This window comes from Accipiter gentilis, chromosome W, assembly GCF_929443795.1.
Source record: "Accipiter gentilis chromosome W, bAccGen1.1, whole genome shotgun sequence".
NCBI lineage: Eukaryota > Metazoa > Chordata > Aves > Accipitriformes > Accipitridae > Astur > Astur gentilis.
Window position 1 is genome coordinate 30309208 of NC_064918.1, and position 288358 is coordinate 30597565.

The following is a 288358-nucleotide window of genomic DNA, read 5'->3' on the forward strand; positions in this document are numbered from 1 at the left end:
GGTACCAGCAAAGTGGGTAAAACCCTGGACAGTCGTTACATCCTTGGAAAAATGCTGAACCTAAAAGGACTCCTTCTCGCTGCATTCGGCCTGTTATGGGTGACACACATAAGTGAAGAATGGATGATCCAACAACCAAAACAGAATGTATGGGTAACTTTGGTGAACATAATGCATCAAGAAGCTATATGTCTTTCTGTCGCTACCCCTGAAAACCCTTTTTCTACCTGTTTGGTGGGGTTACCTCTAGACACCTGGTCAGATCCAATGCCTGAATTTTCCCTTTGTAATAACCCACAATCCTGTGTCGATAATTGGGATGGTGTGTATGCACACCTGCCTCAAGTAATGCAAGAACCTCGAGAGTTAGAGTTGTTAGGATCAGTCATCATGAATGCCTGTGTGATGTTTAATTACACCTATAACACCACTCGAAAGGGTCAGAATGTAAATGCTATTTTGCCTGTATATAGAAATGCTACAGCTTGGTGTAACTATATCTATTCCAGAATATCACACTCTTTTTTCTATTCCAGCTGCTTTACCTGTGGGGATGTTTTTAATTTGTGGGGATAGAGCGTGGGGGGAAATTCCAGCGAAACTTAATGGGAGGCCATGTAGCCTCAGATGACTTACATTACTAACACCTGATATCAATATGATTCACAGTAAAAGTCTCACAATAACTGACACAGGGTTAAGTGGATGGCTAGCAAGTTTGGGAATTATGGGATGATTGAAAGATTTGCTTATGCATGGCTTAGTTATTTTAATTGTAATATTAGCAGTTATAATGATTGTACCATATACTATAAAAATAGTTGAATGTATGATTGCAAAAGCATTTCATGTAACTTGGCTTGCACAAAAACAAAAAGGGGGAATTGTGGGAGATTTCATGGAAAATGGGGGACATTTCTTTGAGCCTGATTATTTAGAGTTAGCATAAGTAGGCCACAGTTAGCATGAGCGGGCCGGAGTACATGACAGCTGCAGTATGAAAGGACTTTGAACCACCAGAAAAACAATGGACATAAGGAACTTGGACAGTGGAGCAATTAATAAACAAGATAACAGAACTGCAGAGGCAAGAAGGAGCTGCAAGAGCTTTAATGCAATTAAGAAAGCTGTCAATTTGATTTAGAGCATCTAGCTGCGGGATGGGGATTTAGGAGTTGGTTTGTATCTTTGTTAAAAATCAGGGGTTTCTTTTATTCTTATGTATTTTATTAAGTATAATGTTGCTTTTACTGTGTTTAATTAATTGTGTTCATAAATCTTTGCAAAGGGCAATACAGCAGGTGTCGAAAACCAAAACAAGGGGGAATTGTGGAGACATATCTAGCTAACGGTTGCAAGAGCATTCCAGGTGCCTTTAGAAGACCTTGAACAGAATAAACAAGAAGACAAAAAAGAACACAGGTGCGCATTCCACGATAAAGGGAACTTGGCACAAAAAAACCTCAGATCGGCAGTTTATCCTGACCAATTAGACTGAGACAAGTTTTGCATGTTTTAGTTGGTATAACCAATTATGTCTTATGTTTATGCGTGTGTACAGAGTTAATATAACCAATCATATTTTATGCTTGTGTGCGTGTACAGTGACTTTGCAGAATATGTGATTATAAATATGCGTGTGTTTTAGAAATAAACGTCATCTGCTTTCAAGATTACAGGCGTCCGTTTATTTCTACCTCCTGCATGGGGAGAAGGACATATCCACTTTGAATTGCTGGAACTCCCGGGACAGTTCCTCTAGAGCCGAGACACAGGACCATAGGGAGGAAGAAAGACTTCCTTCGTATTGCCGGAGTTGGACAGCCAATTCATCCACCGTTTCTCCGTACCCTTCTTTCCAGGACATTACTGCCAATGAGTTGGCATAGGTTGGTGGTGCACTTCGTAGAAGCTTCCGCCACATGGGTTGTGTGCATTGGACCTCATCTGGATCTGTGGGTGACTGCGCATTTTCTGGATCATTATAAATCACCTCCAGCATGGCTAATTCCCTCAGGTACTGCATACCTCTCTCCATGGTGGTCCACTTGCCTTGGTGACATGTAACTTCATCCCTGAAGGGGTATTTTTCCTTTACACCTAACAGAAGTCGCCTCCAGAGGCTGAGGACTTGTGTTTTTCTCCCAATCGCCTTGTCGATGCCCCCTTCCCTAGACAGAGATCCCAACTGCTTGGCTTCCTTACCCTCTAATTCCACACTACTGGCCCCATTATCCCAGCATCAGAGCAGCCAGGTAACAATGTGCTCACCTGGGTGGCGGCTAAAATCTTTTCGCATGTCATGCAACTCACTCAGGGATAGGGATCGGGTAATTATTTCAGGTTCTGCCTCTTCCTCCCGTTCTCGCGATGACCCTGGTTCATCTTCATCTCTCGCTAAGCGAACTGATTTCTTTGTGTGTTTCTTTTTCTGTACAGGGGCGACTGATACTGGCACAGGTTGGTTCTCTGGTTTAGCTGCAGTATCTGTCACCAGGGTAGAGGTAGCCATGGTGCTTGTTGTTGGGGTAGGGGCAGCCATGGTGCCTGTTGTCAGGGTAGGGGCAGCCATGGTGCCTGTCGCTCTGTTTTCCCTCCTTTCCACCTGAGGGTGCTGGCTAATATCAAGCAGTGTTTGGTAGATACTTGCCAGGGCCCAGCACAATGCGGTAAGTTGTGCATCTCTGGAATAGCCACAGCATTTTCCTTTCAAATATTCTATCCCTTTATCAGGGTCCTGTACTTGTTCGGGAGTGAAGCTCCAAGCCACTGGGGGTGAGAAGTTCTCTGGATACCTGCCCCTATTCTCCCACATGCCATGCCACTCATGACTATCCAGTCTTGGGGCAGATCTCTGGGTGGTATTCTTAAGAAACATTTTGTAGCCCTAAACAAGACCTGAAACACATTCAGGAGATATAGCAATAACAGCATCCTGGCTTGCACATCCCAAGGATATTAAAAATTGTCGAAAGCTGTTGTAATTAGCCGGAAGGAGAAAGGGGAGGTGAATGAACGGGAGGAAATATCCCCCCTAACTTCCCCATGGATTGGGTGTGATTACCAATAAATTCCAATAGAAGGCCCTCAAAGTATGGGAATGATATCACTGCTGCATACAGATACCAGCTTAACCTCATGACCAGCAACGTAATCATTTCATAAGTCGACATTACCTAGTGTTACGGAGGCACACTCAATCAAATCCAACAAGTGTTAAAACTCAAATTTATTCTTAAGTAAAAAGTTAGTTAGAACTCCGGTAACATTTGTAAACCACAGGCTCAATGATGTAAGGGGAATTAATACTACACAGCTGACTTAAGAATCCTTAAAATGATGACTCAAAATGCGCAATATCAATCACCTAAAAGATGAAGGCTCTCTACCTTGAGTAGTTACCTAGGGCGGTGTCCCAACGCAAGGGGGAGTCCCCAACTGCAGACCCGCTGCTCCAAGAAGGACTGATTCCAAAATGTCCTCGGGTGGGACCCTGTTTATACCCTTGTCGAATTTGATCTGTGGTCATTTTAATCCCTATTGGCCAAATGGTCACTTCAGTGTACTTGGCGCATCTCCATTGGTCAGTTCAGTTTTCAGCCTGCAGCCTCTAGGGTTTGGGGTTTTTTTTCCTCTCCTCTCTGCCTGGAGAAGTTTCATTTCCTGGGGGGGGGGGGGGGGGGGAGGGGCGGAGGTGTATACTGCCACACCCAGTTTAGCAAAATGATAATCCTGATCCCTCTCCCAGAGGTGTTAAACATAACCACAGGGAATACAAAGTCCATATAAGAACTTACACACTGCCACCATGTGAACAAATGAACCAACATCGTGACTAGCGACTAACTAATATAAGAAATGCATATAACAAATTTGTTTTAACACGCTCTGGCCAGATCTGTCATTATCTCAACCCTTCTTGCCCCACGCTGGGCACCAAAAAGGACTGTCGTGGTTTAAGCCCAGGCAGCAACAAAGCACCACGCATCCGCTCACTCGCTCACTCCTCCTTGCCCCCCTCCAGTGGGATAGGGAGGAGAATCAGAAAGGAAAATAAAAGAAATAGAACCTTGTGGGTTGAGATAAGGACAATTTACTGGGACAACATAAGGAGAGAAGTTACAACAACAACAATGGTACTAAAAAAAGAATATACAAAACGAGTGATGCACAGTGTGTAGGGATTGGCGCTCGGAAGATCTCGCGATGTACGGAAAGAGAAGGGTTAAAGGAGGCGGGATGACCGACAGACAGTATGTAAGGGCGTGACGCAGTTGAATAAACGCCATTTGCAGCATCCTCATATTGGTGTCAGTGCTCTGTGGCCCAGGGTATGGTGGACCCTGTGCCGAGTCCCACGGGGTGATCAGACGAATGTCTACAAGTGGTGACCCTGACGTGATTGGACATCGGCGGATTACGCGGGGCGTAATCGAAGGCCTGGCCAGGCATGGAAGGAGTCCTGAAGGTGTTGGACTCGTGCTCTAGAGAGGTAAAAATCCCTATGGGACAAAAAGAAGCGAAAGCTTGCCTAGAGCGGCTCCTGAAAGAGGAAGCGATAGAGCGCCCGGGGGACATATTGTCTCCTGAGTGCTGGCCGAAATGCACCGCGGCTTTAGCGGAACGGGCTATGGCGACGCAGCATGGTCCGGAGTTAAAGACGTGGGGGCGGATTAGGGCGATTTTCAGGAAAGTGCGGGAGGAGGGCTTAACATGGAAGGAAGCAAAGAGATTGATGCACGCGCAGGCGGAGCGGGGCGTGCAGGCGGATGGGGGGGCGCGGACAGAAGGGCTGACGGAGGTAGCGGAGCAGACGCCTCTGGTGCTCCCAGTGCAGCCGTCAGCACCGGCCGAACCACCGGGATACCCTTGGGAGGAGTTTGAACGGGAGCGTGAACGGGCGAGAGAGGAGGAGCGGGAGAAAGAGCGACAGTTAATTCAGGAGGCAGAGGAACCCGTGGCCGAGCAAAGGAGACGGGAGAAGGAGAGGCAGAGACTAGAGGAGGCGGAGAGGGCTGTGATGAAGGGATCAGAAAAGGAGCAGGTAGAGGAGGGAGCGGTTCCCCTGTATGATCCGGAGGATTGGGTGCCGGGACGTGTTTTGCGAACCGCGCCACAAGCTCACCCTAAGATGGCGCCGACATCCGCCTTCTCCCCGGATGTCTCTCCGGAGGTCGGGAGAGGCGGAGCACGGCCAAAGGAAGGAGGAAGGAAAGTCAGGACACTCCCACTTCCGCACGTAGCGGAAGAGGAAGAGAGTGGGCCGGACTCAATCGAGGGGTCGGCTCAACGGTTAGAGGAGGCGTGGCAACTGGTGGGCGGAAACCGCTGTCGTCCGCCGCACGCAGCGGTAAAACAAAAGGCTATCTCCGGCTGTAAGGCGCAGTCGGCAGCAGCCAGTGAAAAGGCAACGCCTATGCCTTTAATACCTGTGCCCGACCCAGCTACAGATCCGCTGCAGATGTTGCAGCGAGTAGTAGAGGAGATACAGGAGCAGGTGAAGCAACAGCGGCAGCTGCTACAAGCAGCTGGGGAACAGAAAGGAGTTCCCGATTCACCAAAGATCACGTTGCCAGACTGGAAAATTGTAGCAAAGGAATGTGTTATGGACGGCATACGTTTTGAAGGACCCCCTTTAGTTTGCCCAGTCCGAGCTGGTCCAGGTGGTGTAGGGGTGGAGTGGTCTCCGTTAGATAGCAAGCTTTTGCAACAAGTGAAGAAGACCGTGGATGATTACGGCTTAGGACATCCCATGACAGGCTCTCTGTTAGATGTGGGTTTTTTTTCAGGTTCACTGACTCCCTGGGATTCGCGACAGTTTTGCAGTATGATTTTGACTCCCATTTTTTTTTTGATTTAGAAAGAAGCTTGGACAAACAGATTACAAGCAGCACTAGTTGAGACCCAACAAGAAAGACCCAGAAACAGGAAAGTGGGAAGGTGGGAGGCGCTTGGTGACACAGGGAAGAGGGTATGCTGCAGTACAGTCATCAGAGCACCCAGACTCACGTGTGCGCTGGGTGCCGTCACGGTGGTTGAAACCAGACCTCAGTCAATAACGATTTGTTGTGAGTTATTTTGCAGGATGCCGTTCAGAAGATCATCTGAGTACCTGCACTGTGGTCGTTGTGACCCTTGGGTGCTTGTCAAGTATGACCGCTGTGGACAACAACTCTGGAGACACACCAACCGAGCATCAAAATGGTGTGACCGATGTTTTGAACACCGCAGATCCACTTTACAGCAACCGCTGTGTGTACCCCATAAGCGGGGGACTATGATATGCTTTTAGACAAAGCCAATCAATTACAGGAGGCAGGTGACAGTGGCTTGACAATCTCCTCTCGTCGACCTGGCAATGGCTCCTGTCTTTGATTGACTGAAAAACGTTGACCCTATTTGGAATCCTTTTGGTGGTGGTTATTATGGTTTGTTGTGGGATACCAGCACTGACTGTTTGCGTGCGGAAACTCTTTATACAGAGTGCGGGTACCCACCAGTACACGAATTACCATGAGGTGGTGGGATCACTTATAGCTGTAACGCCAGTTTGTACTGTCGGTCATCCGCCATAGTGAGGGGGGACTTGTAGGGATTGGCGCTCGGAAGATCTCGCGATGTACGGAAAGAGAAGGGTTAAAGGAGGCGGGATGACCGACAGACAGTATGTAAGGGCGTGACGCAGTTGAATAAACGCCATTTGCAGCATCCTCATATTGGTGTCAGTGCTCTGTGGCCCAGGGTATGGTGGACCCTGTGCCGAGTCCCACGGGGTGATCAGACGAATGTCTACAACAGTGCAACTGCTCACCACCCAGAACCCCATGCTCCGCCACTTCCCACACCGAGAGAGAGCAACTGCCCCCAACCTGCTCCCCGCTTATATAGTGAGCATGATGTCACATGGTATGGAAGAGCTCCTTGGCTAGTTCAGGTCAGCTGTCCCGGCTGTGCCCCCTCCCAGCTTCCTCTGAAAATTAACTCTATCCCAACTGAACCCAGGACACGTCCCTACTCAGGGGGAGATACTGGGTTACAGCCTGCTGTGATCCCAGAGAGCTCAAAGGGTCTCACTTAGGATTGCTATTTATAGGATCGTGAGATGATGGACTTTGGTCAGTATATTTCCATTCTGGCCACAATTCTTGTCAGGTAATTCTGGCACCTTCCAGGGTGGGCCATGATCCAGGCAGCAGGAGCTTCAGGTACAGTTTGGGAGTGCCTAATCACCCTAACTCACAGTACCATAGCTGGGAGAAGAAAGTACCAGATTGTCCCAACTCACTGCACTTGCAGCCAAAACAAGAACACAATGTTGGCTTGTCCTGACATCGCAATGTGGCCCAGGGAGTCTGCACCATGACATTAGCATAGCCTACAAATAAGATTTTTAAAGTAATATATTTGGGGATTTTGTTTGCTTTTTGCAGCTTCAACCTTTATGGTTCATCTTTCCAAGGTTTTTTTCCACATCATAAAGGGTACACATACAGAGGGGAGGTTGTTGGGTTTTTTTTTTGTGTGTGTAGTAGAATGAGTGAATTTTAGAAGCAGCATCTTTGAGAAATGTTCAGAAACTTCACAACATCGAATCACTCCTTGATAATTAGATGTACAAAAGTCGTATTAAGGAAAAAAACATGAGAGTGTTTCATAGCCATTGTTTGACAGGTCTTACAACGTAAACACCAATTGTCTCAGGATATGACATGAAACAATAATATGTTGACAAGTAAAATAGCTTCCTTTCAAGGAATTGTAAAAACAAGTACACTTAGTGTTCAGAAGCAAAGGTAACAGATACCAAGAAAGAGAAAAAAGTTAGAAGATGACAACCAGTATACCATATCGCTTTGAAACAATGTTAATTCAGCTTTTTTAAGGAACTAAAATTGTCCGGTTTGAATGTAGTTCAAGTTTTGAGTACTATGAAAAACTTATGTTAAAAAGAGAAAACTTGATTTTTTAGGTTTGTCTTACCAAGCTGAAATTTAGCTATGTTCAAGCAAATATCATTAGAATTTGAAGCAAAACATATTAGGAGTTTCAGTGAAAATCAGTAACTCCTTATTTTTAAAAGCTCTGGAGTTTCAATTCAGAGTAATATCTCAAAGTGCAATATAGGAAGTCAGGCCACCACCATCAGGAATTTTACTTTTGATTCCTTAAGCAAAACCTATCAAGAGTCTTGTGTATCTACAGTTTTGAGTAAACCAGCTAAGCCAACCCAGTAAAAGTCACCACTGCCCTGAATGAGGACATATGAGAACTGTTTAATTATAGGCAAAAATGGTCCCATGATGAGCCATACCTTCAGCTGGATTTCATTTGCATAGTGTCACCGATTTCTGGTTCTCAGCTACTGCAAATTGACAGTACTCCATTATTTCAGTGGAGCAACACTGATTTGATTTATGTCATCTGAGAACCTGGCCCTATATTGCTGATGTAAACATTTTAGTGAACACTTGATAGAGATTTCTTTATAAAGCAAAGACTTACCTTAGAAGCTGAGTACATTGTGTATAATTGACAAGGGAAAGTACCCAGACCAGAGGACAGATTCAGAATAAGACCTTTCTGTCTGAAATTTAATTTTAAAAGTTACATTCAATTTACATTTAACAGCATTACAGTAAAAACCTGCACAACTCTTTTTCCCCCAGAAGGCAGAGCTCTTCTATTAGACTACTAGATGTATAGACTACATTCCCAAAAGACTCAATTTTTATAGTTTAGTTAGGTGCATTTAAGTCTAAAGCAGCTAGAAATAATTTCATAAGTGAAATTTAAATGCCTAGTACAACCAGAACCATGGGAACATTGCACATGCTATTGTACATCTAACATTCATTCACACAGCACTAACAGCAAGAAAAAAATATCTGAGTAACATACCATAAAGTGGAGAAATTAATCATGAAAAGCATAACTGCTACTGAATAAACTGGAGGTGACATGCGGAAAACAGACTCCACAATCAGTGAGATTGTAAAGTAGATATGTTCATTCAGCGCTGGGCGGCACGGGGGTAGTCCCACCAAAGTCGTGCGCGCCTGACTCGGCAGTTCGCCTCAAGTTTATACAGTCAGGTATTACGTATTTACAATACGCCTATACATATGCATGACCTATCCCCGCTTCATATTAAAATTAGCACCGAGAGGTCATTTCCATAGTCCCCTCCCAACTGTGCCTGTCTTAGATGGCTCTTGGGGCCTGCTCCTGCTTCTTTACCTGCTCCTGTCTTTACCTCATTGGCTGGTTCTTGGGACCAGCTCTTCTTATCAAGGACTGTCTCTACCTCAGCTAATTTCAACAATGTAAGCACTAAACATCGTCTTTCACCCCCCTTTATTATGTCTACTGAGATTCTTTTGACTCCCCTTGTCTCAGTCCCCCCTTTTCTAGAAAATAGGAAATTCTTTTACTATATTTAATCCTAGTACTTCTAACACATTATTTCCCTATCTAGCATCCTCTCAAAGTATTTGTTGGTCTCGAGTTTTCGTCGTAACTGATTCTTTTTCCATTCACTGTAAGAGTCTCTTGTACTCTTACAGCACAAAAGGCCACATCGAACCACTATGCAAAGGACCACAGACAAGAGAATGATGATTATTATGGTGACAAACAAATGCTTTAACCATGTCAAATTTGGCAACCAGGAGGTTAGTTTTTCTAATATGCCTGTCAAGCCCCAAGAAGTGTCATCTTGGGAAACTTCATGTAGTATTTTAGTCCTTTCCCATATCTCCTCAAGATCTGTTTCAATTCGTTGGTTTTGATTGATATAGGTACAGCAAGTTTGGTTTATAACTACACATAAGCTCCCTTCTTTTGCTAAAAGCATGTCCAATCCCATTCTATTTTGGAGCACTACTTTACTTAGGGATTGTATTTCCACTTGCAACCCTCGAATTGCATCAATTGTGTACCACTTTCTATAATCTCTAATGTAGCAGATATATTCACGATAGCTTTCTCCAACTCGCTTACCGCTAAAAAGGGGATTAACCATCGGACAGAACTATGGTACCCAGTACCTCGAATAATTAGTGGGTTTTCAGCCCGTTTTACATGGAGCCAAGGTGTTCTCAAAAACCCTCAGGGAGGCGAAGCTCCCTCGAATATACTGGCCTGAGATGCAAGGTATCCTCGAACACAGTGTCCCTTCCAGTTCTAGGGTAAACTCTTTCTGGCCCTGCCATCCCCACAGAGCCACCAGTATCCGGGCCCTGTGTTGCATTTTGGACCGAGATGCGTCTCCCTTCTGTCTTGCTCTTGCCCCTTCTTTCCTGGCCCACCCTTTGGTTTCCGGATATAATAGAAACTGATACTTAAGTTCAGTCCAAGACGTTATAATTTTCCTTTATCAAAAGTTCCCAGATTTTCCGGAAGGCTACAATTATCCACGTCTCCCCAAATATTATCAGTAATATTTAAGCAACAGGTTGGGCACCTCCAAATCAAAGTTGGGTCCCCTCTGGATATTTCCTTTTCCATGAAGGCATGATCCCTTTCTATCTGGCCCTTCTTTAATAAGAGATGTCCAATTTGTGGTTCGGATTCCTAAAAAGGGGAGTTCCATGTTCCCCCGAGGAAGGGGATTACATACCCAACAATCTGATAAATTTAGTACTTTCGAGATACTCTCTGTCATATTTAAATAAGTATTTTGATCCCAAGCCTGCCCCTTGGACAAGGTCCAACTCAGGAACATAACAATCAATGTCTCACAAATTTTAGCTTCAAAGGTCCTTTTTCTTGTGAAGTCCATTGTCCTTTGGGTGCCTTCTTCACCCTAGTGTGATGGATCCAGGCGTTCTGTTCCTTGATCTTAATCGCGGTGAAGAAGTAGTACTTGAAATGGTCCTTCCCACTGAGGCTCCAGAGTTTTTTCTGTAAGAGACTTTATATACACATAATCTCCTGGTTGTATATTATGCACAGGCCCATCCAAACCTCTCCCTCGAGTCCCTACCACATGCTTCCTGATTTTATTAAGTTGCTTACCTAATGCCACCATGTAAGAAGTCATAATTTCATCCCCCGCTTGTACAGACACCCCTCTCTGTATCCCATAGGGTTGTCCATACAGAATTTCAAAGGGGCTCGGTCCTTCTTTCGCCCTTGGTCTTGTTCATATACGCAGAAGGGCTAAAGGGAGAGACTGAGGCCATGTAAAATTTGCTTCTTGTCCTAATTTCACAATTTGCTGTTTGATTAAGTAGTTCATTTTTTCCATTTGGAGGTGATATGGAGTATGAAGCTGCCAATCTATACCCAAGTGCTGGCTAATTTGTTGTACTATTTTTGAGACAAAATGTGGTCCTCTGTCAGAGGATACGGTTGCTGGAACCCCAAAACATGGTATTATCTCTTGTACCAGTATTTTAGTTACCTCCCGAGCTTTAGCCCTTCTTGTTGGGAATGCTTCTGGCCAACCTGAAAAGGTATCAGTTAATACCAATAGATATTGATACCCCCCTTTTCTTGGAAGTTCTGTAAAATCAATTTGCCATTGCTGTCCAGGCCCATGGCCTTTTCCAATCTGGCCCATTTCCGGCTTGGAAGTATTCTTATCATTAGTCTGGAGGCAAAGATCACACTGTTGTGTCACCTGTCTCACTGTGGTATATAAATTTCTAGCCACAATTTCTCTTATCAAATGATTATACAGAGCTTCTGTCCCCCAATGTCTTTTCCTATGTTTCTCCCGTATCAAATGCCATAATAAGCAAGAGGGAACGATTAGCTTTCCCTGTGGGGTATGAGCCCACCCCTCTTCATTATATGACCCTTCTAAATCTGTAATGAGCTTTTGATCTTCCTTAGTGTATTCTGGCTTACCTTCTAGGGAAATCTGCCTATCAGGAATTAAGGCCCCTTCTGATTTTACCTTTGTTTTGGCCACTTGTTTTGCCTCCCTGTCCACCAGCTCATTCCCTTTTTCCAAATCAGAGCTCGCTTTCTGGTGTGCCTTAATTGCTACTTTCTTAGGGAGCTGGACAGCTTCCAGTAACTTCAGAATTTCTTCTGCGTGTTTGATATTTTTCCCTTGAGAACTCAATAGTCCTCTCTCCTTCCGAATTGCTCCATGTGCGTGTACAACTCCAAAGGCATATTTTGAGTCTGTATAACTGTTCACAACTTTGCCCTGGGCCAATTCCAGGGCATGGGTTAGAGCAATTATTTCTGCCTTCTGTGCGGAGGTGTTCATGGGCAAAGCCCCTGATTCTATTACCTCTTGGCTGGTGGTGACGGTGTATCCTGCATGTCGATTACCATTTAGGACGTAACTGCTTCCATCTGTGAACCAAGTTTCCCCATTCTCCATGGGGCTATCTTTCAGGTCTGGGTGACTGGCGTATGTTGCTTTGATGGTTTCCAAACAGTCATGATGTACCGTTTCTCCTGTGTTCCCGCTGAGAAAAGAATCTGGGTTGACAATGTTAGTGACTACAATCTCCATGTCATCCTGCTCTACCAATATAGCTTGATATCTCAGGAATCTTTGTGGAGAGAGTCAGTGTCCACCTTTTGCTTCCAGTACTGCTGATACTGTGTGAGACACCAGAACAGTCATTTTCTAGCCCAGAGTAAACTTTCAGGCTTCCTGTATATTCAGTATCACAGCTGCAACCGCCCGCAGGCATCCAGGCCAACCTTTTGCAGTCGTGTCTAACTGCTTAGAGAGGTAGGCAACTGCCTGTTGATATGGGCCCAGGTTTTGTGCTAATATTCCCAGGGCAATGCCCTGCTTCTCATGGGAGTAAAGAAGAAACGGCTTACTCACATCTGGGAGTCCTAAGGCCGGGGCCGACATCAAAGCCTTTTTCAGTAGCTCAAAGGCTCGTTCGGTCTCCTTGTTCCACTCAAGGTGTTTCTGCTCAGTGGCTGTCAGCGCATACAGTGGTTTAACAAGCAATCCATAATTACAGATCCACGATCAGCACCGCCCCGTCATTCCCAGAAAAGTCCATAACTCTTTTACTGTCTGAGGTCTCCGAGTTTGACATATTGCCTCTTTACGGGCCTGTCCCAAAGTTCTTTGTCCCGCACTAATTTCATAGCCCAAATAATTCACTTTGCGTTGCATTACCTGTGCCGCCTTCTTGGATACCCGGTACCCCTGGAGTCCCAGGAAATTCAGCAGACTCACCGTCCATGTCATACAATCTTTCTCTGTTTTGGTGGCGATCAGGATATCATCCACATACTGCAACAGCTTCCCCTCCTCAGACGGGGCTTCCCAGGTTTCTAAGTCTTTTGCAAGCTGATTGCCAAAAATGGTAGGACTATTCTTAAATCCTTGTGGCAACACCGTCCAAGTGAGCTGGGTCTTTCGACCACTCTTGGGGTTTTCCCATTCAAATGCAAATAATTTTTGGCTGGCTTCATGGAGAGGGAGGCAAAAGAAAGCATCCTTCAAATCTAAAACAGTAAACCAAGTCAATTCAGGTGTTAATACGGTTAACAGGGTATATGGGTTTGCCACTACCGGGTAAAGATCTTCAGTTATCTTATTCACCGCCCGTAAGTCTTGGACCACCTGATATGACCCATCAGGCTTCCGAACAGGTAATATAGGGGTATTGAATTCAGACTCACACTCTTTTAATAATCCCAACTGCAAAAATTTTTCTATCACCGGCCAGATTCCTTCTCTGTCTTCCTTCTTTAGGGGATATTGTTTAATTCTTACCGGCTTTCGGCCTTCCTTGATCCTAACATCAACAGGTGGAGCACATAATAATTTCCCAGGGGCATCAAAGCCTGATTCAGAACCGAGTATGTTGCCCCCGTATCTACCAAAAATTCTACCCCTTGTTGTGTTTTCCCTAGCTTAATTATAACCAGTGGATCCGCTAGGGTAGATTCCCCAGGTTCCCGTCAGTCTCCCTTCAGAGGGGCTACCGTTCTTCCTCTTTGAGCCCTCTGATCCTCCTTGTTCCTTGGGCATTCCCTTTTCCAATGACCGAATTTCTTACACAAAGCGCATTGATCCTTACCCAGTCGGGGCAAGTCTCGTCTAGGCCCTCTTCCTCTTTCTTCTTGAATAACAGCCATTAATTTCCTTTGCCCTTGCCTATATCCTTCTTCTCTATTACTAAATACTCTCCATGCTTCTTCCAACAATATTTCTAAATTCCTACTCTCTGTAGGGCGTAATTTCTGAAGTTTGCGCCTTATATCCCCTGTAGACTGACCCAAAAACAGGGAGACCAATTGCTGTACTCCTACCTCTGACCCAGGATCCAGCGGTGTGCTGCGGCGCATTACATCTCTCAGTCGATCCAGGAATTTGGATGGAGACTCGGAAGGACTCTGTTTGACTGCATATAAAGCTGACCAATTTATAGTTTTGGGGATCGCTCTCTCCATTCCTTTATAATCCACTCCTGATACCCCTGCAATCTTTCCATATGTGCAGATCTATTAACATCCCACTTTGGGTCTTGGAGAGGGAAATATTCCTTAATGTCCCCTCCTGTAATCTTATAATGATCTTCAGCAAGGTTCCCTGCTGTTTTTAAAATCAGCTGTTTCGCTGTCTCAGTCATATATTCCAATAATAACTGTATATCCTTCCAATCAGGGTTATGCTGAGGGGGCGCGCTTACCCTTCTCCTGCCTCTTATATACCAGTCATCGACAGGTCTGTCCTGGCTCCCGATACTGGGATGCAGCAGTCACCCCGGATTTGCTCGATCTACCCCCAAGATCGCTAGTGGCCGCTCTATCGGTCAGCAAATCCCCCCATACAGGGTACCCTCCTCCCATATGGGGACTACGCTGCATGCCAGATGTCTCTGTGCGATTTACCAGCTGCCCCAGCCCGTACTTTTACAGGCGCCCCTTGTGAAACATACTGTTTGGTCCGCGGCTTCAGGAGGTTGTTGTCTGCTCCTGTGGTGAGCGGCTGGCAGCGGAGGCTCCTCCAAGGAAAGTGCTCGGGGCGCACCGAGGGGCGTCGTCTCCACAGTCGGTCCCGCAGCCGAGCAGAGAGTCTCCTGCCTGGCTCGCCAAACTGACGTGCGGAAAACAGACTCCACAATCAGTGAGATTGTAAAGTAGGTATGTTCATTCAGCGCTGGGCGGCACAGGGGGTAGTCCCACCAAAGTCGTGCGCGCCCGACACGGCAGTTAGCCTCAAGTTTATACAGTCAGGTATTACATATTTACAATACACCTATACATATGCATGACCTATCCCTGCTTCATATTAAAATTAGCTCTGAGAGGTCATTTCCATAGTCCCCTCCCAACTGCGCCTGCGCAGGGCCTCTTTATGGTGGTCGTCTGGTGGTCGCAGAGATGAAGATAGATGACTCCTCTTCGTCACCGCTAGTATCCTCTTTCCTTGCGCAGGCTCAGTGATTTCTTGGTATTCACCCAAGCCGCAAGACCAGTCTTAGCTGGCTCTTGGGGCCTGCTCCTGCTTCTTATCAAGGACTGTCTTTACCTCATTGGCTGGTTCTTGGGACCAGCTCTTCTTATCAAGGACTGTCTCTACCTCAGCTAATTTCAACAATGTAAGCACTAAACATCATCTTTCACCCCCCTTTATTATGTCTACTGAGATTCTTTTGACTCCCCTTGTCTCAGTGGCAGCAACTAAAACCTATTGAAAGTTCTAGAAAAATATATTTTTATCTTGGCTCCATTTGTTTCAATATTATTTGTGTCATCTGTAAGACAAATATGTTAAGAATTATATCCAATCTCCCTGTTTCTGATTGCATTTTTGACTCATTTTTCCACAAGATTTTCCATTTGCTCAAGCCATATATATGTGATTCAAATAGCTAAAAAGTGGCACTTTGAAAGTTTTGGAAAAGATTTTAGAAATGTTGATGGTCTGCCAATCAGCTGAATTGTGACAAAAAAATCCAAATGTTAGTCTGTTAACCAGTAAACATCTTATGCTTAGCTAAAGCTTTTCAACAGTATCTGATTTTCATGAATCTTCAATACTGAATCATAAATCTAATGAGAAAGTCAGTTCCATGGTATTTTTGCATTTTCACTTCTGGCTCTACCTGGATCAGAAATAGCAGAAAATCATGAAAAGACAAGATATTTTTCTGCTACCAAAAGAGCTGTAGGATCATTTTTGATGCTAATTATTTAATCATCCTTTCTTATTTTAACAATGGACTTAGGAATGTTTATAATTTTTAAAGTGCAGTTAAGTCCTTTTTTAGATAAGAAATCTCCTGGTGGTTATTTGAAATGTTTTCTTGTTATTAAGCCCAAATTCCAAGGGAATTCATACTCAGACTATTGACTTGTTATAAATTGTCCTGGTTTCAGCTGGGATAGAGTTAACTGTCTTCCTAGTAGAAGGAAGATCAGATCCCTATGGATGTGATTAACAAAATAGCAGCTATGTCTCCACCAACTAATAAAAAGGAAACGCAGGCTTTCTTAGGTGTTGTGGGTTTTTGGAGAATGCATATTACAAGTTACAGTCAAATTGTAAGCCCTCTCTACCAAGTTACTCGGAAGAAGAACGATTTTAAATGGGGGCCTGAGCAACGACAAGCCTTTGAACAAATTAAGCGGGACATTGTTCATGCAGTGGCCCTTGGACCAGTCTGGGCAGGACAAGATGTTAAAAATGTGCCCTACACTGTGGCTGGGGAGAATGGCCTTACCTGGAGCCTCTGGCAGAAAGCAACTGGGGAAACCCGAGGCCCAACCCTGGGGTTTTGGAGTTGGGGATACAGAAGATACAAGGCCCACTATACTCAAACAGAAAAAGAGATATTGGCAGCATATGAAGGAGTTCGAGCTGCCTCAGAAGTGGTTGGTACTGAAACACAGCTCTTCTTGGCACCCTGACTGCCAGTGCTGGGCTGGATGTTCAAAGGGAAAGTTTCCTCTACACATCACGCGACTGATGCCACGTGGAGTAAGTGGATTACACTGATTACACAGCGGGCTCGCATAGGAAACCCCAGTCGCCCAGTGTCGCGGTAGAGACGGACACGACAAGTAATAGATCACGCAAAATGGCTACTTTATTGTTCTAACACACCTTTTTATCCCCTTCTTCAGAGTATGTGTTAGTATATGATTGGCTTAGTTAGTAACTAACAATTCATGATTGGTGAGTTTGTCAGGACGGTTCTTCTTATCACTATCTTGTTTTCGTACTGGTCTTCTCGGATCTTTCCAGACTTCTCAAGGATATACTACAAGCTGCTCGAGGTCGCGCTGTTCTCGAACTGTCAGGAATTCCGTAGACTTGTTGCATCCCCCGACAATTCCCCCTTTTTGTATTTGTGCTAAAAATATCCTGGCTGCCCTCTGCAGGGCCCTTTGCAGAAGGCTGAAAAGACAGGGCAACATTAGAAGCATAGTTATCACAATCAAGATCACTACCCCCACAGTCTTGAGCAGAGATATCAACCATCCAGACAATCCCCAACCCTCAAATATATTTGTCCTTGTGCTAAAAGCAAGAAATCAATTCCAGCTCTATTTTATAGCATAGCATGTCTGACACTATCAATGTCTAGCAGTAAATCTGATAATACTACACCAGTCTGTATTCAGGGACCCCAGAATTGGTGATTCCTGGGGTGGCAAGGAGGGTTAATGCCCGATCCGTGAAAACCAGGCATTCCCATCCATTGAGTCCATGAGCTGCTGCACAGGGGTCTCCATCAATAAGTTCTTAAACTTTGTCGATGTCAGTGTAACCCCCTATTAAACCTGTGAAAAAGGGATAGCTTGGTGTTGTTGTACTAAGGTATGAGAAATCTTGTCCAGTCACGTCAGCCAGGGTCATCCAGATGTTTTCTTTGGTTTGCGGTGGTATCCATGCCTACGTCCATCCGAGGACTGTGAGGTAGATGAACCATCTGTACATTCTCGTGCTGTCTTGCTCCGCAAATTCAGCCCAGCAATCGGTAGGTGCCAGCTTTATGTGGGCGTCCCCACGGAGGCAACGATGGCCTTGCCGTACACCAGTCCGATGCTCTTCGGAAAATCCCGGTATTTATACATTTGTAGAGGAACGGATTTCAGCACACGTGGCCAGCGGGTGCCAAAAATCCGCCTCATTTGCAACCTATGACGCATGCGCTCGCTGGCCAGGCGCGCTGCATGAGTCATAGTCATCCTCTCTATTGGTTCATGGACTTTGTGATGCGGTTGCAATGCACAGAGAATCTTGACCTGTTATATTGGTCAAGGTGACCTACACTTAGTTTTTGGTTGAGGTGGTATTCATATTGCCGCACCCTCTGGGATGTTCCAGATGATGATGGTCATACAAATCAAGCGGGAGTCCATCGTGGGCCTGTATCGGTAGAAACACAAGCGTAACCTTGCCCCCAGGTTAACAGCTCACATGGTCCACTCCACTGACCATTAACTAAATCTTTAATGTGTACTTTGATGCCTCTTTGTAAATTCTGTGTTGAAAAAAGAGAAGTGTTGAAAAAAGGAGGTAGAGAAGAATTATCCCCATAATAGAGAAAGCTAAGAACATAAACCACGTTATCTAAACATGCCTGTGGTGGCTCCCCAATCATTCCCCCTTTTTGTTTTTGAAGCTGCTGCTTCAGTGTGCCATGTGCACGCAGCTCTACTACTTGTGGAGAACCATTTTGATACACTACTTTGCTGTTCCAGTTGTTGTTTTCATACCATACTACTGCTGCTTTACCTGTTTTTCCAGAACCATCTGTGAAGACAGTAGGGCCTTTCACAGGTTCCGGCTGGCTTAAGTTTTTCTGACCAAATGGTATTTCTCGAGCAAATTTCAGGAGCGGGTGCGACGGTAGATGATACGAGATCTGTCCTTGAAAACCCGCCATAGCCACTTGCAGCATGTAATTGTTTGCCAGACACCATTCAAAGTACCAATTTTGAACAGGTAAAACAATAGTAGCTGGATCACGTCATGTTAGTTCTACACATCGTTTTCTGGCTTTTATGATTACATCAACAATAAGTTCAAACAAGCCAGGAGCAGTTTTTTGTGGCCAGAAATGACAAAAACATCCATTCTAAAATATGTAATGGGTCATCCCACTCAGAATTCCACTGCACCAAAGCACCAAATGGCACAGTTTTGTCAATTAGTACAAAGAATTGTACCAATTGAGACAGATCAATTTGAGAAACAAATTTCTGGTGTATACATTGTTCCACCTTGTGAATTACATTTAACAATTCCTTATTCAATATTCTGGGTTCTGTTGGATCATTGGAATTTTTTAATAAGTCTAATAGAGGTTGTAACTGCGAATTGGTCAGTCCAAGATAGGGCCTGACCCAGTTCAAGGATCCCATTAATTTCTGTACATCACTGAGTGTCTTAACTGCAGGGTTAAGTTTCACAGGTTGGGGCACAACCTGCTTATTTGTAATTGTCATTCCCAAATATTTCCAGGGTGCTATTTTTTGCTCTTTTTCAGGGGCAATAACTAACTCATATTGTTGTAGCAAATTCATGGCCAAATTGTTCATGCCATTCAACTGCTCCTTGTTGTCTGACGCTAACAGAATGTCATCCATATAGTGATAACTATAACTAGTAGGGAATTTTTCCCTTACAGGTGACAGAGCTTGTGCAACAAACGCTCGACAAGTGGTTGGTGAATTTTTCATGCTCTGTGGCAGAACTCTCCATTGATATCTTTTTGCTGATTGTGCATGATTGATAGAAGGCACAGAGAATGCAAAATTTTTTTAAATTTTTTTTTTTTTTTTTTTTTTTTTTGTCTTGTGAAGCTAGTGGAATTGTAAAAAAACCCAACCCTTAAGGTCCATGACAATGATTTCCCAATCTTGAGGGATCATGGCAGGTGAAGGCATGCCTGGTTGCAGAGTCCCCATCATGGCCATGACAGCATTGACTTGCCACAGGTCATGCAAAAATCGCCATTTTCCTGATTTCTTTTTTTTTTTTTCTTTTTTTTTTTCACAAACACTGGAGCATTCCACAGACTGTGAGATGGTTCAATGTGTCCGGCAGCTAGTTCTGCTACCAATTCTTGCAGGGCCTTTAATTTTTTCAAGTGGTAGGGGCCACTGATCCACCCACACAGGGTTATTTGTTAACCAAGTTAAAACAAGCATGGGTTGTCTAACACCCTGCAGCACAGTGGCCCCCGTTAAAAATCTGTGATAATTCTCACCCCCCACTGCGACAAGCAATCCCTCCCCCATAAATTGAGGGGAGCTGACATCACATATGGTTTAATAACTGCTTGTTGGCCCTCAGGATTGGCAATCGGAACTGGAGTGGCTGCTATCTTTGCACGTGTGGATCCTCCCAGCCCCACTACTCCCATACCAGCCTCCTCTGTTGGCCAGGTAGACGGCCACAGATAATCGGCAATAATAGTCACATCAGCTCCGGTGTCCAGGAGCCCTGCAAGCCTTACTGTAGTCAGAGATCTTCCGTGATTTGACAGTGTGCACGTCATAATTGGTCAGGATGATGAGGTAGTCTGAGACCAGCAGACCTGAGGGGGTCCCGTGGAGCTGAAGCCTCCAGCGCATCGCAGTCGCTGTTCTGCTTTTGAAATAGAACTCGAAAAAGGAACAAGTTGAGCAATGCGAGTACCTTTAGGGATTGGTACTGGTGGGTAGGGGGTCGAAATCATCGCACAAATTTGACCTGTTAAAACAGCATCAATAACTCCCACATGCACGATTATTCCATTCAACTTGCTACCTGATCTTCCCAGTAGCAATGCACTCAGTCCCCGTCCTATAGGACCCCTTGCATTAAGAGGGACCTTAACGATGTCTTTCGTGGCTAGAGTTACTGTGTCAGCGGTGGATACATCCAACCCTGCTAAGCCAGCTGTCGCGGCTGACAATTGTTCGCAGAGAGGAATTGGCCGGCTGTCGGGAGGGGATTTGTTCTCCTTGCGCGCCCTCTCACACTCATTTTGTGGTTTTCCTGTAGCGGCTGTCCATTAGCATGAAATTTGGAATGACACTGTTTTGCAAAGTGTCCTGATTTCCCACATTTCTTGCAAGTAATCTCCGGTGAGTGGTGCACCGGTTGTTTACCTGGTGATGTTTTGTGTGGAGAAGTTACCATGATGTGCCCTTCGCTGCCACACCCAGAGCACTTTCCAGAATTTCTCATAGCATTCACTATGGTGGTCACTGTGTGTACCAGCGTCCCAACTTTAGAACATGCAGCTACCATGTCAGGGACAGAAGGATCTCCTGGCAGAGCCTGTATGATCTTTTGACAGTCCTCATTAGCATTATCTTTTACCAACTGTTTGTATAGCATTTGTCTTAAGACCTCATCTTCTACCTGTTTTTCCAGGGCAGCAGATATTTTTTCTACAAATTGTAAAAAGGGTTCTGTGGGGCCTTGGCAGATAGTGATGTATTTTTGCTTCGGAGCTGCCATATCCATGGTTTGCTTTATTGCCATAAGGCCTATATTTCGTGCTTGTTCGAGAGCCAGCGGAGGCCATGTAGCCTGTAGCTGAGGGTTACTATACTGCCCTTCGCCAAGCAAAGCATCCTCTCCAAGGCCTAATCTCGGGTCACCCTGTGGCAGTTGTGAATTATGCAGCGCCGCCGCGCGTGCCATCTGCCTCCAGGTGGATTGAAATACTTGCAATTGTACGGGCTGAAACAGCACTTGTGCTAGATGCATAATGTCATATGGACACAGCAGATCTGTGCTAATTATACGAATAAGTTGCATTACCTCAGGAGAATTGATTCCAAATTTTTGTACTTTATTCTGCAAATCCTGCACTACTCTCCAGCCTATGGGATTGTGCTCATCGTGCCGGTTTGTGCCTGCAGTAGCTTTGAAAACAGGAAATGTAACAGGGGCCTCTGCTGCGTTATCTAGAGGCTTTAGAAATGCAGGTGTTAAAGAGCACGGGCTGAGGCGTTCTACTAGATCCCAGTTGCCGGAGTCGGCAGCATATCTTCTAACTCCCTCCCAAAATTGATCGGGGATCTCGGGGCCACAGTTAATGTGGACGGAGGGAGAGTCCATGGCAGGGGTTCTTTTGGTATGGTTTTATCTGCGAGTTGCAGGGATCGCATAGCGTCAATTAGAGATTTTTCTGCCTCAGCTTCATTTTTGCTCTCATTTTCCGTGCGGCCCTCACATTCGGTTTGAGTCTCACCATCCTTTCGGCCCTCACTTTCGGTACGGCCCTGGCTTTCGTTACGGCCCTGGCTTTCCGGCTCAGTGTTAATCGCCACATTTTTCTCTTCGGGGGGGGCTGATGGAGTCACCCCTTCTGCCGCCGCACCAGTAGGTGAGGAGGGCCCCTCATCGCCCGGTAAAGTAATTAATGGTGTAGGAGGAGGAGGTGAATAAGGGTATGATCTGATTTTGCTCATGAGGGGTTTTCTGCCCGCAACTGCTGATATTGCAGCATCGACCGCAGCTGTTACTTGAGCAGAAACTTTTTCATTGATAACATTTTCTGATTTCTTATCTTTCTTTTGCTGATCTTTCGCATCACATTCTGCTTTCCATTCCTTCAGGGTCTCACGTAATAGACGCCATACGATCGCCAACTTAGAGAGCTCTTTCTGTCCTTTAGAGATCTCATCAAACATTTTCCAGCCCACTGTTTGCCATGCATCCACACTGAATGCAGTAACTGTTGTGGCTGTAAAGCCTTGCACCTTACACCGTATTAAAATCCGTTTCAGGCTTTGTTCTGGGGTTTTAACCCCTTTTCTTTTTAACAGGGCTGTCCAGGTAGACAAAATCGTCTCCTTTTCTTTTGTTAATTTCTGCCCCATTCTAACAGTTTAGTCCCCGGTGGCTCACCTTATTAGGTGTCTAGGCTCAGGTCCGGACCAGGCAGATTCCACTGCTCTCAGCTTCACGGGGCTCCGTCTCTGCAGCTTTTCTCGCTGCCGGTATACTCTTTCGCAGCTCTCGTCGCCGCTGGTATACTTCTCTCTAGTGCTGGATTTATCACCGTTAGATGATCTGTTCGCTCAGGCGCATCGGGGTCACCATTTGTCGCGGTAGAGACGGACACGACAAGTAATAGATCACGCAAAATGGCTACTTTATTGTTCTAACACACCTTTTTATCCCCTTCTTCAGAGTATGTGTTAGTATATGATTGGCTTAGTTAGTAACTAACAATTCATGATTGGTGAGTTTGTCAGGACGGTTCTTCTCATCACTATCTTGTTTTCGTACTGGTCTTCTCGGATCTTTCCAGACTTCTCAAGGATATACTTACTACAAGCTGCTCAAGGTCGCGCTGTTCTCGAACTGTCAGGAATTCCGTAGACTTGTTGCATCCCCCAACAGCCCAGGAATGTTAGAAGTGATCATGGACTGGCCAGAAGGCAAAGATTTTGGAATGTCACCAGAGGAGGAGGTGACACGGGCTGAAGAGGCCCCACTGTATAATAAACTGCCAGACAGTCAAAGTCAATATGCCCTGTTCACTGACGGAACCTGTCGCATTGTGGGAAAGCATCGGAGGTGGAAGGCTGCTGTATGGAGTCCTATACGACAAGTTGCTGAAACTGCTGAATTAGAAGGTGAATCGAGTCAGTTTGAAGAGGTGAAAGCCATCCAGCTAGCATTAGACATTGCTGAAAAGAAGAAGTGGCCAGTGCTCTATCTCTATACTGACTCATGGATGGTGGCAAATTCCCTCTGTGGGTGGTTACAGCAATGCAAGAAGAGCAACTGGCAGCGGAGAGGTAAACCCATTCGGGCTGCCACACTGTGGCAAGGTATTGCTGTTCGGATAGAGAATCTGTTTGTAAAAGTACGTCACGTAGATGCTCACTTACCCAAGGGTTAGGCCACTGAAGAACATCGAAACAACCAATAGGTGGATCAGGCCGCCAAGATTGAAGTGTCTCAGGTGGACCTGGACTGGCAACGTAGGGGTGAGCTATTTATGGCTCGGTGGGCCCATGATACCTCAGGCCATCAGGGAAGAGATGCAACGTATAGATGGGCTCGTGATCGAGGGGTGGACATGACCATGGACACTATTGCACAGGTCATCCATGAATGTGAAACATGTGCTGCAATTAAGCAAGCCAAGCAGCAAAAACCCCTGTTGTATGGAGGGCGATGGTGGAAATATAAATATGGGGACGCCTGGCAGATGGACTATACGATACTCACACGAACCTGCCAAGGCAAGTGCCACGTGCTTACAATGGTGGAAGCAACCACTGGATGGCTGGAAACTTATTCTGTATCCCATGCTACTGCCCAGAACACTATACTGAACCTTGAAGTGAAACTGTTATGGTGACATGGCACCCTGTTGGAGCGGCGGAGGAATGCACATAAGTCGACCCAATATGAGTGATAGAAGTGATTCAACTTTATTTGCACGGATAGCTCATATTTATACAGTTTGCGATAATTATGCCTACTAGTCCTAATATGATTGGTACATTGCTAATGTTTATTCATTACTAAAACACACCCACTTGTGGTTGGCAGCTATGCGTGTTCAGTAACTTTCTCATGAGAACTTCTTCAAAAGTTACTTGTGAAGTTATGCCAAGGTCACACCGTCCCTGTCTTTCTCCTGATAACAGCGAGACCAGCTGTTGTTTTTCTCCCAATATCAGTAAAGCCAGCTATTTTCAGCCAAGGCCTAGTCTTGTTGCTCAAACTGACATTCTTTCACACAGAACTCTGCTCGCACTTTTCCACAGGCCCATGTCCTTTTTCAGCAAGCCACTTCCCAACAATTCCCCCTTTTTCTTTTTGTGCGAGTAGAGCTTGGTGTGTCAGCTTTCAGACTCCTTTCATCATGCACCCATATGCAATTCTAACTATTACACAGATTAATATCAATATACCCAACCATCGTAAGGCTTCCTTAATCAATGACATTAGCCGTGGTGTTATCCCGCCAAATATTGACTGTAACACCCCATCAAACCAACTAGTTTCTTGCTGGATCTTTGTGTATGTTTCTTCAGCCAATCTATTTGTTTGTGTATAGACTGAGGTAAAATTTTAACACCTGCTGTATTGCCCTTTGCAAAGATCTGTGAACACAATTAATTAAGCACAGTAAAAACAACATTATACCTAATAAAATACATAAGCACACAAAAACAGATTTGATTAATAGCTTTAGCTAGTGACACCCAAACATGCTTACTGTCCCATGGCGTTAACCGATGTGGATCAATCACCGGTGTCGCTGTCATGCTGCTTACTACAGTCAGTGTGTTCCATATCAATCTCAGCATAAGGTTTCAAATTTATGGGTAAATCAGGAACGTATCTGCCAGACATGGATGATGTGATTTTTTTGTCCAATTGCTGTCAAGGCTTGCTGTCCCGGTGAACTTAGTTGTCTTGTAGAAGTTAAGCTATCGCTGCCCCTCAATAAATCCAGCAGCGGCTGTAAGTCTGTATTTGTAATACCACAACAAGGTTGAATCCACTGTAGGTCTCTGTTTAAATCTTTCTCCCTCTTTTTGTTTTTGAGCAATCCAGGCTTGCTTAATAACTTGGGATGCCATTTTCCTTAATAAGCTGAACAAGGTAAAACTATTACAATAGCTACAATCACAGTAACTACAATAATGCCCATAATTCTTTGCGCCAACCCGTTACCCCTAATGACCCAGACCATGAGGACTATGAGGAAAATGAACCATCCATACATTCTTGTGCCATCTTGCTCCACGAACTCAGCCCAGCAATCGGTAGGTGCCAGCTTTCCGTGGGCGTCCCCACAGAGGCAACGATGGCCTCACCGTACACCAGCCCGATGCTCTTCGGAAAATCCCGGTATTTATACATTTGCAGAGGAACGGGTTTTAGCACACGTGGCCAGCGGGTGCCAAAAGTCCGCCTCAGTTGCAATCTATGATGCCTGCGCTCGCTGGCCAGGCGCGCTGCACGAGTCATAGCTATCTTGTCTATTGGTTCGTGGGCTTTACGATACAGTTGTGATGCACAAAGAATCCTGACCTGTTATGTTAGCCAAGGTGACCTATACATTAGTTTTCGGCTGAGGTAGTATTCATATCGTCACATCATCTATGATGCTCCAGATGATGATGGTCGTGCAAATCGAACAGGAGTCCATCGTGGGCCTGTATCTGTGGAAACACAATCAACCTCGTTCCCAGGTTATTAATGGAAATAGACCTTACCCCTAATTTTGGCTTTAACTAACTTTTACATTTACCTCACACTGTCTTCCCGTAATCACACTATGTTTAATCAAATTATGCTTAACACACTTTTTACCTAAAGCAAGTTCTATATACAATAAGGCATGCTGTTCTAAAAACCTCTCTGAAGGACTCAGTGTCCGCTAGTAATACTCTATTAGTTGGAATCTGTCGGATCAGTGGCTTCAGCACCCACCGGTGCCGTGCCAGTTGCCATTGGGACAATTCCGGGTCCAGCATCAGTGCGAAGCCATGGCTTGACCCACTTAGCCGGGATCTCCCAGTAAGTTTTACTTCTGCTGATCCGCACCATTTCCCGGATTCTGGGTCCTTATACATTACCATGATTCCCATACTTTGTTGTGTCCTTTCTGCCTGTAAAAGAACATGATGCACTACCATTGGTGGGGCTTTGTGATCACCTGTCAATCTAAGGTAATTTAGCACAAATAAGTCTTTGGCCAATCGTTCCTCTGGGAGTAAGCCCTGGGTTCCCCTCTTTTGTTTTTGCAGCATGTTCTTTTAGGGTTTGGTTGGCCCATTCGACAATAGCCTGTCCTGTGGGAAGATGTGGAATACCGGTACCATGGTGAATTCCCCACAAATTACAAAATCGAGCAAATTGTGTAGAACCATAGGCTGGGCCGTTGTCCGTCTTAATTTCTTTAGGCACACCCAGTACTGCAAAAGAAGCGTGAAGATGTCATTCAATATGTAAGGCCTTTTCTCCAGTTCATGCCGTGGTCCACATGGCAGCAGGATAGGTATCAATACACACATGCACAGAACGCTTTGCACCAAACCACGTGACATGGGTGACATCCATTTGCCACAACTGCAATGGCAAAAGACCTCATCGGTTAACCCCACGGCCCAAGCCCAGCCCTTACTTTTGACAATCGGGGCATGCTTTAAAGATACCTTGGGCGTCAGTAAGTGGTAAGTCAAATTGCTTTGTTAACATCCTAGCGGGTTGGTGCAAGAACGCATGTGATTGCCGTGCTTTGTTGAAAACGATTCCCTGGAGGAGGCTCCCGTGGCGCTGCAACCAATTGGTCAGCTCTGTCATTTCCCGTTTCTCATCTGCACAGTGTTCTCATACCCTATAGTTCTACCAGAGGGGTCATATCGCCATTAGTGATACCGCAAAGATTCCACACCCACTGGATATCTCCCACAAGCTTCTGGACATCATGTAACATTGAAATTTCTCATGTTATTTGAACCTTCTGAGGTTTAACATCTATGTGCCACCCCAAATACGTCCAAGGTGCTGCCTCTTGCACCTTTTCAGGAGTGATTATTACTCCGCGATGGCTTAAGATGTCCTGCAATTGAGTTAAAATCTCATCCTGTGGCAAGTTACTGAGGTAACTGCTTTCTTACAGGCTCTGATGCCCAGGCCACATACACCTGACACATCGTGGGGGAATTGCGCATTCATTGCGGTAACACGACCCAATGGTATCTCTTATAGGGATCTGCCTTGTTAATCGATGGTACCGAAAAGGCGAACCGTTCAGCGCCATCTGGGTGCAATCTTTTAGATTTATAATTAACAAATCCCATTCTTCTGGAAGCATAACTGGAGACAGCAAACCTGGCTGCAGGGCTCCCATACTGTCCATCACCGCATTCACAGCTCTGAGATCATGTAACAGTCTCCATTTCCCACTTTTCTTGGGAATGGTAAATATTGATGTATTCCATGGACTAGTAGAAGGAACAACATGTCCCGCTCTCAATTGTCCTCAACTAACCCTTGTATTTTTAGCAACCTTTCAGAATTTAGCAGCTACTGATCAATCCAAACAGGGTCATCTGTTTTCCAGTTAATTTTCAGAATTGGCTAACCCTCAGTGACCGCTCCTAAAAAGGATGCGTCACTAACATTGCCTTCATTTGGCTCAATAAATCATGGCCTACGAGGCCAAACAATTCAGTTGGGGTAGTCATGACATACGGACACGTCGTAATGTGTTCACCATCGGGGAACACAAATGTAATCGGTAGCTGACTTACTAAGGTGGCTTGTGTGCCCCCTATCCCAGCAATACCAAAATTTGGATTGATCGATGGCCATGATGGAGGCCAAATGCATCGTGAAATAATCGTAACATCAGCTCCTGTATTGATTGTCATCAGTTTCTTGACAACAACTCCATCGGGCCCTTTCAATTGCACTACCTTTTCTGGTTTACCTCTTGTTGTGTCCATGGCAAAGTATACCTGCGGTTTCCCTGTGGAGCCGAATCCACCATCTTCACATTGTACTTCACCTGGGTTCGGAACACACGACCTGAATGGAACTAATTGTGCTATTCTGGTACCTTTAGGAATAGAAACAGGAGGGATTAAAACATGAATCATAATTTTCACAGTCCCACAATAATCTGCATCAATAAGCCCTGGGAGCACCAGAATTCCTTCTAGAGCTGTTGAAGATTGCCCCATTAAAAATGCACTAAGTCCAAACCCCAATGGTCCCTTTATGTTGACTGCGGTTTCCACATCCACTCCGGAGCTTCCTGCGGTGGCGGATCTGGTGGTTGCGAGGCTGCCTGAGGGCTGGCAGCTCAAGCCCCTTGCATTCGTGTCGTTATGCGAGGGGCCTTCGCGGTCGGTGTAAAGTTTCCCTTCTTCCTGTATTCTTGGTGGTATGGTTATTTGCTTTTGTTGTCTTTCATGTGGGTATTAAATGTTGTCTTTCTCTTTGTAATACTATAATTCCCAAGTATTATATTAAGTAAATATGTCCTGACAGACAAAAGAAGAGGACGACTGTGAAAGACAAGGTGCTAACTGCAATACAACTTTCTTAGAAGAACAAACACTACCCGAGACTATGAGCTTTTACCTCAGGATTGACGTGACCTGAAGACTCAACCTAAGCTGGCTTCCACTGGCTGAGAACACCCCATACTGATGATAAAACACTAGGAGATTTGCCTTAGGAAACCAGGCATATAACCACAGCAACTGACCAGAATCCAATATAAAACCACTCCACCTGCATGGGACGTGGGTTTAGAACAATGAATTGCAGTATTTGGTGAGTTAACGCAGATTTGATTCCGTACTGACTCACAGCATTCCTTAATTTCTCAATGACCTTCCAGTCAAACACCTCCCATTTTTTCTGTCCACTTGTGGTTGGCAGCTACGCGTGTTCAGTAACTTTCTCATGAGAACTTCTTCAAAAGTTACTTGTGAAGTTATGCCAAGGTCATACCGTCCCTGTCTTTCTCCTGATAACAGCGAGACCAGCTGCTATGATCATATTGATCTGTCGTTGAGTCCATGATTAAGATCCTCCGCAGTAATACATCAACCAGCTCACCTCAAACCCACTTGCCACATACCAGAGGAAATGCTCTTGCTGATGCAGCTGCCAAAGCTGCAGTAAGACAACCCTTGACCCCAACTTCACAACTGACTGCAAAAAAAAGTTGAAAATCTGGCCTCCATCCAATTACCAAATGTTTACAAAAATCTCCCTGAGGATGAAATACAACAATGGAAAACTATGGGAGCTCAACTCAACGAAGCAGGAATATGGAAGGTAGGGGAGCACAACTTTCCACTACTACCAAGGCAATCTTACCTCCCAATAGCTCACCTAGAACACAGCCAGGGCCACTTTGAAACAACTGCTCTGGCTCAAACCGTTTTGAAAAGCTGGGGGGCTCGGGGGCTTTACATTGCTGCTAAAGGAATTACCTCTGCTTGCCCAACCTGCCAAGCATTTAATAATGATCATAAAGCCTCCCTCAAGGCCCAAGGAAGAAAACCTTGAGTGAACTATCCCTTTCAAAGAATATATATATAGACTTTGCAGAATTACCACCATCCCAGGGCTACTGATATATGCTTGTAATAATAGATCAACTTTTTAACTGGCCAGAAGCAACGCCATCAAGAAAAGCAGACATGGCCAGCATAGTCAAATTTTTGCTGAAAGAAATCATTCCTAGATTCGAACTCCGTACTCAAACGGATTCAGAGGAAGCTACTTCACCTCACAAATTATACAAAACATTACATAAACCTTAGGCATACACCAACACTTCCACACCCCATACCTCCCACAATCAGTTGGTAAAATAGCAAAAATGAACTCATCTTTAAAAACACTATAGGGAAAATTTGTTCCGAGACCAACCTCAAATAGCCAGACACTCTACCACTAGCTTTAATGCACATTTGGCAGTGACCGTTACAGTCTACCAGACTATTATCTTATGAAATTCTCTTTGGACAAACTATTCCTACGGCCACCATCTATATACTGCCACCCGTATGAGCCTATTAGTCAGGGATAAATAAGTAACACAATAAACCCCAAATATACAACAAACTATAAACCAAAATCAGAATCAGGCCCAATTGGCACAGCCAATACCTTTTCTCCAGGGGATAAAGTATGAATAAAAATACATAAACGGAAAAATGGTTTGTCTCCAAAATGGGAAGAACCTTATCTTGTATTACTATCCTTTTTTTCTGCAATAAAGGTGGAGGGTAAAGATTCCTGGTTGCATCACTCCCATGTGAAAAGGGACCAGATGGCAAAAACTGATCCTATGACAGAAACACCTAATTTGTACAAATATGCCTTAACAAATAGTTATTCATAACTGATTGGCCTTAGATTACATTTTAGCAGCACAAGGCGGAGTATGTGCCCTAATTAATACTAGTTGCTACTTTTATGCCAATCAAAATCAATAAAGACAGATATTGAACAAATTAAAACTCATTTATTGTCACAGTTGAGACGGACAAAACAACAAAACAACAAAACTTTGTAAAAGCAAGCTAGTGCAAAAAGCCTTTATTGCTCTCTTTCTCGGTTCCTTTATACTCTCTTTTCCCTTAGCTTCCCCAGATGTGTCTCTTTCTTATTGGTTCAAAGTTGTTATGCTGTCTTATCATTGGTTAACATTTGCACAGCCCATCACAACTCAGCTTCTCTGCCAAAAGGACACATACGCCTTGTCTTGTGGTCGACACTGCCTCAAAACTTGTTTATCTTGCAGTTCTTCTTGTTCCTGTTTGTTCTCTCATGGGTAGATTGGAATCTTCTCAAGGTCAAAGTCGTCCTGTCCGGGGACCTCAGTCCAGCTGAGGTCCCCCACAATTTATGAGTCCTACATGAAGTAGGACAAGAACAAACTTTTCATGCTTTAAGTTGGCTAATGTCATGGTTTCCTAATATTGCTCATTGGGCACAAAAGCTTATAATGATCTTAATATTATTTGCTTTTGTTGTCTTTCATGTGGGTATTAAATGTTGTCTTTCTCTTTGTAATACTATAATTCCCAAGTATTATATTAAGTAAATATGTCCTGACAGACAAAAGAAGAGGACGACTGTGAAAGACAAGGTGCTAACTGCAATACAACTTTCTTAGAAGAACAAACACTACCCGAGACTATGAGCTTTTACCTCAGGATTGACGTGACCTGAAGACTCAACCTAAGCTGGCTTCCACTGGCTGAGAACACCCCATACTGATGATAAAACACTAGGAGATTTGCCTTAGGAAACCAGGCATATAACCACAGCAACTGACCAGAATCCAATATAAAACCACTCCACCTGCATGGGACGTGGGTTTAGAACAATGAAGATTAACACACCACTGACCATACATCCACACCACCTGCACGGGACAAGCATGTACTGAACCTGCATGGGACAAGCACATACTGATTATGTGAGCAAAAGTAACTGATTAGCCCACCCCTTAACATGAGTGATTTGATTGGGCTACACAACTGTATTGTAACATATATAAACCCTGCCTTCCTCTATATCAGGGTCCTCCATGCATTAGGCTGGGGCACTGCTATATGCATAGCGCATATGAGAGAATAAATTCCCTTGGTAATTCTATACTAAGTGTCCTTGTCTCCCTTTTCGGCTGGTGAGGAACTGACTTTTACACCAACAACCATATAAACACAGCATTGCTTATCTATGAGAAAAAGAGCCCTGCCCAAGAAAAAATTGCAGACCAGAGACATGAAATGGCATTAGCAAACAAAAGAGACTGTAATTAAATAGCACAAATTGAGTTTTTACCCAGAAACGAGTCACCCAGAAAAAACAACTGGAATTCAGTGCTGTAAGGTTGGGTAATATAGGGAGTACTACTTGTACTACAGGCAAATAGAAATGCAGGTAATAGTAGCTAATCCTTTAAGCATATGTGATGCCTTGAACAAAGGCAGGAGAAGGAAAATTTTACTGGATCACTGTACTAACGAACTTTTGCTTGCTTGAAAACTTCAAAATTTTGGTATGTACTAATTAGATAAGAAAAACCTTGATCTTTGTCAATGGTATGTGTTGGAGGCGCCAACAGACAGGAGACCTCGGGCCTGATGTGCATCAACAGACAAGAAGCCTTGGGCCTTGATGGTAAGCTTTGAGTTCTGCTGAGTTTTTGTAATTAAAACTTGCCAAGGCAAGAGATGACCCACACTGCGCGTGACCAAAGGGTGGACACTATGTAAATGATAATATGAATATGTATGACTGGAATAATATAAATTTCTGCTTGTTGTAGGTACCGGTGTGCACGATAAGTGGAACAATCTCCCCATGCACCCAGTGCTGCAATAAAGAATGCCTGCTTTCTAAAACTCCAAAATCGAGTCTTAGAGAGTTTCTTTGACCGGCTTTTTCGGTAACGTATGTAGCTCAGAAAGGGTAAGGATTCCTTCCACATCTCAGTTGATAGTTTAGTAGTTTCTAGAACAAAATAAGCTTCAATAGCAAAAGCATTTGTTTTCAAACCTAACAGCAGCAAGAGCAGAGTTTTTGCCACAACAGAAGTGTTGTATTAAAATACAACAAGTCTAAATAACATTGAAATATTGAAACGTTAGTTTTTAAGCACAGATCCAACTTCTGAAATGACATTACTAATGAAGTTGCTAGAAACACCATTTCAACATACATGTGCAAGTGTATGGACTTTGCTTAACAGTTATATGAACACTCACCACAGACAAAGACGCTTAAAAAAGCCAACATGATTTCTGATGCAAATGAGTACTGGAATGTATGATACTCAAAATGTACCATTCATTATCACAGAAAAAAAAAAACCATTGCAAGGGATGGCATTTTTAAATGTGGACAAGCTTAAAGAAACAAGTACCAATAAAAAAATGTGGAGTACTTCCAGTACATCTGAAGCAACATACAGTATATTCACTGAAGAAGGAAGCTCTACAATGAAGTTGGCTTTCTCATAACTTTTTGAAACAAAAAGATACTGCTGTACTTCAGCCATGGCACTATTACACACATCAGATACAGCCTATTAGAATATTAGATTTATTTCCCAAGTGGCTCCTTTTCTTCAGGCCAGGCAAATACTCAACAAAAGCAGCTTTTTAAAAAAAATACAAAATTCTGCTGTCTGGAGACCTGAAAAAAACATGTGCAAAAGGTATAGTTGCATTGGTTTTAGAGTTTTCCTACAATCATGTATATATACATGTACACACACAAAACTGCTCCTAAAATCCTTTACAAATCCTTTACTTAAGTACCTTCCAGGAAAAACATTACAATAGGGAACTGACAACTCTCAAGCAAAAATAATACATTGTTTTATCACATCATATAATCATTTTTCTTTAAGCCTGCAAAAACTATTCTACTGAGCTCAAAACATAGCCATAAATTTGCTATTAGCAGCTGAACCATGAACATTGCTCTAATCAACATTTTCATTTAGAACATGTGTTTCTAATTAAGGACTGTATGTAGCTCTGAGAATGGTTAAGAACCATCCAAACTTTGCATACTGGGAAAGGTGCACTCAAGCACTGCTCCTGCCAACATCACCATGTAGTCCAGCAGCCACTATAATGTTCACTGAATTAAACAGAAAAGCTTGCAAGACTAGGCTACCCAGTCCTTATTTCTGAGCATTTAAAAATCAGCCATGGGATGAGAGCTCTTTTAGCAGGTCATGTTACTGTCTGGTTCATACTAGTGTTTTCAAACCAGCCCTATTTTAAACAGAGGTTTTCTAGATTAGTGTTACAACCATGAAAACAGTATGCACAATAGGATGAGAAGTATTCACAACAGAAGGAAAAAGTATTCCAGGTAGAAAAGGAGACTATGGCTGAAAAAGACATCTTCATCTTCAATACATGGGATTACCAAGTGAAGTAACAATACTGCAGGCAAGACAAAATATGTTTGATAATAATGATCTTTCATATAACTTGTTGCTTTTTCAGGACAATTAAATAGGAAGTTTAAATATGTTTTACTCTTAAAAATGATATCAACTCAAGTTTGTAAATAACACTTTAAATTCACATTTATGAAGTGCTTGGCATAATAAAGTTTTTTCTCCTGTCCATCCTTAACTGCAAAATCTACTTAAAGGTTGCTACGTAAATCATACATTTTACCAAGCATATTGACTTAAAAGCAAGAAAATAATGGGATAGCTCATTTTAAACAGTTTACAAGCATATTTCATGATAAAACTATCTTAAAAAAGAAGTCACTCATCCAAAATAATATAAACAGCTATAAATTGCAAGTAAACACAAACCCATTCTGAATAAATACGATTACTATATGATATTGACCAGCATCAAATGCAAGCTCACACAAATGAATAATTTTACTCTAAGTTAATAGCATTAAATATTTTATTTCATTAAAACATCCATTTGTGGTAGGTTGACCCTGGCTGGACGCCAGGTGCCCACCGAAGCTGCTCTATCACTCCTCTGCCTCAGCTGGACAGGGGAGAGAAAATATAACAAGGAGCTTGCAGGTCGAGATAAGGACAGGAGAGATCACTCACCAATTACCGTCACGGCAAAACAGACTCAGCTTGGGGAAACTTAACTCAATTTATTACAAATCAACCAGAGTAGGGTAATGAGAAATAAAACCAAATCTCAGAACACCATCCCTCCACCCCTCCCTTCTTCCCGGGCACAACTTCACTCTGGGATTCTCTACCAACGCCACCCCCACCCCCCACCCCCCCCCGGTGGCACAGGGGAACGGGGAACGGGGTTTATGGTCAGTTCATCACACGTTATTTTCTGCTACTTCATCCTCCTCAGGGGGAGGAATCATCACACTCTTCCCCTGCTCCAGCGTGGAGTCCCACCCACAGGAGACAGTCTTCCACAAACTTCTCCAACGTGGGTCCTTTCCACGGTGTGCAGTCCTTCAGGAGCACACTGCTCCAGCGTGGGTCCCCCACAGGGTCACAAGTCCTGCCAGAAAACCTACTCCAGTGTGGGCTCCTCTCTCCACAGATCCGCAGGTCCTGCCAGGAACCTGCTCCAGCGCGGGGTTCCCATGGGGTCACAGCCTCCTTCGGGAACCCACTTGCTCTGGCGTGGGGTCCTCCATGGGCTGCAGGTGGATATCTGCTCCACCGTGGACCTCCCTGGACTGCAGGGGGACAGCCTGCCTCACCATGATCTTCACCACAGGCTGCAGGGGAATCTCTGCGCTGGCACCTGGACCATCTCCTCCCCCTCCTTCTTCACTGACCCTGGTGTCCGCAGGCTTGTTTCTCTTACATGTTCTCACTCCTCGCTCTGTCTGTCCCAACTTTTTTTTCCCTTCTTAAAAATGTTATCACAGAGGCATTACCACTATCACTGATTGGCTCGGCCTTGGCTGGCGGCGGGTCTGTCTTAGAGCCGGCTTTTTTGGGCTCTCTTGAACACAGGGGAAGCTTCCAGCAGCTTCTTACAGAAGCCACCCCTGTAACCCACCCCCGCCCCGCTACCAAAACCTTGCCACACAAAGCCAATACACCATCGAATATACTAGTCAATTAATAAAATAAAATTTTTAACAAAAATCCTTACAAGAAAAGGTTAAATATTGCAAAAGAAAAATAGAATAAAAACCTTCCTGTATAAATTTAGTAAAAAATGCACAAATGGCCCTTTATTAGCAGAAACAGTGGTAAGAGGATAAAAGTGGCAGAGAGGAAACAACTGCCTGTTTCTTTGTTCCATCTTCAGCAAAATGAAGAAACCTACGATTACTTTTCAAACAGTAGAGTGGAGGCATAAAAAACCTCATTAGCTGAGAACACACCAGGCTGGGCATATCAGGAGTACTTCACAACCACTAAGGAAGGAAGCTATGATGAGGTACCTTTCTTTGACTACAGAGACAAGCAGTGTGGTAAGAACATGGCAAGGGAGAACCTGGTAGAAACAGCAAGAAAAATTGCCACCGTGAAGGCTAGTCACAATTTCTAAAACACAACTCGGTCACAACAATCCCATGCAACGCTACAGGCCTGGGGAAGAGGGGCTGGAAAGCTGTCAAGCAGAAAAAGACCTGGGGGTGCTAGTTGACAGCTGGCTGAATATGAGCCAGCAGTGTGCCCAGGTGTCGGGGGATGCAACAAGTCTACGGAATTCCTGACAGTTCGAGAACAGCGTGACCTTGAGCAGCTTGTAGTATATCCTTGAGAAGTCTGGAAAGATCCAAGAAGACCAGTACAAAAACAAGATAGTAATAAGAAGAACCGTCCTGACAAACTCACCAATCATGAATTGTTAGTTACTAACTAAGCCAATCATATACTAACACATACTCTGAAGAAGGGGATAAAAAGGTGTGTTAGAACAATAAAGTAGCCATTTTGCGTGATCTATTACTTGTCGTGTCCGTCTCTACCGCGACAAATGGTGACCCCGATGCGCCTGAGCGAACAGATCATCTAACGGTGATAAATCCAGCACTAGAGAGAAGTATACCAGCGGCGACGAGAGCTGCGAAAGAGTATACCGGCAGCGAGAAAAGCTGCGGAGACGGAGCCCGGTGAAGCTGAGAGCAGTGGAATCTGCCTGGTCCGGACCTGAGCCTAGACACTTAATAAGGTGAGCCACCGGGGACTAAACTGTTAGAATGGGGCAGAAATTAACAAAAGAAAAGGAGACGATTTTGTCTACCTGGACAGCCCTGTTAAAAAGAAAAGGGGTTAAAACCCCAGAACAAAGCCTGAAACGGATTTTAATACGGTGTAAGGTGCAAGGCTTTACAGCCACAACAGTTACTGCATTCAGTGTGGATGCATGGCAAACAGTGGGCTGGAAAATGTTTGATGAGATCTCTAAAGGACAGAAAGAGCTCTCTAAGTTGGCGATCGTATGGCGTCTATTACGTGAGACCCTGAAGGAATGGAAAGCAGAATGTGATGCGAAAGATCAGCAAAAGAAAGATAAGAAATCAGAAAATGTTATCAATGAAAAAGTTTCTGCTCAAGTAACAGCTGCGGCCGATGCTGCAATATCAGCAGTTGCGGGCAGAAAATCCCTCACAAGCAAAATCAGATCATACCCTTATTCACCTCCTCCTCCTACACCATTAATTACTTTACCGGGCGATGAGGGGCCCTCCTCACCTACTGGTGCGGCGGCAGAAGGGGTGACTCCATCAGCCCCCCCCGAAGAGAAAAATGTGGCGATTAACACTGAGCCGGAAAGCCAGGGCCGTAACGAAAGCCAGGGCCGTACCGAAAGTGAGGGCCGGAAGGATGGTGAGACTCAAACCGAATGTGAGGGCCGCACGGAAAATGAGAGCAAAAATGAAGCTGAGGCAGAAAAATCTCTAATTGACGCTATGCGATCCCTGCAGCTCGCAGATAAAACCATACCAAAAGAACCCCTGCCATGGACTCTCCCTCCGTCCACAGTAACTGTGGCCCCGAGATCCCCTGATCAATTTTGGGAGGGAGTTAGAAGATATGCTGCCGACTCCGGCAACTGGGATCTAGTAGAACGCCTCAGCCCATGCTCTCTAACACCTGCATTTCTAAAGCCTCTAGATAACGCAGCAGAGGCTCCTGTTACATTTCCTGTTTTCAAAGCTACTGCAGGCACAAACCGGCACGATGAGCACAATCCCATAAGCTGGAGAGTAGTGCAGGATTTGCAGAATAAAGTACAAAAATTTGGAATCAATTCTCCTGAGATAATGCAACTTATTCGTATAATTAGCACAGATCTGCTGTGTCCATATGATATTATGCATCTAGCACAAGTGCTGTTTCAGCCCGTACAATTGCAAGTATTTCAATCCACCTGGAGGGAGATGGCACGCGCGGCGGCGCTGCATAATTCACGACTGCCACAGGGTGACCCGAGATTAGGCCTTGGAGAGGATGCTTTGCTTGTTGAAGGGCAGTATAGTAACCCTCAGCTACAGGCTACATGGCCTCCGCTGGCTCTCGAACAAGCACGAAATATAGGCCTTATGGCAATAAAGCGAACCATGGATATGGCAGCTCCGAAGCAAAAATACATCACTAATCCGCCAAGGCCCCACAGAACCCTTTTTACAATTTGTAGAAAAAATATCTGCTGCCCTGGAAAAACAGGTAGAAGATGCGGTCTTAAGACAAATGCTATGCAAACAGTTGGTAAAAGATAATGCTAATGAGGACTGTCAAAAGATCATACAGGCTCTGCCAGGAGATCCTTCTGTCCCTGACATGGTAGCTGCATGTTCTAAAGTTGGGACGCTGGTACACACAGTGACCACCATAGTGAATGCTATGAGAAATTCTGGAAAGTGCTCTGGGTGTGGCAGCGAAGGGCACATCATGGTAACTTCTCCACACAAAACATCACCAGGTAAACAACCGGTGCACCACTCACCGGAGATTACTTGCAAGAAATGTGGGAAATCAGGACACTTTGCAAAACAGTGTCATTCCAAATTTCATGCTAATGGACAGCCGCTACAGGAAAACCACAAAATGAGTGTGAGAGGGCGCGCAAGGGGAACAAATCCCCTCCTGACAGCCGGCCAATTCCTCTCTGCGAACAATTGTCAGCTGCGACAGCTGGCTTAGCAGGGTTGGATGTATCCACCGCTGACACAGTAACTCTAGCCACGAAAGACATCGTTAAGGTCCCTCTTAATGCAAGGGGTCCTATAGGACGGGGACTGAGTGCATTGTTACCGGGAAGATCAGGTAGCACGTTGAATGGAATAATCGTGCATGTGGGAGTTATTGATGCTGCTTTAACAGGTCAAATTTGTGCGATGATTTCGACCCCCTACCCACCAGTACCAATCCCTAAAGGTACTCGCATTGCTCAACTTGTTCCTTTTTCGAGTTCTATTTCAAAAGCAGAACAGCGACTGCGATGCGCTGGAGGCTTCAGCTCCACGGGACCCCCCTCAGGTCTGCTGGTCTCAGACTGCCTCATCATCCTGACCAATTATGACGTGCACACGGTCGAATCACGGAAGATCTCCGACTACAGTAAGGCTTGCAGGGCTCCTGGACACCGGAGCTGATGTGACTATTATTGCCGATTATCTGTGGCCGTCTACCTGGCCAACAGAGGAGGCTGGTATGGGAGTAGTGGGGCTGGGAGGATCCACACATGCAAAGATAGCAGCCACTCCAGTTCCGATTGCCAATCCTGAGGGCCAACAAGCAGTTATTAAACCATATGTGATGGCAGCTCCCCTCAATTTATGGGGGAGGGATTGCTTGTCGCAGTGGGGGGTGAGAATTATCACAGATTTTTAACACCCTGCCACTGTGCTGCAGGGTGTTAGACAACCCATGCTTGTTTTAACTTGGTTAACAAATAACCCTGTGTGGGTGGATCAGTGGCCCCTACCACTTGAAAAAATTAAAGGCCCTGCAAGAATTGGTAGCAGAACAACTAGCTGCCGGACACATTGAACCATCTCACAGTCTGTGGAATGCTCCAGTGTTTGTGAAAAAAAAAAAAAAAAGAAAAAAAAAAAAAAAGAAATCAGGAAAATGGCGATTTTTGCATGACCTGTGGCAAGTCAATGCTGTCATGGCCATGATGGGGGCTCTGCAACCAGGCATGCCTTCACCTGCCATGATCCCTCAAGATTGGGAAATCATTGTCATGGACCTTAAGGGTTGGGTTTTTTTACAATTCCACTAGCTTCACAAGACAAAAAAAAAAAAAAAAAAAAAAAAATTTAAAAAATTTTTGCATTCTCTGTGCCTTCTATCAATCATGCAGAACCAGCAAAAAGATATCAATGGAGAGTTCTGCCACAGAGCATGAAAAATTTACCAACCACTTGTCAATCGTTGGTTGCACAAGCTCTGTCACCTGTACGGGAAAAATTCCCTACTAGTTATAGTTATCACTATATGGATGACATTCTGTTAGCGTCAGACAACAAGGAGCAGTTGAATGGCATGAACAATTTGGCCACGAATTTGCTACAACATTATGAGTTAGTTATTACCCCTGAAAAAGAGCAAAAAATAGCACCCTGGAAATATTTGGGAATGACAATTACAAATAAGCAGGTTGTGCCCCAACCTGTGAAACTTAACCCTGCAGTTAAGACACTCAGTGATGTACAGAAATTAATGGGATCCTTGAACTGGATCAGGCCCTATCTTGGACTGACCAATTCGCAGTTACAAACTTTACTGGAATTATTAAAAAATTCCAATGATCCAACAGAACCCAGAATATTGAATAAGGAAGCGTTAAATGTAATTCACAGGGTGGAACAATGTATACACCAGAAATTTGTTTCTCAAATTGATCTGTCTCAATTGGTACAATTCTTTGTACTAATTGACAAAACTGTGCCATTTGGTGCTTTGGTGCAGTGGAATTCTGAGTGGGATGACCCATTACATATTTTAGAATGGATGTTTTTGTCATTTCTGGCCACAAAAAACTGCTCCTGGCTTGTTTGAACTTATTGCTGATGTAATCATAAAAGCCAGAAAACGATGTGTAGAACTAACATGACGTGATCCAGCTACTATTGTTTTACCTGTTCAAAACTGGTACTTTGAATGGTGTCTGGCACACAATTACAAGCTGCAAGTGGCTATGGCGGGTTTTCAAGGACAGATCTCGTATCATCTACCGTTGCACCCGCTCCTGAAATTTGCTCGAGAAATACCATTTGGTCAAAAAAGCTTAAGCCAGCCGGAACCTGTGAAAAGCCCTACTGTCTTCACAGATGGTTCTGGAAAAACAGGTAAAGCAGCAGTAGTATGGTATGAAAACAACAACTGGAACAGCAAAGTAGTGTATCAAAATGGTTCTCCACAAATAGTAGAGCTGCGTGCACATGGCACACTGAAGCAGCAGCTTCAAAAACAAAAAGGGGGAATGATTGGGGAACCACCACAGGCATGTTTAGATAACGTGGTTTATGTTCTTAGCTTTCTCTATTATGGGGATAATTCTTCTCTACCTCCTTTTTTCAACACTTCTCTTTTTTCAACACAGAATTTACAAAGAGGCATCGAAGTACACATTAAAGATTTAGTTACTGGTCAGTGGAGTGGACCATGTGAGCTGTTAACCTGGGGGCGAGGTTATGCTTGTGTTTCTACCGATACAGGCCCACAATGGACTCCCGCTTGATTTGAATGACCATCATCATCTGGAACATCCCAGAGGGTGCGGCAATATGAATACCACCTCAACCAAAAACTAAGTGTAGGTCACCTTGACCAATATAACAGGTCAAGATTCTCTGTGCATTGCAACCGCATCACAAAGTCCATGAACCAATAGAGAGGATGACTATGACTCATGCAGCGCGCCTGGCCAGCGAGCGCATGCGTCATAGGTTGCAAATGAGGCGGATTTTTGGCACCCGCTGGCCACGTGTGCTGAAATCCGTTCCTCTACAAATGTATAAATACCGGGATTTTCTGAAGAGCATCGGACTGGTGTACGGCAAGGCCATCGTTGCCTCCGTGGGGACGCCCACATAAAGCTGGCACCTACCGATTGCTGGGCTGAATTTGCGGAGCAAGACAGCACGAGAATGTACAGATGGTTCATCTACCTCACAGTCCTCGGATGGACGTAGGCATGGATACCACCGCAAACCAAAGAAAACATCTGGATGACCCTGGCTGACGTGACTGGACAAGATTTCTCATACCTTAGTACAACAACACCAAGCTATCCCTTTTTCACAGGTTTCATAGGGGGTTACACTGACATTGACAAAGTTTAAGAACTTATTGATGGAGACCCCTGTGCAGCAGGTCACGGACTCAATGGATGGGAATGCCTGGTTTTCACGGATCGGGCATTAACCCTCATTGCCACCCCAGGAATCACCAATTCTGGGGTCCCTGAATACAGACTGGTGTAGTATTATCAGATTTACTGCTAGACATTGATAGTGTCAGACATGCTATGCTATAAAATAGAGCTGGAATTGATTTCTTGCTTTTAGCACAAGGACAAATATATTTGAGGGTTGGGGATTGTCTGGATGGTTGATATCTCTGCTCAAGACTGTGGGGGTAGTGATCTTGATTGTGATAACTATGCTTCTAATGTTGCCCTGTCTTTTCAGCCTTCTGCAAAGGGCCCTGCAGAGGGCAGCCAGGATATTTTTAGCACAAATACAAAAAGGGGGAATTGTCGGGGGATGCAACAAGTCTACGGAATTCCTGACAGTTCGAGAACAGCGCGACCTTGAGCAGCTTGTAGTATATCCTTGAGAAGTCTGGAAAGATCCGAGAAGACCAGTACGAAAACAAGATAGTGATAAGAAGAACCGTCCTGACAAACTCACCAATCATGAATTGTTAGTTACTAACTAAGCCAATCATATACTAACACATACTCTGAAGAAAGGGATAAAAAGGTGTGTTAGAACAATAAAGTAGCCATTTTGTGTGATCTATTACTTGTCGTGTCCGTCTCTACCGCGACACCCAGGTAGCCAAGAAGGCCAACAGCATCCTGGCCTGCATCAGAAATAGTGTGGCCAGCAGGAGCAGGGAGGTGATTGTCCCCCTGTACTTGGCTCTGGTGAGGCCGCACCTTGAGTACTGTGTTCGGTTTTGGGCCCCTCACTACAGGAAAGACATCGAGGTGCTGGAGCATGTCCAGAGAAGGTCAACCAAGTTGGTGAGGGGCCTGGAGCACAAGTCTTATGAGGAACAGCTGAGGGAACTGGGGTTGTTTAGTCTGGAGAAGAGGAGGCTGAGGGGAGACCTTATAGCTCTCTACATCTACCTGAAAGGAGGTTGTAGTGAGGTAGGTGCTGGTCTCTTCTGTCAGGTGGCTGGTGATAGGACGAGAGGAAATGGCCTCAAGTTGCGGCAGGGGAGGTTTAGATTGGATATTAGGAAAAATGTCTTTACTGAAAAGTTTGTCAGGCATTGGAACAGGCTGCCCAGGGAAGTGGTGGAGTCACCATCCCTGGAGGTATTCAAAAAGCACATAGGCAAGGCACTCCAGAACATGGTTTAGTGGGCATGGTTGACGGTTGGACTTGATGATCTTGAAGGTCTTTTCCAACCTAAATGATTCTTTGATTCTACTTAAGGGAAAGATGCGGTTCATTTTTGAACCATTTAAAGTTGTTCTATTGACAGTAATACTTCAAGCTTTCTGTAGAAAAGTATGTTTATAAAAGCTTTAAATTTTCTTGCATTTCAGATTGCCTTCATTTTGCAGTTCTCTGCCAAAAAAAACACAGCAAATCTGCAAATACCCATTATTTCTGTATAGATGATGAACTTGTATATGAGAAGTACAGACTTATTAGTAACATTAATGAGGAAACACTCTAATTGACTTTGTTTTTAAATATAGCTGAGGGAAACATACTATTCCTATCATAGAACTAATTATACAAGTCCTCTCAGACTGGTCTGCCATGGTTTATACCTTTTAGAATGGTTTCTTGGCTTCACATCAGAATTTCTTTAAAGTCTTTTCAAACCAGCTTTCATTACACTTATTCTTTTTGGAAGACATTGGAATATGTTGCAACAATATAGATTCCGAAATGCACATTGGACTATTGAGCTGAAGGAGATGTCTTTAATTGCTCAGGTGATAGGTGGAGTGTCTAAACTCAGCAGAATAAGAGAAAATGGCAAAATTAAAGCTTTTATGAGCCAAGAATGAATATATTATATCCCCTGTAGTGAATAGCATATGCCTTTGTATGTGATCTGGAATTCTACTAATACTTGAAATGTTTTTGAAAGTACTAATGAATCTTTACTCTCTATTTTCACTTCTTTCTAGCAGTACTGCTAATTGTATCTTTATTTCATTGAGGTGTCTTACTATAGAGTGTACTAGGAACACTACATGAATATAGATGAACTCATTTCCAAAATATTTGTGATATACTATTAATTGCTAAAAGTCAAGCTTTTGGGTTGTTCTTAAAATACTGTTTCTAAACTGGTGTCAGAGTGATATATTACTGAGAACTTTCCAAACCTTGAGTATTTCAGCTAGATTTTGAGTGGTGTTGTCTGGAAAACAAAGGGAAAATTTTTAGTCCCTGTTTAAAGATGACAAAACTGTTTCCTCTAGCAAAATAGTATGTATGCAAGAAGGCATTATTGTGTTTAGAATTATGCACAGATATATTATTACTCCTTGCTTGGTGCATCTGATTTTAAAAAAAGAAAGCATTTACAGAGTGTATGTATAAACATTTTCCCCCCTTTCTCCTACTAGCTTCTGCGCAGACTTTGGACCACTCAATCTGGCAATGGTCTACAGATACTCTTTAAAGAACAGTAGCAAATGGCCAAAAAGTTTTTTGTTTAAGTGCTTTCTCGGATTCCTAATAAAGCTAAGTTTTGAATGTGCATGTGTTGTGGTTTAGGCCCAGCCGGCAACTAAGCACCACACGGCCACTCGCTCAGTCCTCCCCCCGTGGTGGGATGGGGAGGAGAAAATACAACGAAAGGTTCATGGGTCAAGACAAGGACAGGAAGGGATCACTCACCAATTATGGTCATGGGCAAAACAGACTCGACTTGGGGGAAAAAAAAATTTAATTTGTTACCAATCAAATCAGAGTAGGATAATGAGAAATAAACCCAAAGCTTAAAACACCTTCCCCCACCTCTCCCTTCTTCCCAGGCTCAACTTTGCTCCAGATTTCTCTAGCTCCTCCCCTCCCCAGCAGCACAGGGGGATGGGAAATGGGGGTTGTGGTCAGTTCATCACATGTTGTCTCTGCCGCTCCTTCCTCCTCAGGGGGGAGGACTCCTCACACTCTTCCCCTGCTCCACCGTGTGGTCCCTCCCACAAGAGACAGTCCTTCATGAACTTCTCCAACGTGAGTGCTTCCCACAGGCTGCAGTTCTTCATGAACTGCTCCAGCATGGGCTTCCCACGGAGGCATGGCCTTCTTTGGGTGCAGCCACCTGCTCTGGCGTGGGGTCCTCCACGGGTTGCAGGTGGATATCTGCTCTACTGTGGACCTCCATGGGCTGCAGGGGGACAGCCTGCCTCACCATGGTCTTCACCATGGGCTGCAGGGGAATCTCTTTTCTGGCGCCTGGAGCACCTACTCCCCCTCCTTCTTCACGGACCTTGGTGTCTGGATAGTTGTTTCTCTCACATTCCACTCCTGTCTCCACTGCAGGTTCTCCAGCAGGTTTTTTTTCCCTTCTTAAAATGAATGACTGCAAGTTAGCTGACCTCTAACAGAAGTTGAGGTACAAAACCTGTTAGGCAGATAATAAAAAGCTTATTAGCATTAAAGCAAACCACAATTTGCCTCTTCAAAATTGCTTAGATCTTAAAACCACCACTAAACTGTAACAATTGGGAAGTATGCAGAATATTATAGCTTAACAGAGTTGTTTTGGTTTTGGTTTTTTTTGGGGGGGGGCATTCCTTGATACCTGTCAGTGGTACTAGTTTGCATAATTCAGATTCTCTTTGTCCTTGTGGCATTATGAACAGATTTGCCTGAGACGAGATTCTCTGATTTTTGCTTACAGGATGCTCTGAAGCGACACAAGTCTATATTATAATCCTTTTAAATATGTTGGTTTTGATATCAGAGGTATGTTAAGATTGATGAGAACCAACTACTGCCAATGATTTGGGGTTTATTTGTCTTGAGTGCACTGAATATTAATTAAGCAAGTAACAGTGCTATTTAAATAGTGATATTTTATGTTAGCTTAGCAGTTGATCATTCAAAGTGTACAGTTTCAAGCACACTGAAATTTGTTTTAAGGGCATGTTAGGGGATAGGTTTTGCTGCCACCACAGATGTCAGTGTCCTTTCTATTGGCAGTGCCATTCCACCCCCTAAGATAATTAGAGAAGATATATTCCAAGCACTGAGGTGAAATTTTAAGAAGTTATTTCTGATAAGGTTAAGTAATATTTTCAGAATATTTTAATTTAAACCTATGTTTTCCAGTGCTTCTGGTCCAGTCATATTTTAGAAACAACTATTAATAGGAAACTAATTTATGTAGAGTCAGGGTTTCTTTAATAATAAAGTCTAAATTCTATTTTCAAAACTAGTTAAGACTTTAACGTCTCTGATGTTCTTGAGAATGCCACTTTGTATTTATTTCGCATAATTGCATAGCTCTTGCATAAGGCTAAGATGTCAGAAATGTTGACTAAATATAAGGAGAAAAAGAAAATTAGTGTAATTTGCATCAAATATGATTTAGACTGGATACTGGGAAAAATACTGGGACAATCTAGCTAGGGATGCAATAGACTCTTCTGAAGCTATTGAGGGGTTAATCTACAGTATATTTGGTCCTCTGAGTACAGGTGGCTGGCAGTAGGAGAATTGAGCCTTACATTCCTCTGATTTAACAAAAGAAAGCACAAGAAGTCCAAACTGAAAAATTATAATCTTGTTGTTCATTTCTCAATGCAGTCATTTTCATTGTTAAGGAAGAAAATAATTCATTATACTGGATTTGATCAGAAAAAAACAAATGAATGCCGCATTTCTCATAGGCTTTTACACAATATTTTTTAAATTTTTACCATTACATCAGCTTTCTAAATATGTTCATTCTTTTAGATTAAAATTTTAAAATAGCAGGATAGAAACAAATTTCCCTGCTTGAATAATCTTCCTACTAATATATTTTACAATAAGGTGCCACATTCTAAGACAGTTTTAAAAGTCTAGCAGGTATGTGGAGGGGGTTGTTTGATTTGTTTGGGAGTTTTTTTCCTCCATTGTAATCTATGCTCCTAAGAAATAAGAGCACCACTGGAAGAAAAAAATCTTTATGCATACCTTCATTTAGAAAAAAATGACTGCTTCTGGATATTTTTCCTCCCACTCCCTCTATTTTGGGGGGATTTTTTAATATAGAGAAATGTTATCTTGCACAAAGTACAGGATATCATTTGCCACTGCATACACTTTGAAATATACCTTTACTTCTCCAGCTTCTTCTTTTCTAATGTAAGGTGATCTTTTCAGCTAATCTAGGAGGAAGAGCGAGATCATGTGGCAGGCTTAGAGCCAATATAAAGCTTGGGAATATACAGGGTAACTGAAAATGTACTGGGTCAGGGCCTCGACTGTGGAGGGGGAAAATGACTGGCTTTACATCACAACTAACTCTAAAAGAATCAGTGTTTGGTACACAAAAGTATAGCCAAGGAATAAAATGCTGAATGCTTAAGAAGGAAAGATCTGATGTACTATATTCATTTTGTGCTTTGACTTGTACTACACCTTCATTGTAACTATCTCTTGCTCTTGTTCACTTACTAATAAAATGATTAAATGAATTGAGAACCTATGCTTTTTTCATGTTAGAGATTTGAGGGGTCAGAGTTCATGTAGCTTTAGGTCATTCCTTCTTATCAGCTGCAAGGTTATATAGTACTTGCTGTGATGCTGGCAATCTCCTTGTTGCTTCTTTACAATATGAAGGAGGTACCCAGACATTTTCTCTTGTCCATTTCCTAGAGTACTTATAAATATAGAATTTTACTTCAAAATGTGTCACTCATTTGGTATTTGAAACACACAGAAGCTTTAGGAATGTTACTGTTGACCCTTGCATTCTTAAATCATATGGAAACTGGCAACATGGGTTGCTTAATTTGTTTTCACTTAAGGCATTATATTAACAAAAAAGCTGCAGCTTTTAGGAAAACTACTTCTTCAAAGTGATTTGTTCATATTATAGGCCCAGAAAGCAAAGGTGGACTGGTTTCAGTTATTAGCCATTATTTGGAGGGAAGTTGTTCGTTTTTTTTCTGAATATGCATAGTATTACTGTGCAGCACAGCATCTGGCCTTCTGAGCAGCATCCATGATACAGAAAATTAACAGCAAAATAATCTGATTTGAAAACACTATGGCTGACTATTTAAAAATAAACAAAAAACCTAACTTAAATCTTGCTTGTGATCATTCAGTAGCCCTGCCATGTTGCAGTAACAATATACAGTTGGAGGGAATGCTTGGATTGACTTGCATAAATGCATAAGATCTCAGATTAATATGTATAGTTTTGTGAGAGACTGAAAGAGTTAATGTCTCAAACATTGTGGTGGGGCAAGTTCTGCTTAACTACAAACTCTGCATAACAGCTAATCCTGCATAGCAAGGAACCACAGGTGAGGAGAGACAGATCTTCGCAGATTGGAAACAGGACCAGGAGGACGTGCTGGAGTGTGCGCAGCTCCGTGTTCTGATAATGCTGTTCTGATATGCTGAGCAGGGCAACTCACCATGCATGGCCAAAGATCACATCTGCAGGGAAGGGGAAGTTACTCCCCAAACCACCCCCTAAGCCCAAAGGCTCACAAACTGCTCATGACACCTAATTAGCCCAATGAGTTCGAGTACCCACCCGAAGAAGGAACAAGGATGATAAAAGGACACAAACTGATGCGCCATGCGTACAAGCCCACTGGAATTGGACCCCTAGGCTGACTGGACCAACGCTGGACCCAGGACCAGTGAAATCTTCCTCTCTTCCTTTTTCTCTCTCTGTCTTCTTCTCTCTTTCCTTTTCCTTTTCCACAATCCCTACATCTCATCCCTTTAAGACATAAAACCATTGACCAAGTCTGGGACTAGGAGTGGATCCAGACACCCCTAGGCTCTTCTCTGTGAAGGAGTCTAGAAAGCAAGGGGGTCTGCTCTGAACCTCGTGACTCAACGGGAGGGGTCTCCTTATTCCCTGAATTGATGTATATGGTTACCACGGGTTACACGGTTTACAGAAGTAGTCTTATGCCAATTCCTGTTGTGAGAAACCCTGCCACCTACTGTTAACGCCTTCCAAGTTCAGTTTGCTTCTGCCATAAATAAAATGTTTAACGGATCATTTGGTGTCTTTTCACCTTAATTTAGCCCGAGGGAATTTCGAATTCAACATGACTCCCTGGTCTGTCCAGTCTGGATCATGACAAGTTTATGATGACACAAAACAGAATAATTAAAAATGGAGGCCATTGGACAGAGTAATAGGCAGGTTTTGCTTCAGAGAACTGCAGCGTAGGAGACAGGAGATGCAGAGTATGGAAAGGATGCTAACACACTTCTGGCTGAACTGTGAAGAGTGATTATATCTGACTAGCCAATGCATGTGGGAGTACTAGTTTCAGCCATTTGGTGTATGGCAGAAAGAGGCTAGTCAAAACCATAGATAATTCTCATGAGTCCAAAGATCTATGCTTAGGTTATTGCATTGTACAGGCTGAATCTTTCAGTAGTTTCCCTAAAAGAACCCATGGTAAAGTGAAGCACTGAGTATTAGTTTCCTCCTTGAACAGGAGGGATCTCTTGCATCGTCAAAAGTCCTAGATGATGAGGTAGCCCTAGCTAGATCTTAATTTTCTATAAAGTAGGGTATAATTTCTTCCCAGATTGATATGGGAGGCATTCTAGTGAAGGAAGATTACCAAAGAAAGATTGCCTCAAGGCTTACTTTTTTTCCCCCATACCCCTTGATCTTTCATGAAGAGGCAGGCTTAATTACAGCAGTTGTTGCTAAAGTGTTCATACATATGCATCTAATGTTTCCACTTTCTATAGGGAGAATTGGGTTGTTTTTCATATGGTAAGGAACAGCATAGGGATCTGTTCAGGATACATGATAAATGTATGCCTATAGTCATATTTCCTGATTGAAAGGAAATATATTGATGCTTTTTTGCATTTTAAGCATACGTAGGCTTAAGCATCTAGCTACTACTTCATTTCAGAATGCTAAAAGCTTTGCTATCTGCTAAAGAAGGATCTATCCAGCTGTTGGTCAAAATTTTGAGAAACTTTTCTGTAAGTTTAGTTTAACAGACCATGGTCCTGCTGGTAATGCACTGTTTGAACTGAAGATCATAATTTAATTTCTGATATCTTACTGTGTAAGTGGTAGGTTGTCACTATATTTTGTCTTCTGTGGGTTGAATGGTTTTTGTTTTCTTTCTTTTAGCTTCATGGTGGGTTCCCACTTCAACTTTACTTTAGGCTGAGGAAATGTAGGGCAGTGTGTCAGACTGGAGAAGAGGAATTCAGGTGGGAAGAGCAAGAAACTAGAAAGGGGAGGTAGCCTCCACAATTACCCATGAAATAGTGCTTGTATGTGTGTGTTGTAAGACCTTCAATAACTTAAGTATAATTTTGGATGAAAGATGCTCTGTCGCTGCAGATATTTTAAAGATACTTTTAGGAATAACAGGCTGCCAACTTACAGGAATAACACAAATAGAGTGAGTGTGTGTTGTTAGGAAAATCTCATTCCCTAACTGTTGTACCAATTAGTCTTTATAGTATGAAATTGTATTAACTTTCTTAAGATATACATATATATAGTTTACATTGTATACTGCATATTCATGGTAAGCATGACTAAAAGACTCCAGCTCATTGCAAGGAAGAGAAGGACAGCCCCCACCCTGAAGAATAAAGGATACCCCTGGACTACCAAGATAACACCAGCATCCTAGCCCCTCTAACACCTCTGTGAAACTCTTCTGTTATCTGGCATCATATATAAGTAACTGTAGCAAGACTGACTCCAGGGATGTCTAGTTCAAGAAAGAAGCAGATGGATGGTGACACCATAGAACTATAGTTGCTTTGCAAAACAGTAGTATGTGTGTGTTAAGTAGTGATTGGTCAAATCGTGTTGTATCTGAACACTTGGAAGGTATTAGAACCATGTGTAAAACCACATTTGGGGTGCCCCAATTTGAATGGAACACCTCATGCACATGAATAAAAGAATTACTCTTGTAATTCTATACTTTCCATCCTAGCCTCTCTCTTTGGTTGGCACGGACCAGTAGTGAAATTTTCATGACAGCGTCTGTTTTGTTGGTTGTTCTGTTGTCTCTCTTTTTTTTTTTTTTTTTTAATGCAATCATGCTTTAGCATGTAACTGTTAATTTGTGATGAAGCATATATAACTATTTCTCCTCTGGAACCCATGGGTCTAAGAGTAAGCATTCAATATTTTTTATGCTAGCAACGTTCAAGTTTGTCATTTTAAAGGCTGTTTGATCTTAAAGTTGTAATTCATGCAGTCTTAAATAGAATGTAATGTAACTTCTGCTTAAAGGAATTGGGATATATTGGCAGTATTTATCATTTGACCTTTTTTGTTTAAATATGTGTGAGTGTGTGTGTGTGTGTGTGTGTATACATTAAAAAAAATGGGGATGTGCCTCATTCTAACTACTAAAGCCATTATGAAAGTCTTCATTAACAGTGGGCATGTATAAGAACAGCTGTTAGTGTTATGGTTTACAAGTCTGATCCCAGTCTTTTTCTTCACAGTTGGTGTTTTAATGGTCTTCCCCCTTCCCACCCACCCACCCCCCCTTCATCTAGCTTGTCTTTCTTTCCTCTTTAGTGGAGGTAGTTTCTGAAGGGGGCATCCAGGCTACGCGCTCCTTTCTGACCCTCCTGCATCTGCTGCTTCCTTCCAGGTGTACTTTAATGTTCCAGCACAGCCTAAGTCAAGCTACAGGGCTCTTCAAAAGAACGTGGCCTTAAAGATGAAGAACAAAGTTTCAAATAAATTGTTATATATGTAGTTTTATAGTAAAGTATGAATTTTTAGAGTAAATCTTAACAGTTTAAATCTTAACCCTTTATTGTTCATCTTCCATCCATTATAATACTATATTTTATTTATTTGTTCATTTACAGATAATTGTGATGGGTTGACCCTGGCTGGATGCCAGGTGCCCACCAAAGCCGCTCTATCACTCCCCCTCCTCAGCTGGACAGGGGAGAGAAAATTATAACAAAAAGCTTGCAGGTCAAGATAAGGACAGGAGAGATCATTCGCCAATTACCATCACAGGCAAAACAGACTCAGCTTGGGGAAAATTAGCTTAATTTATTACACATCAACCAGAGTAAGGTAATGAGAAATAAAACGAAATCTCAGAACACCTTCCTTCCACCCCTCCCTTCTTCCCGGGCACAACTTCACTCCTGGATTCCTTCACCAAGCCCCCCCAGCGACACAAGGGGGACGGGGATGGGGTTTACGGTAATCACACGTTATTTTCTGCCGCTAATCCTCCTCAGGGGGAGGGCTCATCACACTCTTCCCCTGCTCCAGCGTGGGTCCCTCCCACAGGAGACAGTCCTCCACGAACTTCTCCAACGTGGGCCATTCCCATAGGCTGCAGTTCTTCACAAACTGCTCCAGCATGGGTCCTTTCCATGGTGTGCAGTCCTTCGGGAGCACACTGCTCCAGCGCGGGTCCCCCATGGGGTCACAAGTCCTGCCAGAAAACCTGCTCCAATGTGGGCTCCTCTCTCCACAGATCCGCAGGTCCTGCCAGGAACCTGCTCCAGCGCGGGGTTCCCATGGGGTCACAGCCTCCTTCGGGAACCCACTTGCTCTGGCGTGGGGTCCTCCATGGGCTGCAGGTGGATATCTGCTCCACCGTGGACCTCCCTGGACTGCAGGGGGACAGCCTGCCTCACCATGATCTTCACCACAGGCTGCAGGGGAATCTCTGCGCTGGCACCTGGACCATCTCCTCCCCCTCCTTCTTCACTGACCCTGGTGTCCGCAGGCTTGTTTCTCTTACATGTTCTCACTCCTCGCTCTGTCTGTCCCAACTTTTTTTTCCCTTCTTAAAAATGTTATCACAGAAGCGTTACCACTATCACTGATTGGCTCGGCCTTTGCTGGCGGCGGGTCCGTCTTGGAGCCGGCTGGTATTGGCTCTGTCGAACACAGGGGAAGCTTCCAGCAGCTTCTTACAGAAGCCACCCCTGTAACCCACCCCCGCCCCGCTACCAAAACCTTGCCACACAAAACCAATACAATAATATAATGCATAATGGAAATAATATTCTTCTGTGTTGATTAGGATAAGTTTGACATATTCAACCACACAAAGGGCAGCCAGAATTCAGTGTGTTGGGGTTGAATGTTTACACTTCATTTGGGGTAGGAAGAAGGGGGCAGGGGCAATGACTTTGTTCTTCACCATTTAAAGATAACATACTTTTTCTTTGGAAGCTATCCGTTAAGGCCTTACTAACTCTGCCAATGCAGCAGCAATCTTCTGAGTTGATCTCTACCATTGCTTCTCTTGATTTTCACCAGGACTTGGCTGTGGGTGAGGAAAGTCTGCTTCTCCCATCCTTGTTCCTTACATATTAAGAAAGAAAACATACCCTCTGTGCCCCGCCCACCCAATTCCCAAGTTCCCCCTTTCCCCTTCACTGCATTATCTTAGTAACTGTGTTTCTTTTCTCAGGCTTGGCACTAATTATGTAGGCAACCCTCTGTGGGTACTGCCCCATGAACTGCTGTAATTCAGGTCACGTTCTCCACAACTCATCTCTGTACTTTGTCTATTTTCTCTCACCTTCTTTCTTCAGGGTAAGCATTGTTTCCTTCATCTGTTCTGATCCATAGTATTGTTTTTGCCTTTTCAAGTTGTTAGTGTCCTTCCTAGTTGTGGCCTAATGTTGGGTGGAAGTTGTAGAAGCAATTAGCATTGATCTGAGTACTGTTGAACTGCTCTGTTCTTACAGTGACTTTTGCAGAATTATCTTTGGCTAAGCAGTGGGAAAGTAGGTAAACCCACCTGTTTAGTGGTCCAAGATGAGTTAGCACTAAGTGGGTATGGTGGGTTAACTTTAGCTGGCTGCCACACACCCACTCAGCCACTTTCTCACACCCCTCCTCAACAAGACAGGAAAAATAAGATGAAAAAGCTTGTGGGGTGAGATAAAGACTGGGACATCACTTACCAATTACCATCACAAGCAAAACATACTCAACTTCGGGAAAATTAATTTAATTTATTTCCAGTTAAAAATAGAGTAGGATGGTGAGAAACAAAGACAAAATCTAAAACACCTTCTTCTGAGACTCAACTTTACTCCTTCATTCCTGACTCTTCTACCACCTCCCCACCCCCAAACAGCACAGGGGGCAATGGGGTGGTTGTGGTCAGTTGTCACGACCCGGGCTGGACAGACCAGGGAGGGGTCGTGTTGAATTCGAAATTCCCTCGGGCTAAATTAAGGTGAAAAGACACCAAATGATCCGTTAAACATTTTATTTATGGCAGAAGCAAACTGAACTTGGAAGGCGTTAACAGTAGGTGGCAGGGTTTCTCACAACAGGAATTGGCATAAGACTACTTCTGTAAACCGTGTAACCCGTGGTAACCATATACATCAATTCAGTGAATAAGGAGACCCCTCCCGTTGAGTCACGAGGTTCAGAGCAGACCCCCTTGCTTTCTAGACTCCTTCACAGAGAAGAGCCTAGGGGTGTCTGGATCCACTCCTAGTCCCAGACTTGGTCAATGGTTTTATGTCTTAAAGGGATGAGATGTAGGGATTGTGGAAAAGGAAAAGGAAAGAGAGAAGAAGACAGAGAGAGAAAAAGGAAGAGAGGAAGATTTCACTGGTCCTGGGTCCAGCGTTGGTCCAGTCAGCCTAGGGGTCCAATTCCAGTGGGCTTGCACGCATGGCGCATCAGTTTGTGTCCTTTTATCATCCTTGTTCCTTCTTCGGGTGGGTACTCGAACTCATTGGGCTAATTAGGTGTCATGAGCAGTTTGTGAGCCTTTGGGCTTAGGGGGTGGTTTGGGGAGTAACTTCCCCTTCCCTGCAGATGTGATCTTTGGCCATGCATGGTGAGTTGCCCTGCTCAGCATATCAGAACAGCATTATCAGAACACGGAGCTGCGCACACTCCAGCACGTCCTCCTGGTCCTGTTTCCAATCTGCGAAGATCTGTCTCTCCTCACCTGTGGTTCCTTGCTATGCAGGATTAGCTGTTATGCAGAGTTTGTAGTTAAGCAGAACTTGCCCCACCACAATGTTTGAGACATTAACTCTTTCAGTCTCTCACAAAACTATACATATTAATCTGAGATCTTATGCATTTATGCAAGTCAATCCAAGCATTCCCTCCAACTGTATATTGTTACTGCAACATGGCAGGGCTACTGAATGATCACAAGCAAGATTTAAGTTAGGTTTTTTGTTTATTTTTAAATAGTCAGCCATAGTGTTTTCAAATCAGATTATTTTGCTGTTAATTTTCTGTATCATGGATGCTGCTCAGAAGGCCAGATGCTGTGCTGCACAGTAATACTATGCATATTCAGAAAAAAAACGAACAACTTCCCTCCAAATAATGGCTAATAACTGAAACCAGTCCACCTTTGCTTTCTGGGCCTATAATATGAACAAATCACTTTGAAGAAGTAGTTTTCCTAAAAGCTGCAGCTTTTTTGTTAATATAATGCCTTAAGTGAAAACAAATTAAGCAACCCATGTTGCCAGTTTCCATATGATTTAAGAATGCAAGGGTCAACAGTAACATTCCTAAAGCTTCTGTGTGTTTCAAATACCAAATGAGTGACACATTTTGAAGTAAAATTCTATATTTATAAGTACTCTAGGAAATGGACAAGAGAAAATGTCTGGGTACCTCCTTCATATTGTAAAGAAGCAACAAGGAGATTGCCAGCATCACAGCAAGTACTATATAACCTTGCAGCTGATAAGAAGGAATGACCTAAAGCTACATGAACTCTGACCCCTCAAATCTCTAACATGAAAAAAGCATAGGTTCTCAATTCATTTAATCATTTTATTAGTAAGTGAACAAGAGCAAGAGATAGTTACAATGAAGGTGTAGTACAAGTCAAAGCACAAAATGAATATAGTACATCAGATCTTTCCTTCTTAAGCATTCAGCATTTTATTCCTTGGCTATACTTTTGTGTACCAAACACTGATTCTTTTAGAGTTAGTTGTGATGTAAAGCCAGTCATTTTCCCCCTCCACAGTCGAGGCCCTGACCCAGTACATTTTCAGTTACCCTGTATATTCCCAAGCTTTATATTGGCTCTAAGCCTGCCACATGATCTCGCTCTTCCTCCTAGATTAGCTGAAAAGATCACCTTACATTAGAAAAGAAGAAGCTGGAGAAGTAAAGGTATATTTCAAAGTGTATGCAGTGGCAAATGATATCCTGTACTTTGTGCAAGATAACATTTCTCTATATTAAAAAATCCCCCCAAAATAGAGGGAGTGGGAGGAAAAATATCCAGAAGCAGTCATTTTTTTCTAAATGAAGGTATGCATAAAGATTTTTTTCTTCCAGTGGTGCTCTTATTTCTTAGGAGCATAGATTACAATGGAGGAAAAAAACTCCCAAACAAATCAAACAACCCCCTCCACATACCTGCTAGACTTTTAAAACTGTCTTAGAATGTGGCACCTTATTGTAAAATATATTAGTAGGAAGATTATTCAAGCAGGGAAATTTGTTTCTATCCTGCTATTTTAAAATTTTAATCTAAAAGAATGAACATATTTAGAAAGCTGATGTAATGGTAAAAATTTAAAAAATATTGTGTAAAAGCCTATGAGAAATGCGGCATTCATTTGTTTTTTTCTGATCAAATCCAGTATAATGAATTATTTTCTTCCTTAACAATGAAAATGACTGCATTGAGAAATGAACAACAAGATTATAATTTTTCAGTTTGGACTTCTTGTGCTTTCTTTTGTTAAATCAGAGGAATGTAAGGCTCAATTCTCCTACTGCCAGCCACCTGTACTCAGAGGACCAAATATACTGTAGATTAACCCCTCAATAGCTTCAGAAGAGTCTATTGCATCCCTAGCTAGATTGTCCCAGTATTTTTCCCAGTATCCAGTCTAAATCATATTTGATGCAAATTACACTAATTTTCTTTTTCTCCTTATATTTAGTCAACATTTCTGACATCTTAGCCTTATGCAAGAGCTATGCAATTATGCGAAATAAATACAAAGTGGCATTCTCAAGAACATCAGAGACATTAAAGTCTTAACTAGTTTTGAAAATAGAATTTAGACTTTATTATTAAAGAAACCCTGACTCTACATAAATTAGTTTCCTATTAATAGTTGTTTCTAAAATATGACTGGACCAGAAGCACTGGAAAACATAGGTTTAAATTAAAATATTCTGAAAATATTACTTAACCTTATCAGAAATAACTTCTTAAAATTTCACCTCAGTGCTTGGAATATATCTTCTCTAATTATCTTAGGGGGTGGAATGGCACTGCCAATAGAAAGGACACTGACATCTGTGGTGGCAGCAAAACCTATCCCCTAACATGCCCTTAAAACAAATTTCAGTGTGCTTGAAACTGTACACTTTGAATGATCAACTGCTAAGCTAACATAAAATATCACTATTTAAATAGCACTGTTACTTGCTTAATTAATATTCAGTGCACTCAAGACAAATAAACCCCAAATCATTGGCAGTAGTTGGTTCTCATCAATCTTAACATACCTCTGATATCAAAACCAACATATTTAAAAGGATTATAATATAGACTTGTGTCGCTTCAGAGCATCCTGTAAGCAAAAATCAGAGAATCTCGTCTCAGGCAAATCTGTTCATAATGCCACAAGGACAAAGAGAATCTGAATTATGCAAACTAGTACCACTGACAGGTATCAAGGAATGCCCCCCCCCAAAAAAAACCAAAACCAAAACAACTCTGTTAAGCTATAATATTCTGCATACTTCCCAATTGTTACAGTTTAGTGGTGGTTTTAAGATCTAAGCAATTTTGAAGAGGCAAATTGTGGTTTGCTTTAATGCTAATAAGCTTTTTATTATCTGCCTAACAGGTTTTGTACCTCAACTTCTGTTAGAGGTCAGCTAACTTGCAGTCATTCATTTTAAGAAGGGAAAAAAAACCTGCTGGAGAACCTGCAGTGGAGACAGGAGTGGAATGTGAGAGAAACAACTATCCAGACACCAAGGTCCGTGAAGAAGGAGGGGGAGTAGGTGCTCCAGGCGCCAGAAAAGAGATTCCCCTGCAGCCCATGGTGAAGACCATGGTGAGGCAGGCTGTCCCCCTGCAGCCCATGGAGGTCCACAGTAGAGCAGATATCCACCTGCAACCCGTGGAGGACCCCACGCCAGAGCAGGTGGCTGCACCCAAAGAAGGCCGTGCCTCCGTGGGAAGCCCATGCTGGAGCAGTTCATGAAGAACTGCAGCCTGTGGGAAGCACTCACGTTGGAGAAGTTCATGAAGGACTGTCTCTTGTGGGAGGGACCACACGGTGGAGCAGGGGAAGAGTGTGAGGAGTCCTCCCCCCTGAGGAGGAAGGAGCGGCAGAGACAACATGTGATGAACTGACCACAACCCCCATTTCCCATCCCCCTGTGCTGCTGGGGAGGGGAGGAGCTAGAGAAATCTGGAGCAAAGTTGAGCCTGGGAAGAAGGGAGAGGTGGGGGAAGGTGTTTTAAGCTTTGGGTTTATTTCTCATTATCCTACTCTGATTTGATTGGTAACAAATTAAATTTTTTTTTCCCCCAAGTCGAGTCTGTTTTGCCCATGACCATAATTGGTGAGTGATCCCTTCCTGTCCTTGTCTTGACCCATGAACCTTTCGTTGTATTTTCTCCTCCCCATCCCACCACGGGGGGAGGACTGAGCGAGTGGCCGTGTGGTGCTTAGTTGCCGGCTGGGCCTAAACCACAACACATGCACATTCAAAACTTAGCTTTATTAGGAATCCGAGAAAGCACTTAAACAAAAAACTTTTTGGCCATTTGCTACTGTTCTTTAAAGAGTATCTGTAGACCATTGCCAGATTGAGTGGTCCAAAGTCTGCGCAGAAGCTAGTAGGAGAAAGGGGGGAAAATGTTTATACATACACTCTGTAAATGCTTTCTTTTTTTAAAATCAGATGCACCAAGCAAGGAGTAATAATATATCTGTGCATAATTCTAAACACAATAATGCCTTCTTGCATACATACTATTTTGCTAGAGGAAACAGTTTTGTCATCTTTAAACAGGGACTAAAAATTTTCCCTTTGTTTTCCAGACAACACCACTCAAAATCTAGCTGAAATACTCAAGGTTTGGAAAGTTCTCAGTAATATATCACTCTGACACCAGTTTAGAAACAGTATTTTAAGAACAACCCAAAAGCTTGACTTTTAGCAATTAATAGTATATCACAAATATTTTGGAAATGAGTTCATCTATATTCATGTAGTGTTCCTAGTACACTCTATAGTAAGACACCTCAATGAAATAAAGATACAATTAGCAGTACTGCTAGAAAGAAGTGAAAATAGAGAGTAAAGATTCATTAGTACTTTCAAAAACATTTCAAGTATTAGTAGAATTCCAGATCACATACAAAGGCATATGCTATTCACTACAGGGGATATAATATATTCATTCTTGGCTCATAAAAGCTTTAATTTTGCCATTTTCTCTTATTCTGCTGAGTTTAGACACTCCACCTATCACCTGAGCAATTAAAGACATCTCCTTCAGCTCAATAGTCCAATGTGCATTTCGGAATCTATATTGTTGCAACATATTCCAATGTCTTCCAAAAAGAATAAGTGTAATGAAAGCTGGTTTGAAAAGACTTTAAAGAAATTCTGATGTGAAGCCAAGAAACCATTCTAAAAGGTATAAACCATGGCAGACCAGTCTGAGAGGACTTGTATAATTAGTTCTATGATAGGAATAGTATGTTTCCCTCAGCTATATTTAAAAACAAAGTCAATTAGAGTGTTTCCTCATTAATGTTACTAATAAGTCTGTACTTCTCATATACAAGTTCATCATCTATACAGAAATAATGGGTATTTGCAGCTTTGCTGTGTTTTTTTTGGCAGAGAACTGCAAAATGAAGGCAATCTGAAATGCAAGAAAATTTAAAGCTTTTATAAACATACTTTTCTACAGAAAGCTTGAAGTATTACTGTCAATAGAACAACTTTAAACGGTTCAAAAATGAACCGCATCTTTCCCTTAAGTAGAATCAAAGAATCATTTAGGTTGGAAAAGACCTTCAAGATCATCAAGTCCAACCGTCAACCATGCCCACTAAACCATGTTCTGGAGTGCCTTGCCTATGTGCTTTTTGAATACCTCCAGGGATGGTGACTCAACCATTTCTCTGGGCAGCCTGTTCCAATGCCTGACAAACTTTTCAGTAAAGACATTTTTCCTAATATCCAATCTAAACCTCCCCTGCCGCAACTTGAGGCCATTTCCTCTCGTCCTATCACCAGCCACCTGACAGAAGAGACCAGCACCTACCTCACTACAACCTCCTTTCAGGTAGATGTAGAGAGCTATAAGGTCTCCCCTCAGCCTCCTCTTCTCCAGACTAAACAACCCCAGTTCCCTCAGCTGCTCCTCATAAGACTTGTGCTCCAGGCCCCTCACCAGCTTTGTTGACCTTCTCTGGACATGCTCCAGCACCTCGATGTCTTTCCTGTAGTGAGGGGCCCAAAACCGAACACAGTACTCAAGGTGCAGCCTCACCAGTGCCGAATACAGGGGGACGATCGCCTCCCTGCTCCTGCTGGCCACACTATTTCTGATGCAGGCCAGGATGCTGTTGGTCTTCTTGGCTACCTGGGCACACTGCTGGCTCATATTCAGCTGGCTGTCAACTAGCATCCCCAGGTCTTTTTCTGCTGGGCAGCTTTCTAGCCACACTTCCCCAAGCCTGTAGCACTGCATGGGGTTGTTGTGACTCGAGTGCAGGACGCAGCACTTGGCCTTGTTGAACCTCATACAATTGGCATTCGTCCATTGATCCAGCCTGTCCAGATCCCTCTGTAGAGCCTTCCTACCCTCGAGCAGATCAAGCCTCCCTCACAACTTGGTATTCTTGGCAAACTTACTGAGGGTGCACTCGATCCCCTCATCCAGATCATTAATAAAGATATAAAAGAGAATTTGCCCCAAAACTGAGCCCTGGGGAACACCACTTGTGACCCGCCGCCAACTGGATTTAACTCCATTCACCACAACCCTCTGGGCTCATCCATCCATCCAGTTCTTCACCCAGCTAAGAGTACACTTGTCTAAGCCATGAGATGCTAGCTTCTCAAGGAGTATGCCATGAAAGACAGTGTCAAAGGCCTGTTTACTGAAGTCCAGGTAAACAACATCCACAGCCTTCCCCTCATCCACTAGGTGGGTCACCTGGTCATAGAAGGAGATCAGGTTGGTCAAGCAGGATCTGCCTTTCATGAACACATGCTGGCTGGGCCTGATCCCCTGGTTGTCCTGCACATGCCGTGTGAGCACACTCAAGACAAACTGTTCCATAATCTTCCCCGGTACCGAGGTCAAGCTGACAGGCCTGTAGTTCCCCTGATCCTCCCGCCGACCCTTCTTGTAAATGGGCGTCACATTGGCAAGCCTCCAGTCATCTGGGACCTCCCCCATTAACCAGGATTGCTGATAAATGATGGAGAGTGGCTTGGCAAGCACCTCCACCAGCTCCCTCAGTACTCTTGGATGGATCCCATCTGGTCCCATAGATTTGTGAGTGTCCAGATGGCGTAGTAGGTCACTATTTGCTCCTGGATTATGGGGGGTATATTCTGCTCTCCGTCCTTGCCTTCCAGCTCAGGGGGCTGAGTACCCTGAGGATAACTGGTCTCACTATTAAAGACTGAGGCAAAGAAGGCATTAAGTGTCTCAGCCTTTTCCTCATATCTGGTGGCAATGTTCCCCTCTGCATCTAATAAAGAATAGATATTCTCCTTGGCTCTCTTTTTATTGTTAACATATTTGTAAAAACATTTTTTGTTGTCCCTTACAATAGTGGCCAGATTGAGTTCTAGCTGAGCTTTTGCCTTTCTAATTTCCTCTCTGCATGACCTAACAAGATCCCTGTACTCCTCCAGATTTGCCTGCCCTTTCTTCCAGAGATGATAAACTCTCCTTTTTTTTCCTGAGTCCTAGCAAAAGCTCCCTGTTCAGCCAGGCTGGTTGTCTTCCTCAGTGGTTCATCTTGCATTGTATGGGAATAGCCTGGTCCTGAGCCATTAAGATTTCCTTCTTAAAGAATGTCCATCCCTCCTGGGTGAAGTTATGCCCGGGAAGAAGGGAAGGGTGGGGGAAGGTGTTTTAAGATTTGGTTTTATTTTCTCAGTACCCTAGCCCAATTTGTCTGGTAATAAATTAATTTTTCCCCAAGTCAAGTCTGTTTTGCCCATGATGGTAATTGATGAGTGATCTCTCCTGTCCTTATCTCAACCCACAAGCCTTTTGTTATATTTTCTCTCCCCTGTCCAGCTGAGGAGGGAGAGTGATAGAGTGGCTTTGGTGGGCACCTGGCATCCAGCCAAGGTCAACCCACCACAATTTTATTGCTGATCTCTGTTTGAAAGAGTTGCAGAACTTGGTAACCATTTTCTCCTATTCCTTGGTTCCTGTCTTTTAGCCAGTTAATGAGGAACATGCTTTTTAAACGATAACAACTGTATCTTTATAAGCCTTTGCTGTAGGACATGGTTACAATTTTTTTGGTTAAAACTAAATTAAGTGTTTTGATTGCATCATTCCTATTCCACACACTTGCTAACTTTCAAAGATTCCTAATAGATCTAAGATGCATGACTGACAAACACTGAAGAAATGGCTATATGCCTTTTTAATTCTTTGCATGTTTGTTATACTGGTTACACAGATTTGCTTGATCAGAGAGTGATATAAAAGTTAAAAGAATTACTCAATTATTTTTTTTTTGTGCTTAGCCATTTGTGAAATTTGAAAGCAAGTTTTGGCCTGCAATGGCATACATTGATGACAAATATGCAGATCAACATCTGGTTTGTACTTACCCACTGGTAGAAGTCTATTCTGAACAGAAGAGAGCATCTTCATAATATTGCTTCCAACTCTCTGGATTCACCTGACTGATTTAGTCTACCAGGATGGCTTTTTCACCCCTAGACAAGCTTAGGTGATTTATATACTGTATATTTTTCTGGTAATCTCTGTATTTATTAACAGAATCCCTGCTTAGTTAATGTAAATACAATCAGGATATTAGGTGGAAGAAAAATGAGTTGGTTCAATGCTCATTTTCCATAGTAGTTGATGTTAAGGTTGCCTCAAATCCATGCTTTTATCTTCTTTGTGCTAAAACTTTAAATATTAACATAGTTTTCAAAGTGGTATGTGCATTGGGACCCTTGCAGAAAACATTGTATTCAATGAGTTAGTTATCTTGAACAAGCCATGTATACTCTATTGGGCCTTGTACTTAGAGCTTGAGATTATATTTACTAATATAATCTGTAATTTATAAGATTTTTGGGAAAGGTAAGCTGTATGTGGCTCAAGGGGTGGAATGTAGTGATCCTGACCAGGACACCACTGTACATCAAAGAGTTAGTGATCCACATAACAGTTAACCTGAGCAGGCCTGTGTTGTGCTGCGCAAATCCCTTGGATGCAGGATAAACCCAGCCAGCTCATTGTAACAGAGGAGCCTTCAGGCAGCTCTCACTTGGTACCAGTGATTATGCCACCTGCGAGGCCTTGCCTTTAACAGTGCAGCAAGAAGTTCTCATGAGAACATCCTTTCTGTTTGACAGTAGAAATGATGAATAGAGTTGTTTTCTTGTAAGAAAAGCCTATAATAGCTTGAGTGACCAAAAAGGAGGAACCTCTCCATGGACAGGATCTGCCCAGCATGCCCTGGGAAAATCCATCCAGGGTTGAGCTGATGCTGCATGAACTGTGGTTCCCAGTGTCTGAAGGCACGTAAGATTTGCTCTTTATCTGTATTCCTCTTTTAATTCTGTCTTATTAAAACAGCTATTTTATTAAGCCATTTATCATCAGGCCTTCTTTATTGAGATCTAGGTGAACCCTGCACCCTCTCTCTCAACTCCCCCCTGCACAGAACAGGATGCAAACCTTTTTATTCCAGATGCATCATAAGGCAATAGTAATGGATATCAACCACAGCAGTAATTGTTTCTTTTCTAAAGACAGATGGATTATTTAATACATGTATTAACACTAGCAATGCTAGTGTTAATATTTCTTACCTGTTTTACCTGCAAATCTTAGCATTCCAATAAAGTCAGCCAGAATTAAGCACATCTTTTGAACTCTAATTTTTAAACTTTAGCTAACAGAAGTATAAAATCTTGATGCCTGTTTTGTGTGATATTTCAGTTCTGATTTGTTAGAGCTGCCACAGTAGCAGTAGGTCCTACACAAAGTAAAATACTGGCAGAATGTAATTGTAAAGATCTGTGGTTTCCCCCCCCCCCCCAAGCTACGATGTTCAATTTTTACTGAGCATTGAACCTACCTTTTTTAGTATCACATAATTTTTTCCTTATGGTTCCATATAAACCTCTCCTCCTAATCCAGGTAAAGTATGAAACACCTTTTCTACAAATATTGAAATTGAACTTCTTACTCCGAGTTAAATCTCATCTAACAAAAGTACAATATTTTTTCCATGCATTTTTTCAAACCTCTTAGTTTGAATAATGACTGGTTTAGACAGCATGCTTAACTTGCCTTGCTTCATTACATAGACTATAGCTTACTTTAAAATGGCTTCAAAACTTAAGCTCTGGCCCTCCAGGAATATTGAATGAGCACTTGAGATCAGAGTCCTATTGCTCCACATAATGCTATGTAGAAGTAAAAAGTGGCCAGGACTGAAACCTTGAACAGGAACATCTTCCCATCTGTTCCCATCAATCAGTTTATATAAAAATTTGGCTTCTGAGACTGTCCATATAGTTGGTGGGATAGACTTTACATGGGATAACTTTATGATGAAGACACCAATGTAGTTATTTGAAAGGAACATGAGCTTCTCTGGCATGTCTGTGCAGATACTTGAGTTCAATCAAGCGAGTTCCTTTGTAGCTGAGTTTGTCACTACATAAAGTAGCAGTGCTGCAGATCAGGAAGTATGTACTGTAGTAATATTTAGAGTGGAGAAATGACTGCACAATTTTACATCATCCAAACAGTAATGACTAGAACTTTATGATATACAGGCACATGAATGCCTGGGGGCTTTCTTTGAAGTGACAAAAATGAGGCTTGTATTAATAGAGCTATTTTAACTATTCTACTTTTGTCTCCTTTATGATAAAGGTTTTGGAGTTGCAATTCTTCATTACCTACTTAGTGACTTCCAATGGGAATTTAATTTGACAGAGGTTGCACCATCATATGAAAGTAACAGGAAACAGACAAGCCGCTGTTGTATACAGAGAGAGATTCAGCATTAGAAAATTTTAGACTTCTTCAATAATATTGAAAAAGACATTTAATAGACATTGGTATAGCATTAAGGGTTTACAAAATTGTGAAATACTTCTACAAACTGGACTTTTAATATAGGTGGAAGTAGTGGACATGTTTTCAGTTGCCAATAACTATGCAAAATCTTGTCAATCTGTTAATTACAAACAATAAGTCATTAAAATGGTCTGAAAAAAATAGTTAAGCCAAAACCATAAAAAAAATTAGGACCTTCCTACATTTGTCCTTAAACTTTGTGACAAATGGTAGATTAAAAGCAAACTCACTGAATTAATATAGACTAGGGAAAAAGCTAGCTTCTCTAGTAATCAAGAGTCACTAACTCTTCGGAATAAGAAAAAAAAAAAGTTAATATATGGAACAGTTTCTTGCTAAACATTTAACAGAGAAGGTGAATAGTTCAGACTTATATTTTCTAGATATTTGTGTGTTTTGATAAATGTTACCAACCTGTTTAAGAATCAGGAATCTAGATTAAAAGCTGCCTTTTCTAAAGCAGTTTTGATATGACTTCTCTAATAAAATGGTGCATTTATAGTATCTTACCTCACCAATTCAGTTTGGTAGCTTTTTACCAATTCAAAGGCCATCAAAAGGTATAAAATACTGTAGACTTTTGGTAGGTGCATATTACACAGACGCATGTGCTGGTCACAAAGGTATAATTTTCACCATAAAAAGCATTGGGTTACAATTTGGGAAATTTATGGACTTAGGAAACAGTCTACAGTTCTCAAACTATATGCTTAATATTAATACAGTTGTTGCATAGTGCTTGAAACCTCATTTCCTAGTAAGTATAAAAAAAGATCAAAAGCTGAAGAACTTCTGAGTTGTTCAACAATGCATATCTTCAATATTATGTGATTCGAGATGCTACCAACATTAAAGCATTATGCATTAGTACAATGTAACTGAAATTCTTTAGCTAAAACTAACTAGAGAAAAAAAAGAGCAATTACATTTGTCTGATCCATTATAGAGGTGAAGGCAAGGTTTTGAATCAGAGAATGTCATCATAAATGTGCACATACTTCTCCAATATGAATGTACATGTAGACAAGCACTCAAAAGGGGATTATCACTTTACATAAAACTATTAACAATTCAAAGATAATACCTTATTGATATAATGCAGCCTCAAACAATATTTAACAGTAAATAATAAATAGTATTTCAAAGGTCTGAAATGAGAATTGATACAAAAAATAATATCTAGTTGTTATTTCCCTCCAACATCATGGCATATCTCCTTTGTAGACTATACACTGTTGGTACCACCCCATGACTACTTAGACAACCCTTTTACTGATCACTGTGCTGGGATCCCACAACATACAATGCTAACAAGAAAGAAAGGTTGTCTCCTGCAGCAGGTCCCAGGACTCCTGCTCTGATATATAGAGCTAGGGCTACTTGTGCTTGTCTCAAGCAGAGGCCTGAATAGTTGCACCTGTAGCACAAGCACTGCTATAGGAGAAATATATATCTGATATGTAAGACCCTGAATCAGGTTAGATTTTTTTTCTTAAGGCATGGTTTGGGGGGCATAGTGGCTTAGAAATTCATTTCAGCAAATATTCTTCTGTTTTCCTGATGAATGAATTAAGGTATATGAAGACTCACGTTTGAAGAATAAGAAACCTGCCTAAAGGAAATATTCTGTACTCTGAAAAAAGTATCTTAATTTTAAATGTCATAATTTGACAAGTTTGGATAATACAAAACCCACAAAATTAGCAACATTTCTGAATCATAAAATATTTAATAATGTATATTTTGGGGGAATATATTGTATATAAAATTTCGGATCACCATATGAAGCAATTTAAACCCTTTTCAAGCTAGCACTGTCTTCAATGCTGTATAGATTTATTGCCACTGATATAAGACCTACTAAAAGCATACATTTTAAACTAATACAAAAGTGGCTTTTTTAATATGAATTTTTTGTACACAACTACTGTCTTGAATATCTGCTAAGTGCAAAAAAACACAGATCACTTTACCGTAGCAACAATGCATTCATATTGTTCATTAGTCCTTAGTAGTCAGCTTGCATAAGATACAAGAAAAAGCACAGTGAAGCTCACAAAAATAGACTAAAAGTCATCTTATTCTTGCAAAAAAATACACTATAATGGAAGAAAGACAAAAAAAGGACTATGCACACCACAGATTTTGCTGTTCTTTAATCCAGCTGACTTAAGTGCTGTTTGTTTTTTGTTTTATTTTGGGTGTTTGGGATTTTTGGCTTTTTTTGTTGAATCAAACTACATAGACTAGACACAAGTAAAATTAAGAAAGCAGTGGGTAGCTAAACACTTTATGAACTATTTTTCCCCTCCCCGTAATTTGTTTTCCTCTATCTGAGGTAGTTACAAAAACCAAATCATAACTTAAGCACCAGCTAGGACTCACCACTTAGACCTAAAGCTTCTGGTTTAGGGTTTTTTTTCCCTCTCTTTAAAAATTATTTGTCAGCTCACCAAAACTACCTTTGATGTTAAAGACAGCAGAGATTTCGAGTTCTCACTACATGAAGAAAGATGGTGATGGGGAGGAAGAGGATTAGATGATTGAAAATGTGACAATAGATTCACTTCCATCAAGCTGGCTGGTTCACTGTTGACTTTTAGATGTTTATTCTCCTTTACTGTCTATAAAGTCAGTGGGAGAAGTATGAAAGGTTTTGAACACATCATCGTCCCTTACTGTAACCAGGGAAGAACTGGTCAAGCAGTGTCTGCAATATCTTGTTAGGAACCATGGTGTAGCTCTTTCCAAGGTCATAGCGGCAGGCAGGACAGGTAAAGACTTCAGCTCGGAAAGAGCGCTGTAAACAGCTCTAGGGCATACAAAGACAAAGAAGTAAAAGTGTTACAGCTTTTGCTTTACATTGAAAATTTAGCTAGCAAAAATTAAGCAATTACTAGGAACCAAAGACACAGTTTCCCACATTTCCAGAAACAGCAAGTTCTTACTGAGTTCTCTTGCCATATTTCTGCCTTTACAACTGAAATGATGTACTGGCTCTGGCTGAGATGGAGTTAATTTTCTTCATAGTAGCCTGTATGGTGCTGTGTTTTAGATCTGTGACTAAACCAGTGTTGATAATACACCAATGTTTTAGCTATTGCCGGACAACACTGGCACAGCATCAAGGCTTTCTCTGTTTCTCATTCTGCCTCCCCAGCAAGTAGGCCAGGGATGGGCAAGAGGCTGGGAGGGGGACACAACTGGGACAGCTGACCCAAACTGACCAAAGGGATATTCCATGCCATATAATGTCATGCTCAGCAATAAAAACTTGGGGGTGGTCTTTCCAAAGTAGCCATTGCTCAGAGACTGGCTGGGCATCGGTCTACTTGTGGGAGGTGGTGAGTGAATGCCTTTGCATCACATTTTTTCTTTTCTTTTTTTTCTCTTCACTTATTAAACTGTCTTTATCTTGACCCATGAGTTTTTATCTCTGTGGGGAGGATTGAGTGAGCGGCTGGCAGGTGCTTATTTGCTGGTTGGGATCAACCCATCACAAAGGACTTAACCAAAGAAATGTTTTGATTAGGAGGCAAAGCATTGAGTTTGTCAGGAATTAAGTGTGTTACTACTGAGATACTTCATTTTACCTAATGTGTTCCTGTGGATCAGTTCACAGTTTCTTTCTAGCATTTCTGTTAGAGTGCTGTAAGTATTCCAGAGTTTCATTTCAAGATGTAGCTGAACATACTGGTGTATAGCATTTTATCTACCATTCCATAGCTACTTCATCTTTATGACAAGACTCAGTGTTTAAGCCTCAAAGGCATAAGTAGAATAAAATAGGTTTCAGACTACAGTATCTAAAAGATTATTATTAATGTTGCCTTCTTTTTTTTTGGTTTTCCCAGACTTCAGACAGTCCAAGCATATAAGTTAAATATGAAAATTTTGAGGGCCAATCTTTGCCCAAACAACAACACTGTCTGTCAGTCTATACCTTAAAACAGTAATTGGATGTTACTTTATAATTAGTCATTGATAGCTTCAGATTCTATGCTTTGAAGTTGTTGCCATTAAACATTCTCCATGTTTTTTCCACCACTCTATATATTAACCCCCTCATAACACTTTACCTCTATGTAACAAGCAGCTCTTTGAAGGAGTAGTCTTGCTCTATTCTCATTTCTTAACTGCATAAAATTAACTTAATCTTATTGTACCAACACCTAGTTCCTGGAACAAACCAATCCCTAGCATAGCTCCACTAATTACAATGGGATGATAAACTTGATACATCATATCTATAAGAAATTATACTAAATACATTTGTACTAATTTTTACATAAAATTAAGATTGATTATATGGCAGCCACACAACTGGAAGAAAGCACATTACATTTCTTGCTCAGATTGCTAGGCAATAATTACTGTCTTCCTAAAATATATGTTGGGTTTGGTGATCGGCGTCTCAGGGCCAAGAACACAGCCCAGAGCAATACAGGGATTATTCTTACTTTACAGACGTTGTGGAGGCATTCTGTTGTCACTGGCTGGTAAACCAGCTCCTGACAGCAGACACACATAAAAGATTGTTCCAGTTTCTTCAGGAAATTCTAGTATAGGGCAAAAGAAGAGAAAAGTAGATCTATTAGAGGCACATTCACAAATATGCAAACAAAAAAGGGCATTTTTATTTAAAATTATTAAAGTTTTTTTAAAAACTAATTTGCCTAACTACTGTAATTATTACCTATATTTAAATTATAAATTCACAGCCAAATTCACAGACCTAAATTGAGTAAAAAAGTTTGGCCTTCCTAGCATTTGGTAAATGCAGAGATACATTCATGAGATGCTTAACATCCTTGTTACTCTTCCCAAACTCACAGTTGACATGGTCTAATAATGTCACACAACTGCTAGGAGTTGTTAAATCCAATATTCAGTGTGATAGGACAGCTTGACATTGCAGAGTGCTTACACTGAAACTTTTCTAGTGTGATCTTCAGGTCTCAGTCTAATTTACAGATTTCCTTCCAAAGCCTACTACCATTACTCCTGTATTCATGGACATTTACATAAAGACATTCCCACACCCTCTGCTATTACCTCTACCTATCTTCTGCTCATTCCCTATGTTATTATTGTTCACAGCTTCTTGTTCATTCTTATTTTCTCAGAAGTGAACCTCTATTGTGTTCAGTGCAAAGTATACATTTAATAAATTATGTTTATTACATTAAAAATTTTTGGAAGGCTCATTTTGTATCCTTCACATCCATGAGAAGTAGTGTGGCTAACAAAGTATTTAGAAAGCAAGTCCATGAACAATTATTTTCCCTGCTTTTCCAGAAGTCAGAGAACTAAGGTTTTGGAGGTTATTTAGTTGTACATTATTATCATTAAAAACAAAACAGAGGGCCCATCAAGCCTGATTCTTAGCACAAGTCAGAGAATTTTGGAAGCTAATATCTGTATTTAGTGATCATCACTAGAATTTTGCATATCTATGATGGATAAGTGATTGCTGCTGCTCTGCAAAGGGAAAGCACTGTACACCTCTTTCACTAAGAAATTCACCTCTGTACCTGATGGAGTTGTTTAATTGGTTTCTTGAGACCTCACTCTGAAATACTCTGCAATAGGTAAAAGAACCTTCCTGTTTTTCAGTCTTCTCAGAGCAACTCTGAAGAATGTGCGATAAATTTTGTGCCGTAGATTTTACACATACAAGCATGCTTACAGAGACCTTATTCTCTGGTATTTCAGTAGTCTCAAGCATACTCACTCAAGTATAGAAGTGTAAAAAACAGATCTAAAGTTACTCAAAATACAGTTCATTTCAATAATTTTAATAATATCAGATTAATCTCAACCCAAAATTTATAATTAAAGTGGAAAGGTTGTTTCAAGCATTAAGATTTATATTTTCATTGCAGCTATCTAATAGTAGTTGCATGATTCCCAGTGAAATTTCTATATGGCTATCACCAAGGGCAATCAAAATTATGGGCAGGAATCCGTAGGAAAATAACTTTCTAGTAACTGTATTTCTCTTAAGATACTGTTTTCTGTTGCTTTAGAAACACATATCTACTGTATTTTGTCACATAACTAAGAGTTGAAAGTCTAATTATTTACAAACATTGGACAACCCACAGATAAACAACTTATAACTTTACAGTATCAGCTCCTATACAAGTGCAGTAGTATTATAGCAATAGTAGTACTGTAAGTGGAAGAACAAGGATACATTAAGTTTTAGGCATCCATTCTCCATCTAGTATTTTGTTCTTTCACTGACTTGATAGTGACCTTTACCATTCTGATATCTTGAATTATTTTTCTTCTGCAAAACAGCTAAAATAACTATGAATTGGAACATCAATAAAGCTAATTAATATTCAAGGACATAATATTTTGGAGGATATTCCATCAGAGACTAATAAAAAAAATGCACAAGTGTCTTCAAACTTGAACTATCCTTGCTATTTTCTTGACAGCTAGGGGAGGGAAGTATTTCCTCTTTTTTACTTAAGGTTCTCTTCATAGTGAGTGGAATAATCTGCTAAACTTGAGTTAAAAATATTTTCATTTGGTATCTAAGTCTCAGTATGACAGTATTTCTTCTATCTCCTTAAGTGAATGAAATTACATGCCCCATCAACTGTTTGTAAACAGATAGTATGTATTCAGCAATTTTAAGTGAATTAGGTTTTAACAAAGCCTCATTTCTTCTAACTCTGTATAAAGAAAGGTTAAAAATTAATAATTTAAGCAAGCTGCAAGCGTACTGGTCCTTCCTTAAGAGAAGCAAGTACTTCATCCCACAATTTCTGGTTCATACAGTCTTCTTTAATCAGCCACTGCTGTTGCTGTGTGAGTTGGAAAGCCTCTCCTTTCCCTCCATCTCCCATTCTCATGGCTTTGGATGTATTTTTAGTCTCCTCTATACCTGTTTAAAATTATGACAAGATACAGTAACAGTGGTAGTCTGAACTATTAAAAATGGAAGACAAAATTATTTTTAGAAAGCTAAAACATGAATCACATCTATGTAATGATACAATAAAGCTCCAATTCAAATTGCCCAGCTTTATTTTGAACTATAGATCATAACTACATAGAATATTGTTCATTTTTCTGTGAAGTTTAAGAAAAGAAACCTTACAAGTACAGAACAGCACCATAAGATCCCCACCTTCCCATTTTATTACTGAGCACTTAACACTTTACATTAGGATTCCAAATGACTTCTATCTTCCTTGTAGCTTTCATACTATTGGCTTATATATAAATTTGGCAGAGCTCTAACACTAAGAAGTAAAAAGAAATACCATCATCAATTGTCCTTTTCTGGTTTCCATTACTCTGGTTGGTTGGCTCCTGTTTCACAGTTTGCTTCTTAACCTTATCCTTTTTCTCTTTACTAGCCATGGCTTCCAAATAACCTTCTGGATACTAAAAAAACCCAAAAAACCAGATTTAAAACAAGATCCACTGGCATCTGGGAATTCCTAAATACTGACAAGTAGATTTTCTAAAAGAATGTAAACCCCTATGACTACATATTGAAATAATATAAAAATATTTTTAACCCCCTATATAAACAGTAAAGCTTTTAAATTAATATATTTTTAGAAAACTGTAGTTAAGTCAAAGGATCTGATCTAGAATAGATTTTATTAAAAGGCACCTTATATCCATATCTACAACTCTAACTACACAAATCGGAAAGCTAAAGTTGAAGATGATGTCATGTAGCAAAACAACCCATCCAAAGGAAATGATTGGTTTGCTGAGGAAAAAAAATGCTACTTCGATTCTTTGCATCAGCCACAAATTTCACAGTGCCAAAGTCCCTGCCTGAAATATGCTATCTATAATAGTTCCTCAATCATAGGTTACAATTAGAGAAAAATACATAGAAACATATATATTTTTTTAAATTCTAAGAAGAGACTCAACTATTAGAAGAGTTACTTTTATAAATCTTATCCAGCATAAGGATCACAAAACTGTATTCAAAGTCATAATTTTCTGATCCATATATAGAGAGTAATTTCCTGTTAAGGCAGAAAGCTTCATCCACAATTCTTTCTGCTTTGCCAATATCATAGTTTTTCAAATTACAGATAATCTAAAATATTTTTTATATTAGACCCTGACTCATTGTAGTATATGAAAAATGGGGCTTAAATTTAATTCACATTCCTAGTTTTAAAATTTAAGACTCCATTTACTTGAACAGAATATCAGAGCAACTTTGTGAACACTGATTCTGACCTGTACACTCAGACCCAGTTTCTTTGACCGTTCCATCCCTTCTGAAGTCCAAGGTGCAGGTTCAATATCATCTCTCCTCAGAAGATAGCGCCAAACTAAGAACCCACATTTCCCAATTTCTGGCCAATATTTTACCACCTAAGGATAAATAACAACAGGTTTATGTTTTTGCTATCACAGTAGAGCCTCAAATCTAATTTAAGAAATTCTACCCAGAAGTTCAACAGATATTCTGCTAGGTAGTCATTATTTTACCACAAGCCAAACACATGCAGGTAGTCATACTTTATTGGCTCAAGACAAAGAGAGGAAATTTGAATGATATGTTACTATTTTTAAGTATGTTTTCTCTCAGTTGGGAAATGTTTGTATTTTGATAAATACAATACTGTTTTAAAAGATGCACATCTTTATTCCAGATACAGAGAAGACATTAAGTGTATGAAAAGCCGGAAAGAGAGCTGGAAGGAGTGAAGAAATCGATTGATTTCCAGGGATGAATATGACTCAGTGAGCACAAACAAAAGTAGCTTACGTATTCAACTTGATATATCCTATTATAGATTGTGTTCTACTATTACTGCTCTGAATAGAATAATAGAATCATACAACAGCCGAGGCTGGAAGGGACATTGAAAGATCATCTGGTCCAACCTTCTGTGAGAAAGGGATCTTAGATGAGATTATCTAGCACCCTGTCCAATTACATCTTGAAAACTGCTAGCAATGGGGACTCTGCCACGTCCCTGTGGAGGTTGTTCCAGTGAATGATTGTTCTCACTGTAAAAAATTTCTTTCTTATATCAAGATGAAACCTCTTCCAGTGCAACTTGTACCTGTTGCACCTTGCCTTTTCTATGTGACTCCTTGTGAAGAGATTACAGCCTGACAAGTGCTGAGTGGTATGATCAAGTCTCCATCTCTGCTAGTAATGCCCCTGCAGATGCAGCTCAGGATCCAATTTGCCTTTGTTGCTGCAGCAACACACTGCTAACTCATGTTCAGCTTGTCCACCAGGACCCAGGTCCTTTTCAACAAAGTTGCTCCCCAGCCACACAGATCCTAGCCTGTACTGGGGTCTTTGGTTATTCTGACCCAGGTGCAGGATTTAGCACGTGTCTTTGTTAAACTTCATACTGTTCTTGCTAGCCCACTCTTCCAGCCTGTCCATGTCTCTCTGTAAGATGTCTCTCCCTTCTGATGTGTTCACCTCACCACCCAGTTTACTGTCATCAGCAAATTTGATGAGGGTGCTTTCAGTTCCATCATCCAGATAATTTATGAAGGTGTTTGTATTGGGTCTGGCTGGGATAGAGTTAACTTTACCCATAGCAGCCTTCATAGTGCTGTGCTTTGTATTTGTAGCTAGAAAGGTGTTGATAACACACTAATGTTTTGGCTACTGCTGAGCAGTGCTCCCACAGCATCAAGGCTGTCTCTCCAACATTCCCCCCCCCCCCCCCCCCACAAAGGCCAGTAGGCTGGGGGTGGGCAAGAAGTTGGGAGGTAACATAGCCAGGACAGCTGACCCAAGCTGACCAAAGGGATATTCTATACCATGTGACATTGTGTTCAGCAATAAAAGCTAAGAGAAAGGAGGAAGAGCAGGGGGCATTCATTATTAAGGCATTTCTCTTCCTAAGCACCCGCTATGCGTATTGAGGCCCTACTTCCCAGTAAGTGGCTGGACACTGCCTGCTGATGGGAAGTAGAGAATAAATATTTTGTTTTCCTTTGCTTCCATGCATGGCCTTTTCTTTTCTTTATTGAACTGCCTTTTATCTTGACCCATGAGTTTTTCATCTTGTTTTCTCCCCCTGTCTTAACTGAGGAGGAGGAGTGATAGAGCAGCTTGGTAGGCACCTGGCAGCCAGCCAAGGTCAACCCACTACAGTGTTGAACAGCGTGGGGCCCAGTATCAATCCCTGGGGGATCCCACTTGTGACAGGCTGCCAGCCTGAGTAAAAAACATTGATCACCACCCTCTGAGTGCAACCCGTTAGCCAATTTTCTACCCACCTTGCAGACCACTCATCCAATCTGTGTCTTGCCAGTTTGTCCAGGAGAAGGCTGTGGGAAACAGTGTTGAACACTTTGCTGAAGTCCAGGTAAACAACATCCACTGCTCTCCCCGTGTCAACAGAAGATGTTATTTTGTTGTAGAAGGTGATCAGGTTAGTCTGGCAAGATTTGCCTTTGGTAAATCCACGTTGGCTTTTCCCAATCACCTGCTTCATTAGGTTCTAGGAGAGCTTCCAGGAGGACTTCCATTACTTTCCCAGGGAACGAAGCAAGACTAATAGGCCTGCAGTTTCCTGGGTCCTCTTTTGGGCCCTTCTTGTAGATGAGTATGACATCTGCCCTCTTCCAGTCATCAGGGACATCCCCTCATCTCCACGATTTTTCAAAGATTATAGACAGTGGCCTTGCAAGAGTCAGCCACTTCTCCTAACGCCCTGGGGTGGATTCTGTCCAGGCCCATAGATTTCTGTGGGTTGAGCCCTTGCAAGAGGCCGCAGACCAGCCCTTCCTCCACTACTGGTGGGTTGACACATGCGTTGTTGTAGCTACTTTATCTTGTGATCTGGGGTCCAGCTACACCAGTAAAGACAGAGGCAAAGAAGGTATTGAGAACCTCTGCATTATCAGCATTATTAGTAACTAGTTTCCCTGCCCTGTTTAGCAATGGACCTATATCTTCCTTGTGCTTCTGCTTACTGCTCATGTACCTGAAGAACCCTTTCTTGTTGTTCTTGACAGCTCTGGCCAATTTCAGTTCTAGCTGAGCCTTAGCCTTCCTAACTGCATCTCTGCATTCCCTAGCAAGGTTTTTGTAGTCCTTGACGGCTATTTGGCTGCCTTTCCATAGCTGGTATGCTGCTTTTTTGCTTTTAACCACACCCATAAGGTCATTGTTAAGCCAGGGTGGTCTCTTGTTCTGCCTTCTTCCTTTCCCTTTGTAGGGGATGGACTGTTCTTGTGCTTCCAGGAGGCTGTTCTTGAATAACTCCCAGCACTCCTTTGCCCTCCATGAATGCATCCCATGGAATCTCCCACAGTTGGGCTCTGAGCATATTGAAGTTAGCTCTTCTAAAATCCATGGTCTTTGTCCTACTGTTGGTCTTTAGTGTGCTCAGCAGGATCTTAAATTCCACAACATTGTGATTGCTGTATCCAAGGCTACCATTGGTAGCTGTGTTGTCAAGTAAGTCGTCTTGGTTTGCGAGCAGTAAATGTAGCAATGTGCTGTTCCTAGTCAGCATGTCCAGCATCTGTAGCAGGAAGCAGTCCTCAATGCACTCCAGGAACCTGATAGAGGGCTTCTGCACTGCTGTGTTCTTTTCCCAACAAATGTCCAGGTGTTATGGGTTTGTGTGGCGTGGTTTTTTTGGTAGCAGGGGAGGTGGCTGCAGGGGTGGCTCCTGTGAGAAGCTGCTAGAAGCTCCCCTGGCTCCAAGTTGGACCCACCTCTGGCCCAGGCCAACCCAATCAGTGACGGTGGTAGCACCTCTGGGATAACATATTTAAGAAGGGGAACCTGCAGTGAGTAGGGGGGTTGGAATGTGAGAGGAACACCTATGCAGATACCAAGGTCAGTGAAGAAGGAGGGGTGCCCGAGGAGGTTGATCCCCCTGCAGCCTGTGGTGAGATGGCAGGCTGTATCCCTGCAGCCCATGGAGGTGAGCGGTGGAGCGGAGGCCCCTGAAGATGGCTGTGACTCCGTGGGAAAGCCCGCGCTGGAGCAGTTTGTGACTGAAGATTGGCCCGCGGAAAGGACCCATGCCAGGGAAGTTTGTGAGGAACTGCAGCCCGCGGAAAGGACTCACATTGGAGAAGTTTGTGAAGGACTGTCTCCTGTGGGAGGGACCCCACGGTGGAGCAGGGGACGAGTGAGGAGTCCTCCCCCTGAGGAGGAAGGAGATGCAGAGACAATGTGTGGCAAGCTGACCCCAACCCCCATTCCCCTGTTCCCCTGTGCCGCCGGGGGGAGGAGGTAGAGAGAACCAGGAGTAGAGTTGAGCCCAGGAAGGAGGGAGGGGTGGGGGGAAGGTGTTCTAAGGTTTGGTTTTAATTCTGAATATCCTTGTTTTGATTTGATTTGTAGCAAATTAAATTGATTTTGTTTCTTCCCCAAGTTGAGCCTGTCTTTTGCCTGTGACCATAATTGGGGAGTGATCCCTCCCAGTCCTTGTCTCAACCCACGAGCCTGCCTTTATATTTTCTCCTAATCCCACCATGGCCAGGGAGGGGGAAGGAGTGAGCGAGCAGCTGCATTTTGTTACCAGCTGGGCTTAAACCATGACACCAGGTAATTGAAGTCACCTATGAGGACCAGGTTCTGTTGGCCCAAGACTTCCTTGAGCAGCCGAAGTAAGGTTTTGTCAGCCTTGTCACCCTGATTGGGAGGTCGGTAACAGATACCTACCATAAGATCCCCCTTGGTGATGATCCCTCCAATCTTGATCCAAAGGCATTCAATGACTGTTGAGGATTTCTTGGCTGGGCGAGGGCATGTGAGCAATCCAGCCGTTAGGTGGGAACGAAGCATAAGTTTACAAAGTGCTGGAGCAGACAAGGACGCTGTGTCCTTGTACGCTGGGAAAAAGGAAGATAAGAAGAGCCTGACAAGCAACTCCTGGATGCCGAAGAATGAGATAAGTAACTGCTGGACACATCATGAAGAAGCTTGCACAGCCAATAGAGGATAAGATAGCGTCATGTGAAACAGGGTATTGTACCAATTAGAGTATTGTATAAGGCACGTGCACAAGCGCATAAGGTATATAACTGTGCTAAAAGTTGTAGTAAATGGACTTCACTTGATCACATTGGTCTGTGCATGATTTCCCCTGTGGATCCTCCGCAACAGATGACAGAACTTTTGTGGTCTCCATAGCTTACCTCCATACATTCAAATTTCTCTTTTGCATAAAGTGCAACTCCAGCTCCACTTCTTCCCTTCCTATCTTTCTGAAAGAGCTTCTAGCTGTCCATTGTGGTCTTCCAGTCGTGCGAGTTTTCACACCAAGTTTTGTGTTTCCTATGACATCATAACTCTCAGACTGGGTATGGAGCTCCAGTTCGTTGCCCAGACTACTTGCATTGGTATACATGTACTTGAGGTGGCTGGACTTAGGGTTCTTGCCTTTGGAGAAGGTTGGGGAGCATTCCTCACATCCTGGATCTTGGCTCCTGGCAAGCAGCAAACTTCCCTTGACTGTATATCAGGCTGGCAGATGGGTGTGCCTCCATGCCTCTCAGCAGAGTCACCCACTGCTAGCACTCGCCACTTCCTTTTGCAGCTTTTGTTATGTGCTGCTGGTGCAGTTTCTCTCTGTGAATCTTGCTCATTGGTTTTGTCTGCTGCCAAGACTTCGTATCTGTTACTGGTTGGTACATACGAGGAAATGGAGGGGAAGTGATATCCTGTTGCCATGAGTCACCAGAGACCACGGCACCTCCTTTTCCAAGGTGCTGTCTGTTTGCTGTTGACACTCTTTGTCTGGTAGTCCTTGGAGGTCAGTGCCATGGAGCCCTGATATTTCTTCTTGCAACACCTCAAATAGTACTCTGTTTCTTGTTCCCCCTCCCTAATACACCATAACCTGCTGACTTTCTCCTGCAGCTCCTCCACCTGCTGCCTGAGTGACTCCACCAGAGTGCACCTTGCACAGGTGGAGCTTGCACCCTCCTTCACCCAGGAGTGTGGGGTACAGACTTTGCAGCCCTCCACCTGGACAGCAGCTTCCCTGATAGGATGCTCTGTTTGGGGGGCCGCCTCCACTCATCCCAGGCTAGCCTGGCTAGTTAGCAGATTCCTGTCTGCTGCAGAGCGTGGCCCTTGCTTGTTCTCTACCACCATGCTTCCAACAATCTCAAAGCACTACCTAATAAGCCCTTCTAATTCCCTGGAGACCTCAAGCTGCTGGGTAGGTTTGCACAGCCAACAGCTAGCTGGGGATGACCATCAGGGCTGCAGCCTAAGCCTGTGGGTGAGCAGAGTGGAAGCAGACTGCTAACTGGCAGAGCGTGCAGCCCTTCCCACACGTACATCTGCATGAACTGCCATGCAATCTGTCAATGCCACAGCTGGAATGGAATACTTCCATTTCATTACACTACAGAACGAGGTAGGCTAAAATGTCCTCATGGTAACAAAAGAATTATTCCTTCAAAAGCAATAATGAAGAGTTTGCTATGTAACACAAAAGACTCTTAAAAAACATGTCTTAAGAAAAATGTAATGCTATATAGTAAAAATCATAATACCTTGTAAATGCCATCATATCTGTTGCCTTCCTCTGGGGCATATTTGCTGATCCGTCGTCCTTTTGAACTGCGCACTACTCGGACTGGCTTACCAGCTCTCCAGTTCTTAGACTCTGCTCCATTTTTATCATCCAATGGGGCATCACAGTTAAGGGCCAATGCCCTGAAAATCACATTAAATATCTTCATAAAATAGATTGCTTCATACAACATACTATTGAGAATCATTGTGACAAGATCAAATTTGTTTGCCTTATCCAATTATGTATACTATGCAGAAGAAGAATCTGCAGTGAATTCTTCAGTAGACTGCAATACCAATGGAAGCACCAAGATCAGCTCCACCACGTGTGAGAATAGGAATACAATATATTTAGTTCCAAATGTTCACGATGAAAACTCAGCTAATGTAGTTAAATGAAAGAAACCAATCCCTTCAGGTTTAATATTTTTTCATTTTTAAAAATAATTATTTCTCAAGTAACATGGAAGGATTTAAAAAAATTGTAACAATGGCAAATTATCTCTCTGACTATTCCACATTACTGCATATTTTAGGCTTTTAAAGTGTGCATGAATTGATAAACATTATGAAGAAGTAACATATGGAAAAAAGTACATAGTGACTATCCAAAAAATATATCTGTAACAAATATTACTCTTCTTAGTCCATTAACTACCTAAGCTTAGGAGTTAAATGCCATGAACTAATTCAGAGACAAGCAAACCATGATGATGTTCTTTTCTATGTATTTTGATCTAGAACAATATAGATGGATCATCAAAGATTCAGAAAAGAATTAATATCAGTAAACACCACAAAAATGTTCTTCCTTGTTTAGTTGCAGCATGTCCTACATCACATGTTAGCTTTAAGAATGGATGAGAATAAGAATTTATATTCATGATGGGGGAAAAGTATTGGTTTTGGCAGGAAGTGAAAATCTTTATGGATAAACCTTTATCCTTCCAAAGGGAACACAGGGGAATAAATCTCATGGAGAGAGCTGGTATTTCTTAGAGGAACACTGTAATAATGTAAAGGAACATTAAGCAACAGTATTTATATTGTCTAAATGTAGCTATTTGGATCTCCATACAATTGATGAGCAGAAGTAGGTTCCAGTTTGCTGAGTCTCTCCTGAAGCACTCACTTTTATCCACTATTTATATAGGTGTCCTATTCTAGACACTTGGAGTAAGATAGTATGAATTCTTCCCTGACTAAACAGTTTGAACATAAAATATTTTTATAGCCATACATTGATTTGAGTATGGATGAACAAAAGTCTCTGGAATCAGGTTCAAACCCAACCATTGACCACAAAAGAAACAATGATGCTCAGAAAAATATGGCAAAATCTACAGCCTGCAATATACAGAAAAGTAAGGAAAAGTGAAGTAATGCAGGTTTTAGAAGTATTTCTTTTGTACAGACAAAATAAGAAAACATTCTGAAAAAACAAAAATCAGTTCTGATTCTATTACATTCAAACATACTGTCCTCTTTCAATCATTACAAGGGTTAAGAACAGTAGACCCAAAGCAAAGACTACCACCAGCAAGTCAAAATGGATAACTGGTAGCACCATGTTATACTCCATGCACCTCAACTATTACAAAACAACCAGACACACACTTTGCCAATTGCTTTCACAACCATTTGCTGAGAGCAGAGGAACAGCAAGACTAAAGAGCCTAGGTTTTATTCCAGGTTCCAATAAAAAGTTTGCTTTAATGATTAAAAGCCATTATAAACCTGCTGCTCAAACTTATTTTTTGTCTCCTTTCCATGCTCATGTTTCTGTTATATCTATCTCCTCCTCCTCTGTCTGTAATCCCAGTTGGGCTTTTCTTCTTTCTCCTCTGAGTACCAGCACAGAGCCTGAAAGAATACCTCCCCACTCAGTTTAGGTGCTTGACAGAAGCACAACACATCCAATGTCAGCTCTGGTAGAGAAAGTCCCAGTCAACATTAGTACCCCATAGCCACTGCATGGTTAGTTGCTTCATGCAGATGGTATACATTTAGAAATGTAAAGGTATTGAGAATTCCTAGAGTTTAGGCAGGCTATTTACAGAATATAAATATACTTTAAGCAAATATCTAATTTATTTTTTCAAACTTTTTTTTTCTTCAGTCAATTGTTTTTGCCTACAATTTGGCAAAAAAATAGGCCAACTTTTATCAGGGATATTCAAACACACAACCTAAAGGCAAAGCAATACTAATTCCTTGTTCTTCATATAAAGTATGAAGGCACTAAAGGCTATCAAAAATATGTAAGTTTTCTTTTAGTATGGGCAAATGAACATACTTTCTTCATACCTAACTTTCATAAACTGTTAAACTATTTAAGATGAAACTTTATAAGAACAATCTGAGGCAAACACCCAGCACAGAAAATTTCAGCTTCAGAGTTTTAAGTTTGGCAAACTTCTAATCAACTGAAAACTAAGTCTTCTCATAAGAAGTGTTGGACAATTTCAACTAGGTACATAGCTGACAGCTGAACCTGTAATACAGCAATATATTTTCATCAGTTACAAATAATTCTTTAAATCAACATAACACCACGTTTGACAAAATGCCTCTAAACAGCAGGAGGCACCACTGTTTACAGTAGCAGAAGATGTATAAGAGGGAACAAATTTTGCAAAATATAATTTTTAAATTAAAGGAATAAAACTCAACTCTTTGGGCTGGAATTATTTTTTTTAATTTAGTCTTAAAACCTTACCTGTTCATGTGTGTTAATGTTTGATCAAATGAATGTTCTCCAATTCTTTTATTTCCAGAAAGATCTCTACCTCCACTCCCAGTATAAGTGAATTCATCTCCTCGGTCCTGTGTAATAAGATTATTCTCCATTTTAGCATTTCGTATTAAAGCATCTGAACTGAAAACCTGCTCTTTCATTGGTTCTATTTACTCAAACAAGAACAATTGCCTGAGGCAAAGAAAACCATGTGCTTAGTTTTAACATCATTCTCCTTTCAGAGTAACCATGACAGCAAAAAGCTACTGGTTCAGGTGCAACATATTAATCAGAAAGTGATTATAAAAAAAATACACTTGCCTTAAAAAATTCTTTGAACTCCTCAAGCATTACTTTTAGTCACACAAATATTTCTGATAGAAGGAATGCATTCTAGCTAGTGTTTACTCATTCTCTAACTTCACAGCTTACAAGAAAATCCTATTTGGAAAATATGTAATCCATGACTCAGAGGCCTCACTTCTGCTTCTTCATGGGACTGAGCACCAATACGGCAAAGCACTTTGTACTTAAGTACAAGACGAGTACTTTAATAACACTATACTCATTTACTATTAAGAAAAAAAAAATCAGGAAAAAAAATCCAAAGAAAAAGGATGTGTCTAAGGTTTTGGGGTTTTTTTTGCATTTGCAGAGGTCGCCCCCACCTCAATTTCAGTTGTTCTGAACTGCTAAGGGCTTAGAAGGCTCATTCAGATGCAAATTTTATGAACTGACAGAATTCCGTAGTAGTCTATATTTACTAATGATGAATTATGTGAAATTGAATGAAGGTTGATTAAACCTTCCTTTAAAATAAACTTTAAAAATAATGAAAATATACATAGTGCTTAAGTGAAACCACTATTATTATTTTTTCTTCAACCTGTCACAAATTCACAATAGTCATAAAAAATCCAAGTATTTTAGAAAAGACACAAATATATTTATAATAATGTCTCTTTTAAAAAGCAAATCTTTTACAAAGCATGAAGCATTGATTAAAATGAATACTTAGCAAATTAGTAATTTTCATATGAAGTTTCAGAGAAAAAACCCTAAACATACTGGTATGCAGTAGTAAAATTCAGTCAATTTCTAACCACTATTAAATGTTTGATATCAGCATGGAACCAATACCAACCCACTGCAAGATTATTACAGCTATTTTATGACTGGCAATAACAGAACAAGAGAAATGTCATGACAGAGAAATATTGGTTGTACAGGGCCATAAAGTAATTACAGAAACGCTGTTTACTTTAAACTGTGTAGAAAAATCTTAATAAATTCAGCAACAGAGCTACTAGAGTATTTCTCTTTCCTTTTTATTTAGATAAAACAAAAAGAAAACACTAGAAGGTAAAAAATGTGGGTTGGAAAACATACTGAAAATAGAATATTTAAGGAAATGATAGTAATCAGAAACTGGGAGGTGTTTTTACTTCTTTTACAGCATTGTTAAAACAAGTATTAGAATAACATATTTTAAAAATGTCAAAAAAACTTGGAGGGAAAAAAGCAAAAAAATTAACAAGACTGGAGAAACTCAGAAGAGACAAAGGGTATAGTCTGTTTAGTTTAGCAAAAAAGATTAACTACAAGTACCTTCATGAAGGTACCTTCATGAATTCTGAATACAAAAATATTTTTTGTCTAACAGACAAACATAAATCAAGAAGAAATCGATAGAGGCTTAAGTCAAATTCAAATGAAAGGCACATATTTAAATATATTTATAATTAACCACTATAACCAATTTCCATGGGAAACAGGGAATTCTCAAACTTTTGAGGGCTTCAAAGTAAAATTAGATAACTCTGGAAGGTATTCTTTAGTCAAAGCTATATTTTAGCCATTGGGCTTAACAAAGAGATAAAATAGATGTAAGGCCTGGGCATACATACTTGTCCTATATCCCTTCAGTGTTCTACACGTGAATGGGCAAAATGCTATAGATTTGGGGCAAACTGGAAATCCAGGAGAAGGAAAGTGAGGAATAAATGGAACGCTATCTTTTTAGCAGAATTACAGCTTTAAACATTTGCACCTTAGCCATCTCAATGGGGGTAGGGGATGGAGATCCATGCAGCAGCAAAGACACAAGGGTTGTTGATGTGTTAGAAAACATAGAAGCACCTGAGAACAGTCACATAGGAATTAGGGCTTCTCCCCCAAAAAAGGTGCCAGGATCAATAGCCCAGCTGAAGTGCATCTACACCAATGCACACAGCATGGGCAAGAAACAGGAGGAGCTGGAAGCTATTGTGCAGCTGGAAAACTATGATGTAATTGCAATCAGGGAAACATGGTGGGATGACTCACACAACTGGAGTGCTGCAATGGATGGCTATAAGCTCTTCAGAAGGGATAGGCAAGGAAGGAGCGGCAGTGGGGTAGCCCTGTATGTTAGGGAGTGTTTTGACTGTCTAGAGCTTGACGATGGTGATGAAAGGGTTGAGTGTTTATGGGTAAGAATCAGGGGAAAGGCCAACAAGGCAGATATCATGGTGAGAGTCTGTTATAGACCATCCAACCAGGATGAAGAGGCAGATGAAATATTCTATAAGCAGCTGGGAGAAGTCTCACGATCGCTAACCCTTCATCTCAAGGGGGACTTCAACTTACCAGATGTCTGCTGGAAATACAATACAGCAGAAAGGAAACAGTCTAGGAGGTTCCTGGAGTGTGTGGAAGATAACTTCCTGACACAACTGGTGAGTGAGCCAACTAGGGAAGGTGCCCCACTGGACCTGTTGTTTGCGAACAGAGAAGGACTTGTGGGTGATGTGATGGTTTCAGACTGTCTTGGGTATAGCAATCATGAAATGATAATGAAATGAAATGAAATGATTCTTGAAGAAGGAGGGGGTTCAGCAAAACTGCCACCTTGGACTTCTGGAGGGCAGACTTTGGCCTGTTTAGGGGCCTGGTTGACAGAGTCCCTTGGGAGGCAGTCCTGAAGGGCAAAGGAGTCCAGAAAGGCTGGACATTTTTCAAGAAGGAAATCTTAAAGGTGCAGGCCATCCCTATGTGCCAAAAGATAAGCCGGGTGGGGGGAGAAGACCAGCCTGGCTGAACAGAGCTTTGGATGCAACTCAGGAAAAAAAAAGAGAGTTTATGACCTTTGGAAGAAGGGGCAAGCAACTCAGGAGGACTGCAAAGATGTGAGGCTATGCAGGGACAAAATTAGAAGGGCCAAACCCAACTAGAACAAAATTTGGCTACTGTGGTAAAAGACAATAAAAAATGTTTCTATAAATACCTTAACAACAAAAGGAGGGCTAAGGAGAATCTCCATCCTTTATTGGATGCAGGGGGAAACATAGTGACAAAGACTGAGGAAAAGGCTGAGGTACTTAATGCCTTCTTTGCCTCAAACTTTCATAGTTCTTGGGGCACCCCTGAGCTGGAAGACTGCTGAGTGCCTCAACAAGCTACTCAGCCACAAACAGAATGACAGACGCAAAATAAGATTACATTATATCATATTTCTCTCTTGCAATGTTAGTTCCTCTGTTGTATACCTGGGTTTGAATCTAACAAACAAGCGATGAGGAATCAAAGAATAAGACTTTAAATTCCACCAATATCCTCAAGCATAGTGTTCCTATTGGCTAGGCTCAACTCTGAAGTCATGCAGCGGTTCACAAGGATATTAGCTACTACAACTCATGTAAATATAGGCTCTCTGAAGATGGTGCCAAATCTATTTTTTTTCCATTTAATATTTATCTTCTGTAGTATGCTCAGATTTCAACATCTTTAACATCTTCATTAATGATCTGGATAATTGTCCTAGTTTCAGCTGGGATAGAGTTAACTGTCTTCCTAGTAGCTGGTACAGTGCTATCTTTTGAGTTCAGTATGTGAAGAATGTTGATAACACTGATGTTTTCAGTTGTTGCTAAGTAATGTTTAGTCTAAAGTCAAGGATTTTTCAGCTTCTCATGCCCAGCCAATGAGAAAGCTGGAAGGGCACAAGAAGTTGGCACAGGACACAACCAGGGCACCTGACCCAAACTGGCCAATGGTGTATTCCATACCATGTGATGTCCCATCTAGCATAGGAACTGGGAAGTGGGGGCAGGGAATCGCCTCTCGGGGACTAGCTGGGTGTTGGTTGGCGGGTGGTGAGCAATTGCACTGCGCATTATTTGTACATTCCAATCCTTTTATTACTACTGTTGTCATTTTATTAGTGTTATCATTATCATTATTAGTTTCTTCTTTTCTGTTCTATTAAACCGTTCTTATCTCAACACACGAGTTTTACTTCTTTTCTTGATTTTCTCCCCCATCCCACTGGGTGGGGGGGGAGTGAGTGAGCGGCTGCATGATGCTTAGTTGCTGGCTGGGGTTAAACCACGACAATAATGAACTGGGAGGAGTGGCTGATACTCCAGAGGGTTGTGCTTCCTTCCAGAGGGACCTTGAAGACTGGAGAAATGGGCTGAGAGGACAACAAAGGGAAGTGCCAAGTCCTTCACCTGGGGAGGAATAACCTCATGCAGCAGTATATGCTGGGAGCCACCCAGCTGGAAAGCAGCTTTGCAGAAAAGGACCTGGGGGTCCTGGTAGGCACCAAGTTGAACATGAGCCAGAAATGTGCCCTTGGGAAAAAGAAGGTATAGTGAATCTGACTGGAAGACCACTGTACATCTAGGAGTTAGTGATCCACATAACAGTTAACCTGAGTAGGCCCAGCCCTCTGCTGTGCTATGCTGCATGTCAGCATGGCCTTCAGGCCTGTGTTGTGCTGCACAAATCCCTTGGATGCAGGATAAACTCAGCCAGCTCATTGTAACAGAGGAGCCTTCAGGCAGCTCTCACTTGGTACTAGTGATTTTATGCCACCTGCGTGGCCTTGCCTTTATCTAACAGTGCAGGAAGAAGTTCTCATGAGAACATAGTTTCTGTTTTAACAGTAAAAATCATGGACTTGTTTCCTCATAATAAAATCCTATAATAGCTTGAATGACCAAAATGGGAGAATCTCTGCTATGGACAGTGTCTGTACGGTGTGCTATGCATGGATAGGAGGTCTGTTTGATTCTAGACTGCTCAGGGTTTCCAGCATCTAAAGAGACGTAAGATTGTCTGTGCTATTCTCTCTATTATGAAGGGACTGGACCATCTCTCCTATGAGGAAAGGCTGAGAGAGCTGGGACTGTTCAGCCTAGAGAACAGAAGGCTCAGATGGGATCGTATCAATGTATATAAATACCTGAAGGGAGGATGCAAAGAAGACAAAACTAGGCTCTTTGCAGTGATGTCCAGTGACAGGACAAGAGGCAATAGGCACAAACGGAAACGCAGGAGGTTTCCTCTGAATATACAGAAAAAAATTTTACTGTGAGGGTGACTGAGCACTGGAACAGGTTGCCCAGGGAGGTAGTGAAACGTCTCTTTTGGAGATATTCAAAAGCCATCTGGACGTTATCCTGGGCAACCAGCTCTAGGTCACCCTGCCTGAACAGGGGGGTTGGACCAGAAGACCTCCAGAGGTCCCTTCTAACCTCAGTCATTCTGTGATTCTATGACTGCATGATTCTATGACTTCTTTAGTCTCATATATACATGAAATCCTGTATCTATCAATATATAAAATATTATATGATTAAAGGTTAAGATTTTCTTCAGTATCACAAAAACCAAAATAAAAGCCTTTTTAAAAAAAGAAGCTATTAAATCCAAGACAAGGTTTAAATATAGGACTCTTGTTTGAAAGAATAAAATAGGGTTTTTCAGGCTGTGAAAGTAATTTTCAACACAATGCAAATACAGACAAGAAGACAACGAGGGGTTCAAAGATCAGAAGACAGGGAGAGATTTCACAAAATGATACAAGAAAGACAATTATTTTTTGTAATCACATTTTGTATAAACTGAAAGGTAACAACAATATGGAAAAATATGTAAAGGAAGGTGTAGAGGAGGCTATTGCATAACAGAAAATAATAGTCTGCCTATGAATCTGAAATATCAGTAAAAAGAAAGTATGAATTTTAAAAATATCATATTACTGTAATAACATTGATATAGCATATAACAGTTATAGTAATGATAACTGTCCTGGTTTCAGCTGGGATAGAATTAACTGTCTTCCTAGTAGCTGATACAGTGCTATGTTTTGAGTTCAGTATGCAAAGAATGTTGATAACACTGATGTTTTCAGTTGTTGCTCAGTATTGTTTAGATTAAAGTCAAGGATTTTTCAGCTTCTCATCCCCAGCCAGGGCATAAGAAGTTGGCACAGGACACAACCAGGGCACCTGACCCAAACTGGCCAACGGTGTATTCCATACCATGGGACGTCCCATCTAGTATAGGAACTGGGAAGTGGCGGGGGGGCAGGAAATCGCCGCTCGGGGACTAGCTGGGTGTCGGTCGGCGGGGGGCAGGAAATCGCCGCTCGGGGACTAGCTGGGTGTCGGTCGGCGGGTGGTGAGCAATTGCCCTGCACATCGTTTGTATATTCCATTCCTATTATTATTACTGCTGTCATTTTATTGGTGTTATCATTATCATTATTAGTTTCTTCTTTTCTGTTCTATTAAACCGTTCTTATCTCAACCCACGAGTTTTACTTCTTTTTTCCCGATTTTCTCCCTCATCCCACTGGATGGGGGGGAGTGAATGAGCGGCTGCGTGGTGCTTAGTTGCTGCCTGGGGTTAAACCACGACAGTCTATTTTGGCATCTAACGTGGGGCCCGAAGGGTTGAGATAACGACAAACCTGACCAGAGCTTGTTAAAACAAATTTGTTCCAAGCGTTCATTATGTTGATTTATGTGTTCTTAGAGTTGTTGCTCTGGTTTTTAAAGTTCTGTTATGTATCACCTCGCTTGCTGTATGTAGTTCCTCTTCTACTGCTTATCATCCGTGGGAGGTGGATTAAGGTTTTCGCTTTGATGTATGGTATAACACTGGTTTATGGTATGATAAAGTCATCGGCTGTGGGATTAATCCGGTATTTGCACTCAGCATTGTCACCTTTATATGGCGGGAGCCATCTGTGGGAAACTATTAATAATTATACCATTTACCTTTCCTCCATGGAAAACCAGTCTATGGGTGGGGTACCTTTCTTCCCCTCTCCTTTCTCCTTCAATCCAGTTACAATGGTGTTTGAGAATTTTGAAAAATTTGAATACTCCTGGGGTGTTGGGACTAGCATGGTCCTAGCCCTACTGCTAGGAATTAGCATACTTCTGAATGTGGTTCAGCTCTCATTTAAGGTTAAACAGCTATTTAAGAAGATCACCCAGAGATGTGCCCCAAAGCTGGATAATTATGAGTGGCAGGGTGTGTGGGGTAGTATGGGCAAGTACCTAGAAAAGCGGGCACCTCCAATGTTTTGGAAATTCACCCATGAACAAGTGCAGGATCCAGAGGAACTAGTAAAATATTTGGAAAAGGTATGCTGTCACCCCAGCAGCTCCAGAGAGATACAAATCACTGCAAAGTGCTGGGGCCTGGCCCATGCCTATTGAGCCCTGTTCAACACCACTCAGTACTGTCAAGGGGAAGAGAAAGTCTCTAGACCTAACAACAAAACAATGAGCACCGTGGCCACCCAAACCTCGGCAACGGGCGCTGTGGCCCCTTCAGGGCTGGCAAGGAGCATTGCAGGCACCCAGACCTTGGCGACAGGAATCGTGACCCCTCCAGCCCCGGCGACGAGAACTCGGGCTACCCAAACCTCAACAACAGGCACTGCAGCCCCTCCAGCCCCAGCAATGAGCACAGCAGCTACCCAAACCATGGCAACAGACACTGCGGTCCCTCAAGCCCCACTGACGAGCACTGCTGCTACCCAAACCTCGGCGACAGACACTGCGGTTATCCAAAACCCGGCGAGCGATACTGCAACTGAACCAGAGGACCAACCTGGACCAGTATCAGTTGCCCCCGTACAGAAAAAGAAATATACAAAAAAATCAGTTCGCTTAGCGAAGGATGAAGATGAACCAGGGTCATCACGGGAACCGGAGGAAGAGGCAGAACCAGAGGTAATAACCCGGTGTTGAGGAGTTTTGGTTCAGTAAAGGCATGTAAGCAATCCAGCCGTTTGGTGGGAACGAAGCATAAGTTTACAAAAGTGCCGGAGCAGACAAGGACGTTGTGTCCTTGTGCGCTGGGAAAAAGGAAGATAAGAAGAGCCTGACGAACAACTCCTGGATGCCGAAGAATGAGATAAGTAACTGCTGGACATCTCGTGAAGAGGCCCACACAGCCAATAGAGAATAAGATAGTGTTGCGTGAACCGGGGTATTGTACCAATTAGAGTGTTGTATAAGGCGCGTGCACAAGCACATAAGGTATATAACTGTGCTAAAAGTTGTAGTAAATGGACTTCACTTGATCACATTGGTCTGTGTGTGATTTCCCCTGTGGATCCTCCGCAACATTTGGCGCCTGAACAGGGACCCTCAGATCAGCACTTTATCGTCTCTACGAGAATCTCTGGTGCAGCTGAACCGACGAGGGAGCGGAGGAGGCAGCCGAGAGTGTTCCTGCTGCCCCGGCAGGACGGCAGAAGCTTCAGCCAAGCTGGGAAGCACAACGTGAGCTTCAGCTGAGCTGGGACACGCGTAAGTTTGAATCTCGCCCTGATTAGCTGGGAACGCGAGGAGACGCGCGGAAGCTTGAATCTCGCCCTGATTAGGTGAGCGGTCGGAGAAGGAGATGGGGTTGGACAAAAGGCAGGAAGCAGTCCTAAAGCTCCTTCGTAATTTTCTCTCTGAGAGGGGACTGAAATTCGATAATTCTGTGTTAAAGGGGCTACTTTTATGGGCCTGGGAGAAAGAACTTATCCCGAATGTAAATGTCGCATTTGAAGAAGCGACCTGGGATAATATAGGCAAGGCGCTGGGGGACACTGCTAACTGCAAGGGGGGTAAGGTGAAAGAGATGAAAAAATACGCAGCGCTCGGGAAAGTAATTCGAGACATGCTGGAGGCAATGAGGGTGGACCGGGAGGTAGCCGCCGCTGCCCTGACCCCCTCTGCTGCCTCCAAGGCTGCCACGTCAGCCTACCCCGCTGGAGTCGGGGGGATATTCTCTACACAACTATCTCCACCCCCCCGACATCCATTGCTGTTAACGCTGAGATGCCTGCACAGACACAGCCTTTGCCTATACCCAGCCAGGCCGCTGGCACCGAAAAAATTCCCCCGTCTGTTACTCCACAAGAAAGAGGGGAATTGGGGGGGGCGATTATCGCCCGACAGACCCGAACCCGACAGACTCGGGGGTGACTAAGGCGGATAAACAGATTGCGGGGGAGAGGGATCCATCTCCATCGGGTGGTGCGATGGAAGAGCTCCTAAGGGAGGTGGTGAACCAATTACAAAAACTGACAGTACGGTCGGAGGAACCAGAAGTGAGGGAAAAGCGTTCATCCTCCCGAAAGGATGAACCGGGAAGGCAAGAGAATGAAGATTCTGGCCATATACCAGTCCCGCTCCCTTTCGCCCCCTCCCGGCCCCTTCTCCCCGCCCCCTCCCTCGGCCCCTCCCCTCCCGCCCCCTTCACCGCCCCCTCCCTCCTCCCCTCCTCTTCCGCCCCCCCCTCCGCCCGTTTGCAGCGGCGCGTATCAGCCGGCGATGGAATGGTCGCCGACGGCCGCGGCCGCGGCCGGCCCCCGGGCAGAACCGTCCGCGCCCCCGCCACCGCCCGTTAATCCATCCCGCCTCCCGGGGCCAGAGACGGTGAAGCCAACCGCGCCCGCGATAGACGCGGAGTCGCCTGTAATAGCCGCTGCAGAAGAACGGCAGACATTGGAGGGGTGTAATAAGAGATGCCATTATAGAAGGGACTATGCTCCAAGCATTCTCAGTTATTGCACCTAATGGACAGAAAAAATGGGAGGCGTTTGACTGGAAGGTCATTGAGAGATTAAGGAATGCTGTGAGTCAGTATGGAATTAAATCTGCGTTAGTTCACCATATGCTGCAATTCATGTTTTCTGCTGATATGCTGATACCTCAAGATATTAAACAGCTAGCACAGTTGGTTTTGTCGCCTGCCCAAATGTTAGTGTTTTTCCGGCAGTGGGAGACGTTCTGTGATAGGGAACAAGCAACATCATGACAACAAACAGATCCCTTATGGGGAGTAACCACGCAGATGCTGATGGGTACTGGACCCTTCGCATCAGGGAACGCTCAGTTACAATGTGTCACTGAGGTTCATCATCTATCACAGATGTTGGCATATCAAGCTTTTCTTACCATACCAGACAATATGCGCAGCCATGCTTTTACCCAGGTGAAACAGGAGCATAATGAACCTTTTGCACAGTTTTTAATAGACTGCATAGGGCAATCAATGACCACCCTGACATGAATGACAGCATGAAGGAAAACATGTTCAAAATACTCACTTTTGAAAATGCTACTGAAAAGACACACAAAGCATTGTGTAATTTGCTGAAAAATGCAGACGTTGTTGATATGATAGAATACATGGATCGATCAGTGGACTCACAAAAAACTGCCTATGTTGCTGCAGCTCTACAAGGAGCTACAAAAAAGCACAAGGCCAGTAAGACCTCTTTGGTCAAGTGTTTTAACTGCGGCAAGCGTGGGCACATTAGGAGAAAATGCCCAGCTTCTGCTAAGAAGGATAACAACGCTGCCCCAGAAGTCAAGAGGACGGGAAACTTCACTCCAAGCGTGAATGCCCCTCGCGCAATGACACAAATGCAAGGGGCTTGGGCTGACAGCCCTCAGGCAGCCTCGCAACCACCAGATCCGCCACTGCAGGAAGCTCTGGAGTGGATGTGGAAACCACAGTAGACATTACATTGATGGATGCAGGGGTACACTTGGTGGATAGTAACATAAAGGGACCACTGGAGTTTGGGCTTAGTGCATTTTTGATGGGACGATCTTCAACAGCTCTAAAAGGAATTTTGGTAGTCCCAGGGCTTATTGATGCAGATTTCTGTGGGACTGTGAAAATTATGATTCATGTTTTAATCCCTCCTGTTTCTATTCCTAAAGGTACCAGAATAGCACAATTAGTTCCCTTCAGGTCGTGTGTTCCGAACCCAGGTGCAGTACAACGTGGAGATGGTGGATTCGGCTCCACGGGGAAACCGCAGGTATACCTTGCCATGGACATAACAAAAGGTAAACCAGAAAAGGTAGTGCAATTGAAAGGGCCTGACGGAGTTATCGTCAGCAAGCCAATGATATTTGATACAGGCGCTGATGTTACAATTATTTCACGACGCATTTGGCCTCCGTCATGGCCACTGATCAATCCAAATTTTGGCATTGCAGGGATAGGGGGCACACAAGCCACCTTAGTAAGTCAGCTACCGATTACATTTGTGTTCCCCTACGGTGAACACATTACGACGCGTCCGTATGTCATGACTACCCCTCCCAAATTGTGTGGCCTTATAGGCTGTGATTTACTGAGCCAAATGAAGGCAATGTTAGTGACCCATCCTTTTTAGGAGCGGTCACTGAGGGGCAGCCAATCCTGAAAATTAGCTGGAAAACAGACGAGCCTGTGTGGATTGATCAGTGGCCGCTAAATTCTGAAAGGCTGCACAAAATACAGGAGTTAGTTGAAGAGCAATTGAGAGCGGGACATATTGTTCCTTCTACTAGTCCATGGAACACACCAATATTTACCATTCCCAAGGAAAGTGGGAAATGGAGACTGTTACATGACCTCAGAGCTGTGAATGCAGTGATGCACAGTATGGGAGCCCTGCAGCCAGGTTTGCCATCTCCAGTTATGCTCCCTGACGGATGGGATTTGTTAATTATAGATCTAAAGGATTGTTTTTTCACCATTCCCTTGCACCCAGATGACGCTGAATGGTTCGCCTTTTCAGTACCATCGGTTAACAAGGCAGAACCCTATAAGAGATACCATTGGGTCGTGTTACTGCAAGGAATGCGCAATTCCCCCACAATGTGACAGGTGTATGTGGCCTGGGCATTGGAGCCTGTGAGACAGCGGTTTCCTCAGTTAATTATTTATCATTATATGGATGACATTTTGATAGCGGGAAGGCACAGGAAATAATTCTAACCCAATTACAGGACACTTTAAGTCGTCGTGGATTAATAATTGCCCCTGAGAAGGTGCAAATGTCAACACCTTGGAAGTATTTGGGGTGGCACATAGATGCTAGCAATATTAAACCTCAGAAGGTTCAAATAACATCAGAAATTTTAACGGTTCACGATGTCCAAAAGCTGGTGGGAGATATCCAGTGGGTGCGCAATCTTTGCGGTATCACTAATGACGATATGGCCCCTCTGGTGGAGCTCTTGGGTTCGAGCGCGCATGCAGATGAGAAACGGAAAATGACAGGAGAACAGCAAAAAGCCTTAGAATATATATCAAAGAAAATTGCATGTAGCTTTGCATCCAGATGCAATGAGGATTTACCGATCATACTGATGATCATTAATACAGGGGACTCTCACAGACGACACCCTTATGCAGTAATTTGTCAGTGGGACACAAAGTGCTCAGATCCCTTGAGAATTCTGGAATGGGTCTTCTTGGCCATACGGCCAGACAAATCTATTGTAACCCGATTGGCATTATTTGCACAACTGATTGTTAGGGGTAGAACGAGAATTGTAGAGATTGCAGGGACGGAACCAGAAATGATACTGCTACCTCTGGTAAAATGGTATCTCGAATGGGGAATTCGGCATTCTGTATCGCTACAAGTGGCATTAGCGGAGTTCGGAGGTACAGTCAGTAATCAATATCCAAAGCATAAGTTGTGGTCACTATTGGAGCAGCAAACCTTTGAGCAAAAACCATGGAGGTCAGAAACACCCGTATGTGGGGTAACAGTGTTTACTGATGCTGGGAAAAAGACAGGTACAGCCGCCTGTACATGGAAAGATGCCAACGATCAGTGGTGTGACCATGTTGAAAAAGGAGAATCTGGGGATTCCTTACAGATGTTAGAATTAAAGGCTGTGATTTGGGCACTGCAGCATTGGCCTGGGGAGCCGTTGAATATCGTATCCGATTCTCTTTACGTAGTTGGGGTGGTACAAAGGATGGAAAGAGCAATGGTGAAGGAGATCGCAAACAAAAGATTAGGCATGTTGTTTTTCTCATTGCTACGCTGCTTGAATTCCCAGAGTGTAGAGTATTTCATAACACATATAAGAAGTCATCAAAAGTTACCAGGTTTGTCAGAAGGAAATGAGAGAGCTGACCAACTGGTTGCAGCGGCATGGGAGCCTCCTCCAGGGAATCGTTTTCAACAAGCATGGCAATCACATGAGTTCTTGCACCAACCCGCTAGGATGTTAGCAAAGCAATTTGACTTACCACTCACTGATGCCCAAGGTATCGTTAAAGCATGCCCCGATTGTCAAAAGGAAGGGCTGGGCTTGGGTTGTGGGGTTAACCCACGAGGTCTCTTGCCATTATAGTTGTGGCAAATGGATGTCACCCATGTCACGTGGTTTGGTGCAAAGTGTTACGTGTATGTGTTTATTGATACCTATTCTGCTGCCATGTGGGCCACGGCACAAACTGGAAAAAAGGCCTTACATGTTGAATGGCATCTTCACGCTTCCTTTGCAGTGCTGGGAGTGCCCAAAGAGATTAAGATGGACAATGGCCCGGCCTATGGTTCTACACGATTTGCTCGATTTTGTAATTTGTGGGGAATTCACCACGGTACAGGTATTCCACATCTTCCTATGGGACAGGCTATTGTCGAACGGGCCAACCAGACCCTAAAGAACATGCTGCAAGGACAAAAGGGGGGAACCCAGGGCTTACTCCCTGAGGAACGATTGGCTAAAGCCTTATTTGTGCTAAATTATTTTAGATTGACAGGTGATCACAAAGACCCACCGATGGTAGTGCATCATGTTCTTTTACATGCGGAAAGGACGCAACAAAGCACAGGGATCAGGGTAATGTATAAGGACCCAGAATCCGGGAAATGGTGTGGACCAGCAGAAGTAAAACTTACTGGGAGAGGGTATATGTGTCTGCTTACCGATCGAGGCATTCACTGGATCCTGGCTAAGTGGGTCAAGCCATGGCTTCACACTGATGTTGAACCTGGAATCGTCCCAGCGGCAACTGGCACGGCACCGGCGGGTGCTGGAGCCGCTGATCCGACAGATTCTGACTAATAGAGTTATCGCTTGTAGAGGACTTAGAACAGTGTGCCTTATTGTATATAGAATTTGCTTTAGGTAAGAGGGTGTGTTAAGCATAATTTGATTAGACATAGCGTGATAACGAGAAGATAGGGTGGGGGTAAAAAATGTAAAACTTGGTTAAAGCCAGAATTATGGGTAAGGTCTATTTCCATTAATAACCTGGGAACGAGGTTGATTGTGTTTCCACAGATAACAGGCCCATGACGGACCCTTGTTCGATTTCTACAGTCATCATCTGGAGCATCATAGATGACGTGGCAACGTGAATACCACCTCCGCTGAAAACTACTGTATAGGTCACCTTGGTCAACATAACAAGTCAAAATTCTCTGTGCATTGCAACTGCATCGTAAAGCCCATGAACCAATAGACAAGACGGTTATGACTCGTGCAGCGCGCCTGGCCAGCGAGCACATGCGTCACAGATTGCAACCGAGGCGGACTTTTGGCACCCGCTGGCCACGTGTGCTAAAACCCGTTCCTCTGCAAATGTATAAATACCGGGATTTCCCGAAGAGCATCGGGCTGGTGTACGGTGAGGCCATCGTTGCCTCTGTGGGGACGCCCTTGGAAAGCTGGCACCTACCGATTGCTGGGCTGAGTTCGTGGAGCAAGATGGCACAAGAATGAATGGCCTCATGGTCTGGGTTACTAGGGGTAGCGGGTTGGCTCAAAGAATTATGGGCATTATTGTAGTTACTGTGATTTTAGCTATTGTAATGGTTTTACCTTGTTTAGCTTGTTAAGAAAAACGGCATCCCAAGTTACTAAGCAAGCCTGGATTGCTCAAAAACAAAAGGGGGGAATTGTTGAGGATTTTTGGTTCAGTAACGGCATGTAAGCAATCCAGCCATTTGGTGGGAACGAAGCATAAGTTTACAAAAGTGCCGGAGCAGACAAGGACGTTGTGTCCTTGTGCGCTGGGAAAAAGGAAGATAAGAAGAGCCCGACGAACAACTCCTGGATGCCGAAGAATGAGATAAGTAACTGCTGGACACCTCGTGAAGAGGCCCACACAGCCAATAGAGAATAAGATAGTGTTGCGTGAACCGGGGTATTGTACCAATTAGAGTGTTGTATAAGGCGCGTGCACAAGCACATAAGGTATATAACTGTGTTAAACGTTGTAGTAAATGGACTTCACTTGATCACATTGGTCTGTGCGTGATTTACCCTGTGGATCCTCCGCAACAAACCCGGTCCTTATCCTTGAGTGAGCTGCAGGATATGTGAAAAGATTTTGGCCACTGTATAGGTGAGCATATTATCACCTGGCTCCTCTGATGCTGGGACAATGGGGCTAATAGCTTGCAATTAGAAGGTAGGGAAGCCAAGCAGCTGGGATCACTTGCCAGGGAAGGTGGCATTGACAAGGCAATTGAAGAGGGACACAAGCCATCAGCCTCTGGAGGCGACTCCTGTCAAGTGTGAAGGAAAGGTACCCATTTAAGGAAGATGTTATTTGTCAATCAAGCAAGTGGACCACCATGGAAAAAGGTATCTAATATCTGAGGGAATTAGCTGTGCTAGAGACGATTCATCATGACCCGGACAACCCACAATTACCCAAAGATCCAGACGAAGTCCAATGCACATGACCCATGTGGCGGAAGTTTGTATGGAGCGCACCATCGTCCTATGCCAACGCATTGGCAGTAATATCCTGGAAAGATGAAGAGGAACCAACAGTGGAGGAAGTGGCTCGCCAACTGCGTCAATACGAAGAAAATCTCTCCTCCTCCCTACAAGCCTGCATTTCAGCTGTGGAGAAGCTGTCCCAGGATGTCCAACAAATCAAAGAGAATATGTCCTACTCCACACTTGTAAGGACCAATGTCTCAGCTATTAGGAGTGAGCGGTCTTCTGCCCAAGAGAGAGAATATAGAAGGTACACACCGTGAGGTGCCCTGTGGTTTTACCTATGTGATCAGGGAGAGGACATGAGGAAATGGGATAGAAAACCTACCTCGGTCCAAAATGCACGGGTACGTGAGCTGCGAGGAAAAACCACCACAAAAGGGGATTCTACCAGGAAAAATGCTGCTCCAGTTTCCAAACAGAGTAGAAGGGCTGATGTTATTTCCAATCCTCTTGAAGGGACCTCTGAGCCAATTCTACGAGAAGCGAATACTGAATACTCTAACCAGAATTAGAGGGGCCCTGCCTCCAGCCAGGTGGAGGAAAGGGACAACCGGGTCTATTGGACTGTGTGGATTCGATGGCCTGGCACGTCAGACCCACAGAACTATAAGGCTCTAGTAGACACCGGTGCACAGTGCACTCTAATGCCATCAAGTTATAAAGGGACAGAACCCATCTGTATTTCTGGCGTGACAGGGGGATCCCAAGAGTTAACCTTGTTGGAAGATGAAGTAAGCCTGACTGGGAAATGAATGGCAGAAACACCCCATTGTGACTGGCCCAGAGGCTCCGTGTATCCTTGGTATAGATTATCTCAGGAGGGGGTATTTTAAGGACCCAAAGGGGTATCGATGGGGTTTTGGTATAGCTGCCTTGGAGACGGAGGGCACTGAACAGTTGTCTACCCTGCCTGGTTTCTCTCAAAACCCTTCGATTGTGGGGTTGCTGAAGGTTGAAGAACAACAAGTGCCAATTGCTACCACGACGGTGCATCGGTGGCAATATCGCACCAACCGAGACTCTCTGATTCCCATCCACAAATTGATTCGCCAACTGGAGAGCCAAGGAGTGATCAGCAAAACGCACTCACCCTTTAATAGTCCCATATGGCCAGTGCGAAAGTCTAATGGGAAGTGGAGACTAACAGTTCACTATCGTGGCCTGGATGAAGTTATGCCACCGCTGAGTGCTGCCGTTCCAGATATGCTAGAACTTCAATACGAGCTAGAGTCAAAGGCAGCCAAGTGGTATGCCACAACTGACATTGCTAATGCATTTTTCTCAATCCCTCTGGCAGCAGAGTGTCATCCATAATTTGCCTTTACTTGGAGGGGTGTCCAGTACACTTGGAATCGATTGCCCCAGGGGTGGAAACACAGCCCCATAATTTGCCATGGACTAATCCAGACTGCACTGGAAAAAGGTGAAGCTCCGGAACACCTGCAATACATTGATGACATCATCGTATGGGGCAACACAGCAGAAGAAGTCTTTGAGAAAGGGAAGAAAATAATCCAAATCCTTCTGAAAGCCAGTTTTGCCATAAAAGAAGTAAGGTCAAGAGACCTGCACAGGAGATCCAGTTTTTGGGAATAAAATGGCAAGATGGACGTCATCAGATCCCTGTGGATGTCATCAACAAAATAGCAGCTATGTCTCCCCCAACTAATAAAAAGGACACACAGGCCTTCTTAGGTGTCATGGGGTTTTGGAGAATGCATATTCCAAATTACGGTTTGATTGTAAGCCCTTTCTATCAAGTGACCCGGAAGAAGAATGATTTTAAATAGGGCCCTGAGCAACAACAAGCCTTTGAACAAATTAAACGGGAGATTGTTCATGCAGTAGCACTTGGACCAGTCCAGACAGGACAAGATGTTAAAAATGTGCTCTACACTGCAGCCGGGGAGAATGGCCCTACCTGGAGCCTCTGGCAGAAAGCACCTGGGGAGACCCGAGGCCAACCCCTGGGGTTTTGGAGTCGAGGATATCGAGGATCCTAGGCTCGCTATACTCCAACTGAAAAAGAGATCTTGGCAGCATATGATGGAGTTCAAGCTGCCTCAGATGTGGTTGGTACTGAGACACAGCTCCTCTTGGCAGACCGACTGCCAGTGCTGGGCTGGATGTTCAAAGGGAGGGTCTCCTCTACACATCACGCGACTGAGGCCACGTGGAGTAAGTGGATTGCACTGATCACACCACAGGCTTGCATAGGAAACCCCAGTCGCCCAGGAATTTTAGAAGTGATCACGGAGTGGCCAGAAGGCAAAGATTTTGCAGCGTCACCAGAGGAGGAGGTGGCATGGGCTGAAGAGGCCCCACTGTATAATAAACTGTCCGAAAATGAGAGGCAATATGCCCTGTTCACTGATGGGTCCTGTCGCATTGTGGGAAAGCATCGAAGGTGGAAAGCTGCTGTATGGAGTCCTACACGACAAGTCGCAGAAACTGCTGAAGGAGAAGGTGAATCGAGTCAGTTTGCAGAGGTGAAAGCCATCCAGCTAGCGTTAGACATTGCTGAAAGAGAAAAGTGGCCAGTGCTCTATCTCTATACTGACTCATGGATGGTGGCAAATGCCCTGTGGGGGTGGATACAGCAATGGAAGAAGGGCAACTGGCAGCGCAGAGGTAAACCCATTTGGGCTGCTGCACTGTGGCAAGATATTGCGTCCCAGCTAGAGAATCTGGTTGTAAAAGTACGTCATGTAGATGCTCACGTACCCAAGGGTCGGCCACTGAAGAACATCAAAACAACCAACAGGTGGATCAGGCTGCCAAGATTGAACTGTCTCAGGTGGACCTGGACTGGCAACATAAGGGTGAGCTATTTATGGCTCGATGGGCCCATGATACTTTAGGCCATCAGGGAAGAGATGCAACATATAGATGGGCTCGAGATCGAGGGGTGGAATTGACCATGGACACTATTGCGCAGGTTATCCATGAATGTGAAACGTGCTGCAATTAAGCAAGCCAAGCGATTAAAGCCCCTGTGGTATGGAGGGCGATGGCTGAAATATAAATATGGGGAAGCCTGGCAGATTGACTATATCACACTCCCACAAACTCGCCAAGGCAAGCACTATGTGCTGACAATGGTGGAAGCAACCACCGGGTGGCTGGAAACATATTCTCTACCCCATTCCACTGCCCGGAACACTATCCTTGGCCTTGAGAAGCAGGTCTTGTGGAGACATGGCACCCCAGAAAGAATTGAGTCAGACAATGGGACTCATTTCCGAAACAACCTCATAGACACCTGGGCCAAAGAGCATGGCATTGAGTGGGTGTATCATATTCCCTATCATGCACCAGCCTCTGGGAAAATCGAGCAATACAATGGACTGTTAAAGACTACATTGAAAGCAATGGGGGGTGGAACTTGCAAACATTGGGATACACATTTAGCAAAAGCCACCTGGTTAGTCAACACCAGGGGATCTGCAATCGGGGTGGCCCTGCCCAGTCAGAATTTTTACGTACTGTAGAAGGGGATAATGTCCCTGTAGTGCACATGAAAAATATGTTAGGGAAAACAGTCTGGGTTACTCCTGCCTCAGGGAAAGGTAAACCCATTCGTGGGATTCCTTTAGCTCAAGGGCCTGGGTGCACTTGGTGGGTGATGTGAAAAGATGGGGAAGTCCGATGTGTTCCTCAAGGGGATTTGATTTTAGATGAGAATAGCCAGAATTAAACTGTATGATATTAGTTGCTATATAACCCTGCTACTGTATGTTATCATTACTATAATTGTTATATGCTATATCCATAGTACTATTGTAAGAATCACTTGGATCAAGCAAGAAAGAACTGCGATAAAACTGAGCAAAGCGCAGTAGTGATGGAACCAGAACTGACTCCAGCATGCAACAATCCAACGGTGCACACCATCCTCCTGCTGCGTCAAATGTCATCTGCTTGTCACACCACACTGAAGCCCACTTCTGCTCTACCGACTGAGAGGACTTTGCACCATTCCTCCTGCCCAGACAGACTGATATGACAGATGGAGCCCAGAGTCGGAAACTAAATGAACTCAACAAACGTTTTATGAACATAACTCATGAACTAAAGGAATGATATCTCTGTGTGTGTGTATATATATATATATATATATATCATTGTTCATATGTCTCAAAGGGATGGAAAGGTGGTGATGATTAATCAGGATGTAACTAAATGTATGGGAAGTGAGCATGACGTCAATGGTATAGAATAAGGGGTGGATACTGACCTGGTTTCAGCTGGGATAGAGTTAACTGTCTTCCTAGTAGCTGGTACAGTGCTATGTTTTGAGTTCAGCATGGGAAGAATGTTGATAACACTGATGTTTTCAGTTGTTGCTCAGTAGTGTTTAGACTATAGTCAAGGATTTTTCAGCTTCTCATCCCCAGCCAGGGCACAAGAAGTTGGCACAGGACACAACCAGGGCACCTGACCCAAACTGGCCAACGGTGTATTCCATACCATGTGACATCCCATCTAGTATAGGAACTGGGAAGGGGGGGGGGCAGGGAATCGCCGCTCGGGGGATTAGCTGGGTGTCGGTCGGTGGGTGGTGAACAATTGCCCTGCGCATCAGTTGTACATTCCAATCCTTTTATTACTACTGTTGTAATTTTATTAGTGTTATCATTATCATTATTAGTTTCTTCTTTTCTGTTCTATTAAACCGTTCTTATCTCAACACACGAGTTTTACTTCTTTTTTCCCGATTTCCTCCCCCATCCCACTGGATGGGGGGGAGTGAGTGAGCGGCTGCGTGGTGCTTAGTTGCTGGCTGGGGTTAAACCACGACAATAACATACAATGGCAGGGTTATATAGCAATTTACATCAAGTAATTTGATTCATTGCCTATTCTCACCTAAAATCAAATCCCCTTGAGGCACACATCGGACTTCCCCATCTTTTTGCATTACCCACCAAGTGCACCCAAAACCCTTGAGGTAAAGGAATCCCACGAATGGGTTTACCTTTCCCTGAGGCAGGAGTAACCCAGACTGTTTTCCCTAACATATCTTTTATGTGCACTACAAGGACGTTATCCCCTTCTACAGTACGTAAAAATTCTGACTAGGCAGGGCCACTCCGATTGGCAGATCCCCTGGTGTTGACCTACCAGGTGGCTTTTGCTAAATGTGTATCCCAATGTTTGAAAGTTCCACCCCCCATTGCTTTCAATGTAGTCTTTAACAGTCCATTGTATCGCTCAATTTTCCCAGAGGCTGGTGCATGATAGGGAATATGATACACCCACTCATTGCCATGCTCTTTGGCCCACGTGTCTATGAGGTTGTTTTCAAAATGTGTCCCGTCGTCTGACTCAATTCTTTCTGGTGTGCCATGTTGCCACAAGACCTGCTTCTCAAGGCCAAGGATAGTGTTCCGGGCAGTGGAATGGGGTAGAGAATATGTTTCCAGCCACCCGGTGGTTGCTTCCACCATTGTCAGCACATAGCGCTTGCCTTGGCGAGTTTGTGGGAGTGTGATATAGTCAATCTGCCAGGCTTCCCCATATTTATATTTCAGCCATCGCCCTCCATACCACAGGGGCTTTAATCGCTTGGCTTGCTTAATTGCAGCACAGGTTTCACATTCTTGGAGAACCTGTGCGATAGTGTCCATAGTCAAGTCCACCCCTTGATCATGAGCCCATCTACATGTTGCATCTCTTCCCTGATGGCCTGGGGTGTCACAGGCCCACCAAGTCATAAATAGCTCACCCTTATGTTGCCAGTCCAGGTCCACCTGAGACACTTCAATCTTGGCAGCCTGATCCATCTGCCGGTTGTTTTGATGTTCTTCAGTGGCCTGACCGTTGGGTACGTGAGCATCTACATGACGTACATTTATAACCAGGTTCTGTAGCCAGGCCACAATATGTTGCCACAGTGCAGCAGCCCAGATGAGTTTACCTCTGCGCTGCCAGTTGCTCTGCTTCCATTGCTGTAGCCACCCCCATAGGGCATTTGCCACCATCCATGAGTCAGTATAGAGATAGAGCACTGGCCACTTTTCTCTTTCAGCAATGTCTAACGCTAGCTGGATGGCTTTCACCTCTGCAAACTGACTCGATTCACCTTCTCCTTCAGCAGTTTCTGCAACTTGTCGTGTAGGACTCCATACAGCAGCCTTCCACCTCCGATGCTTTCCCACAATGCGACAGGACCCATCAGTGAACAGGGCATATTGCCTCTCATTGTCTGGCAGTTTATTATACAGTGGGGCCTCTCCAGCATGCATCACCTCCTCCTCTGGTGACGCTGCAAAATCTTTGCATTCTGGCCAGTCCATGATCACTTCCAAAATTCCTGGGCGACTGGGGTTTCCTGTGCAAGCCTGTTGTGTGATCAGTGCGACCCACTTACTCCATGTGGCATCAGTTGCATGATGTGTAGAGGAGACCCTCCCTTTGAACATCCAGCCCAGCACTGGCAGTCGGTCTGCCAAGAGGAGCTGTGTCTCAGTACCAACCACTTCTGAGGCAGCTCGAACTCCTTCATATGCTGCCAAGATCTCTTTTTCAGTTGGAGTATAGCGAGCCTCGCATCCACGATATCCTCGATTCCAAAACCGCAGGTGTCAGCCTCAGGTCTCCCAGGGTATTTTCTGCCAGAGGCTCCAGGTAGGGCCATTCTCCCCGGCTGCAGTATAGAGCACATTTTTAACATCTTGTCCTGCTCAGACTGGCCCAAGGACTACTGCATGAACAATCTCCCGTTTAATTTGTTCAAAGGCTTGTTGTTGCTCAGGGCCCCATTTAAAATCATTCTTCTTCTGGGTCACTTGATAGAGAGGGCTTACAATCAGACTGTAATTTGGAATATGCATTCTCCAAAAACCCACAACGATCAAAAAAGCCTGTATTTCCTTTTTATTAGTTTGTGAAGACATAGCTGCTATTTTGTTGATCACATCCATTGGGATCTGACAACGTCCATCTTGCCATTTTATTCCCAAAAACTGGATCTCCTGTGCAGGTCCCTTGACCTTACTTTGTTTTATGGCAAAACTGGCTTTCAGAAGGATTTGGATTATTTTCTTCCCTTTCTCAAAGACTTCTTCTGCTGTGTTGCCCCATACAATGATGTCATCAATGTATTGCAGGTGTTCCGGAGCTTCACCCTTCTCCAGTGCAGCCTGGATTATTCCATGGCAAATGGTGGGGCTGTTTCCACCCCTGGGGCAGTCGATTCCAGGTGTACTGGACACCCCTCCAAATAAAAGCAAATTGTGGATGACACTCTGCTGCCAGAGGGATTGAGAAAAACACATTAGTAATGTCAGTTGTGGCATACCACTTGGCTGCTTTTGACTCTAGGTCATACTGAAGTTCTAGCATATCTGGAACGGCAGCACTCAGCGGTGGCGTAACTTCATCCAGGCCACGATAGTGAACTGTTAGTCTCCACTTCCCATTAGACTTTCGCACTGGCCATATGGGACTATTAAAGGGTGAGTGCGTTTTGCTGATCACTCCTTGGCTCTCCAGTTGGCGAATCAATTTGTGGATGGGAATCAGAGTCTCGGTTGGTGCGATATTGCCGCCGATGCACCGTCGTGGTAGCAATTGGCACTTGTTGTTCTTCAACCTTCAGCAACCCCACAGTCGAAGGGTCTTGAGAGAGACCAGGCAGGGTAGACAACTGTTCAGTGCCCTCCATCTCCAAGGCAGCTCTACCAAAAGCCCATCGATACCCCTTTGGATCCTTAAAATACCCCGTCCTGAGATAGTCTATGCCAAGGATACACGGAGCCTCTGGACCAGTCACAATGGGGTGTTTCTGCCATTCATTTCTAGTCAGGCTTACTTCATCTTCCAATAAGGTTAACTCTTGGGATCCCCTGTCACACCAGAGATACAGATGGCTTCTGCCCCTTTATAACTTGATGGCATTAGAGTGCACTGTGCGCCGGTGTCTACTAGAGCCTTATACTCCTGTGGGTCTGACGTGCCAGGCCATCAAATCCACACAGTCCAATAGACCCGGTTGTCCCTTTCCTCCACCTGGCTGGAGGCAGGGCCCCTCCAATTCTGTTCAGAGTATCCAGTATTCACTTCTCATAAAATTGGCTCAGGAGTCCCTTCAAGAGGGTCAGAAATAAGTGCAGCCCTTCTACTCTGTTTGGAAACTGGAGCGGCATTTTTCCTGGTAGAATCCCCTTTTGTGGTGGTTTTTCCTTGCAACTCACATACCCATGCATCTAGGACCTAGGTTTTCCATCCCATTTCCTCATGTCCTCTCCCTGATCACATAGGTAAAACCACAGGGCACCTCGCGGTGTGTACCTTCTATATTCTCTCTCTTGGGCAGAATAACGCTCACTCCTAATAGCTGAGACACTGGTCCATACAGGTGGGGAGTAGGACATATCCTCTTTGAATTGCTGGAAATCCCGGGACAGCTTCTCCACAGCCAAGATGCGAGCTTGTAGGGAGGAGGAGAGATTTTCTTCATATTCATGGAGTTGGCGAGCCACTTCATCCACTGTCGGTGCCTCTTCATCTTTCCAGCTCATTATTTCCAGTGAGTTGGCATAGGACGATGGTGCGCTCCGTACAAACTTCTGCCACATGGGTCGTGTGCATTGGACTTCGTCTGGATCGTTGGGTAATTGTGGGTTGTCCGGGTCATGATGAATTGTCTTTAGCACAGCTAATTCCCTCAGATATTGGATACCTTTTTCCATGGTGGTCCACTTGCTTGATTGACATATAACATCTTCCTTAAATGGGTACCTTTCCTTCACACTTGACAGGAGTCGCCTCCAGAGGCTGAGGGCTTGTGTCCCTTTTCCAATTGCCTTGTCAATGCCACCTTCCCTGGCAAGTGATCCCAGCTTCTTGGCTTCCCTACCATCTAATTCCAAGCTATTTGTGAAAGACTGAAAGAGTTAATGTCTCAAACATTGTGGTGGGGCAAGTTCTGCTTAAAGACAAAGCTGTAAAGCCCATCAGCTCAGACTTCTGCAACAGGAAGTGGAGGGCGTGCTGGACGGTGCAGAGCTCCCTGTTCTGATACAAAGATCAAACAATGGACACCTCTGCAGGGAAGGGGAAGTTACTCCCCAAACCACCCCCCAAGCCCAAAGGCTCAGGAACTGCTCATTAGCCTACTAAGTTCAAGTGCCCACCCAAAGGAGGGGCAAGGATAATAAAAGGACACAAACTGAAGCCCCAGGTGCACAAGCCCACCGGAACTGGACCCCTCAGCTGACTGAACTAACGCTGGACCCAGGACTGGTGAAATCTTTCTCTCTTCCTTTTTCTCTCTCTGTCTTCTTCTCTCTTTCCTTTTCCTTTTCCACAATCCATACACCTTATCTATTTCAAGACATAAACCGTTGACCAAGTCTGAGACTAAGAGTGGATCCAGCTGCCCCTGGGCCCTTCTCTGAGGAGGAGTCTAGAAAGCAAGGGGGTCTGCTCTGAACCTCATGACTCAACGGGAGGGATCTCCTTATTCCCTGAATTGATGTATATGGTTACCACGGGTTACACGGTTTACAGAAGTAGTCTTATGCCAATTCCTGTTGCGAGAAACCCTGCCACCTACTGTTATGCCTCCCCAGTTCAGTTTGCTTCTGTCATGAATAAAATCTTTAACTGATTGTTTGGTGTCATTTCACCTTAATTTAGCCCGAGGGAATTTCGAATTAAACATGACTCCCTGGTCTGTCCAGTCTGGGTCGTGACAGTGTTAGCCCCATTGTCACAGCATTGGAGCAGCCAGGTGATAATGCGGTCACCTGGACAACGGCCAAAATCTTTTTGCATATCCTGCAGCTCACTCAAGGATAGGGATCGGGTGATTATCTCTGGTTCTGCCTCTTCCTCCTGTTCCCATGATGATCCTGGTTCATCTCCATACTTTGCTAAGCGAACTGATTTTTTTGTATATTTCTTCTTGTGTATGGGGGCAACTGATACTGGCATGGGTTGGTTCGCTGGTTCAGCTGCAGTGCCTGTCACTGGGTTTGAAGTAACCACAGTGCCTGTCGCTGGGGTTGGAGTGGCCACAGTGCCTGTCGCCTTGGTGGTAGATCCACAGACCTTCTCTTCCCCTTGAGGGTACCGAGTGGTGTCAAACAGGGTTCGATAGGCATGGGCCAGGCCCCAGAACATTGCAGTGAGTTGTGTCTCCCTGGAATTGTCGGGGTGACAGCATAGTTTTTCCAAATGTTCAGCTAATTTTTCAGGATTCTGCACTTGTTCAACAGTGAAGTTCCAAAACATTGGAGGTACCCACCGCCCTAGGCATTTGCTCATACTGCCCCACACACCCTGCCACTCCTAATCATCCAGCCTCAGGGCAGATCTCTGGGAGATCTTCTTAAATAGTTGTTTAACCCTAAACAAGACCTGAACCACATTCAGGAACATGCTAGTTCCTAGCAACAGGACTATGGTGGTTTCAACATCCCAAGGGTATTCACATTTTCCAAAATTCTCAATCGCCATTATAACTAGACTGGAGGAGAAGGCAAAGGGGAAGAAAGGTGTCTCACCCATAGATTGGCACTCCAAGGAGGAAAGGTAAATGGTGTAATTATTAATAGTTTCCCACAGAAGGCTCCCAAAATATAGAGGTGACAACAATGCTGAGTGTAAATACTGGATTAGTCCCACGACCGATAATTTTATCATACCATAAGCCAGTATTACATAATACATCAAAGTGAAAACCTTAATCCACCTCCCACGGATGACAGAGCAGCAGAAGAGGGACTACATACAGAAAGTGAGGTCATGCATAACAGAACTTTAAAAATGAGTGCCACAACTCTAAGAGCTCATAAACCGACATTGTGACCAGTGACTATTAAACCAATATAATGAATGCTTGTAACAAATTTGTTTTAACACGCTCTGGTCAGATCTGTTGTTATCTCAACCCTTCGAGCCCCACATTGGGCGCCAAAAGGACTGTCGTGGTTTAACCCCAGCCAGTAACTAAGCACCACGCAGCCGCTCACTCACTCCCCTCCCACACACAGTGGGATGGGGGAGACAATCAGAAGGAAAAAGTTAAAACTCGTGGGTTGAGATAAGAACGGTTTAATAGAACAGAATGGACGAAACTAATAATGATAATAGTAACAATAATAAAATGAAAATAATAATAATAATAATAAAAGGATTGGAATACACAAAACAAGTTATGCACAATGCAATTGCTCACCACTCGCCAAACGAGGCCCAGTTAGTTCCCGAGCAGCGATCCTCCCCCCCCCGGCCAGCTCCCCCTAGTTTATATACTAGGCATGAGTTCACATGGTATGGAATACCCCTTTGTCCAGTTTGGGTCAGTTGTCCTGGCTGTGTCCCCTCCCAACTTCTTGTGCGCCTCCTGCCTTCTTGCTGGTTGGCCATGAGAAGCTGAAAAATCCTTGACTTAGTCTAAGCTTTACTTGGCAACAACTGAAAACATCAGTGTTATCAACATTCTTCTCATACTGAATGCAAGACATAACACTCTACCAGCTACTAGAAAGAAAATTAAGTCTATCCCAGCTGAAACCAGGACACATTCTCTTTTTACAGCTGAACAAACCCTGTTCTCTCCATGTATGTCATGTGTTCCAACCTCCTGATCAGCTTGGTCACCCTCCACTGGACTTGTTCCATTATGTCTGTCTTGTATGTCCCAGTCATAGGCATTTTTTTTGTCCTGACCTCACTAAAATTAAAATATGATGTATTTAACTTTAGATGTATAATGACTCCAAAAGAGGAGGCATCTATCTGTTTAACTTGACAACAGTAAAAGGAATGACCAGGACAGAACTTGAAGTGTATCACTTGTACATGACTTGATATATCAGAGGGTTGTGCTGCCATTCAGAGGGATCTCAACAGACTCGAGAAATGGGCTGAGAGGAACTTCATGCAGTTCAACAAAGGGAAATATCAAGTCTTGCACCTGGAGCAAAATAACCCCAGGCACCAGTACACACTGGGGGCCCACCAGCTTGAAAGCAGCTTGGCAGGAAAGGCCCTTGGAGTCCTGCTGGACAAATTGAACATGAGCCAGTAATGTGCCCTTGTGGCAAGAAAGGCTAATGATATCCTGGGCAGCATAGTGTTGCTAGCAGATGGAGGGAGGTGATCATTCCTCTCTACTCAGCACTGGTGAGGCCACACCTGGAGTCCTGTGTCCAGTTCTGGGCTCCCCAGTACAAGAGAGACATCGACATACTAGAGAGAGTCCAATGAAGGGCCACTAAGATGATTAAGGGACTGGAGCACCTCACGTAAGAGGAAAGGCTGAGAGAGATGGAACTGTTTAGCCTAGGGAGGAGAAGCCTCAGTGGGAATCTCATCAATTTGTACAAATATCAGAAGGGAGGGTGCAAAGAGGATGAGCCAGGCTCCTTTCACTGGTTCCCAGAGACAGGACAAGAGGCAATGGGCACAAACTGAAACACAGGTGGTTCTGTTTGATCATAAGGATACACTTTTAAATGTGAGGGTGGCTGAAAACTGGAACAGGCTACCCAGAGAGACTCTGGAGTCTCTATACATAGATATATTCAAAAGCTGACTGGACACAGTCCTGCTCTAGGAGACGGCTTGAGCAGGGATGTTGGACTAGACCCTCTCAAAAGGTCCCTTCCAACCTCAATGATTCTGTTATTCTGTTACTTGTAAAATTTAAGATTTTAAATGATAATAAATTCAGACTATATAAGCACATTGAAACTTGACTTCCATAAACATTCTAAAATTCAGATGTAATTAATATGAGACTAAGAATATTCTTTAAGAAAAAATTATTTAAAAATTTATTCTAAAAATAGTAACACATAGCAAATTAGATACTGGGTAGTAGTAATTTTTGCATACTGATATTTTCATAAGTACTAATTTTAGGATCAGCAAGACACCACTTGTCATCTTTATAAACTTTAATGTAACCTATTAGTGATTTGAGTAAATGACATACCACTTCATCTTCAAATCCTCCAGCTAGTACAAGTGAATAAGCTCCATCATTACTGCGTCCATGAATTCCACCAACATGGGGTCTGTGAACACCTGCTTCACTGACCTTGAGTATTAAAAAAGAAAAAAATTTTAAAAAACCTTTTTGAAACAACTGGTCTTCTGCAATAAATTTTCTGCTTATAATTTATTTCCATAAGTATGTTTGTGTAACAGGATTGCCATTAAAGGAAAACAAATTATGAATTTTTTAGGTTATTTTAAGGAAAGAAAAAAAACAAAAGGAAAGACATCCAATGAAAAGAAAGGACAATATAGAACAGTGCTGACACAAAGATGAATAGGTACACTTCGTCCTTTAGGAAAAATATTCACGATTCTTGCCATAAGCAACATTTAAGACCAGATTCATGGTTGCTTAGACCAACTCAAAGAAGATACAGATTATCTTCCTAATTCAGTAGTATTTTAAATTTGTGTAAATAATTATGAAAGAATGTATTGGGTTGGCGTGGCAAGGTTTTGGTAGTGGGGGGTTACAGGGGTGGCATCTGGGAGAAGCTGCTGGAAGCTTCCCCTATGTTCAACAGAGCCAATGTCAGCCAGCTCCAAAATGGACCTGCCGCTGGCCAAGGCCAAGCCAATCAGTGACAGTGGTAGCGCCTCTGTGATAATATATTTAAGAAGGGAGGGGTGGGGGGAAGGTGTTTTAAGATTTGGGTTTATTTCTCATTACCCTACTCTGGTCTGATTGGTAATAAATTAAGTTAATTTTCCCCAAGACGAGTCTGTTTTGCCCGTGATGGTAATTAGTGAGTGATCTCTCCCTGTCCTTATCTCGACCCACGAGCCCTTTGTTATATTTTCTCTCCCCTGTCCAGTTGAGGGGGGTAGTGATAGAGTGGCTTTGGTGGGAACCTGGCATCCAGCCAGGGTCAACCCACCACAAAGAAAGATCAGAGTGAGTCAAAATTTTTTTGTGAAAATTATGTCAAGTATTGTTAAAAGTTAACCAGCTCAGGAAAATGCAATCACATTTACAGCCTTCCTTAATCTCTGAACATTTTCTCTTTTTCCAGTTCTGCCCAACTCCGGTACTTCCACACACACACTTATGCAATTTTATAAGATTTTGAATCGCTTTGCTATTGTCATAAGAATTTAACAGTCATCAAACTGCACCAAACCGGAGTTCCAGCTAGTCAAATATCCCTTTTCTGTCAACAAATAAAACCAGATAGCTGGTCAGTGTGAAAACTGACTACGCAAGTGCACAATGATATTTATGTGTATATTTTCTCAGTTTCCAGCTGTGTGTGGCTTAGATTTCCTGAGCCAAAGGCATAATCTTTGCATTTCATGGAAGAAAAGTCAACTAATGGTTATTAATTTATCTACTTGAGCTCTGAACTCTTGCACACTCTTAGCTTTCACAATATCCTACAGGAAAGAGTTCACAGTATTGCCGCATATTGTGTGAATTAGTGCTACTTCCATTCATTCTTAATCTAGAACCTGATAATTTCATTTGATGCCCCCTCCTTTTCATAGAATCATAGAATGGTTGGGAGGGACGTTAAAGATCATGCAGTTCCAAACTCCCTGCCATGGGCAGGGATGCCTTCTACTAGGTCAGGTTGCTCAAAGCCCCATCCAACCTGGCCTTGAACACTTCCAGGGAGGGGGCAGCCACAACCTCTCTGGGCAACCTTTTTCCAGTGCCTCACCACACTCACAGTGAAGAACATCTTCCTTACATCTAATCTAAATCTATCCTCTTTCAGTTTAAAGACATTACCCCTTGTCCTATCACTACATGCCCTTGTCAAAAGTCCATCTCCAGCTTTCTTGTAGGCCCACTTTAGGTACTGGAAGGCTGCTATAAGGTCTCCCCGGAGCCTTCTCTTCTCCAGGCTGAATAACCTCAACTTTCTCAGCCTGTTTTCATAGGAGAGTTGCTCCAGCCCTCTGATCATCTTCGTGGCCGTCCTCTGGACTTGCTCCAACAGGTCCATGTCCTTCTTATGTTGGGGGCCCCAGAGCTGGACACAGTAATCCAGGTGGGGTCTCATGAGAGTGGAGCAGATGGGGACACTCGCCTCCCTCAACCTGCTAGCCACGCTTCTTTTGATGCAGCCCAGAATGCGATTGGCTTTCTGGGCTGCGAGCGCACATTGCTGGCTCATATTCAGTTTTTCATCCAATAATGCCCCCAAGTCCTTCTCCGCAGGGCTGCTCTCAATCCATTCATTGCCCAGCCTGTATTTGTGCTTGGGATTGCCCTGACCCAGGTGCAGGACCTTGCACTTGGCTTTGTTGAACTTCATGAGATTTGCATGGGCCCACCTCTCAAGTCTGTCAAGGTCCCTCTGGATTGCATCCCTTGCCTCAAGTATATCAACTACACCACTTGGCCTGGTGTCGTCGGCTAACTTGCTGAGGGTGCGCTCAATCTCACCGTCCATTTTGCCAACAAAGATGTTAAACAGTGCCAGTCCCAATACCGACTCCCGAGGAATGCCACTTGTCATTGGTATCCACTTGGACATCGAGCCATTGACCGCAACTCTTTGAGTGTGATCATCCAGCCAATTCCTTATCCACCGAGTGGTCCACTCGTCAAATCCATGTGTCTCCAATTTAGAGACAAGGATGTCGTGCGGGACAGTGTCAAATGCTTTGCACAAGTCCAGGTAGATGATGTCCATTGCTCTTCCCTTATTCACCAATGCTTTAACCCCATTGTAGAAGGCCACCAAATTTGTCAGGCACAATTTGCCCTTAGTGAAGCCATGTTGGCTGTCACCAATGACCTCCTTATTTTCCATGTGTCTTTAGCATAGTTTCCAGGAGGATCTGCTCCATGATCTTGCCAGGCACAGAGGTGAGACTGACTGGCCTGTAGTTCCCTGAGCCTTCCTTTTTTCCCTTTTTTAAAAATGGGGGTTATCTTTCCCCTTTTCCAGTCAGTGGGAACTTCCCTGGACTGCCACAACTTCTCAAATATGATGGAGAGTGGCTTAGCCACTTCATCTGCCAGTTCCCTGAGGACCCACAGATGCATCTCATCAGGTCCTGTGGACTTGTGCACATTCAGGTTCCTTAGATGGTCTTGAACCTAATCTTCTCCTACAGTGGGCGGTTCTTCATTCTCCCAGTCCCTGCCTTTGCCTTCTGTGACTTGGGCGGTGTGGCTGGAGCACTTGCCGGTGAAGATTGAGGCAAAGAAGTCGTTGAATACCTCAGCCTTCTCTATGTCCCAGGTAACCAGGTCTCCCATTTCCTTCTGGAGAGGGCCCACATTTTCCCTAGTCTTCCTTTTATCACTGATGTACCTATAGAAGCTTTTCTTGTTGCCCTTGACGTCCCTGGCCAGATTTGATTCTATCAGGGCTTTAGCTTTCCTAACCTGATCCCTGGCTGCTCGGACAATTTTTTCTGTATTCCTCCCAGGCTACATACTTTTTTTCATCAGAAAAGAACATACAGTTGTTCCCTATTCACCTTCTTCAATTTTAATAGACCTCTGTAGCATACCATCTTTCATACAATTTTTGTACAAAAGCCATTCCATACTTTTAACCATCCTTGTTCTTCATAATTATATTGTTTTTCCTCTTCCTTTCTTAAGAAGTCCTAACATTTGATTTACATTTCTGACCACTACTGAGCACAAAGATGACATATTTAAAAATGATCTATTACAAATTCTCTTTCCTAAATAATAATAATTAGCTGAAAGCCCTTTATCAGCTTTGAAAAGTTGTGATTTCCCCCCCTCTCATCTTTACTATCCATAACAACTTAGCATTGTCACTTAACTGTCAGTTATTTGTCAACTTTTCCAGACCATTTATGAACATGTTGAACAGCACAGGCCTCACTGCCACTCTGTTCTCTGCCATTCCATTAAATGTCATTTCATTCATTCCTCTCTCCCTTCTTTCATTTTCATGAGGTATCTAGGATTTGACTTAAAATTTAGATTTCTGCCCTTTGGATGCTGTATCCAGAAACAGTTCTAAGTCAATTTCCTTCTAGGAAAAAGAGAGTTGTAAGCCTTCTAACTGCATAACCACACATAATATATAATACATCACATTTAAATATTCTTAAAAGCTTGTTGCATGAAAAAAGGAAGAAAACCATGAGACAGCATTTACAGCATTTTCCTTCTAAATTCTCATAAATCTGCTAAGAACCCATTTTCATATAAAAGAACAGTCAAATCAGAAATAAAAGTGTAACTTTTTATGTGGAAAATGTTGATATTTTTAAAAAGTATATAGTTAATACATAGTCATTGTTAAATAATTATGTACAAATAACTCTTCTTCTAATATCTACACCCTACATTATAAGTCTTATCTCCTTAATTTTCTGAGAAAAACAAACCTCTCTACTTATATTCCTGTTTGCAATCAGCACCTGAAAGTTCTGGGATCTATTTGATCTATTCCACCAATGGAATCCTTAAAGAGATGGAATCCTTAAAGAGATGAAATCCTAACTTTTATTCCTGCTGATACTGGCTGATCCAGTAGCAATAAAATTTGATTCAGAGATCTTGAGTTTGCAGAACTGATTTTTAACACTTCCCCTATATAAGAGAATATAATTTACCTGGAAACTAATAATTTAAAGATCAATGATTACAGAAGTACTTTTTCAGAATATAAATATGTTTTGAAGTATTTATTTCAGTTTGCTTCACAGAGAAGTTCTTCAAATATGGTAGGGATAAATCAAAATATCACAAAAACCATAAGAATAGACATTAACTTTCTCAATCGAGTGTGTAAAATTAATGAATAACTGACACTAACACTGCAATTTTACATTAGAAAATTAATTTGCTTTGCTATTCTCTAATATCTGTATTGATGGTAGTGCTCACATTAGCACCAGTCAGACAAGATTCAGGGAACTTGTTTAGTATTCAGTTGTTTCACTGTGAATTCTATTAAGGGGAGAAACTGAAAACTGTTGCTAAGGGGCAAAACCTCTTCTGTTGACCATTTTAGCCTGAAGATTTGTATGTCATACCAAACCCAAAATTATTCAGACACCCATTTTCCATAAGAAAACCAGGGTTTTTTATAAGTACTCTCTCTGGAGGCAATGAGTGGGATGAAGATTTCAGAAAACACATTAGAAGAGGCTTTTGATTCTTGTCATGTCTCTCTTCCCCAAAGGGAAGAGAAAGTCTCTGGCTGTTCCTCTGGCTATGGTGGGAATACTCCTGAAATATGTTCTTCTTCTCCACATTTCTCATTCCTGCCCCCTTTGTGCTGACACAGTATTTGTATAACCACAAAGTGAAATGGATTGGGAAACTTACCCTCCTCCACAAAGGATTGTTTTTCTGTCAGATTACTTTCCAATATAGTTTATCTTATGGCCTGAGAAACATTTGTGATTGATAGAAAACAGAAGGGACAGTGCAAGAAGTGGACATGGCTGGGTGGACTGCTTCTTTCAGTAGTCAATACTGGCTTGTATTAGTTTAAAACATTCATCAGCCTAAAGGAAGGTGCTGATGCCAGTTGTGTATGACCCAAAGGAACAGGTAATCAATTTATAGTGATACAATCAGAGGTGGCGCTTACCTTGGGGACAGTGGGGTCCACCCCCACCAGAACTTTAGAACCCTCAGTAAAATGTTCTTTCTTTCATGTGCTGAGTATGGATAGCATGCACACTAGCACCAAGCGTGGCATCACAACACATTGGAAGAGAAGTATGCACTGAAACAGGAACTGTATTGCACCTGCACAGTGGTCCTCAGTGGGGATCCTGACCAGCTAATAAGCGCTAGAGACACCACTGGATACAGTCAAATATTTTCTGAATTGTATAATCTATATCCATAAGTGCAATGGATTGGTTCATCTTCCATAGCAGTAGACTTCAGAAAATATTCAACTTCCTCTAATTATTTCAGTTGAGAGTTTAACAGGCAAAATATAAGTCCATGCCAGTTATAGCAGGTTCCCCTTTAAAAATAGTAAGTACTATTTTTACAACTGCAATTAAGTTGAATTTTCAAATCAGTATAATTCAAATTCCACTATAGTTAGCAGTATTTCAAATATTATAATTAAAATACACTCTATTCTTAGTGAACATGACAATTACCAATCCAAAAATAATTGTTGTGCCCAAACTGTACCTATTATTCAGATTTATTTCAATTACAAATCTAAAACCATACCTGAACTCTGAATTTCCAGGTTGTCCCAACAGGGACACCAGGTATAGGACCATAGTGATTAGAAGGGACAATAGTGCATTCCTTAGTGCGACCAACACAAGCCATGCCCTAAAAAACACATCAGAGAGGATTAATTTTATCATATTTAAAATAATTTATAAAAGCTGATGTGGATGCCAAGACATCCAACCATTATAGTGAACACTTCAAAATATATTAATATAAAAATTGTCAACAGCAGTTTTAATTAATTAATTAATTTTCTTTATTTACCTCTAGTCATCTTAATAATTCTTCAGATGTTTTAAATTTCAGTAGATGATGTACAGGATTGAACATTGCTTTACAGTCTGTTCAGTCCTGTACTGAATTTTGTGTAATGCATATATAAACGTAGTTAAAGATGTAACACATACATGAATGGTGAGCTATTTTTAAATTAAAATATACTCTACCTTGCCCCAGTCTCTCTGGCTTTCAGTACTGGCAGATGGCATCTTTGCTTTCTTCTTACTCTGTTTGAGTTTTTCTCCAGCCTTTACAACTTCATTAGAATCATTTTTGCATGAAGGACAATACCTAAAACAAAAGTTTCAGTAAATTCTTTATTACTTAGTAATAATGGCAATACATTTCTTCTAAGCAAAATAGTGTCAAATTTGTTCATCCTGACTAAATATTTTGAAGCTAGCAAATATATGACAGTTTTTAAAAGCTGAGGACTTGGGTTGAAAAAATAAACTCAACAAAAACAAATACTGTCCACTTCTAAAACAAGAATTTTTTTTTTAAGTAGGGTGGTAGAGGTGAAACATTTTCTCATGCGATGTACGAGAGGTCCCCATGTTTCCTGTATTCCCTCCTCATTTTCTCTTCCTTTCCTTGCTTGTTCAGATCACATAAGGGAGAGGAGAAATGAGATTAGAGTATACTGCTGACTAATACTCATGGTTAATTTCCACATCCTGCCCACTCATCATCTGCTTTTACTGCACCAAATCTCACTTCACACAGCTGGATGTGGAACAGCCCTAGGGTACCACAAAACATGCATACATGTACACATGCATCCTTATACTACCCTACCATGCCTAAGGCATCAGGAATGTGACTCAGTACTCAACAAATGGGAAGAGTATTAAACTCCATTTCTATATATTTCTTTGCCTCATATGGCATTGGAACTCATTCCAGACACCGTAAAACCATTACAGTACAAAAAGGATAGGAGTGGCTAAGGCAAAGGGAGGAAGGGAGCACACAGATCCTTTTACTGCTTCTAACAGCACTTTTTTCCCGCTCCAGGAGTGCCAAGGCAAAGGCAACTGCCATTGCTTCTGGCTTCCATGGGCTGAGTTTGTTCCAAAAGTCACTAGTGGAAGAAGTCTAATCTATAATAATAATAATATATTTAGATTACTACTACTTCCTTACTTTTACTATATACCTTTGATCTTTGAGTATGAACAGAAAAACTAGTTAACATAGGGCAACAAGTCACTGTGTACAGATATTTCACAAGAATTGCCCGTGTACACGCTCTAAACCCTCTAAGAAGATGGGAGCTACCTCAAATCATGTTTTTATTTGCAACCTAGAATTCATAGATACTTATTGCAGAACACAGTCACAATTCACAATTCAGTTAAACACTTGGGGTCTTGGTACTCTTAAAGCAGCTTATTACAACAAAACCAAGAAATAACTTAAAAGTATTCTACATTTCTAAAAATTGCAAAATATAGACTAAAACAATAATTTTAAAACAATGCCTGCAAAACAAGCACAAATACAGGCTGGGTGATAAATGGATTGAGAGCAGCCCTGCGGAGAAGGACTTGGGGGCATTATTGGATGAAAAACTGAATATGAGCCAGCAATGTGCGCTCGCAGCCCAGAAAGCCAATCGCATTCTGGGCTGCATCAAAAGAAGCGTGGCTAGCAGGTTGAGGGAGGCGAGTGTCCCCATCTGCTCCACTCTCATGAGACCCCACCTGGATTACTGTGTCCAGCTCTGGGGCCCCCAACATAAGAAGGACATGGACCTGTTGGAGCAAGTCCAGAGGATGGCCACGAAGATGATCAGAGGGCTGGAGCAACTCTCCTATGAAAACAGGCTGAGAAAGTTGAGGTTATTCAGCCTGGAGAAGAGAAGGCTCCGGGGAGACCTTATAGCAGCCTTCCAGTACCTAAAGTGGGCCTACAAGAAAGCTGGAGATGGACTTTTGACAAGGGCATGTAGTGATAGGACAAGGGGTAATGTCTTTAAACTGAAAGAGGATAGATTTAGATTAGATGTAAGGAAGATGTTCTTCACTGTGAGCGTGGTGAGGCACTGGAAAAAGGTTGCCCAGAGAGGTTGTGGCTGCCCCCTCCCTGGAAGTGTTCAAGGCCAGGTTGGATGGGGCTTTGAGCAACCTGACCTAGTAGAAGGCATCCCTGCCCATGGCAGGGAGTTTGGAACTGCATGATCTTTAACGTCCCTCCCAACCCAAACCATTCTATGATTTTCAAATCATACCTGTTCAATTTAAAGGTAAAGAAGAAATTTTCCATAATTTTCCGCTAGGCAAACTCCACGTGGACATTGATATTCAGGCTATGTTCTTTCCTGTTCAAACACATTTTGAGGGTTGTTCTTTTTTAAAAAATTAAACTTGGAGCCTGTCTACTTTCTTTTTTGTAACCTTGTTGTGATTAATTTTGGAACATAAAATTACTTTTTGCTGCTGGAGTACTGATATAGAGTCTTTTAGGAGTAAGGGGACCTGAAGAAGAATGGATGCACTGTCAGAGGATCCTAAATAATATTCCCTTTAATATTCTGGATGACTGTAGTTAAAAAACTTTTCAGTTGTTATACCCAAAAGTCAAGCACAGTCACAGAACACTGTTTGACTATGACCAACTCTGAAGTGCTATAGCAGAGAACGCTTTCCAACACATGATTTGGAAGCAATAAGATCTTCATTTCACTTCCATAAGTAATTAGTAGGAAGTGAATGGATGTTGGGGCAGATTAGTCTTCTGTGCACAAAAGTAGAAAACCTGGGGATAGCTGGGATTCACATGCTGCCCAACAAAGACTGCTGAATAAAGATTATATATACCTGTGTACACAATCATTTTGCATATACAAGAAATGGGAAGCACATGGACAATAATTGCTATATTTAGTCCCAACAACTCATACATATTTGCAATATGTATTGAAAATATTTTCTAGATAGTGTTCAAATTCAGCAGTTTCTCCAAACAGAGCAAATATGAGTAAAATTATTTTCAGTTCAGGATATTCAAAAGGAAATGTCTATTTCCTTTTAAATCAGCAGAAGCTTCTCATTGTGCACATGTACACAATGAAAAAAACCCTCACCAAATGTCATAACTGAAGTTTCACATACGTATAAATATAACTGGAGTCTGGGGAAACAAATATATTAGCCCAGGAAAAAAGGTAGAGCATTAGACACTGAACTATAAACAAACTTACTCAGTATGAGGCAGATGATCTAATACAGTACACTAAGTTATTTACTTCCATAGATTGTCAAAAGTTCTAAAGTACTTAAAATATTTTATTTGAAGTGTGTAGTTCTACTAAAATCTATCACAAAGTGCAGTTCAAAGTTTTCTTTAAAACATGCCTGTAGACATCTATTGATGTATTCATAATGGAAAAACATAATTCTAAAGTTCTATTTATAAGTCACTTATAAAAGATTAGCATTTAATATATTTTACAAGCAGGTTATAAGTACAAATGGTATGAGTTGCACATAACTGATACAGGTGACGTGGCATGGAGCTCAAGATGATAAGCTTCAACAGGCTGATGCTGGCTCCATGCAGAGTCAGCTCAGAATGGAGTTAGCTGAGTCCACCAAGGCCCTACTAGTTCGGATTTCTTGCTGGTGGTGCTAGAGTTACTGGAAATGGGGAGGAGTGAGGTACTGGTTTTCTCACAGCAGAAAAAATGAATGAGGCAGCTATAGGATAAGGGAAGGGCAAGGAGGCAGCAACAAGAGCTGAGATTGAGAGGAAAGAAAAGGATTAAAGGAGAAGCAACAATGAAGCCCAAATAAAAGGCTGGGGAAGCACCACTGTAGGTGGTGCTAATTAAGTCTAATAACAGTTAATGTCACAAAAGTCATAAACTGAACAAGCTAATTTCTGAAATTCTGTAATGATCAGTAATGCTCAATACCAATTATATTTATAAATAGAATGTTAACATAAAATGTAAATATGTTTATATACAGTGCAAGGATGAAAAACATACCAGAAATATAAAAGCTCTTCAGTAATTCCTCTAGTTGCAAATAACAAAGAGGTACCTTGTGTAGAATGGGAATATACATAAGTAAATCATCCTTGTATATTTACCAATCCTCATCTTCTGGTATCTTGCTTAAGGGAGGGTTCAGGCAGTATATATGATAAGCCATATTACATTCATCACAAAGGAGTTGCATGTGAGCATCCTGTTTTCCACCACACAAGTAACAGGAGCAAAAGCGACATTCCTTATCTGGGTCAGCCCTGCAGTGCTTGCATTCAGGGCCACTCTTTCCTATCAAAAAAAGATAAAAAGCCACAGGTCTTAGAAAACTGATTTCACATTTATAAATACAACATAATTGCAGAAGAATATATATATGTGTGCCCACATGAACATGCCATGGATGTAGTAGCTTTGCTATGACAATGAAGTCTAGGTTTAAAAAGATCAAGCCAACAGGAACAGTTTATACCTTTATAACACTTATGTATTACTACCTGACTAAGCAGCTACTGTCAATATCAACTTGTGTTCTTCAGCTTAACATTTATGAAAGGGTCACTGTCATTTTCCAGGTTAGGTTGCAACCTAGCCTGTTGCTCTGCTACCCCGGCCATCAGGGGATGGGGGTGTGGGGGATGTAAAAAAGAAAGAAAATAGCTCTACACATTCAAACAGTGGCAACATAATTCACTGTCATTAATTAAGACATTAATGTGAATGGACTCATTTTGATGGACTAGGTCATGAGAAGATATTGTTCTGCAAGTTGCCCTGGCAGGACTGTCTGTAGAACTTGAGCAGAACTGTGAAGTTACAGTCCTTTATAGTGTCGCAATTGAAAAAAAATGCACAGGGTTGATAAATAAAGAATAATACAGTTTAATTTTAATTTCATCAATTCAAGATAATTTTTATTTAAATCTGAAAAAATAGACAAGTTTCTTCTTTATTCTTAGTAATAAATAATTTTTTCCTCTTAATTCAAACAGCCAAATGAAAGAATATGTTTAATTATGTTGGTTTACTGAAACTTAAGCACTTGGATCAGCCTACATTAGTGTTGTAAATGACCAGATTACTGCTTTTATGCATTACTACATCAATAGGACTCAATTCTTTACACATATGAGCACCGTCCCTATTTGAAAGTGGCACTTTTATAATGAGGCATTTGACTCCCTGGACTAATGGAATTTCTTCTGCCACGTGTACAAGCAACAATGAAAGTGACCAATCAGTAGCTTCTCTGATTCCTCACTACCACTACTCCACCTGTACACTCTTCCCACAGATCGGATCTTGGTGCATTCTTGTCGTGGTTTAACCCCAGCCAGCAACTAAGCATCATGCAGCCGCTCACTCACTCCCCCCCCATCCAGTGGGATGGGGGAGAAAATCAAGAAAAGAAGTAAAACTCGTGGGTTGAGATAAGAACGGTTTAATAGAACAGAAAAGAAGAAACTAATAATGATAATGATAACACTAATAAAATGACAAAAGCAGTAATAAAAGGATTGGAATGTACAAATGATGCGCAGTGCAATTGCTCACCACCCGCCAACCAACACCCAGCTAGTCCCCGAGCGGCGATCCCCTGCCCCCACTCCCCCTGGTTTATACAATAGATATGGTGTCACATGGTATGGAATACACCGTTGGCTAGTTTGGGTCAGGTGCCCTGGCTGTGTCCTGTGCCAACTTCTTGTGCCCCTCCAGCTTTCTCACTGGCTGGGCATGAGAAGCTGAAAAATCCTTGACTATAGTCTAAACACTACTGAGCAACAACTGAAAACATCAGTGTTATCAACATTCTTCACATACTGAACTCAAAACATAGCACTGTACCAGCTACTAGGAAGACAGTTAACTCTATCCCAGCTGAAACCAGGACAATTCTTCAGCAGGAGTTTTCTTAAATGTAAATATTAATAAATTCTAAATGGATAGCTTAATATCTATGAAAAGCAAATTACAAGTGAGAAAAACTCCATCCCTCTAAAAAATTAATATCCAGATGGATATAAGAATTATTAATCAAGGACAACAGATGATCCCAGATCACCAATTTTCATACAGTTTCTTTTTACAGAAATGGAATTAATGCTACCCTTCTGTTTCTGCTCGTCTGGGAATTTGGACCAACATATCCTTTGTATAGTAACAGCATAGGTACTGGTTCCTCAGCTAAGGTAAGAAATGCCTTTATAGAAAAAGGAGAATAATTTAATAGTCTTATATTAGATGCAAAGGAGAGAGTAGTTAAATTGAATACATGTAGCAGAATTAACTATTACAGAAAGTGTCTGGAACAAGTATAAGTTTAGAAGGAAAAGAAGACTTAAGAACACTTGACCACAGCTCAAAGAACTATAGCATTACAGGAAAACAATTTTGGAGTATTTCTGTGTGAAAACCATCAAGAAAGACTACAGAAGTGAATCTGACAAACTAAATTATGATGATGTGATACAGGATATAATAAGAACAACAACTAAGTAATGTGATGACCAGAGGCACTTCCAGATGGCTGAAGGAACATTTTTTTACTTCAGTGAATAAATGGGCCTTGAATCAGAGGAAAAGGAGGAACTGGAATGATAGTTTGAGAGTTTGGGTTGGAAGCAGGAAGCTAGAGCAGTGATCTCCAATTTTTTTGTTTGCACATCCCATCAGTAAAAAACTTTTGAGCATGTACCCTCAATATATGTATATTTATTTATAAATTATAAACATCTACTACTCTACTAATATATTGTGTACATTATAAAATATACACAAAACCAGAAATTAAAAAAGGATGAGATAAAGATTAATTAAACACTGTTTTATTTTATTTTATTTTGTAACAGGACAAAAATTATTTTCTTCCTGCACCCCAATGGATTGTCTTGCACACCCCCTGGGGTACATGCACCCCACTTTGGCATCCACTGAGCTAGAGAACCAAGAAACCTTTGATAATAATGGACAAATGAGTAGTAGGAGTCAAAGATTAAATTAGCTTCTCTTTTCCCCATATCGCATTTTCTTAACCATCCTATGAAGTTTACAACTTGATCTTCTGGTTACTGGAACTACTGCAATATTTAATTATATCATTCACTTAGATAAACAAAACTGTTTTCTGATGCTCCTAAGTAGCTCTAGACTGTCAGAAATGCTATAAATTAAGAATAGCCTTTTCTTACTTTTAAAAGAAGTAATATATCTTGAGGCCTACTAGATAACATTTGGCTCCTGTTACTACTATTACTTTAGGATAAAGGTAAAAGGATACAATAAAAAGTTTAAGATAGATGAGAAAAATGAAATATATAGCTATTTTTATTACTGATAACAATCAATTTGCAAGAGTTTCCTCATGTCCTCTAACAGAGGAACCTCAAAGTAAACTCAGTGAGAGGAAGGGGAAGGACTGGGCCAGAAAACATCCTTTTCCAATTTTTATTTTAAACTGGTTTAATAACTCAAATTGCATTGATTTTATTTGTACTGTTGTTTGGATAGAGATGAGCCTGTTCAACCCTACCACCACTATAAAATTTAGTTGCATAGGTTCTTTCATATTCCCTTCTTTTGTAGGAAAAAACTTATCTAATGCTTGTAGTACAAATTTAGATTCTGATGGAAGTTAAAGTAACATGTTGATGACCAGTTCTGTTTTGTATAAAAACATCTAAAATATGTTCTAGAGCTCTTAATTTCAGCACATTCTCTGACCCTGCTCCATAACAAACTCATGGAACATTTCAGGCCAATTCATTCTCTTTGAATTCTAGCTACTTTTATTAAAATACCAGTCTACTGTTTTTCTTAGCATACAAATAAACTAAAAGTGAGCTGTATGTATTTAGATGGTTAATTTTAAAATGTAGAGTAGGACTATGGAGGCAAATACAGAGGAGCAATAAAGAAATCAGTTGAGCCATAAGAAAACTATAGTGCATTGTGCTTCACAGAACAAATTCAGGACAGCTTACAAAAAAAAAAAAATCAGAAGAACAGCAGGCGGAAATGAAGTAGTGTGATGAGGAAGTTGGACTTTGGGGGGAAAAAAGTAGATGAAGACGAAGGAATAAAGTTACATAGCCAGCAGTAAATTAACAATTAAATCTTTGAGGTTAAAATGTAAGTTAATATTGTTGTGTTACACTTAATTATGATGGTTTCTAAAAAATAATCTTGAAAGAAATGAAAAGTGGATGAAGAATTGCATAAAAACCATATAGGTGCAGATTTATACAAAGATATCAATTATGTGAGAGGTTTGAGAACAGGTTACAAATAAGGAGACAATTAAAGAAATAAGACATGACAGTAGTAACTGAAAACAAGGAACTGAAAACTTGATTCTTGTAAAATAAAACAGGGAACCAGTGCAGGAAAATATAGAATGTAAAATATATAAGGCCTGAAGCCTAATCCATGACCTAAAGTTAGTGACAAAGTAATCATTTACATTGAACTTTAAAATTAATTCTACTGCACTGTAGGGGTGGGCATATGCAATTAAATAAAGCATGACAAATTTACATACCCTCCAAAACCAGTTTTATAAACTAGAAATATACTCACTCTATATATATATATAAAAATTAGGTATATAAATGCAAAGCAGATATAATTTGGTTTTACACTATCTCTAAATTTAAAAATTTCCCATACTGTCAGTTTATCACAAAAATTATTTTAAAATGTTGAGAATCACCCTTAAAGTGACTAAAAGAACATAAATGGAATGGATGGTTAGTTTTCATTGACTAAACTGATAAAAATAAATAATAAACAATGAAAAAAAAAATCTGATTAACATCGTTTCTTTAATAGTACACTGCAAATAAAGTCTTGTGTATTAATGACAACTACATACAATGACACAAATATTAGCCTTAGATTATAAATGAAAACTAAACTGCGATAAATTTGCTGCTTTTAAAATTCAGTAATATCTATCAATAATGCCACAGATGAACCTCTCAGTTTTCCCATCATAAACACTGTCTTATAACTCCTGTTCTTTAACTTTCACATATTTTTAAACTTAGGATACAATGTTAAACTGCTTTTTAGAGAACTTCCCTTTGGGGGGGGGCAGGGAGGAGACATGGTGTATTTAGTGTTCAGAAGGACATAAGTGGTCAAATAATAATCTAAAATCAAATATATCTGTTTTTGTCATAGTTCTAGCAAGCTTGACAATTTCTTGCTCTATACAGCTAATGATTTTTCATTCTTAGATAATGCCAGGGTTAGAGATAGCAGTATCAACTCTTTCAGTCTTCGCATCTGTTAAGAACTCAACTGAGATGTCACTTATGATAGCAAGTTTTGTGATTCAGATACCTGCCTAGGAACTTATCTCAGACTATGAACTCACTCCATACAGATCATCTAAAATATCAGCCATTTATCTGCTTATGAGATTATATTCATAGCACTAATGTGTTGATATATTATATTTATTCTCAATATGCCATATAATAAAGTTATATTATAGTAAAAACATCTCAAACCAAAAATCTGTGTAATAACAATTCTTTTATTACACACAAAAGAAACCTTAATTAAATTAATTCTGTGCTCTAATCCCTTAATTTTTTTAATGCCATTCAAATATTTAACTAAAAGTCTTAATCATACAATAAAAAGTGCATACTTTTGAAATCTCCATCTCCAAATGTCAGTGGATAAGCTCCTGGCTTTTCGATCTTGTACATTTCCTCTATAAAAAGGATTCTGCAGTCATTTATTGCATCTTCTGGGCCTCTGTAAAATAAAAATATAGTAAAGTACATTGAACTCTGTTTCTCAGTCTTAGCCTCTATAATTGCCAAACCCTAAGCAAAGAAATATAGTTAACTGGCATATGTTTTATCAATGATAAAATAGTTTTTATTGACTTCATAAACACAATTCAATGCAGTGCTCTAACATAGCAAAAGCAAATCACAGTGTACAGTCTAGTTAGTAGCAGAGATGAAGAACATCCCAACACAACATTTCATTGTTCAGTTTGATTCTTCTAAGAATACTTCTAATATAATACACACCACAACAGTGATTTTATCTTCAACCAACACAGTTATGCCTCATTTTCCCTCTAAATAACAGGAAACTTTGAATTCAAAGTATATATGTATACATGCATGTTTGTGCACGCACATGTGTGTGTGTGTATAATGCAAAATATAGAAATATAAATACATCTTAAAATTTAGACAGATCTATATGGAAAAGTCAAAACACATACAAATTCAATAAATTGTTGGCTATTAGTAAGCATCTATTTAAATTCTGAAGCATACTGTATTAAACTAGTACCACAAAATTTTGTTGAGAAATAAACTGTACTGACAATTTCAGCATAAATCAGGCATTGCAGATACAAATGGGACTTTCCCTAGTAGCTAGTAAAATGGAATTTTTGGCTGCAGGAGAGAAGGAAAAGAAGAAAGAAGGGACAAGAAAAGGATGTCTTTAGTAACAGGCTGTGGTGGGTTGACCCTGGCTGGACACCAGGTGCCCACCAAATCCACTCTATCACTCCCCCCTCCTCAGCTGGACAGGGGAGAGAAAATATAACAAAGGGCTTGTGGGTCAAGAGAAGGACAGGGAGAGATCACTCAACCAATTACCATCACAGGCAAAACAGACTCCACTTGGGGACAATTAACTTAATTTATTGCCAATCAACCAGAGTAGGGTAATGAGAAATAAAACCAAATCTCAAAACACCTTCCCTCCACCCCTCCCTACTTCCTAGGAACAGCTTCACTCTCAGATTCTCTACCTACCCCACCCCAGCGGCACAGGGGGATGAGGAATGGAAGTTACGGTCAATTCATCACACGTTGTCTCTCCTGCTTCATCCTCTTCAGGGGCAGGACTCATCACACTCTTCCCCTGCTCCAGCGTGGGGTCCCTCCCACGGGAGACAGTCCTCCACGAACTTCTCCAATGTGGGTCCTTCTCACTGGCTGCAGTTCTTCACGAACTGCTCCAGCATGGGTCCCTTCCATGGCGTGCAGTCCTTCAGGAGCACACTGCTCCAGCATGGGTCCCCCACGGGGTCACAAGTCCTGCCAGAAAACCTGCTCTGTGGGCTCCTCTCTCCACAGATCCGCAGGTCCTGCCAGGAGCCTGCTCCAGTGTGGGCTTCCCATGGGGTCACAGCCTCCTTTGGGAAACCACCTGCTCCGGCGTGGGATCCTCCATGGGCTGCAGGTGGATATCTTCTCCACCGTGGACCTCCATGGGCTGCAGGGGGAAAGCCTGCCTCACCATGGTCTTTACCACGGGCTGCAGGGGAATCTCCACTCTGGCACTTGGATCACCTCCTCCCCCTCCTTCTTCACTGACCTTGGCATCTGCAGGGTTGTTTCCCTTACACGTTCTCAATCCTCTCTCCGGCTGCCGTTTCTGTGCCCGTTGCACCTTTTTTTCCTTCTTAAATATGTTATCACAGAGGCGCTACCACTATCACTGATTGGCTCGGCCTTGGCCAGCTGCGGGTCCGTCTTAGAGCTGGCTGGTATTGGCTCTGTCAGACATAGGGGAAGCTTCTATCAGCTTCTCACAGAAGCCACCCCTGTAACTCCCCTCCTACCAAAACCTTGCCACACAAACCCAATACACAGGTTAGACAAATGCCTTTCAGAAATAACAACAGGTACAGTTTATCTTAAAGAATGGTCTAAGAGGAACTCATTCAATCCCTTCCAACCTTGCTGTTTATGATTACTTAGATGCTGAATTTAGCTACTGTATCTCAACTAGGACCTTTGGACAGGGTATAATCACAATGGTGAGTGGCTCTAAATCACATCAATCATGGATTCCCTTTAAGAAGCTTTATTACCTATAGGGAAATAAGCTACATGTGTCCGCAAGAAGTCTATAGACAGGTTTTTTTGACAAGTGAACTTTAATAGAGCTGGTCAAGAATGTTTCATCAAATTGTTAGACCACGTGCCACTATGTTATGAGAGCTATTTTGAGAAATGAACCTGAAGTAACATTCTGCATGTCAACAAAAATGTGTCTTCAAAGCTCAAGCAGCAAGTACCAAAGGTATTAAATAAAAAAAAGATATTATCTTGGATATGGAATTATACCACATGAATATATATAAGCATCAGTAAGAGAATCTGTAGAAACTGAAATTCCAGGTGTCGTGGTTTAACCCCAGCCAGCACCTAAGTACAATGCAGCCGCTCACTCACTCCCCCCCATCCAGTGGGATGGGGGAGAAAATCGGGAAAAAAAGTAAAACTCCTGGGTTGAGATAAGAACGGTTTAATAGAACAGAAGAGAAGAAACTAATAAGGATAATGATAACACTAATAAAATGACAACAGTAGTAATAAAAGGATTGGAATGTACAAATGATGTGCAGGGCAATTGCTCACCACCCGCCGACCGACACCCAGCTAGTCCCTGAGCGGCGATTCCCTGCCCCCACTTCCCAGTTCCTATACTAGATGTGATGTCACATGGTATGGAATACCCCATTAGCCACTTTGGGTCAGGTGCCCTGGCTGTGTCCTGTGCCAACTTCTTGTGCCCCTCCAGCTTTCTCGCTGGCTGGGCATGAGAAGCTGAAAAATCCTTGACATTAGTTTAAACACTACTGAGCAACAACTGAAAACATCAGTGTTATCAACATTCTTCACATACTGAACTCAAAACATAGCTCTGTACCAGCTACTAGGAAGACAGTTAACTCTATCCCAGCTGAAACCAGGACACCCTAATTACTAATAATTGCTTTCCCCATTAAAAAAATACTTCCTAAAGAAAGGAAGAATAGATGAATTTCAGAGAAACTGTAAAATGAGTTGGCAAGTTCTCTGGGGTATCAGAGAAACAGGAATGACTGCTCTGAACTGAAAATAATGAAGTATGATCAGAGTCATATAAGAGTCCTACAGTCTTCAGCAGACTTGATCTGTGCTTATAGCATCACAGCTTTGCTGATATTTGTATTTAAGCTACATTAAGTCTGGTTTGGATAAGCTTTAGAAACACTACAATGACAAAATTTAATTGCAGTGCAGATACAGAACAAATGAGAATTATTAATATATGGTTAGATCAGCTGTTGCAATGCTTTTTTTGGGGGGGTCTTTGTTCGGATTTGCTCTTCTCTTTGATAATGTTCTCTAATTTTTCTTGGTTTCCCAAAAAATGAAGTAATGATAACAAATTTTTCAAGACATTTCCACTAGGATTTGACTGAGAAATGAGTAAAGAAATACCACATAACAGATATACATGTCAAAAATACAGTAAAAAATATATTTTCCTGATCACAAGTTTTATTGACTCTACACCATCACTATATACAGTGTAAACATAAATGCCTTTATTTCCTGTCATTGTGCCAGCAACTCAGTGACACCTTTGTCAAAAGCAATAAAGATCAATAAAAAGTTGTATTATTTTGAATCAAATATTCAAGCCCTATTAAACATAATATTGAAGAGAGAAAGAGTCAGTGAATGGAACAACTGCAAGTGTTCTGCCTCCCTTTACTGCCTGCCAAGTTTTTTTCTTAAGTAGTTAACAAATAATTAATCATGTAAAAATAAGTGTCTCATGATAAATTACAGTTTTTATTGAAAACAATTAATAACTAACACTAACACTAACGGACTGATTTTACAAACCCAGTTATCTGAAATCAAGTAATTCCCATTGAAGCATATTCTTTACACAAGTTTATCATTTCCAGGAAGTTTATCTTGTACTTTTACCATTGACTGAGATGAATGAGAGGGGTAACTCAGAATTATACCTGGATGAATCATAAGAAACATCAAGGATCAGAAAATTTTGATTTCTGCATACTGTCATAGTTAATTGGCCACATATATAAGCTATTAACACATCAATGAAGCCTGAACACTTAGTGTCCTGGTTTCAGCTGGGATAGAGTTAATTGTCTTCCTAGAAGCTGGTATAGTGCTGTTTTTGAGTTAGGTATGGAAAGACTGTTGATAACACACTGATGTTTTCAGTTGTTGCTGAGGAACGTTTAGACTAAGTCAAGGATTATTCAGCTTCTGATGCCCAGCCAGCAAGAAGGCTGGAGGAGCACAAGAAGTTGGGAGGGGACACAGCCAGGACAGCTGACCCTAACTGGCCAATGAGATATTCCATTGAGACAAGGTTTGGATGGGCCTGTACATAATATACAACCAGGAGATTATGTGTATAAAAAGTCTCTTACAGAAAAAACTCTGGAGCTGCAGTGGGAAGGACCATTTCAAGTATTACTTACCTCCTTCACCGTGATTAATACCAAGGAACAGAACGCCTGGATCCATCACACTAGGGTGAAGAAGGCACCCAAAGGACAATGGACTTCACAAGAAAAAGGACCTTTGAAGCTCAAATTTGTGAGACATTGAATGTCATGCTCCTGAGTTGGACCTTGTCCAAGGGGCAGGCTTGGGATCGAAATACTTATTGAAATATGACAGAGAGTATCTTGAAAGTACTAAATTTATCAGATTGTTGGGTATGTAATGCCCTTCCTTGGGGGAACATGGAACTCCCCTTTTTAGGAATCCCGACCACAAATTGGACATCTCTTATAAAAGACGGGCCAGAAAGGAATGGATCATGCCTTCATGGAAAGGGAAATACCCAGCGGGGACCCAGCTTTGATCTGGAGGTGCCCGACCCTAAAGAGGTCTTAATTACTGGCCGTTGCTTAAATATTACTGATAATATTTGGGGAGACATGGATAATTGTAGCCTTGCGGAAAATCTGGGAACTTTTGATAAAGGAAAATTAGAACGTCTTGGACTGAACTTAAGTATCAGTTTCTATTATATCCGGAAACCAAAGGGGGAGTGTGATGGGGTAACCCTGGCTGAACACCAGGTGCCCACCAAAGCCGTTCTATCACTCCCCCATCCTCAGCTGGATAGGGGAGAGAAAATATAACAAAAGGCTCGCGGGTCGAGATAAGGACAGGAGAGATCATTCACTATTACCGTCACGGGCAAAACAGACTCAATTTGCAAAACATACTCAATTTATTACAAATCAACCAGAGCAAGGTAATGAGAAGTAAAATGAAATCTCAGAACACCTTCCCACCACCCCTCCGTTCTTCCCAGGCACAACTACCCTCCCGGATTTCACCACCAAGCCCCCCCAGCGGCACAGGGGGACAGGGATGGGGTTTATGGTCATCACACGTTATTTTCTGCCGCTTCACCTCCTCAGGACGAGGGCTGATCACACTCTTCCCCTGCTCCAGCGTGGGGTCCCACCCACGGGAGACAGTCCTCCACGAACTCCTCCAACGTGGGTCCTTCCCACGGGCTGCAGTTCTTCACGAACTGCTCCAGCATGGGTCCATTCCACGGTGTGCAGTCCTTCAGGAGCACACTGCTCCAGCGCGGGTCCCCCACAGGGTCACAAGTCCTGCCAGAAAACCTGCTCCAATGTGGGCTCCTCTCTCCACAGATCCGCAGGTCCTGCCAGGAGCCTGCTCCAGCGCGGGGTTCCCACGGGGTCACAGCCTCCTTCGGGAACCCACCTGCTCCGGCGTGGGGTCCTCCACGGGCTACAGGTGGATATCTGCTCCACCGTGGACCTCCCTGGACTGCAGGGGGACAGCCTGCCTCACCAGGGTCTTCACCACGGGCTGCAGGGGAATCTTCGCTCCGGCGCCTGGAGCATCTCCTCCCCCTCCTTCTTCATTGACCTTGGTGTCCGCAGGCTTGTTTCTCTTACATGTTCTCACTCCTCACTCCGGCGGCAGTTTCTCTCCGTCCCAACTTTTTTTCCTTCTTAAAAATGTTATCACAGAGGCGTTACCACTATCACTGATTGGCTCGGCCTTGGCCGGCGGTGGGTCCGTCTCAGAGCCGGCTAATATGGGCTCGCTCTCTCTCGAACACAGGGGAAGCTTCCAGCAGTTTCTTACAGAAGCCACCCCTGTAACCCCCCCCCCCCGCTACCAAAACCTTGCCAAACAAAACCAATACAGGGAGCCAGGAAAGAAGGGGCAAGAACAAGACAGAAGGGAGACGCATCTCGGTCCAAGATGCAACACAGGGCCCAGATACTGGTGGCTCTGTGGGGATGGCAGGGCCAGAAAGAGTTTAACCCAGAACTGGAAGGGACACTGTGTTCGGGGGTACCTTGCACCTCAGATCAGTATATTTGAGGGAGCTTCGCCTCCCCGAGGGTTTTTGAGAACACCTTGGCTCCGTGTAAAACGGACTGAAAACCCACTAATTATTCGAGGTACTGGGTACCATAGTTTTGTCCGATGGTTAATCCCCTCTTTAGGGGCAAGCGAGTTGGAGAAAGCTATCGTGAATATATCTGCTACATTAGAGATTATAGAAAGTGCTACAATTAATGCAATTCGAGGGCTGCAACTGGAAATACAATCCCTAAATAAAGTAGTACTCCAAAATAGAATGGGATTGGACATGCTTTTAGCGAAAGAAGGGGGCTTATGTGTAGTTATAAACCAAACTTGCTGTACCTATATCAATCAAAACCAACGAATTGAAACAGATCTTGAGGAGATATGGGAAAGGACTAAAATACTACATGAAGTTTCCCAAGATGACACTTCTTGGGGCTTGACAGGCATATTAGAAAAACTAACCTCCTGGTTGCCAAATTTGACATGGTTAAAGCATTTGTTTGTCACTATAATAATCATCATTCTCTTGTCTGTGGTCCTTTGCATAGTGGTTCGATGTGGCTTTTTGTGCTGTAAGAGTACAGGAGACTCTTACAGTGAATGGAAAAAGAATCAGTTACGACGAAAACTTGAGACCAACAAATACTTTGACAGGATGCCAGATAGGGAAACAATGTATTAGAAGCACTAGGATTAAATATAGTAAAAGAATTTCCTATTTTCTAGAAAAGGGGGGACTGAGACAAGGGGAGTCAAAAGAATCTCAGTAGACATAATAAAGGGGGGTGAAAGATGATGTTTAGTGCTTACATTGTTGAAATTAGCTGAGGTAGAGACAGTCCTTGATAAGAAGAGCTGGTCCCAAGAACCAGCCAATGAGGCAGAGACAGTTCCTGATAAGAAGCAGGAGCAGGCCCCAAGAGCCAGCTAAGACTGGTCTTGCAGCTTGGGTGAATACCAAGAAATCACTGAGCCTGCACAAGGAAAAAGGTTACTAGCGGTGACGAAGAGGAGTCATCTATCTTCATCTCTGTGACCACCAGACGACCACCATAAAGAGGCACTGCGCAGGCGCAGTTGAGAGGACACTATGGAAATGACCTCTCGGAGCTAATTTTAATATGAAGCGGGGATAGGTCATGCATAGGTATAGGCGTATTGTGAATATGTTACACTTGACTGTATAAACTTGAGGCGAACTGCCGAGTCGGGCGCGCACGACTGTGGGACTACCCCCTGTGCTGCCCAGCGCTGAATGAACATACCTACTTTACAATCTCACTGATTGTGGAGTCTGTTTTCCGCACGTCAGTTTGACGAACCAGCCAGGAGAGTCTCTGCTCAGCTGTGGGACCGACTGCAGAGTGGATGCCCCTAGGCGCGCCTTGAGCACTTTCCTCGAAGGAGCGTCCGCTGCCAGCCGCTGCCAGCTGCTCACCGCGGGAGCAGAGAACAACCTCCTGAAGCCACGGACCAAACGGTATGTGTCTCAGAGGGAGCCTGTAAATTGTACAGGCCGGGGCATCTGGTGAATCGCACAGAGACATCTGGTGTGCAGCGTAGTCCCCGTATGGGAGGAGGGTACCCTGTATGGGGGGATTTGCTGACCGATAGAGCAGCCGCCAGCGATCTTGGGGGTAGATCGAGCAAATCCGGGGTGATCGCTGCATCCCAGTATCGGGAGCCAGGAGACGGACCTGTTGATGACTGGTATATAAGAGGCAGGAGAAGGGTAAGCGCACCCCCTTGCAATTGCGCTTGGTTTATGGGGTAAGTGGACCCCCTCGCAATTGCGCTTGGTTTATTTTTGCACCTGCTGAAAGGTTGTCAACTGGAGCGATGATTGTATGATGTGAATGTTTGGAAATTTATGTTAAAGATTTTGTGTGGGTGTGTGGACATATGTTGAAATTTATAGGTGTATGTATGTTTGTTAATGTGTGAATGTCTTTACATATTAATAGGGGTGATTCCCTCCTTTGTATGTGGGCTTGCAACTGGACTATATGATAATTAGCATCCGGCTTGGGTTTTGTTGATGTGTAAATCTTGGGGGAGAAGCTGGTACTGTACATCTAGCAGACGGAAACCAGACTGCCTTGAGTGTTTTCTCCAAATTCCACACTTTTATGATTGGGAAAGAGCTCACTAAGAATCCGAAATAGTGAGATTGGTGTGTAAAGGAAAATTTAATTGCAGAAAATTGGGACGTGTGGGAGGAAAACTGGGGAAGACTATAAAGAAGTGTAAGAAAAAATTTGCATGGAAGCTTATTAAAAGGAGAAGCCAAAATCAAACTTAAGAATCATTAGGAGGAGTTATAAAATGGGAAACAATCAAGGAGGAATATTGAGGAAGTGTCCTCTGGGTTGTGTAATTGCCCACTGGAAAGATATTGTTGGGACCGGAGGTACGGAAAGTAAAAAGAACCTTATTAAATACTGCAATCAATGGTGGCCGTTGTATAAGTTAGAAAGTGATGCTAAGTGGCCACTTAATGGGTCACTAGATTATAATACTCTATTACAACTAATGCTGTTTTTAAGGAGAGAAGGAAAATGGGATGAGGTTTCATATGCAGACATGTTTTTCACCCTCCGAAACCATCCGGAGTGGCAAAGGGACTGTGGAATGGTACCCCCACAGGACCCCATGGTGCTTGCACTTGAGCGAGAAAACAACAAGGAGCTTAGGGGTAAACTGAGGCAGTGTTGTTCGGCATGTAGTATTGGACAAAGATGTACAAAGACAAATAAAATCCATCAGGTACTAGAACAAGATCTAACTGATTTGTTTAAGCCTCCCCCTCGACCACAGGAACAGGATGCAGACTTGGATAGAACTCCGCCCCCCCCCGAGCAGTCCTGTATCTTCCCGTACTAGGAAGAAAACTATCTCAACAGCTTTACAAGTACCTCTCCGAGAGGCGGTGGGGCCGGATGGTGGGACAATGTTAATCAAAGTACCCTTTTCTACTGCTGACCTAGGGGAATGGAAAAAGGTTGCAAAAGATTATATGAGAGATCCGATAAGTGTAGCTAAGCATTTCCAATTTATTGTAAAACAGCATAACCCTGATTGGAAGGATATACAGCTATTATTGGAATACATGACTGAGACAGAGAAACAGCTGATTTTAAAAAACAGCAGGGAACCTTGCTGAAGATCATTATAAGATTACAGGAGGGGACATTAAGGAATATTTCCCTCTCCAAGACCCAAAGTGGGATGTTAATAGATCTGCACATATGGAAAGATTGCAGGGGTATCAGGATTGGATTACAAAAGGAATGGAGAGGGCAATCCCCAAAACTATAAATTGGTCAGCTTTATATGCAGTTAAACAGAGTCCTTCCGAGTCTCCATCCGAATTCCTGGATCGACTGAGGGATGTAATGCGCCGCAGCACACCGCTGGATCCTGGGTCAGAGGTAGGAGTACAACAATTGGTCTCCCTGTTTTTGGGTCAGTCTACAGGGGATATAAGGTGCAAACTTCAGAAATTACACCCTACAGAGGATAGGAATTTAGAAATAATCTTGGATGAAGCATGGAGAGTATTTAGTAACAGAGAGGAAGGATATAGGCAAGGGCAAAGGAAATTAATGGCTGTTATCCAGGAAGAAAGAGGAAGAGGGCCTAGACGAGACTTGCCCTGACTGGGCAAGGATCAATGCGCTTTGTGTAAGAAATTTGGTCATTGGAAAAAGGAATGCCCAAGGAAAAAGGAGGATCAGAGGGCTCAAACAGGAAGAACAGTAGCCCATGTGATGGGAGATTGACGGGAACCTGGGGAATCTACCCTAGCGGATCCACTGGTTATAATTAAGCTAGGGAAAACACAACAAGAGGTAGAATTTTTGATAGATACAGGAGCAACATACTCTCTTCTGAATCAAGCTTTGATACCCCTGGGAAATGATTATGTCATGGTGAAAGGAGCGACTGGCCAAAGTGAAAAGGCATATTTTTGTAAACCTTTAGAATATAAATTAGGAAAACAGTGGGGCATTCATAAATTTTTATATATGCCCAACTCCCCAAAGGCACTTTTGGGAAGGGACTTGTTGGAACAATTGGGAGCAAAAATTGTATTCGAAAAGGGAGAAATTACTCTGGAGGTAAAAGATCAGCAATATATTCAAATATTGAGCCTAACCTTAACCAGTCTCCCCCTAGAAGGAAGCATTAACAAGGATATCTTAAACCAAGTGTACCCAGGGGTATGGGCTACCGATGCACCTGGAAGAGCGAAAAGTGCTCCACCTGTTGAAGTTAGGATCAAGGAAGGCCAAAAGCCAGTAAGAATTAAACAATATCCCCTAAAGAAGGAAGACAGAGAAGGAATCCGGCCAGTGATAGAAAAATTTTTGCAGTTGGGATTATTAAAAGAGTGTGAGTCTGAATTCAATATCCCTATATTACCTGTTCGGAAGCCCGATGGGTCATATCGGGTGGTCCAAGACTTACGGGCGGCGAATAAGATAACTGAAGATCTTTACCCGGTAGTGGCAAACCCATATACCCTGTTGACCGTATTAACACCTGAATTGACTTGGTTTACTGTTTTAGATTTGAAGGATGCTTTCTTTTGCCTCCCTCTCCATGAAGCCAGCAAAAAATTATTTGCATTTGAATGGGAAAACCCCAAGAGTGGTCGAAAGACCCAGCTCACTTGGACGGTGTTGCCACAAGGATTTAAGAATAGTCCTACCATTTTTGGCAATCAGCTTGCAAAAGACTTAGAAACCTGGGAAGCCCCGTCTGAGGAGGGGAAGCTGTTGCAGTATGTGGATGATATCCTGATCGCCACCAAAACAGAGAAAGATTGTATGACATGGACGGTGAGTCTGTTGAATTTCCTGGGACTTCAAGGGTACCGGTTATCCAAGAAGGCAGCACAGGTAATGCAATGCAAAGTGAATTATTTGGGCTACAAAATTAGTGCGGGACAAAGAACTTTGGGACAGGCCTGTAAAGAGGCAATATGCCAAATTCAGAGACCGCAGACAGTAAAAGAGTTATGGACTTTTCTGGGAATGACGGGGTGGTGTTAATTGTGGATCCATAATTATGGATTGCTTGTTAAACCACTGTATGCGCTGACAGCCACTGAGCAGAAACACCTTGAGTGGAACAAGGAGACCGAACGAGCCTTTGAGCTACTGAAAAAGGCTTTGATGTCGGCCCCGGCCTTAGGACTCCCAGATGTGAGTAAGCCGTTTCTTCTGAAACCAGGACAATGCTTAAAATAATTTTAAGGAAAATATTTTTAGAATTACGATACTGTTTGTTGTGGTGAAATTTATGAGGTGCCACCACTAAAGCAAAGTTTTTCTTAGCTAAAAACAAATGTTCACTTCAAGTTACACTGTAACATCAGTTTCACTCTTGGTAACACATGCATCCCCATGTCTCCATCCTCCTACAGAGCTGGAGACAACAGACTGAATCCAACTGCCTTCATTTCCTTTGTGAATATGATATGGTGTCCTGGTTTCAGCTGGGATAGAGTTAACTGTCTTCCTAGTAGCTGGTACAGTGCTATGTTTTGAGTTCAGTATGCAAAGAATGTTGATAACACTGATGTTTTCAGTTGTTGCTCAGTAGTGTTTAGACTATAGTCAAGGATTTTTCAGCTTCTCATGCCCAGCCAGTGAGAAAGCTGGAGGGGCACAAGAAGTTGGCACAGGACACAGCCAGGGCACCTGACCCAAACTAGCCAACGGTGTATTCCATACCATGTGACGTCCCATCTAGTTTAGGAACTGGGAAGTGGGGGCAGGGAATCACCACTCGGGGACTAGCTGGGTGTCGGTCGGTGGGTGGTGAGCAATTGCCCTGTGCATCATTTGTACATTCCAATCCTTTTATTACTACTGTTGTCATTTTATTAGTGTTATCATTATCATTATTAGTTTCTTCTTTTCTATTCTATTAAACCGTTCTTATCTCAACCCACGAGTTTTACTTCTTTTTTTCCCGATTTTCTCCCCCATCCCACTGGATGGGGGGGAGTGAGTGAGCGGCTGCATGGTGCTTAGTTGCTGGCTGCGGTTAAACCACGACATATGGTAAGAAAAGTACTCTGTGTCAAAGGGACAAAGAAAGCTAGCAAGAGAGAAGGCTAGCAGTGAATTCTTCAAGGAGAATGTAAAGACTGCATTCTTTAAGATGGGGAAAATAAGCAATGTCACAGCCTATTTAAAGTTGTCATCTGAATTTCTGCAAAAAACTACTGAATTTCTGAAGAACTATACCCAAGTTCCTAAAATTAAACAGGTGTACTGGGTCTGGCTGGGATGGAGTTAATTTTCTTCATAGATGCCCACATGGTGTCGTGCTTTGGATCTGTCACTAAAACAGTGTTGATAACACACCAGTGTTTTGGCTGCTGCTGAGCAGTGCTTATAGAGCGTCAAGGCTTTCTCCTTTTCATACTCCGCATAGATAGGTTGGTTATCAACTGCACTTTAGATGTAGCCCCTATGGTAAAGGAAGACCTATGGGGATGTCCCACTGAGGCCCAGTGGCACCCACCAGTCAAAAAGGGTCCTGATCCACTCAGAGCCCATTTATTTTCAATAGGCGCTTGCTTTACAGGTGCAGCACCCAGGTATTATAAGAGGTAGTTTTTGCTATGCCCATTCGGTTATCTTCCCACCTCCCTGAAGATGCATCTATAGTTACCACCAAACCCCCTTGTGTCCGCGTAATTAAAAATCCCCCTAAGCCTGTGCAATAGGGCCCTGACCCAAAGCACCTCAAAGCATGGAAATACTATTTGGCCCTAGGCATTCCTGAAAAGGCAATCCTCATTATGGTAGCAAAGGGTGGCAAGGTGTGCAAGCCTCATATTGGGAATGAGACCATGCTTTTTTTTAGGGCCAGTTCTGTTTAATATTTTTATCAATGATCTAGATGCAGGAGTTGAATGCACCATTAGCAAGTTTGCTGATGATATTAAACTGGGAGGTGCTGTTGACTCTCTCGAGGGGCAAGAGGCCTTCCAGAAGGATCTAGATAGATTGGAACATTGGTCAATGATTAATGGAATGAAATTTAACAAGAACAAATGCCCAGTTCTGCACTTGGGATGGAGTAATGATGGGCACAAACACAGACTGGGAGAGGAGCGGCTGGAGGGCAGCCTGGCAGAAAGGAATCTGGGGGTGCTGGTTGACAGTAGGCTCAATATGATTCAGCAGTGTGCCCTGGGAGCCAAGAGGGCAAACTGCATCCTGGGGTGCATCAAACACAGTATAACCAGCTGGTCAAAAGAGGTGATTATCCTGCTGTATTGAGCAATGGTGCAGCCTCACCTTGAGTACTGTGTGCAGTTCTGGGCCCCACAATTTAAGAAGGATGTGAAGGTCCTTGAATGCATCCAGAGGAGGGCAACAAAGCTGGTGAAGGGGCTGGAAGGCATGTCCTATGAGGAGCGGCTAAGGATTCCAGGTTTGTCCAGTTTGGAGAAAAGGAGGCTGAGGGGCAACCTCATTGCTCTCTACAGCTTCCTGAGGAGGGGAAGTGGAGAGGGAGGTGCTGATCTCTTCTCCCTGATGTCCAGTGATAAGACACATGGGAATGGTTCAAAGCTGCGTGAGGGGAGGTTCAGACTTGCCATTAGGAAGCATTTATTTACCAAGAGGGTGGTCAACCACTGGAACAGGCTTATTAGAGAGGTGGTCGATGCCTGTCAGTGTTTAAGAGGAATTTGGGTAATGCTCTTAATAACATGCTTTAACTTTTGGTCAGCCCTGAAGTGGTCAGGCAGTTGGACTAGATAATCACTGTAGGTCCCTTCCAACTGAATTATTCTATCCTATCCTATTCTACTCTTTACTTGCCACTTTCCTTGCTGTCCTGGTTTCAGCTGGGATAGATTTAACTGTCTTCCTAGTAGCTGGTACAGAGCTATGTTTTGAGTTCACTATGCGAAGAATGTTGATAATACTGATGTTTTCAGTTGTTGCTCAGTAGTGTTTAGACTATAGTCAAGGATATTTCAGCTTCTCATGCCCAGCCAGCAAGAAAGCTGGGGGGGCACAAGAAGTTGGCACAGGACACAGCCAGGGCACCTGACCCAACCTGGCCAACATGGTATTCCATACCATGTGACATCACATCTAGTATAGAAACTGGGAAGTGGGGGCAGGGAATCGCCCCTCGGGGACTAGCTGGGTGTTGATCGGCGGGTGGTGAGCAATTGCACTGCACATCATTTGTACATTCCAATCCTTTTATTACTACTGTTGTCATTTTATTAGTGTTATCATTATTAGTTTCTTCTTTTATGTTCTATTAAACCGTTCTTATCTCAACCCATGAGTTTTACTTCTTTTCCCGATTTTCTCCCCCATCCCACTGGGGGGGGGGAGTGAGTAAGTGGCTGTGTGGTGCTTAGTTGCTGGCTGGGGTTAAACCACGACAATTGCTTTTTCTGATATTTATGAACTCCTTGGGGATTGCCCCCTTACACTTTAGGTTTTACATCCTATTCACGATGTCCTTTGCAATGTTCCTTTCCTGAATGATGTGCACAATCCATTACCGTTCAGCGCTGTGTTTTTGGTATCTCCGCTATCATCGACAGAGTCTGATCTTGAGGACCCAACCATTTTGTTCTAACCCCTCTCTCCTTTCCGTATTCTGCAGCTACTGATGATCCCTAAGACTCACCTATTACAGAAACCCCTCCCTTTGCCACCTTCACAAGCTCTTGTAGGGACTACAGTGCAAGCATGTATTCCCTCTACCAACACCATCACCACAGCTCTAATTACAGGGGTACTAGGACCAAATTTGTATGAAGGAATTCTTAAAAGAGTAACTCAAATAACTATCTGCTGCTTGGCTTGTAGCCTAGACAGGATGCATTTTGTTCTTTTCTTGTAGATTGCCTCCTTTGACATCCTGCTACTCTGAAGAAGAAATCCCAATTCCCCATGACTCTTGATTCACTAAATTTTCAGGACAAATGAGAAAATCTGGCTCATGGAATCCACTATTTGAATATTGCCAGATCCGTGATCTATCCTGTGCATCATCAACAATGCGCCTGGCAAGGAACGAAAGGATGGCAATCAGTAGACATTGAAGCTTGTATCCCTGAGCCAGGTCTGGAGTTCGTGTGTGAAGGAAATTCCTTTAGAAACTTTGATATGTGCCTTAATTCCCCTAGCAGTCTGTCATTTCTCAGTAGACCTCAGTGAACTGAGATGATACTCATCTATGTCTGGAACAGCTGTGTATCTTTATGATCTTCATGTCCTTCTGTATATATTGACTCTACATATAACCATACTTTATGTTAGTTAATCTATGTACCTGGTATTTTACAACCCTATGTATTGGTTTTGTGTGGCAAGGTTGTGGTAGCGGGGGGGGTTACAGGGGTGGCTTCTGTAAGAAGCTGCTGGAAGCTTCCCCTGTGTTCGAGAGAGAGAGCCCATACCAGCCGGCTCTAAGACGGACCCGCCGCCGGCCAAGGCCGAGCCAATCAGTGATAGTGGTAACGCCTCTGTGATAACATTTTTTAAGAAGGAAAAAAGTTGGTACGGGGAGAAACAGCCGCCTGAGTGAGGAGTGAGAACATGTAAGAGAAACAAGCCTGCGGACACCAAGGTCAGTGAAGAAGGAGGGGGAGGAGATGCTCCAGGCGCCGGAGCGAAGATTCCCCTGCAGCCCGTGGTGAAGACCCTGGTGAGGCAGGCTGTCCCCCTGCAGTCCAGGGAGGTCCACGGTGGAGCAGATATCCACCTGCAGCCCATGGAGGACCCCACGCCAGAGCAGGTGGGTTTCCTGAAGGAGGCTGTGACCCCGTGGGAACCCCGCGCTGGAGCAGGCTCCTGGCAGGACCTGCGGATCTGTGGAGAGAGGAGCCCACATTGGAGCAGGTTTTCTGGCAGGACTTGTGACCCTGTGGGGGATTCACGCTGGAGCAGTGTGCTCCTGAAGGACTGCACACCGTGGAATGGACCCATGCTGGAGCAGTTCGTGAAGAACTGCAGCCCATGGGAATGGCCCATGTTGGAGGAGTTCGTGGGGGACTGTCTCCCATGGGTGGGACCCCACGCTGGAGCAGGGGAAGAGTGTGATGAGCCCTCCCCCTGAGGAGGTGAAGTGGCAGAAAATAACGTGTGATGACCGTAAACCCCATCCCTGTCCCCCTGTGCCGCTGGGGGGGGTTGGTGGTGAAATCCGGGAGTGAAGTTGTGCCCGGGAAGAAGGGAGGGGTGGTGGGAAGGTGTTCTGAGATTTCGTTTTATTTCTCATTACCTTGCTCTGGTTGATTTGTAATAAATTGAGTTAATTTTCCCAAACTGAGTCTGTTTTGCCCGTGACGGTAATTAGTGAATGATCTCTCCTGTCCTTATCTCGACCCGCAAGCTTTTTGTTATATTTTTTCTCTCCCCTGTCCAGGTGAGGATGGGCGAGTGATAGAACGGCTTTGGTGGGCACCTGGTGTTCAGCCAGGGTCAACCCATCACACCCTATCTGGCTGTGATTTTTAAGTATACTGCCCCAATTATCACTTATCAAGTACTGTCAACTAACTATACCCTCTACCACCACATCACCCCTACCCCTATCAGTATGAATTTATTTCTGATTGAACGGGTTTTGCCACATGAAGACCTATATCGACTATTGAAACAGGCAAAGGAGCAGGCACAACAAATTTTAATAGCTGTCCACCATGATATCACAGAGATCAAACAAATCCTGGAATGTGTTAAAAAATAGTCAAATATAGTTGGTGGGAATCCCTTCTAGGATGGTCTGCTACAGTTATAGGGATGTCCCACTTAATTCCCCTAGTTTTTATACTTATTTTGAGTGGTTTCTTACTTGTTCTAGTCATCATATTATATATTTGTACTTGGCTTCTGGCTTGCATTATTCTGATGGTTTCTTGATGCACCACCTTATTGACTGCCTTGATTCTAACCCTTCATCACTCCATGACCAAACTCCCCTCTGCACCTGACACCCTTGGGGAGGTGGGAGGCATTGACATCCATCTTGGCCTTATGCTGTCATGACAAGATGACCACCCTTTCCCCCACTGAATTGAGTAAACAAGGGTGGAAATGGGAGGCTAGTATTGCCTTATGTGGTATTTCTGGGTCCCATGCACACCAAGGATGGAACCAGCATAGAGGGGGAAGCAGACTTGGGATGTGATGATTGGTAACAAGTCCAGATAGTGCTTCTATGGCTCAAGAAAAGAGGACGGTCCAATCAGATGAGTATTGTCTCAGCATGTTCATCGTGGTCTATTGAGAAATGACAGACTCTACTAGGGGAATTAAGGCACATATCAAAGGTTCTAAAGGAATTTCCTTCACACACAAACCCCAGACCTGGCTCAGCTGTGGAAATACAGTATGTTAATCTAATGATGAGTAGCAAACAAAACCTAAAAGCTTTAGGTTTTGTTTGCTTGTTTAAGAATGTAGATAGACTTTCTGTATTAGTCAAAGAAATCTTACCCCAGCAGAATTTTGGCATGAACCTCTTTGTTAGTCCTTGAAATTTCTCTCAGAGAGGTAATTTCTGCATCAAACCAGAATCCTCTTTCTTCTGGAGCCTCAACATTGTAGTTAACCATCACCACATCACCCACTTTTAGTTCACTCCACTTCAGAATGGTTCTTGCTCGTGGTCGAAGATTTTTGGTGTCCATTTCTACTATGCCATTCTCTGGATACCTTGAAAGGCAAAACCGAACAGAAGTGACAATTAGTACTCCCAAAGTAGCAAGAAGTAAGTTAAAGACAATGTTTTTCAGAAGCACAATTTTCAAAATAACTTTTGGGAGTGTTAATGCTTAACTCTGTTTAAAAATTTGATCTAGTATGTTTTTTCTAAATTTTATATTAGTCTAAATGCAGACTAGTGACTTGACTAATCTCATAGCAGAAAAAGCATCCAGAAAAAGCATCCATGAGCATTTGATGTTTTCTTTTTATAAGTTCAAGTTTTCCACATAGGCACAGATCAAATTTGCTCTCAGTAAAGTCAAAGGACTCAATTAAGCCAACAATGAAAAAGCAACAAAGATTAAAACTCGAATCTTCAAAACTGCTCAATTCTAGTTTAACTTGGCTTTCATATATTTGTTACATTTCCACCAATTTCAATAACAACATAGCTAAGACAATGTTAGCTCATTAAACAAAATCAACCCTAAAAACAAAGCATGTATAAAAAAATTCTCATGATGAAGATTGCAAGAGTCCACATTACATTTACCAAACAATGTTTAAAAAAATGGCTAACTGCAGAAACCCATAACCAAAATCAGGACTATTTCCAACACTTTCTAATAGACATATTAGCTAATAGTGTTAAAGTGTTTTCTCTCTTCAGTTATAATATTAAAACCCTATTATGTTAAATCAGAGAAGCACTACTTGAGGATTTCTCTTTATGAGTAATAGTAAGGGTTGCAAAATTATAAGAAATAAAGAATAGACAGAAAGAAAAAAAAACCAGTTCACTAAAAGACATTTATGGATTTTGGGATGTTTGGCAGGGTTTTTTTAACTAGAAGCCTGATTATCTTGCCCCCATCCCAGCTATATTATGAATAATTTCTAAAGAACTCTATTCCCTTTTTGAGTTGAGAGACAGTCATTTAGAACAATTAAAGTAGGGCTATTTGAATGGGATTGTACTACAATTAAGGAGCACAAAACAAATAAAAAAGAGGTGCTTAAGGTTTTGGAGGCGTCACTTCTGTATAACAACATACTCTTAAATTCTCTGTATAAAGCCATTTTGCAGTGACTATAGAGGCTGCATAGCCACCCTATGTGCTGGAAAAACTGTGCAATGTGGACACTAAAAATAACAACAGGAAAAGGAAGTTGGACTGCTATAAAAAGATAGAAATATAACCTCTTAAACTAAAACAGGTTAATTAGAATAGAATAGGATAGGATAGGAAGACACAAAAGGCCAAAGCTCAGTTAAAGCTAAAACTGTCCAGTGTTGTGTTAGAGAACAAGAAAGGCTTTGTTAGGTACATTAATGACAAGAACAGGTCTAAAGAAAACATTGGACTAATACTTGTTGAAGATGGTCACCTGATGAATAGGGATGAAGAAAAAGTGGAGGCATTCAATGCTTTTTTTGCCTCAGTCTTTAATAATACTGATAGACCTTGGGCTGCCCGGTCCCCTGAGTCACAGGACTACAAATGCGGGAACAGTGACTTTCCATTTGTGGACACTGAAATTGTAGGGGACCAGCTGAATCAGCTGAATGTTCACAAGTCCATGGGGCCTGATGGGATTCATCCCAGAGTACTGAAGGAGCTAGAGGATGTTACGGCAGGACCCTTCTCGATCATCTACCAAAGGTCTTGGGAGTCTGGGGAGGTCCCTGCTGACTGGAAGCCTGCCAATGTTATTCCAATTTACAAGAAGGGTGTGAGGGAAGACCCAGGGAACTACAGACCTGTTAGTCTAACCTCAGTTCCTGGAAAAATTATGGAGAAGATCATACTGGGTGCTATTGAAAGGCATTTAAAGAACAAGGCAGTCCTCAGGCACAGACAACATGGGTTCACAAAGGGAAAGTCCTGTCTAACAAATTTGATCTCCTTCTATGATAAGGTCACCTGCCTAGTGGATGAAGGGAAGATGGTGGATGTGGTTTTCCTGGATTTCAGTAAGGCTTTTGGTACTGTCCCTCACAGCATCCTTCTGGACAAGTTCTCCAACTGTGGGATGAGCAGGTTCACAGTGCGCTGGGTGCAGAACTGGCTGAAGGGGTGGCTCAAAGGGTTGTAGTGAATGGGGATACATCTGGCTGGCGACCGGTCACCAGCGGTGTTCCTCAGGGCTCCATTCCAGGGCCAGTTCTGTTCAATATTTTTAATCAGTGATCTAGATGCAGGAGTTGAATGCACCATTAGCAAGTTTGCTGATGATATTAAACTGGGAGGTGCTGTTGACTCTCTTGAGGGGCAAGAGGCCTTCCAGAAGGATCTAGATAGATTGGAACATTGGTCAATGATTAATGGAATGAAATTTAACAAGAACAAATGCCCAGTTCTGCACTTGGGATGGAGTAATGCTGGGCACAAACACAGACTGGGAGAGGAGCGGCTGGAGGGCAGCCTGGCAGAAAGGAATCTGGGGGTGCTGGTTGACAGTAGGCTCAATATGATTCAGCAGTGTGCCCTGGGAGCCAAGAGGGCAAACCACATCCTGGGGTGCTGTGGTGAGTTGACCCTGGCTGTACGACAGGTGCCCACCAAAGCCGCTCTATCACTTCCCCTCCTCAACTGGACAGGGGAGAGAAAATATAACAAAAGGCTTATGGGTCAAGATAAGGACAGGGAGACATCACTCACCAATTACTGTCACGGGCAAAACAGACTCGACTTGGGGAAAACTAACTCAATTTATTACCAATCAGACCAGAGTAGGGTAATGAGAAATAAAAACAAATCTTAAAACACCTTCCCCCCACCCTTCCATTCTTCCTGGGCAGTTTCACTCCCAAATTCTCTACGTCCTCCCACCGAGCGGTACAGGGGGATGGGGAATGGGGGTTGCAGTCAGTTCATCACACATTGTCTCTGCCGCTCCTTCCTCCTCACAGGGAGGACTCCTCACACTCTTCCCCTGTTTCAGCATGCAGCCCCTCCCATGGGAGACAGTCCTCCACGAACTTCTCCAACATGAGTCCTTCCCACGGGCTTCAGTTCTTCATGAACTACTGCAGCATGGGTCCCTTCCACGGCATGCAGTCCTTCAGGAACAGACTGCTCCAGCGTGGGTCCCCCACGGGGTCACAAATCCTGCCAGAAAACCTGCTCTAGCGTGGGCTGCTCTCTCCAAGGTCTGCAGGTCCTGCCAGGAGCCTGCTCCAGCGCGGGTTTCCCACAGGGTCACAGCCTCCTTTGGGTGCATTCACCTACTCTGGCATGAGGTCCTCCATGGGCTGCAGGGACACAACTTGCCTCACGATGGTCTTCACCACGGGCTGCAGGGGAATCTCTGCTCTGGTGCCTGGAGCACCTCCTCCCCCTCCTTCTTCACTGACCTTGCTGTACACAGGATTGTTTCTCTTACATGTTCTCACTCCTCTCTCCAGCTGCAATTGCTGTCGCACAGCAACGTTTTCCCCTTCTTAAATATGTTATCACAAAGGTGCTACAACCATCGCTGTTTGTCTCAGCCTTGGCCAGCACCGGGTCCATCTTGGAGCTGGCTGGTATTGGGTCTATCAGACATAGGGAAAGCTTCTAACAGCTTCTCACAGAAGCCACCCCTGTATCCCCCCGCTACGAAAACCTTGCCATGCAAACCCAGTACACTGAGACAATGCGATTGCCTGCTTCTGTGCTTCTAAAAGTTGGTTCTTAAAGACTGACCAGCACTTGTGGAGTCCTAAGTCCTCAAAAGCAGATTCCCAGGGGACACTGATAAATAGCACCCTGGATAGCATAAAGTTTTCTCTCTTGAAATCCAGGGTAGCAACTTCTGTTTTCGGCTGGGATTGAGTTAATTGTCTTCCTAGTAGCGGGTATAGTGCTATGTTTTGGATACAGTATGAGAAGAATGTTGATAACACACTGATGTTTTCAGTTGTTGCTAAGAAGCGTTTAGACGAAGTCAAGGATTTTTCAGCTTCTCAAGCCCAGCCAGCGAGAAAGCTGGAGGGGCACAAGAAGCTGGGAGAGGACATAGCCAGGGCACCTGACCCAAAGTGGCTGACAGGGTATTCCATACCATATGACATCAAATCAAGTATATAAAATGGGGGGAGTGGGGGTGGGGGCATCGCCGATCGGGGACTAACTGGGTGTTGATCGGCGGGTGGTGAGAAATTGCAGTGTGCATCACTTGTATATTCAAATCCTTTTATTATTACTACTGTCAGTTTTATTAGTGTTATCATTATCATCATTAGTTTCTTCCTTTCTGTCCTCTTAAACTGTTATTATCGCAACCCAAAAATTTTACTTTTTTTTCCGATTTACTCCCTCATTCTACTGGGTGGGGGGGAAGTGAGCAAGCGGCTGCATGGTGCTTAGTTGCTGGCTGGGGTTAAACCACAATACGGGAATAAACATCACTGAGTAGTCAGTTCCAGATGTAATCAGAAAGAAAATGAATGTTTGATTCCCACCACGCCCCCTTTTTGTGTGCATGCATTGCCAGACTGGACCTGACACAACAGCTGGGTATCAAACGAGCTTTGCCATAACACAAAGTCTCAGGAACACAGTGTAGGTCTACTCCACATTCCCAACCCCATCTCAAAACATTACAACAGACTTGTCCTTCAGCTGTAGCCTTCTTCAATGTGCATGTTAACTACCACTCAAAGAACAAAGAAGTGGGATGTTGAAAGGTAAATATGAAGTGTCACAAATGATGCCTTGTGTTTTGTCATATGTAGGCCGTTAACTTTTACCAAAGTCTCTATTAGCTGATAAATGCATAGATCTTGCTCACTAGAAAGTTTTGAAATAACTTTTCTCCCTGTAAGCTCAAACTTTTAACATTTCATGCCAATCAAGTAAATGACCGTGACATAAGCAAAATTAGGTAAGACATAATGTTTTAAGATGGTCACTGGCTGGGAACACAAACCTGTGACAGATCGTGTTAGATGCAGTCATCTTAGTCTTCCTATACTGGAAATGCTAGATCTTGAGGTACGCATGCAGTAAAATTGACATTTTGTAAGCATAGGTACACCTATGCAAGTCAGATCAGCTTGACTATACTTTCTGCTTCGCAGATGGCTTCTCCCTTGAATCTCTAACTCATGTAAAACGACACTATCTACAAAAGAGGAACATAATTTAACTCCAATAATTACAAACACACTCTCAAATTTTTGCCCTTTGCTCAATTAAATACTTCTGCGACGTTACACAATTAACCAATCTTAGAACCAGGTCTTTGAAAGCATACCATGATGCATATCTGTCATTTTAGAGAATTATTTTTTTTTTTAAGAATAGTTCAGTTGAAAGGGACCTGCAACTATCATCTAGTCCAACTGTAATGATACTAGGCGACTGAAGTTGTGAGAAAGTTCTGAATTTAAGTATTTCAATAACTTTTAAAGTAAATTTTTGCTTTCAACGCTGTAGCTATCTATTTGGGGGGGGGGGAGGGGAGCGCACACCTGCAGATAAAAAATTGATGGTTGCAGATATAAAACTGCATTTGAACTCCATGTTCAGACAAAAGCTATATTATCCTCCAAGGTAAGTAGATAAAGAAAAGTTGTATCTAGTGTTGCCAAGAGCAGCTAAAAGATGTTCAGCTAAGTCTTCAACATTCTTGGTTTTTCCCTAGCAAAACCAGTTTAAATTGTAATTATTTAAAAACAACAAAACTTGAAATAGATACTTAAAAAAATTTTTAAAACTTGAATTGAATTTAGCCTCAACAAGACTAATACCAAATATGCTTCTGTGTAAAGTAAACGTATGTTCCTTTACCTTTGATCTCATGTGCCAAAGTGCGATATTTTTGTTGTTCTCTGTAATAAAAAATTCTCATTGATGCCGTTGGTTTAGAAGCTTAGTTAGCTGCTTCAGCAAATTAAGGCATCATTAAAAAACTAGGATCCAGTTTATGTGAATGCACCCGTGCAAAAGCTGGTGATGAGAAATCCCTGCAAGTCCCACTGAGTTTATGGCACAAAGCCTCTACTCTAGCACATCTGTTGTAGGTTCTGAAATTTGCTTGTACCACAGATTTAAAAAAAATAAAAATAAAAAAATACCTTTGTACCCTGACTCCAGCTCAGAACTGATTTTTGTGTTCCCAGTCACCAGATTATCTACAAGAAACCTCTACATGAAATGCAGACCCGTCATCTCATGCATAAATACTACTTTTAAAACAAAATTTAAACAATCCGAGCACTAGAACTTGCTCCCATGAAACACTTGTTTAGACTTCAATGGAAGGAACTGAATATGAGCAGAGTAGTTTTTAAAGAAAATATGAACTTATAGTTTATGTAGAAAAACAAGTACAGAAAAATCCAATGCATAGTTTCCTTTCCTTAGAGATAGGTGTTCTGAGATGCATAAAGTCAAGATAAAGGTAATACTTCACAGGAATTTGTGAATAAAAGAAAAAAACCCTCGTTACTCTCAGGATATTCATTATATCTGACTGAAAGCCATTATGGCTTTTTAATACTTCTTTCCTTGGTTGCAATATTGAATGTGCTCTCTTTGATTCCAAGTTTCTTCAACAAAATTCTTTGTTTATACACGCCAAATCATAACATATGATGTCCTCAAAATAATATCAGAAGCACTTACTCGTCATACTTGATATGATAAATAGCTTCTTCATCAGTGTCCATGCAGTCTGAGTAAGATGTGGATGGTGTACTGTCCAAATAATTTGCATTCTCTCTAGAATGATCTTGACTTAAGTTTCCATTAGTCCTTTTGTAAGAATTGCCACTCTTTACTTGAGCTTTACCATTCTTATGTCCTTTTGTTGCTCGAGTAACATTTTCTATATGAGCTTCAAACCAGGCTCCGATGCTGACATCACGGGCATCCACCAATTCATTTATCTAAAAGGAAAATTTGATAATGAATATTTATTTTCTATAATCCTGGTTAAGAACAGAAAGGAAAACTGACTAAAGTACTTAACTGTCAGTGAAAAAAATTCTACACTGCTGATTTCAACTGGTTTGCGCTTCGGTAAGTTGGAGCAATGTTCAGTCATTCAAGTGTTGTGCTTTAAGTATTTTATTCCTCTACTTTTAATAAGTGCTGTTATGAACACAATTTTTAAAAAATATATTTTTAAAAGTTGAGGTTTATTTATTATTTTTTTAACCTACAAATTAGCTTAATCTCTCTTTCTACTGAACTTTTTCTTGCTTCGTGGAATTGTTCCTTATGACTAAAATAAGCACGTATACTTAAGATATTAGCCCACAACCAGATTTTAAGATTTCCCTGGACTTCCAAATTGGAATTATTACTTAACCCTGATTCTTTTTTGACCTGCACTGCTGCTGAATCCTTCAATGTTTGAGAAAGGGGGGGGGGGGGGAGGGGGGAGGGAGATGGGCGTGGGCTCTCCAAGCCTAACAAGGCAGCCATCATAACCAGTTGAGACTGGTCCTTCCATAAGTCTTTCAACTGTAAGAAACAGAAATCTCTCATGACTCTTCTCCTGTTGCGTTAAAGGGTAAAGAAGTTTGGCAGAAAATAAACCCCCTTGCGTTCCAGCTTATCCTCAGATATCAGAGGGGCTGGGGGTGGCTAGGCTTAGATTCTGAGTGTTGTCCAATTCAACGCTATAAGTCCGGTCGCATTCAATATATTGAACTACTACGATTACGGATGCACTAATAGCGCACTGTACTTTCAATTTAGCCGCGTTCATCGAACTAAAACGGCCAGACATGGGGAGTTTGGTCACATTCAACAAACTATCACGGCTAGATTAATGAACAGTACAGTTTATTAAAGCAACGGGAGTACAGATTCTTTTGGATTGCCGGTGATAAATACACTGTCTGCAAAGCACGTGCAAATAATAACACGGTCGACTACAAGCACATTAAATTATGGAAGAAAAGAGCTCTAATGATTTCTAAGTTTCCCGGGAAAGCACTCGGTACAGCCGACTGTTTGAATCTCACCCCATAGGCGTCCCTATGGGGGGGGAAGAGAGGTTCAGCCCGTCGACTGGTCCCAGAAGTCAGCGATGTCCTCCCGACTTGTCCACGATGGTATCTTCCCTAACAGTCCCACTCTCTTAAGGCCTTTTATACTATTTTCCTATTTAGGTGGAGCTTCAGTGACTCTAGTCATACATACCTTTACTATGATTGGTATAAAATCTCCTCGCTTTGCTTTTAAAGGTACATGCTAGAGAAAATTCAGAGCGCATGCTCAGTGAGGGGTGGTCGCACCTTGGAGGAGGGTAACTTTTTGGGATGGATGTGTGTTTTGGTATTATAATGAACAAAGTTCACCCAGAGGACATGATTTTGCATGTCAGTACCCTAGAATGGGGCACTTATGATATAAATCAGAAGTAGGGCAGTAGGTCGACAGAACCCCCATTATTTCACCTCCTTGCTTCAGCGGATTCAATGCAGGGGCCTACCGTTCTTGTTCCCTATCCCTGCGATGATATCACAGAGCCTGGCCGTGGTGTCCCCACTCCGCTCCACCCTCCGTGTTGCTTCTCTTTGGGTCAGCATACCAAGCTCCATTGGTGTTGCTAACATTGCTAAGGTTGCAGGTTATGTTCCTTAGGGAATTATTATGGAACAGATTCCTGGCATATCCACTGCGTTCCACCCTGGAGGTTCACCTTCCCTTGAGAGTGCGGGGGGGAACATATCGATAAGTCACTTCCAGCAATCATTGCACATCTCCTTTCTGTGCTCACAGTAGTGCTGGGAGTAAGTTATGAAACTACTCTACTGTAGAGCATGTTTCATTCATTCATTATCCTAACACATTTTTTTTCAAGCCTTCAACTTATTAAATACATATTGCTTCAACAATACAAGGTTTTTCCTGTGATTTGACGTAAACCACTGAGGTATACATCGCTTCAGTTACACAGGCATTCTTTTAAAAATTGTAGTGTATAAACAGTTATTTTTCTTTGAAATATTAACTGGAATAAAATAGTATAAAAAAACCCAACCACTTAAGGAACACCTTTGTACACTGCACACCATGTATAAGAAAACATTATTGCAATAGAACTGCTATGGAGCCATACCACGTGAAGAAGATACGGCGTATGGAAGAAGACTCTAAAATGAGAAACTTAAAGTAAATTCTAAAAATGCTCAGAATAGGTTTGATTTAATGTAAAATCAAATTGGAGGAACTACTTTTCATGCTCATTTCGGAAATAATATTTTAACAGGAATGTTTTACAGATGTATTTTTAGTTTTACTTTATTTACAAATGTCGTGGCTTAACCCCAGCCAGCAACTAAGCACCACGCAGCCGCTCACTCGCTTCCCCCCCCCACCCAGTGGGATGGGGGAGAGAAGTTGTAGGTTGAGACAAGAACAGTTTAATAGGACAGAAAGGAAGAAACTAAGAATGATAATAATAACAATAATAAAATGACAATAATAATAATAGGATTGGAATATACAAAACAAGTGATGCACAATGAAATTGCTCACCACTTGCCAACCAATGCCCAGGTAGTTCCTGAGCAGCGATCTGCATCCCCCACCCCACCGCCCTCTGGCCAACTCCCCCTGGTTTATATACTAGGCATGACTGTCCTGGTTTCAGCTGGGATAGAGTTAACTGTCTTCCTAGTAGCTGGTAGTGTTTAGACTGTAGTCAAGGATTTTTCAGCTTCTCATGCCCAGCCAGGGCACAAGAAGTTGGCACAGGACACAGCCAGGGCACCTGACCCAAACTGGCCAATGGTGTATTCCATACCATGTGACGTCCCATCTAGTATAGGAACTGGGAAGGGGGGGGGGGGGGCCGGGAATCGCCACTCGGGGACTGGCGGGGTGTCGGTCGGCGGGTGGTGAGCAATTGCCCTGCACATCATTTGTACATTCCAATCCTTTTATTACTACTGTTGTCATTTTATTAGTGTTATCATTATCATTATTAGTTTCTTCTTTTCTGTTCTATTAAACCATTCTTATCTCAACCCACGAGTTTTACTTCTTTTTCCCAATTTTCTCCCCCATCCCACTGGATGGGGGGGAGTGAGTGAGCGGCTGCGTGGTGCTTAGTTGCTGGCTGGGGTTAAACCATGACAATTACGTCACATGGTATGGAATATTCCTTTGGCCAGTTGGGGTCAGCTGTCCTGGCTGTGTCCCCTCCCAACTTCTTGTGCCCCTCCGGCCTTCTTGCTGGCTGGCCATGAGAAGCTGAAAAATCCTTGACTTAGTCTAAACATTACTTAGCAACAACTGAAAACATCAGTGTGTTATCAACATTCTTCTCATACTGAATCCAAGACATAACACTATAGCAGCTACTAGAAAGAAAATTAACTCTATCCCAGTTGAAACCAGGACAGCAAAACATCCTTTTCTTCTAATTTTTTTTTTTATATAAAGAAGGAAGTTTACTTTCTAAAGACCATCTAAATGTCCCTTTAAAAAACCCAAAACCAACCAACCAACCAACAAACAAACAAACCAGAAAATTTGCCTCCAAAAGATAACACATTAACATAGCAGCCAACCAACCCCAGGTCATGAACAAACTTGTTTTACCACTCTATGATGCATAGAAGAGAATTGTGCATTTCCAAAATGTTTAATAAGCAGGCTCTGTACTGATACATCGAGAGAACATTTATGAAACTCATTTTTCTGGGATAAATTTGTAAGGCTGAATTGCTTCAGGGGCTGTGTTATGTGTTTACAGTTTTTTAAAATGAGGGCAGTTTAATTTGCCACAGATGTGTATGGTTTAATTTAGAGCCTTAATCAAGGAGCAAGACAATGAGAGAGATGGATATTTATTCTTACTACTGTATTGGGTTTGCGTGGCAAGGTTTTGGTAGCAGGGGGTTACAGGGGTGGCTTCTGTGAGAAGCTGCTGGAAGCTTCCCCTATGTCCGACAGAGCCAATGCCAGATGGCTCCAAGACGGACCTGCCAAGGCCGAGCCAATCGGTGACAGTGGTAGCGCCTCTGTGATAACATATTTAAGAAGGGGAAAAAAAGTTGCTGTGGAACAGAAATTGCAGCCAAAGAGTGTGGACACATATTTAGCCAACGGTCACAAGAGCATTCCAGACGCCTTTAGAAGGCCTTGAACAGAATAAACAAGAAGACAAAAAAAGAAAGATGCCAATTAGAAGAACACAGATAAAAGGAACTTGGCACAAAGAACCTCAATTCGGCAGTTTATCTTGACCAATTAGACTGAGAGAAGTTTCGCATGTTTTAGTTAGTATAACCAATTATGTCTTATATTTATGCGTGTGTACAGTGTTGACATAACCAATCATTAAGTGTAACTAGGCGCGTGGACAGCGCGTGAATAATGTGTGTAACCAATAGTAAAACAGCTAAGCACATGCAAAGATGTAACCAATGTATAAAATGATGTCTGATGCTCTAGTAGAGGGTCTGGTCTTCAACTATGATCATATTGATCTGTCGTTGAGTCCATGATTATGCTCGTGCAAAAGAGTGGAGTGAGACCATGTGAAAGAAACAACTCTGCAGACACCAAGGTCAGTGAAGAAGGAGGGGGAGGAGGTGCTCCAGGCACCAGAGCAGAGACTCCCCTGCAGCCTGCGGTGAAGACCATGGTGAGGCACGCTGTCCCCCTGCAGCCCATGGAGGTCCACAGTGGAGCAGATATCCACCTGCAGCCTGTAGAGGACCCCACGCCAGAGCAGGTGGATGCACCCAAAGGAGGCTGTGACCCAGTGGGAACACTGCGCTGGAGCAGGCTCCTGGCAGGACCTGTGGATCTGTGGAGAGAGGAGCCCACGCTGGAGCAGGTTTTCTGGTGGGACTTGTGACCCCGCGGGGGACCCGCGCTGGAGCAGTCTGTTCCTGAAGGACTGCACGCCGTGGAAGGGACCCACGCTGCAGCGGTTCGTGAAGAACTGAAGCCTGTGGGAAGGACTCATGTTGGAGAAGTTCGTGGAGGACTGTCTCCTGTGGGAGGGACCCCACGCTGGAGCAGGGGAAGAGTGAGGAGTCCTCCCTGTGAGGAGGAAGGAGCGGCAGAGGCAATGTGTGATGAACTGACCGTTACCCCCATTCCCTGTCCCCCTGCACCGCTCGGGGGGAGAAGGTAGAAAATTCGGGAGTGAAGCCGTGCCTGGGGATAAAGGAAGGGGTGGGGGGAAGGTGTCGAGATTTGGTTTTATTTCTCATTACCCTACTCTGGTCTGATTAGTAATAAATTAAGTTAATTTTCCCCAAGTCAAGTCTGTTTTGCCCGTGATGGTAATTAGTGAGCGATCTCTCCCTGTCCTTATCTCGACTCATGAGCCTTTCGTCGTATTTTCTCTCCCCTGTCCAGCTGAGGGGGGGGAGTGATAGAGCAGCTTTGGTGGGCACCTGGCATCCAACCACAACTACACCCAAAGACCAGCATCTATAAACAAATCAACATGAATGATATTAATTATCAGTATTTAAACTGAAGCAATCATTAGGTAATTTGAAGTACAAATGAAGGCAGTTCCTAAACTAACAAATTTACTGAGAGATAAAGGGTGAAAGGTAAGAATATAATGCATAAGGTATATATCATATTGAGCCTATTTTTTCTTACTTTTCACATGCTTCCTTGAAAAAAAAAAAAAAAATAATTCAACCCTTTCCTTTTTTCCCCCCATGTAAAATCCCAGCATCCAATTTAAATTTTTATTCTCAACTCCCACAATATTGAAAAGTATATCTTTTTTAAAAAAGATAAACATAGAATAAACAAATGAAAGCTCCACCTTGTTTTAAGTCAGTCTGTTGACCTGTTTTAAACATAAGGAGCGGGTATTTCTGTAAGGAAACCTCAGGAAAACATCCCTATGCAACATTAGGCATTTCAATTAGTTCTAGCTTAAAGTGATTCGCAACTTCCTCCTCCTGAAAATGCAGTTGAGACACAGACATTATTGAGGTTTCCCCATCTGCAGCTACTTCTTGAGACTAGCTACAAAGATGACAAAGAAGCCATGTTAGTCAAGCCAAAAAACCTTAGAGCCAGAAAGAAGTAAGTCTCCTGTGATCGTTCCTCCCAAATGCATCTTTCTATACTGTGATGCTCACACTTGGACAATAGACTTCCCAGCCTTGTAGCGAATAAAGGCAAATAATTACGAGTATAAACCCTTGAGAACTATATCACAATTAGTTTATATACCACCCTATTTATAGCCGATGAACTAAAGATGTAGACAATAGCAGAGGGATTCAAAGAAAAACTAAGGCACTCAGAAGAAGATTGTTAATCAGTGGTATAACAACAAAGCCTTTTTAATCTGTAACTCTGTTATGAATATAATTTGAATCGATAAATCAACATGGACACTTTAAGCTTTGTGGTAGGTTGACCCACGGCATCCATCCTGCCATTTTATTCCCAAGAGCTGAATTTCCTGTGCAGGTCCCTTGACCTTGCTTTTCTTTATGGTGAAACCAGCTTTCAGAAGAATCTGAATTACTCTTTTTCCCTTCTCAAACACTTCTTCTGCCTTGTTGCCCCACACGATGATGTCATCTATGTATTGTAAATGTTCAGGGGCATCGCCTTGTTCCAGTGCCATTTGGATTAGTCCATGACAAATGGTAGGACTGTGCTTCCACCCCTGGGGCAGTCGATTCCAGGTGTATTGGACATCTCTCCACGTGAAAGCAAACTGTAGCCTGCACTCTGCTGCCAAAGGAATGGAGAAAAAAGCATTGGCAATATCAATTGTAGCATACCACGTGGCTGCCTTTGATGCCAGTTCATATTGGAGCTCTAACATGTCTGGTACAGCAGCACTCAGTGGCGGTGTCACTTCGTTCAGGCCACGATAATCTACTGTTAACCTCCACCCTCCATCAGACTTTTGCACTGGCCATATGGGACTATTATAGGGTGAGCGAGTCTTGCTGATGACTCCTTGGCTCTCTAGGTGATGAATCAGCTCATGGATGGGAGCCAGGGAGTCTCGGTTTGTGCGATATTGCTGGCGGTGCATCGTCCTGGTAGCGATTGGCACCTGCTGTTCTTCAACTTGCAGCAATCCCACAACGAAGGGATCTTCTGAGAGGCCAGGCAGGGTGGATAGCTGTTTGATCATCTCTGCGTTTACAGTGGCTACACCAAAAGCCCATCGGTACCCCTTTGGGTCCTTGAAGTACCCTCTCTTGAGGTAGTCTATGCCAAGGATACAAGGGGCCTCTGGGCCGGTCACAATGGGGTGCTTTTCCCACTTGGCCCCTGTTAAGCTCACCTCAGCCTCCAATATAGTCAATTCTTGGCATCCCCCTGTCACTCCAGAGATCCAGATGGGTTCTGTGCCCCTGCACCCTGATGGCACCAGCGTACACTGTGCACCAGTGTCTACCAAAGTCTTATACTTCTGTGGGTCTGATGTGCCAGGCCATCGAATCCACACAGTCCAGTATATCCGGTCATCCCTTTCCTTCTCCTGGCCGAAGGCAGGGACCCTCTATTGCTGTTCCTCATCAGAGTATTCACTGTCTGACCCTTGCAGTGCCATACCAGAGGTCCCCTCACCAGAATCGAGGGAGATGGTTTCAGTTCTTCTATGCCTGGAGGATCGCCGATTGCTTTCTTGGGCCTCTACAGCAACTACGCTGACAGCCTTCTTCTTGGGTCACCCCTTCTTAACAGCTGTCTTCCCTCTTCAGTTCACGTACACGGGCTTCCAGCTTAAAGGTGGGTTCACCATCCCGCTTCCTCATGTCCTCCCCTTGGTCACGCAGGAAGAACCAGAGTGCACCACGTGGCATACGCCTTGGGCTCCCTTTCCCTCTGACCGGGGCAGGAGAGGACTCGTTTCTTGGAGCGTCCCTAACAGCCAAGGCACTGTCCTGTAGGGATGAGGAGACACAGAGATTTTCTTCAAAGTTTTGGACCCAAGACGGCACTTTCTCCACAGGTGGTGTTTCCATATCTGGGCAATACATTGCTGCCAAGCTGTTAGAATACGATGCTGGGACACCTTGAATCACCTTTCTCCACATGGCCTGTGTGCACAGGACATCCTCTGGATCTTTGGAGACCTCCTCATCGTCTAGATCACTGTAGATGACTTCCACCACTGCTAACTCTCTCAGGTACTGGATGCCTTCATCTGCGGTAGTCCACTTTCCTGAGGAATTCACAAGATCTTCCTTGAATGGATATCTTGCCCTCACACTTGAGAGGAGCCAGCTCCAGAGACTGCAAATTGCTGCCTCTTTTCTAATTCCTCTTTCAGTTCCCTGGTTTCTAGTGAGGGATCCCAGCTGTTGGGCTTCCTTGACTTCCAGTTGCTGACTGTCGGCCCCATTATCCCAGCATCGGAGCAGCCAGGCAGCAATCCGCTCACCTGGCTGGTGGCTGTAATCTTTCCGCATGTCTTGAAGTTCTGAGGAGGTCAGGGACTGGGTAGTTTCCGCTTCCTGTCTAAGTTCTCTCACTCCTTCCTCCAATTTCTTTGTCGAAGGACTGGCTTCTAGATCAATCCTTTCCTCCTCTTCTTCTTCTTCCCTTACTAATCGATGATATGGACCCGTTGATCTCCTTGTCCACTGTTTCTTTTTCACTACTGGGGCAATTACTGTAGTTGTTGTTGTTGTTTGGGTCCCTATCTCGAGCTTGGTGTCCTCAGATGCAGTCTGGGTCCCTGCCTCAACCGTGGTCCTCTGAGAGTGTTGAACTATGGCTCGGTAGGCATAGGCCAGGCCCCAGTACAGTGCGAGAAGCTGCTGGTTTTCATTGGGATAGGCAAGGCACCCTTCTATCAGGTGGCGTGTCAGTTTGCCAGGGTTGCTTGCCTGTTCGGGTGTAAAGTCCCAGGTTATGGGAGGTGATAACCGTCCTAGGAATCTGCCCAAATCCTTCCATATACCCTGCCACCCAGGGACCGGTCGCTTGAGGGCACATTTCAGTGTTGCCTCACCCGAAACTTGTCTTCTCTTATACCAGGATGAGACCAGATTCCACAATACCCATAATATGCCACCAGTATTAATTATTAGTATTGAACAGCTCACATAAGGGTGAACAAGGGCCTCGGGAGCCTGCATAATAAAACCATTCACATCAATGCCCGGTGAGGAGAGGGAGATATGTTCCCTCATCTCCTCCACAAGATAGCTCCCACAACACAGCAAAGCCATCAGTGCCAGGGCAAAGCACACAGCCATTATTTGCATTACCATGTTCCCAAACTCGGTGAGATAGAGATAAGCAAGTAGCCAACAAGCTCCGTGACCTGCACAGGAGCTTGCCACTTAATAACTAGCTATAGCACGCTTAATGCAAAACTGCCGTTGTCGAGTCCCTGTTTGGGCGCCAAAAAGGACTGTGGTGGGTTGACCCTGGCTGGGCGCCAGGTGCCCACCAAAGCCTCTCTATCACTCCCCCTCCTCAGTTGGACAGGGGGGAGAAAATATAACAAAAGGCTCGTGGGTCAAGATAAGGACAGTTTAATAAAGTGAAAGCAAAGGTCGCGCGCGAAAGCAAAGAAAACCAAATGATGTTATTCTCTACTTCCCATCAGCAGGCGATGTCTGGCCACTTCCTGGGAAGCAGGGCTTCAGTACGTGTAGTGGTTGCTCTGGAAGATGAAAATGCCCCCCTTCTGTCTCCCTTTACTTAGCTTTTATATCTGAGCTGACGTCATCTGGTATGGAATATCTGTGTGGTTAGTTTAGGTCAGCTGTCCTGGTTATGTCCCCTCCCAAGATCTTGGCCAGCCCCAGCCTGCCATTGAGGGGGGTGCAAAAATGTTGGAGAGACAGCCTTGAAGCTGTGCCAGCACTGCTCAGCAGTAGCCAAAACACTGGTGTGCTATCAACACCTTTCTAGCTACCAATGCGGAGCACAGCACTATGAGGGCTGCTATGGGGAGAATTATCTCCATTTCAGCCAGACCCAATACAAGCTTAATGGCAACCATTGATACAGAGAGCTTTAAACTAGACTTAGCAGGGGAAGGGAATGCAGTTTTGAGCAACAGAGAAGAGCCAGGGGCTGTTGATGTATTAGGAACCAACAGGGAAACACCTGTGAAATGCCGCAAAGGAATTAGGGCTTGTCCCTCTATAAAGGTGACAAGGTAGGTAGCCCAGCTGAAGTGCCTCAATACCAATGCATGCGGCATGGGTAACAAGCAGGAGGAGCTGGAAGCCACTGTGCAGCTAGAAAGCTACAATCTGATCATTACCACTGAAACGCAGTGGGACGAATCGCACGATTGGAGCGCTGCAATCGATGGCTATAAACTGTTCAGAAGGGACAGGCAAGGAAGGAGGGGCGGGGGGTGGAGTGGGGTTGCCCTCTATGTAAAAGAATGTACTGACTGCGCAGAGCTGTCTTTGAAAAACAGCAATGAACAGGTTGAGAGCTTATGGGTAAAAATTAGGGGCCAAGCCAACAAAGGAAACCTCGTGGCTGGTGTTTACTACAGGCCACCCGATCAAGGGGAGCCTGTTGATGAAGCGTTCTACTTCAACTACGGGAAGCATCATGCTCGCAGGCCCTGATCCTGCTGGGGGACTTCAATCACCCTGACATCTGCTGGAAGAGCAGCACAGCAAGCTGTAAGCGGTCCAGGAGACTCTTGGAGTGCGTCGAGGACAATTTCTTAATCAAGGTCTCTCCAAGGGATGTGAAGAATAACAAGAAGGGCTTCTACAGGTATGTTGGCCAGAAAAGGAAAACAAAAGAAATTGTACCCCTCTGATAAATAGGACAGGGGATCTGGTGACAGCTGACATGGAGAAGGCAGAGGTACTCAACAATTTTTTTGCCTCAGTTTTCCCTGGGTCTTCCCACATCTCTCGGGTCCCTGAATCTCAAGGCAGGCACTGGGGGAATGAAGTCCCACCCATCATAGGAGGAGATCAGGTTCAAGACCACCTGAGGAACCTGAACGTACACAAGTCCACGGGACGCAACGAGATGCATCCCAGGGTCCTGAGGGAATTGGCTGATGTAGTTGCCAAGCCACTCCCCATCATACTTGAAAAGTCGTGGCAGTCAGGCAAAATCCCGAGCGACTGGAGAAAAGGGAAACATCACACCCATTTTTAAAAAGGAGGGCCCTGGGAACTACCGACCAGTCAGCCTCACCTCCGTGCCTGGTAAAAATGGTGGAACAGATGCTCCTGGAAGTTATGATGAAGCATATGGAACACAGGGAGGTGATTAGGGACAGCCAACATGGCTTCGCCAAGGGCAAATTGTGTCAGTCTAATCTGGTGGCCTTCTGCAGTGGAGTGACTGCTTTGGTGGACAAGGGAAGAGCTACGGATGTCATCTACCTGGACTTCTGTAAGGCCTTTGACATGGTCCCCCACAACATCCTTGTCGCTAAATTGGAGAGAGATGGGTTTGATGGATGGACTGTTAGATGGATAAGGAACTGGCTGGCTGGCCACATCCAAAGAGTTATAGTCAACGGCTCAATGTCCAAGTGGAAACCAGTAACGAGTGGTGTCCCTCAAGGGTCCGTACTTTTATGATCGCTTCTCCATTTTGTTCTAATGGACAACACAGCAAGCTTGCAAAGAAATAAATAGGGTAAAACTAGAAAACCTCCCCGTGGCTTCAAATTTCCAGTTGGCTTTATCTTTCTACAGGAAGCCATTTCTGGTTTGGGGGTAAACTTATTTGAGAAAACACAAAATGTTGCTGGCATTGTGTCTGAGTATATGAACCCTCCTGAAATCTGCAACACTGTATATCCCAGTGGAGAGACACTTCAGTGATTCTGTAGGAGTCAACTTGGACAGAGCCTGGTTAAGAAGTTCTGTTTTGACACTGCCCCCAAGGTACTCCTACAAAATCAGATTATCCAATATGGGTAACTTCTCAAGCCTGTCAAGGTCCCTCTGGATGGCATCCCTTCCCTCTAGCAAATCAACTGCATTGCTCAGCTTGGTGTCATCTGCAAACATGCTGAGGGTGCGCTCAATCCCACTGTCTATGTCACAGATGAAGATATTAAATAGTATTGGTCCCAGTACAGACCCTTGAGGAACACCACTCGTTACTGTTTTCCTTTTAGACATTGAGCCGTTGACTATAACTCTTTGGATGCAGCCATCCAGCCAGTTCCTTATCCATCTAAGCCAAGATCTGAAAGTAATGAGCAAGAGAGATTACATTTGGTGGTGGGTTCACCTTGGCTGGCTGCCAGACTCTCTTACTCCCCCTCCTCAACAGGATGGGGGGAGAAAATAAGATAGAAAAGCTCATGGGTCGAGATAAGGACAGGGAGATCACTTCCCGATTACCATCACGGCAAAACCACACTTGACTTGGGGAAAATTAATTTATTTTATTGCCAATTAAAATAGAGTAGGATAGTAAGAAACAAAGACAAAAACTAAAACACCTTCCCCCTACTCCCCCTTCTTCCCAGGCTCAATATCACTCTTTTCATTCCCGACTATTCTACCTCCTCCCACCCCAAGCAGCGCAGGGGGGGATGGGGAATATAGGGTTGCGGTCAGTTCTTTGTCTCTGCTGCTCCTTCCTCCTCACGCTTTTCCCCTGCTCCAGCGTGGGTCCTCTCCATAGGCCACAGTCCTTCAGGAAAAGACTGCTCCAGCATGGGTCCTCCATGGGCCGCAATTCCTGGCAGGAAAACCTGCTCCTGCATGGGCTCCTCTCCACAGGCTGCAGTTCCTGCCAGGAGCCTGCTCCAGCATGGGCTCTCCATAGGTTTGTGGCTATGGCATTTTTCTTCCCAAGCAACTGTTACGTGTGCTGAGGCCCTGTTTTCCAGGAAGTGGCAGGACATCTGCCTGCCAATGGGAAGTAGTGAATAAGTTCCTCTTTTCGCTTTGCTTGTGCATGTGGCTTTTGCTTTCCCTGTTTAACTGCCATTATCTTGATCTAGAAATCTTCTTGCCTTCCTTCTATTTCTCTCCCCATCCCACAGGAGAGGGGAGTGAGCAAGAGGCTGGGTGGGTGGCTGCTGGCCGGGATCAACCCACCACAACCCCTTTTTGGCACCCAACATGGGGCACGAGATAACGACAGTTTTGTTCTGAGCGTGCTATAGCTGTTGTAGTTGTTAATTGGCAGGCTTCTGTGCTGGTCACAGAGCTTGTTCGCTTTACTGTATAATAGCGTTTAGGGCTTGTTAGTGGCTGCTTTCGACTCGTGCTGTTTGCTATGCTGCTTATTTCTCTATTTCGCTGTTGCCTGGGAACATTTTGATAAAAGCAATGTACTTGGACTGGCATATGGCCCTGGTAATTGATGTCATTCCTGTGCTGGGTGGGCTACCTTGTGGGGAGAATGAGGGATTACATCTCTCTCCATCTGGGATTGATGCAGCTGGCTCTGTTGCACGGGTTCCCGAGGCTCTTGTACATCCTTATGTAAGCTGTTTGATTCTGTTATCTAACAAACAGCATTGGCTTTTTGTCGAGTACATGGAACCTGGTTTCATCTTGGCATAAGAGGGAACAACTTGTTGGTGAGGCCACAGAGAAACAGAATCATAGAATAGTTTGGATTGGAAGGGACCTTTAAAGGTCATCTAGTCCAACCCCCCCCCCTGCAATGGCGGTTGACATGCCCCAAGGCGGTCGATCCCTGAGTGGCAGGGTGTGTGGGAGGATTTGGGCAGATGCCTAAGGTGGTTATCACCTCTGATAGCCTGGGATTTTATGCCTGGAGAGGCGTGTAATCCTGTTGAATTGGTGCGCCACTTGACAGAAGGGTGCCTTGCCTACCCCAATGAGACCCAGCAGCTCCTAGCACTGTATTGGGGCATGGCCTGTGCCTATTGAGCCTCTGTTCAGCACCATCAGAGGAGCACGGGAAGGAGTGCCTCTGCATCTGAGGACACAGTGGTTGAGACAGGGACCCAAACCCCAACTACAGTAATCGTCCCAGTAGTCAAAAAGAAACACTGGATGTGGAGGTTGACAGGTCCATACCATTGATTAGTGAGGGAGGAGGAGGAGGAAGGGTCTGATCAGGAAGCTGGTTCTTTGACAAAGGAACAGGAGGAGGAGGTGACAGACTTGACCCAAGAGGCAAAAACCACATGGTCCCTAACCCTGAGTGAACTTTGAGATCTGTGGAAAGATTAGGGCCTTCAGCCAGGCGAGTGGATTGCTGCCTGATTGCTCTGATGCAGGGATACTGAGGCCAACAGTCAGGAATCAGAGGGTAAGGAATCCCAGCAGCTGGTATCCCTATCTAGGGACTGGCGAATTGACAAAGAAATTGGAAGAGAGGTGACAACTTTCAGCCTCTGGAGGTGGCTCCTGTCGAGTGTGAAGGTGAGATATCCCCTCAAGGATGATCTTGTAAATTACCGAGGGAAGTGGACCATTGCTGAGGAAGGCATCCAGTATCTGAAAGAATTAATGGTGGTGGAAGTCGTCTGCAGTGACCTGGACAGCAACCAGGTCTCCAAAGATCTGGATGACATCCGGTGTACGTGGGCCATGGGGAGGAGGTTTGTCCAGAATGCACCGGTGTTGTACTCCAACACCCTGGCGATGATGGACTGGCCAGACTTCAATATACCAACTGTGGAGAGACTGACCCACCAGCTCCAGCATTTCAAAGAGAATCTCCCATCCTCCTCATTCCCACGGCCCAGCGTCTCGGCTGTCAGGGGCACCCCACGGAGCCAGCCTCTCCCGGCCAGAGGGAAAGGGACCCCCAGGCGCATGTTGCGTGGCACCCTCTGGATCATCCTGCGTGACCAGGGGGAGGACACGAGGAAGTGGGATGGTGAGCCCACCTCAAAGCTAGAAGCCCACGTATGTGACTTGTGGGGGAAGACAGCTGCTAAGAAGAGGCCATCCAAGAAGGCTTTTGTTCCAGGTGCTGTTGAGACGGTAGAAGGCAACTAGCAACCAGCAATCCCCCAGATGCAGAAGGAGGACTGAGAATGCTTCTCCTCTTGATTTTGGTGAAAGGACTTCTGGTCTGACACCGCAGGGGTCAGATAGCGAAAACTCCAACGAGGAATAGAGGGTCCCTGCCTTCAGCCAGGCAGAGGAAAGGGATGACTGAGTGTACTGGACTGTATGGATTCAATGGCCTGGCACATCAGACCCACAGGAATATAAGGCTCTGGGCGGACACTAGTGCACAGTGTACCTTAATGCCATTGGGGTACAAGGGGGTGGAACACATCTGGATTTCTGGACTGACAAGGGGATCCCAAATGTTGTCTGTGTTGGAGGCTGAGGTGAGCCTAACAGGGAACAAGTGGCAAAAGTACCCCATTGTTACTGGCCCAGAGGCTCTGTGCATCCTTGGCATAGACTACCTCAGGAGAGGGTACTTCAGGGACACAAAAGGGTACCAGTGGGCATCTACAAGTACAAGGAAAAGATGGCATCTTCCAAACACATAGAAATTCCTAGCCTCTACAAAGCATGCAATGATTTTGTTATTTGGTTGCTCCTTAGGGAGTGCAGCAGCCCAGAGCACTGCAAACAGAGGTGCGGCCACTAGCAGGGGCAGCTTGTGGTGCAGGGCACCCAGGACGCTGCAGGGGTTGCTCTCAATTTGCACAGCAGTTTGCACACAGAAAGGCTGACTCCTGATTAGGGAGGATCCGGCTCACAGAGAGCAGCAGATAGTGACATGGTAGTTGTCGCAGCAGTTATCAACATGGCTGTGGTGCAGAGAGGACAGGCACTTATGCTGAGGACTGCGTGGGGCTGCTTGGAGATTGTGCAGCAACGGTCTCAACATGAAGCAGGGCACACTCCCCAGCACTGACTGATGATAATGCCCTTGGCACACTGGAGGCCTCGATCCAAACAGAGTTGGGGCGGGGTGGGAGGATGACACTTCCCAGGTCTCAGGCTGCAGAGAGTGCCTGGGGCCTCTCTGTGGGACTGGGGGCACTGGTGGCATCTCCTGTGAGAGAGGTGCTCTGGTTGAGGTGCTGAGTCACCAGGTGAAGGAGATGCAGGAAGAGGTGAGCAGGCTGCAAATCATCAGGGAGCACAATGAGGAGATTGACAGGGTCTTTGCAGAAACTCTGCAGAGACAACAGCCTGAGCCACACACAGCAAGGAAGGAGGGACAGCTAGAGACCATGGTCAAACAGGTAGCTGAGGGTGGCTGTCAAGATGGAGAAGGCCGGAAGCTCGTGACTTCTGGCAAATGGAAGAAAGGCTCCTGCTCCACCTGCAGACCTGCAACTGCCCTGGGTATAGTGCCCTGGGCACTGGTGAGGACAAACAAGACCCTTCAGGGTATGCATCAGAGCCAGCTGAGCACAAACCTTGTGTCTGCACAAAGGGAAAAAGGAAAGTGACAGTCATTGGAGACCCCCTCCCCTGGGGGACAGAGGCACCTATCTGCTGACCCAAACTAATGTCTCGGGAGGTGTTTTGCTTGCCAGGGGCCAGGATCTGGGATGTTGCAAAGGGACTGCCAAGGCTTGTCTGGCCCTCAGACTATTACCCCTTCCTGCATTTCCATGTGGGCACCAATGTTACTGCCAGAGGTAACCTGACTACAGAACTCTGGGGGTGAGGGTGAAGGGCATGGGGACCCAGGTGGTATTTTCCTCAATACTGCCAGTGAGGAGGAAAGGCTCAGGTAGAAGTGGACTCACCCAGTGGGTCAAGACCTGGCTGTGTGGCTGGTATCACAGGCAGGGCTTTGGCTCCTATGGCCATGGGACCCTCTTTGAGGAGCGAGGGCTACCGAGCAAGGACGGGATACATCTGACAAAGTGGGGTAAGAGTGTTTTTGCAAACAGGCTTGCTAACCGAGTGAGATGGGCTTTAAAGTAGGTATGCCAGAGGAGGGTTACCGTAACCTGAAGAGAAGTGAAGGCACAAGGGGCAGAACAAACGTATCTGGGGGACAGCATGCCAGGGGAGGCTCTCACGCTTGCCCTGTAAAAGCAGCATGACTTGGGGCCCATCTCAAATGCCTGAACAGAAATGCGTGTAGCATGGGGAACAAGCAGGAGGAATTAGAAGTCCATACACAGTTGCAGAGCTATGACCTCATTGGGATTATGGAGATGTGGTGGGATAGCTCTCCTGATTGGAGTGCTCCAAAGGAGGGATACAGGCTCTTCAGGAAATATAGGGTGGGCAGGCGAGGAGGAGGGGTTGAGCTCTACACAAAGGAGTGGCTTGAATGCATGGAGCTTTACCTTAGGATAGGTGACAAAGCAGTTGAAAGCTTGTGAGTAAGGATTAGAAGACAGACCGGCACAGGTGTCTGCTACAGATCTCCTGATCAAGAAGAAGAGGTAGATGAAGCCTTTAGGCAGCTGAAGAAAGCTTCACAGTCACAGGCCCTGGTACTCATGCAGGACTTTAACCATCCCAGCATCTGCTGAAAGGACAATACAGCAGGGCGCAAGCAATCCAGGAGACTTCTGGAGCATATAGAAGACTATTTCTTGATGCGGGTGATCGGTGAACTGACTAGGGAAAATGCACTGTTGGACCTGCTACTCACAAACAAGGAAGAACCAGTTGATGGTGTGAAGGTCGAGGGCAGCCTTGGCTGCAGCGACCATGAGACTGTGGAGTTTAAGATCCTGAGAGGCGTGATCAAGACAAACAGCAGAATTACAACCCTGGACTTCAGAAGAGCAGATTTTGTCCTGTTCAGAGACCAGCTTGGCAGGATCCCATGGGAAATTGCCCTGGAGGGCAAGAGCGCCCAGGAGAGCAGGTTGATCTTCAAGGACAAACTCCTCAGAGCACAAGAATGGTCCACTTGCAATGTGCAGGAAGCCGAGGAAGTGTGGCAGAAGGCCAGCATGGATGAACAGGGAGCTCCTGACTGCGCTCAGACACAAAAAGGAGGTACACAGGAGGTAGAAGCAGAGGCATGCTACTTGGGAGGGGTATAAAGACACTGCATGCGCAAGTAGAAATGTAGTTGGAAAGGCCAAAGCTCAGCTGGAGTTGAACCTAGCAAGGGAGGTGAAGGGCAACAAGAAAGGTTTCTCTAAGTACATCAGTAGCAAAATGAAGACTAAGGAGAGCATGAGCTCATTGTTCAATGGGGCAGGGGACCTTGTGACAAGCGACAGGGAAAAGGCTGAGGTACTCGATGCCTTTTTTGCCTCATTTTTCACTGGTAAGGTCTGCCCTCAGGCCTCCCAGGTCCCTGAGCATCCTAGCAGAGTCTGGGGGAGTGAAGCAGTAGCCACAGTAGAGGAAGAAAGAGTTAGGCATCACTTAACCCACTTGGACATACACAATCCCATGGGATCAGATGGCATGCATCTGAGGGTACCAAAGGAGCTGGCCAATGTCACTGTGAGGCTGCTCTCTATCATCTTTGAATGGTCACGGCAATTGGAGGAGGTTCCTCATGACTGGAAAAAGGCAGACGTCACACCCATCTTCAAGAAGGGCAGGGAGGAGGATCCAAGGAACTACGGGCCAACCAGCCTCACCTCAGTCCCTGGAAAGGTTATGGAGCAAATGTTCTTAGAAGCCATTTCTAAACGCATGAAGGACAAGAAGGTGATTTGGAGCAGCCAAACTGGCTTTACCAAGGGTAAATCATGCCTTACCAACCTCATTGCTTTCTAAGATGTGGTGACTGGTTCTGTTGACAAGGGGAGGGGAGTAGATGTTGTATACCTTGATTGAAGAAAGGCTTTTGACACACTCTCTCACAGTCTCCTTATCACCAAATTGGTATGATATGGGCTGGATAAGTGGGCGATAAGGCGGGTGGAAAATTGGCGGGACCACTGGGCTCAAAGAGTTGTGATCAGTGGTGCAAAGTCCAGCTGGGGCCCAATAACTTAGTGGGATCCCTCAGGGATCAGTACTGGAACCAATACTGTTTAATGTCTTCATTAACAACCTGGATGAGGGGACAAAGTGCACTCTTGGCAAGTTTGCAGATGACACCAAATTGGGGGGGCACGGCAGTCAATGTGCTGGAGGGCAGGGCTGACTTTCAGAGGGACCTGGACAGGCTGGAGAAACGGGCTGACAGGAACCTCATGAAGTTCAACAAAAACAAATGCCAAGTCCTGCACCTGGGCTGGAATAACCCTGTGCAACAGTACAGGCTGGAGGCTGACTGCCCAGGAAGCAGCTCTGCAGAAAAGGACCTGGGGGTCCTGGTGGACAACAAGTTGAACATGAGCCAACAGTGTGCCCTTGCAGCAAAGGAGGCCAACAGCATCCTCAGCTGTATTAGCAACAGTGCAGCCAGCAGTTCCAGGGAAGTGATCCTTTCCCTCTCTTGTCTTGGCACTTGTGAGACCTTGTCTGGAGTAGTATCCACTTTTGGTCTCCCTAGTACAAGAAAGACATGGGCATACTGGAGCAAGCCCAGTTCCTTTGTGTGCCTGGACATGGCTTCCAGAAGGATTTGCTCCCCAACTTTCCCAGATTCTGAGGTGAGTTTGGCCAGTCTTTATCTCCTTGGATTCTCCTTCTTGAAGATGGGTGCGATGTTTGCCTTTTTCCAGTCATCGGGAACCCTCAGGGTCATCTCGTCTGGTTCCATGGACTTGTGTATGTCCAGTTGGCTGAAGCGCTCCCTAACTCAGTCTTCCTCTACTGTGAGTAATACTTCCTGTCCCAGAGTCTGCCACTAGGCTCAGGGATCTGAGAGACCTGAGGGCCAACCATACCTGTAAAAAACTGAGGCAAGGAAGGCACTGAGTTCCTTAGTCTTTTTGATGTCCTTAGCTATTAGATTCTGTGCTCCAGTGAGCAGTGGGCACATGTTTTCCTTAGCCTTTCTTTTGCTGATGCTGTACTTATAGAAGCCCTTCTTGATGCCTTTTACATTTCTTGCTGGTTTCAACTCCAGCCAAGCTTTGGCTTTCCTAACTAAATCCTTGCATGCGTCTCCATATTCCTCCTGGGTAGCCATTCCCTGCTCCCACCTTCTGTGTACTTCCTTTTTGTCTTTGAGCTCAGTCAGGAATCCCCTGTTCATCTATGCTGGCCTTCTGCCATGCTTGCTCGACTTCCTGCATGTCCGAGTGGATTATTCTTGTGCTTTGAGGAGGTTGACTTTTTGAGGATCAACCAGCCCTCCTGAGCCCTTCGCCCTTTAGGACAGTCTCTCATAGTATCCTGCCAAGCAGGTCCTTTAACAAGCCAAAATCTGCTCTCCTGAAGTCTAGGGTTGTAACTTTGCTAAGTGTCTTGCTCACTTCTTTCAGGATCTTCAATTTCATCCTCATTGTGGCTGCTGCCAAGGGTGCCATTGACCTTTATGTCCCCAACCTGTTCTTTGTTTGTGGGTGACATCATGTGTCCAACATCTTCCCCTAGTTGGCTTGTTATCTCCATCAAGAACTTGTATTCAACACACTCCAAAAAATTCCTGGATCGTTTTTTTGTCCTTTCATGTTGCCTTTCCATCAGATATTGGTGTGGTCGAAGTCCCTCACGAGTACCAGGGCCTGTGATCGTGTGGGCTTTTTCCAGTTGCGTAAAGAAGGCTTCCTCTACTTCCTCTTGATCAGCTGGTCTATAGCAGACATCTCCCCAGTGTCGTGGTTTAACCCCGGCTGGCAACTAAGCACCACACAGCCGCTCACTCACTCCCCACCCAGTGGGATGGGGGGAGAATCGGAAGGGTAAAAGTGAGAAAACTCGTGGGTTGAGATAAAGACAGTTTAATAGGTAAAGCAAAAACTGCGTGTGCAAGCAAAAAGCAAAATAAGAAATTCACTCACTACTTCCCATCAGCAGGCAGGTGTTTAGCCATTTCCAGGAGAACAGGGCTCCATCACGCATAACAGTTACTTGGGAAGATATACGCCATAACTCCGAATGTCCTCCCCTTCTTCCTTCTTCCCCCAGCTTTTATTGCTGAGCATTGCGGCGACTGAATCAAGCGCTCAAGCTCTCTGTGCAAGATTCCCTTTGTTTCACAAAAGAATCCAACTTATATATGTTTCAACAAAGATCTAGAAAGAACTAACGGCATACAGCCAATACTACTAACACAGGAGGGCATATCTGGCCCCGCTTGGGATGTTTGCCAGTCCTCAGAACAGTTAAAGGTAAAAACATTCCATAGGCATACTCGTGACTGTCTTCAGCCACATCTTCCCAGGCCTACACAAGGCCATCCTCCAACCTGACCTTGTGAAACTAGTTCTTCAAAGGCTTGACAAACATGCAGCACAACAAATTCTAACGGTCACTCTTGAAAACAAATGCCAGGTGTTCCGAGCTGCTCCCACAAGTGTGACATCATATGGTATGGAATATCCCTTTGGTCTGTTGGGGTCAGCTGTCCCAGCTGTGTCCCCTCCCAACTTCTTGTGCACCCACAGCCTACTCGCTGGCAGGGTGGCGTGAGAAGCAGAAAAAGCCTTGATGCTGTGTCAGCGCTGCTCAGCAATAACTAAAACATCCCTGTGTTATCAACACTGTTTTCAGCACAAATCCAAAACATAGCCCCATCCAGGCTACTATGAAGAAATTTAACTATCCCAGACAAAACCAGTACACCCAGGCACCACCTGTGCTGGTCTGTTCTCTGATTTGTACTCACATTCTCTTGACCGGCTCCTCCCCCACTCCAGGGCAAAGCTGTGTGTGTTTGAGCTACTCTTTTGCACAGAGCACAACCCCTCCCTGCCTCTTGTCCAGCCTGTCCTTTCTGAAGAGCTTCATCCATCCATGGCTGCACTTCATTTATGTGACCTATCCCCCACATCTCCGTAATCCCAATGAGAACAGAGCCCTGCAACTGTGCCCAGAATATTGATTTCTCTTGGTTTTGTCATGTGTGTGTCCCCTTCCATGCTGCATGCATTTATGTGCAGGCACTTGAGATGGGCTCCCACTTGTGCTGCTTTCACAGGGAAAGCGAGGGCCTACCTATCCCCTGGGTACTTTCTCCATGCCCCTGTTCCTTTATTTCTCTTCAGGCTTTGGTCATCATGACCTGTCAGACCTAGTTCAAAGTCCTCCTCCCCAAGTTGGCAAAGATGCCCCACTTTGTCAGGTTGTTCCTCCTCAGCAGTCTTTGTCAATCAATTAGGATCCCATGGACACTAGCTGTGCAGCCAGGTGTTAACCTATAGGATGCATCTGCTCCTACTGGAGCCTTTTGCCTTCACCTGCAGTATTGAGAAGAACACCTGGACTCCCATGTGCTTCACCCTTGTTCCCAGACCTCTGTTGTCACTCGTGATTTGCTCTAGGTCTCTTTTTTGCAGTGCTACCAGCATCCACACAAATGAGCAGTAAGGGGTAATAGGTCAAAGGACTGGATGAGCCTTGGCAGCCTCTCTGTAGTATCCTGTATCTGGGCCTCCAGCAAGCAACAAACCTCATGTGACAGATCCTTTCCTACAAGAAGACAGAACCAGGCTCTTCACAGTGGTGCATGATGGGAGGATGAGAGGCAAGGGGCATAAGCTGAAACAAGAGAGGCTCCGACTCAATATAAGGAGGAAACTTTTTCACAATGAAATCGATCAAGCAGTAGAGCAGGTTGCCCAGAGGGGTTGTGCAATCTCTGTCTTTGGATGTTTTCAAGACCTGACTGGATAAAGCCCTGAGCAACCTGGTCTGAATTCAGTGTTGACCCTGCTTTGAGCAGGATGTTGGACTAGGGGCCTTCTGAGGTCCCTTCCAACCTGAATTATTCTGTGATCTTATGTCTGGTCAGCAGATGGGTCCCCTGCAGAAGGGAGACTCCAGCTGCAGTTCCCTCTTGGTGCTAATGCACAGTTCTATTGGGTGTACCGTGGCAAGGTTTTGGTAGCCAGGGGTGGGACTGCAGGGGTGGCTTCTGTGAGAAGAGACCAGGGGCTGCCCTGTGCCAGACACAGACGGTTCCAGCTGGCTCCACAACAGACCCACCGCAGGCCAGAGCTGAACCAATCAGTGAAGCTGGTGGCGTCTCTATGAAAGCATATTTAAGAAAGGGCAAAACACCGCATGGCAGAGAGAGGAGTGAGGAAAAAAAGCGTGAGAAACATCCCTGTGATCACCAAGGGCAGAGAAGGAGGGGGAGGAGGTGCTCCAGGTGCTGGAGCAGATATTCCACTGCAGCCCATGGAAGAGACCACAGTGGAGCAGGTATTTCCCTGCAGCCTGTGGAGAGGAGCCACGCTGGAGCAGGGGAAAAGTGTGAGGAGGAAGGAGCAGCAGAGACAAAGTGTTATTAACTGACCGCAACCCCCAAATCCCCATATCCCTGCACCGCTCAGGGGGGTGGAGAGGTGGGTGTAGAGAAGTCAAGAATGAAGGAGTGAAGTTCAGCCTGGGTGGGGTGGGGGAAAAATGTTGTTTTGATTTTTGTCTTTGTTTCTCACCATCCAACTCTATTTTAATTGGCAAGAAAATTAAATTTAATTTTTCCCCAAGTCGAGTCTGGTTTGCCCGTGACAGTAATTAGTAAGTGATTTCCCTGTCTTTATCTCAACCCACGAGCTTTTTCATCTTATTTTCTCCTCCTGTCCTGTTGAGGAGGGGGAGTGAGAGAGCGACTGGGTGGGCATCTGGCAGCCAGCCAAGGTCAACCTACCACAGCAGTTCGGGCCCAGCTGGCTCTGAAGCCTCCCTCAGAGCTGGTTTCTCCTCTTTGGCTACCAAGGTACTCTACCAGTTCTGTAAATTCAGATCTGCAGGTAGAGAAAGAGCTTTTCTCCTGCTGCCAGAAGTCACAAGCTTCCAGCTCCAACCCCCCCCCCCCCCAGGCGCATCCATCCTGCTCTCATTCAAGCATAACCGCTAGCCATCCCTCCTTTCTTGCATCATGTGGTTCAGGCTCTCGCCCTCTATAGAGTCTCTGTCAAGACCCTGTCCATCTCCTGCTCATCCTCCTCGATGCTACACAGCCTGCTCCCCTCCTCCCATAGCTCCTTCACCTGCTGACTCAGTGCCTCAACCAGAGCATGTCTCTCACAGGTGATGCCACCATCACCCCCAGTCCCAGGGAGAGGCCCCAGGCACTCCCTGCAGCCCCAGACCTGGGCAGCTGCATCCTCCCTCCAGGGTTCTGTGTCCGAGTCAAGCTCTCTGCCATACCAGGGGTACTTGCTCCACCCAGTGCTGGGGACCGAGCCCTGTGGCACATCACTGCCACTGTCACTCACACAGCTTTAAGCAGTCCCTATACTCTCTCTGGAGCAGTTTCTGGGCCTCCTTTGTGCCCCCTGCTGTGCCAGCTGCCAAGTCTCTTAGCTGTGCTCTGCAAACTTGCTGAGTGGTTAAACAGGTGCTCCCCTGGAGCAGATAAGTTTAGTCTGACCAACTTTGCTGTTGTTTTAGTCTATCTATTAGGGAGCTAGTTATCTGGCTCTTTTGGTCTTTGTTACTGAATTGGTCCTCCAGGGATACACTTTGAGGTGTGCTTTGATAGCAAGTTTACTGCTTGACAAAATACACAATATCAGCAGCTTTGACATACGTAGTATGGCAATGAAGAAATGTTTCTGATAGTCATGATGGTATACATATCATCATGATTGCCGAATGAAATGGCGGTACCTTCTGTATCTCCATTAGGTAGTTATACATCAGTCCAATAACTTGCATAGAAAATATTACATTGTCCTGGTTTCAGCTGGGATAGAGTTAATTGTCTTCCTAGTAGCTGGCACAGTGCTATGTTTTGGCTTCAGTATGAGAAGAATGTTGATAACACACTGATGTTTTCAGTTGTTGCTAAGTAATGTTTAGACTAAGTCAAGGATTTTTCAGCTTCTCATGGCCAGCCAGCAAGAAGGCTGGAGGGTCACAAGAAGTTGGGAGGGGACACAGTCAGGGCAGCTGACCCAAAGTGGCCAATGGGGTATTCCATACCATGTGACATCATGCCTAATATATAAACTGGGAGGGAGTGGGGCTGGGAGGGATCGCCGCTTGGGAACTAACTGGGCCTCGGTCGGCGGGTGGTGAGCAATTGCAGTGTGCATCACTTGTATATTCCAATCCTTTTATAATTATTATTATTGTCATTTTATTATTGTTATTACTATCATTATTAGTTTCCTCTTTTCTGTTGTATTAAACTGTTCTTATCTCAACCCACGAGTTTTACCTTTTTCCTTCCGATTCTCTCCCCCATCCCACTGGGTGGTGGTGGGGGGAGTGAGTGAGCAGCTGCGTGGTGCTTAGTTGCTGGCTGGGGTTAAACCACATTGGACTCCTAGTCTAGACAATCAAGGATTAAGCTCTTAGGTGCTTTGAAATTTTGCTTGTCACTTGCTGTGCCTGTGAATTAAGGCATATTAGCGCAAATATTTTTATCAACTATTTTTTCCTTAGCAAAAACTAAAGACGTTAAAATATTTGCCTTTTCTTGCATGATTTGAATATTTTCATTCCTGTCCAGCCCAGACAGCAGTAATCAAGCAACTTGGGAAGAGAATAAGTACTTCAAAGTATTTCTAAAAAGAAGAAATTAAAAAATGTTAGCTGAAGTTTGAGACTGATATAGTAGTCTTCCAAAGTATTTTGCTCTGTAGCACTTTCCAAATGGACTAGTTCCCACTCATATATATGGGCGCCAAAGAATAATTATAATGACATGGTATCAGGAATTAGCCAAGGTTCTGGGAGAAGTATAGCTGGACTACAGCAGCATTGTTCATTGGGTAATTAGCATTGCTGCCAGAGCTACTTAACTCTACTGGAAACGACATTGCACTAATACAACTATATTGGTCCATTTCCAGCACTAACTTGGGGTGTCTGTACTGTACTCCATTGTGTGGTGGAGATGGGCTATATATTTTTTTTATTCTTGCTTGCACCTTATTTTTTTCTTTTGTGCAAGGAAGGCCTTCCTCAGAATAGATGGCAGTCTGGCATCATCCTTACAACATATGACCTTATATGTTGCTTGCCTTTCTTAGTTTTGTTTTCTATTCTGAAATCTTTTAGAGTTTATTGATATTTCTTTAATTTCTTTATTGTATGGCTCTTTGCATGTTAGTAATATGAGCTACCTAAGTATTTATTTTTTTTCCTCTTACCCCTCAGGCCCTTCTCATTTCAAGGTTCTCTTTCCTAAGAAATAAGATGGAGTCTATTGGGTCTCTTTCCTGTAAATATCTATGCTGTATACTTGCACAAAATATTTTTCTTTCACTTCTGAATGTATGCTGGTTAATTTATTTGGTGATAATTTGTTCTGTATTCTTACCAATGAGTTTGCAGTAGTGGTTTGGGCTGAAATCTTGGAAGCATTTTTGCATGACTCACTTAAGCAAACTTCCATGGTAACTGAATATTATCCTGAACTGCATACTGCTACAGCTTTAAGTTTAGGTATTGTTAATGGCTTGTGTCGTGGTTTAACCCCAGCCAGCAACTAAGCACCATGCAGCCGCTCGCTCACTTCCCCCCCCCCCCCCAGTGGGATGGGGGAGAGAATTGGGGAAAAAACCCAAAAAACAACTCGTGGGTTGAGATAAAGACAGTTTAATAGGACAGAAAGGAAGAAAAAAATGATGATGATGATAATAATAATAATAAATTGACAATAATAATAAATTGACAATAATAATAATAATAATAAAAGAATTGGAATATACAAAACAAGTGATGCACAATGAAATTGCTCACCACTCGCTGACTGATGCCCAGTTAGTCCCCGAGCAGCGATCCGCACCCCCCCGGCCAACTCCCCCTAGTTTATATACTAGGCATGACGTCACATGGTATGGAATATTCCTTTGGCCAGTTGGGGTCAGCTGTGTCCCCTCCCAACTTCTTGTGCCCCTCCAGCCTTCTTGCTGGAGGGGCATGAGAAGCTGAAAAATCCTTGACTTAGTCTAAACACTACTTGGCAACAACTGAAAACATCAGTGTGTTATCAACATTCTTCTCATACTGAACCCAAAGCATAACACTATAGCAGCTACTAGAAAGAAAATTAACTCTATCCCAGCCGAAACCAGGACAGCTTGTTTCTTATGAAGACTGATAATAAGCTTCTGTTGCAGTAAAAATAAGGGTATAGCTCCTCTAAATGTTTCAAAGGAAAGCAGAGGTAATGTGACAGTAAAACAGCTCATAATGTTTCAAATTATCAAGGGCAAGCCCAGCAGAGGGCCACCAAGATGGTCAGGGGGCTGGAGCACGACATGCAACGAGAGGCTGAGAGCTGGGTTTGTTCAGCCTTCAGAAGAGAAGGTGCCAGGAGACATTATTTCTGTATGCAACTACCTGACCAGAGGATACAGAGAAAACAGAGCCAGACTCTTCTTGGAGGTGCAGTGATAGGATGGGAGGCAACGCACACATGTTGGAACATGGGAAATTCTGATTAGATATTAGGAGATTGTTTGTTTGTTTTAACCATGAGGGTGTTCAAATACTGGAACAGGAGCCCAGAGAAGCTCCTTTGATCTTCTTTTGAACCCCACCGCCACAGACACAGACACAGACACACACACACACACTCTCTCTCTCTCTCTCTCCCCCCCCCCCGCCCCCCCATAATACCTGCATCTAACAATTAAGATGAAACTACATAAAGAGTATAGTAGAGGGTTTTTTGTTTGTTTTTAAACTTGAGAAGAATAGGTGATGGCAAATCTTAATCTGCCCAGGCCTTACATGCTCCCTAAAACAGAGTTCTTGAACAGAAAAGACATAAGGATAGATAGCTTCAAGTTGAATAAGAAAACTCTGGTTAAGGGTCCTTTGTAGAAGTTATCCACACTAAACCCATCATAAAGAATGTTATTTTGAATAAATTAAAGGAACCTAGAACTCCCCACTGGGTGCCCACATAAGTGAAGTTTGGTGGAGTTTTTAGAATTTCTACTATACTCAGTCTCGTGATTTATGTACAGAACTTGCTCTTCCTGCCATGCAAGAAGGTTGCTGGGATTGTCACTTCCATCTAACCTTTTCCAGAAGTTAAGGAGTTCAGGATTTTTGATTCCTTGAGCACACAGCAGGAGAGTTCCCTGTTGAACATGCTCAATGAAGGCTTTCCTCTGGTCAAAAGTTGCATCAAGTAACTGTCTTGTACAGAAGTATAGCACTTGGCCAATGCATTTACCTGGCCAAGAGCTATATTTCTGTTCCTTTCAAGGGTGCTTCAGAGGAGCCCTAGAGTAACAGAGCTGCAATAAAGAATATCACCAGAAAACCAAATCAAAAAGTTGTCAGTATCCACCTATAGTATATAAACAGAGCATGATCCCAACATCAATTTGAACACCACAGGTCTAGTCACCTAGGCTATGTATTTGGACAGACCTCCAAACAGCTTTTACAACTCAGAAAGTTAAGTGAAAATTTTAAACCAGCTTTTATGAATGTAACAGTCATTCTTGGAAGAAAAGAGCACCCTGTTAGGTTATGTGATAAAAAAAAGCTCGTCTCCAGAGGAACAATGGCAGGTGGGGGAACCTGAAGAATAATCTGCCCAGGCCTATCGCAGGAGAGCCATCAGCCCATCAAAGGCTCATCTCCACACACACAGGAGGGAGCACAGAGGCACAGTGGCAGGCAGGGGAACCCCAATAACACAGTCAGAGTAAAGGACACCCTGCCCCAGCTCCTCCCAGGGCTGTCCCAGGAGAGCCTCAGCCCCACTGTCATTGTCCAGGGGTGACACCCATCAAGACGGTGTCAAGAGGGTGACGGTTGGACTCGATGATCTTAAGGGTCTTTTCCAACCTAAATGATTCTATGATTCTAAGATGAGTCAATGGGAGAGGATCTCTGGATCACCTCACAGAACGGGGGGATGGGGTGGGGTGGGGGTGAGGTATACTACCTAGGGAATATGGGACACATTATGGGATGCAGGGGAAGAGCATTTTGGGATCACACAAGAGTTATTATGGGAGGCTTAGGGGAGGAAGCAAAGGCAGGGGAAGGGAGTGATCTAGGTGGTTTGGGGAAAAACAAGTACGGGAAAACAGAGGGATAAAAGGGGACAGTCACAGGTAAACAGATGGTCGGTGAATATGCTTGTCTGGCCATACCCTGCACCTGATCAGCGCAGTCTGTCCTGTCTTCTCATTAAAATCCATTTTAACTCTTTTCCTGGATGAGGGAACTCTCTATTCTGTGTGTACATGTGTGCATGGAGGCCTAAATGCTAGCAGACCACAGGTCATAGGGCCCGTGTGTCTGGTCTGGGGTGCCAGCAACTGGAGCGAGTGAGGGTACATATGTTGGTGTGTGACCACCTAACTAGCTGGAGAGTGGGTTAAGTGGCTTGGGAGCCAGGTGTGCATGTGTGCCCCTGGGGATGAGACAACCGGAGGAGTTGGCTACTGGAGGGACCAGGGTGTTCAGGCCAACTGCTGGAGAGACCGTAGGGTTTGGGGGTTGACTAAGAGACCCCTTTATACACGTGTCTGTGTGTGAGGCAACTGGGGAGAGCGAGGATGCAGCTACTGGATGGACTGAGTGTCTATGCCCAGTTATTGGAGAGATCCACAGCACATGTATCTGTGTTGGTGTGTGTTAAGGGAGGTCTGTACCAGCAGCTGGAGTGGGGCTACGGGCCTCGGGGGCTCATATGTCCAGGTACCAGCAACTGGGAAGACCAGGGATCCAGGGGCCAGCTACTGCGTAGACTGAGTGTCTAAGCCCAGCTACTGGAGGGATCCACGTGGCGTATATGTATATATTTCCTACTAACAGACCTTCATCCTGATCAGTCAGAGAGGGGAACAGGACGAGGCCATTGGTGTTGGCTGGGTTTGTGTGAATGCTGAGTGTTTCTGCCTGTGTTGATCTGTGTGACCAGCTGTGTGTACATGTATGCATGTTGTATATGTGTGAGGCCTACTGGGAATACAGGCTCAGTCTCGCTACTGGTTGGACCTGGGGGTACGGAGCTGCGGCAGCCTCGCCTCCATTGGACTACCAGATTCAGCAACCCCTAACACACACAGGTTTAGGAAATGTAAAAAGCCTTTAGGTAGGCTATATTGGCCCATGACAAGTATCCGCAAGCTAAATGGCTAAACAGTTTTTGCTTATGCTTTCAACACTGAAGGGCACCTAACCTCAGTGCCGGGGAAAGTTATGGAGCAGATCATTTTGAGTGCCATCACATGGCACGTACAGGACAACCAGGCGATCAGGCCCGGTCAGCATGGGTTTATGAAAGGCAGGTCCTGCTTGACTAACCTGATCTCCTTCTATGACAAGATGACCCCCTCTTAGTGGATGAGGGAAAGGCTGTGGATGTTGTTTACCTGGACTTTAGGAAAGCCTCTGACACCGTTTTGACAACACAGCATTCTCCTGGAGAAACTGGCTGCTCATGGCTTGGACGGGTGTACTCTTCGCTGGGTAAAAAACTGGCTGGATGGTCGGGCCCAAACAGTCGTGGTGAATGGAGTTAAATCTGGTTGGCGGCTGGTCACAAGTGGTTGTTTTGGGTTTGTGTGGCGGGGTTTTGGTAGCGGAGGAGGGGCTACAGGGATGGCTCCTGTGAGAAGCTGCTAGAAGCTTCCCTGGCTCCAAGTTGGACCCACCTCTGGCCAAGGCCGAGCCAATCGGCGGCAGTGGTAGTGCCTCTGGGATAACATATTTAAGAAGGGGAAACCTGCAGCGGGGAGGGGAGTGGAATGTGAGAGGAACACCTATGCAGACACCAAGGTCAGTGAAGAAGGAAGGGGAGGAGGTGCGCCGGAGGAGGTGATTCCCCTGCAGTCCATGGTGAGATGGCAGGCTGTCCCCCTGCAGCCCATGGAGGTGAGCGGTGGAGCAGATGCCCACCTGCAGCCCATGGAGGACCCCACGCCGGAGCGGGTGGATGCCCCTGAAGAAGGCCGTGACTCCATGGGAAAGCCCACTCTGGAGCAGTCTGTGCCTGAAGGACTGCAACCCGCGGAAAGGACCCACGCTGGAGCAGTCTGTGAAGGACTGCAGCCCATGGGAAGGACTCACGTTGGAGAAGTTCGTGGAGAACTGTCTCCCGTGGGAGGGACCCCACGCTGGAGCAGGGGAAGAGTGTGAGGAGTCCTCCCCCTGGGGAGGAAGGAGCGGCAGAGACAACGTGTGATGAACTGACCGCAACCCCCATTCCCCGTCCCCCTGTGCCGCTGGGGGGGAGGAGAGAGAGAAATCGGGAGTGGAGTTGAGCCCGGGAAGGAGGGAGGGGTGGGGGGAAGGTGTTTTGAGATTTGGTTTTACTTCTCATTATCCTGTTTTGATTTGATTGGTAGTAAATTAAATTGATTTTGTTTCTTCCCCAAGTTGAGTCTGTCTTTTGTCCGTGACCATAATTGGTGAGTGATCCCTCCCTGTCCTTGTCTCGACCCACGAGCTTTTCTTTATATTTTCTCCTCCCCATCCCACTGGGGGGGAGGAGCGAGCGAGCGGCCGCGTGGTGCTTTGTTGCCGGCTGGGCTTAAACCACGACAGTGGTGTTCCCCAGGGCTCAGTATTGGGGCCAGTTCTGTTTAATATCTTTATCAATGATCTGCACGAGGGGATCGAGTGCACCCTCAGTAAGTCTGCAGACGACACCAAGTTGGGCGGGAGCATTGATCTGCTTGAGGGTAGGAAGGCTCTACAGAGGGATCTGGACAGGCTGGATTGATGGGCTGAGGCCAATTGTATGAGATTCAACAAGGCTAAGTGCCAGGTCCCGCACTTCGGTCACAACAACCCCATGCAGCACTACAGGCTTGGGGAAGAGTGGCTGGAAAGCTGCCCGGCGGAAAAGGACCTGGTCCTAGGCGTGTTGGTCGACAGCCAGCTGAATATGAGCTGGCAGTGTGCCCAGGTGGCCAAGAAGGCCAATAGCGTCCTGGCTTGTATCAGAAATAGTGTGGCCAGCAGGACTAGGGAAGTGACCGTCTCCCTGTACTCGGCACTGGTGAGGCCGCACCTCGAATACTGTGTTCAGTTTTGGGCCCCTCACTACAAGAAAGATGTCGAGGTGCTGGAGCGCATCCAGAGAAGGGCAACGAAGGTGGTGAAGGGTCTAGAGCACAAGTCTTATGAGGAGCGGCTGAGGGAACTGGGGTTGTTAAGTCTGGAGAAAAGGAGGCTGAGGGGAGACCTTATCGCTGTCTACAACTACCCGAAAGGAGGGTGTAGCAAGGTGGGTGTCAGTCTCTTTTCCCAAGTAACGAGAGAAAACGGCCTCAAGTTGCGGCAGGGGAGGTTTAGAGGGTTGTCAAGCATTGGAACAGGCTGCCCAGGGAAGTGGTTGAGTCACCATCTCTGGAGGCATTTAAAAGACGTGTAGACGTGGCGCTTAGGGACATGGTTTAGTGGTGGACCTGGTAGTATTAGGTTAACGGTTGGACTCGATGATCTTAAGGGTCCTTTGCAACCTAAATGATTCTATGATTCTAAGGCAAAACTGGATGAATCAAGGTTTGGGATACAGTAGCTGAAGGGAACATTTTAGGATTCTAGGAGCTTTAAACATAAATATGAACCATATCTGGAGCACTATATGCAATGTTAAGCTTTAAAACACATTTGTACCAGATCCATTTCCTTCAGTAGTTATCTCAACTCTCACCAAACTGAAAATTAAATAAAAGGGAATTCAGGGGCTGACTATACAAGGGAAATTATCATTTTTACATGAATTGTAGTGGTTAAGACGTGCTCTCTTAATGTGTTCACAGTTCCAGGAGACCCGCTCTATCCTCAAGCAACGCTACTTATGACAGATGTTCCAACTCCCATATAGGCTGCTCTATCAAAAAGCATTTATCTCTAGATCCATTGTGCAGTCAAAAATAGATTCTTCTCCTATTGTTTTCTATTTGGCATTCACGACTGATTCCCCCTAGTTGTCCCATTCTCCTTGCTGCTGGGATTTCTTGCAAAAAACAGATTCTAATAATAACAGAGAATCATAAAATGGTTTGGGTTGGAAGGGACCTTTAAAGAGCATCTAGCTCCAACCCCCCTGCCATGGGCAGGGACACCTTCCACTAGGTCAGGTTGCTCAAAGCCCCATCCAACCTGACCTTGAACACTTCCAATGATGGGGCATACACAACTTCTCTGGGCAAACCTGTTCCAGTGTCTCACCACCCTCATCGTAAAGCGTTTCTTCCTTATGTCCAATCCAAATCTACCCTCTTTCTGTTTAAAACCACTGCCCTTTGTCCTATCACTACAGGCCCTGGTGAAAAGTCTCTCTTCATCTTTCTTAGAAGCCCCCTTTAAGTATTGAAAGGCCACAATAAGGTCTCCCTGGAGCCTTCTCTTCTCCAGGCTGAACAACCCCAACTCCCTCAGCCTCTCCTCATAGGAGAGGTGTTCCAGTCCTCTGATCATCGTCGTGGCCCTCCTCTAGACCCGCTCTAACAGGTCCATGTCTTTCTTGTGCTGGGGACCCCAGAGCTGGGTGCAGTACTCCAGGTGGGGTCTCACGAGAGCAGAGTAGAGGGGGAGAATCACCTCCCTCAACCTGCTGGCCACGCTTCTTTTGATGCAGCCCAGGATACGATTGGCTTTCTGGGCTGCAAGTGCACATTGCCGGCTCACGTCCAATTTTTCATCCACCAGTACCCCCAAGTCCTTCTCTGCAGGGCTGCTCTCAATCCATTCATCCCCCAGTCTGTACTGATGCCGGGGATTGCCCCGACCCAGGTGCGGGACCTTGCACTTGGCCTTGTTGAACTTCATGAGGTTCGCATGGGCCCACTCCTCAAGCCTGCCAAGGTCCCTCTGGATAGCATCCCTTCCCTCAAGCACCATTCAGCTTGGTGTCATCTGCAAACTTGCTGAGGGTGCACACAATCCCAATGTCTTTGTCATTGATGAAGATATTCAACGGTATTGATCCCAATACGGACCCCTGAGGAACACCACTTGTTACCGGTTTCCATTTGGACATTGAGCCATTGACTGTAACTCTTTGAGTGCGACCATCCAGCCAGTTCCTTATCCATCTAACAGTCCATCCATCAAACCCATATCTCTCCAATTTAGCGACAAGGGTGTTGTGGGGGACCGTGTCAAAGGCCTTACAGAAGTCCAGGTAGATGACATCCGTAGCTCTTCCCTTGTCCACCGATGCAGTCGCTCCATCGTACAAGGCCACCAGATTAGTCTGGCATAATTTGCCCTTGGTGAAGCCATGAAGCTCTCAACCTGTGTACTGCTGTTTTTCAAAGACAGCTCTGTGCAATCAGTCCATTTTCTTTACGTAGAGGGCAACCCACACACCCCCCCCCCCTTTCCTTCCTTGCCTGTCCCTCCTCAACAGGTTATAGCCATCGATTGCAGTGCTCCAGTCGTGTCCCCAAGTTTCAGTGATAGTGACAAGATCATAGGTTTCCAGCTGCACAGTGGCTTCCAACTCCTCCAGCTTCCTATACAGTTAACTCTTGGGATCCCCCTGTCACACTAGAAATGCAGATGGATTCTGCCCCTTTATAACTTGATGGCATTAGAGTACACTGTGCACCGGTGTCTACTAAAGCCTTGTACTCCTGTGGGTCTAACGTGCCAGGCTATCGAATCCACACAGTCCAATAGACCCAGTTAATCCTTTCCTCCACCTGGCCGGAGGCAGGGCCCCTCTAATTCTGGTCAGAGTATCCATTACCCACTTCTTGTGAAGTTGATTCAGAAGTCCCTTCAAGAGGATCAGAAATAAGTGCAGCCCTTCTACTCTGTTTGGAAACTGGAGCGGCATTTTTCCTGGGAAAATTCCCTGTTGTGGTGGTTTCTTCTTGCAACTCACGTACCCGTGCATCTAGGGCTGAGGTAGGTTTTCCAATCCATTTCCTCATGTCCTCTCCGTGGTCACATAGGTAGAACCACAGGGCACCTCGTGGTGTATACCTTCTATATTCTGTCTCTCGGGCAGAGGAACGCTCACGCCTAATAGCTGAGACATTGGTCCTTACAGGTGGGGAGTGGGACATATCCTCCTTGATTTGCTGGACATCCTGGGACACCTTCTCCACAGCCGAAATGCAGTCTTGTACGGAGGAGGAAAGATTTTCTTTGTATTGCTGGAGTTGGCGAGCCACTTCCTCCACTGTCGGTGCCTCTTCGTCTTTCCAGGTCATTATCACCAGTGAGTTGGCATAGGACGATGGTGTGCTCCATACAAACTTCCGCCACATGGGTCGTGTGCATTGGAGTTCGTCTGGATCTTTAGGTGATTGTGTGTTGTCTGAGGCACAATAGATCGTCTCTAGCATGGCTAATTCCCTCATGTATTGGATACCTCCCTCCATGGTGGCTATACTTGCTTGTTTGACATATAACATCTTCCTTAAAAGGGTACCTTTCCTTCACACTTGAGAGGAGTTGCCTCTGGAGGCTGATGGCTTGTGTCCGTTTTGCAATTGCCTTGTCAATGCCACCTTCCCTGGCAAGTGATCCCAGCTGCTTGGCTTCCCTACCTTCTAATTCCAGGCTACTAGCCCCATTGTCCCAGCATCGGTGGAGCCAGGTGATAATATGCTCACCTATACAGCGGCCGAAATCTTTTCGCATATCCTGCAGCTCACTCAAGGATAGGGATCAGGTTATTACCTCTGGTTCTGCCTCTTCCTCTGGTTCCCTTGATGACACTGGTTCATCTTCATCCTTCGCTAAGTGAACTGATTTTTTTTGTATATTTCTTTTTCTGTATGGGGGCAACTGATACTCATGTGGGGGTTGGAGTGGCCGCAGTGCCTGTCGCCTTGTTGTTAGATCCAGAGACCTTCTCTTCCCCTTGAGGGTACTGAGTGGTATTGAACAGAGTTCGATAGGCATGGACCAGGCCCCAGCACATTGCAGTGAGTTGTGTCTCCCTGGAATTGTCGGGGTGATGACAGCATACTTTTTCTAAATGTTCTGCTAGTTTTTCAGGATTCTGCACTCGTTCAAGGGTGAAGTTCCAAACCACTGGAGGTGTCTTGGAATATCACCCTAGGCATTTGCCCACACTACCCTACACACCCTGCCACTCATAATTATTCAGCCTCAGTGCAGACCTCTGGGTGATCTTCTTAAATAGTTGTTTAACCTTAAACAAGACCTGAACCACATTCAGGAACATGCTAATTCCTAGCAATAGGACCATAGTGGTCTCAACATCCCAAGGGTATTCAAATTTTCCAAAATTCTCAAACGCCATTGTAACTAGACTGGGGAAGAAAGGTGTCTTGCCCATAGATTGGCTCTCTGAGGAGGAAGGGTAAATGGTGTAAATATTAATAGTTTCTCACAGATGGCTCCCGAAATACAGAGGTGACAACAATGCTGAGTGCAAACACTGGAGTAGTCCCACAACTGATAATTTTATCATACCATAAGCCAGTATTACACAATACATCAAAGTGAAAACCTTAATCCACCTCCCACAGATGATAAGCAGCAGCACAGGAACTATATACAACAAGTGATGTGCTACATAACAGAACTCTAAAAACAAGCACCACGGCTCTAAGATCACATAAGTTAACATAGTGACCAGCAACTATTAGACCAATGTAATAAATGCTTCTAACAAATTCCTTTTAACAAGCTCTGGTTAGTCTTGTCGTTATCTCAACCATTCGAGCCCCATGTTGGGTGCCAAAAGGACTGTTGTGGTTTAACCCCAGCCAGCAACTAAGCACCACGCAGCCGCTCACTCACTTCCCCACCACCCAGTGGGATGGGGGAGGGAATCGGAAAAAAAAAGTAAAACTCGTGGGTTGAGATAAGAACGGTTTAATAGAACAAAAAAGAAGAGACTAATAATGATAATGGTAACAGTAATAAAATTATATAGAACTCTAAAAACAAGCACCACGGCTCTGTCGGTGCCTCTTCGTCTTTCCAGGTCATTATCGCCAGTGAGTTGGCATAGGACAATGGTGTGCTCCATACAAACTTCCGCCACATGGGTCATGTGCATTGGAGTTCGTCTGGATCTTTAGGTGATTGTGTGTTGTCTGAGGCACAATAGATTGTCTCTAGCATGGCTAATTCCCTCATGTATTGGATACCTCCCTCCATGATAGTTATATGCAGCTTCCCACGGTTTGAACTGCCCAACTCTCTCCTGCCCCTCTCGCGAGACCTGTTGCCTGCCAGCCGGTCCCTCCACACACACAACCCCAGGATGCCAGGGACCCAGAAACCCCCTCGAACACCCCCTGGGGACCTCACAAGCCTTGCACTCTTCTCAGCACATGGCAACAACTGCTGCTGCCACTGCTAGCGGCGGCTTCCCGTGCTTTGAACTGGCCGTGGGAACCACCGGCATCCACATCTTTAACATCCATCAGTCTCTTACAAATATTAATTACAGCAAAGGTTTAGCTTCCTGAGGTGAAACAAACTTCAATCTTGCTGGATGAGAAATACTTCAGGTTGCTCGTCGTCAGTGTTTTTCACCATTTACACAGAGAGACAAAGTCGTCATTAAAAGCAGAGCCCAAATAGAAAGAGACTGACATTTTAAAACCATGCATCTATGTTGCTTCGCACTAGAAACACTTCTAACAAAATTGCACAAATTGAAGTCCTGCCATCAATTACATGTTCTCAAAGATTCTGGGTCAACTTTTTATTTCTTAAAAGCTTAGACTTCTTGGGCTGATGTTGAGACAACTGGGTAGATCAGAATGACAGGTCATTCCCTTATTTTAAAGGGGATAATTTTCTTTCTGTTGTGCCAGCAACTGGAACAAGTAGGGATCTAAGTGCAACAGGAGTGAGGAACACAGGTCAGAGGGCCCGTGTGTCTTTTTACACTCCAGTTGATATAATTCTCATGGAGAGGAGGATCTGGCTTGTACCTTTCCAACTCTTGCCGTTACTCTTTTTCTTAATTATCTGTAGTTTTAACATTTGGGATAATTATATTAGTTGGTAATGTTTTCTCTTTTTAGTGGACTAAATTCATAATAACAACTTCTTATATTTGTAATTGTACTGGTTTGGGCTGGGATAGAATTAAATTTCTTCATAGTAGCCTGGATGGGTCTATGTTTTGGATTTCTGATGGAAACAGTGTTGATAACACAGGGATGTTGTTGGAGCGGCGGAGGAATGCACATAAGTCGACCCAATATGAGTGATAGAAGTGATTCAACTTTATTTGCACGGATAGCTCATATTTATACAGTTTGTGATAATTATGCCTACTAGTCCTAATATGATTGGTACATTGCTAATGTTTATTCATTACTAAAACACACCCACTTGTGGTTGGCAGCTACGCGTGTTCAGTAACTTTCTCATGAGAACTTCTTCAAAAGTTACTTGTGAAGTTATGCCAAGGTCACACCGTCCCTGTCTTTCTCCTGATAACAGCGAGACCAGCTGTTGTTTTTCTCCTGATATCAGTAAAGCCAGCTGTTTTCGGCCAAGGCCTAGTCTTGCTGCTCAAACTGACATTCTTTCACACAGAACTCTGCTCGCACAACTTTTCCACAGGCCCATGTCCTTTTTCAGCAAGCCACTTCCCAACAGGATGTTTTAGTTATTGCTGAGCAGCGCTGACACAGCATCAAGGCCTTTTCTGTTTCTCACACTGTCCTGCCAGCAAGTAGGCTGTGGGTGCACAAGAAGTTGGGAGAGGACACAGCTGGGACAACTGACCCCAACAGACCAAAGGGATATTCCATACCATATGACATCACACTCAGCAATAAAAGCTGGGAGGAAGGAGGGGATGTTTGGAGTTATGGGGTTTGTCTTTCCAAGTAACCATTACACATGATGGAGCCCTGCTTTCTTGGAGAAGGCTAAACATCTGCCTGCCAATGGGAAATAGTGAATGAGTTCCTTATTTTGCTTTGCTTACGTGCGCAGCTTTTGCTTTACCTGTTAAACTGTCTTTATGTCAACCCATGAGTTTTCTTATTTTTACCCTTCCAATTCTCTCCCCCGGTGGGACGGGGGAGAGTCTGTGAGTGGCTGTGTGGTGCTTAGTTGCCGGTCGGGGTTAAACCACGACAGTAATGCTTAAGGATTCTTATTAGAATGTTGTGGGGGACAGTGTCAAAGACCTTACAGAAGTCCAGGTACATGACATCCATAGTTCTTCCCTTGTCCACCGAAGCAGTCACTCCATCACAGAAGGCCACTAGATTAGTTTGGCGCGATTTGCCCTTGGTTACCAGGCATGGAGGTGAGGCTGACTGGTATGTAGTTCCCAGGGCCCTGGCAGAATGCCTTAGCTAATAATATATTCCAATTACATCTGTTCACAGAATCACAGAATCATTTCGGTTGGAAGGGACTTCTTGAGATCACCTAGTCCAACCTCCCTGCTCAAGCAGGATCAGCTAGAATGGGTTGCCCAGGACAGTGTCCAGTCAGGTTTTGAATATCTCCAAGGATGGAGACTCCACCACCTCTCTGGGCAACCTTTTCCAATGTTCAACTGGTTTTAGCTTCTAACTAAATGATTTTTTAACTCGGTTTAAGATTTACTTTAACCTGCACAGTGCAAACTAATTTTGACTCAGTCCCACTGACAAAGCTTGTCGGGGGATGCAAGGAGTCTACGGAATTCCTGACAGTTCAAGAACAGCGCGACCTTGAGCAGCTTGTAGTATATCCTTGAGAAGTCTGGAAAGATCCGAGAAGACCAGTGCGAAAACAAGATAGTGATAAGAAGAACCGTCCTGACAAACTCACCAATCATGAATTGTTAGTTACTAAGCCAATCATATACTAACACATACTCTGAAGAAGGGGATAAAAAGGTGTGTTAGAACAATAAAGTAGCCATTTTGCATGATCTATTACTTGTCGTGTCCGTCTCTACCGTGACAAAAGCTTGTCATGAAAGAAAACTGTTTGAAGATACAGGCCTGTATAAGCAATAAAATTAAAGTGACAGATGCAAGATAAGGCCCTTGCTTTCAAAACTTGCACATACCTTGTACAATCCAATGCCAGGATCTATAAGAAACAAGTGAGCTGATGTAGATGGCTGATTCGGTGATCTGCTACTTGCTGCCCTTTTGACTTTGTTTTTACAGTTGGAAACAGCACAGGGATTGACCTCTCCACCCTGATTTGTCACAGAAGTAGTAGGAGCTTCAGATTCAGAGCGTATCAAAAGCTGAACTATGTCATTTAGTCCAACATCGTAGTCAAATAAAGTGTGTCCATCTTCCAGCTGTCAAGAAAAAAACAGTATATTGGTAAAGTTCTACCTTGATATCCGTATCTAGCCCTCCTCTTAGGATAATTTAAAAAAACAGATATTTGCTTCATAGTTGAAGAGACACAAGACGTATTTCAGGTAAATCTATAAAATCATGTATCCTGAGTGACCTCAACAGCAACTCATCAAGCACAGTGGACTCATGATTTGTGGCCAGTGACATCTCTTAAATACATGCATCTTTATAGACACAAGATGTTTTAATCGTGGGATGAGAATTTAAAGTACCACAGGTGTTTTCTAATCACATCACAGGCAGGAACTACATTGCCTCTGTCCTGGTTTCAGCTGGGTTAATTGTCTTCCTAGTAGCTGGCACAGTGCAATGTTTTTGAGTTTAGTATGAGAAGAATGTTGATAACTGAATTGGCTTTGTGTGGCAAGGTTTCGGTAGTGGGGGGCGGGGGGTTACAGGGGTGGCTTCTGTAAGAAGCTGCTGGAAGCTTCCCCTGTGTCCAACAGAGCCAATACCAGCTGGCTCTAAGATGGACCTGCCGCCGGCCAAGGCTGAGCCAATCAGCGATAGTGGTAGAATCTTTGTGATAACATTTTTAAGAAGAAAAAAAGTTGGGACAGTGAGAAACGGCAGCCGGAGAGAGGAGTGAGAACATGTGAGAGAAACAACCCTGCAGAGACCAAGGTCAGCGAAGAAGGAGGGAGGGGACATGCTCCAGGTGCCAGAGCAAAGATTCCCCTGCAGCCCGTGGTGAAGACCATGGTGAGGCAGGCTGTCCCCCTGCAGTCCAGGAAGGTCCACGGTGGAGCAGATATCCAGCTGCAGCCCGTGGAGGACCCCATGCCGGAGCAGGTGGGTGCCTGAAGGAGGATGTGAGCCCGTAGGAAGCCTGCGCTGGAGCAGGCTCCTGGCAGGACCTGCGGATCTGTGGAGAGGGGAGCCCATGGAGCAGGTTTTCTGGCAGGACTTGTGACCCCGTGGTGGACCCACGCTGGAGCAGTGTGCTCCTGAAGGACTGCACACCGTGGAAGGGACCCATGCTGGAGCAGTTTGTGAAGAACTGCAGCCCATGGGAAGGACCCATGTTAGAGAAGTTTGTGGAGGACTGTTTCCCATGGGAGGGACACCACGCTGGATCAGGGGGAGAGTGTGATGAGTCCTGCCCCTGAAGAGGATGAAGCGGCAGAAACAACATGTTGTGAACTGACCGTTACCCCCATTCCCCATCCCCCTGTGCTGCTGGGGGGGGTAGGTAGAGAATTCGGAAGTGAAGTTGTGCCCGGGAAGAAGGGAGGGGTGGAGGGAAGGTGTTTTGAGATTTGGTTTTATTTCTTATTACCCTACTCTGGTTGATTGGTAATTAATTGAGTTAATTTTCCCCAAGCTGAGTCTGTTCTGCCCATGACGGTAATTGGTGAGTGATCTCTCCTGTCCTTATCTGGACCCACAAGGCCTTTCTTATATTTTCTCTCCCCTGTCCAGCTGAGGAGGGGGAGTGATACAAAGGCTTTGGTGGGCACCTGGCATTCAGCCAGGGTTAACCTGTGAAAATAACACTGATGTTTTCAGTTGTTGCTAATTAACGTTTAGACTAGGTCAAGGATTTTTCAGCTTTTCATGGCCAGCCAGCAAGAAGGCTGGAGGGACATGAGATGTTGGGAGGGGACACAGCCAGGGCAGCTGACCCAAACTGGCCAACGGGGTATTCCATACCATGTGACGTCATGACTAGTATATAAACTGGGGGGAGTGGGGGTGGGGGGATCACCACTCAGGGACTAATGGGGTGTCGGTTGGCGGGTGGTGAGCAATTGCATTATGCATCACTTGCGTATTCCAATCCTTTTATTATTACTGTTATCATTTTATTACTGTTATAATTTTATTACTGTTACCATTATCATTATTAGTCTCTTCTTTTTTGTTCTATTAAACCGTTCTTATCTCAACCCACGAGTTTTACTTTTTTTTTCCGATTCCCTCCCCCATCCCACTGGGTGGTGGGGAAGTGAGTGAGCGGCTGCGTGGTGCTTAGTTGCTGGCTGGGGTTAAACCACAACAGTCCTTTTGGCACCCAACATGGGGCTCGAATGGTTGAGATAACGACAAGACTAACCAGAGCTTGTTAAAAGGAATTTGTTAGAAGCATTTATTACATTGGTCTAATAGTTGCTGGTCACTATGTTAACTTATGTGATCTTAGAGCCGTGGTGCTTGTTTTTAGAGTTCTGTTATATAGCACATCACTTGTTGTATATAGTTCCTGTGCTGCTGCTTATCATCTGTGGGAGGTGGATTAAGGTTTTCACTTTGATGTATTGTGTAATACTGGCTTATGGTATGATAAAATTATCAGTTGTGGGACTACTCCAGTGTTTGCACTCAGCATTGTTGTCACCTCTGTATTTCGGGAGCCATCTGTGAGAAACTATTAATATTTACACCATTTACCCTTCCTCCTCAGAGAGCCAATCTATGGGCAAGACACCTTTCTTCCCCAGTCTAGTTACAATGGCGTTTGAGAATTTTGGAAAATTTGAATACCCTTGGGATGTTGAGACCACTATGGTCCTATTGCTAGGAATTAGCATGTTCCTGAATGTGGTTCAGGTCTTGTTTAAGGTTAAACAACTATTTAAGAAGATCACCCAGAGGTCTGCACTGAGGCTGAATAATTATGAGTGGCAGGGTGTGTAGGGTAGTGTGGGCAAATGCCTAGGGTGATATTCCAAGACACCTCCAGTGGTTTGGAACTTCACCCTTGAACGAGTGCAGAATCCTGAAAAACTAGCAGAACATTTAGAAAAAGTATGCTGTCATCACCCCGACAATTCCAGGGAGACACAACTCACTGCAATGTGCTGGGGCCTGGTCCATGCCTATCGAACTCTGTTCAATACCACTCAGTACCCTCAAGGGGAAGAGAAGGTCTCTGGATCTAACAACAAGGCGACAGGCACTGCGGCCACTCCAACCCCCACATGAGTATCAGTTGCCCCCATACAGAAAAAGAAATATACAAAAAAAATCAGTTCACTTAGCGAAGGATGAAGATGAACCAGTGTCATCAAGGGAACCAGAGGAAGAGGCAGAACCAGAGGTAATAACCTGATCCCTATCCTTGAGTGAGCTGCAGGATATGCGAAAAGATTTCGGCCGCTGTATAGGTGAGCATATTATCACCTGGCTCCACCGATGCTGGGACAATGGGGCTAGTAGCCTGGAATTAGAAGGTAGGGAAGCCAAGCAGCTGGGATCACTTGCCAGGGAAGGTGGCATTGACAAGGCAATTGCAAAACGGACACAAGCCATCAGCCTCCAGAGGCAACTCCTCTCAAGTGTGAAGGAAAGGTACCCTTTTAAGGAAGATGTTATATGTCAAACAAGCAAGTATAGCCACCATGGAGGGAGGTATCCAATACATGAGGGAATTAGCCATGCTAGAGACGATCTATTGTGCCTCAGACAACACACAATCACCTAAAGATCCAGACGAACTCCAATGCACACGACCCATGTGGCGGAAGTTTGTATGGAGCACACCATCGTCCTATGCCAACTCACTGGTGATAATGACCTGGAAAGACGAAGAGGCACCGACAGTGGAGGAAGTGGCTCGCCAACTCCAGCAATACAAAGAAAATCTTTCCTCCTCCGTACAAGACTGCATTTCGGCTGTGGAGAAGGTGTCCCAGGATGTCCAGCAAATCAAGGAGGATATGTCCCACTCCCCACCTGTAAGGACCAATGTCTCAGCTATTAGGCGTGAGCGTTCCTCTGCCCGAGAGACAGAATATAGAAGGTATACACCACGAGGTGCCCTGTGGTTCTACCTATGTGACCACGGAGAGGACATGAGGAAATGGATTGGAAAACCTACCTCAGCCCTAGATGCACGGGTACGTGAGTTGCAAGAAGAAACCACCACAACAGGGAATTTTCCCAGGAAAAATGCCGCTCCAGTTTCCAAACAGAGTAGAAGGGCTGCACTTATTTCTGATCCTCTTGAAGGGACTTCTGAATCAACTTCACAAGAAGTGGGTAATGGATACTCTGACCAGAATTAGAGGGGCCCTGCCTCCGGCCAGGTGGAGGAAAGGATTAACTGGGTCTATTGGACTGTGTGGATTCGATAGCCTGGCACGTTAGACCCACAGGAGTACAAGGCTTTAGTAGACACCGGTGCACAGTGTACTCTAATGCCATCAAGTTATAAAGGGGCAGAATCCATCTGCATTTCTAGTGTGACAGGGGGATCCCAAGAGTTAACTGTATAGGAAGCTGGAGGAGTTGGAAGCCACTGTGCAGCTGGAAACCTATGATCTTGTCACTATCACTGAAACTTGGGGACACGACTGGAGCACTGCAATCGATGGCTATAACCTGTTGAGGAGGGACAGGCAAGGAAGGAAAGGGGGGGGGGGGTGTGTGGGTTGCCCTCTACGTAAAGAAAATGGACTGATTGCACAGAGCTGTCTTTGAAAAACAGCAGTACACAGGTTGAGAGCTTCATGGCTTCACCAAGGGCAAATTATGCCAGACTAATCTGGTGGCCTTGTACGATGGAGCGACTGCATCGGTGGACAAGGGAAGAGCTACGGATGTCATCTACCTGGACTTCTGTAAGGCCTTTGACACGGTCCCCCACAACACCCTTGTCGCTAAATTGGAGAGATATGGGTTTGATGGATGGACTGTTAGATGGATAAGGAACTGGCTGGATGGTCGCACTCAAAGAGTTACAGTCAATGGCTCAATGTCCAAATGGAAACCGGTAACAAGTGGTGTTCCTCAGGGGTCCGTATTGGGATCAATACCGTTGAATATCTTCATCAATGACAAAGACATTGGGATTGTGTGCACCCTCAGCAAGTTTGCAGATGACACCAAGCTGAATGGTGCTTGAGGGAAGGGATGCTATCCAGAGGGACCTTGGCAGGCTTGAGGAGTGGGCCCATGCGAACCTCATGAAGTTCAACAAGGCCAAGTGCAAGGTCCCGCACCTGGGTCGGGGCAATCCCCGGCATCAGTACAGACTGGGGGATGAATGGATTGAGAGCAGCCCTGCAGAGAAGGACTTGGGGGTACTGGTGGATGAAAAATTGGACGTGAGCCGGCAATGTGCACTTGCAGCCCAGAAAGCCAATCGTATCCTGGGCTGCATCAAAAGAAGCGTGGCCAGCAGGTTGAGGGAGGTGATTCTCCCCCTCTACTCTGCTCTCGTGAGACCCCACCTGGAGTACTGCACCCAGCTCTGGGGTCCCCAGCACAAGAAAGACATGGACCTGTTAGAGCGGGTCTAGAGGAGGGCCACGACGATGATCAGAGGACTGGAACACCTCTCCTATGAGGAGAGGCTGAGGGAGTTGGGGTTGTTCAGCCTGGAGAAGAGAAGGCTCCAGGGAGACCTTATTGTGGCCTTTCAATACTTAAAGGGGGCTTCTAAGAAAGATGAAGAGAGACTTTTCACCAGGGCCTGTAGTGATAGGACAAAGGGCAGTGGTTTTAAACAGAAAGAGGGTAGATTTGGATTGGACATAAGGAAGAAACGCTTTACGATGAGGGTGGTGAGACACTGGAACAGGTTTGCCCAGAGAAGTTGTGTATGCCCCATCATTGGAAGTGTTCAAGGTCAGGTTGGATGGGGCTTTGAGCAACCTGACCTAGTGGAAGGTGTCCCTGCCCATGGCAGGGGGGTTGGAGCTAGATGCTCTTTAAAGGTCCCTTCCAACCCAAACCATTTTATGATTCTCTGTTATTATTAGAATCTGTTTTTTGCAAGAAATCCCAGCAGCAAGGAGAATGGGACAACTAGGGGGAATCAGTCGTGAATGCCAAATAGAAAACAATAGGAGAAGAATCTATTTTTGACTGCACAATGGATCTAGAGATAAATGCTTTTTGATAGAGCAGCCTATATGGGAGTTGGAACATCTGTCATAAGTAGCGTTGCTTGAGGATAGAGCGGGTCTCCTGGAACTGTGAACACATTAAGAGAGCACGTCTTAACCACTACAATTCATGTAAAAATGATAATTTCCCTTGTATAGTCAGCCCCTGAATTCCCTTTTATTTAATTTTCAGTTTGGTGAGAGTTGAGATAACTACTGAAGGAAATGGATCTGGTACAAATGTGTTTTAAAGCTTAACATTGCATATAGTGCTCCAGATATGGTTCATATTTATGTTTAAAGCTCCTAGAATCCTAAAATGTTCCCTTCAGCTACTGTATCCCAAACCTTGATTCATCCAGTTTTGCCTTAGAATCATAGAATCATTTAGGTTGCAAAGGACCCTTAAGATCATCGAGTCCAACCGTTAACCTAATACTACCAGGTCCACCACTAAACCATGTCCCTAAGCGCCACGTCTACACGTCTTTTAAATGCCTCCAGAGATGGTGACTCAACCACTTCCCTGGGCAGCCTGTTCCAATGCTTGACAACCCTCTAAACCTCCCCTGCCGCAACTTGAGGCCGTTTTCTCTCGTTACTTGGGAAAAGAGACTGACACCCACCTTGCTACACCCTCCTTTCGGGTAGTTGTAGACAGCGATAAGGTCTCCCCTCAGCCTCCTTTTCTCCAGACTTAACAACCCCAGTTCCCTCAGCCGCTCCTCATAAGACTTGTGCTCTAGACCCTTCACCACCTTCGTTGCCCTTCTCTGGATGCGCTCCAGCACCTCGACATCTTTCTTGTAGTGAGGGGCCCAAAACTGAACACAGTATTCGAGGTGCGGCCTCACCAGTGCCGAGTACAGGGAGACGGTCACTTCCCTAGTCCTGCTGGCCACACTATTTCTGATACAAGCCAGGACGCTATTGGCCTTCTTGGCCACCTGGGCACACTGCCAGCTCATATTCAGCTGGCTGTCGACCAACACGCCTAGGACCAGGTCCTTTTCCGCCGGGCAGCTTTCCAGCCACTCTTCCCCAAGCCTGTAGTGCTGCATGGGGTTGTTGTGACCGAAGTGCGGGACCTGGCACTTAGCCTTGTTGAATCTCATACAATTGGCCTCAGCCCATCAATCCAGCCTGTCCAGATCCCTCTGTAGAGCCTTCCTACCCTCAAGCAGATCAACGCTCCCGCCCAACTTGGTGTCGTCTGCAGACTTACTGAGGGTGCACTCGATCCCCTCGTGCAGATCATTGATAAAGATATTAAACAGAACTGGCCCCAATACTGAGCCCTGGGGAACACCACTGTCGTGGTTTAAGCCCAGCCGGCAACAAAGCACCACGCGGCCGCTCGCTCGCTCCTCCCCCCCAGTGGGATGGGGAGGAGAAAATATAAAGAAAAGCTCGTGGGTCGAGACAAGGACAGGGAGGGATCACTCACCAATTATGGTCACGGACAAAAGACAGACTCAACTTGGGGAAGAAACAAAATCAATTTAATTTACTACCAATCAAATCAAAACAGGATAATGAGAAGTAAAACCAAATCTCAAAACACCTTCCCCCCACCCCTCCCTCCTTCCCGGGCTCAACTCCACTCCCGATTTCTCTCTCTCCTCCCCCCCAGCGGCACAGGGGGACGGGGAATGGGGGTTGCGGTCAGTTCATCACACGTTGTCTCTGCCGCTCCTTCCTCCCCAGGGGGAGGACTCCTCACACTCTTCCCCTGCTCCAGCGTGGGGTCCCTCCCACGGGAGACAGTTCTCCACGAACTTCTCCAACGTGAGTCCTTCCCATGGGCTGCAGTCCTTCACAGACTGCTCCAGCGTGGGTCCTTTCCGCGGGTTGCAGTCCTTCAGGCACAGACTGCTCCAGAGTGGGCTTTCCCATGGAGTCACGGCCTTCTTCAGGGGCATCCACCCGCTCCGGCGTGGGGTCCTCCATGGGCTGCAGGTGGGCATCTGCTCCACCGCTCACCTCCATGGGCTGCAGGGGGACAGCCTGCCATCTCACCATGGACTGCAGGGGAATCACCTCCTCCGGCGCACCTCCTCCCCTTCCTTCTTCACTGACCTTGGTGTCTGCATAGGTGTTCCTCTCACATTCCACTCCCCTCCCCGCTGCAGGTTTCCCCTTCTTAAATATGTTATCCCAGAGGCACTACCACTGCCGCCGATTGGCTCGGCCTTGGCCAGAGGTGGGTCCAACTTGGAGCCAGGGAAGCTTCTAGCAGCTTCTCACAGGAGCCATCCCTGTAGCCCCTCCTCCGCTACCAAAACCCCGCCACACAAACCCAAAACAACCACTTGTGACCAGCCGCCAACCAGATTTAACTCCATTCACCACGACTGTTTGGGCCCGACCATCCAGCCAGTTTTTTACCCAGCGAAGAGTACACCCGTCCAAGCCATGAGCAGCCAGTTTCTCCAGGAGAATGCTGTGTTGTCAAAACGGTGTCAGAGGCTTTCCTAAAGTCCAGGTAAACAACATCCACAGCCTTTCCCTCATCCACTAAGAGGGGGTCATCTTGTCATAGAAGGAGATCAGGTTAGTCAAGCAGGACCTGCCTTTCATAAACCCATGCTGACCGGGCCTGATCGCCTGGTTGTCCTGTACGTGCCATGTGATGGCACTCAAAATGATCTGCTCCATAACTTTCCCCGGCACTGAGGTTAGGTGCCCTTCAGTGTTGAAAGCATAAGCAAAAACTGTTTAGCCATTTAGCTTGCGGATACTTGTCATGGGCCAATATAGCCTACCTAAAGGCTTTTTACATTTCCTAAACCTGTGTGTGTTAGGGGTTGCTGAATCTGGTAGTCCAATGGAGGCGAGGCTGCCGCAGCTCCGTACCCCCAGGTCCAACCAGTAGCGAGACTGAGCCTGTATTCCCAGTAGGCCTCACACATATACAACATGCATACATGTACACACAGCTGGTCACACAGATCAACACAGGCAGAAACACTCAGCATTCACACAAACCCAGCCAACACCAATGGCCTCGTCCTGTTCCCCTCTCTGACTGATCAGGATGAAGGTCTGTTAGTAGGAAATATATACATATACGCCACGTGGATCCCTCCAGTAGCTGGGCTTAGACACTCAGTCTACGCAGTAGCTGGCCCCTGGATCCCTGGTCTTCCCAGTTGCTGGTACCTGGACATATGAGCCCCCGAGGCCCGTAGCCCCACTCCAGCTGCTGGTACAGACCTCCCTTAACACACACCAACACAGATACATGTGCTGTGGATCTCTCCAATAACTGGGCATAGACACTCAGTCCATCCAGTAGCTGCATCCTCGCTCTCCCCAGTTGCCTCACACACAGACACGTGTATAAAGGGGTCTCTTAGTCAACCCCCAAACCCTACGGTCTCTCCAGCAGTTGGCCTGAACACCCTGGTCCCTCCAGTAGCCAACTCCTCCGGTTGTCTCATCCCCAGGGGCACACATGCACACCTGGCTCCCAAGCCACTTAACCCACTCTCCAGCTAGTTAGGTGGTCACACACCAACATATGTACCCTCACTCGCTCCAGTTGCTGGCACCCCAGACCAGACACACGGGCCCTATGACCTGTGGTCTGCTAGCATTTAGGCCTCCATGCACACATGTACACACAGAATAGAGAGTTCCCTCATCCAGGAAAAGAGTTAAAATGGATTTTAATGAGAAGACAGGACAGACTGCGCTGATCAGGTGCAGGGTATGGCCAGACAAGCATATTCACCGACCATCTGTTTACCTGTGACTGTCCCCTTTTATCCCTCTGTTTTCCCGTACTTGTTTTTCCCCAAACCACCTAGATCACTCCCTTCCCCTGCCTTTGCTTCCTCCCCTAAGCCTCCCATAATAACTCTTGTGTGATCCCAAAATGCTCTTCCCCTGCATCCCATAATGTGTCCCATATTCCCTAGGTAGTATACCTCACCCCCACCCCACCCCATCCCCCCGTTCTGTGAGGTGATCCAGAGATCCTCTCCCATTGACTCATCTTAGAATCATAGAATCATTTAGGTTGGAAAAGACCCTTAAGATCATCGAGTCCAACCGTCACCCTCTTGACACCGTCTTGATGGGTGTCACCCCTGGACAATGACAGTGGGGCTGAGGCTCTCCTGGGACAGCCCTGGGAGGAGCTGGGGCAGGGTGTCCTTTACTCTGACTGTGTTATTGGGGTTCCCCTGCCTGCCACTGTGCCTCTGTGCTCCCTCCTGTGTGTGTGGAGATGAGCCTTTGATGGGCTGATGGCTCTCCTGCGATAGGCCTGGGCAGATTATTCTTCAGGTTCCCCCACCTGCCATTGTTCCTCTGGAGACGAGCTTTTTTTTATCACATAACCTAACAGGGTGCTCTTTTCTTCCAAGAATGACTGTTACATTCATAAAAGCTGGTTTAAAATTTTCACTTAACTTTCTGAGTTGTAAAAGCTGTTTGGAGGTCTGTCCAAATACATAGCCTAGGTGACTAGACCTGTGGTGTTCAAATTGATGTTGGGATCATGCTCTGTTTATATACTATAGGTGGATACTGACAACTTTTTGATTTGGTTTTCTGGTGATATTCTTTATTGCAGCTCTGTTACTCTAGGGCTCCTCTGAAGCACCCTTGAAAGGAACAGAAATATAGCTCTTGGCCAGGTAAATGCATTGGCCAAGTGCTATACTTCTGTACAAGACAGTTACTTGATGCAACTTTTGACCAGAGGAAAGCCTTCATTGAGCATGTTCAACAGGGAACTCTCCTGCTGTGTGCTCAAGGAATCAAAAATCCTGAACTCCTTAACTTCTGGAAAAGGTTAGATGGAAGTGACAATCCCAGCAACCTTCTTGCATGGCAGGAAGAGCAAGTTCTGTACATAAATCACGAGACTGAGTATAGTAGAAATTCTAAAAACTCCACCAAACTTCACTTATGTGGGCACCCAGTGGGGAGTTCTAGGTTCCTTTAATTTATTCAAAATAACATTCTTTATGATGGGTTTAGTGTGGATAACTTCTACAAAGGACCCTTAACCAGAGTTTTCTTATTCAACTTGAAGCTATCTATCCTTATGTCTTTTCTGTTCAAGAACTCTGTTTTAGGGAGCATGTAAGGCCTGGGCAGATTAAGATTTGCCATCACCTATTCTTCTCAAGTTTAAAAACAAACAAAAAACCCTCTACTATACTCTTTATGTAGTTTCATCTTAATTGTTAGATGCAGGTATTATGGGGGGGCGGGGGGGGGGGAGAGAGAGAGAGAGAGAGTGTGTGTGTGTGTGTCTGTGTCTGTGTCTGTGGCGGTGGGGTTCAAAAGAAGATCAAAGGAGCTTCTCTGGGCTCCTGTTCCAGTATTTGAACACCCTCATGGTTAAAACAAACAAACAATCTCCTAATATCTAATCAGAATTTCCCATGTTCCAACATGTGTGCGTTGCCTCCCATCCTATCACTGCACCTCCAAGAAGAGTCTGGCTCTGTTTTCTCTGTATCCTCTGGTCAGGTAGTTGCATACAGAAATAATGTCTCCTGGCACCTTCTCTTCTGAAGGCTGAACAAACCCAGCTCTCAGCCTCTCGTTGCATGTCGTGCTCCAGCCCCCTGACCATCTTGGTGGCCCTCTGCTGGGCTTGCCCTTGATAATTTGAAACATTATGAGCTGTTTTACTGTCACATTACCTCTGCTTTCCTTTGAAACATTTAGAGGAGCTATACCCTTATTTTTACTGCAACAGAAGCTTATTATCAGTCTTCATAAGAAACAAGCTGTCCTGGTTTCGGCTGGGATAGAGTTAATTTTCTTTCTAGTAGCTGCTATAGTGTTATGCTTTGGGTTCAGTATGAGAAGAATGTTGATAACACACTGATGTTTTCAGTTGTTGCCAAGTAGTGTTTAGACTAAGTCAAGGATTTTTCAGCTTCTCATGCCCCTCCAGCAAGAAGGCTGGAGGGGCACAAGAAGTTGGGAGGGGACACAGCTGACCCCAACTGGCCAAAGGAATATTCCATACCATGTGACGTCATGCCTAGTATATAAACTAGGGGGAGTTGGCCGGGGGGGTGCGGATCGCTGCTCGGGGACTAACTGGGCATCAGTCAGCGAGTGGTGAGCAATTTCATTGTGCATCACTTGTTTTGTATATTCCAATTCTTTTATTATTATTATTATTATTGTCAATTTATTATTATTGTCAATTTATTATTATTATTATCATCATCATCATTTTTTTCTTCCTTTCTGTCCTATTAAACTGTCTTTATCTCAACCCACGAGTTGTTTTTTGGGTTTTTTCCCCAATTCTCTCCCCCATCCCACTGGGGGGGGGGGGGGAAGTGAGCGAGCGGCTGCATGGTGCTTAGTTGCTGGCTGGGGTTAAACCACGACACAAGCCATTAACAATACCTAAACTTAAAGCTGTAGCAGTATGCAGTTCAGGATAATATTCAGTTACCATGGAAGTTTGCTTAAGTGAGTCATGCAAAAATGCTTCCAAGATTTCAGCCCAAACCACTACTGCAAACTCATTGGTAAGAATACAGAACAAATTATCACCAAATAAATTAACCAGCATACATTCAGAAGTGAAAGAAAAATATTTTGTGCAAGTATACAGCATAGATATTTACAGGAAAGAGACCCAATAGACTCCATCTTATTTCTTAGGAAAGAGAACCTTGAAATGAGAAGGGCCTGAGGGGTAAGAGGAAAAAAAATAAATACTTAGGTAGCTCATATTACTAACATGCAAAGAGCCATACAATAAAGAAATTAAAGAAATATCAATAAACTCTAAAAGATTTCAGAATAGAAAACAAAACTAAGAAAGGCAAGCAACATATAAGGTCATATGTTGTAAGGATGATGCCAGACTGCCATCTATTCTGAGGAAGGCCTTCCTTGCACAAAAGAAAAAAATAAGGTGCAAGCAAGAATAAAAAAAATATATAGCCCATCTCCACCACACAATGGAGTACAGTACAGACACCCCAAGTTAGTGCTGGAAATGGACCAATATAGTTGTATTAGTGCAATGTCGTTTCCAGTAGAGTTAAGTAGCTCTGGCAGCAATGCTAATTACCCAATGAACAATGCTGCTGTAGTCCAGCTATACTTCTCCCAGAACCTTGGCTAATTCCTGATACCATGTCATTATAATTATTCTTTGGCGCCCATATATATGAGTGGGAACTAGTCCATTTGGAAAGTGCTACAGAGCAAAATACTTTGGAAGACTACTATATCAGTCTCAAACTTCAGCTAACATTTTTTAATTTCTTCTTTTTAGAAATACTTTGAAGTACTTATTCTCTTCCCAAGTTGCTTGATTACTGCTGTCTGGGCTGGACAGGAATGAAAATATTCAAATCATGCAAGAAAAGGCAAATATTTTAACGTCTTTAGTTTTTGCTAAGGAAAAAATAGTTGATAAAAATATTTGCGCTAATATGCCTTAATTCACAGGCACAGCAAGTGACAAGCAAAATTTCAAAGCACCTAAGAGCTTAATCCTTGATTGTCTAGACTAGGAGTCCAATGTGGTTTAACCCCAGCCAGCAACTAAGCACCACGCAGCTGCTCACTCACTCCCCCCACCACCACCCAGTGGGATGGGGGAGAGAATCGGAAGGAAAAAGGTAAAACTCGTGGGTTGAGATAAGAACAGTTTAATACAACAGAAAAGAGGAAACTAATAATGATAGTAATAACAATAATAAAATGACAATAATAATAATTATAAAAGGATTGGAATATACAAGTGATGCACACTGCAATTGCTCACCACCCGCCGACCGAGGCCCAGTTAGTTCCCAAGCGGCGATCCCTCCCAGCCCCACTCCCTCCCAGTTTATATATTAGGCATGATGTCACATGGTATGGAATACCCCATTGGCCACTTTGGGTCAGCTGCCCTGACTGTGTCCCCTCCCAACTTCTTGTGACCCTCCAGCCTTCTTGCTGGCTGGCCATGAGAAGCTGAAAAATCCTTGACTTAGTCTAAACATTACTTAGCAACAACTGAAAACATCAGTGTGTTATCAACATTCTTCTCATACTGAAGCCAAAACATAGCACTGTGCCAGCTACTAGGAAGACAATTAACTCTATCCCAGCTGAAACCAGGACAATGTAATATTTTCTATGCAAGTTATTGGACTGATGTATAACTACCTAATGGAGATACAGAAGGTACCGCCATTTCATTCGGCAATCATGATGATATGTATACCATCATGACTATCAGAAACATTTCTTCATTGCCATACTACGTATGTCAAAGCTGCTGATATTGTGTATTTTGTCAAGCAGTAAACTTGCTATCAAAGCACACCTCAAAGTGTATCCCTGGAGGACCAATTCAGTAACAAAGACCAAAAGAGCCAGATAACTAGCTCCCTAATAGATAGACTAAAACAACAGCAAAGTTGGTCAGACTAAACTTATCTGCTCCAGGGGAGCACCTGTTTAACCACTCAGCAAGTTTGCAGAGCACAGCTAAGAGACTTGGCAGCTGGCACAGCAGGGGGCACAAAGGAGGCCCAGAAACTGCTCCAGAGAGAGTATAGGGACTGCTTAAAGCTGTGTGAGTGACAGTGGCAGTGATGTGCCACAGGGCTCGGTCCCCAGCACTGGGTGGAGCAAGTACCCCTGGTATGGCAGAGAGCTTGACTCGGACACAGAACCCTGGAGGGAGGATGCAGCTGCCCAGGTCTGGGGCTGCAGGGAGTGCCTGGGGCCTCTCCCTGGGACTGGGGGTGATGGTGGCATCACCTGTGAGAGACATGCTCTGGTTGAGGCACTGAGTCAGCAGGTGAAGGAGCTATGGGAGGAGGGGAGCAGGCTGTGTAGCATCGAGGAGGATGAGCAGGAGATGGACAGGGTCTTGACAGAGACTCTATAGAGGGCGAGAGCCTGAACCACATGATGCAAGAAAGGAGGGATGGCTAGCGGTTATGCTTGAATGAGAGCAGGATGGATGCGCCTGGGGGGGGGGGGGTTGGAGCTGGAAGCTTGTGACTTCTGGCAGCAGGAGAAAAGCTCTTTCTCTACCTGCAGATCTGAATTTACAGAACTGGTAGAGTACCTTGGTAGCCAAAGAGGAGAAACCAGCTCTGAGGGAGGCTTCAGAGCCAGCTGGGCCCGAACTGCTGTGGTAGGTTGACCTTGGCTGGCTGCCAGATGCCCACCCAGTCGCTCTCTCACTCCCCCTCCTCAACAGGACAGGAGGAGAAAATAAGATGAAAAAGCTCGTGGGTTGAGATAAAGACAGGGAAATCACTTACTAATTACTGTCACGGGCAAACCAGACTCGACTTGGGGAAAAATTAAATTTAATTTTCTTGCCAATTAAAATAGAGTTGGATGGTGAGAAACAAAGACAAAAATCAAAACAACATTTTTCCCCCACCCCACCCAGGCTGAACTTCACTCCTTCATTCTTGACTTCTCTACACCCACCTCTCCACCCCCCTGAGCGGTGCAGGGATATGGGGATTTGGGGGTTGCGGTCAGTTAATAACACTTTGTCTCTGCTGCTCCTTCCTCCTCACACTTTTCCCCTGCTCCAGCGTGGCTCCTCTCCACAGGCTGCAGGGAAATACCTGCTCCACTGTGGTCTCTTCCATGGGCTGCAGTGGAATATCTGCTCCAGCACCTGGAGCACCTCCTCCCCCTCCTTCTCTGCCCTTGGTGATCACAGGGATGTTTCTCACGCTTTTTTTCCTCACTCCTCTCTCTGCCATGCGGTGTTTTGCCCTTTCTTAAATATGCTTTCATAGAGACGCCACCAGCTTCACTGATTGGTTCAGCTCTGGCCTGCGGTGGGTCTGTTGTGGAGCCAGCTGGAACCGTCTGTGTCTGGCACAGGGCAGCCCCTGGTCTCTTCTCACAGAAGCCACCCCTGCAGTCCCACCCCTGGCTACCAAAACCTTGCCACGGTACACCCAATAGAACTGTGCATTAGCACCAAGAGGGAACTGCAGCTGGAGTCTCCCTTCTGCAGGGGACCCATCTGCTGACCAGACATAAGATCACAGAATAATTCAGGTTGGAAGGGACCTCAGAAGGCCCCTAGTCCAACATCCTGCTCAAAGCAGGGTCAACACTGAATTCAGACCAGGTTGCTCAGGGCTTTATCCAGTCAGGTCTTGAAAACATCCAAAGACAGAGATTGCACAACCCCTCTGGGCAACCTGCTCTACTGCTTGATCGATTTCATTGTGAAAAAGTTTCCTCCTTATATTGAGTCGGAGCCTCTCTTGTTTCAGCTTATGCCCCTTGCCTCTCATCCTCCCATCATGCACCACTGTGAAGAGCCTGGTTCTGTCTTCTTGTAGGAAAGGATCTGTCACATGAGGTTTGTTGCTTGCTGGAGGCCCAGATACAGGATACTACAGAGAGGCTGCCAAGGCTCATCCAGTCCTTTGACCTATTACCCCTTACTGCTCATTTGTGTGGATGCTGGTAGCACTGCAAAAAAGAGACCTAGAGCAAATCACGAGTGACAACAGAGGTCTGGGAACAAGGGTGAAGCACATGGGAGTCCAGGTGTTCTTCTCAATACTGCAGGTGAAGGCAAAAGGCTCCAGTAGGAGCAGATGCATCCTATAGGTTAACACCTGGCTGCACAGCTAGTGTCCATGGGATCCTAATTGATTGACAAAGACTGCTGAGGAGGAACAACCTGACAAAGTGGGGCATCTTTGCCAACTTGGGGAGGAGGACTTTGAACTAGGTCTGACAGGTCATGATGACCAAAGCCTGAAGAGAAATAAAGGAACAGGGGCATGGAGAAAGTACCCAGGGGATAGGTAGGCCCTCGCTTTCCCTGTGAAAGCAGCACAAGTGGGAGCCCATCTCAAGTGCCTGCACATAAATGCATGCAGCATGGAAGGGGACACACACATGACAAAACCAAGAGAAATCAATATTCTGGGCACAGTTGCAGGGCTCTGTTCTCATTGGGATTACGGAGATGTGGGGGATAGGTCACATAAATGAAGTGCAGCCATGGATGGATGAAGCTCTTCAGAAAGGACAGGCTGGACAAGAGGCAGGGAGGGGTTGTGCTCTGTGCAAAAGAGTAGCTCAAACACACACAGCTTTGCCCTGGAGTGGGGGAGGAGCCGGTCAAGAGAATGTGAGTACAAATCAGAGAACAGACCAGCACAGGTGGTGCCTGGGTGTACTGGTTTTGTCTGGGATAGTTAAATTTCTTCATAGTAGCCTGGATGGGGCTATGTTTTGGATTTGTGCTGAAAACAGTGTTGATAACACAGGGATGTTTTAGTTATTGCTGAGCAGCGCTGACACAGCATCAAGGCTTTTTCTGCTTCTCACGCCACCCTGCCAGCGAGTAGGCTGTGGGTGCACAAGAAGTTGGGAGGGGACACAGCTGGGACAGCTGACCCCAACAGACCAAAGGGATATTCCATACCATATGATGTCACACTTGTGGGAGCAGCTCGGAACACCTGGCATTTGTTTTCAAGAGTGACCGTTAGAATTTGTTGTGCTGCATGTTTGCCAAGCCTTTGAAGAACTAGTTTCACAAGGTCAGGTTGGAGGATGGCCTTGTGTAGGCCTGGGAAGATGTGGCTGAAGACAGTCACGAGTATGCCTATGGAATGTTTTTACCTTTAACTGTTCTGAGGACTGGCAAACATCCCAAGCGGGGCCAGATATGCCCTCCTGTGTTAGTAGTATTGGCTGTATGCCGTTAGTTCTTTCTAGATCTTTGTTGAAACATATATAAGTTGGATTCTTTTGTGAAACAAAGGGAATCTTGCACAGAGAGCTTGAGCGCTTGATTCAGTCGCCGCAATGCTCAGCAATAAAAGCTGGGGGAAGAAGGAAGAAGGGGAGGACATTCGGAGTTATGGCGTATATCTTCCCAAGTAACTGTTATGCGTGATGGAGCCCTGTTCTCCTGGAAATGGCTAAACACCTGCCTGCTGATGGGAAGTAGTGAGTGAATTTCTTATTTTGCTTTTTGCTTGCACACGCAGTTTTTGCTTTACCTATTAAACTGTCTTTATCTCAACCCACGAGTTTTCTCACTTTTACCCTTCCGATTCTCCCCCCATCCCACTGGGTGGGGAGTGAGTGAGCGGCTGTGTGGTGCTTAGTTGCCAGCCGGGGTTAAACCACGACACTGGGGAGATGTCTGCTATAGACCAGCTGATCAAGAGGAAGTAGAGGAAGCCTTCTTTACGCAACTGGAAAAAGCCCACACGATCACAGGCCCTGGTACTCGTGAGGGACTTCGACCACACCAATATCTGATGGAAAGGCAACATGAAAGGACAAAAAAACGATCCAGGAATTTTTTGGAGTGTGTTGAATACAAGTTCTTGATGGAGATAACAAGCCAACTAGGGGAAGATGTTGGACACATGATGTCACCCACAAACAAAGAACAGGTTGGGGACATAAAGGTCAATGGCACCCTTGGCAGCAGCCACAATGAGGATGAAATTGAAGATCCTGAAAGAAGTGAGCAAGACACTTAGCAAAGTTACAACCCTAGACTTCAGGAGAGCAGATTTTGGCTTGTTAAAGGACCTGCTTGGCAGGATACTATGAGAGACTGTCCTAAAGGGCGAAGGGCTCAGGAGGGCTGGTTGATCCTCAAAAAGTCAACCTCCTCAAAGCACAAGAATAATCCACTCGGACATGCAGGAAGTCGAGCAAGCATGGCAGAAGGCCAGCATAGATGAACAGGGGATTCCTGACTGAGCTCAAAGACAAAAAGGAAGTACACAGAAGGTGGGAGCAGGGAATGGCTACCCAGGAGGAATATGGAGACGCATGCAAGGATTTAGTTAGGAAAGCCAAAGCTTGGCTGGAGTTGAAACCAGCAAGAAATGTAAAAGGCATCAAGAAGGGCTTCTATAAGTACAGCATCAGCAAAAGAAAGGCTAAGGAAAACATGTGCCCACTGCTCACTGGAGCACAGAATCTAATAGCTAAGGACATCAAAAAGACTAAGGAACTCAGTGCCTTCCTTGCCTCAGTTTTTTACAGGTATGGTTGGCCCTCAGGTCTCTCAGATCCCTGAGCCTAGTGGCAGACTCTGGGACAGGAAGTATTACTCACAGTAGAGGAAGACTGAGTTAGGGAGCGCTTCAGCCAACTGGACATACACAAGTCCATGGAACCAGACGAGATGACCCTGAGGGTTCCCGATGACTGGAAAAAGGCAAACATCGCACCCATCTTCAAGAAGGAGAATCCAAGGAGATAAAGACTGGCCAAACTCACCTCAGAATCTGGGAAAGTTGGGGAGCAAATCCTTCTGGAAGCCATGTCCAGGCACACAAAGGAACTGGGCTTGCTCCAGTATGCCCATGTCTTTCTTGTACTAGGGAGACCAAAAGTGGATACTACTCCAGACAAGGTCTCACAAGTGCCAAGACAAGAGAGGGAAAGGATCACTTCCCTGGAACTGCTGGCTGCACTGTTGCTAATACAGCTGAGGATGCTGTTGGCCTCCTTTGCTGCAAGGGCACACTGTTGGCTCATGTTCAACTTGTTGTCCACCAGGACCCCCAGGTCCTTTTCTGCAGAGCTGCTTCCTGGGCAGTCAGCCTCCAGCCTGTACTGTTGCACAGGGTTATTCCAGCCCAGGTGCAGGACTTGGCATTTGTTTTTGTTGAACTTCATGAGGTTCCTGTCAGCCCGTTTCTCCAGCCTGTCCAGGTCCCTCTGAAAGTCAGCCCTGCCCTCCAGCACATTGACTGCCGTGCCCCCCCAATTTGGTGTCATCTGCAAACTTGCCAAGAGTGCACTTTGTCCCCTCATCCAGGTTGTTAATGAAGACATTAAACAGTATTGGTTCCAGTACTGATCCCTGAGGGATCCCACTAAGTTATTGGGCCCCAGCTGGACTTTGCACCACTGATCACAACTCTTTGAGCCCAGTGGTCCCGCCAATTTTCCACCCGCCTTATCGCCCACTTATCCAGCCCATATCATACCAATTTGGTGATAAGGAGACTGTGAGAGAGTGTGTCAAAAGCCTTTCTTCAATCAAGGTATACAACATCTACTCCCCTCCCCTTGTCAACAGAACCAGTCACCACATCTTAGAAAGCAATGAGGTTGGTAAGGCATGATTTACCCTTGGTAAAGCCAGTTTGGCTGCTCCAAATCACCTTCTTGTCCTTCATGCGTTTAGAAATGGCTTCTAAGAACATTTGCTCCATAACCTTTCCAGGGACTGAGGTGAGGCTGGTTGGCCCGTAGTTCCTTGGATCCTCCTCCCTGCCCTTCTTGAAGATGGGTGTGACGTCTGCCTTTTTCCAGTCATGAGGAACCTCCTCCAATTGCCGTGACCATTCAAAGATGATAGAGAGCAGCCTCACAGTGACATTGGCCAGCTCCTTTGGTACCCTCAGATGCATGCCATCTGATCCCATGGGATTGTGTATGTCCAAGTGGGTTAAGTGATGCCTAACTCTTTCTTCCTCTACTGTGGCTACTGCTTCACTCCCCCAGACTCTGCTAGGATGCTCAGGGACCTGGGAGGCCTGAGGGCAGACCTTACCAGTGAAAAATGAGGCAAAAAAGGCATCGAGTACCTCAGCCTTTTCCCTGTCGCTTGTCACAAGGTCCCCTGCCCCATTGAACAATGAGCTCATGCTCTCCTTAGTCTTCATTTTGCTACTGATGTACTTAGAGAAACCTTTCTTGTTGCCCTTCACCTCCCTTGCTAGGTTCAACTCCAGCTGAGCTTTGGCCTTTCCAACTACATTTCTACTTGCGCATGCAGTGTCTTTATACCCCTCCCAAGTAGCATGCCTCTGCTTCTACCTCCTGTGTACCTCCTTTTTGTGTCTGAGCGCAGTCAGGAGCTCCCTGTTCATCCATGCTGGCCTTCTGCCACACTTCCTCGGCTTCCTGCACATTGCAAGTGGACCATTCTTGTGCTCTGAGGAGTTTGTCCTTGAAGATCAACCTGCTCTCCTGGGCGCTCTTGCCCTCCAGGGCAATTTCCCATGGGATCCTGCCAAGCTGGTCTCTGAACAGGACAAAATCTGCTCTTCTGAAGTCCAGGGTTGTAATTCTGCTGTTTGTCTTGATCACGCCTCTCAGGATCTTAAACTCCACAGTCTCATGGTCGCTGCAGCCAAGGCTGCCCTCGACCTTCACACCATCAACTGGTTCTTCCTTGTTTGTGAGTAGCAGGTCCAACAGTGCATTTTCCCTAGTCAGTTCACCGATCACCCGCATCAAGAAATAGTCTTCTATATGCTCCAGAAGTCTCCTGGATTGCTTGCGCCCTGCTGTATTGTCCTTTCAGCAGATGCTGGGATGGTTAAAGTCCTGCATGAGTACCAGGGCCTGTGACTGTGAAGCTTTCTTCAGCTGCCTAAAGGCTTCATCTACCTCTTCTTCTTGATCAGGAGATCTGTAGCAGACACCTGTGCCGGTCTGTCTTCTAATCCTTACTCACAAGCTTTCAACTGCTTTGTCACCTATCCTAAGGTAAAGCTCCATGCATTCAAGCCACTCCTTTGTGTAGAGCTCAACCCCTCCTCCTCGCCTGCCCACCCTATATTTCCTGAAGAGCCTGTATCCCTCCTTTGGAGCACTCCAATCAGGAGAGCTATCCCACCACATCTCCATAATCCCAATGAGGTCATAGCTCTGCAACTGTGTATGGACTTCTAATTCCTCCTGCTTGTTCCCCATGCTACACGCATTTCTGTTCAGGCATTTGAGATGGGCCCCAAGTCATGCTGCTTTTACAGGGCAAGCGTGAGAGCCTCCCCTGGCATGCTGTCCCCCAGATACGTTTGTTCTGCCCCTTGTGCCTTCACTTCTCTTCAGGTTACGGTAACCCTCCTCTGGCATACCTACTTTAAAGCCCATCTCACTCGGTTAGCAAGCCTGTTTGCAAAAACACTCTTACCCCACTTTGTCAGATGTATCCCGTCCTTGCTCGGTAGCCCTCGCTCCTCAAAGAGGGTCCCATGGCCATAGGAGCCAAAGCCCTGCCTGTGATACCAGCCACACAGCCAGGTCTTGACCCACTGGGTGAGTCCACTTCTACCTGAGCCTTTCCTCCTCACTGGCAGTATTGAGGAAAATACCACCTGGGTCCCCATGCCCTTCACCCTCACCCCCAGAGTTCTGTAGTCAGGTTACCTCTGGCAGTAACATTGGTGCCCACATGGAAATGCAGGAAGGGGTAATAGTCTGAGGGCCAGACAAGCCTTGGCAGTCCCTTTGCAACATCCCAGATCCTGGCCCCTGGCAAGCAAAACACCTCCCGAGACATTAGTTTGGGTCAGCAGATAGGTGCCTCTGTCCCCCAGGGGAGGGGGTCTCCAATGACTGTCACTTTCCTTTTTCCCTTTGTGCAGACACAAGGTTTGTGCTCAGCTGGCTCTGATGCATACCCTGAAGGGTCTTGTTTGTCCTCACCAGTGCCCAGGGCACTATACCCAGGGCAGTTGCAGGTCTGCAGGTGGAGCAGGAGCCTTTCTTCCATTTGCCAGAAGTCACGAGCTTCCGGCCTTCTCCATCTTGACAGCCACCCTCAGCTACCTGTTTGACCATGGTCTCTAGCTGTCCCTCCTTCCTTGCTGTGTGTGGCTCAGGCTGTTGTCTCTGCAGAGTTTCTGCAAAGACCCTGTCAATCTCCTCATTGTGCTCCCTGATGATTTGCAGCCTGCTCACCTCTTCCTGCATCTCCTTCACCTGGTGACTCAGCACCTCAACCAGAGCACCTCTCTCACAGGAGATGCCACCAGTGCCCCCAGTCCCACAGAGAGGCCCCAGGCACTCTCTGCAGCCTGAGACCTGGGAAGTGTCATCCTCCCACCCCGCCCCAACTCTGTTTGGATCGAGGCCTCCAGTGTGCCAAGGGCATTATCATCAGTCAGTGCTGGGGAGTGTGCCCTGCTTCATGTTGAGACCGTTGCTGCACAATCTCCAAGCAGCCCCACGCAGTCCTCAGCATAAGTGCCTGTCCTCTCTGCACCACAGCCATGTTGATAACTGCTGCGACAACTACCATGTCACTATCTGCTGCTCTCTGTGAGCCGGATCCTCCCTAATCAGGAGTCAGCCTTTCTGTGTGCAAACTGCTGTGCAAATTGAGAGCAACCCCTGCAGCGTCCTGGGTGCCCTGCACCACAAGCTGCCCCTGCTAGTGGCCGCACCTCTGTTTGCAGTGCTCTGGGCTGCTGCACTCCCTAAGGAGCAACCAAATAACAAAATCATTGCATGCTTTGTAGAGGCTAGGAATTTCTATGTGTTTGGAAGATGCCATCTTTTCCTTGTACTTGTAGATGCCCACTGGTACCCTTTTGTGTCCCTGAAGTACCCTCTCCTGAGGTAGTCTATGCCAAGGATGCACAGAGCCTCTGGGCCAGTAACAATGGGGTACTTTTGCCACTTGTTCCCTGTTAGGCTCACCTCAGCCTCCAACACAGACAACATTTGGGATCCCCTTGTCAGTCCAGAAATCCAGATGTGTTCCACCCCCTTGTACCCCAATGGCATTAAGGTACACTGTGCACTAGTGTCCGCCCAGAGCCTTATATTCCTGTGGGTCTGATGTGCCAGGCCATTGAATCCATACAGTCCAGTACACTCAGTCATCCCTTTCCTCTGCCTGGCTGAAGGCAGGGACCCTCTATTCCTCGTTGGAGTTTTCGCTATCTGACCCCTGCGGTGTCAGACCAGAAGTCCTTTCACCAAAATCAAGAGGAGAAGCATTCTCAGTCCTCCTTCTGCATCTGGGGGATTGCTGGTTGCTAGTTGCCTTCTACCGTCTCAACAGCACCTGGAACAAAAGCCTTCTTGGATGGCCTCTTCTTAGCAGCTGTCTTCCCCCACAAGTCACATACGTGGGCTTCTAGCTTTGAGGTGGGCTCACCATCCCACTTCCTCGTGTCCTCCCCCTGGTCACGCAGGATGATCCAGAGGGTGCCACGCAACATGCGCCTGGGGGTCCCTTTCCCTCTGGCCGGGAGAGGCTGGCTCCGTGGGGTGCCCCTGACAGCCGAGACGCTGGGCCGTGGGAATGAGGAGGATGGGAGATTCTCTTTGAAATGCTGGAGCTGGTGGGTCAGTCTCTCCACAGTTGGTATATTGAAGTCTGGCCAGTCCATCATCGCCAGGGTGTTGGAGTACAACACCGGTGCATTCTGGACAAACCTCCTCCCCATGGCCCACGTACACCGGATGTCATCCAGATCTTTGGAGACCTGGTTGCTGTCCAGGTCACTGCAGACGACTTCCACCACCATTAATTCTTTCAGATACTGGATGCCTTCCTCAGCAATGGTCCACTTCCCTCGGTAATTTACAAGATCATCCTTGAGGGGATATCTCACCTTCACACTCGACAGGAGCCACCTCCAGAGGCTGAAAGTTGTCACCTCTCTTCCAATTTCTTTGTCAATTCGCCAGTCCCTAGATAGGGATACCAGCTGCTGGGATTCCTTACCCTCTGATTCCTGACTGTTGGCCTCAGTATCCCTGCATCAGAGCAATCAGGCAGCAATCCACTCGCCTGGCTGAAGGCCCTAATCTTTCCACAGATCTCAAATGTAGGGATTGGCGCTCGGAAGATCTCGCGATGTATGGAAAGAGAAGGGTTAAAGGAGGCGGGATGACCGACAGACAGTATATAAGGGCGTGACGCAGTTGAATAAACGCCATTTGCAGCATCCTCATATTGGTGTCAGTGCTCTGTGGCCCAGGGTATGGTGGACCCTGTGCCGAGTCCCACGGGGTGATCAGACGAATGTCTACAAGTGGTGACCCCGACGTGATTGGACATCGGCGGATTACGCGGGGCGTAATCGAAGGCCTGGCCAGGCATGGAAGGAGTCCTGAAGGTGTTGGACTCATGCTCTAGAGAGGTAAAAATCCCTATGGGACAAAAAGAAGCGAAAGCTTGCCTAGAGCGGCTCCTGAAAGAGGAAGCGATAGAGCGCCCGGGGGACATATTGTCTCCTGAGTGCTGGCCGAAATGCACCGCGGCTTTAGCGGAACGGGCTATGGCGACGCAGCATGGTCCGGAGTTAAAGACGTGGGGGCGGATTAGGGCGATTTTCAGGAAAGTGCGGGAGGAGGGCTTAACATGGAAGGAAGCAAAGAGATTGATGCACGCGCAGGCGGATCGGGGCGTGCAGGCGGATGGGGAGGCGCGGACAGAAGGGCTGACGGAGGTAGCGGAGCAGACGCCTCTGGTGCTCCCAGTGCAGCCGTCAGCACCGGCCGAACCACCGGGATACCCTTGGGAGGAGTTTGAACGGGAACGTGAACGGGCGAGAGAGGAGGAGCGGGAGAAAGAGCGACAGTTAATTCAGGAGGCAGAGGAACCCGTGGCTGAGCAAAGGAGACGGGAGAAGGAGAGGCAGAGACTAGAGGAGGCGGAGAGGGCTGTGATGAAGGGATCAGAAAAGGAGCAGGTAGAGGAGGGAGCGGTTCCCCTGTATGATCCGGAGGATTGGGTGCCGGGACGTGTTTTGCGAACCGCGCCACAAGCGCACCCTAAGATGGCGCCGACATCCGCTTTCTCCCCGGATGTCTCTCCGGAAGTCGGGAGAGGCGGAGCACGGCCAAAGGAAGGAGGAAGGAAAGTCAGGACACTCCCACTTCCGCACGTAGCGGAAGAGGAAGAGAGTGGGCCGGACTCAATCGAGGGGTCGGCTCAACGGTTAGAGGAGGCGTGGCAACTGGTGGGCGGAAACCGCTGTCGTCCGCCACATGCAGCGATAAAACAAAAGGCTATTTCCGGCTGTAAGGTGCAGTCGGCAGCAGCCAGTGAAAAGGCAACGCCTATGCCTTTAACACCTGCGCCCGACCCAGCTACAGATCCGCTGCAGATGCTGCAGCGAGTAGTAGAGGAGTTGCAGGAGCAGGTGAAGCAACAGCGGGAGCTGCTACAAGCAGCTGGGGAACAGAAAGGAGTCCCCGATTCACCGAAGGTCACGTTGCCAGACTGGAAAATTGTAGCAAAGGAATGTGTTATGGACGGCATATGTTTTGAAGGACCCCCTTTAGTTTGCCCAGTCTGAGCTGGTCCAGGTGGTGTAGGGGTAGAGTGGTCTCTGTTAGATAGCAAGCTTTTGCAACAAGTGAAGAAGACCGTGGATGATTACGGCTTAGGACATCCCATGACAGGCTCTCTTTTAGATGTGGTTTTTTCAGGTTCACTGACTTCCTGGGATTCGCGACAGTCTTGCAGTATGATTTTGACTCACACCTTTTTCTTGATTTAGAAAGAAGCTTGGACAAACAGATTACAAGCAGCACTAGTTGAGACCCAACAAGAAAGACCCAGAAACAGGAAAGTGGGAAGGTGGGAGGCGCTTGGTGACACAGGGAAGAGGGTATGCTGCAGTACAATCATCAGAGCACCCAGACTCACGTGTGCGCTGGGTGCCGGCACGGTGGTTGAAACCAGACCTCAGTCAATAACGATTTGTTGTGAGTTATTTTGCAGGATGCCGTTCAAAGGATCATCTGAGTACCTGCACTGTGGTCGCTGTGACCCTTGGGTGCTTATCAAGTATGACCGCTGTGGACAACAACTCTGGAGACGCACCAACCGAGCATCAAAATGGTGTGACCGATGTTTTGAACACCGCAGATCCACTTTACAGCAACCGCTGTGTGTACCCCGCAAGCAGGGGACTATGATATGCTTTTAGACAAAGCCAATCAATTACAGGAGGCAGGTGACAGTGGCTTGACAATCTCCTCTCGTCGACCTGGCAATGGCTCCTGTCTTTGATTGACTGAAAAACGTTGACTCTATTTGGAATCCTTTTGGTGGTGGTTATTATGGTTTGTTGTGGGATACCAGCACTGACTGTTTGCGTGCGGAAACTCTTTATACAGAGTGCGGGTACCCACCAGTACACGAATTACCATGAGGTGGTGGGATCGCTTATAGCTGTAACGCCAGTTTGTACCGTCGGTCATCCGCCATAGTGAGGGGGGACTTGTAGGGATTGGCGCTCGGAAGATCTCGCGATGTACGGAAAGAGAAGGGTTAAAGGAGGCGGGATGACCGACAGACAGTATATAAGGGCGTGACGCAGTTGAATAAACGCCATTTGCAGCATCCTCATATTGGTGTCAGTGCTCTGTGGCCCAGGGTATGGTGGACCCTGTGCCGAGTCCCACGGGGTGATCAGACGAATGTCTACACTCAAAGTTCACTCAGGGTTAGGGACCATGTGGTTTTTGCCTCTTGGGTCAAGTCTGTCACCTCCTCCTCCTGTTCCTTTGTCAAAGAACCAGCTTCCTGATCAGACCCTTCCTCCTCCTCCTCCCTCACTAATCAATGGTATGGACCTGTCAACCTCCACATCCAGTGTTTCTTTTTGACTACTGGGACGATTACTGTAGTTGGGGTTTGGGTCCCTGTCTCAACCACTGTGTCCTCAGATGCAGAGGCACTCCTTCCCGTGCTCCTCTGATGGTGCTGAACAGAGGCTCAATAGGCACAGGCCATGCCCCAATACAGTGCTAGGAGCTGCTGGGTCTCATTGGGGTAGGCAAGGCACCCTTCTGTCAAGTGGCGCACCAATTCAACAGGATTACACGCCTCTCCAGGCATAAAATCCCAGGCTATCAGAGGTGATAACCACCTTAGGCATCTGCCCAAATCCTCCCACACACCCTGCCACTCAGGGATCGACCGCCTTGGGGCATGTCAACCGCCATTGCAGGGGGGGGGTTGGACTAGATGACCTTTAAAGGTCCCTTCCAATCCAAACTATTCTATGATTCTGTTTCTCTGTGGCCTCACCAACAAGTTGTTCCCTCTTATGCCAGGATGAAACCAGGTTCCATGTACTCGACAAAAAGCCAATGCTGTTTGTTAGATAACAGAATCAAACAGCTTACATAAGGATGTACAAGAGCCTCGGGAACCCGTGCAACAGAGCCAGCTGCATCAATCCCAGATGGAGAGAGATGTAATCCCTCATTCTCCCCACAAGGTAGCCCACCCAGCACAGGAATGACATCAATTACCAGGGCCATATGCCAGTCCAAGTACATTGCTTTTATCAAAATGTTCCCAGGCAACAGCGAAATAGAGAAATAAGCAGCATAGCAAACAGCACGAGTCGAAAGCAGCCACTAACAAGCCCTAAACGCTATTATACAGTAAAGCGAACAAGCTCTGTGACCAGCACAGAAGCCTGCCAATTAACAACTACAACAGCTATAGCACGCTCAGAACAAAACTGTCGTTATCTCGTGCCCCATGTTGGGTGCCAAAAAGGGGTTGTGGTGGGTTGATCCCGGCCAGCAGCCACCCACCCAGCCTCTTGCTCACTCCCCTCTCCTGTGGGATGGGGAGAGAAATAGAAGGAAGGCAAGAAGATTTCTAGATCAAGATAATGGCAGTTAAACAGGGAAAGCAAAAGCCACATGCACAAGCAAAGCGAAAAGAGGAACTTATTCACTACTTCCCATTGGCAGGCAGATGTCCTGCCACTTCCTGGAAAACAGGGCCTCAGCACACGTAACAGTTGCTTGGGAAGAAAAATGCCATAGCCACAAACCTATGGAGAGCCCATGCTGGAGCAGGCTCCTGGCAGGAACTGCAGCCTGTGGAGAGGAGCCCATGCAGGAGCAGGTTTTCCTGCCAGGAATTGCGGCCCATGGAGGACCCATGCTGGAGCAGTCTTTTCCTGAAGGACTGTGGCCTATGGAGAGGACCCACGCTGGAGCAGGGGAAAAGCGTGAGGAGGAAGGAGCAGCAGAGACAAAGAACTGACCGCAACCCTATATTCCCCATCCCCCCCTGCGCTGCTTGGGGTGGGAGGAGGTAGAATAGTCGGGAATGAAAAGAGTGATATTGAGCCTGGGAAGAAGGGGGAGTAGGGGGAAGGTGTTTTAGTTTTTGTCTTTGTTTCTTACTATCCTACTCTATTTTAATTGGCAATAAAATAAATTAATTTTCCCCAAGTCAAGTGTGGTTTTGCCGTGATGGTAATCGGGAAGTGATCTCCCTGTCCTTATCTCGACCCATGAGCTTTTCTATCTTATTTTCTCCCCCCATCCTGTTGAGGAGGGGGAGTAAGAGAGTCTGGCAGCCAGCCAAGGTGAACCCACCACCAAATGTAATCTCTCTTGCTCATTACTTTCAGATCTTGGCTTAGATGGATAAGGAACTGGCTGGATGGCTGCATCCAAAGAGTTATAGTCAACGGCTCAATGTCTAAAAGGAAAACAGTAACGAGTGGTGTTCCTCAAGGGTCTGTACTGGGACCAATACTATTTAATATCTTCATCTGTGACATAGACAGTGGGATTGAGCGCACCCTCAGCATGTTTGCAGATGACACCAAGCTGAGCAATGCAGTTGATTTGCTAGAGGGAAGGGATGCCATCCAGAGGGACCTTGACAGGCTTGAGAAGTTACCCATATTGGATAATCTGATTTTGTAGGAGTACCTTGGGGGCAGTGTCAAAACAGAACTTCTTAACCAGGCTCTGTCCAAGTTGACTCCTACAGAATCACTGAAGTGTCTCTCCACTGGGATATACAGTGTTGCAGATTTCAGGAGGGTTCATATACTCAGACACAATGCCAGCAACATTTTGTGTTTTCTCAAATAAGTTTACCCCCAAACCAGAAATGGCTTCCTGTAGAAAGATAAAGCCAACTGGAAATTTGAAGCCACGGGGAGGTTTTCTAGTTTTACCCTATTTATTTCTTTGCAAGCTTGCTGTGTTGTCCATTAGAACAAAATGGAGAAGCGATCATAAAAGTACGGACCCTTGAGGGACACCACTCGTTACTGGTTTCCACTTGGACATTGAGCCGTTGACTATAACTCTTTGGATGTGGCCAGCCAGCCAGTTCCTTATCCATCTAACAGTCCATCCATCAAACCCATCTCTCTCCAATTTAGCGACAAGGATGTTGTGGGGGACCATGTCAAAGGCCTTACAGAAGTCCAGGTAGATGACATCCGTAGCTCTTCCCTTGTCCACCAAAGCAGTCACTCCACTGCAGAAGGCCACCAGATTAGACTGACACAATTTGCCCTTGGCGAAGCCATGTTGGCTGTCCCTAATCACCTCCCTGTGTTCCATATGCTTCATCATAACTTCCAGGAGCATCTGTTCCACCATTTTTACCAGGCACGGAGGTGAGGCTGACTGGTCGGTAGTTCCCAGGGCCCTCCTTTTTAAAAATGGGTGTGATGTTTCCCTTTTCTCCAGTCGCTCGGGATTTTGCCTGACTGCCACGACTTTTCAAGTATGATGGGGAGTGGCTTGGCAACTACATCAGCCAATTCCCTCAGGACCCTGGGATGCATCTCGTTGCGTCCCGTGGACTTGTGTACGTTCAGGTTCCTCAGGTGGTCTTGAACCTGATCTCCTCCTATGATGGGTGGGACTTCATTCCCCCAGTGCCTGCCTTGAGATTCAGGGACCCGAGAGATGTGGGAAGACCCAGGGAAAACTGAGGTAAAAAAATTGTTGAGTACCTCTGCCTTCTCCATGTCAGCTGTCACCAGATCCCCTGTCCTATTTATCAGAGGGGTACAATTTCTTTTGTTTTCCTTTTCTGGCCAACATACCTGTAGAAGCCCTTCTTGTTATTCTTCACATCCCTTGGAGAGACCTTGATTAAGAAATTGTCCTCGACGCACTCCAAGAGTCTCCTGGACCGCTTACAGCTTGCTGTGCTGCTCTTCCAGCAGATGTCAGGGTGATTGAAGTCCCCCAGCAGGATCAGGGCCTGCGAGCATGATGCTTCCCGTAGTTGAAGTAGAACGCTTCATCAACAGGCTCCCCTTGATCGGGTGGCCTGTAGTAAACACCAGCCACGAGGTTTCCTTTGTTGGCTTGGCCCCTAATTTTTACCCATAAGCTCTCAACCTGTTCATTGCTGTTTTTCAAAGACAGCTCTGCGCAGTCAGTACATTCTTTTACATAGAGGGCAACCCCACTCCACCCCCCGCCCCTCCTTCCTTGCCTGTCCCTTCTGAACAGTTTATAGCCATCGATTGCAGCGCTCCAATCGTGCGATTCGTCCCACTGCGTTTCAGTGGTAATGATCAGATTGTAGCTTTCTAGCTGCACAGTGGCTTCCAGCTCCTCCTGCTTGTTACCCATGCCGCATGCATTGGTATTGAGGCACTTCAGCTGGGCTACCTACCTTGTCACCTTTATAGAGGGACAAGCCCTAATTCCTTTGCGGCATTTCACAGGTGTTTCCCTGTTGGTTCCTAATACATCAACAGCCCCTGGCTCTTCTCTGTTGCTCAAAACTGCATTCCCTTCCCCTGCTAAGTCTAGTTTAAAGCTCTCTGTATCAATGGTTGCCATTAAGCTTGTATTGGGTCTGGCTGAAATGGAGATAATTCTCCCCATAGCAGCCCTCATAGTGCTGTGCTCCGCATTGGTAGCTAGAAAGGTGTTGATAGCACACCAGTGTTTTGGCTACTGCTGAGCAGTGCTGGCACAGCTTCAAGGCTGTCTCTCCAACATTTTTGCACCCCCCTCAATGGCAGGCTGGGGCTGGCCAAGATCTTGGGAGGGGACATAACCAGGACAGCTGACCTAAACTAACCACACAGATATTCCATACCAGATGACGTCAGCTCAGATATAAAAGCTAAGTAAAGGGAGACAGAAGGGGGGCATTTTCATCTTCCAGAGCAACCACTACACGTACTGAAGCCCTGCTTCCCAGGAAGTGGCCAGACATCGCCTGCTGATGGGAAGTAGAGAATAACATCATTTGGTTTTCTTTGCTTTCGCGCGCGACCTTTGCTTTCACTTTATTAAACTGTCCTTATCTTGACCCACGAGCCTTTTGTTATATTTTCTCCCCCCTGTCCAACTGAGGAGGGGGAGTGATAGAGAGGCTTTGGTGGGCACCTGGCGCCCAGCCAGGGTCAACCCACCACAGTCCTTTTTGGCGCCCAAACAGGGACTCGACAACGGCAGTTTTGCATTAAGCGTGCTATAGCTAGTTATTAAGTGGCAAGCTCCTGTGCAGGTCACGGAGCTTGTTGGCTACTTGCTTATCTCTATCTCACCGAGTTTGGGAACATGGTAATGCAAATAATGGCTGTGTGCTTTGCCCTGGCACTGATGGCTTTGCTGTGTTGTGGGAGCTATCTTGTGGAGGAGATGAGGGAACATATCTCCCTCTCCTCACCGGGCATTGATGTGAATGGTTTTATTATGCAGGCTCCCGAGGCCCTTGTTCACCCTTATGTGAGCTGTTCAATACTAATAATTAATACTGGTGGCATATTATGGGTATTGTGGAATCTGGTCTCATCCTGGTATAAGAGAAGACAAGTTTCGGGTGAGGCAACACTGAAATGTGCCCTCAAGCGACCGGTCCCTGGGTGGCAGGGTATATGGAAGGATTTGGGCAGATTCCTAGGACGGTTATCACCTCCCATAACCTGGGACTTTACACCCGAACAGGCAAGCAACCCTGGCAAACTGACACGCCACCTGATAGAAGGGTGCCTTGCCTATCCCAATGAAAACCAGCAGCTTCTCGCACTGTACTGGGGCCTGGCCTATGCCTACCGAGCCATAGTTCAACACTCTCAGAGGACCACGGTTGAGGCAGGGACCCAGACTGCATCTGAGGACACCAAGCTCGAGATAGGGACCCAAACAACAACAACAACTACAGTAATTGCCCCAGTAGTGAAAAAGAAACAGTGGACAAGGAGATCAACGGGTCCATATCATCGATTAGTAAGGGAAGAAGAAGAAGAGGAGGAAAGGATTGATCTAGAAGCCAGTCCTTCGACAAAGAAATTGGAGGAAGGAGTGAGAGAACTTAGACAGGAAGCGGAAACTACCCAGTCCCTGACCTCCTCAGAACTTCAAGACATGCGGAAAGATTACAGCCACCAGCCAGGTGAGCGGAGTGCTGCCTGGCTGCTCCGATGCTGGGATAATGGGGCCGACAGTCAGCAACTGGAAGTCAAGGAAGCCCAACAGCTGGGATCCCTCACTAGAAACCAGGGAACTGAAAGAGGAATTAGAAAAGAGGCAGCAATTTGCAGTCTCTGGAGCTGGCTCCTCTCAAGTGTGAGGGCAAGATATCCATTCAAGGAAGATCTTGTGAATTCCTCAGGAAAGTGGACTACCGCAGATGAAGGCATCCAGTACCTGAGAGAGTTAGCAGTGGTGGAAGTCATCTACAGTGATCTAGACGATGAGGAGGTCTCCAAAGATCCAGAGGATGTCCTGTGCACACAGGCCATGTGGAGAAAGGTGATTCAAGGTGTCCCAGCATCGTATTCTAACAGCTTGGCAGCAATGTATTGCCCAGATATGGAAACACCACCTGTGGAGAAAGTGCCGTCTTGGGTCCAAAACTTTGAAGAAAATCTCTGTGTCTCCTCATCCCTACAGGACAGTGCCTTGGCTGTTAGGGACGCTCCAAGAAACGAGTCCTCTCCTGCCCTGGTCAGAGGGAAAGGGAGCCCAAGGCGTATGCCACGTGGTGCACTCTGGTTCTTCCTGCGTGACCAAGGGGAGGACATGAGGAAGCGGGATGGTGAACCCACCTTTAAGCTGGAAGCCCGTGTACGTGAACTGAAGAGGGAAGACAGCTGTTAAGAAGGGGTGACCCAAGAAGAAGGCTGTCAGCGTAGTTGCTGTAGAGGCCCAAGAAAGCAATCGGCGATCCTCCAGGCATAGAAGAACTGAAACCATCTCCCTCGATTCTGGTGAGGGGACCTCTGGTATGGCACTGCAAGGGTCAGACAGTGAATACTCTGATGAGGAACAGCAATAGAGGGTCCCTGCCTTCGGCCAGGAGAAGGAAAGGGATGACCGGATATACTGGACTGTGTGGATTCGATGGCCTGGCACATCAGACCCACAGAAGTATAAGACTTTGGTAGACACTGGTGCACAGTGTACGCTGGTGCCATCAGGGTGCAGGGGCACAGAACCCATCTGGATCTCTGGAGTGACAGGGGGATGCCAAGAATTGACTATATTGGAGGCTGAGGTGAGCTTAACAGGGGCCAAGTGGGAAAAGCACCCCATTGTGACTGGCCCAGAGGCCCCTTGTATCCTTGGCATAGACTACCTCAAGAGAGGGTACTTCAAGGACCCAAAGGGGTACCGATGGGCTTTTGGTGTAGCCACTGTAAACGCAGAGATGATCAAACAGCTATCCACCCTGCCTGGCCTCTCAGAAGATCCCTTCGTTGTGGGATTGCTGCAAGTTGAAGAACAGCAGGTGCCAATCGCTACCAGGACGATGCACCGCCAGCAATATCGCACAAACCGAGACTCCCTGGCTCCCATCCATGAGCTGATTCATCACCTAGAGAGCCAAGGAGTCATCAGCAAGACTCGCTCACCCTATAATAGTCCCATATGGCCAGTGCAAAAGTCTGATGGAGGGTGGAGGTTAACAGTAGATTATCGTGGCCTGAACGAAGTGACACCGCCACTGAGTGCTGCTGTACCAGACATGTTAGAGCTCCAATATGAACTGGCATCAAAGGCAGCCACGTGGTATGCTACAATTGATATTGCCAATGCTTTTTTCTCCATTCCTTTGGCAGCAGAGTGCAGGCTACAGTTTGCTTTCACGTGGAGAGATGTCCAATACACCTGGAATCGACTGCCCCAGGGGTGGAAGCACAGTCCTACCATTTGTCATGGACTAATCCAAATGGCACTGGAACAAGGCGATGCCCCTGAACATTTACAATACATAGATGACATCATCGTGTGGGGCAACAAGGCAGAAGAAGTGTTTGAGAAGGGAAAAAGAGTAATTCAGATTCTTCTGAAAGCTGGTTTCACCATAAAGAAAAGCAAGGTCAAGGGACCTGCACAGGAAATTCAGCTCTTGGGAATAAAATGGCAGGATGGATGCCGTGGGTCAACCTACCACAAAGCTTAAAGTGTCCATGTTGATTTATCGATTCAAATTATATTCATAACAGAGTTACAGATTAAAAAGGCTTTGTTGTTATACCACTGATTAACAATCTTCTTCTGAGTGCCTTAGTTTTTCTTTGAATCCCTCTGCTATTGTCTACATCTTTAGTTCATCGGCTATAAATAGGGTGGTATATAAACTAATTGTGATATAGTTCTCAAGGGTTTATACTCGTAATTATTTGCCTTTATTCGCTACAAGGCTGGGAAGTCTATTGTCCAAGTGTGAGCATCACAGTATAGAAAGATGCATTTGGGAGGAACGATCACAGGAGACTTACTTCTTTCTGGCTCTAAGGTTTTTTGGCTTGACTAACATGGCTTCTTTGTCATCTTTGTAGCTAGTCTCAAGAAGTAGCTGCAGATGGGGAAACCTCAATAATGTCTGTGTCTCAACTGCATTTTCAGGAGGAGGAAGTTGCGAATCACTTTAAGCTAGAACTAATTGAAATGCCTAATGTTGCATAGGGATGTTTTCCTGAGGTTTCCTTACAGAAATACCCGCTCCTTATGTTTAAAACAGGTCAACAGACTGACTTAAAACAAGGTGGAGCTTTCATTTGTTTATTCTATGTTTATCTTTTTTTAAAAAGATATACTTTTCAATATTGTGGGAGTTGAGAATAAAAATTTAAATTGGATGCTGGGATTTTACATGGGGGGAAAAAAGGAAAGGGTTGAATTATTTTTTTTTTTTTTTTCAAGGAAGCATGTGAAAAGTAAGAAAAAATAGGCTCAATATGATATATACCTTATGCATTATATTCTTACCTTTCACCCTTTATCTCTCAGTAAATTTGTTAGTTTAGGAACTGCCTTCATTTGTACTTCAAATTACCTAATGATTGCTTCAGTTTAAATACTGATAATTAATATCATTCATGTTGATTTGTTTATAGATGCTGGTCTTTGGGTGTAGTTGTGGTTGGATGCCAGGTGCCCACCAAAGCTGCTCTATCACTCCCCCCCCCTCAGCTGGACAGGGGAGAGAAAATACGACGAAAGGCTCATGAGTCGAGATAAGGACAGGGAGAGATCGCTCACTAATTACCATCACGGGCAAAACAGACTTGACTTGGGGAAAATTAACTTAATTTATTACTAATCAGACCAGAGTAGGGTAATGAGAAATAAAACCAAATCTCGACACCTTCCCCCCACCCCTTCCTTTATCCCCAGGCACGGCTTCACTCCCGAATTTTCTACCTTCTCCCCCCGAGCGGTGCAGGGGGACAGGGAATGGGGGTAACGGTCAGTTCATCACACATTGCCTCTGCCGCTCCTTCCTCCTCACAGGGAGGACTCCTCACTCTTCCCCTGCTCCAGCGCGGGGTCCCTCCCACAGGAGACAGTCCTCCACGAACTTCTCCAACATGAGTCCTTCCCACAGGCTTCAGTTCTTCACGAACCGCTGCAGCGTGGGTCCCTTCCACGGCGTGCAGTCCTTCAGGAACAGACTGCTCCAGCGCGGGTCCCCCGCGGGGTCACAAGTCCCACCAGAAAACCTGCTCCAGCGTGGGCTCCTCTCTCCACAGATCCACAGGTCCTGCCAGGAGCCTGCTCCAGCGCAGTGTTCCCACTGGGTCACAGCCTCCTTTGGGTGCATCCACCTGCTCTGGCGTGGGGTCCTCTACAGGCTGCAGGTGGATATCTGCTCCACTGTGGACCTCCATGGGCTGCAGGGGGACAGCGTGCCTCACCATGGTCTTCACCGCAGGCTGCAGGGGAGTCTCTGCTCTGGTGCCTGGAGCACCTCCTCCCCCTCCTTCTTCACTGACCTTGGTGTCTGCAGAGTTGTTTCTTTCACATGGTCTCACTCCACTCTTTTGCACGAGCATAATCATGGACTCAACGACAGATCAATATGATCATAGTTGAAGACCAGACCCTCTACTAGAGCATCAGACATCATTTTATACATTGGTTACATCTTTGCATGTGCTTAGCTGTTTTACTATTGGTTACACACATTATTCACGCGCTGTCCACGCGCCTAGTTACACTTAATGATTGGTTATGTCAACACTGTACACACGCATAAATATAAGACATAATTGGTTATACTAACTAAAACATGCGAAACTTCTCTCAGTCTAATTGGTCAAGATAAACTGCCGAATTGAGGTTCTTTGTGCCAAGTTCCTTTTATCTGTGTTCTTCTAATTGGCATCTTTCTTTTTTTGTCTTCTTGTTTATTCTGTTCAAGGCCTTCTAAAGGCGTCTGGAATGCTCTTGTGACCGTTGGCTAAATATGTGTCCACACTCTTTGGCTGCAATTTCTGTTCCACAGCAACTTTTTTTCCCCTTCTTAAATATGTTATCACAGAGGCGCTACCACTGTCACCGATTGGCTCGGCCTTGGCAGGTCCGTCTTGGAGCCATCTGGCATTGGCTCTGTCGGACATAGGGGAAGCTTCCAGCAGCTTCTCACAGAAGCCACCCCTGTAACCCCCTGCTACCAAAACCTTGCCACGCAAACCCAATACAGTAGTAAGAATAAATATCCATCTCTCTCATTGTCTTGCTCCTTGATTAAGGCTCTAAATTAAACCATACACATCTGTGGCAAATTAAACTGCCCTCATTTTAAAAAACTGTAAACACATAACACAGCCCCTGAAGCAATTCAGCCTTACAAATTTATCCCAGAAAAATGAGTTTCATAAATGTTCTCTCGATGTATCAGTACAGAGCCTGCTTATTAAACATTTTGGAAATGCACAATTCTCTTCTATGCATCATAGAGTGGTAAAACAAGTTTGTTCATGACCTGGGGTTGGTTGGCTGCTATGTTAATGTGTTATCTTTTGGAGGCAAATTTTCTGGTTTGTTTGTTTGTTGGTTGGTTGGTTGGTTTTGGGTTTTTTAAAGGGACATTTAGATGGTCTTTAGAAAGTAAACTTCCTTCTTTATATAAAAAAAAAAATTAGAAGAAAAGGATGTTTTGCTGTCCTGGTTTCAACTGGGATAGAGTTAATTTTCTTTCTAGTAGCTGCTATAGTGTTATGTCTTGGATTCAGTATGAGAAGAATGTTGATAACACACTGATGTTTTCAGTTGTTGCTAAGTAATGTTTAGACTAAGTCAAGGATTTTTCAGCTTCTCATGGCCAGCCAGCAAGAAGGCCGGAGGGGCACAAGAAGTTGGGAGGGGACACAGCCAGGACAGCTGACCCCAACTGGCCAAAGGAATATTCCATACCATGTGACGTAATTGTCATGGTTTAACCCCAGCCAGCAACTAAGCACCACGCAGCCGCTCACTCACTCCCCCCCATCCAGTGGGATGGGGGAGAAAATTGGGAAAAAGAAGTAAAACTCGTGGGTTGAGATAAGAATGGTTTAATAGAACAGAAAAGAAGAAACTAATAATGATAATGATAACACTAATAAAATGACAACAGTAGTAATAAAAGGATTGGAATGTACAAATGATGTGCAGGGCAATTGCTCACCACCCGCCGACCGACACCCCGCCAGTCCCCGAGTGGCGATTCCCTGCCCCCCCCCCCCCCTTCCCAGTTCCTATACTAGATGGGACGTCACATGGTATGGAATACACCATTGGCCAGTTTGGGTCAGGTGCCCTGGCTGTGTCCTGTGCCAACTTCTTGTGCCCTGGCTGGGCATGAGAAGCTGAAAAATCCTTGACTACAGTCTAAACACTACCAGCTACTAGGAAGACAGTTAACTCTATCCCAGCTGAAACCAGGACAGTCATGCCTAGTATATAAACCAGGGGGAGTTGGCCAGAGGGCGGTGGGGTGGGGGATGCAGATCGCTGCTCAGGAACTACCTGGGCATTGGTTGGCAAGTGGTGAGCAATTTCATTGTGCATCACTTGTTTTGTATATTCCAATCCTATTATTATTATTGTCATTTTATTATTGTTATTATTATCATTCTTAGTTTCTTCCTTTCTGTCCTATTAAACTGTTCTTGTCTCAACCTACAACTTCTCTCCCCCATCCCACTGGGTGGGGGGGGGGGAAGCGAGTGAGCGGCTGCGTGGTGCTTAGTTGCTGGCTGGGGTTAAGCCACGACATTTGTAAATAAAGTAAAACTAAAAATACATCTGTAAAACATTCCTGTTAAAATATTATTTCCGAAATGAGCATGAAAAGTAGTTCCTCCAATTTGATTTTACATTAAATCAAACCTATTCTGAGCATTTTTAGAATTTACTTTAAGTTTCTCATTTTAGAGTCTTCTTCCATACGCCGTATCTTCTTCACGTGGTATGGCTCCATAGCAGTTCTATTGCAATAATGTTTTCTTATACATGGTGTGCAGTGTACAAAGGTGTTCCTTAAGTGGTTGGGTTTTTTTATACTATTTTATTCCAGTTAATATTTCAAAGAAAAATAACTGTTTATACACTACAATTTTTAAAAGAATGCCTGTGTAACTGAAGCGATGTATACCTCAGTGGTTTACGTCAAATCACAGGAAAAACCTTGTATTGTTGAAGCAATATGTATTTAATAAGTTGAAGGCTTGAAAAAAAATGTGTTAGGATAATGAATGAATGAAACATGCTCTACAGTAGAGTAGTTTCATAACTTACTCCCAGCACTACTGTGAGCACAGAAAGGAGATGTGCAATGATTGCTGGAAGTGACTTATCGATATGTTCCCCCCCGCACTCTCAAGGGAAGGTGAACCTCCAGGGTGGAACGCAGTGGATATGCCAGGAATCTGTTCCATAATAATTCCCTAAGGAACATAACCTGCAACCTTAGCAATGTTAGCAACACCAATGGAGCTTGGTATGCTGACCCAAAGAGAAGCAACACGGAGGGTGGAGCGGAGTGGGGACACCACGGCCAGGCTCTGTGATATCATCGCAGGGATAGGGAACAAGAACGGTAGGCCCCTGCATTGAATCCGCTGAAGCAAGGAGGTGAAATAATGGGGGTTCTGTCGACCTACTGCCCTACTTCTGATTTATATCATAAGTGCCCCATTCTAGGGTACTGACATGCAAAATCATGTCCTCTGGGTGAACTTTGTTCATTATAATACCAAAACACACATCCATCCCAAAAAGTTACCCTCCTCCAAGGTGCGACCACCCCTCACTGAGCATGCGCTCTGAATTTTCTCTAGCATGTACCTTTAAAAGCAAAGCGAGGAGATTTTATACCAATCATAGTAAAGGTATGTATGACTAGAGTCACTGAAGCTCCACCTAAATAGGAAAATAGTATAAAAGGCCTTAAGAGAGTGGGACTGTTAGGGAAGATACCATCGTGGACAAGTCGGGAGGACATCGCTGACTTCTGGGACCAGTCGACGGGCTGAACCTCTCTTCCCCCCCCATAGGGACGCCTATGGGGTGAGATTCAAACAGTCGGCTGTACCGAGTGCTTTCCCGGGAAACTTAGAAATCATTAGAGCTCTTTTCTTCCATAATTTAATGTGCTTGTAGTCGACCGTGTTATTATTTGCACGTGCTTTGCAGACAGTGTATTTATCACCGGCAATCCAAAAGAATCTGTACTCCCGTTGCTTTAATAAACTGTACTGTTCATTAATCTAGCCGTGATAGTTTGTTGAATGTGACCAAACTCCCCATGTCTGGCCGTTTTAGTTCGATGAACGCGGCTAAATTGAAAGTACAGTGCGCTATTAGTGCATCCGTAATCGTAGTAGTTCAATATATTGAATGCGACCGGACTTATAGCGTTGAATTGGACAACACTCAGAATCTAAGCCTAGCCACCCCCAGCCCCTCTGATATCTGAGGATAAGCTGGAACGCAAGGGGGTTTATTTTCTGCCAAACTTCTTTACCCTTTAACGCAACAGGAGAAGAGTCATGAGAGATTTCTGTTTCTTACAGTTGAAAGACTTATGGAAGGACCAGTCTCAACTGGTTATGATGGCTGCCTTGTTAGGCTTGGAGAGCCCACGCCCATCTCCCTCCCCCCCCCCCCCCCCCCCCCCCTTTCTCAAACATTGAAGGATTCAGCAGCAGTGCAGGTCAAAAAAGAATCAGGGTTAAGTAATAATTCCAATTTGGAAGTCCAGGGAAATCTTAAAATCTGGTTGTGGGCTAATATCTTAAGTATACGTGCTTATTTTAGTCATAAGGAACAATTCCACGAAGCAAGAAAAAGTTCAGTAGAAAGAGAGATTAAGCTAATTTGTAGGTTAAAAAAATAATAAATAAACCTCAACTTTTAAAAATATATTTTTTAAAAATTGTGTTCATAACAGCACTTATTAAAAGTAGAGGAATAAAATACTTAAAGCACAACACTTGAATGACTGAACATTGCTCCAACTTACCGAAGCGCAAACCAGTTGAAATCAGCAGTGTAGAATTTTTTTCACTGACAGTTAAGTACTTTAGTCAGTTTTCCTTTCTGTTCTTAACCAGGATTATAGAAAATAAATATTCATTATCAAATTTTCCTTTTAGATAAATGAATTGGTGGATGCCCGTGATGTCAGCATCGGAGCCTGGTTTGAAGCTCATATAGAAAATGTTACTCGAGCAACAAAAGGACATAAGAATGGTAAAGCTCAAGTAAAGAGTGGCAATTCTTACAAAAGGACTAATGGAAACTTAAGTCAAGATCATTCTAGAGAGAATGCAAATTATTTGGACAGTACACCATCCACATCTTACTCAGACTGCATGGACACTGATGAAGAAGCTATTTATCATATCAAGTATGACGAGTAAGTGCTTCTGATATTATTTTGAGGACATCATATGTTATGATTTGGCGTGTATAAACAAAGAATTTTGTTGAAGAAACTTGGAATCAAAGAGAGCACATTCAATATTGCAACCAAGGAAAGAAGTATTAAAAAGCCATAATGGCTTTCAGTCAGATATAATGAATATCCTGAGAGTAACGAGGGTTTTTTTCTTTTATTCACAAATTCCTGTGAAGTATTACCTTTATCTTGACTTTATGCATCTCAGAACACCTATCTCTAAGGAAAGGAAACTATGCATTGGATTTTTCTGTACTTGTTTTTCTACATAAACTATAAGTTCATATTTTCTTTAAAAACTGCTCTGCTCATATTCAGTTCCTTCCATTGAAGTCTAAACAAGTGTTTCATGGGAGCAAGTTCTAGTGCTCGGATTGTTTAAATTTTGTTTTAAAAGTAGTATTTATGCATGAGATGACGGGTCTGCATTTCATGTAGAGGTTTCTTGTAGATAATCTGGTGACTGGGAACACAAAAATCAGTTCTGAGCTGGAGTCAGGGTACAAAGGTATTTTTTTATTTTTATTTTTTTTAAATCTATGGTACAAGCAAATTTCAGAACCTACAACAGATGTGCTAGAGTAGAGGCTTTGTGCCATAAACTCAGTGGGACTTGCAGGGATTTCTCATCACCAGCTTTTGCACGGGTGCATTCACATAAACTGGATCCTAGTTTTTTAATGATGCCTTAATTTGCTGAAGCAGCTAACTAAGCTTCTAAACCAACAGCATCAATGAGAATTTTTTATTACAGAGAACAACAAAAATATCGCACTTTGGCACATGAGATCAAAGGTAAAGGAACATACGTTTACTTTACACAGAAGCATATTTGGTATTAGTCTTGTTGAGGCTAAATTCAATTCAAGTTTTAAAAATTTTTTTAAGTATCTATTTCAAGTTTTGTTGTTTTTAAATAATTACAATTTAAACTGGTTTTGCTAGGGAAAAACCAAGAATGTTGAAGACTTAGCTGAACATCTTTTAGCTGCTCTTGGCAACACTAGATACAACTTTTCTTTATCTACTTACCTTGGAGGATAATATAGCTTTTGTCTGAACATGGAGTTCAAATGCAGTTTTATATCTGCAACCATCAATTTTTTTATCTGCAGGTGTGCGCTCCCCCCCCCCCCCCCCCCCAAATAGATAGCTACAGCATTGAAAGCAAAAATTTACTTTAAAAGTTATTGAAATACTTAAATTCAGAACTTTCTCACAACTTCAGTCGCCTAGTATCATTACAGTTGGACTAGATGATAGTTGCAGGTCCCTTTCAACTGAACTATTCTTAAAAAAAAAAATAATTCTCTAAAATGACAGATATGCATCATGGTATGCTTTCAAAGACCTGGTTCTAAGATTGGTTAATTGTGTAACGTCGCAGAAGTATTTAATTGAGCAAAGGGCAAAAATTTGAGTGTGTTTGTAATTATTGGAGTTAAATTATGTTCCTCTTTTGTAGATAGTGTCGTTTTACATGAGTTAGAGATTCAAGGGAGAAGCCATCTGCGAAGCAGAAAGTATAGTCAAGCTGATCTGACTTGCATAGGTGTACCTATGCTTACAAAATGTCAATTTTACTGCATGCGTACCTCAAGATCTAGCATTTCCAGTATAGGAAGACTAAGATGACTGCATCTAACACGATCTGTCACAGGTTTGTGTTCCCAGCCAGTGACCATCTTAAAACATTATGTCTTACCTAATTTTGCTTATGTCACGGTCATTTACTTGATTGGCATGAAATGTTAAAAGTTTGAGCTTACAGGGAGAAAAGTTATTTCAAAACTTTCTAGTGAGCAAGATCTATGCATTTATCAGCTAATAGAGACTTTGGTAAAAGTTAACGGCCTACATATGACAAAACACAAGGCATCATTTGTGACACTTCATATTTACCTTTCAACATCCCACTTCTTTGTTCTTTGAGTGGTAGTTAACATGCACATTGAAGAAGGCTACAGCTGAAGGACAAGTCTGTTGTAATGTTTTGAGATGGGGTTGGGAACGTGGAGTAGACCTACACTGTGTTCCTGAGACTTTGTGTTATGGCAAAGCTCGTTTGATACCCAGCTGTTGTGTCAGGTCCAGTCTGGCAATGCATGCACACAAAAAGGGGGCGTGGTGGGAATCAAACATTCATTTTCTTTCTGATTACATCTGGAACTGACTACTCAGTGATGTTTATTCATGATATACTGGAAAGCTATTCACCCTTGATCTCAATGTGAAGCCCTCCACTGTCATAGATCTAGTTCTTTGGACCAAGCTTCCTAGTACAGGTCTATTTCTCCTAGCTGTCTTCAAACCCCAAAGATCCCACAGGTCTCCACTCCAATGGAGATGTAGAGCTGTTTCTTTCTTTCCCTCCCCAGTTGTCCCATTAGTATTGACACTGGTCAGTTCAAGAGCAAGTTGAATGTTGTCCAACATAATATATCTCGCACCTCCGTAGTCGAGAGCCTTAATCAGCTTTATTTATACCGGAACACAATTGTGTTTTTCTTGGGGATGGGGGAGAAGATCATGCTAAGAGGTCCTACCAACCTCCTTGTAGGCACTGAAAGGCTGCTATTAGCTGCCACCGCCACACACCCCACACATACCCCCCCCAAGCTTTTCCTTCACCTGACTGAACAAGCCCAGTCCCCCAGCCCCTCCTCACAGAGCACATCTTGATGGCCATCTTGCCAGCCCTCCACTGGGCTAACACCAGCTTGTCAGCATCTTCCTTGCATTAAGGGACCTAAACCAAACATAATATTCTAGATATGATCTAACAAGCGCTGAGTAAAGGGAAATAGTCACTTCCCTCAATCTATTGCCTATGCTCCTGTTGACACAGCCCAGGATGCTGTTGGCCACCTTTGCTGCCAGGGCACACTGCTGGCTTGTGTTCAGCTTGCTGTCTACCAAGACCCTCAGGTCCTTTTCTGCAGAGCTGCTACCCAGCCAGTCACTCCGCAGCCTATATTGTCACAGGGGGTATAGTGGGTTGACCCTGGCAGCAGCCAAGTACCCACGCAGCCGCTCACTCACTCCCCTCTCCCACAGGACAGGGAGAAAGTAGGAGAAAGGCAAGAAAACTTGTGCATCGAGATACATTTTAAAAGGCAAAGCAAAAGCCGCGTGCGCAAGCCAAGCAAAAAGAGGAATTCATTCACTCATTCCCATCAGCAGGCAGATATCCAGCCACTTCTTGGCAAGCAGGGCCTCAGCACACATAACGGTTGCTTGGGAAGACAAATGTCATAACCACAAATGTTCCCCCCCTTCCTCCTCTTTCCCTGAGCTTTTATTGCTGAGCACAGTGTCACATGGCATGGAACATCCCTTTGGTCAGTTTGGGTCAGCTGTCCCAGCAGTGTCTCCTCCCAACTGCTTGCACACACCCAGCCTACTTGCTGCAGGGGCAGAGTGAGAAACAGAAGGCCTTGATGCTGTGCAATTACTGCTCAGCAGTAGCCAAAACACTAGTGTGTTATCAACACTGTTTTGGTCACAAATCCAAAGCACAGTACCATACGGGCCCGCTATGAAGAAAGTTAACTCCATCCCAGCCAGACCACGTACAGGGGCATTAAGTCCATCTCAGGACTATCCCCTCACAGTTTATTCCTTTAGCACAATACATTGTTTTCTGATCTCCTCCCATTTAATTACAACACCTGTGCATCTCTATCACATCCCTGAGTGGTTTACATATTGCTCTGCTAATATTTCTTCTACATCCAATTTTAATTCTATGGGAGCAATCCTTCTCAGTTTCCCCCCCCCTCTTGTTACTTGTACCATGAGATCAGTTGCTGGATCAACCAAACCAAATAATCAAGGAAGCATTGGAACTCATTATGAAGATTACAAATATATATATATATTTAAGTAGTTACATAATAATGATCGAAACTTAATGAACGTGAAGACTCTACAACTCCAGCTTCACTGATGATCCCAACTATGCCCTAAACTATCACCCATCCATGTGGACAAGTTCAGCTATAAGAGCTTGTTATTCCACTTTTTAAATTAAGACACACCATACTAATATAATGGCTGAAATACAGATATTTAATTAGTTTGACCTCTGACAGACTACTTCGAAAATCACAACTCACTACAGGCTCATTGTCTCTGCTTCTCAGGTCAACTGTTTTCCACAAAGCCAGAGCAGAGTCCTGGTGCACTCACAGTCGTAGAAGCACACTAAGCAGGATTTAATTAGCATCAGTTTGTCTTAAACCCAAACATAAGCACAATAATATAGCATAATTGGTAAACATATAAGCATTATTGTGCCCAGGAAGAACAGTATTGCATTGATAATAACAGACCACATGCCTTACGTTAACTGTGCAAGATCACACAGTTAGGCTTGTTATCAACTTGGTATGAGAACTAGCTGTGTGAACCAGAGTTTGGCATTAGGTGGCTATGACTGGGAAAGTAGTCCCTGTCCCTGCTGCTCCCCCCCCCAAGCACCATGCAGTATTGCAGTATGTAGTCCAGGGACAGAGGCCAAAGGTAAGAACTGCTTGCCTAGACACACAAACATCCCACAGAAGTACAAGATCTGAAATTGGGGGGAGGAGACAGACAAGTCACCGGCTTCTGTTCCAGCTTCCCTTGTCAGAGCTCTGGAGCCCCATCACCTCATGACTAAGACTACTGAGGATTAACTACACACTATTAACTTCATGGTACTGCATACTCACAACTGACTTATATGTATATGATTGTTAAGAACTGCCTGCTTTGAATATGCAGTAATAAGTAAAAAGTTAGACATTACCACAAAAGTGTGCTGTTAATGTACATCAACCTAGTCAAATTTTGTTTTAAACTGATTTATCAGTCTTCTAAACACCCCCATTAGTGATCTGTAACAAGATCCTTAACAATACACATTAACACCTACATATGCTGACTCAAATGTAACACAAAAGTAAACAAGCTCTTCAACTTCAAGACCAATGCTGCTTGTATCCGGCTTCATCAGAGCAGCATGGGTTTGTCTGCAGCCATCTGCTTCAACATGCCCTCACAAAACCTGGCTCCCATCTTTCTTGTGGAGTGGTAACAAGATTGCTCAAAGCACAGCCAGCATGACACAAAACCTATTTGTTTCCTTTTGGTTTTAAGTACATTTCAGATTGCAAGTTCACACTCTAGTCATGAATGACCACCTCTCGGGGACAGTAAACTGTTATTTCTCACGGTTGTTCCTGTTCATACAGGTATATGCTTCATCTGTTATAGGACAGAAATCTTGCCCCATCTTACATTGCTCAGCTTAAGCTAGCATTGCCACGCTCATTTGTAGTAACAAGTCCCATCTTAGCAGTCAAGCTCCCTAAAAATACAACACATCTGATACTCCTTTCCCCCCCCATATAACATTTGTGCCTCACTCTAATACTCAAGCACTGTACATACCTCATTTGTGTAAAGCAGCTTAAAAGAAGTTACACCTTTCATCAAAAATACAGCCCAAGACAATCTCTTTGGATAAAGACGTGCCCCACACCGATGAGGGGAGAAAGCATCAACTCACAGAAAGACTTTTAACCAGTGGTCCCCAATACCACTGGAACCAGGTGTAGATTAAGCACTCCTTCAGATATCAGCTACAACTGACATCCTTCTCTGTAAAAAGCTCTTTGCAGCGCCTAAGAGGACTAGGACGCTAAACTCATGCACAGCTTTAATACAAGGGAGCCAGGGAGTGCGAGGAGATAAAGGCTGCCGATGCGCCCCCCACCCCACCCCCCCCCCCCAACCCGCACAGTCGTATACCCGCCTCCAGGAAGGATTCTAACAAGTCCTCTGTCTCTCCTCTTCTGGTGGACGGAAGGAATTCAGAGTCCACAGTCCCCGAAAACCCTTAGTCTGTGATGTGGCACCTAGGCCTTGGAAACTACTTGCAGCGCACACACAGAAAGCGTTTTCTTTATACCCAGATGGGGCACCGAAACCCAAGGAAAACAACCTGCGTTCTCTTGCCTGGTCGGAAAAGTAAAGCAGGGGATTTCCTCCCCCTCACACCCCACTGTCTGCTCTGTCACTTAGGTGTGATAAACTGAAGGAACCTCCCTCGGTTTGGGTGGAAAAGAAAAACACAAAAGGACCTCATTAGTACCTGCTCGCTACTGCGGGGGGTGGGGAGGAAAAGTATAGAAAGAAACCAGAGTTGGGCCCAGAGCCTTTTGTCATGCCGGGCGGCTTGTCTTCCCTCCTTGCCCCTCACCACCTCCTAGGCTAATTGAGAGGAGAAGAGAGAAAACAAAAGCCAGAGATCCCAGTATGGGAGGAGACGAGGAGCTTTACATCCAGTCACAGAGAGCAGAACATAAGAAGGGGAAGATCACATAGAAGAGAAGCTCCCCTCCACCCCTACCCACCAGGTCTCCACCTCACCTGCTTGCCCCGGTAGAAGAGGCGCTGGCGGTCAGGACTCACACAGAAGGTCTTCTGGATCTTCTCCCGCAAACACTCAATCTTGGTGAGACGGCTCAGATCATCAATGGTATGGGTCTCAGTGCCGTCTATAGTACGAACTTGGATCCACATGGTGTGCGCCTTCCACTAGCTCAGCCACCCGCGGTGAAGGGGAGGTTTTGTTCTCCGAGTCCGTGATAACGGAAGACAGAACAGGCGTTTCCCTCACTTCTTTGTTCAGTTCAATGGAAGCAGGTTTTTTAAATATCACCGAACAGGCACGAGCCTCCCCGCCCGCAGGCCTCGCTCAGAAGGGCGCAGAGAGGTAAAGGAGACCTAACCCAATCCTCGTCTACTCCCCAAACGTACCCCGTAATCACACAAACAGAACCGTAAGCTCTCCAAGCCAGCACAACACGAGGCAAAGCCTGGCGGGAATTGCCACAGGCAGATCTAACGAACACCACCAGGAGCCATCACCAACCCTCAGAGAGCGTTTACTAGCCGCTACCGCTCTCGTACAGAGGTCACGGCGCCAATAGCGATCTCGCGAGAGCCCTCGGCCGTAAAGAGACAACGTTGAGAAGCGGGGGGAGGATAGATAGCAACGTCACCTCTCCTTCCGCGTTCGGCTTTATACAAAGTCACGCCCCACCCCGCCCTTTGAGCATTCTCTGGCCAGCATCTTTTTTCCTCCTGCTTGGTAGTTGTATGGAGGGCTTGGGGGGGAGGGGGATAGTTTAGTGCCCGCGTAGAGAAGCGGCCATTATCGTTCTTATGGGAGCCAAGCGGGAGCGTCTTCTCATTCCCTCACAGGGCAAAGCATCTCTAGTCTCAGGCCTGCAAATTATACCAATGACATAGGAAGTGACTCTGTGCTTCCACCTTTCCCTTTCAGACACGCACAGAGTCAGGACCCAGCACGTCAGGTGTCACAGTGACACAGAAGCATGGACCTGACGTGGCATAAATAAAAAGCAAGCAAAACTGCTTTGCATCCACTGATGAAATCTAGGCCCCAATGTTTCCCAGTACAAAAGTGCCATCAAAACCTCAATTCAGCCAGATTTAGCTCTGCCTAATAAATCCAGAATAGATCTGTCTGCTCTTATCATATTAGAAAAGTGCAGATGTGGGCCAGGACAAAAATATCAAGCCTCCTTTTTTAACACAGATCAGATGTGTGGGTTTTATTTGCTACATTTTTGCTCAAGACTCTGAGTAACACTGGACTGTATACTGGTAAAATGGTACTGTAAAAACATATCTGATGCAGTACCCAGTGAGATTCAGCTTACGGATATAGGTGTCTCTGATGCTATTATACCTGGCAGCACTGAAGCCTACATTTTTGGGCAGATTTCGCAGCAGCTTTGTTGCCTGAGTAGTAAAACTTTAGAGACTGAGATAACAAACTGATAGGTTCCAGATGATAGAGATGCGTTTTTGTGACTTTTTTTTTATCGGGATGATATCGAAGATCCCTGTATATAAATTTTAGGTCTGACATAATTCCCATTGTGGCCTTGGTTGAGTTACTTTTAAGGCCTGATTTATGAGTATTAAGCACTTGCAAAGGCAGATGAAATAAATGAAAGTTGCTTAATCCTCCTGGAAATCTATTCCTTGCCTTTTTATCTCCATTGTTCCATCTCTGTTGTTGAGATAACACACACCTTCCTGTAACTATACCTACTACAGCACAACACCAGAGTGTCAGAGACACAAGTTCGGAGTTTGGTGGTGGTGTTACAAGCTCCAACTCAAGTAACGTAGTGCACATGATCTAGTCAAATCTTTGTGTGCCAGCCTTCTTGGCTTCCTTGAAACATTCAAAGATAATTAATGCAGTAGGAATGTGGGTTAATAGTTATAACTAAAAAGAGATAAATCAAGCTGTCTTCAGCTTTGCCCTAGTTCCACTCTACCACCACAGTAAAGGGAACAGAGTCCCAATATAATCCCTTTGCAGTGTCTTCTGTTTTGCAGATCACAATTTTTCTCCTGAAACTACTGCTAACAACAGAATGTGTCTCTCTTCTGGAGTGGGGAGAAAAAAGTTCTGGAGGGACCCTGAAATGGGGTCAGTTTTAATGGGTTAGAGGAAATAGAATCAATATTTTGTGGGAGCCTATGTTGACAGCACAGAATCAGCTTTCTGGAATAGGAAACACCTTTTGCTAGAGAGACAGAGACTGAAAGAGGATCAACCTGCTACAAAACCATATCTGGAAATCCATTACCTGGTTGGGGTTGTAAAGAAACAGAGATCAGGTTGCTGGCACAGGGGTTGCTGATTAGAAAGATCACATTGTTATAGATTGATTGTAGGTGGCCTGTTTTGTAACATGCAAAGTGGAATTAGAGACTAGAATATAAAGGGAAAGAAATAATGTAAAAAGTATTTGACTGGTAGTCTGTGAGAGGATGTGAAAAGGGGAGGTTATTGGAAAAGTGAGCTAGTTATTTAGCAGGTGATAATGTCCTGATTGGGTATGCTAGTGAGAAAATTATGTACTGATAAAAGAGAAATTAATTGAGCAGCATAGTGTGCATTATGGACTGGAATGAGGGTAGAAGAGACTAATTTCTCAGCAGAGAAATTACAGGATGGGCAGATCAGATGGCTGAGCCATCTGATGTATTAAGCAATAATGCAGTTAGGTGGCAGCAAAGATAAGGTTTGAGACAGTAGAAATGACTAATAGAGTTGTTCTCTTGCAAGAAAATCCTATAATAGCTTGAATGACTGAAGGGGGGACCCTCTTCTGCTGATAGGGTCTGCATGGCATGCTGCGCATGGGTCGGAGTCCTGTTTGATGCTACACAGATAGCAAATGGCTTGGGTTATCTGGCTTTTACAACAAGGGCCCAAATTATGTCAGGCAGTGTGTGAGAAAGGCATTACCCACTTCATCTTACATTTCCTTCTTAGGTGCTGGCCAGTTTTACCATTGGTTCCTAATATGATATTGCCTTAACTATATTATAATTAATATATGTATGTATGGCTGTGCATTTGCATATACCACATAATTTTCAATCTTTAGAAACATCAGTATCTTCTGTATCTGTATCATAACACTAGATTTCTATTCACAAACTGCTCATGTTATATACAAATACAACTTTCATTTCTGTTTATAAATTAGCAATACTGATACTTTCTGTTTTCAGCATTTTATTTCTTCCCATGTCATTGTTATTTGCATTTTCTCTGTCTAACATATATCTGCTAACAACTGTTTCAGGGACATTAGTTGTGGTATAATTTTTTGGTAGAGATCAGAGTAGCCCATCTGAGGTAGGTGAAGACCTCCATAATAAATAAAATACTCCCCAAAAAACTGTAATTCTCTCTCTTTTTATTTACTACTTCTTACTTCTTAACTTTATTTTCCCTCTTTTTTATAGGCAAAGAATGTAGACATCTCATTAACTCAAATGGAAATGAACAAGATTATCTCCTTTTCAAGTACGTAACATACCTCATGTAAGCTGAAAATATTTTTTATTATATTGCTATCAACATTTCTTAAAGGTGCAATAAAATGTTATCTCTAGTGACTGATAAACAGAAAGCATAGGAGTACATTCAGAAAGTGTTCTATAATATTACTTATGTAGATGTGGTTTTGATACAAAAAGTAAACCATGCCTTCATGGGACTGTGAATCCTTGGTTGATACTTCATGATGGCCATCTTCAGCTAAGTCTGAACTGATTTTGACTCTTCTGTCAGTATACAAAATTTCATTGTTGCTCACAGACTAAAAGTTAACTGTAAATGAATTTTAGTTAGTTTCACTAATAGTAGTACAAAATATAAAATCCCCTACTAATAAATCAAGTGTATTCTTATAGCAACCTTTGCCTGATAATGTCTATGTACTTCACTAAAACTAAAAGTGCCTTAGAACAAGACAGGCAACATTGCAATGAAAAACATACAGTGGACATAGGCAGCTGTGGTTTTGGATTCGGTGGTGGTGGTGTCAAAAAAGAAGAGTTCTGTGCTTGAATATTTATGTCAATGAAGAGAACAAATGTATGCTGAGCCTTGGAGAGTTAAGGTATATTAAAACTCACAGCTTGAGAAAATGGCTTCCAACTCAAGAAGAAAGGGGTTAAGTCTGAAGGAAAAGTGTATGAAGGGGGACTCGAGCTTATAGATGGCTGTGTTGGAAGAGACTGATGGGGCTGGGGGACTGAGCCACAGAGTGGGCCTGAATTAGCAGTTAGTTGGTGAATGGTGAGACAGAGGAAGCACATACAGTGTGGGAGACACCACTGTGTGGAGATAGAATAAGAGCTGGATTGCACAGAGAAGCTTGTACTTGGAGAGAAGATCAAAAGAGCTTGAGAGAAAAGTTCCAGGTTTTTTTTCATTCTGGGGGGAAGAGGTGAAATAGGGAAAAAAAAAAGAAAAAAGTGTCTTGTCTTACTGTTTCCAGACTAGATTCCTCTATTTCATAACTAACTACTTGCATATTTCCCAATTTTGCACTTTTAGATCTGTCTATAGGGAAGGATTTTATTTGTGTCAACATAAATTAATTAATTGGAGAGGTCAAGACTGGTGGCAGCCTGGGCTGCAGTGATCATGCCCTGATGGAATTCATGATCTCGAGGGATATAGGCCAAGCAAAAAGTATAGTCAAGGCCCTAAACCTTAGGAAAGCGAACTTTCAGTTGTTTAAGGGACTGGCAGATGGGACCCCCTGGGAAGCTGCGCTCAGGGATAAAGGAGCTGAACAGAGCTGGCAGCTCTTCAAAGACATTATTCTTAGAGTGCAAGAGCTCTCAATTCCCACATGTAAGAAATCAGGCAAGGAAGGCAGGAGAACAGCATGGCTGAGTAAGGACGTCCTGGTCAAACTATAGTGTAAGAAGGAAATGCACAGGCAGCAGAAGCACGGGCACAATTTCTGGGAAGAATATAGGGATGCTGCCTGGAGGTGTAGGGATGGGATCAGGAAAGCTAAGGCACAGCTGGAGCTGAATTTGGCAAGGGATGTGAAGAATAAGAAAAAGGGCTTCTACATGTACATTGGCCAGAAAAGGAAGACAAAAGAAATTGTATACCCCACGATAAATAGGACAGGAGATCTGGTGACAACTGTCATGGAGAAGGCTGAGGTACTCAACAATGTTTTCCTCTTGGTTTTCAGTGGTAATCTCTCTTCCCAAATCTCTCAAGCCCCTGAAACTCAAGGCAGGGACTGGGGGAATGAAAAATTGGACATGAGCCGGCAATGTGCACTCGCAGTCCAGAAAGCCAATTGTATCCTGGGCTGCATCAAAAGAAGCGTGGCCAGCAGGTCAAGGGAGGTGATTCTCCCCCTCTACTCTGCTCTCGTGAGACCCCACCTGGAGTACTGCACCCAGCTCTGGGGTCCCCAGCACAAGAAAGACATGGACCTGTTAGAGCGGGTCTAGAGGAGGGCCACGGCGATGATCAGAGGGCTGGAACACCTCTCCTATGAGGAGAGGCTGAGAGAGTTGGGGTTGTTCAGCCTGGAGAAGAGAAGGCTCCAGGGAGACCTTATTGCAGCCTTTCAATACCTAAAGGGGGCTTCTAAGAAAGATGAAGAGAGACTGTTCACCAGGGCCTGTAGTGACAGGACAAGGGGCAACGGTTTTAAACAGAAAGAGGGTAGATTTGGATTGGACATAAGGAAGAAACGCTTTACAAAGAGAGTGGTAAGACACTGGAACAGGTTGCCCAGAGAAGTTGTGAATGCCCCATCATTGGAAGTGTTCAAGGTCAGGTTGGATGGGGCAGACCGGTTACCTTGGCCTGTTTGGGACCTGTTCTTAGCACCCCTGGTCTACCTGCCCTGTTCAGGTCCTGTGGGGCTATATGCTGGTTAGTGGGGGGACCCTTGGCTTCTGGCTTGTCCTTCCTCATGGAGCAGCTTGACTTTTGCTGCTCCCTGATGGCATGTTCTCTTGGAACATGTGTCTGGGCATATGAAGAACAGTCAATGTGGATTTACCAAATGGTAAATCATGCCTTCTGTGATAATGACTGGATTTGTGGATGAGGGGAGGATGATGATGTCACTTACCTTGACTTTAGAAAGGCTTTTGACGCTGTCTCCCACAAAATTGTATCCAAGTTATGATGTTACAATCTGGAAGAGTGGATAACTACATGGGTAAAAAACTAATGGTTGGCTGACTGGGCTCAGAGGCTAGTGGTTAACAGATTATATTCTACCTGGAAACCCGTGACAAATTGTATTAGGTGTATGTGGTAAGGTTTTGGTAGCAGGGGGCCTCTTGTGAGAAGAGGACAGGGGCTTCCCTGTGCTGGAGACAGCCCGTTCCAGTTGGCTTGGCAACAGACCCACCACAGGCCAAAGCTGAACCAATTGGCAAAGTTGGTGGTGCCTCTGTGAAAACATATTTAACAAAGGGCAAAAAGGCCAGACAGGCAGAGGAGTGAGGGGGGAAAAAGTGAGAAACAGCAGTACAAACACCAAGGTCAGAGAAGAAGGAGAGGGAGGAGGTGCTCCATGGCACCAGAGCAGATATTCCCCTGCAGCTCATGGAAGAGACCATGCTGGAGTAGATATTCCATTGCAGCCTGTTGGAAGAGCAGTTGCATATTTCCCAAAGGAATTGTGGCATGTGGAGAACTTGCTCTGGGGCAGAATTTTCCCAATAGGACTGCAGACTGTGGAAGACCCCATGCTGGAGCAGGCTTTCCTGACAGGAACTGCAGCCCATGGAGATGACCCATGCTGGAGCAGGGGAGAAGTGTGAGGAGGAAGAACTGGCAGAGAGGAGCTATTATGTACTGAGAGTAATCCCCCATCCCCTCTGCGCTGCGGGGGATGGGGGATGGGTAGAAGAGTCGGGAGTGAAGGAGGGAAGTTGAGCCTGGGAAAAAGGGGTGGAAGTAGAGGAAAGATGTTGTTTTAATTTTGTCTGTTTCTCACTACCCAAATCCATTTTAATTGGCAATACATTAAATTATTTTCCCCAAGTTGCGTCTGTTTTGCCCATGACAGCAACTGGTAAGCAATCTCCCTGTCTTTATCTTGACCCATGAGCTTTTTTGTCTTATTTTCTCCCCCTGTCCTGTTGAGGAGGGGGAGTGAGTGAGTAGCTGGGAGGGTGTCTGGCAACTGGTCAACGTTAAGCCACCACACAAGTGGGGTACCGCAGGGGTCTCTCCTGGAACCTTTCCTGATAAACATATTTATTAATGATCTGGTAGGAGGTGAAAGAGCATACTGTTGTCTTGTGTTAGGCAACCTGGTCTGAATTCAGTATTGACCCTGTGCTGAGCAGGTGGTTGGAGTAGAGACCTCCTGAGGTCCTCTCCGAACTGAATTTTTGTGATTCTAAAAGGGAGTATCATTTTGTGGTCATTTCTGGCTCAGCTCTCAATCAAGTCTAATCTGGGAGGTGACCTCTGAAAACATCTACTGGACCAGGCTCTGTAGGGAATTTAGGTAGGTAGGTAATACTAGTCTGTGGGTCTTGGTAGAGTTTTGTGCCTAGCTGCTCAGCACTAATAAAGCACTTAGGCTAAGTTAGATCTAGAGATGCCTAGAAACAGACGTTTAAACCCCTACAGAACAAGTATGTCCTGGGTTCAGCTAGGATAGAGTTAATTTTTACAGGAACCTGGGAGGTGGGGGGCATAGCCGGGGCAGCTGACCTAAACTAGCCAAGGAGCTATTCCATAACAAGTGACATCATGCTCAGTATATAAGTGGGGAGCGGGCGGGGGGGAGGGTGGTCTCGGCTTTCAGTGGGGGAAGTGGCGGAGCGTCGGGTCCCGAGTGGTGAGCAGTTGCACTGTGCATCAATCTTTTTGTATACTCTTTCAGTAGTACCGTTGTTGTAATTTCTTTGTGTTGTCCCAGTAAACTGCCTTTATCTCAACCCTCGAGGTTCCAGTTTATTTTTCCTTTCTCTCCTCTGTCTCCTCCCTATCCCACCGGAGGGGGGCGGAGGAGTGAGCGAGCGGCTGCGTGGTCCTTTGTTACCGGCCGGGCTGAAACCACGACGGTCCTTTTTGGCACCCAACGTGGCGCGTGAAGGGTTGAGATAACGACAGATCTGGCCAGAACGTGTTGAAACAAATTTGTCATACGCATTTCTTATACTAGATAAATAGATGTTAGTCACAATGTTGTTTCATTTGTTTACATAGTGGCGTTTCGTAAGCTCTTGTATGCTCCATATATTGCCTGTAGTTGCGTATCTCATCTCTGGGAGAGTGATTGGGATTATCATTTTTCTGTACTGGGCAATGTCAACTTGTGAAATGATTACATCACTGGTCATGTGGACAGAGGGCCCCACGGAGGGTGGGAACGCATTTCTCTAAAGCCCCAATTCCTTATCTTAAGTGACCAGGAGAAGGAACACAATTTATGCCTTCCTGGAGGAAGAAGGCCCCATGGAAGTTGGGACTGTGCTTCTATCTTAAGTGGTCATGCCAGCAGGAAAAGAGAGGCAACTCCACAATGAACACCCCTCCCCAAAGCTCACTAACCGATTCCAGTGAACCCTGGGTGTGGGAACTGCGCATGTTGAGATCATCAACTAACACACTATAAAAGAGGAGAGAACGAATCCTCAGTGCGCGCCCTCCAGAACTGGATCTCTACGCTGGCTGGACCAACGCTGGACCCAGGACTGGTGAAACCCCTCTCTTCTCTCTCTCTCTCTCTCTCTCTCTCTTTTCCTTCTCTCTTTTCCACTGTCCCTACACCTCATCCTTTGAAACATAAACCGTTGACCAAGTCTGAGACTAAGAGTGGACCTAGCCGCCCCTGAGCTCCTCTCTGAGAAGGAGTCCAGAAAGCAAGGGGGTCTGCTCTGAACCTCGTGACTCAACGGGAGGGCTCTCCTTCTGATACATTTCATGTTCCTTTTTCCATTTCATTTTCCTGTATTTCCCTCCTCTTCTCAAATAGTGGCTTAATGACATGTTGCAAGGTTCATATTAACAAGTTCACATGTACTTGGACAAAGTTAGCTAGGTTGAATAAATGTTGGTTGTTGTTTGAACTCCCCTGGTGTCGTTTCACCTTAATTCTGACAAAGGATATCCACGAACCTGAGTCGCTCCAACTTTTGGATGCGACATCTTAATTGGCGTCACGGACAGGATTTCCCTTGTTGGAAGCAAGTTTTTAATGGGATACCAGACCTCCACTCGGAGAACAAGCGGGGAGCATCTGGGAAAGATCTCTCAACACTAAGTCGGGAGAGATCTGAGCAGTGGCAGACATAAAGGCCCAGGAAATATCTGTGTCTGACTGTTCCCCAGTTTTTAGAGAGGCTAACTGCCTATACAAGATTTCCCTTGTTGGAAGGGAGATTCTAACGGGATACCGGACCTCCACCCGGAGAGCGGGCAGGGAGGATCTGGGAAGGATCTCTCAACAATAAGTCGGGAGAGATCCGAGCAGTGGCAAGCATGGTGACCCGGGAAATATCTGTGTCTGACTGTTCCCCTGTTTTTGAGAAGCTAATTGTATATAAAGCCCACCCTTCCCCACAAGGAGTAGCCTGGGCACGAAACCACTGGCATGATCCAAAAGCCATTGTAGGAAGAATTGAGAAGCTTGCAAAAGAAGGCAGGTTTCGCCCAGGAAAAGGGAAGGCTGTAGTGTGCGCAGTGTTAGGGGCCGCACTCGCAGCAGCTCAGGAAGACAGACAGGAAACAATGAGAGCTGAGCAGGCAGATAAGGAGAAGATTCAGTCCCTGCAGGATTTAGTCCTGCAAGAGCAGTTAACTGCTGAGCGTAATACAACGCAGCAGCTTCATGCTGCCTTGTCTGATGCGTTAGATTGGGAAAGAATTTTACGAGCCGAGGCAGATGAATGATCTGACTTGGACTTAGACCTGCAAGGTCTAGAGTTAGTTAAAGTGAAACAGCAAAAATCTTTATACCCAAATCAAGAGTTAGAATGTACCAGAAAAGTTTTTTACCCTGAGGATGAAGAGATAGCAATGAGGCCATTAATTAAAACAGAAACCATAGACAATGGCCAAAATGGTGGAGCACCACACGTGACCATTAAGACGATACCATATTCTGCCACTGAATTATCTAAAATTCAGGAAAAGTATATCCGACTAGCAAAGGAGACTGAAACAGAATATGTGTGGATGGTATCATTAACCGGTGGTGACCAGATTTTATTGTCAGAAGATGAAGCCCAAGGATATTGGGGGCCTGGAGTGTTCCTAACTACCGATGATCCTAGGGAACCATGGTCTCTGACACAGCGGGCAGCTTACTGGGCAGGGGGAATAGACCAAATGGAACGGGGAGAACCAACACGGATAGATACCCCTTCTATAAATCAGTTAACCGAGAGCTTACAGAAATCTGCTTGTCTCCAATTAATGCATGATAGGCGATTAGTGCCACAACAGCCCTCTCCGATGTTGTTAAATGCCAATCCCGATAGAATGACTCCTCTAATCTAAGGTTTACCAGATTCTTTGAAATTATATGCTGTCCAGCTGCAGGATAGATTATGCGATGTGATAGCACCTAGAAGAGGCAGGCGGAATGCAGGAGGGGCCCTAACCTGGGGAGAAGTGGCACAGGAATTGATTAACTATGGCTGGAGAATGGGTCTCACAAGGGAAGAAAGTAGGGCTAAGCCTGCTATCCGCCGAATAGAAGGCCCTGGCCGACCTCCCCCATCTAAGACTGTAAACTCCAAAAAGCCATATGGGGGTCAGCGAAACTTGTTGTGGGCAGAAGGGATAGAAAAGGGAATTCCCCGGGATGTGATGGACGGCTTGCCCAGCTCTGTCCTAGAAAAGTTGGTCCTAGGGTGGAAAGACAAGAACAAGGAGCCTCCCCATACTGAGTTAAACATTCGAGACTATAAGGGGGCGAATCCACAGTCGCTGGCAACTCCCACTCCCCAAACACCTACTGCTCCAGAGGAAGGTATGACTGTCCGCAGGACGGGAAACTAGACACGCCGTCCCCAGTAAGTGAGCCGGGGGACGGCCAGTGGGTTTATTTAAGGAGGCTCACTGAAAATAAGACAGGAGACCTGTTGATTACTTTTCCCCTTGGTCCCTTTAAAACCCCAGTAACTTTTTTAGTTGATACGGGTGCTCAGATGTCAGCACTCCGGGTAGATGTTGCTAACCGCAATGGAATAATTGCAGATAAGAAGCAGATATGGGTCACAGACGTTTTCGGAAGCTCCCAACCACAGCCGACAGATAAAGTTAAATGCTGGCTGCCAGGGGGTTCATCCCCTGTTGAGGTTACTATGATACTAGGTCCTCTACCCACCAATATTCTAGGACTCGACCTCTTAAAGGGCCGGTCGTGGGTAGACTCTAAGGGAAGAGAATGGAAATTTGGGTGTCCCGCAATCTCTGTGAGGCTTTTGCAGTCTGCACCAACTCTTCCCCCTTCAAAGATAGTTAATGTCAAACCTTATGCTTTGCCTTTGGGAGCAAGGGAAGGGATCACTTCAGTGATAACTGAGTTACGGGAACAGGGGATAGTTATTCCTACGCACTCACCCTATAATTCCCCAGTATGGCCAGTCCGCAAGCCAAATGGGAAGTGGCAGTTGACAGTTGACTATCGACGCCTGAAGGCCAATACTGGCCCATTAACAGCTGCAGTCCAATATAGCAGAATTAATTGCAACCATACAAGAACAGGGTCACCAGATTTTAGCAACCGTTGATGTGAAAGACATGTTCTTTATGGTTCCCTTGCAAGAAGCAGATAGGGATCGCTTTGCCTTTACATGGGAAGGTGTACAATATACATTTACATGGCTTCCCCAAGGCTATTGCCACTCACCAACCATTGCTCACTATGCATTAGCACAGGAACTAAATCAGATCACTCCCAAAGATGGAGTAAAAGTATATCAATATATTGATGATGTGCTAATTGGAGGACCAGACACCACTGCGGTGGGGCAAACCCAGAGAGAAATCATTAATCACTTAGAGAATTTAGGGCTCCAAATTCCTGCCGAAAAGGTGCAACTCCCATCACCTGAAGTAAAATTTTTAGGTATCTGGTGGAAAGGAGGGACTGTGTGTATACCTCCCGAAACCTTGTCCACCCTCGAACAAGTGAAAATGCCTGAAAATAAGAAAGAATTACAGCATGCCCTAGGCTTGCTAATGTTTTGGAGGAAACACATCCCCGACTTTTCTATCATAGCTCGCCCTTTATATGATTTAACCCGTAAAAGAACTGCTTGGGACTGGACATGTGTCCATGAAGAGCCTCTGAAATTATTAATTTTCGAAGCAGGGATTTACCAGGCCCTAGGGCCAATACATCCAACAGACCCACTCCACATAGAATGGGGTTTTGCAGTTCATGGGTTATCTATACATATGTGGCAGCGTGGACCTGAAGGTCCTACTCGTCCTATAGGATTTTTCTCATGTAGCTTTAAGGATGCTGAAAAACGGTATTCAGTTTGGGAGAAAGGACTCTTTGTGGTTAACTTAGCCTTACAGGAAGCTGAGAGAATTATACAACAGCCCATCATCTTGCAAGGACCCTTTAAGATCCTGAAACCAATATTGGCTGGAACTCCTCCCCCCGCAGGAGTAGCTCAACGAGAAACAGTAAGGAAGTGGTATGCCCAGCTAGACCACTGCTGTCACACTAGACAGATAGAGGAGGGAACACCCAAAATGCTCCAAATACAGGACCTCCCTTCTGATCACCCAGATACAGAACCCCCTCCATCGTACATCAAAGTGGCTCCTGATTTCAAACCCCATTTAAAAAACGTATGGTTCACTGATGCTTCCGCAAAAAGGGACGGAAGGACGTGGAAGTATCGAGCAGTAGCATTACATATTGATTCAGGGGAGCATGTGATAACTGAGGGAGAGGGTAATGCCCAAGTAGGGGAGTTAGTTGCTGTGTGGAGCGTAGTCGTTAAGGAAGCTGAGACAACAGAACCAGTACACATTTATACTGACTCCTATGCAGTGTTTAAAGGATGCACTGAATGGTTACCATTTTGGGAGCAAAACCAATGGGAAGTAAACCAAGTGCCAGTATGGCAACGAGACAAATGGGAAGAAATACTGAATATCGCCAAGCAGAGATCTTTCTTGGTAGGCTGGATTGCTGCACACCAGGCAGGGGATAACCCAGCGCACCTCCTAAATAACCGGGTAGATTCCTTAACACGTCTAGCCAGTCTTGCCATCGATGGTGAAGCGGAAAAATGGGAACACCTTTTGGAGTGGCTGCACGTGAAGCGTGGCCATTCAGGGAGTGAAGACCTGTACAAAGAGGCTATTAGCACAGGATGGGCTGTTACACGAGAATTATGTAACACTGTTATTTCTGCATGTGGTCAATGTTGAGTTCGTTTGGAAAAATATAACCCTTTAAAAGAGCAACCCCTACATTTAAGGACAAACAAAGGTTTATGGCAAACGTGGCAAATTGACTATATTGGCCCCTTTAGGCTATCAGAGGGAAAACGATATGTGTTAGTAGGAGTAGAGGTGGTATCAGGACTAACACAAGCTGAAGCTGTATCCAGAGCAACAGGAGAAAATACAGTGAAAAGTCTTAAAGTATGGTTTAGCTGCTTACCCAAGCCTCAATCAATTCAGTCTGATAATGGGAGCCATTTCACTGCTGGAGTAGTGCAAGAATGGGCTAAGGGTGAGGAAATCCAGTGGGTTTTCCACACCCCTTACTACCCTCAAGCTAATGGTATTGTGGAGACAACGAACGGACTTCTAAAATGAGCTCTGAGGCCCCATGACCGAGGGTGGGCCTCACAAGTACCAGAAGCAGTATACGGAATTAATAGCCGGTGGGGGGCAAATGGCTGCCCCCGACTCCTAGCATTCTGTCCCACAGCTCCTTCTATTGTTCCAGGGACGAAAGGTGGCAAAGACCCTGCACACTTGCTCCACTATGCTGGACAACCAGTATTAGTGGAACTACCCACTGTGGGGCAAGTGCCCCTAACCCTAAAGACACCCCTTAACCTCTATTTCTGGGTGGCCACAGATGCTCATGGGAAAGAGCATCGTATCAATACCCGATGGATTGTCCCATCCTTCTAAGTGGACCTTCATGTTCTGAATTAAAGCTGCTCCGATGTCAAATGGCTGATAAGAATATGTTTTTTCTGCGCCCCACTAGCTGGATTCTAACAAACATATCAGTTAAGATGCACAATATAAAACTAACCCTCTGTTATAGTACTAAAACCATAGCTGCTTGATTGCTTGCTTATGTTTTTGTTACTCTGACTAGTAATGCTGTGTTGACTTCTCAGAATTCCTGAGTTGGGGGGAGAACACAGAAAGCTTGACAACAGACCACGTTGGAGTTCTTGCAGTGGCCCCTATGCCACGTGAGAGCAAGAGGTCGCTATAAACTTATTAGCTTTTTTACACACAATAAGCACATTCTGCTGATCTACGGATGCTTTAATCAGAGCAATTCCAGTCAAGAGAGCTTGAAGTTTAAGGCTAGTTTGTATGCATCTATAATAAGTAACACATTCTACACATGGCCTGCATGAGGTTGTTTTACAGAAGCTGCATGAGCGCCTTGGAGAGTGCACCTCAGCCTCTCGGATGGATCCCAATCACTAGCAGCACTGCTTGACATCTCCTCCAATCCTATCCCTCTAATGATTGTTTATTTTTGTATATATTTTGCAGGTTATCAGAAGCCCACGGCAGGACTTATGCTTTCACTTGATGAGTGGGCCATTATCTGTATTGTTTGTTTGATTTTGGTTGTGATATTCTTATGGTATAACAGGGAAAGATGGTTTGGAACTCCTTCCTCCTTGCCTTTCTCAGCTTTGGTACATCTGGACAAGGAGAAAGGACCTCCAATTTAGCTTGGGAAGTGATACAAGGATTCATACACGTCTGGAATAAAACGGATCAGGGGATCTGTATTCAGATTCCTACTTCTGCCGAGCAGGGGATTAGATTCGGTTTGATACCCATGAAGCTCAATATTGGAAAACATAATATGACCAATGGCATTATAGGGTTAGTAGATGCTCCTTTTGAGTATCAATATCGAAGTGATTATACCTCCTCTGGTAGATGGTGGCAAGATGAAACAGCCTTCTATGAGATCCCTCGGGACATGGGGTGGCCTGACTTAATAAACAAAACTTGTAAGCGATGGAGATTGGAGGTCAGTCGTGAAATTGGTGTTAGTCATAGCCCACCGTGTCCTCCAGGATTCGAGGAAGCCTACTCCAGACGATTCCCACCTTCTCCATCCTGGTGGAAAATAACAGGCTGCCCTTCCTATCACAACATATCTTGTAATCTAGTGCCCTTTTGGCCTGCTTCCCTGGAAATTACCCCTTTTGAATTACAATATAATGTAAAATGGGATTCAGCTTGGTGTGTTCACATACCTGACAGGAAGGGACAATATCCTTCAATGAATAGCGCCCACACTGCTTGGGGATGGTCAGTGAAACACATGTTAAAAAAACCAACCTCTTCACTTATTAAAGAAAGAATTTGTAGGCACACCCAACCCCAATGATGCCCATTTGTTAAACTGTACCCACATTATAGATTGTAGCACAGGCGCTGGCAATCCCATTGAAACATGGTTCAGTTTGGAAGTTAGAACCTTAATTTGAGATATGTGCACCTGTTGGGGATATCCTAATTTTGGATACTGAAACCGGGATAACCAATGTAATCAGATCACCAATAATGTTAATACCTGGCTAAAATGTGGAATTCCCATTAACCACTTCCCAAGACATAAGGTGGGGGAAGATAATCAAATACCTCGGGGAGACGCAGCTACTTGCCAAAATGCTTTGTATGCTGCCCCTGAGGGAACTGTCTGGGGGTGCTCAGATGGGAAAATGTACTCGCACTTGAATGTTATCGAACAGGCTGGATTGCTGTATGGTTTGGGAATTCCTACTATGTGTCCCAGGCGAATCTTTGAATATACCACACCACCTATTCACAGGAAGAAACGAGAACTTGATGATCCAAGTAGCACCCAGAAATGGATTCAAAGCATTTTAAAACCCGATTATTATACCAATATACCCACCATCTGGGTATATTGTTCGGCACCAATGGGTACTAGAAAACCTAACTTGGCAAGTACATGTATTAAGTAATTGGACTCGATATGCCTTTGGGGAACTAAATCTCCAAGTGCAACAGGTATCAAAAATGACATTACAGAATTGTTTAGCCTTAGATATGTTATTGTTAAAAGAACAAGGTGTGTGTGGTATGTTGAATTTGACTGAATCTGAATGTTGTATTACCATTCATAATGCCCCGACTTCCATTGAAGAAGCCCGGGCAAAGATGAAGGAGATTACCGACCAGACGAGAGAACTCTTCCACGCAATGCAACCAGCTGACTGGTTTGATTGCTGGAATCGAACCTCATGACTACATTCCATTTTAGGATCCTTGGCACTGACGGGATGGGGAAAATGGCTTGTAAATATTGGACTTATGATATTAATTGGATTTATATGTTTAATAACAGGCCTTGCCATAGTCAGATGTATGATTAGCCACTTACTATCCTCAGCTGTCTGTCTCTCTTCTCCTACTGTCCGCTATATCAAGATCACCACAGACGAACATGATATGAATGAGAATCAAAGTCCAGCGACTCTTTGAGCCATGGGGTGGTGTGACGGTCTGACAAATTTAATGTCTCAAACATCTGTTAAAAGAGCTTTGGTGGACAAAACGACCTCTGTAAAAATGCTGGAGTTTTGTAAACAGGACAATGTGGACAGAGGAGAGGGTCCCACTGAGGGTGGGAACGCACTTCTCCAAAGCCCCAGTTCCTTATCTTAAGTGACCAGGAGAAGGAACACAATTAATGCCTTCCTGGAGGAAGAAGGCCCCATGGAAGTTGGGACCGTGCTTCTATCTTAAGTGGTCGTGCCAGCAGGAAAAGAGAGGCAACTCCACAATGAACACCCCTCCCCAAAGCTCACTAACCGATTCCAGTGAACCCTGGGTGTGGGAACTGCGCATGTTGAGATCATCAACTAACACACTATAAAAGAGGAGAGAACGAATCCTCAGTGCGCGCCCTCCGGAACTGGATCTCTACGCTGGCTGGACCAACGCTGGACCCAGGACTGGTGAACCCCCTCTCTTCTCTCTCTCTTTCTTTCTTTCTCTCACTCTCTCTCTCTCCCTCTTTTCCTTCTCTCTTTTCCACTGTCCCTACACCTCATCCTTTGAAACATAAACCGTTGACCAAGTCTGAGACTAAGAGTGGACCTAGCCGCCCCTGAGCTCCTCTCTGAGAAGGAGTCCAGAAAGCAAGGGGGTCTGCTCTGAACCTCGTGACTCAACGGGAGGGCTCTCCTTCTGATACATTTCATGTTCCTTTTTCCATTTCATTTTCCTGTACTTCCCTCCTCTTCTCAAATAGTGGCTTAATGATATGTTGCAAGGTTCATATTAACAAATTCATGTGTACTTGGACAAAGTTAGCTAGGCTGAATAAATGTTGGTTGTTGTTTGAACTCCCCTGGTGTCGTTTCACCTTAATTCTGACAAAGGAAATCCACAAACCTGAGTCGCTCCAACTTTTGGATGCGACAGTCTAACCGGGAATGAGTGGCATAAACACCCCATTGCGACTGGCCCAGAGGCCCCGTGCATCCTTGGTATAGATTATCTCAGGAGGGAGTATTTCAAGGACCAAAAAGGGTACCGTTGGGCCTTTGGTATAGCTGCATTGGAGACAGAGGAGATTGAGCAGCTGTCTACCCTGCCGGGTCTCTCCCAAGACCCTTCGGTTGTGGGGTTGCTGAAGGTTGAAGAACAACAGGTGCCAGTTGCTACCACGACGGTGCACCGGCGGCAATATCGCACCAACCGAGACTCCCTGATCCCCATCCATAAGCTGATTTGCCAATTGGAGAGCCAAGGAGTGATCAGCAAGACTCACTCACCCTTTAATAGTCCAATTTGGCCCATGCAGAAATCTAATGGGGAATGGAGACAAACAGTAGATTATCGTGGGCTGAATGAAGTCACGCCACCGCTGAGCGCTGCTGTGCCAGATATGTTAGAGCTTCACTATGAACTGGAATCAAAGGCAGCTAAGTGGTATGCCACACTTGACATTGCTAATGCATTTTTCTCCATTCCTCTGGCAGTGGAGTGCAGGCCACAGTTTGCTTTCACTTGGAGGGGCGTCCAGTACACCTGGAATCGACTGCCCCAGGGGTGGAAACACAGCTCCACCATTTGCCATGGACTGATCCAGGCTGCACTAGAAAAAGGTGAAGCTCCAGAGCACCTGCAATATATTGATGACATCATCGTATGGGGCAACACGGCAGAAGTTGTTTTTGAGAAAGGGAAGAAAATAATCCAAATCCTTTTGAAGGCTGGTTTTGCCATAAAAGAAAGTAAGGTCAAGAGACCTGCGCAGGAGATCCAGTTCTTAGGAGTAAAATGGCAAGATGGGTGTAATCAGATCCCTGTGGACGTGATCAACAAAATAGCAGCTATGTCCTCACCAACTAATAAAAAGGAAAGACAGGCTTTCATAGGTGTTGTGGGTTTTTTGAGAATGCATATTCCAAATTACAGTCAAATTGTAAGTCCTCTCTACCAAGTGCCGCGGAAGAAGAACGATTTTAAATGGGGGCCTGAGCAACGACAAGCCTTTGAACAAATTAAGCGGGAGATTGTTCATGCAGTAGCCCTTGGGCCAGTCCGGACAGGACAAGATATTAAAAATGTGCTCTACACTGCGGCTGGGGAGAATGGCCCTACCTGGAGCCTTTGGCAGAAAGCACCTGGGGAGACCCGAGGCCGACCCCTGGGGTTTTGGAGTCGGGGATATCGAGGATCCGAGGATCGCTATACTCCAACTGAAAAACAGATCTTGGCAGCATATGAAGGAGTTTGAGCTGCCTCAGAAGTGGTTGGTACTGAAACACAGCTCGTCTTAGCACCCCGACTGCCAGTGCTGGGCTGGATGTTCAAAGGGAAAGTTTCCTCTACACATCATGCGACTGATGCCACATGGAGTAAGTGGATTGCACTGATCACACAGCAGGCTCGCATAGGAAACCCCAGTCGCCCAGGAATCTTAGAAGTGATCACGGACTGGCCAGAAGGCAAAGATTTTGGAATGTCGCCAGAGGAGGAGGTGACACGGGCTGAAGAGGCCCTGCTGTATAATAAACTGCCAGAAAATGAGAGGCAATATGCTCTGTTCACTGATGGGTCCTGTCGCATTGTGGGAAAGCATCGGAGGTGGAAGGCTGCTGTATGGAGTCCTACGCGACAAGTTGCAGAAACTGCTGAAGGAGAAGGTGAATCGAGTCAGTTTGCAGAGGTGAAAGCCATCCAGTTAGCGTTAGACATTGCTGAAGGAGAAAAGTGGCCAGTGCTATATCTCTATACTGACTCATGGATGGTGGCAAATGCCCTATGGGGGTGGCTACAGCAATGGAAGCAGAGCAACTGCCAGCGCAGAGGTAAACCCATCTGGGCTGCTGCACTGTGGCAAGATTTCGCTGTTCGGATAGAGAAGCTAGTGGTAAAAGTACATCACGTAGATGCTCATGTACCCAAGAGTCGAGCCACTGAAGAACATCAAAACAACCAGCAGGCGGATCAGGCCGCCAAGATTGAAGTGTCTCAGGTGGACCTGGACTGGCAACATAGGGGTGAGCTATTTATGGCTCAGTGGGCCCACTATACCTCAGGCCATCAGGAAAGAGATGCAACATATAGATGGGCTCGAGATCGAGGGGTGGACTTGACCATTGACGCTATCGCACAGGTCATCATGAATGTGAAACATGTGCTGCAATTAAGCAAGCCATGCGGCAAAAACCCCTGTCGCATGGAGGGCGATGGCTGAAATATGAACAGTGGGAGGCCTGGCAGATTGACTATATCACACTCCCACGAACATGCCAAGGCAAGTGCCATGTGCTTACAATGGTGGAAGCAACCACTGGATGGCTGGAAACATACCCTGTGTCCCATGCCACTGCCCAGAACACTATCCTGGGCCTTGAAGATAAAATTTTATGGCAACACGGCACCCCAGAAAGAATCGAGTCGGACAACGGGACTCACTTCCGAAACAACCTTGTAGACACGTGGGCCAAAGAACATGGCATTGAGTGGGTGTATCACATCCCTTATCACGCACCGGCGTCCAGAAAAATTGAGCGATACAATGGACTGCTGAAAACTACATTGAGAGCGATGGGGGGTGGAACTTTCAAGCATTGGGATACATATTTAACAAAAGCCACCTGGTTAGTTAATACTAGAGGATCCGCCAATCGGGCTGGCCCCGCCCAACCAAGACTTCCACATACTGTAGAAGGGGATAAAGTCCCTGTAGTGCGCATGAGGAGCATGTTAGGAAAGACAGTCTGGGTTAGTCCTCCCTCAAGCAGAGGCAAACCCATTCAAGGGGTTGTTTTTGCTCAAGGACCTGGGTACACCTGGCGAGTGATGCAGAAGGATGGGGAAGTTCGATGTGTACCTCAGGGAGATTTGATTTTGGGAGAGAATAGCCAGTGAATTGGGCTGTATGATATTTAACTGCTAAATAACCTGCCAATGCATGTCATTGTATCTATAGTGTCTATATGCCATATCAAGGGTATTACTGTAAGAATTATCCAAATGACTACAGGATGGACTTTTGAAACTGAGCCAAGTACAACAGCGATAGAACTTGAATTGGCACCCAGCAATTTCCTCAAGATCAACATCTTCAATCTGCAGACCAAGGGCGTGGGTTGCACCAAATGTACTAGCCACAAGTTCCAGAGGCAGCATGCAACGACCCAACATCTCACACCATCTCTCTTATCCTGAAGAACTGTTACAAGAGATAGAGCCCCAAAATCGATGGACACATTAGAGGGATAGCCCATAGGCTAAAGGAACACCATTTGTGTGTGTGTGTGTGCGGGGGCGGGGGTGGGGGGGGAGGGAGTCCATATACTTATATATAAGACAAGGAAAGTGGTAGTGGTTGATTGGAAAATGTAAGATCTGGGCATGATGTATATGGTATAGAATAAGGGGTGGATAATGTCCTGGGTTCAGCTGGGATAGAGTTAATTTTTACAGGAACCTGGGAGGTGGGGAGCATAGCTGGGGCAGCTGACCTGAACTAGCCAAGGAGCTATTCCATACCATGTGCCATCATGCTCAGTATATAACTGTGGAGCGGGTGGGGGGGGGTGTCTCGGCTTTCAGTGGGGGAAGTGGCGGAGCGTCGGGTCCCGGGGGGTGAGCAGTTGCACTGTGCATCACTCTTTTTGTATACTTTTTCATTAGTACCGTTGTTGTTGTAATTTCTTTGTGTTGTCCCAGTAAACTGCCTTTATCTCAACCCTCGAGGTTCCAGTTTCTTTTTCTTTTCTCTCCTCCATCTCCTCCCTATCCCACCGGAGGGGGGCGGAGGAGTGAGCGAGCGGCTGCGTGGTCCTTTGTTACCGGCTGGGCTGAAACCATGACAAAGTACAATTCTAGTTTGACAGCACCTGGGCATTGGTTCTGAGAATCTCCTCTTGCAATATGGGCACCTAGTAAAGCAGTCAGACAAGAGCCCTCTATTGGCTCTGACTAACTCCAGTATGTTAAGTCAATTTATGTTGAAGTTAGTCCTAAATACATACCACACTAAAACATATTTTTTTTATTATATTTTTCCCCAAGATGACTTAATGACCTATGCTGTGGTCATATAGACTAGGGTTGTAGTTTTGGTTGCATGAAGCTCAGCACAGTATAACTGTTTAAATGTTTACCCAGCTATTTGAAAGTGTTTTGCATCCTATTCTGGGCTCTGCACTGCAATACCTGAACCGCTCCTGATATGTGAGCTAATTTAAAGCAGATGTGCCCCATCTCTTGTCCCTCATATAAAAAAGAAAGAAAAAAAAATCCGGGCTGCAATGGGCAAACTTATTATTGCATTTGTCATGTTCAATTGGATTTATTTACCTACATCCATTTCTATCTCTTTGCTCATCCATTAGTCCATTCATACATATTAAAATTATTTTAATAAATGAGCCTTCAATATTACTTTTACAGGAGTGAAACAAACTTTTAAATGGTCCATTAAAATGTATAACGAAATCCATCTAAAAACAACAACACTTTTCTGTTTGTCTGAATTTCCCTTTTAAAAAAAACCCCAAAGTTTGGCAAATATGAAATAAATATAGGCATCAGTGGCTTTTATTCTGAAACAGGAAAAATGAAGGAATTGCCAGAAAAATGAAGGAATGGAGCTACTGCTTCTACCTAGTTTGTCAAGAAACTTTTATGTATTACATATATTTTTGGTTAGGAAATGTCTGGTTTGGTTCATTAAGCCTTCACTTGGCTCTATGGAAGTATGTGAGCCAAATAAAGTTAGGACATGCACTTTGTGGCAAGAGCTATGAAACTTAGACCTCATTTATAAATAACTAAAAGACACACTTGAGTTTTATACTTATAATTGTGGTATAGGTGGGTATCAGGGCTGTGCCTGTGTGCACACTCAGTGTGCTTAGTCATTAATTTTCACAATTAAGTATTTTTGGCTAGTTGGTGCAGGAGCTCTTCAGGTGAAAATTTCAGACTGTCCTGAAGATGGCCCCTGGCAGTGCCTGCTGTGTACAGGCCAATTTCTATGCTTAAATGTGCTCAATAACATCCTGGGTGGAGAATCTGTCCCTTCCTTCCAGACTCCCCTAGGTAGTTCCTGCTTGTAAATAGTCAAAAGAAACTGTTCCTGCGGATACAGAAATGGTCATGTGACAGTCTTCTGTACATACTTAAGATAGATGTTTTGTATGTAATACTGATGGATAACGCATGTACTGGAGTAGCTGCATATAATCCATCTGACCTGTGGGTCCTAAAAACTAAGCAGAAAAATGGTTTGAGTCTCAACCTGTCCAACTGAAGATGCCATTGCAAGGACTCTTGCAATGGAGGCTCCTGTTGCCATCTGAACAGTGACGAACAGTTCTCTCTGAGAGATTTATAATCATAGAACAGTTGAGTTAGAAGGGACCTCTGGAGGTTTCTAGTCCACCCCCCTGCTCATAGCAGGTCTAATTAGTCAGGTTGCTCAGGGCCTTGTCTAGCTGAGTCTTGAACACCTCCAAGGATGGAGTTTCCACAATCTCTCTGGGACCCTGTTGGTATTTGCACCACCCTCATAGTGTTTAAAAAGAGAAAAAGAAAGAAAAAAAGCCCCTTTCCCTTATATGTAATTGGAGCTTCCCATGTTCCAACTTGTGTCTTCTGCCTCTTGTTCTGTTGGTTTGTACCTCTGAGAAGAGTTGGGCTCTATCTTCTCTCTATCCTATGGTCACAGTAGTTGCAGACAACAATAAGGTCTCCCCTGGGCCTTCTCTTCTCCAAGCTGGAAAAAAAAAAAAGGCTTCTCAGCCTCTCCTTCCATATCATTTGTTCCAACTCCTTGACCGGCTAGGTGTTCTGCTAGACTTGCTCCAGTATGTCAATGTCTGTCTGGTACTGGAGAGCCCAAAACTGGACACAGTATTCTGAATGTGGTCTCACAAGTGCTGAATAGAGGGGAAGCATCACCTCCCTCAACCTGCTGGCTATACTCCTCTTGTTCCAAATAATAAAATATTATTATTTTACTTTTTTTAACTGCGTATCCATGGAACAGCTCTACAGCTGACAGGAAAAAGCAATTTACTCAAGCAGATAGAAAAATGTGGGTGTGTTGTAGTGATCCTGACCAGAAGACCAATGTACGTTGAGGAGTTAGTGGTCCACATAATAGTTAACCTGAGTAGGCCCAGGCCTGTGCTGTGCTGCACAAATCCGCAGGATAAACTCAGACAGCTCATTGTAACACAGGAGCCTGCAGGCAGCTCCCACGTGGCATTGGTGATTAGACCACCTGCGTGGCCTTGCCTTTAGGCGAGAACTTCTTTTTGTTTGACAGTAGAAACGATAAACAGAGTTGTTTTCTTGCAAGAAAATCCTATAATAGCTTGAATGACCAAAGAGGTCTGCATGGTGTGCTTCGTGTGGATTGGAGGTCAGTTCAATGCTACACCGCTCAGGGTTCCCAGCACCTAAAGGGATGTAAGATTATCTATACTACTGTCTCTTTCTTTATAGCGTTTGATTCAATTAACTCAATAGTTTGATTAACTATTAAGTAGGTATTCTTTATTGGCAGCGCTGGATGCACGGGGGATCGCTCCACCTATTGTGCACACCGTTCAGGTCTAATTGTGCAGGTTAAATACATGTTCTACATACATATTCACTAGATTTCCGAGAAAAGTTATACATATTCATTAGTTTTCCGGGAAACTATTAGCATATGCAAATGTCCTTTATGCAGGCACATTGAAGGTCTCTGGTGGTCTTCCATAGTCTTCCTCACTTGTCCGCTATTTGACCCTCCTCAGGTGATTCTGCGCAGTATGGTCTTTTACATGTTTTGATACATCAGTGCTTGTTAGTGCTCTTATTATCTAAGTTTTCATTAGTGGTGTAGAACCATATGGTTAGCTTAAGCTAAATTATCTACAAGGATGAGAACAAAGGCAGGAGTTCCTATCTTTTCTGGCCCTATCTATTCAAGCAAGGCCTGTACTTGTGCCTTCTCAACAAGATCATAAATTCATCAAACAATTAAGTTTTGTGATTGCTCATGGTTCCTTCTTGCTCATCACTCCCAAGTACCAGTCTCTGACAGGCTTAATCCTTGGCAAACACCAGTCTTTGGTATGTAAAGTTACAGAGAGACAATCATTAAGCAATTAGCAGCTCGTTCTCTATATCCGTTAGCTCTAATAAATCGCATTCTAAAATGATACCTTACAGAGTCTGAGTGCCCTTCTTACTGGGATCATAACGGACCAGCACCTCCTGGTGCAAAACATTTGGCATAGTCAGCAGGTCCCTGTGAGAAATGCCTTTCTGGAGAAAGAACAGTGAAGAAGAGAGAAATTGGGTGCCTTGCTGTCTCCACATGCAGCCATAGGGGGTAGTTGCAAGGCATTTGGCCCAGGCAGTTTCCCCAGTTGATTGGGAAAGTAAGGAGGAATTGTCTGAATGCCCAAACCCATCTGAAGTATTATGTTGTCTTAAAAAAACGGCTAGGGAAAGGAAAACTCAAGGAAAATTTGCGCTAACATGCTTGAAATGGACATGGGGGCGTTTAGAGCTGACACAAAAAGGCCTGCGTGAGCTGCAGGTGCAGCTCCACACAGTAGCCCCCGGGCAGCAAATGGTGGTGCAGGTGGCTGTGGTGCAGGGGAGATGCATGGATTAGCCCGAGAAGGGCACCACTGAGGTACGAGCTGTTTGCCAGAAGGATGAATGGTGGAATGAGGACCTCTGGTGTGGACAAGTGGACAGAGGGGTTGGAGGATGAGCATGGCAACAGCATTTCCATCCTGCCGTTAGTGGTTCACAAAGAAAAGGGGCCCCCGAGCGCACGTCAGCACGCTCAGTGTGCAATTTTACACAGCCCGAGTTGCAAGATTCAGCAAAGACATACCGGCAAAAGCTGGGAGAAAGGCTGGCACACTGGCTGTTGCAAGTATGGGACTTTGGAGGAGATAGTGTACATTTACATAGTAAAGAATTCAAGTGTTTGGATGTCATCTTGCAAAACTCTATGATTACTCAGTGGCTGAGATGAGCACAGGATAATGTATCCCACTCCCTGTGGGTATGGCTCTGGGAAGCTTTACAAGTAGAGTATCCCTTACCTACCGATTGGGATTGTTATAAATCAACAGAGCCAATTCTATATAAAATTCATATATTTATTGAGAATAGCAAGCAAGCAGCGCTGGGCGGCCGGGAAGTCCGCGCTCCACCAACGGCTCGCGACTTTCTGTTATAGTTACATTCCTTTTATACAGTTCATGCACCCCTTTCTTGTAAATCTCCGCCTTGTCTTGTTTCTTCTTTCTTCACAGGTTTGTTAATGGGTAGATTCGGTCAATCTTCTCAAAGGAGAGTGTCTGTGGAATGTCTTTTGATGTGGAGGAATGCAGTTGTGGTAGAGTTAATCCCCTTATCTGGTCCCTTGTCTTTTCCCTCCTTATCTAGTCAATCACAATGTGTCCCTTCCCCCTTCCCGATTGGTATGTAAGCCTTATTGTCTTCTTTTTAATTCAACACGAATTACACAATGTCAGGGAACAATTTGGTTCCCTGTCGATTACAGGATGATAAAGCAGCATCCTGGAAAAGTATAGCTGAGGTTGGTCAGTATTTACAGGAGCTGGCCACATGGCAAGGAATGGATTCACGTAACTTTTTAAGTCCTGATATGGAACCTTTTACACTGCGCATGAAAACCTGCATATTAGAGGGTGGCCGATTTGCCTTGAAAGGGCTGATGATTTCCTTGCTAGGGGCTGCCATGGGACAAACCAGTAGGGGATGTTATTCTATCACTAGGACAGCTTGGTGATTATCAGACTGAAAAAGGGGAGATGGAGCCTGATTGCAACAGCTCAAGGGAAAGGTTACTTGAGAAAGAGATGTTTCTTGCGCTAATACAGGCAGAAGTGCCTAGGGAGCAGATAGATGGCAAACCAAATTTGTGGAGTTTGTATAAAGAAAGCAAAAGCAAAGAAAAAGGGGCGAAGGGAAGTGTGAAGCACCAGGGCATTGGTCTCATCCACGTCACCCTGTGTCAGCAGTGAAGATGCCGTCATCTTCAACTGCCCTTAAATACCCCGACCTTTCTCCCTGGAAACAAGAGCAGGGAACGTGTGGTCCCCCTCCAGTATGGCTGATAAAGGGAGCTGACAAGGGGTGTAATGAACGGGTTAACTTTGTTCATGAAATCGCACATGGGGGTAGAGACATTCTCCACAAATACCCCTAAAAGTCTTACTGCTAATCTTGACCTTTGGTCCGTGTATTTTAGATAAAAGTTGTAGCCCTTGTTCAAAGCAGAATAGAATCAATTCGGCTAATGGTGCTAAAACAACAAATATGATAATTTACTTACATACTAATCGGGAAGGGGGAAGACACACATTGTGAAAAAACCCAAGTGCTTAAATGTTGTGTAAAAGTCACGAGGAAAATAACAAATATAATTTACTAGATAAGGGGATTAACTCTACCACGACTACATATCTCCACAACAAAAGACATTCTACATCAAAAAGACACTTCCCCTTGAGAAGATGGACCGAATCCGCCCAATAATGAACCTACACGAGCAAAGAAAAAAAAGGGAGAAACAAGACAAGGTGAAGATTGACGGGGAGGGGGGGGGCATAAACTGTATAAAAGGAATGTAACTATAACAGAAAGTGGCGAGCTTTTGGCGGAGCACTGCCTCCCCGGCCGCCCAGCGCTGTTTTGCTCTTTTATCGCTTGCTAATAAATTCGACCTTTTTTATTCACTACAAATTGGCTCCTCCAATTTGTCACAAGCGTCTATAACAGGGGGACTGCCGTCCATGCGTTCCATTTGTAATACACTGTAGCTGACATCATAAGCAATAGGCTATGGTCCTGCTAGACACCGGGGTGGAAGTAACCCTAACTGATGGAAATCTGTCCCATTACCCCAAGAATAAACTGATTAATATTAATGTATTTGAGGGAAGGAAAAAGCCATCTTGAGAAGTTTCTCTAATCTTGCAACTAGAAGGATACCCGCTGTTTTCGGCTGAAGTATGGACGATGAGAGTGCCTGAATATATAATCTGTTAGCAGACAACACTTTTTATACCACTGGGGGAAAATATTCTTTTGGTACTCCATCACCTCGGATCCGAGCGGTTATGGTAGGGAGGACTGTGCCTCCCTGCCCACACCCACCCCCCCCCCCACCCCCCACCCCCCCACGCTCTTCTGACCTGACCGGACACCCCTCCTCCCCTCCCTTCAAGCCTATAGCCTTAAAACAATACCGACTGCCTGGGGGGCATACTGAGATCTCTCAACCTCTGCTTCTAACAACTGTTTATCTGACGGACACATTCACCTTTTAATAACCCTATTTGCCCTGTAAAGAAGCCGGATGGCTCCTGGTGTATGACTGTGGATTACCGGCTTTTGAACAAAGCCGCCGCTCCCATGGCTGCGGTCCTGCTGGGCATTGTCACTCTATCAGAGGGGCTGGAAGCTGGGGCAAGCGCCTGGCACGCTGTTACCAACTTGGTGAATGTGCCTTCAGTATTCCTATTGCTGAAGAGTTACAGGAACAGTTTGCGTTTTCCTGGGAAGGCCAGCAGTACACATTTACGGTGCTGCCTCAGGGATACCTGCACAGCCCCACGATTAGTCATGGGATTGTAGCTCAGCACTTGGGGGAAGTGCAGCCTGTCCCCAAAGTGTAAACTGTTCCATCACATTGATGACATCCTGCTGACCGCACCTACCGAGCAGGATGTCGGGGAGGCACTGAGCAGGGTCGTGGACACCATGAGAGGGCATGGTTGGGAAATTAATCCACAAAAAGTACAAGGGCCAGAAACTGAGGTAAAATTTTTAGGCATCATCTGGCAAGGACCCTGCCAAATTATGCCCAAAGCTGTGAAACAAGCAGTACTTCATATAGCTGAGCCCCAGAAAAAGGCTGATGTGCAGCGCTCTGTAAGATTACTGGGGTGCTGGCACCAGTTTATCCCACACTTAGCACTGATTTTTAAGACCCTTGTATAATGTAGCGAGAAAGAGGGACCAGTTTGTATGGGGGAAGATGAAAAAAGCTGTCTCCCATGCTGTTGACATGCAGAAACAGACTCCACAGTCAGTGAGATTGTACAGTAGGTATGTTCATTCAGCGAAGGGCAGCACGGGGGTACTCCCACCGAATTCGTACGCGCCTGACTCGGCAGTTCGCTTCAAATTTATACAGTCAAGTGTTACATATACATAGAGTTCGCTTCAAATTTATACAGTCAAGTGTTACATATACATAGAGTTTCGCAATATGCCTATACATATGCATGACCTATCCCCACTTCATATTAAAATTAGTTCCAAGAAGTAATTTCCCTAAGTTCTTCCCAACTGTGCCTGCGCAGTGCCTCCTTGTGGTGGTCGTCGGGGGTCGTGAAGATGAAGGCTGTATGTCTTCTTCGCGGTGAACTCTTAACCTTCTATCCCTGCACAGACTCAGTTGCTCCTTGGCATTTATCCAAATCACAAGGCCGGTCTTGGCTGGTTCTTGGGGTCGACTGCTGCTTCTTATCAGGGACTATCTCTTGCCCCAGACAGCCTCAACAATGCAAACGTTAAACATCACCTCTCATCCCCTTGGGCCATGTCTACCTCTACTGAAATTTCCTTAACTTCATTATAAGCTAGATAATTATTAAACAGTTCCTATCTACATCCATATATCTACTATATCTACTAAGGTTCCTTTAGCTCCCCGTCTCAGTCCCCCCTTTTCTAGAAAATAGAAAATTCTTTTACTATATCCAACTCTAGTACTTCTAATACATTGTTTCCCTATCTAGCATTCTCTCAAAATATTTGTTGGACTCCAGCTTCCGTCGTAATTGATTCTTCTTCCATTCACTGTAAGAGTCTAATCCCCAGGTTGTATAGTATATATAGCTCCATCCAAACGTCTCCCTCGAGTTCCAGCCACATGCTTCCTGATTTTATTCAGCTGCTTACTCAATGCTACCATGTAAGAGGTCACAATTTAATCCCCAGCTTGCACAGACACTCCTTTCTGTATTTCATAGGGTCGTCCATACAAAATTTCAAAGGGGTTCAGTACTTCCCTCGCCCTTGGTCTTGTTCGTATACGCAAAAGGACTAAAGGAAGAGACTGAGGCCATGTCAGATTTGTTTCTTGTCCCAATTTCACAATTTGCTGTTTGATTAAGTGGTTTATTTTTTCCACTTGACCACTCGACTGGAGGTGATATGGAGTATGAAACTGCCAATCTATACCCAAATGGCGGCTAATTTGTTGTACTATTTTTGAGACAAAATGTGGTCCTTTGTCAGAGGACATGGTTGCTGGAACCCCAAAATGTGGTATTATCTCTTGTACCAGTATTTTAGTTACCTTCCGAGCTTTAGCCGTTCTTGTTGGGAATACTTCTGGCCAACCTGAAAAGGTATCAGTTAATACCAATAAATATTGATACCCCCAATTTCTAGAAAATTCTGTAAAATCAATTTGCCATTGTTGTCCAGGCTCACTGCCTTTTCCAATCTGGCCCATTTCCGGCTTGGGGGTATTCTTAGGATTAGTCTGGAGGCAAAGATCACACTGTTGTGTCACCTGTCTCACCGTGGTATATAAATTACTAGCCACAATTTCTCTTATCAAATGATTATACAGAGCCTCTGTCCCCCAATGTCTTTTCCTATGTTCCTCCCGTATCAAATGCCATAATAAGCAAGAGGGAACGATTAGCTTGCCCTGTGGGGTATGAGCCCACCCCTCTTCATTATATGACCCTTCTAAATCTGTAATGAGCTTCTGATCTTCCTTAGTGTATTCTGGCTTACCTTCTAGGGAAATCTGCCTATCAGGAATTAAGGCCCCTTCTGATTTTACCTTTGCTTTGGCCACCTGTTTTGCCTCTCTGTCTGCCAGCTCATTCCCTTTTTCCAAATCTGAGCTCACTTTCTGGTGTGCCTTAATATGCATAATTGCCACTTTCTCAGGGAGCTGGACAGCTTCCAGTAACTTCAGAATTTCTTCTGAGTGTTTGATATTTTTCCCTTGAGAACTCAATAGTCCTCTCTCCTTCCAAATTGCTCCATGTGCGTGTACAACTCCAAAGGCATATTTTGAGTCTGTATAACTGTTCACAACTTTGCCCTGGGCCAATTCCAGGGTGCGGGTTAGAACAATTATTTCTGCCTTCTGTGTGGAGGTGTTCATGGGTAAAGCCCCTGATTCTATTACCTCTTGGCTGGTGGTGATGGCGTATCCCGCATGTCGATTACCATTTAGGACGTAACTGCTTCTGTCTGTGAACCAAGTTTCCCCGTTCTCCATGGGGCTGTCTTTCAAGTCTGGGCGGCTTGTGTATGTTGCTTCGATGGTTTCCAAACAGTCATGATGTACCGTTTCTCCTGTGTTCCCGCTGAGAAAAGAAGCTGGATTGACAATGTTAGTGACTACAATCTCCACGTCATCCTGCTCTACCAATATAGCTTGATATCTCAGGAATCTTTGTGGAGAGAGCCAATGTTCACCTTTTGCTTCCAGTACTGCTGATACTGTATGAGACACCAAAACAGTCATTTTCTGGCCCAGAGTAAACTTTTGGGCTTCCTGTATATTCAGTATCACAGCTGGAACTGTCCGCAGGCATCCAGGCCAACCTTTTGCAGTCGTGTCTAACTGCTTAGAGAGGTAGGCAGCTGCCCGTCGATATGGGCCCAGGTTTTGTGCTAATATTCCCAGGGCAATGCCCTGCTTCTCGTGAGAGTAAAGAAACAGTTTACTCACATCTGGGAGTCCTAAGGCCGGGGCCGACATCAAAGCCTTTTTCAGTAGCTCAAAGGCTCGTTCGGTCTCCTTGTTCCACTCAAGGTGTTTCTGCTCAGTGGCTGTCAGCGCATACAGTGGTTTAACAAGCAATCCATAATTATATATCCACAATCGGCACCACCCTGTCATTCCCAGAAAAGTCCGCAACTCTTTTACTGTCTGTGGTCTCTGAATTTGGCATATTGCCTCTTTACGGGCCTGTCCCAAAGTTCTTTGTCCTGCGCTAATTTCATAGCCCAAATAATTCACTTTGCGTTGCATTACCTGTGCCACCTTCTTGGATACCCGGTACCCTTGAAGTCCCAGGAAATTCAACAGACTCACCGTCCATGTCATACAATCTTTCTCTGTCTTGGTCGTGATCAGGATATCATCCACATACTGCAACAGCTTCCCCTCCTCAGACGGGGCTTCCCAGGATTCTAAGTCTTTCGCAAGCTGATTGCCAAAAATGGTAGGACTATTCTTAAATCCTTGTGGCAACACCATCCAAGTGAGCTGGGTCTTTCGACCACTCTTGGGGTTTTCCCATTCAAATGCAAATAATTTTTTGCTGGCTTCATGGAGAGGGAGGCAAAAGAAAGCATCCTTCAAATCTAAAACAGTAAACCAAGTCAATTCAGGTGTTAATACGGTCAACAGGGTATATGGGTTCGCCACTACCGGGTAAAGATCTTCAGTTATCTTATTCACTGCCCGTAAGTCTTGGACCACCCAATATGACCCATCAGGCTTCCGAACAGGTAATATAGGGGTATTGAATTCAGACTCACACTCTTTTAATAATCCCAACTGCAAAAATTTTTCTATCACCAGCCGGATTCCTTCTCTGTCTTCCTTCTTTAGGGGATATTGTTTAATTCTTACAGGCTTTTGGCCTTCCTTGATCCTAACTTCAACAGGTGGAGCATTTTTCGCTCTTCCAGGTGCATTGGTAGCCCATACCCCTGGGTACACTTGGTTTAAGATGTCCTCGTTAATGCTTCCTTCTAGGGGGAGACTGGTTAAGGTTAGGCTCAATATTTGAATATATTGCTGATCTTTTACCTCCAGAGTAATTTCTCCCTTTTTGAATACAATTTTTGCTCCCAATTGTTCCAACAAGTCCCTTCCCAAAAGTGCCTTTGGGGAGTTGGGCATATATAAAAATTTATGAATGCCCCACTGTTTTCCTAATTTATATTCTAAAGGTTTACAAAAATATGCCTTTTCACTTTGGCCAGTCACTCCCTTCACCATGACATAATCATTTCCCAGGGGCATCAAAGCTTGATTCAGAAGAGAGTATGTTGCTCCTGTATCTACCAAAAATTCTACCTCTTGTTGTGTTTTCCCTAGCTTAATTATAACCAGTGGATCCGTTAGGGTAGATTCCCCAGGTTCCCATCAATCTCCCTTCACATGGGCTACCATTCTTCCTGTTTGAGCCCTTTGAACTTCCTTCTTGTTCCTTGGGCATTCCCTTTTCCAATGACCGAATTTCTTACACAAAGCACGTTGATCCTTGCCCAGTCAGGGCAAGTCTCATCTAGGCCTTCTTCCTCTTTCTTCCTGTATAACAGCCATTAATTTCCTTTGCCCTTGCCTATATCCTTCTTCTCTGTTACTAAATACTCTCCATGCTTCATCCAAGATTATTTCTAAATTCCTATCCTCTGTAGGGTGTAATTTCTGAAGTTTGCACCTTATATCCCCTGTAGATTGACCCAAAAACAGGGAGACCAATTGTTGTACTCCTACCTCTGACCCAGGATCCAGCGGTGTGCTGCGGCGCATTACATCCCTCAGTCGATCCAGGAATTCCGGATGGAGACTCGGAAGGACTTTGTTTAACTGCATATAAAGCTGACCAATTTATAGTTTTGGGGATTGCCCTCTCCATTCCTTTTGTAATCCAATCCTGATACCCCTTCAATCTTTCCATATGTGCAGATCTATTAACATCCCACTTTGGGTCTTGGAGAGGGAAATATTCCTTAATGTCCCCTCCTGTAATCTTATAATGATCTTCAGCAAGGTTCCCTGCTGTTTTTTAAAATCAGCTGTTTCTCTGTCTCAGTCATATATTCCAATAATAGCTGTATATCCTTCCAATCAGGGTTATGCTGTTTCACAATAAATTGGAAATGCTTAGCTACACTTATCAGATCTCTCCTATAATCTTTTGCAACCTTTTTCCATTCCCCTAGGTCAGCAGTAGAAAAGGGTACTTCGATTAACATTGTCCCGCCATCCGGCCCCACCGCTTCTCCGAGAGGTGCTTGTAAAGCTGTTGGAGTAGTTTTCTTCCTAGTACGGGAAGATACTGGGCTGTCCAGGGGGGGTCGGAGTTCTATCCGAGTCTGCATCCTGTTCCTGTGGTCGAGGGGGAGGCTTAAACAAATCAGTTAGATCTTGTTCTGGTGCCTGATGGATTTTATTTGTCTTTGTACATCTTTGTCCAATACTACATGCCGAACAACACCGCCTCAGTTTACCCCTAAGCTCCTTGTTGTTTTCTCGCTCAAGTGCAAGCACCATGGGGTCCTGTGGGGGTACCATTCCACAGTCCCTTTGCCACTCCGGATGGTTTCGGAGGGTGAAAAACATGTCTGCATATGAAACCTCATCCCATTTTCCTTCTCTCCTTAAAAACAGCATTAGTTGTAATAGAGTATTATAATCTAGTGACCCATTAAGTGGCCACTTAGCATCACCTTCTAACTTATACAACAGCCACCATTGATTGCAATATTGAATAAGGTTCTTTTTATTTTCTGTACCTCCGGCCCCAACAATATCTTTCCAGTGGGCAATTGCACAACCCAGAGGACTCTTCCTCAATATCCCCCCTTGATTGTTTCCCATTTTATAACTTCTCCTTTTAATAAGCTTCCATGCAAATAATTTCTTACACCTCTTTATAGTGTTCCCCCAGTTTTCCTCCCACACGTCCTGAATTTCCGGGATTAAATTCTCCTTTCCACACACCAATTTCACTATTTCGGCTACGTTTCCATCCACAAACAATCTCAACTGTATACGTAGCCCGTCCCCTCTTATCCCAGGGAGTCCAAACCCAACACTCAGGGCATTCAGTATCCCCTCCACAATCTATTTGCAACCTCTGTTTACACCACATACATTCCAGGACATATGAGGGCATACACTCATTTCCTGGATGTAAAAGACACCATTCGAAGACCCACATTTATGGGATGCACCATACAGGGACTTTCGTATACCAACACCACAAAATTATTAAGATAATCAAACTCAAACTTACAATTACAACGCTAACATATAAATTCAAGTTCCAAATCATCAGTGAGTCACACTTTGTTCGTGTCCGGCCGTATCCCTTGTGGAGTTACAAAACTGCGGATCAGAACTCCACACACGCTCCGCAGATGAGCTGCGTCTCTTTTACTCAAACATTCAAATCACAGTTTTAGGCATTTACACATTAACAAGCATATATACACATATAAATCTCAACATAACATTTCCACATACTCACACAAAATCTTTAACATTAAATTTCCAAACATTCACATCATACAAGCATTGCTACAGTTGACAACCTTTTAGCAGCTGCAAAAAATGTACCAAGCGCAATTGCTAGGGGGTGCGCTTACCCTTCTCCTGCCTCTTATATACCAGTCATCGACAGGTCCGTCCTGGCTCCCGATACTGGGATGCAGCAGTCACCCCGGATTTGCTCGATCTACCCCCAAGATCGCTGGCGGCCGCTCTATCGGTCAGCAAACCCCCCTTGTTATCATACAGGGTACCCTCCTCCCATACGGGGACTACGCTGCACGCCAGACGTCTCTGCGCGATTTACCAGCTGCCCCGGCCCGTACTTTTACAGGCTCCCTTTGTGATACATACCGTTTGGTCCGCGGCTTCAGGAGGTCGTTGTCTGCTCCCGCGGTGTGAGCGGCTGGCAGCGGAGGCTCCTCCGAGGAATGTGCTCGGGGCGCGCCTACGGGCATCCGCTCCGCAGTCTTGCCAAACTGACGTGCGGAAACAGACTCCACAATCAGTGAGATTGTACAGTAGGTATGTTCATTCAGCGAAGGGCAGCACGGGGGTACTCCCACCGAATTCGTACGCGCCTGACTCGGCAGTTCGCTTCAAATTTATACAGTCAAGTGTTACATATACATAGAGTTTCGCAATATGCCTATACATATGCATGACCTATCCCCACTTCATATTAAAATTAGTTCCAAGAAGTAATTTCCCTAAGTTCTTCCCAACTGTGCCTGCGCAGTGCCTCCTTGTGGTGGTCGTCGGGGGTCGTGAAGATGAAGGCTGTATGTCTTCTTCGCGGTGAACTCTTAACCTTCTATCCCTGCACAGACTCAGTTGCTCCTTGGCATTTATCCAAATCACAAGGCCGGTCTTGGCTGGTTCTTGGGGTCGACTGCTGCTTCTTATCAGGGACTATCTCTTGCCCCAGACAGCCTCAACAATGCAAACGTTAAACATCACCTCTCATCCCCTTGGGCCATGTCTACCTCTACTGAAATTTCTTTAACTTCATTATAAGCTAGATAATTATTAAACAGTTCCTATCTACATCCATATATCTACTATATCTACTAAGATTCCTTTAGCTCCCCGTCTCACTGTTGCTCTGGGTCCTAAGCAACCTCACAAACCTTTTGATGTGATAGTCCTACTAGTTTCAGGAGATGATATAGGACATAGGAGCTTGTGGCAAAAAGGTGAAGGGGGGGGGGGGCGGGGCCGCGAATCCTGCTTGGTTTCTGGACATGTCGGCTCCCTCCCACCACATGACTACATGCCTTTTGAAAAACAACTTCTGGCTGCATATTTGATGTACTTAAGAAATGATGTACTTAAGCCACCTTAAAAAGGCCACAAAGGTCTTGTGAAACAAGATACCCTTTGTATAAACAATGCATGCCTTGCTAACGACTGTGCCCCTGAAGAAGAAATAAAAGACTGATAAGAAGGGAACACCCTACCCCAGTGTTGCCAAAATCCGGAATAAAACTCCTTAACAGCAATGAGAAGTTAAGAAGCAGACACTCCTTTATTGCAGTGCTGGGCACACGGGGATCGCTCCACCTATCGTGTGCACCTGTCTAGTCTAACTGTGCAGATTAAATACACACCTGTTATACATATTCACTAAATTTCTGGAAAATATTATACATAATCATTAGCTTTCCGATAAATCATTAGCATATGTAAATGTCTCTTCACACAGGCGCAGTGAAGGTCTCTGGTGGTCTTCAGAAGCCCTCTGGTGGTCTTCCATAGTCTTCCTCACTTGTCCGCTTCTTGACCTCTCTTAGGTGATTCTGCGCAGTACAATTCTCACCATCATCTATATTAGTTTACATAAAAATGCATACTATGTCTATTCTTAAATATAACCTTTCTAATAACTGGTCCTTCAGTCACACCATCTTATTAATATTCTTATTTTAAAACAATCATTGGTTAATCTCACTTAACTCTGCTGATTGGAATCCTCGATAATTAGATCGAGGTGGGAAGGGTAAGGGGTTTCCAAGCAGCAAACGAGTGTCCATAATGGTTTCCTTAGTTTCCTAAAACAAAACACTACAAACCAACAAATCTTTGTCAAAGTTTCTGTGGTTAACTGATTTTAGACAATACTTGAATTCTTGAATTCTTATAGTTACACATAGTACATTTTCTAAAGTTCCTAAGTTCCTATGACTACATTTCAAACTTAACACTCCCATACCTATGCTTCTCAGTTTTCTACTTCTTAATCAAACCAAACTCTTTTATATAATTAGATTTTAATTTCTTTATCAAAATATTTGCAACACCAGGAGTCTCCGAAAAGTTGAATAATTGCTAATAGACATGAAGTCAGCAAAAATCTTCGATAACTGGTAAAGGAAAGGTAAAGGTGGCAGGGGGAGATCATGACCACTGACTCAATTCCAGACCAAAAAGACTTACACCCCCCCCCATTCTCCTTGAGCATGCACTGTAGAATAAAAGAACACTGTACCTTTAATTCGAAACAGGGAAACTTTAGCCCAATAGAAGCTGTGCTAGATAAGTGACTACCAGTAAGAGTTTTGGGGAAGAACTTTGAAAATCAAATTTGTATAACTATACTGTATAAATTGCTTGCCCGTTTAGGCATGAGGGGTGCTAGCTTTGTGGTTTACTACCTAGCCCCCATCTTTGCTCAAACATGAATTGGAATAAAATACCTCTGCTCTGTGTGTATATTTGCATTTTGCACACCGGGTAAACAACCCCACTTTTGGGACGACATATTGGGCTTTAGTAGAAACAAAATGGGAGAACCTCTTCTGCGGATGGGGTTTGCATGGCATGGTGTGTGTGGATTTGATACCGAAATTCACGGCCTGTAAAGAAATACTCTCTAAGACTCGATTTTAGAGTTTTAGAAAGCAGGCATTCTTTATTGCAGCGCTGGATGCACAGGGGATAATTCCACCTAGCATGCATGCCACAGCTTCAGCACAAACAGGTTATATGGAGTAACTAATTACATATTAATCAGATTAGTATACATATACATAAAAAATATTGTAACTGATTATCATAGTACTGCCTACATCCAGTCATGCGCAATGGTTCTTCATTTGTGTCAAAGAGCTGCTTTTGCGACCACCGACCCATTTGAAATTCTGTTGGCTGACCTTCAAGCCTTTGTTCGTCATCCTTGTTCTTTGATCTTGGAGCTTAACATGGTTTCAGTCACATATGGTCAGTTTCAATATTATTCTTATCTAATGTACAGGAACATCCAGTCATAAGAGCAAAGAATTGTAAAACTTAGGAGTAACTACCTCTACTAGTTAATTGCTTGGCTACACTTTTGTCTATTGTTTCAATCATAGTGTTAGTATAAGATTTCTAGTAATTATTTACCAAATCTCACTTTTACAGTCATTTAGCAGCAAACCAGTTTCCATAGCTGGTACAAAATATTAAAACCATAAAAATATTTAGACATACCATACAGAATGTATGGACATATGCTATCAGATTGGAGGCCCATTTGATGCTGTACCACTCTGGGTTCCCAGGATCTAAAGAGACATAAGATTATCTATACTATTCTCTCCTTATAGTGTTAGCTATAATAAATAGCTTTTTAAATGATACCTTACAGAGTCTGAGTGCCTTTCTTATTGAGATCATCGTGGACCAATACCTCATGGTGCAATGTCATCGGCTGTAGGGCTGCCATTTTGATGAAAGAGAAGCAAGATGGAAAATGTAAGCCACAGCAAAAGTATTTGATTTAAAATACAGTTGTTCAAGGGCTTTAGTAGGGCCAAATTTGATGAAGCTGCAGCAGAGGAGCTCTTGGAAAAAAATGAGATCGTACAATCATAGAATGCTTTGGGTTGGAAGGGACCTTTAAAGGTCATCTAGTCCAAACCCCCTGCAATGAGCAGGGACATCTTCAACTAGATCAGGTTGCTCAGAGCCCTGTCCAACATGACCTTGAATGTTTCCAGGGATGGGGCATCTACCACCTCTCTGGGCAACCTGTTCCAGTGTTTCACCACCCTCATTGTAAAAAATTTCTTCCTTATATCTAGTCTAAATCTACCCTCTTTTAGTTTAAAAGCATTGCCCCTAGTCCTATCGCAACAGGCCTACTAAAAAGTTTGTCCCCATCTTTCTTAGAAGCCCCCTTTAAGTATTGAAAGGCCACAATAAGGTCTCCCCAGAGCCTTCTCTTCTCCAGGCTGAACAACCCCAACTCTCTCAGCCTCTCCTCATAGGAGAGGTGTTCCATCCCTCTGATCATTTTTGTAGCCCTCCTCTGGACCCGCTTTACAGGTCCATGGGTCCATGTCTGTCTTGCACTGAGGACGCCAGAACTGGATGCAGTACTCCAGGTGGGGTCTCATCAGAGTGGAATAGAGGGGCAGAATTACCTCCCTCGGCCTGCTGGCCATGCTTCTTATGATGCAGCCCAGGATATGGTTGGCTTTCTGGTCTGTGAGTGCGTGTTGCTGGCTCATGTCCAATTTTTCATCCACCAGTACCCCCAAGTCCTTCTCCACAGGGGTGCTCTCAATCCCTTCATCCCCCAGCCTGTATTGATATTGGGGGTTGCCCCAACCCAGGTGCAGGACCTTGCACTTGGCCTTGTTGAACTTCATGAGGTTCACACGGGCCTGGTTCTCAAGCTTGTCCAGGTCCCTCTGGATGGCATCCTGTCCCTCAGGCGTGTCAACCGCACCACTCAGCTTGGTGTCATCTGCAAACTTGCTGAGGGTGCATGCAATCCCACTATGTCATTGATGAAGATATTAAACAGTACTGGTCCCAATACAGACCCCTGAGGGACACCACTTGCCACCGATCTCCATCTGGATATTGAGCCGTTGACCACTACCTTCTGGATGCAACCATCCAGCCAATTCCTCATCCACTGAACAGTCCACCCATCAAACCCATATCTCTCCAATTTAGAGAGAAAGATGTTGTGGGGGACCATGTCAAAGGCCTTGCAGAAGTCCAGATAGATGACATTCATAGCTCTTCCCTTGTCCACTGATGTAGTCACTCCATCACAGAAGGCCACTAGGTTGGTCAGGCAGGACTTGCCCTTGGTGAAGCCATGCTGGCTGTCTCAAATCACCTCCCTGTCCTCCATGTGCCTTAGCATAGCTTCTAGGAGGATCTGTTCCATGATCTTCCCAGGCACAGAGGTGAGGCTGACAGGTCAGTAGTTCCCAGGGTCCTCCTTTCTACCCTTTTTAAAAATGGGTGTAACGTTTCCCTTTTTCCAGTCACCGGGGACTTCACCTGACTGCTGTGACTTTTCAGATACAATGGAGAGTGGCTTGGCAACTACATCAGCCAATTCCCTCGGGACTCTGGGATGCATCTCGTCAGGTCCCATAGACTTATGTATGTTCAGGTTCCTCAGGTGGTCACGAACCTCATCTTCTCTTACAGTGGGAGGGACTTTGCTCCCCCAGTCCCCGTCTTGCGGTCCATCCACTCGAGAGGTGTGGGAAGAGAGGCTGCCAGTGAAGACTGAGGCAAAAAAGCTGTTGAGTACCTCAGCCTTCTCCTCGTCCCCTGTTACCAGTTTGCCAGTTGTGTTCATCAGGGGGGTATGCTTTCTTTGACCTTCCTTCTACCTGTAGAAGCCCTTCTTATTATTCTTTGCGTCCCTTGCCAAGTTCAGCTCCAGCCTCACCTTGGCCTTCCTGACCCCATCCCTACACAACCGGGCAGCATCCCTATACTCTTCCCAGGATACCTGTCCCTTCTTCCACTGCCTGTGCATTTCCTTCTTGCCTTTTAGTTTGACCAACAGGTCTTGACTCAGTCATGCCAGTCTCTTGCCTTCCTTTCCCAACTGTAAAAGGAACTAGGCCTTAAGCCTTACTGTTTCTAAGACTATTCATATTAGACATATAACTGTTGGGGGATGCAACGAGTCTACGAAATTCCTGACAGTTCGAGAACAGCGCGACCTTGAGCAGCTTGAAGTATATCCTTGAGAAGTCTGGAAAGATCCGAGAAGACCAGTACGAAAACAAGATAGTGATAAGAAGAACCGTCCTGACAAACTCACCAATCATGAATTGTTAGTTACTAACTAAGCCAATGATATACTAACACATACTCTGAAGAAGGGGATAAAAAGGTGTGTTAGAACAATAAAGTAGCCATTTTGTGTGATCTATTACTTGTCGTGTCTGTCTCTACCGCGACATATAACTAATGATTAGAAATAGTTTTAGATATGATTAATAGAATGCAGGTGCTTATAAAACAATATGCATAAGCTGCTTATTTGTCCTATGTGTCTCCCCCTCCATGGCTGGCTTGAAACCCAGTCAAGCTGAATCAACAGAAGAAGGATCATACATCTTAGACCTAAGACATGGGAGTAAGTGATTAACTTTAGAACAAGATAAATTAATAGAATAGCCTGAGTGATTTTCAGAAATTCAAAGGTGATCTTTGATGCATAAGAAGATAAGTGATTGTGGTGACCGGAGACCTTCTGCCTACGACCACTAACTTCAGAAGAACCGGGACACAAGAATTGATGAGATAAGATGATAAATGATAACGACATGGGAACATAGATCGACTGGAAAATTACAAAGACTTTGGACTGGGACAACGGGTGGTAAAAAGGTATATAAGATTGGGAAATTTTTGGAAGGTTGCCATTCACTGCGGTGGTGGCCCAACTCTGAGTTGTTAATAAAACAAACCTGTTGGAGCGGCGGAGGAATGCACATAAGTCGACCCAATATGAGTGATAGAAGTGATTCAACTTTATTTGCACGGATAGCTCATATTTATACAGTTTGCGATAATTATGCCTACTAGTCCTAATATGATTGGTACATTGCTAATGTTTATTCATTACTAAAACACACCCACTTGTGATTTGCAGCTATGCGTGTTCAATAACTTTCTCATGGGAACTTCTTCAAAAGTTACTTATGAAGTTATGCCAAGGTCACACCGTCCCTGTCTTTCTCCTGATAACAGTGAGACCAGCTGTTGTTTTTCTCCTGATATCAGCAAAGCCAGCTATTTTCGGCCAAGGCCTAATCTTGCTGCTCAGGCTGACATTCTTTCACACAGAACTCTGCTCGCACAACTTTTCCATAGACCCATGTCCTTTTTCATCAAGCCACTTCCCAACAATTCCCCCTTTTTCTTTTTGTGCGAGTAGAGCTTGGTGTGTCAGCCTTGAGACTCCTCTCATCATGTACCCATACACAATTCTAACTATTACACAGATTAATATCAATATACCCAACCATCGTAAGGCTTCTTTAATCAATGACATTAGCCATGGTGTTATCCCGCCGAATATTGATGGTAACACCCCATCAAACCAATTAGTTTCTTGCTGGATCTTTTGTGTATGTTTCTTCAGCCAATCTATTTGTTTGTGTATAGACTGAAGTAAAATTTTAACACCTATTGTATTGCCCTTCGCAAAAATCTATGAACACAATTAATTAAACACAGTAAAAACAACATTATACCTAATAAAATACATAAGCACACAAAAAGAGGTTTGATTAATAGGTTTAGCTAGTGACACCCAAACATTCTTACTGTCCCATGGCGTTAACCGATGTGGATCAATCACCGGTGTCACTGTCATGCTGCTTACTACAGTCAGTGTGTTCCATATCAATCTCAGCATAAGGTTTCAAATTTATGGGTAAATCAGGAACGTATCTGCCAGACATGGATGATGTGATTTTTTGTCCAATTGCTGTCAAGGCTTGCCGTCCCGGCACACTTAGTTGTCTTGTAGAAGTTAAGCTATCACTGCCCCTCAATAAATCCAGCAACGGCTGTAAGTCTGTATTTGTAATACCACAACAAGGTTGAATCCACTGTAGGTCTCCGTTTAAATCTTTCTCCCTCTTTTTGTTTTTGAGCAATCCAGGCTTGCTTAATAACTTGGGATGCCATTTTCCTTAATAAGCTGAACAAGGTAAAACTATTACAATAGCTACAATCACAGTAACTACAATAATGCCCATAATTCTTTGAGCCAACCTGTTACCCCTAATGACCCAGACCATGAGGACTATGAGGAAAATGAACCAACCATACGTTCTTGTGCCATCTTGCTCCACGAACTCAGCCCAGCAATCGGTAGGTGCCAGCTTTCCGTGGGCGTCCCCACAGAGGCAACGATGGCCTCACCGTACACCAGCCCGATGCTCTTCGGAAAATCCCGGTATTTATACATTTGCAGAGGAACGGGTTTTAGCACACGTGGCCAGCGGGTGCCAAAAGTCCGCCTCGGTTGCAATCTATGATGCATACGCTTGCTGGCCAGGCGTGCTGCACGAGTCATAGCCATCTTGTCTATTGGTTCGTGGGCTTTACGATACAGTTGCGATGCACAGAGAATCTTGACCTGTTATGTTAGCCAAGGTGACCTATACATTAGTTTTTGGCTGAGGTAGTATTCATATTGCCACATCATCTATGATGCTCCAGATGATGATGGTCGTGCAAATTGAACAGGAGTCCATCGTGGGCCTGTATCTGTGGAAACACAATATCAACCTCGTTCCCAGGTTATTAATGTAAATAGATCTTACCCCTGATTTTGGCTTTAACTAACTTTACATTTACCCCACACTGTCTTCCCGTAATCACGCTATGTGTAATCAAATTATGCTTAACACACTTTTTACCTAAAGCAAGTTCTATATACAATAAGGCACGCTGTTCTAAAAACCTCTCTGAAGGACTCAGTGTCCGCTAGTAATACTCTATTAGTTAGAATCTGTCAGATCAGTGGCTTCAGCACCCGCTGGTGCCATGCCAGTTGCCATTGGGACAATTCCGGGTCCAGCATCAGTGCGAAGCCATGGCTTGACCCACTTAGCCGGGATCTCCCAGTAAGTTTTACTTCTGCTGATCTGCACCATTTTCCGGATTCTGGGTCCTTATACGTTACCATGATTCCTGTACTTTGTTGCGTCCTTTCTGCCTGTAAAAGAACATGATGCACTACCATTGGTGGGTCTTTGTGATCACCTGTCAATCTAAGATAATTTAGCACAAATAAGGCTTTGGCCAATTGTTCCTCTGAGAGTAAGCCCTGGGTTCCCCCCTTTTGTTTTTGCAGCATGTTCTTTTAGGGTTTGGTTGGCCCATTTGACAATAGCCTGTCCTGTGGGAAGATGTGGAATACCGGTACCATGGTGAATTCCCCACAAATTACAAAATCGAGCAAATCGTGTAGAACCATAGGCTGGGCCGTTGTCCATCTTAATTTCTTTAGGCACACCCAGTACTGCAAAAGAAGCGTGAAGATGTCATTCAATATGTAAGGCCTTTTCTCCAGTTCGTGCCGTGGCCCACATGGCAGCAGGATAGGTATCAATACACACACGCACAGAACGCTTTGCGCCAAACCACGTGACATGGGTGACATCCATTTGCCACAACTGCAATGGCAAAAGACCTCGTCGGTTAACCCCACGGCCCAAGCCAAGCCCTTCCTTTTGACAATCAGGGCATGCTTTAACGATACCTTGGGCATCAGTAAAGTGGTAAGTCAAATTGCTTTGCTAACATCCTAGCGGGTTGGTGCAAGAACACATATGATTGAGATCTATAATTAACAAATCCCATTCTTCTGGAAGCATAACTGGAGATGGCAAACCTGGCTGCAGCGCTCCCATACTGTCCATCACTGTATTCATAGCTCTGAGATCATTTAACAGTCTCCATGTCCCACTTTTCTTGGGAATGGTAAATATTGGTGTATTCCATGGACTAGTAGAAGGAACAACATGTCCCGCTCTCAATTGGTCCTCAACTAACTCTTGTATTTTTAGCAGCCTTTCAGAATTTAGCAGCTACTGATCAATCCAAACAGGGTCATCTGTTTTCCAGTTAATTTTCAGAATTGGCTACCCCTCAGTGACCGCTCCTAAAAAGGATGTGTCACTAAAATTGCCTTCATTTGGCTCAATAAATCACGGCCTACGAGGTCAAACAATTCAGTTGGGGTAGTCATGACATACAGACACGTCGTAATGTGTTCACCATCGGGGAACACAAATGTAATTGGTAGCTGACTTACTAAGTTGGCTTGTGTGCCCCCTATCCCTGCAATACCAAAATTTGGATTGATCGATGGCCATGATGGAGGCCAAATGCATTGTGAAATAATCTTAACATCAGCTTCTGTATTGATTGACATCGGTTTCTTGACGACAACTCCATCAGGCCCTTCCAATTGCACTACCTTTTCTGGTTTACCTCTTGTTGTGTCCATGGCAAAGTATACCTGCGGTTTGCCTGTGGAGCCGAATCCACCATCTCCACGTTGTACTTCACCTGGGTTCGGAACACACGACCTGAATGGAACTAATTGTGCTATTCTGGTACCTTTAGGAATAGAAACAGGAGGGATTAAAACATGAATCATAATTTTCACAGTCCCACAATAATCTGCATCAATAAGCCCTGGGAGCACCAGAATTCCTTCTAGAGCTGTTGAAGATTGCCCCATTAAAAATGCACTAAGTCCAAACCCCAATGGTCCCTTTATGTTGACTGCGGTTTCCACATCCACTCCGGAGCTTCCTGCGGTGGCGGATCTGGTGGTTGCGAGGCTGCCTGAGGGCTGGCAGCTCAAGCCCCTTGCATTCGTGTCGCCGCGTGAGGGGCCTTCGCAGTCGGTGTAAAGTTTCCCTTCTTCCTGTATTCTTGGTGGTATGGTTATCTTTCTTACACTTGTTGCAGCACTTACTGTTAACGGTACCTGTACATTTGCTCCTAATGCGTCCACGTTTGCCACAATTAGAACACTTGACCAAGGGTGTCTTACTGGCCTTGTGTTTCTTTGTAGCTCCTTGGAGAGCTGTGGCAGCATAGGCTACTTTCTGTGAGTCCACTGATCGATCCGTGTATTCTATCATATCAACGACGTCTGCATTTTTCGGCAAATTACACAATGCTTTGCGTGTCTTTTCAGTAGCATTTTCAAAAGCGAGTATTGAGGTATCAGCGTATCAGCAGAAAAAATGAATTGCAGTATTTGGTGAGTTAACGCAAATTTGATTCCGTACTGACTCACAGCATTCCTTAATTTCTCAATGACCTTCCAGTCAAACACCTCCCATTTTTTCTGTCCATTTGATGCAATAACTGGGAATGCTTGGAGCATAGTCCCTTCTATAATGGCATCTTTTATTACACCCCTCCAATGTCTCTGCCTTTCTTCTGCAGCGGCTATTACAAGCGGCTCCACGTCTATCACGGGTGCGGTTGGTTTCTCCGTCTCTTTTTTGCATTTCCTTTAACAATTCTAACATTGTCTCTTTTTGTTCTATTATTTAGAGTAGCCAAGTCCTTGTTTGCATTATTTGAATCAGGGTATATGCTAGGTATAATTTGTTCATGTTGAACGGTGGTATCTGGGGGCTGTTTTTTCGTAGGCAGATTTTTACTCACTCCCTGATTCTGTAGGGTTTCCTTTAATTGTACGGTTAGGGAGGCTTTGGGAACTGTCGGATGGCTGATTAATATCGGCAGTCCCAGGGAGTGGAGCAGAAGTCAAGGGCACAAGAGCAGGCGAACAAGCTCCAAAAAGTCTCTCTCGCTGCATTATGTTTTTCTCCCCGCTTTTCCCTTTCGCTTGCGGTTGGAGAGAGACAGCAGCAAAAGCAGATGCAGACGCTTTACGATCTGCTTTCATTTTTTACAGAGTTGTCTTAATCAGTTTCCATAAAGTTGCAAGACCTTTAACTTCTTTAGACCCGTCACTAATTTCATCCCATAGGGAGGTTCCGATAGCATTCCAGGTACTAAGCTCAAAAGCTGTTCCCACACTAATTGAAAGGTTTCTGTCCTTGCTTCATTAGTTTTTTAGCTGATTTATCATCGTCAATTACCATATCCCATAATACGTCTCCTAATCTACACCATTCACTCTCCTCAAATAATAAATCCGGATTCTTAAAGCATCCCTTAACACGACCTAAAGCAACTAATCCCGAAACTTGCTTAACGCAATTTACCCCCCGCTTTTCTAAAAAGCACTGTAATAATTTTAGGGCTACCTCTTGATCCATTGCCGGCCGGCTTCTTGATAATCCTTGGTGCTTCCTTGATTAAGGCACCTCGGTTAAAAAGTCTTTGCAGCCTTTTTCCAGTAGCCCTCACTGATGGCGAACCCCTTTTGGACGGTCCAGGCACGAGAGTTAACACACCAACCAAGACGATCAGCGTTCGGTTAATCTTTTGCCCCCCGGTCGCTGCTACCAGTGCTTCTCAGTGTCCGTCGCTCCAATTCCCCTTTCTTCGGTCCCCGTTCGGGCGCCATTTGTTGGAG

At 44.6% G+C, this 288358-nt stretch overlaps 1 protein-coding gene across 1 annotated transcript; it reads right to left on the minus strand.

The window, feature by feature from the left end:
* Positions 1-67297: 67297 nt before the first annotated feature.
* Positions 67298-241520, minus strand: LOC126035442 (E3 ubiquitin-protein ligase UHRF2-like). Its single transcript, XM_049794007.1, has 16 exons — positions 240971-241520; positions 192757-192999; positions 152641-152903; positions 145817-146035; positions 127796-127905; positions 122241-122427; positions 118310-118433; positions 117855-117962; positions 111642-111746; positions 82848-82954; positions 80107-80269; positions 73837-73974; positions 72888-73011; positions 72345-72505; positions 70065-70163; positions 67298-68416 (listed from the first exon to the last, which is right to left on the minus strand). The coding sequence occupies exons 1-16, from the start codon at positions 241121-241123 to the stop codon at positions 68270-68272; spliced, it is 2451 nt and encodes an 816-aa protein (XP_049649964.1). The 5' UTR covers positions 241124-241520; the 3' UTR covers positions 67298-68269.
* Positions 241521-288358: the final 46838 nt, after the last annotated feature.

Excerpts from the sequence above, each read along its gene's own strand:
- LOC126035442 (XM_049794007.1), bottom strand. The coding sequence starts at position 241,123 with ATGTGGATCCAAGTTCGTACTATAGACGGCACTGAGACCCATACCATT. Across the intron at positions 82,955-111,641 it reads GAGGATTTGAAGATGAAGTG|GACCGAGGAGATGAATTCAC; the intron begins GTATGTCATTTA and ends CTTATTACACAG. Across the intron at positions 80,270-82,847 it reads ACATTAACACACATGAACAG|GGCATTGGCCCTTAACTGTG; the intron begins GTAAGGTTTTAA and ends TGTGATTTTCAG.